The sequence below is a fragment of the Podarcis cretensis genome (genome assembly GCF_951804945.1).
Source record: "Podarcis cretensis genome assembly, chromosome: 13".
Taxonomy (NCBI): Eukaryota; Metazoa; Chordata; class Lepidosauria; order Squamata; family Lacertidae; genus Podarcis; species Podarcis cretensis.
The window spans coordinates 44,571,762-44,788,256 of record NC_137182.1 but is presented as its reverse complement, the minus strand read 5'-3'; the positions used below and the strand labels follow the sequence as shown (position 1 = coordinate 44,788,256).

The following is a 216,495-nucleotide window of genomic DNA, read 5'->3' as shown; positions in this document are numbered from 1 at the left end:
ATGTTGTAACTTTCAACCTTCAGGGAGCAGAGGTGCATATGCACATGAAGCTGAGCATGGTTACATCTGTTAGGATATTTCCGTTCCACCTTAAACAGGGAGCAGGCTATTGTTTGAATCACAGTCTGCGTATTTCCTGCTCACAGGAAGTTACTGTTTTGTATCTAGCTGTTGTTTTCTCTCTGTGCCTGAACACACAGACAGGCAGTCATGGTTTTTCTTTGTTCTGACCAACGCTGAATAAAGTTGTAAATATGCTCTCCTGAGTGCATCTTTCGTTGTGCGAACTCTGCTGATAGAGCGTGCACCAGTCCTTGGAATGTGGAAAGCTATTTCTGAGACTTGTGTCGCTAATTGACTGATACGAGAGATCGATGGATCGTCCGGAGACAGCGTGGGGGCATGATGGCCTTTGTCTCCCTGGCAGTATCCCAAAAACAGGTTTCGGGCCCAGATTCACGGCACTTACAGTAGAGTAAGACTGCAAAAGATTGCTGTGAGGTATGTGGGGAAAAGCGAAAGTAAGGCTTTTCTGTTGCCGCGGCAGAGTCCAAGAACTCCGGCAGGCTAATTAGCCTGGGAGCCGAGCCAGAGGCTTCAAGATTTATGAGTTGCCAAGATAAGGAGCCTTTGAAAGAAATAAGACTCACGGCTCAAGTGAAGAGCTGGAATGGAGTTTTTCCAAGCCTCTGAAGGCACTCAGTGCCCAAAGTTAAATCGGCACAATTATGAGACTTGGGCAAGTTGCTGTGAGAGCTTGCTGTGACACTTTGGAGTGTGGCATACTGTGTGTGAAGCCCCTCCAGTTCCTCTGACAGATAGATGGAAGGCCCAACATTCAAAGGCCATAGACGTAATAGTCTTGTCCGTCTCTCTGGAGGAAATAGCAACACTGGCTGGCAACACCACAGCACGTCAGATGTGGAATGCTTTGAAAGTAGCCCATCTGCCGGTCATCCCAGCCCAGAGTTTGACTGTGTTGGAGGTTCTGGCTGTTTCCCAGATTGAGAGTGATTGCAGGGATACCAAGGGCACCGGTTGCAAGCTGCAGGGGGAGCTGACTGTGATGTCATCCCAGGCAGCATTCCAGCCTCCAGGGGGAGCCAAGGAGTCAGCAGCTGAGAGCTCTGTTTCTCATGAGAGCCAAGGTCATCCTCACAGATACCAGAAGGCCAGAAGTAAACAGAGACAGATGCCTGCAGATGGCCCGAAGTAGAAGGGGGGGTGGAAAGCCCACGCCAGTGGCAAACAAGGTTTTGTTTGCTGGTACTGCTTCACCAAAAGCCAAAGGCAAGTTTGATGGCCAGGAGCAGGGGGGCAAGCAGCAGGAGCCCAAGCCAGTGGAAGACAAGGTTTTGCTTGCTGGAAAAGCTGCTCCAAAGGCCAAAGCCAGATTTGTTGTAGATTCGGGAGCCACATGGCATTTGGTGAAAGATAAACATCTTTTTATCTCCTTCACGCCTCAAGATGGTGAGATCCACCAGGCTGATGGAAAGACGTTGTGAATTGCAAGAGTTGGGAATGTGAGACTGGCAAGTCTGCACACAACCACCAGAGATGTACTTTATGTTCCAGATTCTGCAGACAATTTGCTCAGTGTCCCACAGCTGACTGGGCGTGGCTTTGAGATTTCCTTCAAGAAGAGCGTCTGTGTCATCAGGAAAGGCAAAGAGGACATTTTGCATGCAAAGTTTATAGATGGTTTGTTCTGTATAAGTTATGATGACAATGGTGTTGCTGTGTCTAATGTTGATTCTTGTGTTGCACAAACTAACAAAGTTCTTCATGCAGGATGCATTCATGAGGCACACAGAAGATTTGGTCACATGTCTTGACAGGCACTGGCCAAGATGCCTGGATTGGTTCAGGGTTTGAACATCAAGCCCTGTAAGTTTCACATGAAATGTGTATCTTGTGCAGAGAACAAGGTGAAGGTTGCTCCAAAAGGCAAGGAGTCTAGCAGGCAGGCTTCCAAACCCTACCAGCTAGTCCATGCAGACCTGGTTGGTCCACTTGTGCCCTCTGTGCGTGGATCAAGGTACTTCATGGTTTTAATTGATTCTTTTTCCAGGTACATTCATGTGTTTATGCTCCAGCAGAAATTGGAAGCATTTCCTAGGTTCAAGGCATTCTGTGCATGGTTGGAGAATGTTCACAGTAAACACATTGGCTGTTTGTTTACTAATCGAGAGGCTGAATTCACTTCTCGGCAGTTTGAAGCTTTCCTGACCGAGAAGGGAATCCAGCATAGCCTCTCAAGTCCTGGATCTCCATGGGAGATTTGTGAGCAAGCAAAGCAAACATTGCTTCAAGGCATGAAAACCTTGTTGCATGATGCCAATCTCCCTGAGAAGTTTTGGGGGGAGTCTTAGAACTCGTTTGTTTATACCTTTAACAGGAGAGTGTCATCACCTCTTGGTTGTACTCCCTATGAGAAGATGTTAGGTAAGAAACCTTACGTCAAGCACATGAGAATCTTTGATTCTGACATGTGGGTACACACCCCACAGAGCAACAAGCTTGGGAAGCGTGGGGCACATGGTTTGTTCATGGGGTACAAAAAAGGTTCATACAGGGTATGGATGACTGACTCTAAGTCCATTAAGTTCACAAAGAGTGCTGAGTACAATCCTAAGTGGGGGGGGGGGGAAATGTGGGAATTTTCCAGAGTTACCCAGAGGAAGATGAAGAAGATGTGAAAAAGGCAGCTGATGTTGAGGTAGAAGAGGAAGCTGAGGAAGCTGAGGATGATGATGATCAGAGTTCAGATTCCAGCTCAGTGGGCGGCGCTGCTGCTGGTGTCAACGACAGTGATGACTCAGCAGACTACAAGAGCGCAAAGGCCTCAGTCAGACCATCTGATGCGTCTGACAATGAACTGGAAGAACCACTGTTCACCATTGGTCACTTTTCTCCTAAGAAGGAGGAGATGAGTGAAGAAGACTTGCGTATAGTACGCAGATCTGAAAGGGCCACCAAAGGCAAACCTCCAAAGAGATTTGCTGATGAGTTTGCTAAAACGGCAGCTGCTGTTCTTAGTAGCTCAGAGAAGGTATGGGAACCTTCAAGCTTCAAAGAGGTTCAGGAGTTAACCTCTAAAGATGCTGAGCCTTGGCTTAATGCCATGAAGGCTGAAGTTGATTCCTTGAACAGGAACCAAACTTGGGAGCTGGTACCGGTAGTCCCAGGAATGAGACTGGTTGGCAGCAAATGGGTCTTCAAGGCCAAGACAGACCAGAATGGCAGGGTTGTCAGACACAAAGCCAGATTGGTTGCCAGAGGTTTTTCACAGGTACCAGGACAGGATTACCACGAGATCTACTCACCCACCGTCAAGTATGAGAGCATTCAGCTGATGCTCAAGATTGCTGCAGAGAAACTGCACGTTTCCCATCATGACATTAATACAGCTTTTTTGTACGGGGTTTTGGGGGAGGAGCTGTATATGCTTCCACCTGACGGGATGCAGATACAGAAGGGAATGGTCTGTAAACTTCAGAAATCCTTATATGGTCTCAAGCAGAGTGCCAGGTGTTGGAACACAAAACTCACTAAGACATTGCTTTCTCTAGGTTTTCACCAAGGCAAAGCTGATCCATGTGTGTTTGTCAAGGAGGAGGGGCAAAACAAACTGTATTGTTTATGTTTTGTTGATGATCTTCTGATGTTTTGGAAGAATCAGGCTTTGTACCAAAGCACCCTAGCTCAGCTGAAGGAGCACTTTGACATGAAGGATCTTGGTGAGGTATCCAACTATCTTTCACTGCAGGTGGAGAGGGACCAAGCAGGTAATTTTCTGGTACACCAAACACAGAAAATTGCTGATGTATTAACCAGGTTGAATTTGGTTGATGCAAACTCAGCAGACACACCGATGGTGACAGGTTACCAGGTAGATAGTACTGCTGAAGCGTTTTCTGACACTACGCTGTACAGATGCATTCTAGGCAAGCTGAATTTCATTGCTAGATGCTCAAGACCTGACATAGCTGTAAGCACTAACCTGCTTAGCAGACATGCCAACAATCCTACTGTTCAGGATTGGAAAGCTCTGAAGCGCATAGCCTGCTATTTGAAAGGGACTTTGCACTACAGGCTGAGGTTCACCAGTCAGAAGACTGGAGGTCTTGAAATCTTTGCAGATGCTAGTTTTGGAAGTGACACCACGGATGGTACAAGCACTTCTGGAGTATGCTACATGTACAACCACTATCTGTTTGACTGGCTGTGCAAGAAGCAGATGACAGTTAGCCTAAGTTCCTGTGAAGCAGAACTCAATGCTCTGTCATTTTCACTCATGGATTGTGACTGGTTGATGCAACTGTTTCAGGACATCAGAGTTTCTGTGAAATGTCCTATACAAGTGTATCAAGACAACAGATCCTGTTTGGCTTTGCTGAACTCAGAGAGTTGCAAGCAAAGAACCAAGTACTTGCAGATTAAGTTACATCGTGCAAGAGAGTGTATTCAGAAAGGACTCATTCAGGTGTCCTACATGCCAGGAAATGAAATTCCTGCTGATCTGTTGTCTAAGGTTGTTAACAGAGAACAACTTAAGGTTTATGTACAGAGGTTGCAATTGGGTTGAACCACAGGTACTACAGGTTACACGGAAAGGGGGAGGATGTTAGGATATTTCCGTTCCACCTTAAACAGGGAGCAGGCTGTTGTTTGAGTCACAGTCTGCATATTTCCTGCTCACAGGAAGTTACTGTTTTGTATCTAGCTGTTGTTTTCTCTCTGTGCCTGAACACACAGACAGGCAGTCATGTTTTTTCTTTGTTCTGACCAACGCTGAATAAAGTTGTAAATATGCTCTCCTGAGTGCATCTTTCATTGTGTGAACTCTGCTGATAGAGCGTGCACCAGTCCTTGGAATGTGGAAAGCTATTTCTGAGGCTTGTGTCACTAATTGACTGATACTGCGTTTCTACGGGAGATCGATGGATCGTCCGGAGACAGCGTGGGGGCATGATGGCCTTTGTCTCCCTGGCAGTATCCCAACAACATCCAGGTCTTAAAAGACTGAAATATAAACTGACCTCTCTGCCCTTTGCAGCAGGAAGCGATAAATCAGGAAGCTTCCGTAAACTATGGTTTACCATTTTCTCCTTAACTAGGATATCATGGTTTAACAGTTTCAGAATTAAGCCAAACTTCAACCCACGTTGAACACAGAGACTTAACAAGCAAAAGCTATCGAAAGCAAAAATCAGGAGGCCAAGCTTTGTTTAATATTCTGTATTAGTTTCCTCACCTATTTCAATCACATGAGAATGAAAATAGCCACACACAAAACACAAGGAAGCCCTTAATTTTATCATTTCACTGATTAAAATTGTCCCACATGGGTTAATCAACTAAAGCTTTCATTGAATGAAACTGATTTAGGTAGAGAAGGGGAATGTGGACCCTGTAGATGATGCTGAACTACAACTCCCATCGTTGCTGACCATTGGCCATGTCAACAGGGGCTGATGGGAGTTGTAGTCCAACAATAGTTGGAGGGCAGCTCGTTGGCTACCCCGGATTAAAGCTTTATTCAGGGTCCCAGCAACAAATTTTGGAGTCTAAGCATGGTTTAGCCGTTTGTTCAAGAAAACAATGCTATTTAATTTTTCATTTCACTGGGTACAGAGACATGAGATGTCAGCACAGCAAACAGAGATCATCTGAAGTACAGCCATCATTGCAGCACGATGTGGAGATGGTAGGGGGATTTTTCTGTCTTCTTTCCACGGAATGAAGCCCTCCTTTCCCTACGGCTCCCTTGCTTGTTCAAAAATCACATCTTCATTCTGGAGGTGGTTTCCTTGATCTGCTTCATTAAAACATAAGGAGGAGGAGGAGGAGGAGGAGGAGGAGGAGGAGGAGGAGGAGGAGAAGAAGAAGAAGAAGAAGAAGAAGAAGAAGAAGAAGAAGAAGAAGAAGAAGAAGAGTAGTAGTAGTAGTAGTAGTTTGGCTTTGATATCCTGCTTTATCACTACCCGAAGGAGTCTCAAAGCGGCTAACATTTTTCTTTCCCTTCCTCCCCCACTACAAACACTCTGTGAGGTGAGTGGGGCTGAGAGACTTCAGAGAAGTGTGATTAGCCCAAGGTCACCCAGTAGCTGCATGTGGAGGAGCAGAGACACGAACCTGGTTCACCAGATTATGAGTCCACCGCACTTAACCACTACACCTCACTGGCTCTCAAAAGCACAAGGTCATTTCGTAAGAACTTCAAACAGAGTGTTGGACTTGACCCAGCAGGACTCTTCATAAGGCAAGGGCGAACGGTTCTGGTCGCCTCAAATAAAAAAGGGTATTCTAGCGCTGGAAAGGTTTGCAGCTTTTCGATTTAGAGAAAAGGCAAGTAAGAGGAGACATGATGGAGGTGCATAAAATTCTGCATGTTGTAGAAAAAGAGGAAAGATTGTTTTCTCCCTTTCTCATTACACTGGAACCTGAGCTCCTTGGAGAATATAGAAATGTAATGAAATGAACAAAACAGAAATCACATTCTCCTAGCTAAATTATTAAGCATTAATAATAATAAGTTTATTACTTGTACCCTGCCCATCTGACTAGGTTGCCCCAGCCACTCTGGGTGGCTTCCAACGTATATAAAAACAAAATAAAACACACAGGGCTGCTGCCTTCAGATGTCTTCTAAAGGTTCTATAGTTACTCATCTCCTTGACATCTGATGGGATGGCGTTCCACAGGGTGGGTGCCACTACCAGAAAGGCCCTCTGCCTGATTCCCTGTTCAACCTGCTCTTTAAGAGAGGAAGCATGGTTTGGGGGTTACCTGAGAGATCTCGAGAGTAGATGGCCAGAAGGTGCTTATGGATACGTTCTCTACCACAAGTAGCGATGCCAGCTCTCACGAATTCTCTCCCACACAGTATCACAGGCGAGTCTTGCGCAATGGAAGAGACAACCATCACAAGGCATAGGGAGAGCAACCCGGCTGCAGTGACCTTCTTCATAGTTCAGATAGATAGTGGTGCTCAAATCAGAGTGTGGCAAGAAAGTGAACAACTAACCCACAATATGGAGTTGCACTTTCTCCCCACCTATTATATATACAGGACATCCACTCACTCCATTAGATATTCACCATGATCACCACACTTCGAAGATCACCATGTATTACATCAGCTTTCCCTTGTAATATCTTAAGTGCTGGGGGATTCCCCCCCCCCCGCTGGTTTTTCCACAATCATTAAAGTGTATTTGTTCAGCCCTTACGATGATGGAATCGCAACAGATTTGTAAATTTACAGGGTGCAAACCTAGGCGGTGGCATTAATGTATATTTGCTGCTGATGAATGGGTTTTTTATTGTGTGTGGTGTGTGTCTCACGTCGCAAATGACAACTCCTCCATTGTGCGTGAAGTGAGCGTGTTGGTGTTGTTGAAAGAAGCCACCCACCTCAGCCCAGTATACCTGAAGGAGCATCTCCACCCCCATCATTCTGCCCGGACGCTGAGGTCCAGCGCCAAGGGCCTTCTGGCGGTTCCCTCATTGTGAGAAGCAAAGCTACAGGGAACCAGGCAGAGGGCCTTCTCGGTAGTGGTGTCCGCCCTGTGGAACGCCCTCCCATCAGATGTCAAAGAGATAAACAACTATGGAACCTGACATTCAGAAGACATTTGAAGACCAACTAAGTTTGCTCTTGGTATAAGCTTTCGTGTGCATATCTGAAGAAGACGGGCCGTCCTCATGGCGTTCAACGCGTTTATCATGAGCGAGTGGATGCAAAGGGGGAAGCGTCAGTGTTACGAGTAATGAAAAGGGCTTGTGGGGGGAGTAATGCAGAAGGCTTTTCATAAAACCGCAATAGAAGATGCAAAAGCCCTTTCATGAGCCTGGTGGACATCTTAGTCATAACAGATTTGTGAACGGAGGAAAGGAAATGTGTGCTATAATGGGCCCGTAATTTTGTTAGTTGTTTGCACAGGTGGTGCAGAAGGGTGTTATGTGTTGTACAATGCCTCCATAAGAAACTGCCTTATACTGTGTCTGGCCAATCTAGGCCAGTATTGCTTGCCCAGGGAGACAGCGGCTGTTTAAGTTTTCAGCCAGAAGCTTCTCCCAGCCATGTCTGGAGTTGCTGGGACTTGAACCTGGGACTTCCTGCATGTAATGAGAATATTTTATTGCAAAGACAAGCAAGAAATATTGGGTGGGTGCCATTGGAAAGTTTTTGAGCAATGCCCGGCATTAAAGATGAAAATGTGATTCAGTTATAAAGTGTGGGACTATATTCTTCACTCCCTGTATTGTTGTTTTGATTAAAGATTTTTAAGTTACCAAAACACATACATGATACATCGTCTCTGTTTTCAGATCATGATATCCTTCCTACAGATCAATTATATTTGATGTGAGACATTAATGCTGTAGGGACAGCTATGAAGTATACCTTATTTATTTAAAAGTACATCCGGTTACGTCTTGTGTGTTTATTGAAAGGTATTACAAGGCCAAGCTGATGTACTAAATGTGTGGTGACCATGGTGCCTATCTAATGAAATGAGTGGATGTCCTGTATCTATTATGGTGGGGGAGAAAGTGCAGCTCTATATTTGTGGATTAGCTGCTCACTTTCCTGCAATGGGGTGAGCTCCCGTTCCTCGGTCCCAGCTCCTGCTAACCTAGCAGTTCAAAAGCACCTCAAAGTGCGGGAAGGTAAATGGTGTTTCCGTGCACTGCTCTGGTTTCGCCAGAAGTGGCTTAGTAATGCTGGCCACATGACACGGAAAAACTGTCTGCAGACAAACGTCGGCTCCCTCGGCCAGTAAAGCGAAATGAGCGCTGGAACCCCAGAGTCGTTCGTGACTGGACTTAACTGTCAGGGGTCCGTTACCTTTACCTTTTAAGTTCAGGATGCTGTTATTCCACATTTCCTGGTGCATTTCCCCCTTACGTACCTCACTCCCCAAACTCCAGCTTTTGTGTGGGAGGTTGTTCCTCAAGAGCGCCAAATCAACTTCTGTTCAGTGTTTTGCCACTTGCCCCTTGTCTAGAGAGCACGGGTTCGGGCAGTTTCCCACTTGTCCCTCACTTTCTAAGCCGGAGTTTGCCCTTTCCTCACAGCTTTCCCTGGGAAAACCCACTTTTTCAGTGATAAATCAGTGCAAAACATCCATCCAGAGAAAATCTAGTTGGCATTTTCTCTGGTTCAGTAGTAAAGATTGGATTTCCCTGGAGGAAAGTGGAGGGATAAGGAGAAATCTGGCCCTGCAAAATAGTGACAGTTTGTAGTTGCTCAGGCCCAGTGATCTGTCCATGGTCCTGAAAGTCTCCTGTCCAACTAGACTTCTCCATGCCCTGGAGCTATGTTAGTATCTCCTCTGTCTGTCTATCTGTCTGTTTCTTTCCCTCTTATGTCCTCTAGGATACTGAACTATCCGCCGCTTGATCATGGATCCCAGACTGCTGGCTGGTCCTACATCCTGAGTCATGTTGTAACTTTCAACCTTCAGGGAGCAGAGGTGCATATGCACATGAAGCTGAGCATGAGTTACATCCAGGTCTTAAAAGACTGAAATATAAATTGACCTCTCTGCCCTTTGCAGCAGGAAGCGATAAACCAGGAAGCCTTCCGTAAACTATGGTTTACCATTTTCTCCTTAACTAGGATATCATGGTTTAACAGTTTCAGAATTAAGCCAAACTTCAACCCACGTTGAACACAGAGACTTAACAAGCAAAAGCTATCGAAAGCAAAAATCAGGAGGCCAAGCTTTGTTTAATATTCTGTATTAGTTTCCTCACCTATTTCAATCACACAAGAATGAAAATAGCCACACACAAAACACAAGGAAGCCCTTAATTTTATCATTTCACTGATTAAAATTGTCCCACATTGGTTAATCAACTAAAGCTTTCATTGAATGAAACTGATTTAGGTAGAGAGGGGGAATGAGAGGAGGATGCTGAACTACAACTCCCATCGTTGCTGACCATTGGCCATGTCAACAGGGGCTGATGGGAGTTGTAGTCCAACGATAGTTGGAGGGCAGGTCATTGGTTACCCCTGGATTAAAGCTTTATTCAGGGTCCCAGCAATAAATTTTGGAGTCTACGCATGGTTTAGCAGTTTGTTCAAGAAAACAATGCTATTTAATTTTTCATTTCACTGGGTACAGAGACATGAGATGTCAGCACAGCAAACGAAGATCATCTAAAGTACAGCCATCAGTGCAGCACGTTATGGAGAGGGTAGAGGGATTTTTCTGTCTTCTTTCCACAGAATGAAGCCCTCTTTTCCCTACGGCTCCCCTGGCTTGGTCAAAAATCACATCTTCGTTCTGGAGGTGGTTTCCTTGATCTGCTTCATTAAAACACAAGGAAAAGCACAAGGTCATTTCGTAAGAACTTCAAACAGAGTGTTGGACTTGACCCAGCAGAACTCTTCTTAAGTCAAGGGCGAACGGTTCTGGTCGCCTCAACTCAAAGAGGGTATTCTAGCACTGGAAAGGGTTTAGAAAAGGGTGACCAAAAAGAGTTCCCTTATGAGGAAAGGTTACAACATTTGCAGCTTTTCGATTTAGAGAAAAGGCAAGTAAGAGGAGACATGATGGAGGTGCATAAAATTCTGCATGTTGTAGAAAAAGAGGATAGATTGTTTTCTCCTTTTCTCATAACACTGGAATTTGAGCTCCTTGGAGAATATAGAAATGTAATGAAATAAACAAAATAGAAATCACATTCTCCTAGCTAAATTATTAAGCATTAATAATAATAATAAGTTTATTACTTGTACCCTGCCCATCTGACTAGGTTGTCCCAGCCACTCTGGGTGGCTTCCAATGTATATAAAAACAAAATAAAACACACAGGGCTGCTGCCTTCAGATGTCTTCTAAAGGTTTTATAGTTACTCATCTCCTTGACATCTGATGGGATGGCGTTCCACAGGGAGGGTGCCACTACCAGAAAGGCCCTCTGCCTGATTCCCTGTTCAACCTGCTCTTTAAGAGAGGAAGCATGGTTTTGGGGTTACCTGAGAGATCTCGAGAGTAGATGGCCAGGAGGCGCTTCTGGATACGGACTCCACCACAGGCAGCGATGCCAGCTCTCACGAATTCTCTCCCACACAGTATCACAGGCGAGTCTTGCACTATGGAAGAGACAACCATCGCAAGGCATAGGGAGAGCAACCCGGCTGCAGTGACCTTCTTCATAGTTCAAATAGATAGCGGTGCTCAAATCAGAGTGTGGCAAGAAAGTGTGCATCTAACCCACAATATGGAGTTGCACTTTCTCCCCAGCTATTATATATACAGGACATCCACTCACTCCATTAGATATTCACCATGGTCACCACACTTTGAAGGTCACCATGTATTACATCAGCTTTCCCTTGTAATATCTTAAGTGCTGGGGGATTTTTCCCCCATGCTTGTTTTACCATGATCATTAAAGTGTATTTGTTCAGCCTTTACGATGATGGAATCTCAACAGATTTGTGAATTTACAGGGTGCAAACCTAGGCGGTGGCATTAATGTATATTTGCTGCCGATAAATGGGTTTTTTATTGTGTGTGGTGTGTGTCTCACATCGCAAATGACAACTCCTCCATTGTGCGTGTAGTGAGCGTGTTGGTGTTGTTGGAAGAATCCACCCACCTCAGCCCAGTATACCTGAAGGAGCGTCTCCACCCCCATCGTTCTGCCCGGACGCTGAGGTCCAGCGCCGAGGGCCTTCTGGCGGTTCCCTCATTGTGAGAAGCAAAGCTACAGGGAACCAGGCAGAGGGCCTTCTCGGTAGTGGCACCTGCCTTGTGGAACACCCTCCCATCAGATGTCAAAGAGATAAACAACTATGGAACCTGACATTCAGAAGACATTTGAAGACCAACTAAGTTTGCTCTTGGTATAAGCTTTCGTGTGGATATCCGAAGTATAAGCTTTCGTTGGTATCTGAAGAAGTGTGCATGCACATGAAAGCTTATACCAAGAACAAACTTAGTTGGTCTCTAAGGTGCTACTGGACATTTATTTTTATTTTTTATATATATTTCAAGTTGATGGATTATGCCAAAATGGCTACAATGACTAGAAGAATCAGAAACCAGGCAGACCAAAATTTTAATAAGGAATGGGGAAAATTTATAACTTATCTTGAAGATCATTGTAAACAGTTAAAATTGTTAGTAGGGTTGGAATATCACTTGTAGTTTAATGGTGAATTTCAGATACAATGGAGAGGTAAAAGGTTTGGATTATTATAAAAGATGCAGGAGGAAATGATTAACAATAGGACCCACAAAGGGGAAGAGGGAAGTCCACGAGATTCCTTGGAATCTTGTTTGTATGTTGGATATGTGACCGTAAAATGTTAATCTGATAAACCAAATAAATATCTATTTATTTTTTTTAAAAGGAAATGAAGCAGCATGTCTGGCCCAAAACATCTGCAGGCACAGACAGTACTCACCCTGCTACCATCATGAGCACAAATCATCAAGAATGCACAATAAAAATAATGTCTGGATGGGCCCTTAATTGTGCTACTATTAACACAGGGAGGCTTGTCCACAAGCCATACTTTCCTCCCTGCTGTTGATAGATCCAAAATCAAAAAGTGACGAGAGAATAGTTTGCTGCCTCATCTACGATCTTGCGGCTAATACTTGACCAGAGTAAATTTAAGGAACCGCAGAAAGATGGGGAGGGAAGTCAAGGTATTATATGTAAGGATTGTTTTATTCCGTTTGAAATGTTTATTTGTTATAAATGAAAATTATAAATAAAAACCTTTTTTTAAAAAAAGACAAGGAAACGGGAGCAATGTAGGAAATATGGAATGGCAGCCTAGGGGTGGGTAATCTGTGGCCCTCCAGATATTGTTTGGACTCCTGTTCCTGTCAACCCCAGCCAGCATAGCCAGTGATCAGGGATGATGGGATTTGTAGTCCAGTAATACCTGGAGGGTCAAAAGTTAACCACTCGTGGGACAGGCATTACACAGAAGGATGTTTCCTCTGCCTCTTCTTCCCCAATCCAGTGGGTCTAGAATTGAGGGTCCTTCCAGTCTCTTCTTCCCGTGAGCCAAGTAGGCAGTTCAGCCATTTGCTGACATGAAAAAGAGCCAGTTTTATTATTTGCTTATAGCAAAGGATGCCTCTGTTTATGACAAAGACATCTCACCGCCGGTTTTTTCGTTCCCTGAAACTTCCCCATCCAAGATGTCCTCATGGCGTTCAACGTGTTTATCATGAGCGAGTGGATGCAAAGGGGGAAGCGTCAGTGTTATGAGTAATGAAAAGGGCTTGTGGGGGGAGTAATGCAGAAGGCTTTTCATAAAACCGCAATAGAAGATGCAAAAGCCCTTTCATGAGCCTGGTGGACATCTTAGTCATAACAGATTTGGGAACGGAGGAAAGGAAATGTGTGCTATAATGGGCCCGTAATTTTGTTAGTTGTTTGCACAGGTGGTGCAGAAGGGAGGTTTTCTGGTGAAGAGGTGTTATGTGTTGTACAATGCTCCATAAGAAACTGCCTTATACTGTGTCTGGCCAATCTAGGCCAGTATTGCTTGCCCAGGGAGACAGCGGCTGTTGAAGGTTTCAGCCAGAAGCTTCTCCCAGCCGTGTCTGGAGTTGCTGGGACTTGAACCTGGGACTTCCTGCATGTAGTGAGAATATTTTATTGCAAAGACAAGCAAGAAATATTGGGTGGGTATTTGGGAAATAGTCATGCCATTGGAAAGTTTTTGAGCAATTCCCCGCATTAAAGATGAAAATGTGATTCAGTTGTAAAGGGTGGGACTATATTCTTCACTCCCTGTGTTGTTGTTTTGATTAAAGATTTTTAATTACCAAAACGCATACAGTACATGATACATCGTTTCTGTTTTCAGATCATGAAATCTTTCCTACAGATCAATTATATTTGATGTGAGACATTAATGTTGTAGGGATTGTAGGGAGTATATATAAACACACACAAAAACATTTTTATTTTTAATTCTCTATACAGAGCTGCCTGCAGATGTCTTCAAGAGGTTGCATAGTTGCTGATCTCCTTAGCTCAGGGGTCTCATAACTCCATACCCTCCAACATTTCTCCGATGATATCCTAAGGAAAAGCGGGACATTCTGGGATCAAATCAGAAACTGGGATGACTTCTATAAATCTGGGACTGTTCCTGGAAAATAAGGACATTTGGAGGGCCTGTATTGTTGGGGAGACGGGTGGAATGGATCACATGAAGAAAATACTGATTTCATTTAAATAAATAAAAAAGCTCCAATACCAATTAATACTAGCATGAACGATCAGAATGGAAAGCCTTCTGAGATAATTTGTAAGAGGTGTGGTATAATCAAGTTTGGTTTTCAGTTATTATGGGGAAAAATAACACAAGATTAAGTTGGGGACAGGTTAAGGAATATACACAAACACACAAACACACACACACACACACACACACACACACACACATATATATATATATATATATATACACAAAATAATAATAATCTGACATTAAAAATAAATAAAAAATATGTAAATAACACTCACATTGTGTTGCATCTAATGCTGTACCTATTCAGAGCAGACCCATGAAGTTAATGGGCATGACTGACTTAGGTACATTAACTTTAATGGGTTCATTCTGAGTAAAACTTTGTTTGTTGTAGCTCATGGTTCCCGCAGGATAGGCTAATACTTGGTATGTTTAATAGTCCTTAAACCAGTGCCATTTTTCTAGGAAGAGTTGAGAATGGCAATGGTGCCCACCTGAGAGGTGTCGGAATTGAGTTCCGGTGAGTTCTGGTTGAAAAAAAAAGCTGTCCCTTAAACTGTACAACTACAATGGCAGACCTACAATTTCAGACCTTTCAATTTCTGCCTTTTCACCACCTGTTGATTGTGCTGTACAGCCTTTCTTTTCATATCAGATTCTTTTAAAAAAAAAATCCCAAAAATAAGAACCCCCCCCATCTGTTTCATCCCTCTTTTTTCTTCTACAAAGCAAGAACCAGAGAGCAATAATGTAAATAATATTGTGTCAGCTGCCCGGTATAAATCCACTACTAATGCACAATTATTTTATCAATGACATGCTGCAGAATGCAGCCACACACAAAGAAAACCCCACTAGCCTGGAGGGGCTCTTAATACAGGCAAGATTTCATCCTTGCTTGAATTTTAAAACAAACAAAGAACCATCACATCATCTTCCTAGATTACAATTTTGGTCCAAGCAACAAAATAGAGGTGTATAGCCTCTCCCAACAACACCCAAATGCTCACTTGCTCTCTCACGCAGGAGGGATTGCATTTTGCAACGTGAGACACACACCACATACAATACAAAAATAAAAGTAAAATAGCAGCTATCTGCCCCTACCTGGGTTAGGGGGCGCAAATTACTTGCCTTGCCCCGGGTGCTGACAACCCACGCTACGCCACTGGACACACACCACATACAATGCAAAAATAAAAGTAAAATAATTGGCAACAAATATGGACTAACACCTCTGATGGCACCCTGTAAAGTCATAAATCTGCTGTGGTTCCATCGTCTTAAGGGCCAGATAAATACACTTCAATGGGTGTTTGAGGAAAATAAAAATGGGGAAAGGTATTCCAAAACAACAACAAACCTATGGTTACATGAAACATACTCAATAAACACACAAGACATAACCGGCTGTACTTTTAAATAAATAAGGTATACTTCATAGTATCAAATTGTAGATTTCAACGGAAGTGTCTGTTCATAGAGTCCAATAATTCACATGAAGGGTTGTTACAGTTCCACAGAATCCTTCCACAAAGACAAGGATTTCCAGAATATTAGCCTTGTTTTGCCATCCTAGGCTTCATCAGTAGTACAGGCTCATATGTAATATTACAGGATAGTGGATCTGATGAAGCCTAGGATGGTGAAACAAGGCTAATATTCCGGAAAACCTTGTCTTAGACTCTGTGAAAGGATTCTGTGGAACTGTAACAACTTTTCATGTGGATTATTGGACTCTATGAACACACAGGTGGAATAGACACTTATACATGTGTGGACCTTATGCATTAACTGACTAGAGAATGAACTGATCCACTGGGTCTTCTGCTTTTTTCATTGAACTTTATGAGACTTCCGTTGAAATCTACAATTTGATACTATGAAGTATACCTTATTTATTTAAAAGTACTTCCAGTTACGTCTTGTGTGTTTATTGAGAGGTATTACAAGGCAAAGCTGATGTAATAAATGTGTGGTGACCATGGTGCCTATCTAATGAAATGAGTAGATGTCCTGTATCTATTATAGTGGGGGAGAAAGTGCAGCTCTATATTTGTGGATTAGCTGCTCACTTTCCTGCAAACACTCTGATTACAGCACCACTCTTTCTGAACCACAAAGAAGGTTGCCACAGCCGGGTTCCTCTCTCTTATGCCTTGTGATGGCCGTGTCTTCCATCACACAAGAATCGCCTGTGAAGTTATGTAGGAGAGAGTTCATGAAGGCTGTCTTCAAATGTTGCCATAGAGTCCATATCCAGAGGCACCTTCTGAGCATTTACTCTCAAGATGTCTCCGGTAACCCAAAACAGTGCTTTCTCTCTTAAAGGGCAGGTTGACCAGAGCTTAATTTAGCTAGGAATATGTGGTTTCTATTTGATTTCATTGCATTTATGTCTCTCCTTTCCTCCAAGAAGCTCAAGGTGGGGTATATTCAGCCTCATTCGATGTCCCCAAGTTCTGATATTATTACACCATGCATAATACTATAAAGTAGGGATGCGGGTGGCACTGTGGTCTAAACCACTGAGCCTTGGGCTTGCTGATCAAAAGGTCGGTGGTTCAAATCCCCGCAACGGGGTGAGCTCCCATTGCTCGGTCCCAGCTCCTGCCAACCTAGCAGTTCGAATGCACCTCAAAGTGCAAGTAGATAAATAGGTACCGCTCCGGCGGGAAGGTAAATGGTGTTTCCGTGCACTGCTCTGGTTTCACCAGAAGTGGCTTAGTAATGCTGGCCACATGACACAGAAAAACTGTAAAGCGAGATGAGCGCTGGAACCCCAGAGTCATTTCTGACTGGACTTAACTGTCAGGGGTCCTTTACCTTAAAAAAATTTTAAAATGCTATAAACCCCTATCACATCTCCTTGTAGTTGCCTTTCCCCTAAATTAAACAGCCCCATAGGTTGTGAGCTTTCTCCATATGGCAGTTGTTCTACCCTACTGATCGTTTTGGTAACCTTTTCCTGCGCTTCTTGACGTGGGAAGACCAGGACTTAGACACCCCTGACTTAAGAGAAGTTCTGCTGCATCAAATCCAGAATCTTGCTCAAAGTTCTTATGAAATGACCTCGTGTATTTCCTATGCTATTATTTTGTTTTCTTTTTTTAATGAAGGAGGTGCAGGAAAGCAAGTGGAACAACATGCCCAAGCCAAGAGAGCTGTAAAGAGAATAAGACCAGACAGGGATTTCTACAAAAAAGTGCTGTCGAGCAGGCTGCACTACAGCTGAACTCCGTCTGTTGTGCGGATGAATAACATTTCACGTCTCTGTAGTCGGTGAAATAAATAAATAAATAAATAAATAAATAAAATTTTAAAAATAAAAATTTTTTCTTTTTCTTTTTTTAAAAAATGATATTTATTCAAAATTTCCAAAATGTATAACTACAATGAAAAACAAAGAAAAAATACAACAGAAAAAATATAAGAAAAAAGAAAAAAGAAAAATACACATCTCTTATTACATCTTTTCTTTTGCCTGTTTCTTGGACCTCCTCGCACCTCCCTTTTTGTATTCTAACTTAATTCGTTGTTTCAGCAAATTCTTCCCATATGTCTCAATTTTTATTTAAATAATTTATCTTAACAACCTATCTCATTAATTAATTCAACATATCCTTTCCATCTTTTACCATATTCTGTTATTCAATTTACCTTAATTTATTTAACCTTATCTTACCTTAAAAACCTTAAGAGTCAAAGTTTAAACCATATTTATACATAACTCCTTAAATCCTTTCTACTAAAGCCAATTAGTTCCTTTCCAGCATTTTCCCTGATATTTCATTAATATTACACTAATTCCATAAATGGAAAAAAAAAAGAAATTTTTCCCTAATTATTATCCAACATCCCTTCTTCCTGGTTTCCGGTTATGTCAGTCCTTTCTATACATTCCATCCAGTCCATCAATCTGGTGATCTTATATCCGAGGCCCTTAAGTCTCTTCTATGCCCCTTCTGCGAATTTTCTTGTTCTTGTTTGTAGTTGCACTCTTCCTTGTCTTTTGTTTGTTTCTTTCTTAATTTCTTCCCTTTCTCCTTGGGGAGTGGGTCTCCGAGGGATTCCAACCGGTAATAATCTCCATTTTCCTTCCTCGAGCCAGCCCATTCCCCACAGTCCCACTCTCTGTCATCATCATTGTATTCCAAAAAGTGGTTGTCCAAAAGGTAATTGTCAGCATGTTTCATGGTCCCACCAGAGTTAAGAGCTTCCTTAACTCCAAACACTTCCAGGTACACTCCAAGTTCAATCTTCCAATGCAGCAATTTTTGCTCCTGCAGGACTTTGGATCTCTCCATTTGTGTTGCTTGGGGTGCGATCACAACCTCTTCCATCTTCCTCTGCCCTTGCACTTGCCCAATCAAACCAATTTCCTGAGTTGGTCGCTGTATAATTTCTTTATCTTTGTTTCCTGTTAATTCATATTCACTGGCTACGGCAGTCATCAAGTCCAACTTCTCATTCATCAAATTCATCCTCTCTTGCAACTGCTCCAGCAAAGCATTTGTCTTGTCAAGGGCAGACACCAAAATTTCCTCCCAACACATTTCTATTCAAGGTCAAGTGGCTGGTCCCACGATCCCAATCTCGCAGCTGTAACGTCTCCAAATAAACTGCAGCAACAGTCTGACAAGCTCCCTCTAGGGGACACAATTTCTGTTTGTATCCATCTTTAAAACGTATCCAACAAAAGAAATTTACTTTCAATTTTCAAATACTTTGTTTCTTTAAAATGCAGAAAGCAGCATTGAAGTTAATTTGTTTCTCTCTCTCTCTCTCTCTCTCTCTCTCTCTCTCTCTCTTTTTTTTTTTTTTTTTTTTTGACTATCTATCAAAGTGCTCCACTTTCAATCAACAGTTTCTGTCCTGACACCCCGTTCCCAGGTTTGAGACGATGGAAACTTATATTCCTTTACTCTCTCTCCTGCAGGCTTAAACAGTCAAGTCCCCCCCCCCTTTTCTCCTGCTTTCCAAGGGGGGTTTATTGGTTGTAAATGCAGGAAGATTCAATCTTTAAAAACAACTTTCCAGGCTCTTAGATTGTAAGGTTTTTGCTTCAGTCTATTTACAAAAAGCGGAAGGCGGACTTCCTGTTTAAACCTTACCGCTTCAGTGCCTAATTCAAGAATTTCTTGATCCAATTTTCCGTTTCTACTCACGGGTACTTGTTTAGAGTCCGAATGTCAACAGGAAAAAGTCAGCGCTCACCGGCGATGGCTGTGCGGCTTTAAAAATACCAATGTTTTTCTAGAACAAACTGCTAAACCATGCATGGGCTCAAAATTTGTTGCCAGATTCCTAAATAAAGATTTAATCTGTTGGTAGCCAAAATGATGCTGTTCCAGCTCACCCCAGCCCTAGTCAGCATGGCCAATTGTCAGTGGTGATGGGAGTTGTAGTTTAGAAGCATCTGGAGGATCCACATTCTCCAATCAGTTTCAGTTCATGAAAGCATTAATTGATTGGCTGGTGTTAAGCTGGGCTGACCTGCTGTCAGAAAAGCCCTGCTGACGGTTATCAGAAGCTGTAATCCGACAACCAGGGAGACAGCATCCACGCACAGGATTCGGATAAGTGAGTCAGTTGCAGAAGCTGAGTTTCTGGCCCCTCTTCCAGGGTGGTGTAGTGGTTAAGAGCGGTAGACTTGTAATCTGGGGAACCGGGTTCGTGTCTCCGCTCCTCCACATGCAGCTGCTGGGTGACCTTAGGCTAGTCACACTTCTTTGAAGTCTCTCAGTCCCACTCACCTCACAGAGTGTTTGTTGTGGGGAAGGAAGGGAAAAGGAGAATGTTAGCCACTTTGAGACTCCTTCAGGTAGTGATAAAGCGGGATATAAAATCCAAACTCTTCTTCTTCTTCCCCCTATTTATGACTCCCTTTGTGCATTCTTCTGCTGTGACTCAGCTTTTCTTATTTGTTCCAGTCTTTTCTCAGCCCTACGTTCCTGCGCTGAGAGAGGACGGGAAGCAGCTGAATCAGGACCGTATTGCAGAGCAAGGAGACACGGCCCCATCTCCTTCTCTATCAGTGCCTGTTGTTACAAGCCTCTCCCCTTCAGCCCCACTCTCTGATGATGATTCCTCCCTGTCCCACCAGTCTGAACCTGGTTCAAAAACATCTTCCCCATGTGGTACCTCCTGGACCACTTTCTGCCACCACTCTTCCTCATCCAGCCAGTCTCTGACACCTGCCTACTTCAGGTGTAATAAAAAAAATAAGGTCTTCTATATATAATAAATGTTCATAAATGTACCAACCAAGCATGTACATAGTTATGTGGACCACATGTCTGAAGCAGCACAGGAAGACCGTCCTGAAACCATTTTGACTCCCAAAGTGACCAAATGTTTTTCTGCAAGGAGGCAGGGGGTGAGGAAACCAGCTGATGCCCAACGCTGAACTCTGCTGAACAGTGTTTCCTGATAACAACTACTGTTTCATTCAATTCTTCACCAGCCAATTAGTTCAACACTTGTAAGTAGAAAGACATGTAATTTCTTCATTAACCAATCTTTTTTCGAATAGATATAATGAATAATACTCTGGAACAGTGCTCATGTGATTATGTAGTCACTGTTGGCTGATGAAGAATTCAACAAAACAGTAGTTGCTATCCGGAAACACTGTTCAGAGTTGGGCATCAGAACTGGACATTTGCTGATTATACAAAGCTTCACAGCTTGCTTTCCGCCAGGTAAAATCTGGCACCGTGATTCATTTAAGGACTTTCAGAGACGTTCAGAGACTTCACTTTGTTAGTTTTGATGTTTTGTATTATTCCATAAAGTTTTTCACATTGTTATTGTTTCTGGCCATCGTGTTGCTTTTGATATTGCTGACTCATATTTTGCAACACAGGGGTTTGTTTGTTTGTTTGTTTGTTTACTCATCCGCTGATAGGCAGCACACCCAAAGCTTGCCTTCTGCAGAGATTGAGTTGCAGTGTGAGCCATTCCCCCTAGGAAACTTGCTCACACAGCTCAGGTTTCCATTGGACCGGTGCGCCAGAGGTTCCCAAATCCTGCTGCAAATATAAGTAGAAGGAAGTTGTGGTGGATATGGGATGGGAAGCCAAGGAAGGGATCCAAGGAAGAACATGACCTAGTGAAATCAAATTAGAAATCCCATAAACTCTCGGGTGTTAAAATACTAAATGCCATTGGAGGTCAACTAGTGGCAAATCTCAACTCACTGACATTGGGTGCCATCAGGATGTCAAATACAAGCAGCAAATATTTGGTGGGCATTTCAAAAATATTCAGACATTTGGATACTGCCTGGCGCTAAAGAAGAAAATTATGAGTGGAGCTTTGGGAACAAATTCAATTCCGCCCTAACCTGTTGGACTATATTCTTCAGTCTCTGTATTAAACTTGCTTGTATGAATAGAGTCCATGTGTCCCCTGCTATTTCTGCTATTGCTTCCAGCAGGTGGCACTGCCATGCTGAAATGATTCAGCTTTTTCCCATGGAGGGCTAAAATTCCTGGTGGGATTTACCGTATTTTTTCAGTGTATAAGACGCCCCCATGTATAAGACGGCCCCTATTTTTTTTAACCCCAAATTAAGACATTGTTTAGCTTTTGGGGGGTGGGGGAGGTCACTTCTGCCAATCGCTCACCCGCCTGCCTGCCACTGCCAATCGGTTGCCACAGCCACTGCTGACCGCACACCTCGCCGCAGCCGCCAATATCCTGGTGGCCTCGCTACAACCACCAATCGCCTGCCCAATCGCCGCTGCCAATCTCCTGCTTGCTGCTGCCATTAATCACATGGAAACCCCCCCCCCTGTATTCACTATCTGTGTATAAGATGACAGCCAATTTTTGCCTCTCTTTTTTTTTTAGCCAAAAACATAGTCTTATACACGGAAAAAATACGGTAATCATCTCTGGGTGTCCTTCAAAGGTTTCAGACAACACAAGGCTGTTGACTGGAAGTAGCTAACATCAGCTAAATGTGGGGTGTTCGGTTTTCTGGATTCTTACTGTGTCAGTTGGCTACCGTGGTCAGCCCAAGGATGGGCTGATTTAAACAAACTTTGGTTCACAGCCTCTGCTAATGAATGGCAAAAAACCCCCAAATACAGTGGTACCTCGGGTTACATACGCTTTAGGTTACATACGCTTCAGGTTACACACTCCGCTAACCCAGAAATAGTGCTTCAGGTTAAGAACTTTGCTTCAGGATAAGAACAGAAATTGGGCTCCAGTGGCGCAGCAGCAGCAGGAAAAATTAGCTAAAGTGGTGCTTCAGGTTAAGAACAGTTTCAGGTTAAGAACGGACCTCCGGAACAAATTAAGTACATAACCCGAGGTACCACTGTACTAAATTTTAGGTTTACATAATTGGTTAAAAATGAATAAAAGAAACAGGGGAAACTGACTCCAACAGGGCAATCCTTTGCACAGGAAGCCAATGTTGTCGGGGTAATATTGGGATATATCTAAAGTAGTATAAGGAACTGGGCTCCTGATTGCCAAGCAAGGCTCAGCTTGGCAGAGGGAAAACATGCCTTGAAATCGGTACTATTCTTTTTTAAAAATGGGAAGTGCTGGTAAAGACTTGAGATATAGTCACGTTTGGTTTTTAGTTTATCATCAAAAAAAGTAACACAAGTGGTAAAATTGAGTTGGGCAAGTGAAGTAAGATATTTTTCTGTTTTTGAAAGAGTCACATATATATGCTAGCCCGATTCAGAGCAGCCCCATGAAATAAATGGGCATGACTGACTTAGGTCCAATAATTTCTATGCGGTCACTCGGAGCAAAACTTAGCTGGAGACAACTCTTGATTCCTACAAGATATGCTAATATGTTCATTGTTCCTTGAATTGTACGGTACAACTGCAATTATTAATTATTTCTCTACTTATATTTACTTATTAAATCATTTCAACAGGTGGGGAAATATTTGTGTGTGTCTTGTACATCCAGTGCTGACACACGCTATTTATTTGTTTAAGAAATGCTATGAAACGCTTAATTTAAAAAAAAAATCTCCACATCACGGACGTGCAACAGAGACATGAATTATCCAATAGAATACATGTAAAATCAACATAATTTCCAAGCAATTACACATGACTGAACTGTGTGCCCATATAGACTTGTTGATATTGATATATCAAGTGGAGGCCACTTAAAATATATAATAAAGTACCTGCCCAAGGTTAAACGGCAGGACGTCCCAAAAGATGGGCTTCCACGCAAGATCAACTTCCCAAGGAGCAACATGACGTGGCACTTGCAAAAGGACATGTTCAGCTGACCAAAAAGCTTCAATGTGAACACGGTGATCCCTTAAGGAATCTGGGTCCAAGCTGCTAAGAGATTCGTGTACCAATGATAAACACTTGCAATTTGGCCCAGGATGTGTGTGTGTGTGTGTGTGTGTGTGTGTGTACACACACCAAACCCAAGGCCTATCTGACTTGGGCCCAACATTGGGGACCCAAAAACTGCCTGGCAGTGCTGGCGTTCACCAGAGGCGGCGGGGGATGACGGCCCCCTCAATATTGGTGGGGAGGCTCAGCCCCCTGCCTCAAAATATTGAGGGGCCTGAAACCCCTTGCATTCCCTATACCCAGCACCCCCGGGCCCATCTTGTCCGGCGTCCTGTTCTCACAATGGTCCTCAGGACCTGAGTGCAACAGTGCAGTCCACCTTTGAGATTTCAGCAACTGCTGTGCAGCAGAGGTAAAAAAAAACCTCGCTGTCTGCACCGGCTCTCAATTAGCTTCTGTGCCCAATTCAAAGTGCTGGTTTTGACCTACAAAGCCTTAAGACGGCTCAGGACTGCAGTGCCTCAAGAACCACCCATCTTCCAGACTCTGCGTTCATCGTCTGAGCCCTCCTTCGTCTGCCTCCTCCTCAAGCGGTCCGAATGCTGGCAACATGAGAACGGAGCCTTCTCTGTAATGGCTCCCCGTCTGTGGAATATTCTCCCCAGGGAAGCTCGCCTGGCGCCTTCATTATCTATTTTTAGGTGCCAGACGAAAGTCTTCCTCTTCATCCAGGCCTTGGGCTGATTAATATTCTACAGCCTTTTAAATGTGTCCGTGGGAAGCTAGGGGGGCATTGTTTTGCTGTTTCGTTTTACTTATTTACTTGTTTTTATCCTGTGATTTATCCTGTGAACCATCCTGGCATTTTACGATGAAGAGCGGCATATAAATCTAATAAATAAATAAAGTAGTTGCTGTGGCTACTAGCTACTAATAACTTTAGCCTCCCTAAATTTGGCTAATTCCCTTTTAAAGCTATCCAGGTTAGAACCATCACCAGTTTTTGGGGAGGGAGCGATTTCCATAGGTTTAATTATGGGCTGGTTGAAGAAGTACTTTCTTTTGTCCATCCCAGATATTCCAACATGCAGCTTCTCCAAGTTCTAGTATTATGAGGGAGAATGAAAAGATTCTGCTACTTTTCCTCACACTAGGCATAGCTTTTTATTGCCATGCATATAAGCCCCAGGTGCTGGAACCTTCTCCCATCCCCTTGATCCATTTCTGAACCCCTTTGTGAACCTTTTCCTGCTCTACAATATCCTTTTTTGAGGCAAGGCAATCAGAACCAGTTGCCCCCGACTTAAGAAGAGTTCTGCTGGACCAAATCCATCATCCTGTAACACAGTTCTTACGAAACCACCTCATGTTTTTCTTAGGTGACAACAAAGAACATGACGAGCATCTCCCCCCTGGAGCATATGTGGAAGATGAGACAAAGCAGAGCACTTCTAGACAGAAAAAGATTGAACAGGCCCTCTCCAAAATATGCTGTGTGGTCGGCTGTACTGCAGATGATCTCAAGCAGCTGTGCAAATAGCCTGTGCCCTATCACCCAATGGCGTGAAAAATAAGATTATTGTTATGATTTCTAGAACCAACCGCTACACCATACATGGGTTCTAAATTTGCTGCCGTGTTGCTGAATAAAATTTTAATCCAGGAGCAGCCAAAATGGTGCCCTCTGGGTATTGATGAACTCAAACTAACCAGCTGGCATGGCCAATGAGCAGCAATGTTTGGAATTGTAGTTCAGCATCTCAAGGGTCACCCATTTGCCTTATTCAATCAGTCTCAGTCAATGAAAGCTTTAGTTGTTTAATCATTGTGCGTCAACCTTAATCAGTAAAACGAAAAATGTACGGGCTTGCTTGTGTTTTTTGTGTGGCTATTCTGGTCCTTGTGTGATTGAAATAGGTGATGAAGATCATCTATTACGTATATATATTTTGGAGAATGGTGCGTCTGCCTGTCTGTTCTCTATGTTTGGGCACCTCTTGAGATATCATCATCATATTTATCACAAGAGTTTCCAAGATGGAGGTAGTGCTCTTCATCAATGTTTGGTCAGCGACCACCATTTTGAATCAAGATGGAGGACCAAAATGTAAGTTTGGTGTGACTTACCTGTTTTTTTTCTTTTGGCGTTGGTTCAGTCACATCTCAAGATATCTTCGCCAAATTTGGCAAGGGAGTTCCCAACATGGGGCAGCAGATTTCATTGCCATTTGAACACTGGACAGCATTTTGAATCAAGATGGCAGACAAACAGCGCTTTGATGTAACTTTGTCTATTTTTTTGTCACAGATTTGGCTGCCTCTTGAGACACCACTGCAAAATGTGGCACAAGGGTTCCTGAGGTGAGGGTGGGGTGGGAAGCTGTACATTGACGTCTGGGTGGAGGTGCCATTTTGAAATCTCCATTTCTGAAATCTTGGAGGGCTGTTTCCAGTAAATGTAAACAGTCCAGAGCTAGATGGACCAACTGTCTGACTCAACATTAGGCAGAAAGTGTGGCAGACTTTCCACCCAAGAACAAACAACAGTGCAAACAAATCCTCTTTCCACAATGCTATTCCAACTATCAGCAGCTTTTATTCTTACAAAAGAAAACAAATTTTATATTTGTGCATGTTCGCGCACACACCCTGAGTAAGTGGCTGTGCCTTTTGTCATTTGAACCCCCTCTTGCCAAAGGAAACAGGCACCTAAAAGCCTTTGAATGGCTTATTACAATGTGTACACACACATGCACAGATCTGGGGGAACCTTAACAACTTAACAAAAGCGTCTGCAACAATCCATATTTAAGGTGCCCACGAACTTCTTTTTCCTGTGTGCGTTGTCAGCAAAAACTAACAGAACCGAAACTTAATAAAGCAGCGGGGTGGGAGGAAACCAGCAGATTTTATCTACCAAGGAATTACCGTATTTTTCGCTCCATAAGACGCACGTGACCATAAGATGTGCCTAGTTTTTAAGAGGAGGAAAACAAGAAAAAAAATATTTTGAACGAAACAGTGGATGTATGATTTTTGTGGTGCATGCTGTGGCCACAGACATGTGATCTGATGGTGAATTTGGGGTAGTAAAGGTAAAGGTACCCCTGCCCGTATGGGCCAGTCTTGACAGACTCTGGGGTTGTGCGCCCATCTCACTTAAGAGGCCAGGGTAACCCAATGCAAAAATCCTGAGGATCCATGTGGATCCGTGCTTTGTAACCACATTTTTGCACCATTGTGGCCCCATGAAACAGTGGGTGCATGATTTTTTTGGGTGCAGGCTGTAGCCATGGACATGCTATGTGATCTGATGGTGAATTTGGGGTGATCCAATGTAAAAATACTGAGAATCCATGGGCTTTTATCTCCCCGCTCCCAGGCAGCCTCTGCTAGCATCCCTTATCTCTCTTCCGATCCCACCGATCAGCTGTTTCCTTTCAACACTCCCTTCCCTCTTGTTTGCCTTAGTGTAGTGTCTTTTCCTTAGCTGGAGCAGTTTTTTGCTCCTCTTTTTCTTCTAATTTCTCTCCTTATTGCTTTAGTCTTTCTGTTTCCCCCCTTTGCAAGTTTACTGTCTTTACCTCCCCCCTCCCAGGCAGCCTCCTTTATCTCTAGTGTCCCTTATCTCTCTCCCCGATCGGCAAACGATCAGAGGCTTTGTTTCAACAGCCACATCCCTCTTTCAAAAAAAAAGAAAAGAAAAAAGCATGATCTTTTTGCCCCTGGGCAATTTGGCTCCAGGCACCATGCATTCGCTCCATAAGACGCACAGACACTTGCCCTTACTTTTTAGGAAGAAAAAAGTGCATCTTATTGAGCGAAAAATACGGTACTACTACTAGACACACTTTTTCCTGGGTCAGGTTAAAATATTCTGGAGGGCAGAGGGAAGATCAGGGAATGCAAAGCGGTAGTTGCTCTCCAGAGTCTGTTTGGGTACCACGCGCTGTCCTTCAAGCAGCATGACACTCCGCTCAGGGCCAAAGATGGCTGATACAGCAAAGCTTGGCAGAGGCAAGAAGGCAGGCCGCTGGAGGGCCGACCCCATAGCCCGGGCGAAGTCCCCATTGGTGGTGGTAACGGCGGATGGTGCGACGCCATTCAGGATCCCCTGGACATCCTCCCGCTCCAGCGCATGGGCCAGGATGCCTACCAAATCGGCCACATGGATCCAGGGAAAAGGCTGGCAGCCAGAAGCGATGGGGCCTCCCAGGCCGAGGCGAAAGGGCCACAACATCTGGGCAACAGCCCCACCCTCTTTGCCCAGCACCACACCTGGAGGCAAAGAGACGGAGAAGAAATAAAAATTATTGCTCAGGGAGTACAAGCTTACTGGCAAAAGGCAAACACTTATATGGAAGCCATGCAGGTGAGTTGCACAGGGTTATAGCTTGTACAAGCTTATACAGAAGCATCTCCTGGGCTTGGCTTTACACAGGTCTGGAAGTTAAATCACACTCACAGTGAGCAAAGAGGAAAAGCGTGCTGGCCCTATCGGAGCCAGATGGCTGATTCAGCAAGAAGAACAGGATGCTTACCCTTCCCATCTGCCTCGAGTGTACAATCATTCGTGGCACATCCTTAATAGAATCTGGGAAAGGGGAATGGTGGTTTTGGTGGAGTTCGCATGTGGTCTCAAGCCTGTGGCTTCAGTGGGATCGCTGCAAATCGTGCCTTCAGACCACAGTTCTGACAGTTGAATTGGGGCACAGGAGCTTGTAAGCACCTGCTACTCTCACCCACATTGTATGGAGGAATATCAGCCTCAAGAGTCAGACACACAGACGCTGAGGCTATGAGAGCTTTGATCTCACTCTCAGCCTCTCATGTCTCTGAGCTTTCACGCCACATCCAAGCTGACCTCATGTCTCCAAAGATGCCCTTTTCTCCATTGTCGGCCCTTACTCCCCAACTTACCAGATCTCACTACCACCTGGCGTGTGGCGTCACCGGGGATTTTTGCTGCTGCCTCCCAACGGGTCACCAGGCGAGAAAAGAAATCAAAGTCTCCACCAGGACTCTCTTCTGTGTATTCAGTGGTGGGGCTGGGTCTGTAGTACCCTGAGGTTGGGACACACCTTTTACCAATAGTGTGACTTATCTTATGCCCGTATTTTACCTAACCAGCCAACCCTGAATAATTATATCACAAGAAACCTGTATTAAGGCTTCCTAAATTCCCCAACTGCTTTTAACTTTGGAAGTGACAACCCTGAAGGGCCCTTTTGTTTCCTTTTATTTCTTTCCCAGTTTCATGTCTTTCTCTTAGGCTTCTATTTCTCTGACACATGCTTCATTTAACCCTTCTAAAAATCACTTTAAATCCTTGGTAAACCCACTATGCCTTTAGCCAGCTCTGGATGTCCTGCCCTCGTGGGACCTCCCAGCTTCCCTGCGTATGTGTCCCCCCCACTGCCAACAGCACACCACCCCTCCTTGTCCCCAGGTCCTGTGAGGAGTTATTCTTCACCCCCTTACATACTTCTCAGTCAATCATTCTACTGTTGACACATTCACCTGAGCACACAAAATGTTTGTGGGCATTCCATAGCATCCCTAACATTAAAACAGGCTGCAGCCGGTATCCTTCCTCAGACTCCTAGGTGTTGACATACCATTTTCTTTTCATATTTGTAAAATTGCTTGTGGAGTCATAGGACACTGCATGTTCACAAGCTCCCAAGATTGAGGGGATGCACTCTGCCCCCACAGTTATTTCGCTACCAGCAACCACCAAGTGGATAGCGAAGCTACAGTTTTAGCTAGCATGGAGGTAAATACCTACGCCGGTGACAAGGATCCAGGCAGAAGGTGGGCGCTCAGCTCCTGCAATGGCTTTCGCCAAAGTATTTGTGGTCTCTATCCGACTGGCAACCACTTCCTGGCGGAAGGACTCATTCCACCTGCAGCATTGGAAGAAACTATCCTTGTATCACTGTACATAATGGCTTGTATAAGTCTCCGAGCAGCTTGCTAAGTTTTTGTTCCACATGTGGCCCACGGCCTGGACCACCCTGAGTGGGAGCAATCCCTTCCACCCTCCACCAATCAGGTAGAATTGACCACTAGACCTCTGACAACTGTCCCTTGGGCCTGTCCTATCAACTGCTTGTTCCTTCCCCTCGGCTCAGCTTTGATACTACAGCTAGGAATACAGGTATCAGGGTCAGCTGCAAAGTCGTATTAATCACCCTGAGTGATCTCGTCCAGGGACCTACCTACGGAGGGGGTTAAGGACATTTTCTCCAGCTAGGTTGACCACACCTTCACAAGGAGGGAGCCCCAATCGGGAAACTTCATCCTAGGACGAGGAGGAGGAATGTGCAGCATTAATCTCTCTAGCTACAAGCGCCTCCCCTGCCACTCAAATTTGCCCATCCCACTCCTGATTGCAACTCGGCATCCAGGGGTAGGAGTGAAACTGTCTTTTCTGTTTTGTTCTACTGGCCCCAGTACTTTACAGCTACCTAGCATATGTGTGGCCTCGGGAGAAACCCAAGGGCCTAACAGAGAACCTCAGAGGGCCATATTTGGGCTTCTGGCCTGAGGTACGATACGATACGATATCTTTATTGTCATTGTCCCTTGCAGAACAATGAAATTGAAACATTTCCCACCCTTAAGTTAAAAGAACAGTGAATGGCTAATTGTGGCTCCCCTCCTACCATCTCTCTGAGGCCAACTGTAATTTGTGCCTTTTTGGTCACGTCCACTGTGCCGGCATGTGGCCCCTGGAGGAGCTGGAAGGTGGTGGTGTGGCCCTCGGGGCTGAAAAGGGTTAGCCACCCCCAGGTTAAAAGCACAGCAGCAGAGCCAGGGAATTGTGGAAATTCTGCATATGCTTAAAATAAGCCCTCATCACATACCCAGGTAATCCGCCCTTTTCCGGGATGGCGGGAAATCAGGGTGATATCATGCCCTCGGCTCCTCAGCAACTGGGTTAAGGCTCTGCCGACAAATCCAGTCCCACCACCTAATTTCAATATGAAAAAAAATGTAATTGCAGATTTTATTTTTGTAAGTAATGGCTATATACAGAGAGATAATGGGACAGTTCACCAGGCAATGAGAGGGAAAGTGGTGAGTGACACAAAAAATTACCCCCTCCCAAATAATCAAGAGGCTTTACAGAAATTAATGGACTATGGAGAATTGGACAAAATGACAGGAAGGATTCGAAACCTGCGGGACCAGAGATTTACAGAAGATTGGAAGAAGTATATGAATTATTTGAAGAGCAACTGTAATCAAAAAATTATGCTAGTAGGACTACAAGAAGTTTTGTAAGGAGAAATATATGAAGTGTTACAAAGTAGAAAAAGATAGATATATTGGTTATGAGTTTGAAATGTAATAGGGAAGATAAGAAATGCATACTGAGAGAGTAGATTGGAAAATTTTCAAACAGGATTGATGGAAGCCAAAGATTTGAATAAGATGTAAAAGTATGTTTAATTACTGTTGAAAATGATATGTAAAAAAACCATATATATATATATATATATATATATATATAAAATAAAATAATCAAGAGGCTTTACCTTTCCCACTGAATTTAATAGGACCTGCTGTTGAGTAGATGTGCTTAGGAGTTAAAACAAACAAACAAACAAACAAATCCTGTAGCTGAGTCCTATGCATGTACAGAGTACCTCCCACCCTAAAAATTAACTTTTGATGATGATGATGATAATTTTGTTATTTATACCCCAACCATCTGGCTGGGTTTCCCTCTGCCTCTCTGGGTGACTTACAGCTTGTGAAATAGTGTGGGGATGCCTAGGGAATGTTCTACAGGACCTCACCCAACTTTATAAGTATGCATAAGATTACAGACAAATGCATTAGCTGTGTAAGTGATGCTTAATATCACTGAGAACCTGAGGCAAACCAATAGCCAGGTAGGCAATGGAGATATTTTACTGCAGAATCATAGAGATGGAAGGGACCCAAGGGTCATCTAGTCCAACATGTCTGCACATACCCCATGCAATTTGTCTGTTTCAGGCTGACCAGAACAAAAAAAACCCCTTCTTCTATAACCAAGCTTTGGACTTTAACTAATTGTGACCTTTTTGAAGTGGGTGAGATGCATTTCTTTTTCCTCTTGGTTTTAATGTATCTATTGTACGGGGGTGGTGTATGTGGGGGTGTTGTCTGCTTGTTTCCTTCATTGTAAATCTTTTTGGGTGACTAACACATTTAATACATAAATAATAAGAAGAAAGGAAATCGTGTTCCTTTCATTCCTTCAGAAGCTGGGTGGAGGGTGGAAGCAACCTCCTGAGATAATGGACATGAAACCCACAGATTCTGCTCGGGGGTCTGCTCGCCTGGAGGAAGGACACGCACTCCACTGGGTCCCGTTTGATGGTGATCATCCCCCTGGACTCTGCTTGCCTGAAACTCAAAGCTGGCTGCAAATCACAACCTCCAAACTGCAACCCAACTCCTGGTTTCCTTTGCAACAAAAGCTAGTCAAACCACTTTTGCATAATCATCATCATCATCATCATCATCATGTAACAGCAACAGTAACAAGGTCTTCTGGACCACCCCCACCCACGCTCCCCTCCCCGCCCAGGCCCCTTCCTAACTCACCCACTAAGACTCTCATAGCTGAAGAAGCTGGGCGGGGAAAAACGCTCAACAAGCCCACGGATCAATCGAGACCATAGAGATGGAGGGGAGGCAAGCGGCTAGACCAACGAGAAGCCCGGACTTCCGGCAAAGGCTCGCTTCCGAAAGATAACCAAATTCTGCCGCTCTGCTCTTCGGAACCTCTATGGTGGCATCCGCGGAACGCGAGGGAAGCGGGTTAATGTCGACCCGGAAGAGTGAAGAAGGGCTTGTGTGTCTAGCGACATAACTGGGTGGGGGGGCGAAGCGTATTATAAACACGCACGCACACGTATGCAAGGGAAATTATTTTTACTATTGGAGAATCGTTTTCTCTCCTAAAGGGCGAGGTGACTGGGGAGAGGGGTTGCCATGGTTTTCACTCTTGGTGACGTCACCGGAAACAGGAACAGGAAGCGGCCGGGGCCATAGAGGCAGCGGGGTGAGAGCGTTTCCGAAGAGGCAGCGAGGACGTCAAAGGTAGGCGATCCTATTCAGGGGCTGTTCCGAGGGCCCAGCAGGTTTTGTTGCAGGGAAGGAGGGGGTAGTATCTGGCTTCTTCGCCTGAAGCTGCAGTTCCCCTCTTAGTGACAACAGCAACGAGTCCAGATATTATATCTTTCCTTTATCTTTTTCTCCCCCTCAATATTATTATTATTATTATTATTATTATTATTATTATTATTATGGAGGGATGGGACAATGCGCATTATTACTTTGATTCTCTCTCACCTCAGTCCAGTTACAGATAGGTAGCCGTGTTGGTCTGCCATAGTCAAAACAAAAAATTCCTTCCAGTAGCACCTTAAAGACCAACTAAGTTAGTTCTAGGTATGAGCTTTCGTGTGCATGCACACTTCTTCAGATACACACTCAGTCCAAACCTCAAAGTGCTGCATGTAATGCAGATTATATGCTGAAAATGAGCTCTTCTTCGTGCTTGGAGCACCCTGCCTTTAGGCCTGACACCAGGCCTCAAAGCAGGCTTGACAGTGAGCAAAAGCCAGCAAGAATGTTATTTGGAATATGTACCAGCAGTGGCTTAGGAAAGCTTGATGGCAGAAAGTGTCCAGTGAAAGGAGAGCCAGGCTGGCCTAAGATGTTTTGCTGCAATCAGTAAAAAAATAATAATTCATCATCATCATAATAAATCTGTAAGCAGAGCCTGCATCTCACATCCCCAATAATCATTGCATATAATAGTACAGCAGATATCAACAACAATGGGCTGTCACGACACTAACAATAAGCTACTTCTGCCTAATGGTGCTGACAACCCTGAGAAAGGAATAGGATCAGACTTTCATAACTGTTAGGGAAGCTGAGAATGGGGCTGCTTCAAAGGTGTCATGGGAGGCCCCATGACAGCTCAGAGACTGTAGTTTGGGAGAGCAGACTGAATGTTTTATCAGGTCAGTAGGTGGGAGATTGGGGACATTTATCCGTTTAAAGGGCTATTTGGTAAGATTCCTATGTGGATTGTGAGGGGCAAGTTGGTTTGAGGATACAGAGAAATAGGTGAACGAGAAGCAGGGAAGTTTGAAGGTGGATTTGTTAGATGATCAGAAATACTATTACACAAGTGAAATGGATATTTTTATCTGGGTGTGCAAGGTGTGTGGGATTGGGACAGAGAAGAGTGGCTTAGGCTGCTGTTGACATTTCATCCTGCATTCTATATGATTCACTTCACATTGTTTTGGAGATAAGGAATTGAGGCTAAGACCTTGCAATTCATCCTAAACCACTCCAGGAATCTTCAGCGGACATGACATACAAGCACAGGGTCCTCTTGGGTTCCATTTCAGTGTTAGCCCTTAACTTGAGAAATGATTGGTTTATCAGAGCTGGAGATGGGAAGGAGGCAGGGTGCGTTGGAGAAGCTTGTGATTTCCTGGGACTCACTGGAAGTATGTGGAAGGGCCAAGCTGCTTAGGTCTTCAGCCTCTGGTTGAAGTTCTCTTTTAGTGTCTGTCTACACCTTCTTTTCTCCCTTAGGCAGCGATGAGCACCCCTGGGGGGCTAGTTACCAACCGTGGACGGCGTTTCAAATGGGCCATTGAGTTGAGTGGTCCAGGCAGTGGGAGCAGGTATGTACTGAACTGGAGGTCTCTATATTTAGTCTCCTGGTGTAAGCAGTTAGCTTGATTCCAGGGGTAGCTTTGTCTCTGGCAGGTATACGAATTTAGCTCAGATGTGACCCATCCCTTTCTCTTGCCAGAGGCCGGAGTGATCGGAGTGGTGGCCAGGGAGACACCCTCTATCCCATCGGCTACTCAGACAAGCAGGTGCCAGACACAAGTGTCCAGGAAACGGATCGCATCCTAGTAGAAAAGGTAGTGCAGTGCAAGAAATGGCGGCGGGGGGGGGGGGGGCTGTCCACTAGATCTCTTGGAATTCTGTGCTGAGCAGAACACTGGAACCAGATACCCTCTTCATGTGAGTTTTGAAGAAGGCAAGGCGAATTTGAATAAAGTTTGCTCTTTGATTCTACTTCCTTTTCTCTTCCACCTTTTCAGCGCTGCTGGGATATCGCTCTGGGCCCCCTGAAGCAAATCCCTATGAATTTATTTATCATGTACATGGCAGGCAACACAATCTCCATCTTCCCCACTATGATGGTCTGTATGATGGCCTGGAGGCCCATCCAAGCACTCATGTCCATCTCTGCCAGTAAGTGTGTTTTTATCCAAAGCTTTCTTCATTTCTTGCCTCATGGGAGTTGTCTGTGATCCCAGTTGAAAAGACTGTGCATTCTGGGAATTTGAGGAAAATGCAGAATAGTCCTATACACACCAAGAGAAGGGATGGTAGAACTGCTCCCAGTTTGGATTGCATCAGTGTACATGAGGAATTGAAGGATTCCTACAGTGAGGGAGGGTTCTTGCACGTGCATAATAATAATAATAATAATAATAATAATAATAATTTATTATTTTTACCCCGCCCATCTGGCTGAGCCTCCCCAGCCACTCTGGGCGGCTCCCAATCAGTGTTAAAAACAGTACAGCATTACATATTAAAAACTTCCCTGAACAGGGCTGCCTTAAGATGTAAGCTAGATGTAAGGAGCAAGGTATGGTGGTTTGGTGCAAGCAATGGTTATTCCCTTTTTTTATACAATCGCCAAATGGGCATCCAGGAACGGTTGTGTGAATGAGGTATGTGTGCTTGAATTTATCCGCTAGAGATGCACAGGGTTGCTGCAAGAATAAATGCGGTGGGAATTTATATACAGTATATGGCCCTGCGATCCTCTAGAGGATAACAAGTAATTAGGAGAAAGTAATACAAAAATGTACAAATGTACATTTGTAGTGGTGGTTTGGACATACCAGGTAAAAGGTGCAGATCTCAGGGGTTCTTGCAAATCTATTATTGAAGTTAAGCAATCATCTAGCGCCAATAGAAGTGGAGAATGCTATGCACTGTGTAGTCTGTTTTAAAATGCTATACATAGGCCTGGAGAATTCATGTACAGTGTTTCACCTGAAGTGTGGGTGCTCAGAAGTGGATTCTTCAGTATAAATACCTAATGCTTGATGAACCTTCTGCTCACTAACTTTCCTCAACAGTAGGAAATGCTTAACTGGGTTCATCCATTATTGTGCGACTGAACGGTTAAACCCTCTAGGGTAGAAATTCATGGCTAGGTATCTTTTCTGTCTCTGTGTGGATAGTTTTCTAACATGCTAACAGATGTTAACTCTGTTGTAGTTAGTACAGTGGTACCTCGGGTCACATGCGCTTCAGGTTACACACTCCGCTAACCCAGAAATACTGCTTCAGGTTAAGAACTTTGCTTCAGGGTGAGAACAGAAATCGGGCTCCGGCGGCGTGGCAGCAGCAGGAGGCCCCATTAGCTAAAGTGGTGCTTCAGGTTAAGAGGAGTTTCAGGTTAAGAACGGACCTCCGGAATGAATTAAGTACTTAACCCGAGGTACCACTGTACTTTGTTTGACTAAATATTCAGAAGTGAAAACAGGCCAGCAAGCTGGGCCTGTGCTGCATGTTTGTGGTCTGACTTATTTTCTGCTGTCCCCACAGCCTTCAAATTACTTGAGAGTTCAAGCCAGAAGTTCCTGCAGGGCCTGGTATACCTAATTGGCAACCTTTTAGGGTTGGCCTTGGCGGTTTACAAATGCCAATCAATGGGGCTGCTGCCAACTCACGCCTCTGATTGGCTAGCTTTTATTGAGCCACCCGAGGTGAGTATGGAGGATCTGACATTTTGAGGAATATGTGTTTATGAATGGAGGTGATCTTCTCCCTCCCCACTCAGATGACATGTTCTAACTGTCCATGGTGTACTCTAAAAGGCTGGGGGATGGGGATGTTTTGTACCAATGTCCATGGAACAGCACTTCAGTCCCTTCTGGATTCTTATTGCTACAAAATCTCAGTGCTTAAAACTAAAACAGTGATGGTAGGATGTTTAGCATAGTCTTTGTCCCAGTGCTTGGGGGCCTTCTTTTAAGGACCGTGAAGCTATGAAGATACTTGCTCAGGTTTATTGACAACACTTCCTTTTTTTATGGTCAGCGCATGGAATTCACGGGTGGGGGTCTAGTGTTATGACCCAACCCAGTTCCAGAAACCAACTGCTGCTTTAGATGTCTGGATTGCTACCGTGGAATACTCATCTGCCATTGCTCCTAATAAGACTGCTGGGTCCTAATTAAGTGGTGGTGCTATGTGGAATAGCAGATGAAGATGCAGACAGAATGTGAAAGACTGATGTTCTCTGCCGAGGGAGGAGCAGAAGGCTTATCCTGACATGCTCTTTTCACCTTCCCCGTTGTGGTGAAAGCAGAATAAAAGTGTTATGCACATGTGTTTTAACGTTTACACAGCTTTCTTGAAAATGGGTACAGGACGCTCTACACGCTGATAAATTCAGCATTCATTTTCATGTTACATAATGTGTACACGTATTGATCATACTTTGTGATGGCACACATTCAGGTCCTTAACTCTTTCCATTTAGAAAAAGAACAGGTGTCAGGTGAACTCTAGTGCTGGAGAGCCAAGGACAGTAGCTAATACAGAGCTAGATGAGCTGGTATAAGGAAGGCTACTTTCTCTGTTCCACATACTGTATTTACATGAATGTAGTGTGCACCTTTTTTGCCAAATTATGTCGTGGAAATTAGGGTGCGCATTAGATTTCATGGCATATTACATTCAAGTAAATGTGGTGTTCCTGGCTCTTAAGATTCCAAAATAGTCTGGAAAGGGGCATGAGGCACTTGGGGTAATGCTCAAGTGCCTTGAAAATGTTCACAATAAGGCACTATTGTTTCGCACACAGGGGGCCCCTTCAAATATTAGTCAGATGAAAAGGTAAAGTATGTAGAAAAACCATGCCTTTGAGCACCCCACCTCTGCCTGCCAATTCTGCATAGTTCCAGCTTCTGGAGAAAGCTATGCATGTAGAGGCCTGTGCAGAAAGGGTCCCTAACTTGACAGCAATATTGGGAGGGTCTCTGTGTTGCCAGAGGCATGGCCCTGCATCTCCTTTGTCTAGAACAGGCATCTCCCCACCTCCTATGACATGAGAACTCTGGACACAACACCTGTCTTCAGGATTAAGCTTTGACTTACTGCTCAACATCCAATCTGTTACCCGCTCCAAGCACCAGTCTAATACCTCAGCTGCCGCCTCATCCTGGTGGGAGAGAGAGCTGTATGCTACCTTGAGTCCCGTCAGAGAAAAAGATGGAGTATAAATAAATATATAACTATTTGTAAGTAAAAGAGAGCTAGGTTTCATCTGCATGTTGATGATACTTCATTCCAGCTCTCCTGATAATGACCAACATCATATAGATGTTAAACAGCATGCAGGTGAAGATGGAACCCTGTGAGACACCACATGACACCTCCCATGGTGCTAAACAGTACCCTCCCATAACTACCGTATTTTTCCGTGTATAAGACAATCCCTATTTTGGGGGACCCCAAATTAAGGAAATGGGAGATTGCCCAGAGTTGTTGAGCTATTTTTGGGGGGTGGGGGGATGCCGACAATTGCTCTGACCGCCACTGCCATTCGCATGCATCGCCTTTATTCTGGCAAATATCTTCAACCAGGGCAGCCAAGGAAGCTTCAGTGTCATAGCCAGACTGGAATGAACCCAAGTATAGGTATATATACCAGAAGCTAATCAGTTAACAGATTCACAAAAATAGCGGGTATAGACTGAATGAATGTGACATAATGAATCATCACAACTTCAAAAAAAGAATTATATATAAAAAGTTTATTCTTTACATAATTCAGGAAGCAAAAAATCACACCCCAAAACTTGATGCTGTATGTAAACAAGGTCATCCCCCCCAATAAATTAAAAGACCTCCCCCAAAATAAGAGGTGAGGTACTTAACATGAACTTCCCTTTTAAAATAAAAGTGGAGGAGAGGCTGGAGCTGAATCTGCTTTAAGGCTACCCCCAAGAGGAGTGGTCCCTGCATACTATACTTGAGCAAAGTGGTGGGAGGAGGAGGAGAATTAGACATCCGTCATTGAAATTGGGTTGGACAAAACAGCACAGCACCTTTTCCAGTGTTTGCTTCTGTAGGGGTAGGAAGGACATATTTCCCAACACTCACAAAAACAGCAAGTTGTGGGTCCTCAGTATAGACACAGATAGGGTCACAATAGCCTTCTCTGGCCCAAGCTTGAGGGAAGAGAAGGTCAGCCACCTGGGAGCAGGGAGGGCATGTTACAAAGGTCAGGAGATATTGCTGCTCTGCTTCTCTTTCTATGGTTTAGAAAGGAGAGGCTGCTGTCTCCTTTTTCTCTCAACCTGTAACAGCAACCAGACGCTATAGAGAAGGACCTGGCAAATTGGTCTAGCTTCCTTGCCCAGATAGGAGTGTGAGGACCATAGGGAAAAGAAAGCAGAACAGTTATGTATGTCCCTCCATCAATATGCCACCTGCAGCCTGGCTTAAGAGTAAACTCTTCCCCCCACACCCAGCCAACAATTAATTTGAGTTTTGGAATCCCTCAAGGGATTAGGGTATGAGATAAGTACTGTAAGAGTCAGTTCCATCTTCCTAAATGCTGTCCCTCCCCTTGATTTCAAGGGAAATAAAGCAGAAAGACTTTGGCACTGACCAGAAGAAAGTGGCACAATGGAGGCTGCATCTTCCTCCCTCTAGGTCCTCCAAGCAGCAATCATTTCTCCTCTTCTTGATTCAACAATGAAATGTAACAGTCTCTGCAGTAGGAGGACCCTGTTGCTCCATTTTTGTCATGCCCACCAGAGGGCAGAAGCAGTAGTTAACTCTTAAGGTGGAAGCAACCTACGTTTTTGCTCTGTTTAATCCCTCCAAAGTATTACTTGCCTCACTAGTCCTACGCTTTTTAAAGGGAAGATCCAGCCATCTCCCAGCCCAATCCAGTCTAATCTCCTTTCGTGACAAGCTTATGCAGTTTCCGGCATGTACCTTTACGGAAGGCATGGAGAAATGTCAACTCTAGTCTCCAAATAGGGGAAATCGCCCCATTTGAAGAACCCCAAACTGCCACAGGGAAAAGAAAGCATAGGAGGTGTGACACTGATAGCTGCTCTCCTTGGGAGATCAAGTTGCAGGTGGTGACAGGCAGGAAGCAGATGTCAACTTGACAGAACAGAGTCTATCAGGAGGAAGCCCTCCTAGCTCCTCTAGGAGTAGATAGTGATGACCTCGCTGCCACCACCCCGCACAAGCAGCACACGCTCCAGCCCCTCTGTTAGGACCTCCAGGAATTCCATATCTGCAGTTAGAAGGCAGTCAAGGAAATAGCACTTTCTTTCTCTCTCTCTCTTATACACACATACCCTAGTCCTGCTGCCACCTCCGATCCTTCTTGCATCCCAGCATAAGACAGGATCCTGCAGAAAAGGATACAGTTCTCATCACCATCAGGATTACGTGGTGGGCCTGGCATGTTGAGCAGTACCAGCTTGGCATCGTGGGACTTGTTGACTATGACCTCATTGAGCTTCACAGCTGTGTGCATACGTCTCACGTTGGACTGGTCCCTGGGTCGTAGGAAGGAAGAGACAAATTGTCACTAAGACCAGGCATGCCTATGGATGTACACTTGCAGGAAGCTTTGGTTCAGAGATCTGGCTTCTGGAAAACTGGAGAAAGCACTAAGACACATATGGATTGGAGGAGGGAATGGATACAATATGGCAGCTGCAGCAATCTAAGATGCCAACAGGGTCTGGACCACACTGGAGATGGGAAACAAACTGAATGACCTTATGCTGCCAAAATAGAAGCAGTGGAAATAATGTAACATTTGATGGTATGGTTATTGAAGCAGCTGGAGCTGTGAAGAAGTAGAAAGGACATTTGTCTCTTGACTCCAAACCCTAAAGAAAAGTGTCAAAGGTGGTCTTGCCACAGAGAAGCAGAAGTGTGACCCCAAAGCATGCTAGGATTGAACAAAAAAAAAAGAATAAGATTTGTTACTATCCAAGAGGATTCAGGAAGCCATAAAATGCAGGACAGAATTTCAGGAAAGAGTTAAGTGAACAGAAATGGGCTGAAGTGTCCTGGGACTTGGCAGATTCTTACGGCCGCATGTTGAGCAGATCCTGGAAGTTCTCCAAGGTCTTGGGTTTGTGCCCTCGGGATGCCATGTACTTGTCCTTGGTCCACGTCATGTGCACCTTTTCCTGGTAAGTCTCAGTCTCTTCGTCATCATCTGAGCCAATGCTGGTCAGCCGCAGCATCGAGTTTCTGTCCTTCACCAGCTGCGCCTGTGTGGGGAGCACCTAGGAAGATCAGTGAAGAAGCAACTAGGAAGTGCTTATCTTTAAGCCCTTCCCTTCCCACTTGTCCCAGCCCAGTTCACCTCTCGGTCCCGCTCCGTCTTTGAGAGACGCATTTGCCGCAGCATCTGGCAGCGCTGCTCCATCATCAGCGTGCGCTCATAGGTGTAGGCAGAAATATCGCTGTCATGCTGTTGGGGAGACAAGAAAGTGTAAACTCATACACAGAGTGGGGCCAAGATGATCTGTCCTCTGGCCAGCTCTGGCACACTCAGAGCGCACAGAAATGCCCAGATTTCTTCCTAGTGCAACAAAATGGCAGAACTGGATGCATGCATTAGTCTGTGTGCCTTTCTCTAGGAATCTGCACAGTTGTAGATATGCTCTGAGCAACAGAATATTGTGGCTTACAAAGCAAGAACTAGTAGTTTCTTTGAAAGGCAGAGAACAAGTAAAACAAAGATCTGAGTAGCTACGACCTGAGGCTATGGAGGGGAGGGGAGGGGTGAGATGACAGGAAGACAACTCACAATTTGCCTGAAGTTACAGGTGAAGACTGAAAAAAAACGGGGCATCAGGGTATGGTTTCTAGTAGGCAGGAAAAGCTTCTTATATCCAACATGTGTCCAAGCCTTTGCCTCATTTCTCTATTAGCCAATCTATCTTCCAAGTCCTGCCCTTGACTGTGTGACGCCTAACTTGCTGACCACAGGAGAAACAAAAACCAACTAATGCCCCTAACCCCTCCTGGCTTCCTCTGCCTGTTTTGTCTCTCACCATTTCCACCACTTCTACCTCTGCCTCAATGCGGAGGTGATAGAGAAAGGTTGCTAAATCCTTCTTCATCTGGATGCTGTTATCCTCCAGCTGGGCTACAGTGAAGATGCGGATTTTGCATTTACGCCACACCTTTAAAGTAGGAAAAGAGAGTTAGCAGCCCCATCTACAGGTTTACCTTCCCCTCTGATTCATCTCCCCCAATGATCCCCCCCCCCCCGCCAGCACCTTGTGTTGCTTGAGGAGGAAAGGGAGTAACATCAGCATCCCACCATCATGAACAATCCACCAGACGTCAATGCTCCCCTCGGGGAAAGGATCTGTATTGCTAGGGAAGAAGGACACGTTCTTTGCCACAAGCAAGGCGAGGTGAGCAGCTGTAGTCACTCGGACAGTGCCTGCAGGGTAGAAAGAGAGAGTAATGCAATATGGATCCCTTGACTGAGGAAGCCCTCCCTCTCACCTCCCTATGGGACAGGCCTTACCAATGAAAGTTTTCCAAGCACGGGCATCCTCACTCTGGCGCCAGGCGTTGGGCCAGCCCATGACAACTGTGTTGTGCTTCATGCCACCCAGGCCACAGGACTGAATGAGGTGGGAGATGCCCTCTCGCACTTTGGCAGCCACCACGATTTGGCAGAAGCCTTTCACCCGCTCTGCCTCCATCAGGTGCTTGATGGTCTGAAACAAGAAACATTAAGGCTGTTAGAGGACACTAGCATGGAGAGCTCTCTGTGCCCCAACCCGGTGAATGCTTTGCCACAGTGAAATCCTGTGTTGCTGAACTCCAACTCACTTAAGTTGGTTACCGTAAGTATTTAAAAGCTTGTCCTTCAGGGTCGAAGGCATTATGGAGATGGGATATTACTGAGGAAATGGTTTCTGAAATCAATATACTGGAGGTTTCTGCAGCAAGAACTAATACGGCAATAGAGTTTAATCCTAGGTATTTCCATGTAAAGCAGGGAGAGATCCCTGTCTAAAACTCTGGAGAGTCACTGCTAATCAGTGTGAATGATACCGAGCTAGAGGCAACAATGATCTGACTATTATAAGTCAGCTTCCTACATTTCTTGCATCTGCTGAATATGGGAAAGGAATAATCCCAATTCATTATGCCTTAATGACCACAACTGTCCTCTTCATTTAGGATCAGGAAGTAGGGCTTCTAAGTCTGATGGCCTGACTGCCAGATCAACCCCAGTGCCTACACCTCCTATTTGACCTATGAAATCCAGTGAGTAGCAGTGGGCTTCACCTGCTCGGCAGCCAGTGCATCACTGTAACACTCCAGGAAGTTGCCCACCATGACGGAGCCCACGATGGTGAGGCCCTTTCCAGCTTTCAGCTGAGAGGCAAAGGTGAGCAGGCGCGGATGCTTCACGTGCTGATCCTCGTCCAGCTTTAGCAGCACCAGCAGTTGTGGCCTAAGAAAGAAAATAAAGTCCAAAATGCACATACAAGGAGCAAAGTAGCAGGTGGGTTCAGGCTGCCACACAGAAGAGCGTATTTGTGTGCACGTTTGTCTACAGCACATGCACACAAATACACGTATGCATGCACAAGGTCTCTGCATGTGGCACACACAGCCCAAGGCAAAACGAAGAAGCATCAAGTCTCTTCCTACCTCCAGTTCTTGGTGTGGGGTGGCCCCTCCTCAAGACGCAGCAGGGCAAAGCGGGCTGCGCTGAGGGACAGGCCACGGATGCCATCGCCCCACTCCTTCTCGGCCCTGGGGGATGCAGAAAATGTTCAGCCAAATGAGCTCAAGGAGAGCCAAGTCACTCAGTGCCCCTCCTTTCCAGAAGCATTGGCAGAGGGGGAAATGCGGCCAAGGCAATCATGCAGGAGGCAGGAGGACAAGGCTGCATCACAAAAGAGGTCAGGTGTGGTGATTTCCACCCTCAGCATTCAAAGAAAGGGATCATGATTCCAAGCCTTCATGCCCTCTGACCTGCATTTCTCACAAAAAGAAAACAAAAATCCTGCAACTGAAGGTAAAAGGCCCCAAAACTTCTGGCTGCAATCGTCTATTTCCTGAGCCTGAGCCTCAGAAACCCACAACCGAACCTTCACCCTCACGATCTCAGCAAAAGTTCCAAAAAGGAAATGATTCCGCTCTCACCCAACTGGAGACTGAGTGAGTGAGTGTGGTTGCAAGGAATTCCCCCTGCTGTTCCCCGGCTGTGGAGTAAGAGGCTGGATAAAGAGGGCTAGAATGCTAGAGCTCTGGAAGGTTACAGGCACTCACCCATGGTACTCAATGTATTTGTAGATCATTCCAGCTATCACCATGGCAACAATTGCATAATACCAGGAGGAGATGAACATGAGTGCCACACAGATGCTCATGCCCATGAAGGAGAGTGCCCTACAAGAAGAGAAAGGGGGAAGGGAGGAAAGCATGCAGACTATTGTTTATTTCGTTTGCTGTTTAAAATGTGAGCCGAGAGTCTCAGGGTGCTGGATTCCATTCAAGAGAACCTTTTGTACTTGTCCGTAGACATACCAAATACACAGGCCAGGAGTCCAGCCCCAATTCCCTCATTTTATGCTAACCCCATTCCTTTTGTACAGCAGGACATAGAACTCGGGAGTCTGAATTTGCACCCCCCCCCCCCGTTTGTAGTACCTGCCAATGTCCTTCCTCCTCCCACTCACTAGGTAGTGTGGCCCTCTTACCAGTGATAGTACCGGAAGCGGGGTCTCCAGTTGGGGCTGCGTAGCAGAGTTTGTAATGCGCAGGCTAGGTTGACAAAGAGATAACACATCAGGAAGAACCTTGGGGAGAAAAGAAAGTAGAGTCAGCTGTGTACTATTCCTAGAGACTCCAACCCATGATATATATGGCACTTACATGGAAAGGATGGGTGCTACCATATCCAAAGAAGCAATGAGGATCCCCAGTTCTGCAATGCCTGCTGTCAGAAGCAAGGCCCACGTGGGTTCTCCATTGGCTTTGCCATGGCCAAATACCTAGAGTGAATAAGGAAACAGATTACTTGGGACAACCAAGGTTTTTTTCAGCAGCAAGTCAATAAGCGGTTGTCACTCTTACCCGCAGGAAGGGTATAATGTTGTCCTTGGCTATGGCTTGTAGCAGTCTGGGTGCACCGGTGAGGCTCTGCAGCCCAGCTCCACACGTGGAGAAGAACGAACCGATGACAATGACCCAAGGGGATGGCCAGGACAGGGTCCCGACCACCAGATTCCCTTTCACTGTATCACCAAACCTATCCAATAGAAGCAAAAGTGAGGCCATTAGGTATCTGTCTAAGGGCTAATAGTGAGAAGTACAAAGATCCAGTAGAAACAATGGTCCAGCACACAGAGAAATCAGAAGATGCAGGATTAGATCCAAACCAGGTTAGTTGCATTTGTTCCATTGGTTTCAAAAGGAATAGATGCAACTAACTTAACAGTACAATCCTATGAGTTTAGTCAGTACAATGTGACTTGCTCCCAGGAAAGCAGATACAGTGGTGCCTCGCAAGACGAAATTAATTCATTCCGCGAGTTTTTTCGTCTTGCGAATTTTTCGTCTTGTGAAGCACGGATTCCCATAGGATTAACGGTTTTAAGAAAAAGGAAACAAACTTGCAAGACGTTTTCGTCTTGCGAAGCAAGCCCATAGGGAAATTTGTCTTGCGAAGCAACTCAAAAAACGAAAAACTCTTTCGTCTTGCGAGTTTTTTGTCTTACAAGGCATTCGTCTTGCGAGGTACCACTGTATAGGATTCCAGCCTTAGTTTTCTCTCCAGCTTCCTTTCTGTGGGTTGGATCCAGGCTAACAGCATGTATCCAGCATGGCTGAGAAATGAGTGGGCCAGAAATATGTGCCAAAGGGTTGAGACTCTGCCCCTAAAAAGGGGCCCACATTTTTAGTCACAATGACGCATCTAGTCCAGCATCCTGTTCTCACATTGGCCAACCAGATGCCTGTGAGAAACCCACAAGTAGGATTCAAGCACAAGAGCACTCTCCCATCCTGTGGCTTTCATCAACTGGTATTCAAAGGCACTAATGCCTACAGCTGTGGAGGCAAAGCACAGTCATAATAGCTAGTATCCATTAACAGCTCTCTCCTCTATGAATTTGTCTAATTTGCTTTTAAAGCCATCCAGGTTGGTAGCCATAACTGCCTTTTAAGAACACAGCTTAAAATTTGAATCCAAAATAGAAATATCACGTCTGATTTATATCTGAGAACTGTGGCACTAGGGAAAGTTACTACTTACTTATCTCTGAGCACGACACCTTCCACACATGCCCCAAACAGCACTACGTTGCTAAGATCTGATGTGTCAAATGGTCAAGGAGCAGTAAGATGTTCTTGCAAGACAACAAAGGATGCAAAAGGGCAGCCATTCTTCCCACACAGGCACCAACTCCCTCCATTCCACCCTTATCCATCCCTTGTTTATTTGACCCTACATCTGCCAGGAAGGATACACACAAAGGAGGTGGTGAGAATAGCCAAGATGGTACCAATGGGGATAGATTTCTGGGCATCCTTCAGGTCTCCAGAACGATTTGATCCAGCCATGATTCCTGTGAAGACAAAAAAATAAATAAATAGATTTTCTGAGAGCAAGAAAACAAAATTATGTGACCAAAGGAGGTACTGCTAAGAAACTATACTGAACCTTTGAATAATTTTTGCATATGATCTATTACCCTGATGTAAAAGAAAAAAATAGTTGATCTTATGCTGGGCAATATGAAGAAAGATGATACTGCATCAAACTGGGCCATTAGAGAGGAACAGCAGCAACAAAACTGCATCCAGTCCAGTTCACAGCTGAGGCAATATTAACTCCTTACTCCTAGGCTGAGAGAGGGTGCTTTGCTGAGAACTGCAAGAGTCCATAGAAAGACCTGTGTTTTAAGTATAAGCATCCCAGATTGAAAGTTGGCTATCTACACTTCTGGAACGGTTTGCCTCTGGAGACCCCTCTGAACAATACATAGCAACAACGTAGCTCTTACCAGTGACTGAAGGGAAAAAGATGCCCACAAGAAGGGTAAAGGAAGTGGTGATGTCAGCCAGCACATACTGCTGATTCAGGCTTCCCCACACGTCAGCCGAATGCAATGATGGTTTCTCAATTATTTCACCTTTCACCAAGTAGCTGCTCCAAAGATTCTCTGCAATTATCAATACCATTATTATTACCACCAGAACCACCACAATTATTGCTGTCATCATCATCATCATCACCCCACCCTTCCTCCAGTGGTCTACAAACTTCTTGCTATCCTATGAGATAGGTTAGGCTAAGAGGTGGTGACCGTCCCAAGGACACCCAGTTGCTATTTATGGCCACTACACAACACAGACCCTCAGTTAGGGAGGGAAGGGAAATGGCTGTTTATCTAGACAGTGTGTAGGACACCTCTTGGATTGTCCCAACATGGGGAAAATCAAGTGTACTGTTGACAGGGAAGGAAAGGTATCTCTCACCAGTGATAATGCCACTGGCCAGCCCTGGGATACCCTGGATAACGGTGACATTGTTGTGCTGAAAATAATCATCACAGGAGGCATTGTGGTGCTTGGTAGCATTGCAGAAAAACTCCCAGAGGACAGTGTGCTGGGTGATGTTGTCACGCTCCACCGTCTTGGCACAGTCATTAATGTGGTGCCGGGAGAGAGAGCGGTTCCCCAGCATGCACACGCTGAATGGAGAGGAGACACAAAAAGATGAACAAACCCGTTAGGCTATAAAGAGGCCAAGGCATGCACAAACAAATCTGAGAGTCCCAACCCTTAAGTTGCCCAAGGGCATGGGAAACTGAAGTTATCTAACTATGGAGAGATGGTTGCAGTCTTGTAAAAAACTGTGACCAAAGATCCCTAACCCTTCCCCAGAACAGAAAACTCTATGCACGTTCAAAAAACTACATATTCCAACAACTTCTTGTAGGATCTGTGACATCCCAGACTGATTAAAAGAGAAGTCACAATGAATCATATCCAAGTATCACAATTGATCATATCCAAGTATGCTGATAACCTACGGGAAGTCAGGAGGTGCAAAAGAGGACTTGATGGCACCAGCGTAGATGGCCAGGATTGAGACAATGACACAGGCAAGGAAGAGAGAGGCAAACTTATTCACGTAGCGTACACCCACGAACACCACCAGAACCATAATCACTAGAAAGGCTGAGCCATACACCCGCATGTTGTTGAGCATGGCTGCTGGCTCCTTCAAGGGATCCTCACTATGGAAGATGGCTGCCTCAGGGGCAATGTACATCTGAGAGAGGGAAGAAAGAGACATGTCACTTTTAGAAAGGTCAGCAGATAAGAGGGGGAAAACATGGATTTTGCAAGATTAGCAGAAGTACTCACTCCGCTCAAGGCTGTCAGGCTGCTTGGAAGTGGCCACAGCTATGTGGAATAGCACCTGTTTCACAACTAGGGGGGCAGAACACTTACCAGGAAGATTTCAATGGCTCCCAAAATGTACATTGCAGCAGCAAAGGTGGTGCCCAGATAAAAGCAGAGTCCAACAGCTCCTCCAAACTCAGGCCCCAAAGCTCGTGAGATCATGAAGTATGAACCCCCAGCTGTGAAGAGGAAATAAAGCAGTGGGTAGGAGGTCAAGAGACTTTGCAGACAGGGAAAAGGGTTATCATTTGCACTTCCTACACATCCTAAACATCTGCTTGTAGAGGAACTTTTTATTTCTAGAATTTTGTCAGGACAGCACCCAAATGGAATTAAACAAACCAAAAGGTTATGATCAACTGAGTTAGCCGATGAGTACCACAAAACAAAGCAGTGATTTATGTGGATCTCAAATACTATAAGAAGGCATTGTGTTTTTATGACAAGATGAACGTCATCTGACATAGATAGCATTGGTATCTGGTGAACAAGTTTAAGGAAAGAATTCCACCATTTGGGCACCACCTCAGAAAAGGACCTTTCCCAAGTAGTTACTTGGTTAAGTTCTGATGGTGAGAGCACTCTGGGCTGCTTTTGAAGATGAATGTATTTGGTGGGCAGTGAAGTGTGGGAGAAGATGGCTCTTTAGATATTAAGTACTCACCAGGCACAACTCCATTGGTGGCAATGGCACTCATGGAGATGGCTGTTAGCAGAGTCTGAGGACGAGAAAAGACCACAGGAGGATTTAGAAGAAAAACACACAATCTTAAAGGGCTTTCATTCATTTGGTTGTGCAATTATACTCTTGTTAGATAGGACAATAGGCAATTTCCCATAAGATACAACTACAGCTAAAGAAAATCTGACAAGTTGTGGAAATAAAATCTATCACTGGCCTCATGACACAGCTGGATGCATGTGGGAAGAAGGGTAATCTTATGACTTTTACATTACGATCTCAGCTGTGGCCTGCTAAAGTCACAAAGTATGATTTAGCCCCCATCTCCATGCTGTGGCCCAGACTGCTCACTCCAATCTTCTTCTCTAAGACATTAAAACCCCTAAACCAGGACATGATTCAGACAGTAGGAGAGAGGAACTCACACAGCAACAGCAGATGAGGACAATGGCAAAGGCTTGCAACACGCCAGCTGTACCCACCACCCAGGTGAGCCGTAAGAAGAGAATCACCCCGAAGATGTTCTGCAGGCAAGGCAGATAGACTCCCATGAATGTGCCCATCTGTGGAGACTGGAAGGAAAAGGACAAGCTCTCAAAACCAAACCTACTCCACTTTGCTGCCCCTACCTTGCTCTTCATCCTTTGCATACGTGATTTAAATACCTGTGACTTCTCTGCTACTTGGCCTTCAGATATCTTTCTCTTTGACAACCTCACCCCTTTGTCTGAACTCCCAGACAAACCCAGCCACCAAGTGCAGAGCAGGTAACAGCACTAAACTGCACATATAGTAAGTCATATTAAAAATCAATTGCAAATAGGCAACACATAAAAACTAAAGCCCTGCTCATAGGACTAGGGAAAAATCCTGGGTACCTGGTTACTCAGATACCTCAGAGCTTGATTTTGTGGCTTAGGAATCTGAACATTTTGCATAACTCTGAGCAGGGCTTTTACCGTATTTTTCGCCCCATAGCACGCACCGGCCCATAGGACACACCTAGTTTTTTTGGGGGGAAATAAAGGGGAAAAAATTATTTCCCCCCAGGTACTCTGCGCTAATCCCGAAGCTTGGGGTGTGCGGAGTTCAGCGCGCCTCAAGCTTCTGGGTGCCGGCAAGGTCTCCGCTAGCCGTGGGAGAGCCGCGCGGCTGGGTCTCCCACGGCTAGCGGATAGCTTCCTGAAGCCTGGAGAGTGAGAGTGGTCAGTGCGCAACGACCCCCCTCGCTCTCCAGGCTTCAGCGAAAGCCTGCATTCGCCCCATAGGACGCACACACATTTCCCCTTCATTTTTGGAGGGGAAAAAGTGCGTCCTATAGGGCAAAAAATACGGTAATTGATCTGATGTACTTAGTTTTTAACTGGCTCCTACAAATTTCAAAAAAATGTCAAGAAATCAAAAATATTTTTGAGGTTTACCTCATGCTGCCTTAAGACCAGTGGCTAAAATCCATCTCAAACAAAAAGGTGTTTTAAACTTCAAGAAGCACAGTTTTTTGTTCTGGAAAGTCTCCAGGAAAGGGAAGCCCCATAGTTGTAGCGCAGCCATGGCGAAAGCATAAACTCCTTTCAGTTTTGGATATCAACTCATTCACTACCTTCAAATGCTTACCACCTCTAACTGCCTTAGTATCTCACTATCACCAAGCTCCTTACCTTGATAGCTTTTTTCTTGCCTGGAGGGACATTCTCAGCCTCCTCATGTTCACGGGCTCCCTGCATCAAGTTGGTGTAATTGGCCATGCGGTTGAGCAGGGAGGACACCTTGGGCCGGGTGTCCATCTCCTCCTGCAAAGTGGAAAGGATGGCAGTAGACATTAAAACTTAATATGAAAAATCTCCTAAGGCAAAAAACCACTAGTCATTAGCATGGTTATAGTAGTTTGGGAATGAAGACATAGGATAGCAGAATATGACAGAAATGGGTTGGGTACAAGCAGGCTGGTGTAACCTTAGCATTAAAAAAAAAAACCCACAACTTATACGCCAAGAAATTCTGAATTCTGCAATCTGTATAGTACATTTTGCTAAATTAGGCAAATTTGCAATCTTTGATCAATTTGTACCTCCTTCCTCTGCCACAGGGGTGGGACAACTTTCTCCCCACCCCCCGTGAGCCCACCTTGACAGGTAAGCAGGGCCACCCTTGTCGATCTTCTGTCATTGTGATGCTGTGGGGTTGTTAGCTATTTTTCTTATTTATGCAGAGTGATACAGAGGTTTTACCCTCAAAGCCCTAGGGATGAAGTAGATTCCACACACGATACTCTGAAGGTGACTCTTTACTGGCAGGATGGCTACTATTACAAGTTACTATACATATATACGGAGTTGGATGCATTGTATTTCACTCTCTTGAACCCATGAGAGGCTCTTCTTGCTTCTAAAACTCCTTTATGCAGTGCAGAAATTATAGCTGGTCTGTCCTTACCAACTCCTCCAGCAGTATGTTGTTGCGAGTCTCCACGCTCAGCAAAGCAACCAACCTTCAACTCCCACCCCTCCTATCACTACCAAAGACACATACAGGCTCACTTTTAAAGGGAGTTAACCAATTAACAAAGCAATGATTCAGCGTTTCTGTGACCTTAATTGGAGTCACAAGATTTTGCAGTTGTTACATTACATTACATTACAGTAGACCCTCGGGTTACTTCAGATTGCGAAAGTGGCAAACCCGGAGGTATTTTTCCAGGTTTTGCCACTCGCACATGTACAGAAGTGCCACCTCTGGATATGGATTTTTCAGGGTGTGCATGGACCCCTGGAATGAATTAAATTCGTAACCAGAGGGTCCACTGTATATTGGTTTTCTTTCCCCAGTACAATTTATTTTTTGTAAAACACATCTTCTAACAAATACAGTAAAAATACTAACAAGGCCATCCTACCCACCTGTCAAAATCAGCTGGTGGCTGGTGGGGAGGGGCATTTGTTTTGCCAATGCATTCAGTCCAGCAGGACTCAATACTCTGATTACCAGTTGATGAGCAAAGGGTTGTATCCTGCTCTCTGCAGGGGCCTGCTTTGCCAGCTCACTCCCCACAGGGGTGGGGTGAGAAGTCTGCATTGCCAGTGCATTCACTGCAGTAAAGCCAAGCAGCCTCCATCAGGATTGAACCTCATCACCCAGTAATGTCAGCTGATTGGCAAGTAGGTGCAGCTTGGGGAAAAAGGTCTGATGGGCCAAATTGGACCCTCTGTGGGTCAAGATTGGCCCATGGGCCAGAGCACGGGTGCACAACCTGCAGGCCTTCAGATGTTGTTGGACTACACCTCCCATCAGCCCTGATCACTGGCTAGCTGACTGGAGCTGATGGGAGTTGTAGTCCAGAAAAATCTGGTGGGCTGCAGGTTGTTCACCCCTGGGCCAGAGATTTCTCACCCCTGCCTATACATTTTCAAGTCCATCGCTGCAGCTATGAGAGTTAAAAAATAACCTTTAAAAAATAAAAAAGAGACGTAAGATTTCCAAGATGCAGTTTCCCATGTCACAGTTCCCAATCCTTTGCAACTTTTTCTGTGTTTTTGCGGAATTAAAAACAACAACCATGCATAGCCTTGGGAAACAGAGCAGAGCTATCATGAAAGGCTATAAGGTAGGATTTAAACCAGTGTTTGAAACTCCCATTGTTCTAGGTGCATTTTCCAATAGGGAATTTCATTAGCGCAGGCAGTTTCTGAGCTCTAGGCACAGCACTGTGCCTAAGATTTCAGATTAAAATTGCTGAGTGGAAGGAAAAGAGGACCTTTTTCTGCCTCCCCACTTCCAGCCACTCTCTGGAAACTGGAGAAGAGACCCTCTTAAGAATTATTAGGGGAGTGGGCAGGGGAAGGACTAGACCATGTGAAAAATGAACATAATATTTTAGCTGCAGTTTATTAATTTTCAGCTTTGTATTATTGTTATTGAAAAATTGTGCCTAGACATTCCATTGTTGCGCCCATAACCTAGGTTTAAGGTACCATTTATCTCCTAGTTTTCATATCTGTTTCTAACACCGATTAATACATATATGGACACCCATAGTGGAAGGAAGGAAGGCAAAAGGCAGGAAGAACTAACCCACCAACAATGATCTTACCTCAAAAAGTGCCAAATTCTTGTCAAAGAATTCATCGCCATCTTCGTAGTTGATATTGTTGAGATAGGCATTATGAGGATCCTTCTTGTGACCAGGATCTGCAACAAGAGAGAGATCAAATGGAAGGAAAGGAGTAGTTCAGCAAAGAGTTAGTGCTGTTCATACATTTAGATTATTGGAACTCTATCTGGGCAGTGGGAAAAGTAAGAGAAACACCCTAGATCAAGGCCTTTTTGGTGCCTACACCCAGCCACAGCCCTTGCACTGCCTTCAGAAAGCAGTAAGAAAGGTGCTGGGATTCGGGAAGGGATGAATGAAGGTTCAAGGACCCTGACAGGACTTTGTGTCCCCTTTCCAAAGCCCAGCGCCTCACTTAGCGGGTCTTGGGAAGGTAGCACGCACAAGGCAGTATGCGGCTTATGGGTTCCCTGTCAAAGTACTCTCGCAGTCCACTTGGTATGAAAAGTTGCTCCCCCCTCCTTACCCTAGATCTTTTCAGATCATGAGCTACTTGCCTGCTCAGCTGCTGACACTAATTTTTACCACAGGGCATTTACTATTGTCCCCATATGAGTGGGGACTGTGGTGAGCAGCAGGCAAGGAGTTTAGGGGAGAAATACGCTACACAGAGATAAGGAATCTGAGGCTAGAAAGATCATCTGGGTAATACTGCTGTCAAGCATTCACTTCTCCTTGCCTTATACCATTGCCAAGACAGAAGGGATAGGCAAGGGAGTCCCCTGCAGCTTTGGAGGTTCTTTCCCCCCTGTGGTGTTTGGAAGGACAGACAGACAGGCAAGCAGCCAAGTTTAGCAAACTTACATGCATGGTTGTGCTACAGCCTCATATGGAAGAAAAGTTCCCTCAAATGCAATAGTTTGAATTCACCAGTAAGGAAAAGGCTAACAAGCACCACGGCATTGGCAATTTGCATATTTAAATTGCATGTACTTGAAAGCTGTTTGCCTGTAATTTTCAAGAACAGGGTGTTTTCCAAATTAAAGAGGGGCATGTTGTACTCCTCCTATAAGGTTCTTATAAGGGCTTCAGGTGTGAAAAGCTGTACTCAGTCCTTGAATGAAGGTTAAAAATCACAGCAGTTTTAAATGCTAACAAAGTCTGTGTACACATCATGTATCTAAAGCACATTTAAAGCCACCCTCCACCCTGAATCCTGGGAACTATAGGTTACCACTCATAGAGCTACGAGTCTCAGCATCCTTAAAACCTATGGCTCCGATTATTTTTGTGTGTGTGGAAGGTGCTTTACATGTATGTTGTACACGTAGCCTAAGCTGAGCTGCCTCTTTATTTTTGAAATTTTACCATACTTTCCAAACTTTATGTGCAACCATGAAAGCTAAAAACTATACCAACTGTCTCAATGTTTGAGAATAAGGAATTCCAATCTCTACTTGTATCCTACTTTACTAGCTGCGTTCATTTCTCTCCTACCCCATCAGATCCATATATCCAGAAACAGAACCGCAGAGACCTGGTGCCCATTCTCTAAACCATCAGCATATGCTAGCCCCTGAACTCTAAATCTATCTGTGCCACATGAGAAAACATCCCTCTCTCCCCTCCAGCTCCATCTCACAGAATGCAGATATGTAAGTGAATATTCTAGGGCTGGGTGCTCTTCAAAAAATTAGTAAATCATAGAGACAGGCTTGTCCGCAAGCAAGGAACCACAACATTTATTACTGGGGCCTACCCAACAACCCTGAGGCATGGAATCTTGGCATCTGGCTGTGCTGGATTAACACCCCACCCTGTTTCCCTCAACTTTCAGAACAAAGCGGATAATAAAGCTCAGGAGATGTTTCATCCAGTTCTGGCTACAGGAGTGAGAAAGCACTCATACAAATCATGGCAACAGGCCAGCTGTGTATGGGAAAAGGCAAATGAAATTAATGGAAATTATTTCTGGGGTTTTCTTTTAAAAAAGATGCAGAATCCATTATTCAAATCAAGTGTGAGGCTTCTCTGAATTTTTATTATTAGATAGCATCCTCAGTGTATAGGAACAAGGAGTTCCTGAGTACTTCAGCAGCTTACCCCTGCTTACTATGTCTCCAGGGTACCTTAAATGCACTAACTATGACATACCAGAGATAACAATCCTGCTACTACTTATGCAATCGGCTATTCCAAGTCAAGAATCCTTGATCTTTACAAAGATCATTGGCTGTCTTTAAACCATCAAGGATCACTTCCTCAAATGTATAAAATACAGCAGAGAGTTCAAAGGTTGTTATTCTGGAACCATCAAGTAAAGCAGATCCCTGTTAGGACAACACTTCTTAGTGTTAGATGTGATACAGGTCTGAATTCAATGCCACCTCAATCTTCAAACAAGAGCACTGTAAACAGAGAGATGGCTACCATCCCTTGGTGAAAAGAATTTAGGCTGAAATTAAATGCTATAAAAATCTAGTTTGAACAAGAGCATTCCAGGAAGGTTTTTGCCTAAAGGAGTTTTTCAACAGCCTACAAAAATTACCAGCAAGTCTGTACTTGCTAGCAATTTATGGCTTTTAAACAATAACTTCTGTGAAGTGCCCTATTCATCTGGATAATACTTGCCACAGGCAACCAGTAGAGTGGCTATCTACAGGTCTGCCCTAGAGCACACACACAGGGACATTTGTGCATTCAACATAAGATGGTTACACCATATACCATTTTCTTTATTAGTCATTCTTTCTCACACATGCATTCACACAGAGAACTTATTTTTCACCTGTCCCCTAGCAATGGGGCACATACACCTTTGTCTAACAATGGGCAACACTGATAGACACAGGAGACATATATACTGCACACACATGAAAGTCCTGTAATACTGTACCTAAGAGCTGATACTGTTCCCCTGTGACGGAAGTTTGACTCACATCTGAAAAATCAAACAGAAAACGGGAAAGAAAATGAATAGCAAAATAAAGGGAGAATGAGGGAATAAAGTGATGGGCTAAAATTTCTCTCTCCCACTTCCCCAAGATTCAAAAATGGCTTTCTTCCCCCGCAATCACAATCAGCAACAAAAATGGTAAGGAGTAAAAAAATAATAGTATTAAGCTGTGATTTCAAAACAAGAATAGCTGCAATGGGGTGGGGGGAGGAAATGTAGAATATTCAGAAGCCTTTCAAGTAGCATAGAAATGATTTATCTCCTTTCCCTCCCACACACCATTGAAAACACTCTGTAACTCAAAGGGGAGAGGAGGGCTTTTTCCCCACCGGGCTTTGTTCAGGCTTTATGGTAATGGACAACTGGGGAAAGGGAGTAATTTTTTGTGTTGAGAAGGGAAGCCAGCAAAATCAACAGGACAGAATCATATCAATATGTCCCCCCACCCTCTACCACTATTAAGATATGTTGATTCAGTCTCTGTGAATGAGCTTTGTTTCATGTGCATAGTGGTTGTCACTTGTGGTCACTAGCTAGCATCCTCTCCCCTCCCCAGGACAGAGTGGTTTTCTATGGCTGGCCTGCTGGAGTGATAAGATTGTAGGGGTGGGGAGTAGTGTGGCCGGAATTCTGGGGTCCTTCAGTGTTGTGAAAATGGTGGTGGGAAAGATCAACAGCACTCTTATTACAGTTTAGACATGCAACATGGGTGTTGACTTCTCCCCAATATCTTCTCCACCTCTGAATTTTATTACTGTTGACTGGGCTATGGGGGAATCTCTACCCACCCTCTTTTTTATTCAGATAAACATCATTCTATGTATGTTTGTCCTTACCTGACACAGTAAATAATGCAGGAGACTAATTTCCTACTTCTGGTTTTACTTTCCAAAGTCTTCCCTTAAATTAAATAAACAAATAAAATAAAATAATAAATAAAATAAATTCCCTTTAGGGAATGCCACAATGTCTCCTTGCCTGACTCTGTGACAAATCGAGCCTTAAATTCTCTAGAGAGGTTTCTTGTAATAAAAATGCAAACACTCCAGACCCAGAAGGCAAAGATTTGGTAATATATAGGTGTAGCAGTGTCAAACCAATTTAACAATGAATTTATGAGAGGGGAAATCACAACAACCTGATTTGCTTGAATCATTTCATTTTCCTACCTTAAAAATGGATTGTGACAACCAAGGGAAGGACACTAGAGACATCACAGTGCATTTTAGGGTAGGCATAGGGTTTCCATCTCCAAAAAGTACGGTATATGGAAAATCGGGAAGGGGTTAAAATTGACCTGAATCCTAAAGGAAGATCCAGCAATTCAATGTAGGGGATAGTTGCAGTGCTTTTGCACCAATCCATTCACACATTCTGTGTACTTGCAAACAGCAGCACAAAACCATTCATAAAGTAATTTGAAGGGACTCCCAACCTGCTCTCCCAAGGAGGACACAGGCCCATTCACTTTTGTAATTTTTTATGTTTCAATAAGTTTTGTTAATACAAGTGTGCTGCTGCAGCTTATATTGTTTATTATTTTGATATTTTATATTGCTTGCTGTTTATGCATGTTTACACCTTATGCCTTGTGGGTGGGCCTGGTATTGGAAAAAAGGTGCAAAAATAATAACAAGACAAGGTATGGTAGAAGCAACTATTTATTTTTAAAAGAGGAGAAAGGGGTGGGGAGGCAGTTACATGTTTTCTTCAAAATGTAAAGACATGTACAAGGTCCACATGAATAGAGCTCCAAATGGTGCCTTTCTCTGGGGCAACAGCATGCAGTGAGGAACAGGGGGATGCAAGGCCATGGGTCTAGCTGGAGGCCAGCAAATTCAGTGAAGTGCATCACACCTATCAAGGCCTGCAAGGTGAACATGTGGGGGGGGGGTGCCAGAGTAGACAGCAAATCATTCAGAACAGACAGATGGAAGCAAAGTCTGTTTGATGAGGGATCAAACACAAATGATGTGTTTCTGTTCAACAACCTATCTTTGCTCTTGTCAGCCACCCCAGTCTTGGCAATTTCCCCAGTCTAGTTGGCACCATTCAACTTTCAGAAGCAGAAGCATCCTTTGTTTGTTGAGTCTGCACTCAGTGCCCTACACAGAAGGCATTGTTTCTGTTCATTGTCTGGATAAAGGGATTCAAACTGCCTGGGATAAATAGAGATTATATGGAGAATCCTGGGATTTGGACATTTCCGACCAGGAAGGATGTGTGTACATAGTCTAGGTCAGACTAGAAGTGCACTTCTGTTTTTTTCCATCTTGATAGCAGCACAATAATGAGCAAATCCTTTTAAGACTCTGGTACTTTGGAGGGTCAGAAAACTTCCTGTTCGACAGTGGAATTTGCTGCCAAGGAGTGTGGTGGAGTCTCCTTCTTTGGAGGTCTTTAAGCAGAGGCTTGACAACCATATGTCAGGAGTGCTCTGATGGTGTTTCCTGCTTGGCAGGGGGTTGGACTCGATGGCCCTTGTGGTCTCTTCCAACTCTATGATTCTATGATTCTATGAAAAAGGGTTTGAGTTTAGGATTGTCATGCTGAGGGCATGCGATTGCATTACTCAGCCTGGGAGGTCTAATGTTAAGAGGCTTGTTTCTGCCCTTCATATTCCATTCCAAGGTTAACCTTAGCCCCTAAAATAGCTATCCATAGTAGTTTTTAACTTCTAGGTTTCAAAAAGCCCTGCCCTTCAATTCTGACTCATTTTACCAAGAGGTGAAAGACACCATTAGAATGCTTTAAGGTGTGCCACAAAGAGGGAGTTTCTCAAAGCAAGCTTTTGTGTGGAATGACAACCTTAATCTGTGCAAATGACAAAAAATATGGATCCAAGGGCTGATAGTTATTCAGAACCACTACATCCAGAATAAAAAAGTGATTTGAAGAGTACACATTTTCTCCCTCTCTCTGTGTGTAGTGAAAGGTCTTTATGATTCTTATTTTATTTAGAGGGACAGAACAATGTTAATTGCCCAAGGTCAAAGAGGTGCTCTCTCTGCCAGCTCAACATCAGTTTGACATAGAACACGTTTTCAAAATCCCAGTGAAAAGGCAAAGGAAGTGGGCTCCCTCAAATACAGTAATTGTCAAGTTTGTGCATGTTCAAGATAGAGATGAGCTCTTGCGCAAATTCTGCCAAAAATCAATGGAAGCCCCAGTGAAGAGGCAACAGAAGAATATATCTTTCTTTCTGGACTTTTCCAAGGATGTGATTTAAGAGCGCTCTAAATTTGTTAACGCAAAAGCCCTTCCTAGGGCAAAGAATGTGAAATACTACATTCAGTTCCAGGCAAAGTTTTGTATTTCAGATTCAGGTCAAACTCACAAAGCTTTGAATTACTCCCTTAACTAACTATAAGAGGATACACTGTTGAAGATAATTGTTTTGCTAGTATGGGCATTCTGCCAGTAGATTGGGGTATAAACAGTCAGCAGTGAAAATCAGCAAGAGAACATTCTATATCAGGTATAGGCAAACTCGGCCCTCCAGATGTTTTGAGACTACAATTCCCATCATCCCTGACCACTGGTCCTGTTAGCTAAGGATAATGGGAGCTGTAGTCCCAAAACATCTGGAGTGCCAAATTTGCCTATGCCTGTTCTGTACCACCTGTTTATTGACTAGTGAAGCAGCAAAAGTCACCACCGCTTTTGAATAAAATATTAACAAGTCAGAGTCAAGCTGATAGGAAAGGAGGAGGAGAAAACTGAGCTCAGCCCACTCCAGAAGTCATTCTGTTTCTTTTTCCATTTGGATTATTTTTTCTGTTTTTATATTCAAAACTAGTTAAATTGGATAATCTGTTTTTTGTTTTCGTTATGTAACACTAATGTGTTAGGGGATTTTTCTGTCTCTCCTTATTTTTGTTCTGTTTTTTGTCTTCACTTTTTTATTCTTTCTTTTTTCTCTCTCCTTTCAACAACAATAATAATGAAATTGCTTGGTTATGGCTATTATTATGTATACAAAGCCAAATTATATAGAGAGATGTGTGTACGGTATTTGAGGTATACAAATAGCAGGCCAAGTAGGAGGCTAAGTAGGCAGTGAAAACAGCACACCTAGGATGACTCTCTTGTGTCCGTTTAGCAGCTGCTACAACCTACTATGAGCTCTTGGAATAAGCTGGCATATAAAGAAAAGTCTCTTCCCCAATGTGAAGGACTGCCCACCTACACTTCCCTCCCTCCTGTGGAAATGCAGGATCAGGTCCTTGGTCAGCAGAGACTGCTGGTGGAGAAAGGTTGGGAACTAAGCCAGATAGGAAACAGATGGGAAAGGTGCAGCTGTTGGCAGGATAGTTCAGAGTTACTACTAGCTGCAGAGGAAAGGTGGGGGCAGATAGGGCCTGAATGGAGTTTCAATTTGACCCGAAGCCCAGAAGGGAGAAGGGGGTGGGAAGGAATTCAAGGCGCTGGCAGGCTAGAGGGTGAAGCGTAAGGCATCAGACTATGCCCCGCTGATTCTTCAACAAGGAACTGCTAAAGGGCATTCACTGGGGGAACAGTGTGTGATGTAACACCCTGTCCCCAATAAAAAAAACAGTAAACTGAACACTCCCATGGTTGTAGCTATTTGTGTGCATGTAGCGAGTGACTGAGCACACAGACACCATGCCTTTTGATGAGTGAGGCAGCATCAGAAAGATGAATAGGGTGGGCACCAAGAGTTTATTTAACCTGGGTTGCCAGATCACAGTCAGCTCTCTCAGACAGAACCTAAATCAAATCATCTGAGCCATTGTGCAGCACAAGAACCTTACCCACTGTCAGTACCAAGAGCAAAAACACAAAAGCACATGCCATTTCTCAGCCTCTCAAACACAGCAGCTGGTTTTGCAGACAGCAAAATACACAGCCTTTAATTACCATAGTCATTGACAAAATTTGAATGATATTTTCATGAATAGGGCTGGTATCCAACTACGTAGCTGGCAGATCAGTAGCACTGGTACCACCTCTTGTTCACATGTCACTTTTCAATTGCAACTGTGTATAATTCAAGTAGGGACGCGGGTGGTGTTGTGGGTTAAACCACAGAGCCTAGGACTTGCTGATCAGAAGGTCAGTGGTTCGAATCCCTGTGACAGGGTAAGCTCCTGTTGCTCGGTCCCTGCTCCTGCTCACCTAGCAGTTCGAAAGCACGTCAAAGTGCAAGTAGATAAATAGGTCTGGCGGGAAGGTAAACGGCGTTTCCATGTGCTGCTCTGGTTCGCCAGAAGTGGCTTAGTCATGCTGGCCACATGACCCGGAAGCTGTATGCTGGCTTCCTCGGCCAATAAAGTGAGATGAGCGTCGCAACCCCAAAGTCGGTCACGACTGGACCTAATGGTCAGGGGTTACCTTTACCTTTATAATTCAAGTACAGTACATTTGATCACACAGAGGAAGGATGAACACACAAAGAGCATTAAAGTAGGTTGCTGCCTATTGTCAATACTGTAACTAAGAAATTCCTAACTGACAAATCTACTTGCCACTTTATTCCTTCCTAAGTAAGAAAAATGCCCTGGAGTCTATGTTCTTAATTTTCCATCTTCTGCAGCCTAGAGTCCTGCTTCATTCTGGGTTCAGATCCCTACTTTATTAGTATAAGAAAAATCAATGGGTGGCATTAAGCAAGCTGTTTGTCCAAGTTTGTAAAATAATTATTATTTATTGAATTTATATACTGCCCTATACCCGCAGGTCTCAGGATAAAATCGGAATATAAAACCACAAAGTACATAATCAAAATAAAAGCAACAACAACTCAATAACCCCCAATAAATGGGAATAATAGTGAGTTACCTTTTTGGGTGATAGGGAGCAGGAGGATGACACAGACCACTTTACAGACTAATGTTAACCATTTCTAGACCAACAGCAAAATTAGGTGATAAATAAATGCTTGTTGTATTACTAACACCATCACATCCACTTCATGTAAGATTCCTTTCATTCTTTTATTCATCCATTTTATATACCACCTTTTCTCCCAAGGATCGCAAAGTGGCGAACATGGTTCTTTCCTTCCCATTTTATCCTCACAAAAAAACATGTGAGGAAGGTTAGGCTGAGAGACAACCCAAGGTAAGCTTCATGGATGAGTGGAGATTCGAACCTTAGTCTCCCAGGTCATTGTCCAACACTCTAACCACACTCTAACAGAAGTAAAAACCACAGCCAAAACCAGTGAGACTTTTACAAAGTGGTTTTAATCCACATAAAGTGGTTTTAATCCACAGAACTAATAAGAGACAAAGCTGTGAGAAAACTTTAGTTTAACAAATCAAAGGACTTGCTGGTGCTGAGAGAAGGATAACACTTTGAAGATAAACTATTCAGCCCAATTCCCACCTGGCAAAAGCAAGGCCTTACTAATAATGGGATGGAGAAGATAATGGAAAAGAACAGATATACAACCTTTCTTAAGCTGGGACCAATAAGCCCTTTCTTTATTTCTCAAGACTCAAAGCAACAACAAAACATGAGGATCCTTATGTATCTAGAACAGCATCTTCTGCAGAGGGAGCTATCAGCAGGCTTGGCAGAACTCCAAGATTTGCAGAAGTAAATAAATAAAATGGGAATGGGGGGACACACCCAAAATGGCTTAACAATGACATGCTCTGTTGTCATAGAATGCTGGCTGACTCTTGGAGGGGCAGGGATGGAAAACTACCAGTCAATAGGGTAATAGAGCAGAGTATCTCGAAAGGTCGGCGGTTCGAATCCCTGCCGCGGGGTGCGCTCCCGCTGCTCGGTCCCAGCGCCTGCCAACCTAGCAGTTCGAAAGCACCTCCAGGTGCAAGTAGATAAATAGGGACCGCTTACCAGCGGGAAGGTAAACGGCGTTTCCGTGTGCGGCTCTGGCTCTGGCCAGAGCAGCGATGTCACGCTGGCCACGTGACCCGGAAGTGTCTCCGGACAGCGCTGGCCCCTGGCCTCTTAAGTGAGATGGGCGCACAACCCCAGAGTCTGTCAAGACTGGCCCGTACGGGCAGGGGTACCTTTACCTTTACCTTTATCTTGGCTGGAATCCTAAACAGATGCACTCTACAATTTAAATGTGTTGTTGCAATTCCTACTCATACAGTTAAATAGGAATCACAAGAAAATTGATACTGGAAAGCAGAAAGACAGTACAGCATAGGAAAGAATGTAAAGACAGCAAGGTGCCTGGCAAACCTACTCTAGGAGAAACCTACTCTAGGAGAAAATGTTACACAGGTATCACCTGTATGGAACGGATATTTGGCTACCAGCTACATGCAACATTTGTGAATGCTAGAAGGAATGCAAACCTAAAGAGATATAGAAGGGGATATCCTGAAACTTTGCTCAGAAGGTGAGATGCAGAGCAGCTTTAAAGGTTTTTTATGGTACTAGAAAATGTTGTTGCCTAATTCTACGTTACTCTAATGTCTAGATGATATTCCTAAGATTGCTTGGGAATCAGAACCTATAGTTTTCTATTGTTCTAGACAGCTTTCCTATCCGAGAACTGAAAATAGCACCTAGGCGTCCTGGCTCTTTGTTACTACTGCGTGGATCCCCATTTCCTTCCGAAAGTGGGACAGGGAGCTCAGACCTGGCGCCAAACCTCAATAGCCTCCTCTAACCATTTGATTATATTTCTGTTCCACATCAGTAATCAGCCCCCTGGCATTCAGTTATTGTTTGACTAAAGGTCAAACCAGAGAATTCTAACAAAGAGTCTACCATTGGATTATAGGTCAGGTGGGAGGAATGTGAATTAAAGCAACAGAGACACTGGGAATGCTACTGGCGATGAAGGGGAATCTGGCAATATCTAGAGCTGGAAACAAAATTAGAGGAGTCACAAAGGCTGCCTACTAGCAGACAAGAAAGGGAAAGTCTAGTAACACGGACTAAACATTACTTCTCCGTATCAAAGCTTCCCAAGTAAAAAGTTGGGGGGGGGGGGGAGAAGAGGGAGAAATCTCAAAGAAAGAGATCCAAGCTAACTTGCTTACCTGACCCGGCAGTCTCATTAGGTTTCCAGATCTGCCCTGTGCTGGCTCTTTTCTGCATGCCTTCCTGCACTTCCCCCTCATCATCATCTTCTACCTTTGTCACGGTGAACTGAGGCATGTTCAATGCAAAACTTTCTTCCCAGGCCAGAAACGGAAGAACTGAAAGGGTTGGTAGATCAGGTGACAGGCAACCCCTGAGGAATGGGAGGGATAGGGTGTGTGCTGGTTTGTGTGCGTGTTAGAAAGACACACCTCCACCAGTATGTGAGTGGATGCGTCCTGGTGTACGCATGCCAGAAAGCATATTTACCACATTGGTGCTAAGAGGATTATACCCTCCTCTACTGCTGCCTTCAGTTCAGTGAGATAGGAGACAGACAGCTCCAGAGCATTGATTTGCAGCTACCTTTAAGCTAGGGCAATGAAGTAGCAGCCACACAGAACATTTCCATTGTGGGCTGGGGAGGAGATACAACATGCCTGCAGGCGTGAGAGCTGGTTGGCAACTCTACAAACACAACACACAGGGTACTAGGTAAGGATGAAGCTGGGAGGAGCTGTAAAGGTCATGTAACAGAGGGCCAGGAACCAGCATGTACTTGAAGAATCCAACTATGAGTAATTATCAATTATAAAGCAAAGAATAGGAGTGACTTAGGTGTAGCCATACTAGTGGTGCCTGTGGGACAAGAAATGTACTCTACAAAACAAATTTAAGCACTTCAGCAAAGCAAGCCTACTCCCTACCAGAAGACTGTCTAATCTGGGCAAAATGCCTTCCCCCAAAGCCATAATGTGACTCACAGTGCATATGCCTGCATGACAATGGCAATTGAATGCAGAGGGGTCCCTAGTTGCTTTTAAATATTCCCAGAAGCATTGAGCAATTAGTACGGGGAGAAAATCCTCCCAGGTTATAGAAGAATTGTGGGCAGTAGAGAATCGGAGCTGGTGTTGTGATGTTCCTGGAACAGCATTTAGGTGGTTGAACCAAGAAAAAAATATCTGGGAGTTATAAATCCTGGGTAGAACCTCCAGTTCTTGGAAAAGAGTAGAAAAAGAAGAATAGAGGGGAGAGAAGAAGAGGAAGAAAGATAAGCGGTATTTCTTTAACTTGGGTCTCCAGCTGTTGTTATATAATTCCCATCATCCCTAGCTAGCAGGACTAGTGGTCAGGGATGATGGGAGTTGTAGTCCAACAATAGCTGGAGACCTAAGTTTGAAAAACAGGAAGATAATGGAATGGGTGGGTGAAAGGTTAAGATATTTTTGCCTCTTCCCAGGTACAGTGGTACCTCGGGTTAAGAACTTAATTCCTTCCGGAGGTCCGTTCTTAACCTGAAACTGTTTTTAACCTGAGGTACCACTTTAGTTAATGGGGCCTCCCACTGCTGCACCGCCGCCGCACAATTTCTGTTCCCATCCTGAAGCAAAGTTCTTAACCCGAGGTGCTATTTCTGGATTAGCGGAGTCTGTAACCTAAAGAATCTGTAACCTGAAGCGTCTGTAACCCGAGGTACCACTGTATTTCAAGATACAAGTTTTCAGCAATTTTTTTTTTAATTCTTCTTTTCTGACTCCACACAACCACCTAGCAGCCATATCTGTGGTTCACAACCTGCTCTGTATAACTGATGTACATTTTAAGTCTACTGGACAGAGACTGCAATACTTTTATATCTTTATATATAGCCTTTAGTACTCTAAATCAGGGGTAAGCAACTGAAGGCTCGTGGGATGGATCCGGCCCAATCGCCTTATCAATCTGGCCCACAGACGGTCTGGGAATCAGCATGTTTTTACATGAGTGGATTGTGTCCTTTTATTAAAAATGCACCTCTGGGTTATTTGTAGGGCATAGGAATTTGTTCATATTTTTTTTCAAAATATAGTCCGGCCCACCACATGGCCTGAGGGACAGTAGACCGGCCCAAGGCTGAAAAAGTTTGCTGACCCCTGCTCTAAATACTCATTTAGTAAAAGTAGCCACACTCTAGTGGGCTAAAATAATTCAGGCAGGCAGCCAATCTAGAAAAGTCCAGTTGTTCCAGTTCTACTTACAGAAATCTCGCCCAAGCTATTTATACCTTCAAGATGCTGAGATTAGGACCAATGCCATAATCAGCTTAAAAGACAGCTAAACTGGGAATGTGAGGCCAGTACTGCAAACACTCAACCCAGCAAAAGCACTACACTTGTCAGGATCAGTGAGACTGGAATCCTCTCCATCACTCATGGCTTTCCGAATGGATTTAGAGAGAAATATTTCAAATTGAAAGATGCCACCCAGTGTGTGGGGGTCGGAGTGGAGAGCAGAGCACTGTCTTTGCCAGATGTCATTGGTCAGAAGCGTGGCGTGGTCACCTCCTTTGAGGTGACAGGGGTGAACACAATGAAACAGGTTTATTTATTAATATTTCAAAAAAAACAAAAACCTCAGAAAGAAAGAAAGAAAGAAAGAAAGAAAGAAAGAAAGAAAGAAAGAAACTAACTCAAAGCAACTTTCTACAGCATATATATACACACCATGAAATCAAATTAATTAAATGAATTAAGACAACCATCAGAAAACACCAGCATAGTGGCAACCCAAAATTTCCAAAAGCAACAAAAAGCAACTCATAACTCCCAACCCTCAAAAAAATGAAACAAACAAACAAACAAACAAAAAGACCCAAAGTGAAGGCACAGAGAAAGTAGTTTTTTAGTTGAGGTCCTTTAAAAACACTCAGGTTTGAGCCAATGCCTAAAACCATAAAGTGTCAGGATTTGGCAAATCTCAACTGGGAGGGCACTCTTTCAGGTGGTTCGTAATTTAACGGAACCACCTTTACCACCGGGGCCTTGTAAAGACCCCAAGATCTCCTGCAACGATTTTGCAAAGTTTTTTGCAGATAAAATCACTCATATTCGGAAGGAGCTAGACACCACCACCACCGTGGGAGCAGTGCCGGGGCGGGAGAGTGCTAGAGCTCTGTCTGGTCAAGTTGCATGGAATCAATTTCAATCCGTTACCCCCGAGGATGTGGACAGGCTGCTTGGACGCGTGAAACCAACCACCTGTCTCCTGGATCCTTGCCCATCCTGGCTAATAAAAGCAAGCCGGGAAGGGCTGGGCAATGGGCTCTGCGGGGTGGTGAATGCTTCCCTCTGTGAGGGAACATTCCCAGATCCGCTGAAAGAGGCGGTCATTAAACCGCTTCTTAAAAAACCATCTTTAGACCCCGCCAGTATGGCCAACTATCACCCAGTCTCAAATCTTCCTTTCTTGGGCAAGGTGATTGAGCGCGTGGTTGCTGAACAACTCCAGGCACGCCTGGAGGATGTGGACCATTTGGATCCCTTCCAATCGGGATTCAGGCCTCATCATGGGACTGAAACTGCCTTGGTCGCGCTGGTTGATGATCTCCGGCGAGCTAGGGACAAAGGTGAGAGTTGTTTCCTAGTTCTGCTGGATCTCTCAGCGGCCTTTGATACAATCGACCATAACATCCTTCTGGACCGTCTAGAGGGGCTGGGAGCTGGGGGCACTGTTATACAGTGGTTTCGCTCCTTCCTCCTGGGCCGTGTTCAGAAAGTGGTGGTGGGGGATGAGTGTTCAGACCCCTGGGCCCTCACTTGTGGGGTGCCTCAGGGTTCCATCCTCTCCCCCATGCTTTTTAACATCTATATGAAGCCGCTGGGAGAGATCATCAGGGGGTTTGGACTGGGTGTCCATCAATATGCAGATGATACCCAGCTCTACCTCTCCTTCAAATCAGAACCAGTGATGGGGGTGAAGGTCCTGTGTGAGTGCCTGGAGGCGGTTGGAGGATGGATGGCGGCTAATGGATTGAGGTTGAATCCTGACAAGACAGAAGTACTGTTTTTGGGGGACAGGGGGCGGGCAGGTGTGGAGGACTCCCTGGTCCTGAATAGGGTAACTGTGCCCCTGAAGGACCAGGTGCGCAGCCTGGGAGTCATTTTGGACTCACAGCTGTCCATGGAGGCGCAGGTCAATTCTGTATCCAGGGCAGCTGTCTACCAACTCCACCTGGTACGCAGGCTGAGACCCTACCTGCCTGCGGACTGTCTTGCCAGAGTGGTGCATGCTCTGGTTATCTCCCGCTTGGACTACTGCAATGCGCTCTACGTGGGGCTACCTTTGAAGGTGACTCGGAAACTACAACTAATCCAGAATGCGGCAGCTAGACTGGTGACTGGGGGCGGCCGCCGAGACCACATAACACCGGTCTTGAAAGACCTACATTGGCTCCCAGTACGTTTCCGAGCACAATTCAAAGTGCTGGTGTTGACCTTTAAAGCCCTAAACGGCCTCGGCCCAGTATACCTGAAGGAGCGTCTCCACCCCCATCGTTCTGCCCGGACGCTGAGGTCCAGCGCCGAGGGCCTTCTGGCGGTTCCTTCATTGCGAGAAGCAAAGCTACAGGGAACCAGGCAGAGGGCCTTCTCGGTAGTGGCGCCCGCACTGTGGAATGCCCTTCCAGCAGATGTCAAAGCAATAAATAACTACCTGACATTCAGAAGACATCTTAAGGCAGCCCTGTTCAGGGAAGTTTTTAATCTGTGATATTTTAGTGTATTTTTGGTTTTTATGGAAGCCGCCCAGAGTGGCTGGGGAGACCCAGCCAGATGGGCGGGGTACAAATAATAAATTATTATTATTATTATTATTACTTTTTGTTGCCATCTGCCAGGCCTTGGGGAGTTGAGGAATACAGAGAAGGGCCTTGGATTATTAAAGGAGCATGCAGGGAGGAACACATGGAGGGTGGTGGTCCTAAAGGTTGAGTTAATGACTGCAACGATGAACTTCATAGTTCATTCCAGTAACCAGTATGTTAGAATGCAATTACTCAGGGCAAATCCCTTGCTACAAATTACTCTTAAAAACTAGCTTTTGCTTTAAGAAACATAGTCTGTACCTGAAAAGGGAAGCTCTGTTTCTGCCTCAAGAGGCAAAGGAGCCTCCATTATGGAATTCAAGCTCTAGTACAGAAGTGACAGTTGCTACAATGCTTTCTTGAACTTGAAATCCATAAGGAAGGCTCCTTCTTTGCCTCTTGAAGCTGAAACCCAGCTTCCTTTCTCAGGTACAGGCTACAGTTTCCTGCTAATTCTACTGATTGCTGTCTCCTCCTCTGAAAATCTTTGCCATCCTGTCATCCCCCTATCACTTGTAAACTCCTTCTGGAAGTGTTAAGCCAGGAGATAATCAGCTAAAATGTTAATGAAAACCCCTCCTTCCTTCTTCCCTCAACTAGCCAAGATGTTTCAATGGCTTGAGGCAAAATATATGCTACTTGGCAGCGAGTCCTGGAAGATATGATTCCTTTTCTTGCAGGACTTCTCCCACCTGGCTTGGGTGGTTGGGGCCGACTGACTGACTCCAGCTACAAAGCTGAGGCTGCAAAACAGTCTCTTGGGGTGGAGTATTGTTTAGGGTGTTTTGTTTTGGGGGTAATGCTACTGCTGTTATTGATATCATTTTTTGTATCTTTATCTTAGATCTTATGGTTTAGGTGGGAACTGTTTAATTTGGTTGTGTACTTTTTGATATTTTATTTATTGTTTATGCCTATTTTTGTTACATTAGTAATTATGTGGTTTGTTTTTTCATGTTGCAAGCCACCTTGTACATGGTTCTAATAACGGAAAGGCAGCATACAAATAAAACGATGCATGTATGTATGTATGTATTTTCAACTAGCCAGCCAGCCAGCTGGACAGCAGGCAGAAGATGTATTTTAGAAACCAATTCTCAAAAATTTAGAACAAGCTCTTCCTGGCTGGCAGTATTTTTAAAAAAACTTTGAATACCATCATATGCAACTATCAGGAAGACAGGATTTTACCCTGGCCTCCCATGTCCTAACCTGACAGTCTAAGAACACTATACCACACTGGCTCTCATGTGCTCACAGTCCATTTCATGTCTTTTCACTGGACTTCTCACCAGCGCCAAAGACTATTTCTTTACCCTTGCCTCAGCCGATTACTTTTTCTCTCTCCACTATTCCTATAAAGTCAAAAAGCTCACATTGCAAGCTGCTTTAACACCTTCAGAAGCCAACTCTTTGCCAGACCTTTTCCCTGTTCACTTGATATATGAACTTGATAAATATCACCAAATTGGATTCTTTCCTTCCCCCCTTCCTTCCTTCACTCACACACACATGCACACCTGTAGTTTTTTGTGTGTGTTTTTTGTAGGATGTCGTGCTCTTAAAGCAGCTTTTAGAATCATTACTCTTTATTGTTTTCTGCATATTCTAGTTTCAGAGAAAATTCTGGCTGGTTTGTATCCATTTTCCTAAACAATTTCCCTTCATTCCAGGTATGGTATGTATTTCTATGCAATGTTTTATTTTTGCTAAATCTTTAAAACTAGCCTATTGTTGGTAGGTTGCTTATGAAAGCATGTGCCAATACTTTTTAATAGGTATCCTAATTCTCTTTCTAGGGGATGCAGGTGGCGCTGTGGGTTAAAGCCTCAGCACCTAGGACTTGCCGATCGAAAGGTCGGCGGTTCGAATCCCTGCGGCGGGGTGCGCTCCCGCTGCTCGGTCCCAGCGCCTGCCAACCTAGCAGTTCGAAAGCACCTCCGGGTGCAAGTAGATAAATAGGGACCGCTTACCAGAGGGAAGGTAAACGGCGTTTCCGTGTGCGGCTCTGGCTCTGGCTCTGGCCAGAGCAGCGATGTCACGCTGGAAGTGTCTCCGGACAGCGCTGGCCCCTGGCCTCTTAAGTGAGATGGGCGCACAACCCCAGAGTCTGTCAAGACTGGCCCGTACGGGCAGGGGTACCTTTACCTTTTTACCTTAATTCTCTTTTTAATATAATAAATTATTTGAATTTTATCTTTGCTGTCCTTTACTGCATTAACCCTGGGGAGCCAAATTCCAGAGCACAGCCAGATTCAATGTCAAAAGGTCAGAAAACTAAGAGTTAAGGTTGCATGTGAGAACCATAGACTTGCATGTACACTGCACACTTCAAAACATCCTTGTCACATGCCAGATGGAATCTAGATTGCCTGCAAATAAGAATCCCCTCTGACGCTATGATGGTTACAATATCAGTGCCATGCATCTTTGACAGGTTTGAGTCCCACACATCCCCTCTTCTTATAAAAAGTAAGCACTTGTTGAAGATCAAAACAGAGATCAGAACTGGAGGAAAATTTCATCCTCAGAAAGCATAAAGGAGTCAGAAGTCCAGCTTGGAGATTAGAGCCCAAAATATATTTCCAAAAGAATGTTCTTTATTCAGAACTCATAAAGTTCCTGTGATCCTTTGGCAAGTTATTCTAACCAACAATTTGCAAATCACTACATATACCCTCTGATTATAATCTGGCTGTATCTTCTTCTGCTATTTCAGTGCTGGCTGTTCCAGTTATTCCTCCATTGATCTTTACTCCAGCTCTATAAGCATGTGGGTCCAAGCTAATGCCCCGAAGTGGAACGAAAGGAGACTGAGGTCAGCATGTCACATGCTGAGGAGAGCTATACTATACAGGTCTGAGTAAGTTCTGCCACGGTATGCAGTTCAATGACCCTCTTAACTCTCAGGACTCAAGGAAGCAAGGGCCAGATCCTGCTCTTTATTAATTACAAATTAAATACAGAGTCACCACCATGTTTTATGTCATTACCTCCAATTGCTCAAGAACCATGAGTTTAGCAAAAATTAAAACAGTGGGCTTCAAAAATAACAAAATGTTCTAATGTGCTGTTCTGTTTTAAAACTCCTAATTATGGTTCTTGTTTACTGTTTTGTAAACATTTGTCTTTATTGCTGCATCTGTTGAAACTGAAGTCCCCTGTGGCACAAATATATTTCCACTGTGCAGCAGGAATGCTGGTCTGCAAGTTTCTCTCCCGTTGCCTTCTGTATTTATATCTGTGTAATGATAAATAGTGTAAACCTTTGAGAAGAGACTCTGAAATGTTTGCTCACAATTAGTTATTTTACAACCACTTCTCACTTCTGGTTATTATGTTTAATGTGTCTCATTTAATGTTCTTGTAACATCAAAACTGTATCGGCAAATACTGAATGCAGTGTCATAAATTAATATCCTATATGTTGGTAATACAGCAGGCACCTATTTATGGTGCAGGTGTTCATTCATGTTGGCACTGATCCCTAGTATTGATCTAATGAACTTTGGATAGCTCTTTGTATGGTTTGTTGTTATTTTATTGACTTTATTTTGTAAACTGACTTGTTTTTACAATGAAAGGTAAATTATTTTAAATAAAATCCTTAAAATCTGGTCATGATGGTACTTTCCCACATCCTAAGAACATTAACATACCTGGCAATAACTACCGGTAAGTCTTGATGATAAAAAACTTCTTTAAAACATCCATCCCAGATATTTCTTCCCCATATCAAAAATATTTTCTTACAATCCTACACATGTTTGCATACCCAGAAGGAAGCCCCATTGAGTTCAGTGAGACTTACTCCCAGGTAAGTGTGTATAGGACAGTACCTTTAAAGACGTAGATGTGCCAGGTTGTTCCACAACCTAGCATTATCATCATTTTACTCCAATGACCTGGCACAGTTAATATAGCAGATGGAAATATTCACATGTGCCAGCTCTCCTTCCTTAACATTTTGCTGCAATTTACTTGTTTTTACTCTAGATTTGTTGTTTTATATGGGGAAAAATACTATATCCAGTATAATGGATTACCGTATTTTTCGCTCTATAGGACGCACTTTTCCCCCTCCGAAAATGAAGGGGAAATGTGTGTGCATCCTAAAAATGCAGGCTTTTGCTGAAGCCTGGAGAGTGCACCGACCCCGCTCGCTCTCCAGGCTTCAGGAAGCTATCCGCAAGCCTTCAGATAGCAGCCTGCAGCCCGGAGCCCAGGGAGCGCTGCGCAGCCGCCCTGGACTTCGGGCAAATATCCTCAAGCCTTGGGAGCCCGGCGGGATAGCAGCCTCCAAACCCGACCTGGTTTGAAGGCTGGCGGTGGGGGAAAACACCTCTTCTCCCCACCGCCAGCCCCACAAGCTCGGGGGACAGCGGGGAGGCGGAGCGCCACCTTCCCACTGTTCCCCGGCCTGGTCTTTGGGGCTGGCGGAGGGGGAAAGCAGCGCTCCCCCCCCCCGCCAGCCCCTAAGAGCAGGTCGAAAGGAACCCAAAGCCTCCAGAGGCTCCGGAGGCTTCAGGTGAATGCACCTTGAACACACAGAACGCACCTTGTTTTAGAGGGGGAGAACAAGAAAAAAAAATATTTTTTTCCTGTTCTCCCCCTCCTATGGTCCGGTGCGTCCTATGGTCTGGTGCGTCCAATAGAGCGAAAAATATGGTAAATAACATCTCTCCGTGCTACTTTTACTAACCTATTTAGAAAAAAAGAAATTTAAGAAAGATGTTCATTTTTTGCTGTAGAAATACTTGGTATTTTAAAAATTGGACCATCTTCAGTCCAATTCTACACATTCACTCAGTGGAAATTATTCTCAAGTATGTATATAGAGGGCTGTAGCCACAATCAGTTTTTTGCCGCAGTTTAGCAGAATATCAAATTATTTTCATCTTCTCTTGCATATCTTTCTTAATTACTATTTTCTTCATTTTCTTTTCTTCACCTGGGTATAGACTCAACAGCTCTGACACATCCCATCTCCTGACAACATTTAAAGTCCTGAAATGTAGCCATTAATTTTTCATTGATAATTGAGATACTGTATGTCATACACTCACCAGTGCATAGAGCTATTTTCTATTATTTTCATTTATTAGATATGACTATAGCAGAACTTTAAAACCGGCATCTTCACAAAGGTTAAATACCAGCGATGAAAAAGGGTATTATTCTCTTAAGTTGAAAAGTTATTGATGTTCATTTACCTCTATTCCTGTCAAATGTGCACTGTACAACAGACTTATCCAAACATGTTACCGTTATAAAAATAGTTTATCAATTTGCAACATTTTATCAATACCTACTTTCTCCTTTGTCACAATTCTCCTTCGTTTCCCTGCTATTGGCACTCATATACATAAATACTGTATGAATGCCTCCCAAGTTACTTATACACACACACAAAATTACTAAACTTGTCTAAATCTCTCTGAGTCTACAATTGTTAGGATTAATTTTATTATTAAACCACAACCAGAGTTTTCCATTCAGTTTTGACTGCTACAGTTGATGAAAAATGTTGGAAAGCTAGAAAGGCTAGATTAATATAAGGAAAGACTAGAGCAGTGATTCCCAACTAGGGGCCATATGGCCTTCTGGGGCCCCCCCAGGATATACTAAGGGGGCCCCAGGTGAAAAGTGCGTAAATGGGGGGCAAGAGGCTAGGAGGCCACAGAGGGAAGTGAGAAGTGAAGGGGGGTCACAAGTGGGTAAGGGGTTAGCCCAACAGGGCCTAGCACTCCTTTTTGCCATATGCATTTTCTTTGAGCAGTCCTGGTTTGTTTCTAGCGGGAGAGGGTGATCGCTGAGGCTCCCATTTTGATCAGTAGAGCCCAAGATCCAGAACCCCCAGGTCAGGCAAGTGTGGTGGTGGGGTAGCAATGGGTAGAGCTGGACAAGCCAGAGCTGCTTGTTGCTGCTGCTAGTGCTGGGCCCGTTGGGCAATCTACCCCAGCGCCTAGTGGATCAGTACCTTTGAATGTTGCTGAGGGGCACAGGGCCCATCGGCATCGTTGGCCTGGCTCTGCAAGGCGCAAGGGAAAATCCACCCCAGCAGCTAGCCGAACGGGGTCGTTTGGTGCTGCTATCTAGTAAATAATGCAGTTTCTAGTTAGAAGATAGCCACACTGGGTTCAGTGGGTCTTACTCCCAGGTATGGATATGTGGGGCTATAGTGTTTTATCTAGGCAGCCTAGGCTCCTCCAGATGACAAGATCTTTTTGCACCAGTGAGGACCACTTGCTTTTTCAAATTCTCCCATATATACAGAACTCCCTGTGTGCCTTTTGGACTGTATCTGTACATTTCCCCCTCTGTGTCAAATAACTGGGGTCAAATAAGTGGTTTACTTTTTATAACATATGGAAAATGGATCTTTGAGAGGTTCTGGACTCTCCTTCCTTGGAGGTTTCTAAGGAGAGGTTGGATGGCCATCTGTCATGGATGCTTTAGCTGACTTTCCTACATTGAAGGGGGTTGCACTAGAAAGATGACCCTTGGGGTCCCTTCCAGCTCCATGATTTTATGTTTTTCTGCTTCAACAATATTTCATTATGTTCCTAGAATTTTATGTAATTGTATTTTGTATAAATTATAAAATTATAAATAAAGCATGTTCTATTTACAAACAAAACATTTAAATAGCTACCTTTCTTCCAGTTGGACGTGGGGGGCAGGTTATGGGCATAGCCAGGATTTTTGTTGGGGGAGGCAGAATTTCAGATTTGTATTGATTTGTACTTATTGGGGGCACAGGAAAGAAACAAGGTCGGAAGAGGGCCATGGTCAGAAAAAGGTTGGGAAACACTGGACTAGAGCCTTTCTATAAGTTTTGGCCACAGAAGAGATTAAGCAGGATGAAACGCTAAAAAGAAGAGATGCCCATTACAATTTCCTGAGTGTCTACTGAAGTCAGTCTTGTCTTTTGTCATTTTGCCTATTTACAGGAACACTCACACATCAACATGTTAACAAAATGGACACATTCAAGAGTACCTGCTGTGTGCTGGGCAGTGAAATCAGTCTGTGACACAAACGGGGGGGGGGGGGAGGGGGGATTCACTCACTCTACTGAACCATGACACTTGCATGACTGCTTCTCCATATACATTTGCAACATTTCCATTTGATCCACATCAGCCAAGCCACTAAAACTGCTGTACCAATTCACAAGCTATCATGTTATTTGTTTCATTTGTAACAATTAGCTCAGAGTGTTGTTTATCAGAAGAACCCTGTAAATTAGGTTAGGCTAACAGTTACTTCCAAAGGATGTCAAGCAGTGAGATTCACAGCCACTACATTGTTCATGTATTGTTTTCCATCCCCAGCCCACGCTATCCTAGAACTGCAGGTACATTTGTGATTCTAGTTAAGATACTAGAATTTTAGGCGTAGGCGTAGGGTCATTCTTCTGCTTGTAGAAAGCATTTGGATTTATAGCTGGCCATTTATTAATGATGAAACAACACCACTACTGTTCAGAATATTTAAAAGCTCTTTGTCTTATCTATTTACAGTGGGGCCTCGCAAGACGAAATTAATCTGTTCCGCGATTCTCTTCGTCTAGCGGTTTTTTCGTCTTGCGAAGCAAGCCCATTGACGGCTTAGCGGATTAGCGCTATTAGCGGTCTAGCGGCTTTTAGCGATCAGCTGAGAGGCGGCTTATCAGCGGAACAGCTGATAAGCGGCTTAGCAGCTTAGGGAAGGGGGGGGAGCGAAAAGAACCCGCGGGAACTCGCAAGATTTTTTCGTCTTGCGAAGCAACCCCATAGAGAAATTCGTTTAGCGAAGCGCCTCCAAAACGGAAAACCCTTTCGTCTAGCGGGTTTTCCGTCTTGCGAGGCATTCGTCTTGCGGGGCACCACTGTAGTTCTCCAAGAGTCTTTACAGAAAGCATCAGACTACTACAAAGGGCCCTGTATTTACTTCTGATTGCAACAGGTGAGCTTTTTGTTCTTACTAACCCACGGGAATCCTAATGGCTCAACAAACTAGCTTCCTAAAGTAAATACACAGATGGCCACCAAATGTTTAAGTGTCCAGTTTCAGTTTTGCCCTTCCAACTTCCCACTCTGACTAAATCCAGGAGCACAAAGACCAAAGGCAAAGCCAGGACAGAACGTAATCTTGGTTCTTGGAGAAGTCCAGAGTAACTTATTTACTAATGACCTCCCTGAGTCTAAGTGCATCAGCTGCAGCACATCAGTTACATTAGAGCAGAGGCATCAAATGTAAAGCCCTTTAGGTCTCCAAATGCATTCCAACCAATTCAGTAATTTGGGGGACCAAAAAACCACAAATGGAGCTGGTACAAGGAAATCCAATTAATTGATTTCAGCTTGCTATTCTGAGGCAGGCAAAACAGAAAGACAAGATAGTAAGAAAAGGAGAAAGCTCAGGAATGGGGGGGGTGTCAAATGTAGCCCTCTAGGTCTCCTTATCTGACTCTGAGCACGTTCCTCAGGCCATGCCTCCTCCCCAAACCACACCCCTCACAAGTTGTGCTCTGAGCCTTCCTCAGGTGCTTTCGCCTAGCTGCAGTGAGTCCTTGAACTTGATAATGTATCTTGCTTGCCTGGATGGAGAGATGTGTGCATGTGTTTAGGTGTGGAAACTTCTGAATTTTGTGTGGCTGGAATGTGGCCTGCTATACAAAAGTCAACAATTGGTCTGCCTGCGTTTTATCCCTGTCTCCACCCACTACTACCTCTGGCCATATACACCATTGGTATGTGCCCACCCCAAAGGTTCTTCATGAAGGAATATGGCACTTGGAATAAAAAGGATTTCCTGCCCCTAAGGTAGTATATTTTGACAGTGGATACCCTTCAAAGCATTAAGCCTATACTACAGTTTTATTACAGTATTATGAAATTGAAAAAGATTCAGCTGTGAAGATGAAAATAAGGGTCTACCCAGTATATTGTATGAGAAAAGGCTAAAAGTCTGTCTGTTGGGGAGGGGAGAAGGTATGCTGAATCCTCAAAACAAATATTTAATAAGTTCTCAGGGAAGGGATTCATTTTTCATTCAAAACATGGTGGGAAAAGCCAAAAAGCCATAAAATATTCTAAGACAGATTGAAGTCTAACATTAAGAACAATTTCTTAACTATACCTGGATCCAAACACATGATACGCACATACCAAAAAGGTGAGGCGCTGTTCTTACTACTAGAGAGACAACCCTTAACTGAGCAGGTTCAAGTATAAAGAAAAGCAACCCTCGAAATTACACGTGTTTTCCCACCCAGGCAATCCTCCCAGGAGCATCATCACTTCTTTGCATCCTATAGTTAGGAATCTTCAGCTGAGTGTGAGCTTTGTCCCTGCATACTCATTTTCCAGTTTCAAGAACAAGGATTTTGTAGGTCCTTCTTCCTTAGGTATATAGGACATCCACATACAGTCTATTGGACTTGTTTCAATTCCAAAATTTTGTGAAAATCTAGATGACATCTAATGATAGACAATGTATGGGAAAGTGAAATTATGCTGCAACTTGCATACATTTACTCAACAGCACCATATTCATATTTCACAAAAGGCATCCATTCATCTAAGAAGTGTAAGATAGGTAAGAGAGAGAATAAAACAAACAAACTTCTCAGGACATATTCTCCAAGTTACTACAGGCTGATGGGTTAACCTTTCATGTGCTTTGAATACTTCTTTATCCACAGCTCACAGGGAGGTGGCATTCCCCTCACAAGAGGCAGCACCAAAGGGGCATGTGAACTCTCTGATCTAATGGTAGGGATTGGGGGCTAGAGCGCACATCTAAGAAACAACAGCCTTCTCCACTCTGGGGTTCTGCTGAGCATATGAAATGAAACAGGCGTAGGCAGCAGCAGCCAAAGAGCTTCTTGTTACAGGATCAAAGTGGGGGAGAAAACAAAAATGGGGGAGGAAAGCAGATTGTTATCTGGCATAAACAAAGAACAGAAGAAGTACGGACACCAGATGCTATTGTCTGGGAAATCTGTGTGGACATGATTAGGTCATAGACAAAATGGCATTTAACATGTGAGCTAGGCAAATAAGCAGAATTCCAGCTTTCAGATTTAATAAAGAAAGTTAGCACTTATCTGTTTGCACCTATCTGCCAAAGCGACATATTACTGGAAATGGCACTCTCCATTCTTTCCCAAGGTGTCCACCAGGATAAAATTAGTACTGCCTCTCTTAGAAGCACAACAGGGTCCTCGGAGTATTCCAATATGACTTCCCTGAACACAAGCCATCTTGTGCAGAGAAAATGGGGAGTATTTTGGACCGGAATACAAAAAATAGTGAGCAATGGTAGGCTAAGGTGTTTGCTCATGACAAAAAAAAATGCCCATAGAAATATCCAGGGCCATACCTAAGTGCAAATTAAGAACAAAAGTAAACAAAGCAACCTTTACATACAAATTTACAAACCTGCGTCTGGAAACCTGGGGGTCTTTGTGTCCTGAAAACCAAGCTTTGCAACGTCTGTGTGTACATGTGCACACCTTCCCTAATTGAGTACATATGCTTATATAAGTTATTATGTTAACCAAATTCTGCATATGTACCGGTAAATAAGTCCCAAGAGTATATGGGGGGGGGAGCTGACAAATGTAAATTAAGATGTACTGGGGCAGGGGTGTGGGGGAGAGAGTAATACTCAACCAAGACTAAAGAATTTGTTTTCCCACCTACATAGAATATGGCTTTCTTTTACACACATCCTTGACTTGAGGAGCCATCACCCTCATTGCCAACCTCTACAAATCACAAATATTTTCACAACAAGGACACAGCAGCAGAGAGCAGTTTCCCATTTGAAAACGACAGCCGGTATCTCTGAGGAGATAAACCAGCCTAGGCGGCAGGGACATGGAGTCCCTGAAGCACTGGCTGGCTGGCTATACAACTTATCTAGTCTGATACATGTGCATTTGGAGTTTGGGGGAGAGAAGGCTTTCTGGCTTCATTTACAACTTCAGAAGGGTTGGGTCTTCAATGATAGGGCATTTAACCAGAAGAGAAAAATGACAAAACAGCAGGCACTCTGTCCATTAGGGGGGAAATCCAAAGAGCAAAACATGTTTTTTTTGCAGGATGACCTACATTTACAGCGTGGGTCTGCATATAATGTCAACATGATCTGAAAGGAAGAGGGGGTAGGAGTATAAATGACTGCTGTAAACTGATGCCTAGAAAATCAAGTGTTTGGGTGGGGGAGGAAATAGTGACTGGCTGATGTAGTACCAGCAAGTGATTCCTTAAACCTGAAGGGTTAGACTTTCTGAGACATTGACAATATGCAGGGGAGAAAATATGCACATTAATGTTCAGCTAAGATAGAAGCAAAAGCTGGTCCACCAACTTTCACTTGTTAACATGCCTCAAAACTGTTTACAGCCCTAACCTAAATGCATTTACCTGTGGAAAAAAATCCCAAAGATATTGCAATTATTGCAGGGCTGCAATAAACTGGAAAAGGTCCCTCAGCGTTCTGACTGCAATAGAAGGTGAGGTACACATTTTCTAATAAATAAACAAAACCTTAAATGCTACCTTGTCCAATGCTTCAAATATAGGTCAGGACCACTTACAGCTCATGTCAATGCCCCTGCAACCTATGACACAATGTTTTAAGCCAATAAAATAAGAAGAAGAATGAGCAAAAGAGTATAAGAGCATCAGGTAACTGAAATGGGCAAGTAATGGGATTTAAATTCATTTAATTGTCCTTAAAACACACATGCAGAAGCTGTGAGCCACCAAGCTGAACACAGCCCACCAGTTATGCATTGAGGGGGGTTATTAATTTCCTGTTTCTACTGCTAGGATTTCAAAAAGTGGGGAAGGAGATACTGAGCATGTGGCAGGCCACAATACACGCCTAGTGAGCTGCATCCAGCTTGTTGGGTCACAAGCTGTGCAGGCCGAGCTTAGAGTCACAGTCTAAAACACCATCAGCTATGGAAGACCTACTAAAGCATGCACATGAACCTGCATACATGCACGTAGGTCCACAAACTAAGCTTCCAGACTTACAGTAATGCCCTAAAACCGAAGGAGAGGTGAAGAGAAAGCCCACATACTATTTTGATATTATGATGTAAGCCAACCCTTAGATTTGATGGGAATGAGTCCAATTGTTTCCTGAGGTTACTTTAGATCAATTGCTTTTTTGCAGGTAAGATGTAAAAAAGCAAACTAGAAAACAAAGAATGATGCATAGAGATGAGGTATGGTATAGTGGCAGAAAAGGAGCGAAATTGGCAGGCATATACAAAGAACAAATTACAGGTTGCAATAATTACAAGGGTTGCCCTGAAGTGCAAGTTTTTTCTTTCACAAGCATGGTGGAGCCATCAATCAGCCTAGGATAATGGTTCCCAATTACCTGAGGACCCCGTTTTTCAAAACTCAAGCCACGGGCACTCTACTTTTGACAATGTTGTTATCTCTATGGTAGCAATGGACCCCTGGTTGGGTTATGTGGAGCACTGGCCTAGGACCATCTGGAGAGGCTTTAACCCACAGTGGTGGGCAAAGGCTAAAAGTCATTTATCTTCCCACATCAGGGCCCCAATCTGCTTGCATCTCCAATGGCTATTTGTGAAAGAAAAATCCTGCATTTAAGGCAAACTACATGACTAATGCAATGTATGATTTAGTCCTAACTGCTAAGAAACAGAAACTAAAACCTGAAAGCAGTGATGCTCCCCTTGGGGGAATATCAGTTCTAATAACAGGCAAGGGTGTGACTAACCAAGTCTGGATGCTACTGTGGAACCAAAGTAAAAGTTCCAGGGTTGAGACACTAATTCCCATATTTCCCTTCCCCTCAGAGACACATGATGAGATTAGGAACTGAAGGGATTCCAAGCCACATGACAGACTAGAATCCTCCTGAGCCTAGAAGTCATCAGCTCAAGAAGAGCCAATCTCACACCTATCTACAATGATTCTGGTAAAATATACTGTAGTTCATGAAATCTTTTGTTGTTTTTTAGTCGTGTCCGACTCTTCGTAACCCCATGGACCAGAGCCCGGCAGGCACTCCTGTCTTCCACTGCCTCCTGCAGTTTGGTCAAACTCATGTTGGTAGCTTCGAGAACACTGTCCAACCATCTAGTCCTGTAACAGTAAATCTGTTGTCTTTAAGGGGCCATAATAACACCCTTCATTGTTTTATATCTCTGTCTGTCCACTTTGTTTTAAAGGCACAAGAGCACAATCAGTAAAACAAAAAAAAGGTGGCCACTGGCAAGGCAATAGCACCAAAGACGCCACCAGATATTAAATATTCTTTAGTATTGACTCCTGTGAGTTAATTTTATAACCATTGATCTTATTACCATGCGTCAGCAGAGTCACAGATTCCCTTGGTTTTTGCCTACAGAAGCCAGATGCAAGGTAGAGTGCAGGCTTTTTGCATATAAGACATGTACTGCATTCATTTCTGTAGAAAAGAAGGAAACAGCACAGAGGGTATTTGAATGGGAATTTGTTTTTGTCCTTTGAATAACAAGTACGTCTATGGAAGAAGTGTGACTATGGTGTGGAAGGATAGCTATGGGAAATAGTTCTCCCTAAGAAAGTAATCCTACACACAATAAGCTGGTGTAAAGTTAAGGCAGGATAAATTATGTGTTAATTAGTGTTTGATTACATCACCCTTGTGTCAGCTTGATTTATGCTGGGTAGCCAGGTCATGTAACTGAGCTGAACAGGTTTATGTTCCAGTCTAAGTGCCCCCTAACCCCCTAGTTCTACCCCAGAATGCCTCGCTTTTTTAAGGCTTATGCTGGCTTAAGATCCATTGGGCCTGGCTCAGCTGAGCTGGGCCCTGGCTGAGCTGGGATGGGAGATATACCGGTGTACCTTTGGCTGAGCCAAGGATGGGGAGCAATGTCAGCATAGCCCAGCTGTCCTGGGAACCTCCTGACTCAACTACAGATCCCCTGGATCCTAAATCTGCTCATTCCAGTAGATCTTGATATGATTGCTGCCTTAATCAAGAAAATAGGTGCAATAAACTAGGACATTTAGCTGGGTAGCTAAATATGGATAAACAGAGAGGAATCAAATTTACAGAAGCTTTCCTACCAAACTGCCCCGAGGTCATTCTTGCTAATCACAGCTGAGCAAGCAAATTGATATTTACATGTCTCACTCCACCTATGGTACATTTTACTGTATGTATATCATTTTCAAAAACTTTCCCATCCCAATTTACATCAACTGCAAACAACTTTATTATTTCACAATCTAGTGAAGCATTTCTTCATTCTCATCTTCAGTTTTTTGGGGGGTGGGGCCAGGATCATGCTACTGTCTCACAACCAACACAATCCAGAATAAGGTTGGTGTGTGTGTGTGTGTGTGTGTGTGGTGTGTGTAAATGAATAGAGTGTCCTATCAATGCCCTTTTATGTGCACGTATCTCAAAAACTTTAAAAAAAAAAGTGTCTCTGAAGTATCTATCACAAGATTAGTAAATCTTACAGATCAGAATCTAGCTGAATCTACAAAGACTGTTGATAGTTTAATGCTGCTATTCATAAACTCCACAGTAGAAGATGTGACTAAGTCAGTTGTGATAGAGCAAAGACCAGTCTGACCTCAGACATATTCTGTCGTTTTAAAATGCATGAGACAAGGAAATCAACAAGATTAGGGGAACTGAAATTCTCCAGAGTCATTTCCCATGAGTCTTGCTCAGCAATTCCTGGCACAAAAAAACAACAACAAAACTGAAGAACAGATAATCTGAAAAGCTGGACAAAGCAGAAGCACAGATACCCTCAGAAAGAAACTAAGGCCTGGGGGGAGGGAATTACTTTGCATGTTCCCCATTTTAGAAAATAGGAAGCCAAGAGCTGTTCCCAGCAAGAAGGATGAGGAAATTTTGGTAGTGAAGTATTCTGTCTGCAATACAGCCAAGCCCTTGACATAAAAGAAGGGGCCACATCAAGGTTATGTATTTTGGAGAGGTGAATCAAAAAAATCCACTTGTGTCTGAAAACACCATCTACTAGAAAACAGTTGATTCAAAACGCATGCATGAATTATCAGACCCACAGGAGATCCCCCTCCACCTTCAGTCCCACCTTGCATAACCCAAATCACAGAAGATAGCCTTTTGTATCTGCAGCACAGCCAAGATTTGAGCAGTCCTTTCTGGAACTTCTAAGCTGTAAACTCTATTTAAGCTTTGTGCACCTCCATCAAGTCCCCAAGGTGGTAATAGGTAGAATTCACCATTAACAAGGTTGCCTCTACCATTCAGATGTCCCCTCTCCCACCCAATATGCCAAAGACAACCTACCTTCAGCCGCATCTGTGCGGGGATTGGTAGTCTTGTCAGTGGCCGGCTCAGCTGCTTCAGTGGCCAGTGAACTGGTTGCTCTAGAGAAGTCACTGGCACCCTCGCTGCGGGTTGTTTCAGGGACACTTTCTCTGGAGCTGAAGCGGACGCGGGAGCTGGAGCGGGAGCTGAGGTCTGGGCTGGTATCTGACAGGCCTGGGATATCATCTATTTTAGTGGGAGTGACCATGAACCGGACAGAAGCCATCTTGACAGCAGGAATGGAAGGGGGGAAATAATTACTTCCTTGGTGACTTTAATCAAGAGTTGCCTGGAGTGCTAAGCAGGAAGAGAAAGAAGACCACCCAAAAGAGCAGACACCAACAGGGTTACTAAGTGCTCTCTCAAGAGAAAGATTCATGTCTCGCATTTATTCACAAACAGTCAGACACAACTTTGTATCTAGGTATCAGTGATTATCAGATGTATTTTCCACAAGCAGAGCAAGACTTAGTGAAGGTGCTACCTAAGATTTTGTCAAGACAACAATTTTCATGAGTGATTAGTCTTAAGATTCCCATTTATCAGGCAAGTAAGGCAGTTTCCTGTTCAGAGGGAGCCTATGGATCTAAAGGAACGGTGACTGTAATCTTTGTCTACCAAAGGGTCGCACTGCAAAACTCCTGGAATTAACGTGAGTTGTAACAGACTGTCGCACAGATCCCGGTTAAGTTTTGTTTATGAGGCAAATATCTTTTGGCACAGCAAAATGCATAGAGGTAATTTCTTCCCGCCTGGGAAAATCTCAGTGCAAAGATCTGCAAAGCACACAAAAAGGCTAGAGGGTTCCTTGTGAAAGTTCAATAATAATCCACTTGTTTTCCAGTGTGACATGCAAGGAAAGAGGGTTTTCTTCATTGCTAATATCCCTTAGAATTCCGGCTTGGAAACAATTATTAAAGAACCTTCATATCTCAGTCCAAGGAGAAGAAATGTCCCAGTGCAAGAACTTTGAAAACAAAAACAAACAGAAAGTGCTGTTATGATGTTGTCCCTTGTAAAAGTAATGCACAATTACTTCACAGGCTTCTGGTGGCTTTTCAAAGGTCCTGGTATGAGAAGATAACCCCTGGATGGGGCCTAGTACAAGGGTTTGCAGCTCCCCAACAGCGTGAAAAAGAACGTTATGTTTCTTAGGTGGTCCTGGAGAAACAGAGTGAATATAGATATAAGTCTAGTGTCTTACACAAAATTGAAACTGCAGGGATGAGTCATTTCCACACAGGGACCCCGTGGTGTGTATTGCGCCAAAGTTCCCACACTTGGGCACACACATGCTATCCCATAAGGGCTCAGGGGCAGGTTCAAGACAGCGAGAGCAAGGCTGCTCCCGGAGAGCCAAGTTTGGAAGCATGCATGTGCCACCCATTGTAACTCCAGAGGCAAGAGGAAATGTCAATTTGGCAGGGCGCTCAAGAGCGCAAAGGGGTGCGCATCTCCTGACGGGGGAAAGGGGGGGGATGCTCTGCGAACCAACCGAAGAGGCAAGCGCATCAGAGAAGGCACCCAAGGACTGCAAGCAAGAGGGTGGTGCAAGGCTGAGCAATGCCAAGGGCAGAGAGGCAAACGGTGCGAGTGGCAGCATGCAAAGACCTCTCCAGCTTGCGCCAGGTGTGCAGGGCAAGGGTAGGTGAGGCGAGGAAGCTCTCCCTCACCCTAGCAAGCAAGCCTGCCCCACATAAAAGATTAGCCCCCCCACCCACCCCGATAAAGCAGAAGAAGTGTGAGCCACTGTGAGAAGGTACAATAACTCTTGGAAAAGGTGGGGAAGGAAAGGAGGTGCAGAAGAGGTGTGCGCTCCACACCTGCCCCGGTCACTGTGCAGAAATTGGGGAGGGGGTGATGTTTAAACTGCGCGTGCGCAGCCCTGTCTCTTTCGCCACCGCCACCACTAGCCCCTGGGTCGATGGGAGCCCCCCGAGAAAGTAAGAAGCGGCAGTTAAGTGACCGTTAATTGTTTACCTCAGGCGCGCGCTCCGCTGCTGCTGCTGCTGCTGCTCTCGGAACGTTCAGAAGGGTCCCTCGCGTCGCGCGCGCGCGTGCTCGCGTGCGTGTGCTGCCGCCTCGGCCGCTGCTGTTATGATCGCCGCTGCGGTGGCGCCGGCGGCAGCTTGCAGGCAGCTCTAGCTCCTGCCCGCGCGCGCAGCTCCACTGCCGCTATCTCAGATGCCGGCTCGGAGGAGGAGGCGGGCAGCGGGCGGGCGGGGGCGGGGAGGTGGGGTTGGCGAAGCGTGTAACTCTCCTCGCTTGTCCTCATCCTCCCCCGTGCCCCTCCTCCTCGCCCGTGTGGTTGATTCCCCGCGCGTGCGCAGGAGCGAGCAGCGGCTGCTGTTGCTGGGCTTTCATCTTCTCCTCAGAAGAACCGGGGGCGGGAGGGAGGCGGGGAGAGAAATAATAAAAATTATGATAAAAAAATAAATAATTTTTTGTATGGCTGGCCCTGTGCAGTGTGGCTTCAGGGCAAGACTGCGCCTTTATGCACACACACACACACAAAAAAACCCCCCAACACTATATATATATATATATACACACACACACAGTGGTACCTAGGGTTACAGACGCTTCAGGTTACAGACTCCACTAACCCAGAAATAGTACATCGGGTTAAGAACTTTGCTTCAGGATGAGAACAGACATTGTGCAGCAGAGGTGCAGAGGCAGCAGGAGGCCCCATTAGTTAAAGTGCTTCAGGTTAAGAACAGTTTCAGGTTAAGAACGGACCTCCAGAACGAATTAAGTTCTTAACCTGAGGTACCACTGTATCTCCACATGTGAAATATAAGGCTTTTGGCACCTTTAGAGGCAAGTGGCGTATTTTATTTGTGCCATAAGCTTTCATGGACTGCTGCAGTTGTGTGAATTTGAGGAAATGGGCTGCACACCACAAAAGCTTTATGCTGTAAAATATTCTTTTTTGCTGTCTGTTGTTAAGATGCCACAAGGCACTTTCCAGTTTTCATTTAATTAATATTTATTGCACCTTCTTTTTCCTCTCCCAAGGATCTCCAGGCAGTGTACCTGGTTCTTCCCTCCCACCTCATGTAATCCCAAACAACCCTGTGAGGATAGATTGCTACTGCAAATACAATTGATGGTTGGCTTGTTTTTTGCTTAGTACAGCTACCCACGCTGGAAAATGTAAAATATGAGCGCCAGTACCCATAAAACTGATAATCTGCATTGTCCTATCGCCTTGTCAGAAGTTCAACCATATCCAGTTGTTGACCTGTATAGGATTTCCTTGCTATATTGAAAGTATAAGTGGGGAGAGGGAGGGCAGTATTTCATAGGAGGGATATGAGAAGCTGGCAGGGAAGAAAATTAAGCATGGCCACCAACCTGGATGGCTTTAAAAGTGGTTTAGCCATCAAGGTTAGCTAGCAATTAGGGATATGTTCTGCTTTCATTGCCAGAGGCAGTTTCCCGCTGACTACCCCTTGATGGGAAATGAAGGAGGGTATGGCGTGCTTATATGTGCTCCACCGACACACACGGGACCAGGAACCCCTCCATGAAATGGTATTAGATATCAAAGTAAAAAGTTCTTCTGAACACAGAATGACCACAACTTGTATAAAAAATGCATATGGAATAGACACAGAGCAGGGCTTTTAAGCCCTGAAACGTCTTAAATAACAAACTTGACTTTTTGAGTTATTTATTATGCTTATTTATACTACCTTTTCTCCAAGGAGCACAAAGCAGCACAGTTCTCCCCTCCATTTTATCCTCACAACTACTCTGTGAGCTGGGTTAAGCTGAGAGTGGTCCAAACTTACTTTGTGGGCATTAAGACTGGCTGGGGATTTGAGCCTGGGTCCTGCCCAATGGAGTCCTATGCTCCCCGAACCACTGCACCACATTGGCTCGGAGTATAACCCTAACTGGGTGTTAGGGGAAACATGGAGAGGGATTCTGCGTTTTGGACATGGTTACATGAGCCTAAGGAATATTCCTGACTACGGTGGTTCCCACCCTGCAGCAAAGTCAGTCATGTGCATTCTGCTTCTTGCACATCCCAAGCTTACGCTATGCATGCTTGAGGTCACAAAATTATTTCCATTTACACACCCTTGCCAGCAAAATGGCTGAATCAGCCTGAACAGCACAAGAGAACTGCGAGGCTGGGGGCTGATCTGGAAATTGTTAACTCGTTATGCACAGCCTCCATTCAGCCCTTCTGCTTTTTGAGAACAAACAACAGAAGGCTTTCCATTTACAGCTTTTTGATTGGTTTCCCCTACTTCTGCTGTGGTTTCAGTGGCAGGATGTGAGCGAGCAAGAGGCATGTAAAAGAGCTGCCCTTGGGCTCTGACCAGCTGTAAACATCTCGGCTTTGAGACGGGAAATGGAGTGAGGTAACACAATGGCAGAGCATAAAATTTATAATGAGGGAGAAATCTTAATATTCCCCCTCTGAATTCCTGCTTATATGTTTGCTAACCAGGAGCAGAAAATGCGTCTCAGCAGGAACATGTGGCTAACTGCCTCCCCAAAGCACAGGGCCTAAGCCTAGGTGGTTTTCTACCTGAGGCTTCATAGCAAATGGTGTTCCCAAGGTTAAAATGCACAATAAGACAAGTGAAGTTATTTTGGCACCTGACACAGAAAATCCCATAAGTACCCCTTCCCTTGCCGCAAAAAATGCAGTAATAATAAACAATTTTCTGCCCTTTCATGATACCCCAAATTGGCAGCTGCCAGGGCTTGCGCTACCAAAGTACCTTTGGTGTTCAACTATTTTGAAGCTTCTATAGGTCACTGAATGATGTCACATTACAAATTAAGGTACATTGGGATTAAGAAAAAGGCGCTACTCCGTTTTCTTAGGACAAAACCCTGACCATAAGGGCTAGCATGGCTTGAAGGACGGTGATGAGAAAGGGACACTGTGTATTTGTAGGTAAACCAAGAGTGGCTAATCTGTGCCCATATAGAGGATGGTAGACTGCAACTCCAGTCATTCCTGACTATTGGCTATGCTGGCTGGAGCTGAAGGAAAATGAGCCTAACAACATCTGGAGGACCACAGATTCCCCCAAGCTACATCCAAGACACATCACAAGCAACGAGGGAGAGGAGCTCATCAAAATTATACTCATAGAGTATTTTTTCCAGCATCCCACTCTCAGGCAAATTTACTTATTATTAAATTTACATCCCACCCTTCCTTCCAAAAGGAGTCCAGGGCAGCAAACATATCAGTGCAATGAAAACATCTAAAAATCATAGAGTTGGAAGGGATGCGAAGGGATGCAATGCAGGAAACCTGACCCAGGCTATATGGGTTGAACCACCAACCCATATAGTCTACAGACTGCCACCAAGCTTATGCTGACAATTAATAAAATATCATTCTGCAAGTGTTAGTTGATATTTTTTTTAATTGTATGGTTTTATGAAAAGGATTGTTGTAAACTAGCCTGATCTTTTAAATGAACAGTATATGTAAATATTTTTATAAATCAATCTACTTAAAAGGCTTCTTCAAAGAGGAACCTTAGAATCAGAGTTGGAGGGGATCACAAGGATCATCTAGTCCTACTCCCTACAATGCAGGAATCTTTCACACAGCACGGGTCTCGAAGCTACAATCCTGAGATTAGTAAGTCTCATGCTCTACCAATTGAGCTATTCCTCAGGTAGTCTTCAGTAATGCCAAATCGACAATAAGATGGTGCCAGATTAATATTTAACAGGAGGTAATTCCATGGAGTAGGTTCCTCCACTAAAGGCCCTATTCCTATATCATATTGAATGAACCCCTGGATGCTATCTGAAAAAAGCTGTCTCCTGCAGAGTGCAGCGATCAGTTGGGTATATAAGGTATAAGAATATTGTAAAGAGAAATAAGGGACCTTTTTCACATGTGGTGGTCCTGTAAGATTGCAAAAGCCTTATGGGAAACGATCCATAATGAATGGGGGTAATGTTGAAAATAATCTGTTAAAAAACAAGTAGCTTTTCTTCTTAGTATACAGAAAAAATCTATTTCTGTATGCAGACATGGTTGCCCAATGATATATGCCCAAAATTGGAAAGAGGAACTGGCTCCCGAATGAGCTGATTGGCAATTAAAATGGATGGAATATGCAAAGATGGCGAAACTTGCTGGAAGATTAAGAGATCTAGTGATACTTTTTGTAACAGAATGGGGGGGGGGGGTTTATTGAATATATGAAAACAAATTGTAAACAACGAAAAACATTAGCAGGATTAATATAAACATGAGCAGTAAAAAATTTAAAGGAATTATAAAGGATAAATTTGTAAAAAGGTTATTTAGATATGCAGTAAGAAAATGACAGAAAAATAAAAATCCGCATAAGGGGAGGAAGGGAAGTTGCAGAAAATTTTATTTGTGTAGATTTATATTCATTGTTGAGTGCTGTGAAATCAAAAATAAAATAGGGGTTTTTCCCCAAGCAATCAATGAGAGTAAATGCAAAAAAGGGAAAAATGATTAAGAATATTATTTTAGACACCCTGGTCTGAAGTTGTTTGGGCTTTGGATACCAGCACCATGAATTTAGCCTGGTTGCTAATAAGCATCCAATTCTTGCTTAATTTACATCATTAGACTTCAACTGGTGAATAAACACCCACTACTGTATCGTTGCCAAACTGAAGATTGGTTACAGCAGCAGCCATAGAAATAGGTGGTAAAAAAATAAGAAATGGGTCCCAAAATGCATGTTTGGATTAAAGGTGAGCTTGGGTCTGGAAAAGTTGAAGCCTGCTATCTTAGGAACTAACCCTGTCATCACAATCACTATAGGCAAGCGGTTCTGAGACCTCTTGATTAAAATGCCATCCGAGAGATCCTTGACCAGATGCTCTGACCCTAATTCCCCTTCTGCACATGTTCCTTTCCTAAGACTTTTCTGTTCAGCAAGAATTCCTATCCTCCGATTAGAAAGCGGTGTCCAATAGTACACAGGGAGCTAGGAGACTGGATCTCCTTGCTGGATTCCCCACTGTGACTGATAAATGAAACACAATAGCTTACAGCCAGCCTGTAACCCAATGTTGCCTAGCAGCTATGTAAGTGACCTGCCAGGTGATTCATAACCTATCTGCAATCCCAGGCAGACAGCAAACTGGGCTTAGTCCCTTGACAGACATAGGTTGTGGAGCGCTATTAGGCCCAGTTATGTTGCCAGCCATGCAAACCACTCAGTAAAGAGGCTGGTATTATCTATCTGTAGGAATTGGTGTCGTTATTCTTCTCTGTCAGGCAAATAAGCTGGTATTTGATCTTTCAAATTTGAGCCATCACTCTCCTCCACAGAACACCAATGCTAATTAGTATTGGTTACATACTGCCTCCCAGAGGGAAGTGGAGAGCAACAACTTGCTTAAAAGCACTACCAAAAGAAAATGAGACTAAGGAACAGAAGGCGTGAGAGAACACACACACAAAAACCCAGCCATCTTGTTCTGGGGTTGCGTGCTTCATTTCTTCTGACTTCATCTGTGGAGGCAAAAAAGTCTGTCATGCACACATCTAGTACATCCATCACCAACCTAACACCCTGAGGGCATTTTGGACTGTAACTCCCATCAGCCTCAGGTAGCACATTGGAGCTATAGGCCAAAAACATCTGAATGGTGCCAGGTTGGCAAATATTGCCCTAATACAGGCATGTCCAGTCTGTTTTGGGGGCCTAATCTGATTTAATCCGGCCCCTGAGGCAGTATATGTCCTGGGGGGAAATCCTTTAAAAAAGCCCAGCAACTCCAATCCTAGAAAGCTCGAAAACTGTGGGGTAGTAAAATTGTAAAAAAAACAACTTCAATCCTAAAAAAAGAGCTCAACAACTTTGGTCGGCCCAACCATGTTCACTTCATCAAATCTGGCCCTCTTTGAAAAAAGTTTGGGCACCCCTGCTCTAATATCCTACACTGAACATCTGTGATGGATTTGAATTGCTTGTGAGGCAGTATCAGTTTGCTCCTTCTCCAAGCAAACTCAGCTAGTGAGTGCTGCCAGGACTGTAATCAAAGCAATGTTAATGAGAAACAAGACAGAGCTATTGGCATGGTTCAGAGAACCCAGATGTTTGCAGAAGCACATTTTGTTTTAAACAAACTAAGGGGGTGGGGAATCTTCTCCAAAAGAGCCCAATGAGGAGCACTGGCTATAGAAAGGAGATTGGAAAAGTGGAAGAGGGAACAGAAAGAGGAGTGGAATGCCTTCCTAGGAGAGACCCTGAACATGAGCACTCCTCTTGGGACACTTGGAGCACTAGTTTCTCGACTTCTGAGATATACAATTGCTTCTTCCCTTTTCATATTAGAAGCCCCCCTCTGCTTTGTGATCCACAACACAAAATGACCACCCCCCAATATCAGATGCTTTGCTAGAACCAAATCATTCCAGGTTTCCTACTCAGACAACACTACCAGCATTCTTATGTTAAAGGAATAAAATGAAATATTTCATTTGATTTATTTCCAGAATCAAGGGGGCAAGCAGGTGCAACTGAAGGAATTCAAGCTCATTTGAAGATTGCAGGAGTTCCCTTGCACATCAGTAGTGGCTCTCTAGAAGTCTGAGTGATAAGGTGGAATGAAGAAATGCAGATCTGGTGCTTCTGTTTTCTGTGTCAACATCTTCGAGGCTGCTTTGGAGCTGGAAGCTTGTCTCATCTCCATGGGCTGCAGAGGTCCCTACCAGAATGGCTGGCAAGCAGTTTACACAACGAGCCGAGGCTGCTGGGTCATCAAGACTCCAAAGCGTTTCTTGATAGTGATCCTGTGTCGGGAATATTTGTCATCTGGAGAAAAGCGGGCAGGATGGGCTGAACACGTTGGCTGGCCACTGGGATCCGCCTTCTGCAAAGCAGGGAAGAGAAGGCACAGCAATTTATGAGCATACAAAGTCTTGGCTTTAAATATATATATATATATATGTGTGTGTGTGTGTGTGTGTGTGTGTGTGTGTGTGTATACAGTGGTACCTCGCAAGACGAAATTAATTCATCCCGCGATTTTTTTCGTCTTGCGAAGCACGGACTTTGGAAAAGCTTCAAAAATCACCAAAGTCTTCAAAAAACTCAAAAAAGGCTACCACACCACGTGCTATGAGCTGCTCCTCGAAGTGAATGCACGGTTTTAAGAAAAAGGAAACAAACTTGCAAGACAAAGGAAACAAACTTGCAAGACGTTTTCGTCTTGCGAAGCAAGCCCATAGGGAAATCCATCTTGCGAAGCAACTCAAAAAACGAAAAACTCTTTCGTTTTGCGAGTTTTTCATTTTACGAGGCATTCGTCTTGCAAGGTACCACTGTATGTATATGTCTGTGTGTGTATATATATATAAAAAGGTAAAGGTACCCCTGCCCGTACGGGCCAGTCTTGACAGACTCTGGGGTTGTGCGCCCATCTCACTTAAGAGGCCAGGGGCCAGCGCTGTCCAGAGACACTTCCGGGTCACGTGGCCAGCGTGACATCGCTGCTCTGGCGAGCCAGAGCCGCACACGGAAACGCCGTTTACCTTCCCGCTGGTAAGCGGTCCCTATTTATCTACTTGCACCCGGAGGTGCTTTCGAACTGCTAGGTTGGCAGGCGCTGGGACCGAGCAGCGGGAGCGCACCCCGCCGCAGGGATTCGAACCGCCGACCTTTCAATCGGCAAGCCCTAGGCGCTGAGGCTTTAACCCACAGCGCCACCTGCGTCCCTGTATATATATATATACCTGAAACTGTTATATATACCTGAAACTGTTCTTAACCTGAAGCACCACTTTAGCTAATGGGGCCTCCTGCTGCTGCCGCGCCGCTGGAGCCCGATTTCTGTTCTTATCCTGAAGCAAAGTTCTTAACCTGAAGCATTATTTCTGGGTTTGCGGAGTGTGTAACCTGAAGCGTATGTAACCCGAGGTACCACTGTACATATATATATATATATATACATACATACACCACACGCATACAAATATATATATATGTATATATATATGTATATATATATGTGTGTATATATATATATATATACACAAATATATATATATGTGTATATATATATATATATTTGTATCCGTGTGGTATATATATCTATATATATATATATGTACAGTGGTACCTCGGGTTACATACGCTTCAGGTTACACACTCCGCAAACCCAGAAATAATGCTTCAGGTTAAGAACTTTGCTTCAGGATAAGAACAGAAATCGGGCTTCAGCGGCGCGGCAGCAGCAGGAGGCCCCATTAGCTAAAGTGGTGCTTCAGGTTAAGAACAGTTTCAGGTTAAGAACGGACCTCCGGAACAAATTCAGTACTTAACCCGAGGTACCACTGTATACGTATGTGTGTACACACTGTCAGCTGAGATTAAGAACAACAACAATATCCCAACAATCTCGGCTTAAATGTGTATGTTAATATTGGCAGTCTACATGTGAGCAACTAGAATCCTAGCAAGACCAAACCAGCCCTAAAAGCTACACATTCCATCTTAAAATCACTTTTATTTTCTTCATGTCCAACCTTCCTTCCAAGGTACTGAAAAGGACATACATGCTTCTCCTCTTCCCAATCTGATCCTCGCAACACTCCTGGTGTGCCTTTCATGAAATCAAAACAAGGCACTCCCCACGTGCTTATATTCTAATAAACAAACAAGTTAATAAAAATACAATTTTTCATGATCGCGAGAACTCACACATGTCTCTTTTCTTAAGATTTCAACAGACCACTTAGACCCGTACAATCTTTTTCCTCCTACACCCCTCCCCAATCCATTCACGAGGACCAAAAACAAGTATTTAATTAACTTAAGGGGGGGGGGAGGGATACACAAACGAAAGCAATGCAATTACCACAATGTTAAATTATGACCAGGGTATCAAAGTAGCATGCAGATTTTGCACAGATAATTCCACATTTAAACCAATGACGATCTTTAAAAGAAACAATAGGGAAAGAAGATTAACTGCAGCCAGATATGGGTGACTAGGGCAACCCAGTCATATGGGTGGGGTATAAATAATCAAATTATTAGTGTATCTGTATTAGCTGGAGCATAACAAGAATTGATATGCATAGCATCTGGATTTGCGGGGCATCAGGAAGGAGAAAGGGACTAAGAATTTGGAGGGGCGGAGAGACAAACGCCATTAAAGTGAAATCCTTACCTTGAGAGTGTAGACCCTATTTCCTTGCTCATCGAGGTAGTACTGCAGAAACATTGCTGCGGGTTATGAAAGCGTTAGCAATATACTTGCAAACGGATTAAAAGAGCTTCCTCCTACCAATATACACGCGCTTCCATACAAGCCACGTGCACATTAGCCCCTCCCACTTCCTCTCCAGCAGGATGCTTTAATCTGCCAATGAACGAGCTCGTAGAGAAACCGGGCTTTCTGGGAGTTGTAGTCTTTCGGCTTCAGAATTCCGGAGTCTCATACTGTACAGTACTCCGCTCCAGGAGTCATTGTTGGTTCAATGCATTCTGGGAATTGTAGTCTATCTGCTCTAGCCACACACACTAGACTCAAATTTAGAATTAAATTGTACAGTTGGAAGGGACTCCCGGGGTCATCTAGTCCAACCCCCTTGCAATGCAGGAATCTCAACGGAAGCATCCATGGCAGATGGCCATCTAACCTCTGTTTAAAAACCTCCACATCCTCCCGAGGGAGACCGCTGCACTGTGAAACAGCTCATACTGTCATAAAGTTTTCTCCTAAGGTTTAGTTTGGGTTCCTTCCTTGCCATTTGAATCCATTGGTTCCAGTCCTACCCTCTAGAGCAGGAGAAAACAAGCTTGCTCCATCTTCCCTTTAGATATTTGAAGATAGCTATCCTTTCTCCACTCAGTCTCCTCTTTTCCAAGCTAAACATACCCAGAGTTCCCTATTGAAAGTCTGCATCTTTCTCTACTAAAAGCACCTCTACAAATAATGTGCTGACCTGTACCTCTGCAGAAGGGAGTGGGCAGGTGGGTACACGAGCTTGGGGGGTAGGGGTGGGGCAGGTACCCAGAGGGCCCTGCCAGAGGCCTGCCAGACTTAACACTGTCATGCCGAAAAAGCTCGGTGCTTCCCAGCTGACTGGGGACTCCTGCCCAGGGCCTCAGACAAGCTCTGCATGGACTTCTTCAGGCTCAGGGCCACATTACCTTGTGGGCAGCCTTCCAAGGGCCATATGCCATCACTGGTCAGGGCACAAGTCAAAAGTCTGCAGAAGAATAAATGTAAGCTTTGCATACTTAAAGTAGAATTATTTTTGTACCCTGTTCTATCCTCCCTCCAGGTATCGTCAGAGTTCAAGGACACATACCTGCCAGGTGAAATCACAAAGAGGGTGTTAAGCGAGGACAGGTGTGGCCTACTGAGACAAGGAGCGCCTTGGGAGCATTCATCCTGAACAGTTTGCAAGGAGGTTAGATCACGTTGCTTCAAGCAATTGCTGTTCCCAACCTTTCCTCTGCATTTCCCTGTCATGACAAACAAACATCTCAAAGGGCCCAAAGGCAAGCTGAGTAGCCTGATTCTAAGTGGTCAAAAGGGAGGGCACAGGATCCCAGCAGGAGAGAGCAAAGGAGGAGTTTCTGAAGTGCTGGGATCTCAGGGCCGTGGGTTCGATCCCCATGTTGGGTAAAAGATTCCTGCTTTGCAGGGGGTTGGACTAGATGACCCTCGTGGTCACTTTCAACTCTACATTTCTTTGATTCAAACCAGATGTTAAGCATGGGGTATAAGCAGGAGCCCATGGATGGCCAAACAAAGTTTTACGTGCAGAGGAGAGGACAAGAGATAGGCTTAGTTGTGGGAATGGCTGTATGTCATTGGGGTTCTAATAAGCCGCAGAGCCAAGCCATATAGAATAGTTAAACCAAAGAATTAAGAGGGGAGATAAAACAGGAGGCGATAATTTAAGAAGGCCTATCAAGCTCTCCTTTTTGGGATTTCGAGCATGGTGGCATCTGTTTGCTGGTGATACCTGCCTGGGCTTCTCTTTTACATTTTAGTCAGGTGTGGCTGTGCAATTCTTGCATCATTGCCTGGATGCAGTCAGGGTAAATAACCTGAAACTGAATCCCAGCAAACTGGAAGTTCTATGGGCAGGTAGTTCACATGTCTGGGAATGGGAAAGATCTTCCAGAACTGGATAAGGTTGCACTCCTTCAAAAGGAGAAGGTATAGTCTGGGAGTACTCTTCATCCATCTTTATTGCTGGAGGCACAAGAGGTCACAGTGTCTAGGAGGGCCTCCAGACCTAGACAAGGATAGCCTAGACAAGGATAGCCTTGTCATTGTGACTCATGTGTTGGTAATGTCAAGGCTGGACTGTGGTAACATGCTCTGTGTAAGGCTGCCCTGAAGGCTAATCCAGAAGTGCAGGATGCAGCAGCTAGGTTGAAGAATGGGGCATCCAATAACACCGACTTTACTCCAGTCTTCAAGCCTCACTGGCCAAAAATAATATGCTGCTGGGCAGGTTTAAGGTTTTAGCATCGACTTAATAAAATCCTCCCAAATGTTGGACCAGGCTGTTTGTCCATATTAGCCTACCCAATCACGAAGCTCATTAGGGGAGGACCTCCTGGTTGTGCCGCAAACTGCAGAGATTTTTACTGGGGCAACCAGGAAGACAGCCTTTTCAGTTGTCAAACCCTCTCTATGGGTCAATTCAAAGGGTTTGCTCTGGAAAGAACTTGGTTGGATACAATTCCTGGTTTGCAGAAGAAAAGCAGAAAACACACACACACACACACACACACTGCCCAGGTGAAACTTCTGTTAAATCATCACACCTGAGAGAGAATTCTTTTGGTCTCTTCCAACTCCCCAGTTCTCAGATTCTCAGTACCTTCTCAAAACTTTTATTTCCCAAAGTTCCACAGGGGAAGCCATGGCAGTTAAACAGTTTCAAACTGGTCAAGATTTGTTGCTTGTTGCCCTCAAGTGGCATAACCCTGTGCTTGCATCTGCTGCCCGATGTCAGAGCAGACACAAAACAAGTCAACAGGCACCTCACAAACAACTACTGTATTGCTATTTTAATTTGGGCAGGATTTGGGCAGGTAGCACCTCTTGCATCATTTCTGGGGACGTGGGTTGGGAGAGGTGTGTATCTTTGGTGTGGACCCATGCTGGTCTGATTCCCCCTGTTGCTTTTTCATTTTCAAATGTTTATAGACAGAGGTAGGATGAGCAATTGATAATCAAGAAAAATCATGCCCAATCTTTACAACAACAACAACAACATTTTTATTTATAATAATAGGGTGGGTTGGAGACATCATCAAGAGAAGTGTTTTGCAGCATGGAGATTGTCACCTGTTTTGTTATCTCTGCAGATCCTGCTGTTGTTAAAGACCCAGAAGCGGGAGCCAATAGAAAGGTTGACAGCCCACGTTGGAGGTAATGCTGAGATCGAGTGGAACACCTGCTCCTTGTGGAATCCATTAACAGCCCTTGCATATGCGGATACTCAGGAAACAGTATGAAGATGAAATCAGACGTAGCATGCAGAATAGAGATCAGACCTGCAGGTTAGAACTTTAACTTCCTCCCCCTTATTGGAACCCCCAAGGTGTCTAGGTTCTGGAATTGTTATCCTTCAACCTTCGCACCTAGAGTTGAGTCAACAATGATGGATCTTCTTGGAAACCAAATGGCATCATTGTGAACTTCCCAGAAGGACCTGTATCCGATTCATTTCCGTCAACGATCCCACAACAGGACTTCACGGAGCAAATAGAGACAGGGCCCCAGTTCCTTTGAACAGCTCTCTTTGCTCCATATTCCTTCTCCCATAGGGCCATGGCCTCTCAGGCCCACACCCCGGGCCCTGCCCCACCTTCCTGCCCACCCAGTGCCCCCTCACTGCTCCTGCCCGCCTTCCCTGGGACGGCTCTGCTCGTGACCTCAGCCGATGCCCCGGGGAGCAAGCTGATCATCAAGTTAAAAAGAGAAGGCCCCATGATGGGGGGTGCTGAAGAAATACCCCGGACCCAGACTTTCTTTCTGACAGGGATGCCACTGGGCTGGGCCACCCAGCGTCGGGATGGGCCAGCAGGCCCCGGCATCCGCACAGTGTTGCTGGCGAAAGCTGGCGAGGAGCCAGGTGGTAGGAAACAGAGAGTGCCCGAGGCCATGCCATCCGCCCGAGCGCCCCCTCCCAGTGATGCCTCCTTTGCCTGTACCTCCAAGGGGGTTTATGAGAATTATCGGCGCTGGCAACGCTACAAGGCCTTGGCCAGGCGCCATTTCCCTGCCACGCCTGATGCCGAAGCTCTCGCCTGTTTTTTCATGTGAGGGTCTTGGTGGCAAGGATCATTTGGTTTGGGAGACAAGGGTGACCTAGAATGGGGATAATAAGCAGATAACAAACTGTGAGGATTGGCAGGGGGATTGGTCAGCCTTGGGTTACTATTGATTGAGACAGCAAAAGGATTGGTACTGAGATGTGGGATCCCACTGTTTTCTAAAGGCACTGAATCCAATACACACAGAATAGTTGAAGTTAGAGGGAAGGCCTTTTGTCATGAGCAAAATGAGTTTGGTGGCAGAACTCTGCACACAAAATAAGGATTTGGGAGTTCTGAATGTTTCTCTTTATGAACCCTGAAGCCCTGGTTGAAATCTAAACACTAATCCTAACTTTGCCAACCCAGGACCTCATAGGAATTCCCATTTTATACCCTAGGGAAATTGTTGAAGTGCAGTATCAATTCACACAGCCATCATCTTAAGGGCTAGTTTTTCCTGTTTATCAGCAGAATTAAGAAGTAACCCCCTACCTGACCACACTGCACTTGAATATGCATGCACATTCCCCTGTGAAAAACACATTTCATTTTTAAAAAAATAATATTTATTACTTTTAAAGCTTACAAAAAAGAAAAGGAAGAAAGAAGACAAAAGAAAAAAAGAACAAAAAAGAGAAAAAAACAATACAATACATAAACAATACAAAACACAACCTTAACACATTAAACTAACACAATAAACTAAACCAAACAAAACAAAAACAATTTAAAAACATACATCATACCTTTTCCATATTCTATCTTTCATTCCCTTGTATCATTGACCTCCTCTCACCTCCCTCTTTGTATTCCACTTCCATTAATTGTTTCAGCAATTCCTTTCCATCTTTCTCTATTTTCTATCATATAAATGTCTTAATATATTTTTAATTTTATTTCCATTAAAATTAGTATACTTATTTAAGCTTAACTCCTTATAGCATTTCAGCTAAAGCCATAAAATTTCCTTCCAACATTTTTCTATCACTCATTCATTTTACAATATTTCTATATATAGACTTTAAATTTCCAATCTTCTTCCACCATCATCTCTCCCCAGTCTTGGACTCTGCCAGCCACTTCCATCAACTCCATACAGTCCATCAACCTGGAGATCTTATGTCCGAGGCTCTTAACTCTTTTCCACGTCCCTTCTGCCAGGCTTCTTCATATTCTTTGATGCTGAAGAGCAGATCTCGGGGAAACTCCAATCCAATTATACTTTTATTCCTTCTCGACAAGTCAGCCAAATTTCCATAATTAAAACTAGGATCCATAAAGTATTTCCGGGCATGTTTCAAAATTCCTCCAAATCCAAAGGCCCCCAGAACTCCAATCTCCTCCTGACCCAAGTCCATATTCCAAAAGTCAGTTAATCCCTGCATAGAGGGATCTTTCCAACTTTCCTTTTCTAATCCAGGCCAGGCTCCGATCTTCAAAATCTGACTTTTTCTAGTCTCAATCATAAAGGGCCTCAACTTGTAGTCCTCAATTTGCCTCTGTAAGGCTAAGACTCCCCCTTGTATTACTTTAGGTTCAACAACAGCAACTTTCTCCTCCTTTTCAGCAATTTGTCCTGTTGAAATAGATTCCTGTGCCAAATCCTGAATAATTTCTGTATTGGTGCTCACTTTTGGTTCCAAAATGTCAATTTTAGTAGTCATAGCATCCATCTTTTTATGAAGCTGTTCCAACAAGTGGCTTATCTTAGAAAATGCAGTTCATAAGGCTTCTCCTGTCGACATTCTTGAATATCCAAGGTCAATCTCTAGTTCTCACAGTTCTTATCAAGCAGCTGGAGATTTCCCAGCTCCACTCTTGTAACAGTTTCAAAAGCTCCCTCTAGAGGGGAACAGTCTCCACTTGTATCAATCTTTTCCAACACAGATCAAAAAGTAAAGATAGTTTCAATTTTCAGATACTTTCCCTCCCTTTTAAACGCAGAAGCGGACACTGGAATCAATATATTTCTCTTATTTAACTGACTGTCAACATCCGTTTTCTTCGCTGTCAATGAACTCTCCCGAAACGTCAATCACTGGGAGCCCGTTCCCAGGTTCAGAGCAGTGGTAATTTAATTTTAATCACTCTCTCCTGCAGGATACACAGTCCAAAATTTCCCCCCTCTTCTCCTGCTTCCAAGGGGGGTCTAACAATTTCAATCGATGGAAGTTTAATCCTTGTGAAAAACACATTTCAGTTAGAGTAGACATGCAATCCAGGACCTGCAACCTGAAGTGGTATAATTAAAACCAGGGGGTGGGGTGAGGTAGCTTTAGCACTTAATTCTGCTCATTTCATAAGCTGAAAAGTATTGACAAATTGCAATCAGAGGTTGCTACAACTGCTCAAAGTTCCCCCGTGGCAGAAAGGGTGCTTTCCAAAGTATTCAAACCCATGTACCAGAGTAACAACAACAACAACACTCCTTGGCACCTATTTGAAGGTCTCCTCCTCTTCTCCTTTTAACCACTAGGCTATACTGCCTATACTGTCAAGTGAGGTTAAGGAGCTAAATTTGGGTTAGAGAAGGCTCCATAAATGTCATGATGGTCAAAGTTGTGGGTGGTTGTGGTGGTGAACGGCTATGAACTACACCCAAATGTGAAAGCACATTTAAAGCACATGGCTTCTCCCAAAGGAACTAGGGAACTGTAGTTTGCTAAGGGTGTGGGGAATTGTAGTACTGTGAGGGTTAAGCTACAGTTACCAGGATTCTTTGGAGAAAGTCATTGTTGGGAAGCAAAAGATATGGTAAATAAAAAGAAGAATTCCCTGGATGCCTAGATCCAGGTTTGGAGAAATTTAAAACCACATAAGTGTGGAAATATAGGTTGCTTTAAAATATCCCCTTCTAAGTTGCTTCCAACATCCCCCTCTATCATAGAAAGAGACCACGTGTATGGTAAGTTTAAAAAAGTTTACTTATTCAAAGGTCAGATTCATGTGCTTTCCCATACAGCAGTAAGAAAACACAGGCTGTCAAATTTAGTTTCCAAAGTGGTGAATGATTCTAATTTATTTGCATAGAAACACAAAGATGGCTTGCTTGAGCCATGCAATCTGAACTAGATAACCCTTCCCCAAGGTGAGGGGGAGTGACCTAGCTAAGCTTGACAGCACATCTTACTCTATGGTCTTAACCTCTTCATGAAAAGGACTTAAGCATGCTGGTTATATGAGGACGGTTATGCCACAGCCATGTGTGTTAAATGTGCTTTAGATTTTTGGTGTGGGTGTGACCATTTTAGAAGCTTTGCTCTCACTGATGTGACATCATCATCCTGCCCCTGCAGCCCCGTCCTCCGCTCACTGGCACGCCTGCGTCCCGACATGACCCTGGAGGATGGGGTTCCCCGTGCCGTGCAAGAATGGGAGCACAGCAGTAACTTTGAGCGCATGATTTTCTACGAAATGGCAGAAAAGTAAGAGTTCCCCACCCACATATGGGCTTATGGGTGGCTAGCGGGTGAAGAGGGTCCCTTCATTTTGACTTCGCCCTCCCTCCTCTGCCCTTCCCTTTCTCAGGTTCATGGAGTTTGAAGCAGAAGAGGAACAACAGATCCAGAAGATGAAGCTCTTGGCCAGTTGCTCTCAGTTCCAGGCCCCAGCTCCCAAACCCAACAAGCCACCTCCATCCCCTGCCCCTGAGTCTGGGCAGCAGCAAGGTAGTGTCTTCCTCCCACAATCCTCTGCACTTTGAGCAAAACCCTTACCCATCTAGACCAACTGTTGGCCAACAGGGGTGGCTCCTAGGAACTAGTAGGGCAGAAGGCAGAGAATTCAATGGTAGGTGGAGGCAGAACCAAAGACGACAGAGCCAACCAATTCTAGTGTCTTCCTCCTCACTTCCTCCTCCCTGCTGAATTCTACAAGGGGCAACTCTGGGGCTAAGGAGAAGGAAGATGGCAGCTGGAGCCACCCGCTAGATTTATGGTAAGTCAGAAGGCAGGCAGGTGAGGGCTGGCTGAAGGCAGACAGAGGTTGATGGGGCAGTGCCCCGTTTTGACCTAACGAATCAGCATCCAAGGCCAATAGGAAGAGGACCTGATGGGGAACTAGTATGCAAATGGCTAATGAGCTCCTTTTCTTTCCTCCCAAAATTAATGATAATTAATTTAATTATTTATAGCCCGCCCATCTGGCTGGGTTTCCCCAGCCACTCTCTATTGCTTCCCTGGCTGGCATGTTTTCACCCCAGGCAGCCAGTACACCTTTGATCATAAAACCCCACATGGAATTGACTTCCTGGTTCACTTTACACACCGTCTCCATGTGCTAATTCTTCCCTATGCCCGGGAGACTGTGTGGTGCTTATTTTAAAATCGCAAGTCTGAGCCAATTTCTGCTACAAGAAAACCTGACTTTATGCAGATTTCAATACATTTTGTTTGCATATATATATATATATATACAGTATATATATATATACTGTATATATATATATATATGCAGATTTAAATACATTTAACTCTGTTTGCTGTGCAATTGATTCCGGTTCCCCTAGTTATGGGATGGAGCTATGCAGCAGCCCTGAGCCCACTTAAATTCTTGCTTATGCTCCTCTGCCCATGAGCCTTGCCTTCAGAGACACCGTCTGGCATTGCCAACATATTTTTGAGCACTTCCTCTTAGCAACAAGATACAGAGAGAAGGGGTCACCAACCATTTTAGGCCTGTAAGGATATGCTGGGAGTACAATCTCCTCTCCCCATTCCAGGCCTAGGCAGAGATCAGCTGCTGCAGGCCCTCTTGGCGGAGTGCTAGCTGTTCTCCCAGTTGCCAACCCAAAGGCAAAAAAGGGTGGGTGGGGAAAGCAGGGCCTGATAGCAGCCCATCTCCTCCCAAAAGTGGAGTAAACTTGGACCCATCAGGAAATGGCTTCACTCCTTTTGAACTATTGTGATAGGTCAGCAATGAGTTGCACGCGCCATTCGAGTTCACCTAGCCCAGTGTACTCATGTAGGATTGACTCCATGATCTCCTTGCTTCCCCCAAAGTCTACATCCCCAAGAAGTCAGCTTCCAAGAGCCGCCAGCCTCGGCGTCGCCAGCGGCGTCCGCCCAGCACTTCCACCCCAGGAGCGCCCAGGGAGATCCCTGCCGAGGCGGTGCACCAGTATGCTGAGATCATGGAAGGCCTGGACACGAGTTGGGAGGAGGAAGAGGACGAGAAGAAAGAACAAGGGGTGTGCAGCAACCCCCAAGAGCAGGGAGAGGGGGCCTTCCCAGATCCTGCCCTGCTGCAGTATATCGATCAGTTATGTGATGATGAAGAATTTGTTTGTAAGGTAAACAGTAGTGGTGTTTGCTTCGTGGGAACGGAGCAAATGTAAAACTTGCAGCCCTTCTCTCAGCCCCTCTCCAGGCTGTTGTTTTTTTTTTTTTTGCATGTATACTCTGCAACAAGTCACTAATACAATAATAGTGCATTAATGGCAGATTGATATAGGACCGCCCACACATCATTCTGATTTATTAGTTGTTCTGCAATCCTTCCCCAGTGTTACTACATTATTGCTGTCTAGAGGGGCACCACTTGCACTGTAGCGGAATGAAAGAAGGACAACAAACAAACCGGAATATTTGTAGAATGAAAAAGTTACAGGATTTCAGGAGGGCCATGCACTGATAAAGGAGTATGTCCACCCAGAAACCTTTGTAGGTACAAACAACATTGATAGCAGAATCATGTATAAGTGCCTTGATACCATCATGGGCACACATTATCATGAATGCACCATAAGAAAGGATGTCTGGAGGGGGCCATAATATCATCATCAGGGTAAACCGCCTTGAGTATTGTAAGATAGAAAGATGGTATACAAATTAAAAAATGATGATGATGATGATCCTGCTAGATGTTAAAAAGGTGGCAGCCAAACACACAACAAACACATGGTTAGCATCTAGCACCAACTTTGACTTTTGTGTCTTATAGCTATAACAGCACAAGCCCAGCTATAATGCACCACTGAGCGTTGCTAAGCAATTATCCAAAGCAGCTTTGTATTTTACTCCTCCCTTTATTACTAATCTTTATCATAAACAGATATTTGTAGTCCTCCTCCAGCCTGCTGCCCTCTAGAGATTCTTGGACTGCAGCTCCTGTCATCTCCAACCATTGGCCATGCTGCCGGAGGCTGATGAACGTTGGAGTCCTACACATCTGGAGGGCACCAGGTTGGGGAAGGCTAGTCTCAATCCACACCCGTGCCTTGGACAACAGCATTCCATATGCTGAGTTTGTCTTCCTTATCCATTCATCAAGCCACTTCCTTTCCCTGCTTCATGTCTCCACCACCTGAACCTCACCTTAGCTCCACTAACCCTTCCCCTCTTAGAATTCAGAATCCACTTTGGTCTTATCCATCCATGGCAGGTTGGAAACTCCTCTGCTGACAAAGCCTCACTTCCCCAAAGCCTGCATCTTACTTCTCTCTCTGCCGAGTGATGGCAAGAGCCCATGGGGTCCCGGGCACACATAGAGGGTCTGTGTCCCTTTGGGGAATAGAAGACACAGTGGAGGCTGTTGTGCCTAAAGAAATATGATTTATTCACCTATTTACACCTCCAGTCTGTGTGGAGGGAGTCCAGATCTTACTGCAGCAGCGCAGGAAACCTTCAGGAAACCTCTCTCCAAGATCGATTTCAGCTCCTTTCTCCCCTTCTTCTTCCCATAAAACCCTTTGCCCTCCCCCAGCGTTACCCTGGCAGCCTCCCCAATCCATCTGTTCACACCTGGGGGGGGGGGAGAGAAGTTAATGGACCTTTAGCTGTATCTCATCTCACAAGGTTGGTTTGCATAAGCCAGCCCAGGAAATCCCTGCAGTTTATGTTTTAATCCATTTCCCAATGAATCAAAATCCTAGCATTTATTCATTCCTAGGTTTTAGGGGGATCTCTCCCCTAACCCAGATCTTTAACAGTATTTTTAAACAAACGAGTTATTACATTATCTCTCGGGTGAGGATTGGGCATGCAGACTTTTGCTCCTTTTCAGCCAGGCTCAATACTACAAGCCATGACGCTTCCCCTTCCTCTCTCTGACAGGTTGAAGCTGTCATTCATCCACAGTTTATGGCTGACTTGCTGTCTCCAGAGAAAAGCCAGGATCCTCTAGATCTGATGGAGGAATTGGCAGAGGAGCTAAACTTAACACCAAATCAGGTACTGTAACACATGGAATTCGAATGGGGTGGGAATCGGGACACGTGGGGAGTTTCAAGGCTGCAGCTTGGGCCTGCTCATGTGGCCAGTTCAGACCACAGCAGCCGTGGTTATGTCAGCTTTGCCACTGTGTCTTCTAGCCACAGCAGCCTGTGGTTTGGAAGTCTTGTGCAGAGAGGTATGTGAAACATGTGGAAAAGACAACGAGGCCTCATTTTCTGTTTTCATTTGAAAGCCGCTGTTTGGTCATAACGGCCATGGTGCAGATTGGAGGACTATCTCCTCCCCTTCACCACTGTCGACTGTCCCAACCATTTTGTGTTGGTTACTACCCATACAACTGGAAACTGACCATAACACTGAATGGGGACATAGCATATTTCCCATCATGCATGGAATCCTATTTTTGCCACATCACTGCCCATAAAGTGACATTGGCAGACCAGAACTCATTCCCTCCAAAATAGGCACATCCTATCTCATGATGATGATGATGGTACTGTGCTCATTTGACTGGCCCAGCCACTTTGGGTGGCTTTCAACGTATTTAAAACATAATTAAACATTTAAAAACTTCCCTATAAAGGGAATATGTCTTCTAATGGCCTTCAATGAAAATAGGGACATCGTAAGGAAAAGTGGGACATTCTGGGGTCAAATCAGAAACCAGGATGGCTTCTGTAAATCCGGGACTGTCCCTGGAAAATAGGGACACTTGGAGGGTCTGAACCTGCACATGGCTGTGGAGGCACAGAATTATCCCACTACTGAGAGGCAGTACTTGCAAGACTTTCCCCATAGCTACTCTGAATTGTTCCTTTTACCTTTCTGTCTACAGCTGACAGAGAAGAGACTCCTGGCGCTGTCGGAAGAAGAAAGGGAGCCCTCTGTCTACCCTACATCCCATTCTGACTCCACCCCCTCGCAGTCTGAGGAAGAGGACGAGGTCAGTGGTAATGGAAAAGGAGAAGATGCATCGTGCCATGCCGTGAAGAGGCCTTTGACCAGCAAAGTCATTAGAAGCAACCAGCCAGAATTGCCTGTGCCAGCCACCAGTTCCCCACTGGCACATCATTCGCAGCAACAAGGCTTTCCGCCAAAAGCAGAGAGTTCTTCTCACAAATGTGGCATCCAGGACTCTCAGGAAGCAAACCTGCTACTCTCCCTGAAGAGCACAGATGAAGAGGAAACCCAGAACTCACAGGGACGAGGCCAGGTTCAAAGTCATGGAAGCTCTTCTCATAGCCAGTGGGCCACACTGGAAGCTACTCCTGGTCTAACAGGAAATGCCAGCATTACTGGAAACTTAACATCTGAAGGGGTCAACAAAGCCAAGCAAGGTATTGCAAGGCCCCATGCCTTGGAACATTCAAAACAAGATGGCGGCCAAGAAGGAAAGGTCAAGCAGCATGCTACAGGGCAAGGCAGCCTTGCTGTCAAAGGACAGTTCCATAATGGGATGGAGCTGGTTTGGAATAATCTAGAACCACCCCACAATAAATGTGGAAAACAAGACGGTATCCAACGAGGGGAGGTCAAATGTCTAAAGAAGGCTCATGCTGTCTGGAAAATACAGGAAGATGATCCAAAAGGCCTTGATCGTCAAGGCCTAAACAAAATGTTATTAGAAGATTGCATAGCAGCAGAAAGGACTCTTAGAATGACTTTGAATGGGCATGGGGGACAAAATGTTGACTCTGCAGAAAAGGCCAGAGATCAACTCCTAGTTCAAAGTAATAGGGGGCCGAAGGAAATCTCCAGTAGAAGAGAACTTGATTGTCAAGGTAATGAGATGACATCTCACCCAGACAACCAGATAAAACAGGTTGAATGTGAAAAGCTAAATGGCTGTCAAGGAGAAGTAGCCAAAGATCAACTCCAGTCCCAAGGCATTTATAGAGGGGCAAAACCTACCCCTAATGTAACTGTAACTCAGTTTGGAGGCTTCGAGCCATGTGGGAAAAGCTCAGCAACGCAAGGCAGTCTAGCATTGAGCCCCTCTGGACATGGGAATCATCTCAATGGCCAAGAAACACAAGTCAAATCTCAGAAGAAGCCAGAGGCTAACTGGAAGCAAATGACAACGGCATCAGTCAAAAGTGTACAGTTGCCTGCAGATAATATATCATTAGACAAACAACCAATTTCCACCAGACAAGATGGCCAACAGTCCATTGACACACCCGTGTTGGAAACAGATGAAGGAACTAAAAAGTCACATGTTGAACTCAGCCAGGGAAACAGACAGAAGTTGACTTTATCCAATTCTAGTCGGATAGGGTTGCTTGAAGAGCAGCCCACAGGCACAGATTCTGAGCATGTGCCATATTTCACCCTCTCAGTACTGGAGCCTCAATCTCCAAGTATCCAGAAGTGCCCTGAGATATTCCAGAAGTCTCAGTGGCCACTCACAGATCAGTGCAAAGTCACACCTTGGGTAGAAAACCTTCCAGATGGCAAGCAGAACCCAGAGCCCATGCCAAACCCTTCAAGCTACGTTGCCACAGTGGAAGCTGATGGAGGCAACTGCAGTCCAGCTGGAGCTCACACTCCTGTGGCTGCCAGTTCTGGGAAAGGGGGGGCAGCGTTTCCACTACAACAAGGTGGAGGAAGCAGTGGAGGCAGCCATGGAAATGATGAGCCCAGTGAGAGAGCTGAGTCTAGCGATCTGCTCCCTTCTAAAGCCCACAGGGGGCTCATCAGTTTAGAGAGTAACGCAAAGAACTCGAGTAAGGGGGAAGGGGGAGATTTGCTTGAGAGAGTCGCCATGGCAAAAGGCCTGCTTCCAGAACTCCCTGGAGGAAGCGTGGAAGACATCCTTAAATATGGCGCTAAAGAAGACGACGAAGAGGAGGATGAGGAGCTATCTAGCTTCTCCTCCTTGCTTGCCTCCAAGCTCAGCCTCTCCCCTCACAGTGCCCTTGCGCCTCTCACAAGGGAACAAGGGGACACCCTGTCCTCCTCACCCACGGATGCTGGGAAGCAAGGTGCTAAGACAAGGCATTCCACGAGGGCGCAGGTGCCCCAGAATTCCACCACCCCACCAAACAGGAGTCCAGAAGCCAGCACAGCCGCCCAGCACAGTCACAAGAGAAAGAACAATGGCTCAGGTACACGGAGGAGCAAGCGCCTTCGCAACCAGTAGCAGAGCTCCTTTCTTTCAATGGAGGCTGACTCTAGCAAACCCTGGTAAAGTCTCTTAAAGTCCCCATTTTGGCAGCTGACACCTGTGCTGAGATTTCAGAGCCCTGCCATTACTCAAAATAACATGGAAAAAGACTGCGCCGAAATACCTTGACCAAGTCACGATCTGCCTAGATACGCTTCCCGTGGGACTTGACAGAGACCCCCCTCCCTGCATTTGTTCAAATTTCTTAGCAAATTAAAAGAGATATTGAATCCAACTTGCTTGGCTGCAAGCCTGGCTCTGAAAGCTCCACCTTAGAGACTACTAGCCTGCCTAATATTGAACTCATGTTATCCTGTGCCGATCTGTTTTGGAATTGAAAAGGAAGGCAGTGCTTGTTTCTGCATACCTGTGGAAACGTATACATTTGATTTAAAAATAAAATTAAATAGGGTATGTGTGTGTAATAAAACAGAAGAGCAACCCCAGCCTGAGACAGGCCTGCACGCAGTGGTTTCCAAGCCTATAAAATTTTGAAATGGTCACTTTGGTTTAAAAACAACAGGGATAGGGATTTGCCTTCTTCAGCTGATAGCATCCTGGAGGCGAGCATTAAGGTTGAGAAGGGAGGAGACATGAGCTTTTAAAAATCCCCCTATTTGAACTACACAGGCAGGCTTCAGGAAGTAAAGGGAAGAAAACATGATACTTCTGCCCTTTCTCACCGTCCTGAACCTCCTGGCTATATGACAGGTTCAGGGCTGGCAGCCAGTCCCAAATCTAACCCCCTTTCCCGTCTCTGAATAATGCTACAATGCTCCAGTTTCAGGCTGGACAGAACCCTGGATAGAATCACTCTTGTTAAGAGGCTGGCGACACAGCACAACCTTTTGCTCTCGTCTTATAGCCAAGTTGAATCTAACCTCGGCACGTAACATGCATATCTCACTTGAGTTCAACGGAGGCTGGTGGCCACTGGGGCTGGTAGGGCAGAAGGCAAGGAGACCCACAGGAGCTGGAGCCAAACCCATTTTCAAGTCAGAGCCGACTAATTCTAGTCTTGTCCCCATCCTCCCTATTGATTTCTACAGAGGCAACACCGAGACTACAGCAGTAGCAGGCAGCAGGGTGGGATGTCACTGCTCACCACCGCTGCTTACTGGGAAGTAAAGGAGGGCAGAAGGTTGGGGAGGTTGGTACGGTGCAAACATGCCAGCAGGAGCCCAAGATTGGTTCTGCCAGAATGTTTGCACAGCGCTGTGGTTGCTAGTGCTGCCGTGCTGCCCTTCCTTCTCCTAGCATGCAGTAGTGATGCGACCAACCAGAGATCAGGTGAGCAGTGATGGTGTCCCATTATGCCAGCCGCTGGACAATGGTTGAGGCAGTGACTGGCAGTGCCACTCCTTGGATTGGTTGCAAGTAAGAAGGCAGGCAGATGGGGGATGGTTGAAAGCAGAGAGAGTGTATGCTGGGTCAGTGTTCCACTTGCCCAAATGGACCAACTTCCAACGTTTGAACTAAAAACCTTAAAACCTTGAACTAAAAACCTTGAAACTCAAGGTGTGGCCTCCATCATCTGCACCCACAGCCCAAACTCCTTCCCCCAGTCTTCCATAAGTTGTCTTAGCAAACAAACAAAATCAGGAACCACCTTTGTTTTAAAACTTAATACATATATCTTTTTTTATTATAGAGATATAGATATTTATTTTATATATAAAATAGCACTTTTTATATTTTACAAAACAGAAAATAAAACGAAAAGCAACAGTATCTCACCCTTCCGTCCTTCCCTTCCCATTGACAAACGAACAAAACAGAATATCAACAACGTAAGATAAAATGATATAATTAAAACATAACAAAAATAAAACTTTTAAAATAAACGGAGAGAAGCCCCAATCCCCAAAGAACTTGCGGCTGTGATTCCCCGGTTACGGTTGCCCTGAGATGGGGGTGTCTCCGCCCCCCTTTGCCTAACCACCGTGGCGGCAGAGAGCGAGCAAGCGAGCAGGAGGGGCGGGGTCTGCGTGGCCAAGGATGTGGCATGGCTGTGTGTGTTGTTTGTGTGTGTGTTTCGTTGTATACACATGGCTAAAGAGTTTTCAGGGGGTTTTCAGTCTGCCTTGCTCTTGGGAGGGGAGGCAGGAACGCCATTAGCATAGGTGGGTGGGAGGCCAGGCTTGGACAGAGTGCACGCCACAGGGGGGCGCAGGTACGTGCTGAAGAGGCGGGCATAGTCAGGGTGGCGAAGAGAGAAGTCTTGGAACTCATCTGGGTAAGAGAGAAAAAGGAAAGCAGGGTGAATATTTCACTTCATTGATTAGCTTTATGTACCACCCTTCATCTAAAGATCTCGGGGCAGTTCACAAGTTAAAACCATGAGATAAAAAGCACAAATAAGGAATATCAGTGTAAAAGTGGTGTATGGGTAGCCGTAGGAGAATCCCCTGGCATTAGAAGTTGTGTCAGTATGGACCAGGTGCTGCTACCCTTTTGGGACCCATGGGCCCATTTGCAAACCTGAGAAACTCTTGTGGGCTTGCCTGCCTGGGCAATCTGACAAACATTGCAGCTACTCTACTGGCTACAGCAGATAACAACAAATTTCAGCAGGGAGGGAGGAGATGATGCGTTGGGCGCCAGCGACAGATGCCATGTTGGACACCCCGGGGTTGACATTTCTTCCTGCAACTTTTATCAACCTCCTGACTTTTTGCCCCTTACCATAGCTGTTCCCAATCCTCTTCCATAATCATTCCCATAACCCTCAATCTCCCCATTTCCAGAGGGGCTTCCTCGTCATTTTCCCTAGGTGAGCTGACCAAAATCAACACATCACACTTCTCATTTCATTTCTATCCAATCAGCAACCTCTTTCCTTCTTGAATATATATTTAATGCACATGGCTTCCCTCAAAGACTCCTGGCAACTGTTGTTCACCCACTCAGAGAGTTGCAATTCCAAGCACCCTTAACAAACAAACCACAGTTCTCAGAATTCTTTAGGGGAAGCCATATGCTTTAAATATATGGTGTGGATGAGACCCTGGTCTGTACCCACTTCCTAGGAGTCTTCAAAACCCAACGCCCTTCTTCCTCAAAACTTGATGTTAACGTGCCCTTCATTTACTCGACATACAATGACACCCGTCACACCTCCCCTTTCCCTTCCATGCCCTGCTTTTATGAGGGAACTCACCAAGGGTCAGTCCATCTTGGCTGTGGTCCCCACAAAGTCGACTATAGAGTTCAGCCCCATCTGCACCTGGTGTGCCCAGCAGGAGGCGCAAAATGGCGCAGAATCCATCTTGGCAAAGCCGACTGTTCTCTGCCTCACCGTCTGTCTCCGTGAAGAGCTGGCATTGTAGAGAGGGGTGTACGTGTCAGGAACACAGATATGAACTCTGAATGCAACATTGCATATAATGCCCTCTTTCCCGCCACAGCAGAGGCTCCTCCCCTTTAAACCTTTGGTTCAGTCCACTTTGCCCTAATCCCTGCCCCTTTCATTCTATAGCCCACCCAGACCGACAGAGACACGCAGCCATGTCTTCCATCGCTTGGATTAAAGGTAAAGGTACCCCTAACCGTTAGGTCCAGTTGTGGACAACTCTGGGGTTGCGCCGCTCATCTTGCTCTATAGGCCGAGGGAGCCGGCGTTTGTCCACAGACAGCTTCTGGGTCATGTGACCAGCATGACTAAGCCACTTCTGGTGAAAGCAGAGCAGCACAGGGAAATGCCATTTACCTTCCTGCTGGAGTGGTACCCATTTATCTACTTGCACTTGACGTGCTTTTGAACTGCTAGGTTGGCAGAGCTGGCACCGAACAGGAGCTCAACCCATCGCGGGGATTTGAACCGCCGACCTTCTGATTGGCAAGCCCTAGGCTCTGTGGTTTAGACCACAGCAGCACGCAGCCATGTCTTCCATCACTCGGATTAACCCCTTTCTAAACTCACAATCCCACTTGTGCTTCATGCGGACAGAAGTCCTGTAGGGACCACCCTAGAACTCCCTTCCCTGGATGCTTCTCCCCAACCAAGATGCTGAGATGCATTTTCCCCCACTACTAGGAGAAAAATGGCTGGGGGAGTGGAATGCAGGGGGCAAGCCAGAAGGGCTAGGCATCACCCCATCACCCCATACCCTCTAGCCAGTGCCGTCCAACTCATTGTTTAGATGTTTAATAATAATAATAATAATAATAATAATAATAATAATAATAATAATAATATAAAAAAAAATATTTATATCCCGCCCTCCCCAGCCGAAGCCGGGCTCAGGGCGGCTAACAACAATAAAATAGTACAACATTCTAAAATCATTTCATTATAAAATTAATTCAACTCAAATTGATAGCAACCATTAGGCTAAAGTTCTGTGAAGATTGCCAAAGGAGGGAGTCAGGCTGCACCCTGACCAAAGGCCCGGTGGAAGAGCTCTGTCTTGCAGGCCCTGCGGAAAGATGTCAGGTCCCGCAGGGCCCTAGTCTCTTGTGACAGAGTGTTCCACCAGATTGGAGCCACAGCCAAAAAAGCCCTGGCTCTAGTTGAGGCCAGCCTAACCTCTCTGTGGCCTGGGACCTTCAGGATGTTTTTGTTTGAAGACCGTAAGTTCCTCTGTGGGACATACAAGGAGAGGCGGTCTCATAGGTACGAGGGTCCTAGGCCGTATAGGGCTTTAAAGGTTTAGCAGAGAATTGGGTTTCTCTATTTCCATCGAATCACTAGCTTGACTTTCTCTCCATTGAACTCAACCACAGTGGTCACCTTAAAAGCACGAAACGTCAGTTCTTGTGGGTTGTGCTCTCCTTCCAATGCCTCCAGGGCTAGGGCCACTTCCCGGGAGTCCATGTTGCCATCGGCATCCTGGGAAGAGATATAAGAAGGAGAGGACTAAATGCATTGCACACTGAATCAGATGTTCTCCTGGCTCAACTTTAACCTCAAAAGATAGCGACAAATTGGGCAGGGGGCTGGATTACCTTAAAATCACCTTTTTTGCAAAGCTGTTCAGCCATAGCTCACCCGTGTTTTATTGTTATTTCCCTCATTCTGTTTCCCATTAGATTTTGGCTATGTGCAGGCAAAACGAAGGGCAAGTTAGGCCTACATAGCTAAGACAATGGCGGCTTTCCCCATGCAGATCACAATGGCCGATCTTAGCTAATCAGGGAGCACATTAACAGTGATTTAGAATTTTTGCAGCCATTTTCACAAAGCATCTCCCCTTGTTTCAGGATATTCACTGAATACCACATCTTTCCATGTCCTTTCTATTTTGGAAAGCCAGTGTGGTGCGGTGATTAGAGCGTCGGACTAGGACTAGGACCTGGGGGACCAGGGTTCAAATCCCCACTTGGCCATGAAGCTGATGCTGGGCCAGTCATGGCCTCTCAGCCCAACCTACCTCACAGGGCTGTTGTGGGGATTAGATAAGGAGGGGGAGAACCACTTTGATCTCCATGGAGAAAAAGTGGGATATAAATGCAAAGAGTAAACGCATCATTATTATTTATTAAATTTCTATGTCGCCCTTCATCCAAAGATCACAGGCTGGTTTACAATATTAAAACAAAAAAATAAATACCATAGTAACAAACAAAAAACAATAACCCCAACACGTTTACAGTGGTACCTCGGGTTACAGACACTTCAGGTTACAGACGCTTCAGGTTACAGACTCCGCTAACCCAGAAATAGTACCTCAGGTTAAGAACTTTGCTTCAGGATAAGAACAGAAATCGTGTGGCGGTGGTGGGAGGCCCCAGTAGCTAAAGTGGTACCTCAGTTTAAGAACAGTTTCAGGTTAAGAACGGACCTCCAGAACAAATTAAGTTCTTAACCAGAGGTACCACTGTACTTGCTACATTTGCATACTGCTGTCCTGCCAAAACCCTCAAGGACATTTCGCGTTTAGAACACTGGCTTGCGATTGCACAAGCCGCTTCTGTGCTTTCCCTCCTGCTCCCACTTACCTGTTGGAAATAGGTGCAGAGCCCTTCAACATCCTCAGGGCAGGCCAGCCCCAGCCAATGAGCCAGCTCCTTCGGCCCTAGCTGCCCTGATGCACCTGCAGGCAAGGAATCCAACTGGCCCTTGACTCCACCTGTCAGGCACCTGCAGGAAGGAGGGAAACCAATAAGGAAAGCAAGGTTTTCACATTTACTGTGTCAAGTACAGTCATACCTCATGTTACATTTGCTTCAGGTTGAGCATTTTCAGGTTGCGTCCCGCGGCAACCCGGAAGTACCAGAAAGGGTTACTTCCGGGTTTTGCCACTCGTGCATGTGCAGACGCGCAAAATGACGTCACGCGCATGCGCAGAAGCAGCAAATCGCGACCCGCGCAGGCAAACCGGCCTCCGGAACAGATCCCGTTCGCAACCAGAGGTACTACTGTACCCTTCTTTTGGATTTCCCCACATGCTTCACTCTGCCATGGATGATGAGGGGGCATGTCTGCCCGTCGCGAGAGGAGACTGAAGGGAAACTTAGCTGCCATCAGAAAATGGCAACGTGGCATCCTGGGCACCACCGCTGCTTCGACCATCATGCTGTGCCTGGCCCTGATGTGGGACCCTCTCATGCACTCTTGAACTAGTGCCTTTCTCTTGCCAGTGACGCACGCCCCTTGCTGCGGCAGAACATCTGCTTTGCACATAGAAGGTTCTGGGTTCAAGTCCCAGCATCTGCAGACATGGCTGGGAGAGACTGGGGAGCTGCTGCCAGTCAGTGTAAACAACACTGATCTAGATGGACTGATATGAGGCATCTTCCTTTGCTTCCTGTGTGTTCCCAGCCCCTCCGTTCCTCTTTTTTTAGAGAACAGACTCATCTAGACCAGTCTTCTTTGGCTCAGAGTGGCTTCCCGGGATCTCAAGCCAAGATCTCTCCCAGCCCTTACTTCCTGATCCTTCTAACTGGGGATGCTTGGAGTTGAGCCTGCAACCTTCCTCCACACATATGTGGCTTCTCACCTGGCCTTCCGAAGCGCTTTGCCCAACTCCCAGATGCGTGGTTCCAGGGCCACTTTCAAGCGCCCCACGACGGTGACTGGAAGGTTGCCCACAAACTCGCAATCGGTAGCCGGGATTCCCAGGGCTCTGGCCAAAAAAAAGGGAGAAGGGGCAAGAGGCAAAGGAGAGGGGGAGAAAGATTTAAGCAGCAAATTGAGGCCTCGTCTGATAAGAGGAGGGGTTTCCCATCAGCTTGCGTCAAGGGCCAATGCTGCAGTCACACTTCCTGCCCACAAACATCCTGATCGTCTCCCCTAGACATTAACCACCAGGGACTTGAACCAGCTGCCTAAGGGTGATGGTTTTTTCCTGCTAGCAGAAAAGCCTCTCTCTTTCTCTTTATTTTACCTGCTACTTCTTCTTGTTCTGACTACAGCTACCACGTACCCCATTTCCCTCAGGTTTAAATGCTCACAGTCCCTGTGGCTGCTTCTGACACCTTTCAAGCAGCAGAAGTTTCCACGCTGTGAAAAGATGGAATGGAGGACTTTTGATCGTGTTCGTGCAACCTGTGGGGCTGAAGTGGGGGGGGGGGGGAGTGCCCTTGATTTGGGGCCTGGGTCTAGCTTTTTCGCTTCATCTCTTCCACACAGCCACTCTCTCCTCCTCACTTCTGGGCCTCTTTGGTCGTATCCGTGCCCTACACAGAAAGCACATCGCTTCCACTCAAAGATTCCTGGCAACTGTAATTCCAAAGATTTCTGGGAACTGCTAAGGGTGCTGTGAATTGTTGAAGGGTCACCTTCACTTCCCAGAATTCTTTGAGGAAAGCAAGGACTTTAAACAGAATTCCGCCCCATGCCCAGCCTACCAAAGTCCCTCACTCCCCCAAACTACGAAGACCTGCTCCCTCTCCATACTTACTTGGCCATCACTTTCTGGACATTGTTAGCGTACAGTGTGGGGTTCACAGCTTCCTCAGCGCTGGGCTGATAAACTGGGAGGAACTGAAAATGACAGGAAGAATTATGAGCGCAATCGGGGAGAGATGTCTTGCTGTGGGTCTGATACGTGATTAAGAGTTGTGATGGTCCATGAAACCTCCTGGGAAGGAAAAAATCCCTCAGCTTTCCCCCTACTTTCTTTTCCCACTCTGCTGGGACTTCCCACCCCTATTTTTTCAGTAGGAGAAACATTTCAGGGAGCCTTTACTTAGGAGTGAGCTCCACTGAAAAGTGGGCCTTGTCTCTGAGTAAACATCCTTACGATTGCTCTGAACGTTGCATGCCATCCCCGCTGCTAATAGTGCATTCTATGCAGTTAAAGTAGTAAAATGAGTTCACCTTTGGCAAATGAGTATTGCATATATTTCAATTCCCCTCCTCAAAAGTTCCACCCTGTTTTCCTTAGAAAAAACCAGCAGCAAAAGATTTCTCCCTCTCTACGGCTTCAAATTTTTCAGAAATTCCCATAATTGCGTATGATAAAAGAGTTCTAATGAGGCATCTAATCATAAGCTTGCATTTTTATTAAAGCTTATATGTTTAATCAGGGCTTGTATTTTAAGAATGAGCTTAAAATGTTCTGTTTCATGCCAGGCAGAAGACCAGCTGCCTAAAAACCTTGGCAAGATGTTTTTACTCCTAGACAAGGGGCCCCCCTGATTTATAGCAGAAAACAATTCTCAAAGTCGTAAAAAGGGAATTACAGGCTGACAGCCAAGGTTACACTGACCCTACAAATTAAGGGTTGATAAATAGTAAAATGAGCCATATCTTCTTCCTAAGGTTAAAAGGGTCAAGAGCAGTGAAAAAGCATCTAGCTGGCAGAAAGAGAACATTTTCTGGGAAGTCTTTTCTAAAGCTGTTTCTTTCTTAAACTAAGATCCTTTTAAGATTTCTTTTCCTTTTAAAAGGTTGTTTATGTATTAAATATATTAGCTTAAATATAATTATGCAAAGGATTTAAGAAATGCTAGATTCTTATTTCATATAGTTGTAAGAGTTGTAACTATCCTGAAATTAAGTCAGCCACCAGCCCCCCTTGCCAGACAGAAGACGCCAATCGAGCACTCCTGATATATGGTTGTCAGGCCTTTTGTTTAGAAACCTTCAAATGAAGGAGATCTCTCAATGTTGATGTGAACTCAATCCTTGACATATGCTTAAGATAAAAATTCAAGATTAATCATCTGTTTTGGAAGGCAATAGGGCAAGGAGGGCAAGAGGTGAGCTGGTAATTAAGATTCCTTGTTGAGACACATGTAAGATATATTACTACTTATTTGTCATTTATAGATAGAAGAATATATAGCTTTTTGATTTCCATAAAAGGGCAAGAGGAAATGGGTGTATCTTTTGTGATTGGTTCTAGCAAACAGCCAATAGGAATTTCAACCAGGCTGATTGGACAGAGGCAGCCACAGGAGGAGCAAGGGGGCTGGATTAAGGAAATATAAGTGCTGGCCAGAATGGCAAGAGGCCAGGCCAGAGCTTGGTAACCATATACCACTGTGCCTCATATTTATTTGTCTGACAAATAAATTATTATTTTAATTTCTCTATTGCTGCGTTGAATATTTCATTCCAGCTAAGCGTTAACCACAAGCAGGGTGCTACACTACCATGTTAGTGGTGGGGATGAGGGGTGTTGAAAAACTACTCCATTCAAAAAGTGGAGTGGGTAGCTAACTGAATCTGAATTTATGGATTCTGACTGTGAATCCTAAAGCGTTTGGGCAATCTGGGCCTTTTCATTAGGAAGCGTGGCACAGTAGGGGGCGCTGCAGTGCAAAAAGAAAAGGAAAGGAAAAAGAGACATCTCCTTACCTCGACTTCCACTGTTGTGCAGGGCTGAGATGCTGTTAACCAGATGACTTTTAACCTGAAAGGACAAAAATGGAAGGTAACGCTTGGCTACAAACCCAGCCCCCACTGGCCTGCAGAACAAGCACATCCCACCCCACACATCAGTGCACACAGTGTTCCAGTATTTTAATATTTTTCTGGACGCCGCCGAGAGTGGCTGGGGAAGCCCAGCCAGATGGGCGGGGTATAAATAATAAATTATTATTATATTATTATTCCAGATTTGATGCCCCCATGTCAATTACTCACACTCCAGGTCCTCTCCATGCCCATGTCGTCGAATCCTATAAAGAAAAGAAGCACTTTTAAAATAATATTTAGCGAGGTTTGTCATGGCATCAAACTCAGGTGCACAGCTGTACGCATGTGCGTTGGAACTGAAATACAGCCTCCTCAGCTGCCTCACCATCAGTACCTTTGGGAACATCAGCAATGGAACAATGCAAAGCCAAAACATGGGGTCTATATAGCTTAGCACCAACTGACAGTGGTTCTCCAAGGTTTCAGACAGGGAATATTTCCTAGCCCTACCTGGAGATGTCAGGGATGGAAGATGTTTAATGTTTGATCATATTGTTAATATTCTGTTGGGAGCCACCCAGAGTGGCTGGGGAAACCCAGCCAGATGGGCAGGGTATAAATAATGAATTATTATTATTATTATTGTTATTCAAGCCAATCAGATGTTCTGCCCGCCTTCCCTAACGTTCTTGTAGACTCACCAGAGAGTTTGGGTACCGAATGAGGACCGGCTGGATGGGGACACCAGATATGAAGGCACCTGAGGATGAAGAACACACACCCTCAAGACTTGCTCTTGTCTCCTTCGTTTCATTCTTTTCATGTCACTTTTAATTTGTGTACTGCCTTTCTGTATTGCTATACACAAGGCGGTTTTGCGAGCTGAAGAAACAGCAAAATAGATAGCAAAGGCCACACACCTAATAGCACTCTGATCCAATACCGGAAAAATATATATAATAAAAACATAACTTAAAAATAAGCAACTTAAAATAAAGCAATATTAAATAATCCATTGGAATATAATAGTAAACAGAAAAGTTAAATGTCTGCAAATTAAATTATTATTTACACTTAACACTTAAATGTCTGCAAATTATTATTTACACTTACCGAATTTACATTTAAGATTAAAGTCATACCTTGGATTTCAAATGCCTTGGCTCCCAAACAAATCGGCTCCCAAACAATTGAAACCCAGAAGTGAGTGTTCCAGTTTTCAAATGATTTTCGGAAGCTGAACATCCAGCACTGCTTCCGCGGCTTCTGATTTTCAGAAGCTGCGCTTTGGTTTCCAAACGTTTTGGAAGTCAAACTTCCAAGGTACGACTGTACAATAAAGAATTGCTAAACTGCCAAGAAAACTCCATGGACAAAAACCATGAGCTTGACCAACCTGCAGGAGGCAACGGAAGACAGGAGTGCTCTGGTCCATGGGGCCATAAAGAGTCGGACACGACTAAATGACTAAACAACAACAGCAACAAACTATAATTATAGTTTGTTAATTATTTTCATGAAATTATTTTCATGAAAATAACAGCAAGTCATCCTATGGGTGGCTGAAGGTAAACCAGGCTGTGCCCCCATTTTTGCTGGATTGTCTGCCCAGTGTGAATGAGAGGAGCATAGGTGTCAACATTTCCCCTTTTTTAAGGGAAATTCCCTTATTCCGAATAGGATTCCTTGCAAGAAAAGGGAAAAGTTGACAGCTATGGAGAGGAGTAGAGTTCCTACCTCAGCTAAAATGCCCTGCACCCACTTCTGTCCACGGGCTCATTTGCCCAACTCCCCACAGGCTCTTACCTGGTTTAAACTTCAGTAAGGCTTTCTTGTTGGAACAGGTTCCCTCTGGGAAAAAAAGTACCTGCAAAAAAGAGAAGGGGAAATAAAGTGGATTATCTTACTCAGGGACCCAAACCGGTAACTCAGGAATGCAAACTGCAGCTCCTGTAAAAACCTTACTTGCGGCCATTTCCCCTGGGAAGTTGCCCGTTTCTTCACTTCCTCCACTACCTTCTTGCGAGAAGCCGGATCGTGACGCGAGACCAGGATGGCCTGGTTAAACCTCAGCAGGGCTGGTGGGGGTGGAAGAGAAAGAGAAATGGGATTTGGAAGAGTGAGGTGGACTTACGGGCATCCCTGGGTCATCACCAGACACCTCAATCCCGGTAATGGGCCTAAGGAAGCTTTCCCTAATTTGCTGAAATCGCTGTGGCGATCTGAGTGCTTCATCTGAAGAGCCCAGCTGGATCAGACCAAAGCCCGTCTAGCAGAGCTTCCCAGCTTCCCCAGAAGTCTTGTTTTATTTTAATCAACTTATTTAAGATCTCTGGTCCACCCTTAGCCACTAGGTCCCAGGGGAGGTCATGGTGACGCAGTCATATATTTATTCTTTAAAAGCAAAACAATGTATTAAAACACACACAATAAAACAAACTTGTTCCAACCATTCAACAAAAGAAGCACATCCCACTACAGTGGTACCTTGGTTCCCGAATGGCTTGGCTCCCAAACAAATCAGCTCCCGAACGCCGCAAACCCAGAAGTGAGTGTTCCGGTTTGCAAACCTTTTTTGGGAAGCCAAACGTCCAATGCGGCTTCCGATTGAGTGCAGGAACCTGCTGCAGCCAATCGGAAGCCCCATCTTGATTTCTGAATGGTTCCGGGAGTTGAACGGACTCCTGGAACGGATTAAGTTCGACAACCAAGGTACCACTGTAAATACTTTACTGTCGAAATACAGTGGTACCTCTGGTTGCGAACAGGATCTGTTCCGGAGCCCTGTTCACAACACGAGCAGAATGCAACCCGCGTCTGCGCGTGTCGCAATTCGCCACCTCTGCGCATGCACATGACGTCATTTTGAGTGTGCATGTGCAAGCGGTGAAGCCCGGAAGTAACCCTTTCCGGTACTTCTGGGTTGCCGTGGGACGCAACCTGAAAAGATTTATCCTGAGGCGTAACAAGAGGTATGATTGTAATCTTCAAGTTACAAGACAGGAGATTCCGACTAAACATCAGGAAGAACTTTTCTGACAGCCGGAGCTGTTTAACAGTGGAACGGTCTCCCTTGGAAGTTGGTGGACTCTCCTTCATTGGAAGTTTTTAAACCAGAGGTTGGGTGGTCCCCCGTCCTGGATTCCTTAGCTGAGACTCCTGCATGGCAGGGGCTTGGACTAGATGACCCTGGGGTCCCTTCCAATTCTACGATTCTCTGATTCTAAAGGCTAAGGGTAAAGGGTGTCTACTGCATATGGCAGAAACTATGAAATGGGAATGCTAAATGTACCTCCGTGGGCAGGGACTTTCCACAGTCTGGGGCTGCCACAGAGGAACCTGCCATATCCAGGTCGCCATGCTTCTGGCAGTGGCAGAACTGCCAAGAGAGCTTTATTTATCAGAACATCAGGAGGGCCTCCTGGATTAGGCCAATGGTATTCATAAGCACTGCTGCCTCTGACTGTGGAGGCAGAACACAGCCACCATGGGAAGCAGCAATTGAATTGGTCTCCAATTTCTCCATGAATTGGTCCAATCCTCTTTTTCTAGCCTCCCAAGTTGGTGGCATGCAGTGTGGTCTCAACACCTGAGAGAATCTCATGGAGGTGGTCCCATTGAAAGCCCACGAGCGAGGGAAGGGGACATCCATTGCCCACTGTTGTTTCTCAGCCTCTTGTTTATTATTATACGGTGCTTTACTGACACAAACATTACAAGACATTCTTGATTTCCCAAGCACCTTTCCCTCCTAAGCCACCCGGTCTGCTGAAATTAAGGTCTTTGCCATCAAAGCTTCAACACGAACATGGAGTTATCCAACAGTAAAAACCACCCCCTTTCCAACCCTCCTCCCCAAACCTTGAAAAAGCTGAGATTTTGGGAGAATCAGATGAGTGAGTATACAAAACTGTCTTAAAGTGAGGGCCAAACAAATTGTCACAGGGGAGCCACATGCATTCATTCACGTATCTGCTGTGTTTACATTTAAAGGCCTTTCTCTCGACACTTCCCTGAACAGGAAATGGGAAGACCAAACCAACCTTCCTCACCTCACCTGAATATGCTTTGTAATTTGAAGCTCCCCACCCCCCCATCCCAGGAATGAGACTGGAAGTTAGTCGGACTGAGGAGAAATTTGCTTTAGTAGGAATGACACAGGGCAGGGCAGCACATAGGGTTTATTCCTGCTAACCCATACACATCATTTCATGAAAAAAGAGGCTCAGCCCATCCTGGGGAATAAAATGCCAGGAGATGAGAGAGCTGATATGGGTGTAGCATTTACAATGTTTACTTAGGTATGGGAAGACCTGGGCCCCACCTGCACTACGCTATCGTGCCACTTTAAACAGCCATTATTTTCCCCAAGGAATCCTGGGAAATGTAGTTTACCAAGTGTTAATAGACCCCACCCATTCCCTCACAAAGTGGTGCAACAGTCAATCGCTCTTCTTAGGGCACTCTAGAAATTGCAGCTCTGTGAGGAGAATCAGGGTCTCCTAACAACTTGCTGCAGGGGTGAAGAATAAAATATGGGGGGGGGGCACAAAGGTAAGCCACACCCCACATAATCAATCACATGATACGACACCCACCCACCATTTGAATGGCAACTTGGGGGTGGGAGGCCTCCTCAAATATTTTATTGGGGTGTGGGCAAAGGGACCTTGGTCCCTAGCAGTTTGCGCCTATGACTCTCAGCATCCTTAACAAACTACAGTTCCCAGAATTCTTTGCGGGAAAGTCGTGGCTATCGAAAGTGGCATGGTACAGCTTCAAATGTTTAGTTTAGATGGGGTCCTCGTTTCAGAGGCATCGCTCCGAGAGGGCTGCAGAGCAACCTCTTCCTGCCTTGCAAGGCTGCTCCTTCCCCTTCCCTCCCCACAGCCCTGGTCTGTTGTGCTGGAGTCACTCACCTCCAATGACGGGCACGTGGAGATTCTCGGTGCGAGAGACCACCTTAGGGAGGTCGCAGGGCAGCAGGATGATGGGGTCAAAGAAGGTCGAGTGAGGGGCGGCCACCAGGATGGGAGCCTCCAGCCGCGAAGCCCTTTGACCCCGGACCCGTATCCTCATGAAGCCCAGCAAGAAGAACATCAGGCGGCTCAGGAAGTAGACAGAACCGTGAGAAACTGTGCTGAAAAGGGGGGAGAAATGGGGAGGCAGGAAACAAAAGGAAGGGGCATTAGGAGAGCCGAGCACAGCAGGGTCCAAAGGCCCAGGCAACCCACGGAGCGGGGGCCCACTACTTACTTTCTCCAGCCGGAAAAGGGTTCCTGGAGGGTCTCCTCCGGCAATCCCACCACCTGGAGCAGCGCAAAGGGCCAGATGAGGAACAGGACCACGAAGGCCAGAGCGACACGGATCGGGGCCAGCACAGCTCCCAGCACATAGAACTGCAAAGAGGCAAAGTCAGAGGGAGGCACGTCATAAGAAGGCAGCCCAGGTCAAGTCCCTTGTGTCGGGCTGTTTTTAGGAGAATATAAGAAAATCGTAAGACCGGAGGGAGCACTAAGAGGTCCTAAAGACCAGCCTCAGGTCAGCCTCTCTCCCTGCATGAGGAACCTGCCTCAGGGATAGGCATCACTTTAAGTCGGGGCATAGATAGGGTGGGCGTGGGGGTGTAATATTAATATGCTCATTAAAATCTCCAGATCTAAAATTGTAAAATGGAATAATTGGCGGCGGGGGGGGGCTTTGCTCTGTTGCTTGTTGATTAATTACGTACATAAAAAGGATGATAATACACAACATTGTGAAATACACTTGAAAAAGTAAACGAAACAAAAAAAGGAATTAGAAACTGCAAAACCCTCTGGGATGCACAGGGTGCCAAAAGCAAACTGCGGAAGACACCCTCAAAAAGACTTCTGAATTTATGATTTTACTCAAGAATTTCAATGCCACATTTTGAAACGAGGCATTTCCCCCAAGAGGGCTCTCAGTTATTTTTATTATGATTTTATTTAGAATCATTTCCACACGGCTTAATATTTTAAAAATATGTTTAAATACAACATAAAACAAGACAATTGTATAGTAACAATGAGATACCAAAAAGGAACAAGGAAGGCAGCAGTATAACAACAGGAATTCAATAAAAACAGAGTCAAATCTTGTGGGTCCAGGGAAAGCCTGGGCAAAAAGATACAGAGGTACCTCTAGTTGTGGACTTAATCCATTTTGGGGTGCCATTTGCACCCTCAAAAGTCCACAACTAGAGTGCCTCTTCCGTGCATGTGCACGGCGCGATCGAGCGCTTTTGCGCATGCGTGACGCGCACAGATCACTGTTGCGCATGCACGTGTGGCGAACCTGGAAGTAAACACTTCTGGGTTTGCCGCATTCGTAAGCTGAAAGTCCGTAACAAGAGTGGAACGCAACTAGAGGTACCACTGTACATCTTTACAAGACGGCTGAAGTAGGGGAACTGGTGGATGATGTTTAGCCTGGAAAAAGCTGATCCATGAGCCCAGAATCAGTCGACATGCGGAGCCAAACCATGGCTTAGATCAGTGCAGTGGAGGGAGAAACAAAGTGCCTGCAATCTCCTCTCCAGGAACCTGCTAGCTCACACTAAACTATGGTTCGGCTTTGCATTGCAGTGGTACCTCAGGTTACATACGCTTCTGGTTACATACGCTCCAGGTTACACACTCCACTAACCCAGAAATAGTGCTTCAGGTTAAGAACTTTGCTTCAGGATTAGAACAGAAATTGGGCTCCGGCGGCGCAGCAGCAGCAGGAGGCCCCATTAGCTAAAGTGGTGCTTCGGGTTAAGAACAGTTTCAGGTTAAGAATGGACTTCCGGAACGAATTAAGTACTTAACCCGAGGTGCCACTGTACACACAACTTGGGCCTTACAATGGCAAGTGGCTGACCCAGCTAGCTGATACCAGAAGAGCTCACAGCCAAGGGGCAGGCAGGTTCAAACCAGTGCCAGTGTTGGTGGGCAGCTGCCGGGGCGCTTGGCTCCTAGCAGCCACCCAAGGGTGCTGCGTGCTGCCGCCAGCCCAGCTCCGGCATCTGACCTCTCATTAACAAAACCATCCTTGTTTCACTTTGCATCGAGTTAGACTAATCACGTGTACTCTGCAGGGACCACCAGCCCCGATTTGCACGGATTACAGCCCCGGCAAAACGGTGGCATCTGCCAGGGCACATGTTAGATTTATTCAGTGTCCTGATGGTGAGCCATACTGCCAGCCCAGCTTTTTTCATCTGTCCCTTTGAAACCCGGTAATGACTGGATTTCAATCCTTCCTCCTCTTTGGCCTGATTCCGTGCTTGCTGACAAAAGGACAATCCACAGAGCCTCATGAAAACTGTCTGTCTGAGCGAGCAATTCCACATTTTGCCAACAGAGAAGCTGAATTCTGAAATCCGGTCTTAGTTATTCAATTTAAGAAGAGTTTCCAGGATATTTCCTTAGCGTAAAAATGTATTCTGCATCTGCTTTCTCAACCTGCCCTCCCGCTACCAGTTTGTGAGATACGTGCTCAGCCAAAGTGTTTCTCTGAAGTCTTAAGGTCTGAAGACTTATTTCTGTTTAACAAAACAGCAACAAAACTTAAGGCAGAGATTCCCAAGATGTTGAATTTGCTATGCACAACAACAAATTCCACACTTCAGGGGCACAATCATGGAACTAATGATTAGTGTGTTGGTGTTGTGCGTGTGTGTTTGTGTGTGTGTGTGTGTGTGTGAGAGAGAGAGAGAGAGAGAGAGAGTGAGTGAGAGAGAGAGAGAGAGAGAGAGAGAGAGAGAGAGAGTCTGTAGAGTCCCTAGTGATTGTTGTAATGGTATAAAATAAGACTGCAAAACTGGATTTAGAATTTCTGCAAGAACTCCAGACTTCAGTGCAGGGTGGAATGTTTAGCTAATTAATTGGCTAGATGAAACCCCCATGAAAAGCCTTTCAATTAACTCTGATAAAAGCATTCTTGATTAAAAGGGCAACACATTTTTTTATATAATTGTTTCTAATAAAAGAACTTTAAAAATCTGTAGGTGGCAGGCTCCATCACTGAAAAGGCAACCCCCACCCCTGAAAACACCCTATTTCACATAGGATGGCATGCATCTTCTAAGATAGCTCCCACTGTGACAAATACGTACATCCTTTATTAACAAAGCGGGGGGAAACAAAATGCTTATTCCATTAATATTTTAGTGTAAACAAATTTAACTGATTTAGCATGCAGTCCTATATGTTACAGTCCTATATGTTTACTTTGAAGTATATTTGATTGTGCCTAATAGGTCTTAAATCCTGTGATCCTCTGCAAACTTACTAGGAAGTGAACTCCCACGTGGAGCTTACTTTTGAGGAGGAAACAGAGGCTCACTCTAGAATTTACTGGTAAGGCAACCATCCCATGCACATTTATTTGAACCCAATAGGACTTGGGACCCTCTAAACTGGTGCTTCTAAAGCAGATGTATTCTGCAACATGTCATTTGCACAACAGCATACCCCACAACTGTCCCGGGCAAACCAAAACGTACTGTTTTTTCCCACGACAGCACGGCGGCCAATTTAGGAGCTGTGCTCTCACACAATTTCGGGATGCAATCTCACCCCCCCCCAAAAAAAAAGTGATTTTCCAGGGCTGCAATCTTGTGCAGCATCCCAAACTGTGTGTTTTGGGGCACTGTGCCCAGAAAAAGTGCTTTTATCGGGGCCACGATCTCACACAAGAGTGCAGCCCCGGAAGACAGCATCCCGGTTTTTCTGTGTGCCGTGTTGGGCGATCTGCAATAGTAGTGAATTAGGGGTGGATTTATCCACACAGTGTTCCCTGTTATTTCTTGTTCTGCAATCCTTCCTCAACTGCACTGCACTACTGCTGCTTAGAGGATCACTCCTGCGGTGCTATTGCGCAACAAAAGCGCCACCAAAAAATAAACTGCAGCATTTGTGGTATGAAAAGTTACAGGAATTCAGCAGGGAGGTATGGGGACATGCGCTGACTAGAAACAAAGCGTCACGTCCTCCCTGAAACCTCTGCAGGACCAAATGCTATTGAAAACAGGGTCACTCTGATACTCTGATACTCTGATACTATCATGAGCACAAATAATCATGAATGCACAACGGAAAGAATGTCTGGAGGGAGCCCTTGCTTCTGGAATGCATTGCTGACAACCATAATAATAATAAATAAAATGTACATATAGTTTTAGCTCCATGCATTTACAGTGGTACCTTGGGTTAAGTACTTAATTCGTTCCGGATGTCCGTTCTTAACCTGAAACTGTTCTTAACCTCAAACACCACTTTAGCTAATTGGGCCTCCCGCTGCTGCTGCTGCACAATTTCTGTTCTCATCCTGAAGCAGAGTTCTTAACCTGAGGTACTATTTTTGGGTTAGCGGAGTCTGTAACCTGAAGTGTCTGTAACCTGAAGCGTCTGTAACCCAAGGTACCACTGTATACAGAGACACTCTTTGTTTTCATGGCAGTTGTCCCTTGTTCCCTGCAAACACATGGCTAGAAGGCAGAACGAGCAACCAGGAAAGTATTTTTCTGCATTGCACTTAAGATGGGTATGTCATTATCTTAGGCAATCTGTGCTTTCCGGAGATCCAAGACAAGACATATACTTACAAGGCAAAGCCAAAGTAGCATCCAGATTCCCTGCCCCTTGCCCCTGCCCCTTCCCCCCCCTCCCCGCAAGCTAAATTAGCTTTATTTTCTCCATACAAACCCCACTCAATACAGACACAGAGCATGAACCGAGTGACCAGGCATGCGAGACAGTTTTGGCGCAAATGCACCCAAGTCCCACAACAGCCAAATGGTATAAAGTTTGTGAAGAATGAAACAGAAAGGAAGAGGGCAAAAGGAAGAGGCAGGATGTTGCTTAAAAACAACAAGAACCTTTCCATTCAGGTCTGTCTCTCCCAATATATCTACTGACAAAGGCACCATTGCTAACTACACGAATGGTGTCGCGTCGAGCTTTGGCCCTGAGGCTGCAGTTCTCCGCACCACTAACCTGAGGGTAAGCACCCCCTGAACGCAGTGGGATCCAGCCCTCGCTCAGCACGTGCAGCAGAGCAGGATGATACAACGGACTGCACCACTGAAACTGCAGCTGACAGGTCACATTGTTTTGATGCTTCCCTGCGCTGCTCACAGACTCCTCTATAAGCAGAAAACCCGCACAAGACAGAGTGAGCGTTTTTCTCTCTTCAGCTTGCAGGGAATTGTTGCTGGGGAGGTTAGCACTGGGGGAGGGGGGATGTTTAAGTTCTCCACCTGAAAGCCAAAGTGGTACAGTTCACTCTATAACCTCGAGACTTTGCCACAGAACTTTCCAAACTTTTCGTGTTGGTGACACACTTTTTAGACACGCATCATTTCGCAATACAGTGGTACCTTGGGTTAAGTACTTGATTCGTTCCAGAGGTCCGTTCTTAACCTGAAACTGTTCTTATCCTGAAGCACCACTTTAGCTAATGGGGCCTCCTGCTGCCGCCGCGCTGCCGGAGCACGATTTCTGTTCTTATCCTGAAGCAACGTTCTTAACCTGAAGCACTATTTCTTGGTTAGCGGAGTCTGTAACCTGAAGCGTATGTAACCCAAGATACCACTGTACAGTGGTACCTCAGGTTACAGACGCTTCAGGTTACAGACTCTGCTAACCCAGAAATAGTGCCTCGGGTTAAGAACTTTGCTTCAGGATGAGAACAGAAATCGTGCAGCGGCGGCAGCGGGAGGCCCCATTAGCTAAAGTAGTGCTTCATGTTAAGAACTGTTTCAGGTTTAGAATGGCCCTCCAGAACGAATTAAGTTCTTAACCTGAGGTACAGCAATTCAGTTTTACTAGCAAACCGGAGGTTAAACTAACCCCTTTCTAACTCTGGGAGGAGCACAGGGAGCCTTCGCACCATACACTTGCACACTGCAGCCGACACACTAACATGTTGTGACACACAGTTTGGAAAGCTCTGCTTTACCACCTCATTCTGCCAGGAAGAAGGGTGGGAAAGCCCAAAATCAGCGAAGGCTGGTCCATTAGGGCAAATTGGGCACTGACACACTGCAGGACTAGTTTTCATTTAGTAATGCTGAAGTAACAGTATGTATGTTGCTCAGTGAACTGCCGTTTTGGGATTAATGGCGTGCACTATTAAGTATGACTCAAAAGTGAAAACATGAAAGGGGGCTCCAGTTTCAGCTTGGGAGTCAGAGGTGGGTTTAGGTCTGGAACAGTTGAACAAAGGCAGTATAGTGCAGTGGTTAGAGTGGCAGACTAGGACTTGGGAGACCCGGGTTCAAATCTCCACTTAGCCATGAAGCTCACTGGGTGACTTCCGTTCACCCTAACCTACCGCATAGGGTCGTTGTGGGAATTAAATGAGGAGGGGGAAGGACCATGTATGCCACTTGGAGCTCCTTGGAGAAAAAGGTGGGGTAGAAATGCAATAGAACCATAGAAGCACCGAGTTGGAAGGGACGCTGAAGGTCATCTACCTTTGCAATGCAGGAGACTTTTGCCCAACAGGGGGCTCAAACTCACGTTCCTGAGATTAAAATTCTAATGCTCTACTGACTGAGCTATTCCAGCAATAAATATATTAACTCATCTTGACCCTTGGTCATACTGGTTATGGAGTTGGGAGTACATAACCTTTTGAGTGGGGGGAGCAAGTTGGCAAGGAGTACTTTATTCAATTCTCTTTTAAAAAATCAACCAGCTGCAAAGATTACAGTAACCTCTTTATAAGGTAAACGTAAAGGACCCCGGATGGCTAAGTCCAGTCAAAGGCGACTATGGGTTTGAGGTGCTCATCTTGCTTTCAGGCCGAAGGAGCTGGCGTTTATCCACAGACAGCTTTTTGGGTCATGTGGCCAGCATGCTTCTGGCACAACGGGACACCGTGATGGAAACCAGAGCACACGGAAACGCCGTTTACCTTCCCGCCACAGCGGTACCTATTTATCTACTTGCACTGGCGTTCTTTTGAACTGCTAGGTTGACAGAATCTGAGACAGAGCAATGGGAGCTCACTCTGTCAAGGGGATTCGAACGGCCAACCTTCTGATTGGCAAGCCCAAGAGGCTCTGTGGTTTAGACCACAGAGCCACCCGTGTCCCTTTTAACCTCCTTATAACGGGACCTTGGGAAGGGTTTGGAACGGAACACAAAATAGCTTCCCTGTGGAGTCTATATTGTTTTAGAATTGCCTTTTCCTTGCCCTATGATGATAATCAGCGAGAGGGTGGGGAAACCCCAAAATTAAAATAAATAAATAAAGGAGCAGCCTTAAATTGTGAGCCTGCAAATTAAAATGAGCCATCCGTTAACTAGCATAGGCTGGCCAGCCCACTATTAAAAGAATCAGGCTAATATTGTGTGATCACACTGGCGGCTGTTCTCACAAACCAGCCACAGGAGGAAACAACCCTACCCCGTGTCCCAGTGGCCGTTGCTCTGGAATTCCTGGCTTGCAGAGAAGCTGGTCCCACTCTGGACTCCCCTCTCGGGCCTCTCTGGACATAAATACCCCCCAAAGAACTTGCGCTGCACTGACCGCTAGTAACCTTTCCCCTGGGAAGTGCCTGCGTTGTTTACGGGAAGGAGGGAAGGAGCCTGCGAGGGCTGAAGGATGGGAAGGGGAAATGAGGGGAAGCTTGGAGGGGGGCAACGGGAAGGCATGCAGGAGAAGCAGGCATGGTACCAGGCATGGAATGGTACCAGGGTTGCAGGACAGTGGGCAGATCTGCAGCAATAAATCTGGCAGGAGACAGGTGTGTTTGTGTGTAAGAGAAGGAGCTCGGTAAAATCTACAGCGTGTGTTCAATGGAAGAGCAATCTTTGGAAAGGAGCAGGTGGCAAATAAGCATTCAGCAAGGCAGAAGCAGCACGGGCGGAGGATAAATAAAGCCGTGCTTTTCCAAATGTCAGACAACACGCAGAAATCGTTATTTAATAAAAGGAGAGGAACGCTTAACAGCCCCCCTCCTAAGGGTTTTACTTTTAGAGTATGAAAAAGAAAGGAATTGCCGTTCTCAGTGGAGCCGTGCTTCTGTATGCGTCCTGAGTGAGGCCCCCTGAATGGGTAGAAATGAGCCCAGGGCAGTGACTCATACAGGGTTGCAGCAGCCAGACTCTTCCATGAATGGGCTTTTCTGAGACCACTGCTACATTGGGTTTGACCAAGTGACCTAGTCACACCCAGTGCAGATGCAGACAAAAAGAAAAGGAATAAATTGTTAAGAGATACAGTGGGCACATATCAGTGGTGGGTGTAGCCAAGGGCCAAAGGGGCAGGACGTAGCACAATGGATGTGACTCTTAACCTGTGTACCAGGGATGAGAAACGTGGCACCCTACAGACATGGTTGGACTACATCTCCTATCATCCCAGACCCTTGGTTATGCTGGCTAGAGGCTGATGGGAGTTGGGAGTCCAGCAACCTCGAGAGAAGGATTTCCCAAACTTGGGTCTTGCTAGACTACAACTCCTATCATCTCTAAGTATAGCAGGGCCAGTAGTCAGGGATGATGGGAATTGTAGTCCAAAAAAACAGCTTGAGACTCAAGTTGGGGAAATACTGATCTAAAGGCTCACAGGTTCTCTGTCTTCGCTTTGTACAACGGCTGACATTCCAGGCAAACAAATGTCTTTTCTCTCTCTTCTAAACAAACCCATCCCTATCCTCCCATCCAGAAAAGCAAGAAGAGTTACTTAAAGTTCAAGGACACATTTCAGTCAAGCCAAAGCACTTGGGGGGGGGGATGTGGAGGAGGACGGGGGGGGGGGGCATGGTCTGGGAGCATCCTGAGGGCCTGATAAATAGCATTCAGTCTCTGAGCCCGAGAACCCCCACCCTAAATGCTTGCTATGGAACCCCTGAACACTGCAAAGGATTCTAAAGCAGTGGTCTCCAAACTTGCCCCCTCACACCCCATCTAAAAATTGTGGAGTGTCTGCACAGACCACTGAACTATTTCTCCTTCTTTTTTTTGCCTGTTGTAGCAAATCATAACATTCTGTGCTAGATGCTGTATGATTTTCAATTGTGTTTTTTATTGCCATTTATATATTGTATTTTATTGATTTCAACAGAATTTGGATTTCAGTGCAACAAAATAAAAAAAAAAGAAGCAGTCAAAAATCAGTATGTATATTAAATGCAATGGGTGTGCTCTCTCCCCTGCCTTCAGCCACGAATCCACAGACACTCCTCAGATCACCTGAAGGAAGCTTGCGGAACACGGTTTGGAAGCACCTGTTCCAATGTGCTCCACTCTTTCATAGTCCCATATATGGACAGAAAAGCATCAGGAATGACCTTGCTTTGAGCTGGATTTCTAAACCGGAGGTCTCCAAACCGCCTGAAAACGTTGACATGCGCAGCTTCTCCCCGGTGGTGAATAAGGTCTCGTTTCATGCCTTCCGGCACTGCACAGATCCCAAAGAAGGATTTTTTTAAAAAAGGCAGCAGTAAACTGAGAATGTGGGTAGGGACAATGACTCAGGGATCTCGTTTCTGTTTGGATTGCAGAGAGGTCAAGAAGGGGAGAGAGAATAGGATGTGAGTCAAGCAGGTTTAAGCTACTACATTCCTTTGTTTTGAAGTGGTTTTCTTCCCCCTCCACCCCACATGTGCAAGGCAGGAATGGGAAACAAGAAGAGAACTGGGCATTTTCTCTTTCCTTCATAATGCTAGAATGAGCATTCAGCATTGCCTTCCATGGCAGGCCTGCTGAACTTCCAGCAACTACTGAAAACTTTTTGAGAAATCCCATTCATTCATTCATTCATTCGACTTATTAGTTGCTAGTAACCCGAAGGCAACTAAGGAAAAAGACATACAGTACTGTACATAATATCTTAGGAAGGAAAGTATGTGTGTGTGTGGGGGGGGGAATAATATAACACATTAATGTTTCATATAACGTAACATCAATTTAGGATGTGGGTGGCGCTGTGGGTTAAACCACTGTGCCGCTTGGGCTTGCCGATCAAAAGGTCGGCGGTTCGAATCCCTGCGACAGGGTGAGTTCCCGTTGTTCGGTCCCAGCTCCTGCCAACTTAGCAGTTTGAAAGCACACAGTGCAAGTAGATAAATAGTTACTGCTCCGGTGGGAAGGTAAACGGCGTTTCCATGCACTGCTTTGGTTTCGCCAGAAGCGGCTTAGTCACGCTGGCCACATGACCCAGAAAAACTGTCTGCGGACAAATGCCGGCTACCTCAGCCTTTAAAGCGAGATGAGCGCCACAACCCCATTCGCCACTGGACTTAATTGTCAGGGGTCCCTTTTCCTTTTAACATCAATTAAAAATGAAAACTCCATACTCAAATAATAAACAAAGCAATAATCACAACCATCAATTAAGAAATAAACAAAAGCAAACAGAACTTCAACACACAACCCCCCAGTCCAGTGGGCATGCTAAACCAAATTCTGATTTTATAGATTTGACAGGTTTTTATTTGCATTGTATGGCACTCCCTGTGTGCTGCTAAGAGATGGCTGTATTTAAGCCGTATATAAATTGTCTAAATAAACCAACCAATCAGGAACCATCCAATGAAACTCACTAGCAGGAGCTTTGAGACATATTTCCTAACACATCACAGAGTTCATAGATGGAACTCACTGCCACAAGATGAGAGAAGCAAGCAATGGCAAAACCTCCCTCAAACCTTAGCAAGAGTCCAGGCAGCTAGATCGTAAACAGGTAGGAGCAGTTGCATTTCAGTCCATGGGCCAAGGGCAGATGCGTAGTCAAAGCCACGCATGGGCCAAGATCGAAGGCGATGTTCTCATACCAGAGACTATGAGTCCCTTTGGACTGTTACTATTTTGTGGGAGGGATTCAAACACAAACCGAAAATTTAGGTCAGTGTAATGAAAGTGGCCCTGTCGCCTGAGTGCAACAAATTCACTTTTTGAGAAAATGAACCAGACTCTGTGATGTTTGGAAAGCGACCGCGAAATGCATGGAAAAGTGTGGGGTCCATGAATAACGAAAGGGAAGAATGCCCCACAAGCAAATGAGGACAACCCAGAACCAGTGTTCACTGTTGTATATCCGCCCTGCAAACTAATCAGTAAAGGCGGAATATAATCTAACCTTCAAATCAACTTTGTGTGAGCAAACCAGGAGGAATGCTCACCTGGACAAGCTGTAAACATGCATTCACAGCCCAATCCTATGAATGTCTGCTGAGATGCAAGACCGATGGGACTTATTCCAGGTAAGTGAAAATAAGAATCATAACCTAAACCCCAGTTCCCCATTTTGGACATAAGAGGAAGCTGTAGTTTAAGCCATGGAGGATCAGAATGCTGCCACAGAGGAGGTGCTCAACAATGGCTTAGCAAGCTATGAAATGCATGTCCAAATCAGGCCACTGGGCCAAGGGGTGCGATAAAGAGTCATGGGGAAAAATGGCTTGGGTCCTAAGAGACATTAAGTGAAATAAGTTTCCCCTCCCTTCTAGCCCATGATGGGGCTGGGCCCTCCTGAACAATGAAGGAGGGGTATGGAATGGGGATTGCTGCTCGGGGAGAAATTGTTCCAAAATCAGGCTTGGGTGGTAAAATAAGTTAAGGAAGTTCAAGAAAGGAAAATTTCCTGCCTCCTGATCTGATCCTGATCCCCACCCCACCCAATTCATTTTTTTAAAATATTTTTTAAATTAGTTTGACATAAAAGTTGTGCACAACAAACATAACTATTTCAAAATTTTAAAAAGGGTTCTTTTGAACCTTCAGACCTCTTCCCTTCCCTTCATGGGTTCCATTTCTAAATTTAATTTCTGCATCTTTTACTTTAATCTACCGTAGATTCCGGTGTATTAGGCGACTGGGCGTATAAGACGACCCCCAACTTTTGCTGTTCAATTTTAGAGTTTTAGAGTTATAGAGTTTGAGCGCCGCCAGGGACAGAACCCGCACCCCTCCGCTGCCTCTGCCGTCGCAGCAGCAGCAGCCCGAGGTGAGGCGTTTGGCGGGCGGGCGAGCGAGCGAGCGAGCGAGCGCCGCGCCCGGAAGGACTTTCCACGTCCCCTTCTGTGGGGAGGGAGGAGGAGCGACGGCAGAAGGGGCGCCTCTGCTCACCGGCTCCCTCTCCTCCTTCCCAACGTGTATACCTGGCGTATAAGACGACCCCCGACTTTTGGGGTGATTTTCCAGGGATAAAAAGTCGTCTTGTACACCAGAACATACGGTATCTATTATATGCTCATAGAATCAAAAATTCGTGTTACTTTACAAGTGTCATGTGTTCCTGCCAATGATTTCAGCTGTTTACAGTGGCCTCTCAAACAAATTAAAAAGTTAGTCCAGTCTTTTAAGAATACTTGGTCTTCCTGGTTTCTGATCTTTTCCCCCGCCCCACTCAATTCAGGAGCTCCCCAGACACTCAAGAATGGCTTTTCAGGGCTGCAGGAATAATAGACTTAGAATTGCAGAGTTGGAAGGGATCCCAAGGATCAGCTGGTCGTCTAGTCCTGCAGTGCAGGGATCTCAGCTAAAGCATCTGTAATGGTTCTAAGGGTTGCTCGTGCGTAAACCGGCGCCACACTTGGCTGGGTTGCCTGAGTGAACCTTTTCTGTCCGGACAGCCACTTGCCCGTGGCTGTCTCAGTCGCTGGCAGAATCCGTCAGTGGGCGTTTCTTGAACTTCTTCCAGCAAAGAAGCTCTTTGACGCCTAGTCTCCGCCTACTCTCCCTGCGTGGAAGCCTTCTGCGCAAGGAGGGTGTGGGCAGCGGAGGACCCGTGCTCTCCCCGCTGGTCCCCGGCGAGGAGTCATGGGACCGCCTCGCCAATTCCCCCATCTGCCCCCCTTCTCCACTGGTGCTACGCTGATTCCCTTCCCCAGAAGATGGGCTGCCTCTCCCCATCCCGGGACGCTCTCTGGAATCCCTCTGGAGCCCGCTCTCTCCCTCTGGCCCTGATGGCAGTTCCCTGACAGCATCCATGGCAAATGGCCATACAACCCCTGCTTAAAAGCCTTCAAGGAAGGGGAGTCCACAACCTCCCGAGGGAGACAGTTCCACTGTCGAACAGCTCTTACTGTCAGAAAGAAGATGTACAGTAAAAGAAATAGTCCTCCCTGCACTTCCTTAACTAACCATCCACACCATTTAAGGCGCATTTATAGCACATCAACAGTCACAGCTTCTCTCAAGCAATCCTGGGAACTATAGTATACACCCACAAAGCCCGGTGCCCCTAACAAACTACGGTTCCCAGAGTTCATTTGTGGGAAGCCATGTGCTTTAAATACACAGTGTGGGTGTGAGCACACTCTCCAGGCTTGAGATCAAGCACTCTAAATATGGCAGGAACTGATCACATAGGGCTTTGTTATCATGGGCTCCATACTGGGGACTCACAAATCATTGCACCTTCCGGCACTGGGAGATATTTCCTGCCCGGGCAGAACTTGCATGCTCCCATTTTTTTACACAATGTCATTCAACCTGAATCCTGCAATTTGCTCAGTTCTCAAATTGTGAATATTTACTCTCTGTAAGCAAACAAGGACGTTTCCTTTATGTCTTCTGAACGCATAAAACAAGCAGCTCTCCCCTTGATTCGGGGCCCTTTGTCTCGAAACAGACAAAAGCTACAGGGAGTTGTGTTTTTAATGCTTTAGCTACTCTGGATTTCGGTTTGCATAGCAGGAGTGTGACTCAATATGGGAGAAATGAAAGAGGAAGTCTGCTCTCTGTTAGTGCACCTTCTCCTTGCAATTTCACCTGCATATTTAACTGTCAACGGGCTTTAGGGATTAGATTAACCAATCAATATGCATCTTTTAAAAAATAAAAATAAGAATATATATGGATTACCATTGGAAAACTTGATTTAAGCCGGCTTCTCCCTCATTTAGTGATTTGAATCATAATCTAAATCGCCGATTTAATTCAGTCCCCGCCCTGCTACCCTTCAGTGCCTAACAGCATCCACAGGAAGGCCTGACAGACTGAGGATTTAGAACGAAACAGGACCTTCCAGGTCACACAATAAATGGCTCCCAGGCAGATCGGCATCCCAGCAGCTGTTCATTTTGGAAATTAAATCAAAACTCCCAGGATGAAGCATGCGAGAAGTGAAGGCCAGAAGGAGAGACTGGCTGGATCAGGCCGATGATCCAGTGCAGCGCCCTCTTCCAACAGTGGGGTGGATCCACATCTCATCATATTTCTCAATTTTCTCAATTCAGGTGCAAGGTGTCTGTCCCAATTCTGCTGCCCATTAACTTTATTGGGTGACTCTTAGTTCTAGTATTTTGAAAGAGTAAGGGAAAAATCATAGGACCATGCGACCTGCATGAATCTGCTGTCTGCTGCTAGCTGCTGATGGGCAGTGCCCAGGCTTCTCCTGCTCTCACTTCCTTAAGGATCTTTAATCCAGACTTGGACCAGATTGCTCTTCATGCTGAAGCCACTTGCAAAGAGAGCAGCCTCCCCCGAACCTGTTGCCCTCCAGGTATTGATCGACTGCAGCTCCTACCATCCCTGCTCACTGGCCACGTTAGCTGGGGCTGATGGGAGCTGGGAACCTCACAACATCCGGAAGGTGCTAGCTGGGGAAGGCTGAGCTAGAGGAAGGCCCTCTGAAAACCAGGCCACTCTATCTCTCTTAGAAAATCTTAACATTGCCACTTCCTTTCACCTGAGTCATTTTTTCCTAATGCAAAAGCCCCAATGCTTTACCCTTTCTGTATGGAATGATGTGCTCGCTCTCTGTCTCTCTCTCTTTCTGTCCATCTCTTTCTCCCCCCCTCCAGCTTTGATAATTTCTGTCCCCCTGTTCCAGCAGTGTTCCAAATGTGGCTGGCCTGTATAAACGCATTACAATACCGCCTGTTTTATTTTCAGATCTTTCTCTAATAATCCCATAGCAGGGAATTTGCCCTTTTCGCTGTTGCGTTCATTGCCTGATCTCCATGACCTCAAGATCACTTTCCTAGAGAGTTGCTCAGACCCCACCAATGCGCAATTATGAAGTTGGGACAGTGGTTTCCCGCCCCATATGCACTAATGGGGGTCTGATCTGGTTGAGATTAGCCATGAAAGACAGTGTTCATTCCTTATGCACCTGCCATTTCAGTTATACAGTGGTACCTCAGGTTACATACGCTTCAGGTTACATACGCTTCAGGTTACAGACTCCGCTAACCCAGAAATAGTGATTGAGGTTAAGAACTTTGCTTCAGGATGAGAACAGAAATCGTGCTCCGGCGGCACAGCTAAAGTGGTGCTTCAGGTTAAGAACAGTTTCAGGTTAAGAACAGACCTCCGGAACGAATTAAGTACTTAACCTGAGGTACCACTGTATTTTCATTGCGGGGGGAGGAGAGAGAATTTTGGACTCTATATTCCATCAAATTCCACCTCAAAAATTCCACTTTTTCCATGAAGCTTTTCTCACAACCTCCTAATACTCATACCCAATTGTTATTTAAGCCAAATAACTGGGAACTGAAATAATGGCACATTGTCCCTCCATTTCCTGTCCCTTCTGCTGTTTTCTGTCTGCCGCACCTCAGACCAGTCTTTCCCAACTTGCCCCCACTCAAAATGTTTGGGACTACAATTCCCATCAGACTCTGAACAGCATGTCTAATGGTCAAGGTTGGTGGGTGTTGCAGTCCAAAAACAGTAGTTTTCAGCATTTTTCACAATGAGAGCCAGTGTGATATAGTGGTTAAGAGCGGTAGACTCGTAATCTGGGGAACCGGGTTTGCATCTCCGCTCCTCCACATGCAGCTGCTGTGTGACCTTGGGCTAGTCACACTTCTTTGAAGTCTCTCTGCCCCACTCACCTCACAGAGGAAGGGAAAGGAGAATGTTAGCCGCTTTGAGACTCCTTCGGGTAGTGATAAAGCGGGATATCAAATCCAAACACTCACTCTCTCTCTCTCTCTCACTTTCAAGCCAAAGATCCTGAATTAACCCAAAACATGCATTTGGGAACCAAATTCTCCTTTTTTGATGCTCACGTTAGATCAGGCCTTGAGTTGACCCCAGTAGTGGGTCCCAACCAGTGTTAGAAATTCAAATATATAATCTAGGTGCCAAATGGCTCCTTAAACCAGGATTACGGTCGCCAACATGGATTGCCTAGTTGCCATTTTTGTGCCAGATGGCTCAAAGGTTGTATTTTTCAATACGACTTTTTGGTTCCTGAAATTCATTCTGATGGTGCAGATAAAATATAACGGATAGACTTCTACAGGATGCGTTGCTAGTGTGCGGAAACAGCCAAGACCCAAGGATCCCCAGGCATGCACCTCCAGATGGTGGAGACGTCAGAAAACATCCTGGCACCTGGACCATCCCTCACTTGGTCTCAAGTGGCTGATAGCCAAGATGCAAAATGCACCTATCGAATTTCGAACGCTGGTCCCAACACGACAGCTGAAGACCAATGGTCCAAAACATCTGGCTAGAGATGGCTGTTCTGCATTGCTGGCCTTAGGGCAGGGATCTGCCTTCCTACCTCTTTGCAAACTTTGTAAACACATAGAAGATAGGTGCATTAGAACGACGCAGGAAACATGATTACACTGAGTCAAGGCATTGGTCCATCAAACTCCACTCAGCCTACACTGACTGGCAGTGGCTCTTCGGTTTCAGACTAGGAGTCCCCTTCCCCACCCCCATCTAACCTGAAGATGCCAAAGGTTGACCCTGTTGCCTTCTGCATGTAACCATATTCTCTGCCACTGGGCTACCAGCTCTTCCTACAGCAGGGGTAGGCAAACTAAGGCCTGGGGGGCTGGATCCGGCCCAATCGCCTTCTCAATCCAGCTTGCGGATGGTCCAGGAATCAGTGTGTTTTTACATGAGTAGAATATGCCCTTTTATTTCAAATGCACCTTTGGGTTATTTGTGGGGCCTTCTTGCTGTTTTTACATAAGTAGAATGTGTGCTTTTATTTAAAATGCATCTCTCGGTTATTTGTGGGGCATAGGAATTCGTTCTCTCCCCCCCCCTTCAAAATATAGTCCGGCCCCCCACTAGGTCTGAGGGACAGTGGACTGGCCCCCTGCTGAAAAAGTTTGCTGACCCCTGTCCTACAGCAAGGCTCTCTTTTCCTTCTGTACCCCCAGCCCTTAAACTGGGTGGGGGAACCTCATTTCAACGTGAAGGACCAATGCCACTGGGCGGGCAGGCAGGGACAGAAGCAAAAGTGAGTGGGGACGACAAGTGTAAATATTACTGCCCTTCCTTAGGTAGATTTCTACAAACATACGGCGCTGTGGGTTAAAGCCTCAGCGCCTAGGGCTTGCCGATCGAAAGGTCGGCGGTTCGAATCCCTGCGGCGGGGTGCGCTCCCGCTGCTCGGTCCCAGCGCCTGCCAACCTAGCAGTTCGAAAGCACCTCCGGGTGCAAGTAGATAAATAGGGACCGCTTACCAGCGGGAAGGTAAACGGCATTTCCGTGTGCGGCTCTGGCTCTGGCCAGAGCAGCGATGTCACGCTGGCCACGTGACCCGGAAGTGTCTCCGGACAGCGCTGGCCCCCGGCCTCTTAAGTGAGATGGGCGCACAACCCCAGAGTCTGTCAAGACTGGCCCGTACGGGCAGGGGTACCCTTACCTTTACCTTTACCCTTCTCGAAGCTACCAGCATGAGTTTGACCAAACTGCGGGAGGCAGTGGAAGACAGGAGTGCCTGGCGTGCTCTGGTCCATGGGGTCACAAAGAGTCGGACACGACTAAACGACTAAATAACAACAAACCCTTCTCTTATCTCCCATCCAGACAACCAAGTGGCCTTAACAGAGATCAAGGACTTGTTCTGCCCTGACATAGACCCTCAGGGTGTGAAGCTGGGGCCACAGATCTCTCAAGGGCCACATCCGACTCACAGGGGCCTCATGTTCCTCTCCCCTGCCTTAAGCTGGGATAGCTCCGTCAGTAGAGCATGAGGCTTTTAACCTCAGGGCCATGGGTTTGATCCCCATGCCGGGAGAAGATTCCTGCATTGCAGGGGGTTGTACTAAATATCTCTTGGGGGGCCCTTCCAACTACAGTTCTAAGCTACAGTGAAATAAATGGAAGTGTGTCTGTTTGTTTATGTATGTTTGATGGTTTATATATAGATATGTGTGTGTGTGTTTATACATATAATTTGGGAATCGTGTCTCTGCACTCTCAGCGCTATGGGAACTGGAAAATTCAGTTTAAATCTGTCCAGCTGACAAGCACAAATGGGAATATTTAGCACCAGGCGGCAGGCGGGTAGTGGAGGGAGGAGAGAAGGAGGAGGAGGACTCAGCAATAGAATAATAAAAGAGTTATTGCAGGGCAGGATGGCAGGGGGAGCTTGCATACTGGGGAGTGGGCATACGACCCACCACCGTGGGGAGGGGAGAAGGGGCAGGGGGGTTTCATGCCAAGGCTAAGAAGAATAAAGGCCAGCAAAGCTGGATGTGAGGAAGAGGGGCACCTGCCCTCGCCCTCCAAACAGTCCCTGTTGTTGCCAAGGAGAGGCTTAACAATTGCGAGAGATAATACAGAGTCACGGAAGCAGAACTAGGAAGACAGCAAACGGCAAGGGCTGCTTGTGGTGGGGGTGGAAGAAGAGATCAGTTGCTGCTGCCTTCGCTCTGTGGTATTGCTTTTTTTGGGCCACACTGCCGGTGTAATCCAACCACCGGGCTTCTTTCTCTCTGTCTCTCCCCCCCCCCCCCCGCTATGGGGGTGCACCAAGATCCAAGCCCGGTGCAGCAACCCCTGGAAAGACAGACACACAGCACTCCTGCTTCAATAGGCCTCTCAGTCATTCTCCACTGCCTCCCTTTTCTCCTCCGCACCCCCCTTCAACAATGCCGCATGGCTAAAGCAAAAAAGGGGGAAGCAGCAGATAGTCATCACTTTGACTTTAATTCTCCTTTCTCCAAAAGCCAAGAGGGAACCCCCCCCCCCCAAAAAAAAGTGACCCTCATAAGGAGGCATCATGCACTTGCTCTATATAGAAATCCTCTATTCTACCACTTTTTGTCCTCAGTGGTTTGGGGCCAGGTCTTTTCTGCATGTGTAAAACTTGCCCTGCTTGTTTGGGGAGAGGGGGCAGACCCTACAGCAACCTTGTCGCTCGCTAAGGACTGCATAATCACCCACAATGCATTGCAGCGGCCCCCACAAAGCCCTTGCCCTTTCCTGACCCTATAAAGCACTCCCGAATCTGCTGCTGCCTCTCTGAAACAAACGGCGCCTGTCCAACAGCTTAGAGGCTCTGCAGAGATCCTGCTGGAGAGGAATCCCTAGGATCTTCTGGACCCCCTTGGCGCTTCTTCTGGACCTATTCTTGGCCCTCTTATACGGGACCCCCCTTCCATGCTGTCTCGCCCTGCTAAAACTCCAGTCCCTCGAGGAATCCCATCCATCATCATGACAGGCCTACAGTAGCCCCCTTTAAAAACACACACACAAACACTCCGGCAATCTATGGGTCCCAGTGTCACACAGAGCTCAAAGTAAACTCCTGCTGGAACCCCCAAAACTGCAAAAATCTGGGAGGCAAACCTTGCACACACACGCCGACACATCCACCCACCCAGAAATGCCTTGTCCTCTGCACAAAAACCCTTTTATACAACTGGTCATCACCTTTAAAGCCCTATAGTACCCCCCCTCATCATCCCCCCCCCCCCGCTCCACTAAGGGCATCCCAACTCCAGAAGACCTATATAAGGCAACCCGTAGCTTGGCAAAACTCTCTTTCATTTCTAAAGGCACACCATAGCAACAGAATCACCCCCCCCCCAAAAAAAAAGATAAGTCAAGCTCCATAAAATCAAATGCTACCTGGGGATGGGGGAGGGAAGACTCCCTGCGAGACCCATCAAGAAATCGCACCAGCCCCCATATGCGCTGCAGTTCCTACAGGACAGCCCACGGAGGCACGAACAGATCGCCCGCAGTTTTAAAACAACAACCCTGCCAAGACCACTAAAACTCCACCAAAACGCCCCCTCCAGGGGTCTCCTCGGATGGCCCACGGGCCTCCCCTCCAAGCGCCCTTCACTTCCAGGAGACCCACAGCCGAGCAAGGCCACTTCAGAGAAAGCCCCACATCTTCGACCCACGGAGCGCTGCCCCCACCCGTAGGGGAAAACCCAAACACCCCACACAGCAACTCCGTCCCCCAATAGGGGACTGTTCTTCCCTAGACGACGCCACCCCGGCACCCCACATTTCCAGAGAGAACCGACCGAGCGCCGCGGCTCCCTATATTTCCACCCCTCGACGTCCAGCTACATCTCCCCGCTGTTCCCTTCCCCCGGGCGCGCCCTTGCGCTCCGCCCGCCCCGTCGGAAAAACGCGCGTTGGGTGCGGGGAGCCTCCCTCGCTCGTCGCCGCCGCCGCCGCAGCTCACCTTGACTTTCTGCAGGCGGGTCAACTGCAGCTCGTGGACGAAGGGGTTGGGGGCGGCGGCGGCGGCGGCGGCAGCCTCTTCCTCCTCCGGGGCTGCCCGGCTCGAGGCCCCCTCCTCCATGGCCGTACCCCCCTTCCAGGCTGCCCTTCTTCCAGCCTGGGAGCTGTCCCCGCGGCCGGAGCCCGGGGCCCTGGGCAGGGAGGAAAGGATGGGGGGAAAGGATGGAGGGATGGATGGATGGGACAGGCGGGCGGCTGGACGGACGCCCTGGCACCGGACCACGGCAGGAGGGAGCCAGGATGCGAGGCGAGCGGGGAGGCGGGGCCACGGCGCGGTCGTCACGGCGACACCGCCGCTGGGGGACGGACTTTCGCTTTGGAGGGGCCGGATGGAGAAGGGAGGGAAGGAGGGAGAGAGAGGGCCCAGGCTCCAGCATCTCTCCATCTCTCCATCATCAGTCCCTCCCTTCCTCCCTCTTTCTTTCTCTCTCTCGCACCTGCATCTTCCCACTAGGAAGAAAAGATGGGTTTTAAGCAAGGGAGAAGCACCCGTCGATTGGCTCCTTCTCAGAGACGTCTGAGCAGTGCAGTGGTGCTCACTTGTATAACATATTGGGGGGCGGCAAGGTAAGCCCCACCCCGCATAATCGACCACAAGACGCAGCACACGCACACTGTTTGAATGGCAGTGCCCATCAACTTTGGGGCGGCCCCCTCAAATGTTTTATTGGGGAGGAGGGAGGCGAAGGGACCTCGTCCCCTAAGAGTTGGGCTCCTACCGAGCAGTGTGTCCCTGTAATCCCCACCCCCGCAACGATAAACCTCAGATTCCGCCCCCTCCCAGAAGACTAAAGTTGTAGCATTTGCAAAACCTCAAAAACTGAGGCAGAATGCACACGCGCTATTATGTATCTAGATCAAACTGATTTTATGTAACAAACCAATACAGATCCCCAGCCCCCCAATTGACCCATTCATTTCCCCATGGAATAATATGTACAGCCAGTGCCGGGTTTACATATAAGCTAAACAAGCTATAGCTTAGGGCCCCACTCTCTTTGGGGCCCCCAAAAAATTTAAAGGAAAAAAAACTTTGATAAAATACATATCTTGTTATGTGCAAATGGCTTTCGATACCTATTCGGTCCATAAATTGCCATACAGCATATATTCAACACACAAAAACCAGTGACAATTTGTGGTTGACAAAGGACAGCTGGGCATATAAAGGGCCCCATTACCTTCATAGCTTAGGGCCTCATCAAACCTAAATCCAGCCCTGTGTACAGCCACTATTTTTCCTCAGTTTGTGTGTATGTGAGAAAGTAGCCTGCTTTCCCCCACTTTAATGTCTTGCATTGCCTCCCCCCCCCACGGAAAAAAATCATGCAGACCCCCCTGCACCTCCTCTCTCTGCCCCCCCCCCCGCTCTTTTCGTTGCACGGCTATTTCCCTTCTACTTTCTTCTTTCTGCTTTGGGGGTTATAATCCTTTGTATATATTTAGGAGTAATCACTTTTCGGAAGGCTGCTCAGTGCCCATTGCGAGTTCTGTGTCACCGAAGCTCATTACTATGCGTCTTACAGGTAATGTGGCCGGTTTTTTAATTGCAGCTATCTGCTGATCCTCGCCACAGCCTTGCAAGGTAGCTTGTTGCTGGCACCAGGAAGGGCGGGGAAACGAGGTTAAAGTTGTTATGCACAGAGCAGCATCAACATGTATAATAGGGTTCTTCAGTTTATAAAAGATGCAAACAGCCTGCAGGCTGCAATTACCGTACATAAGGGCATAGGAGTGGACTGCTGGATTGGGTCAATGGCTCTTCTAGCTGGCGTTGTTGGGAACTGGAATCTGGCAATGACTGTAGGGCTATAGGTTCCCCCGCCCCTGCGTTATATCATTATTATTTGCAAAGAATGAGAGAGCAGGTCCCTGCCCGCAAGGGGCTTACAATCTAGGCAGTGACACAAGGGAGATAGCAAAATAACAGGAGGGCAATGGGGGAGAATGGGGGTGCTTCTGAACTGAGTGTGTGTGTGTGTTAATATTACAAACACACCATTTAAATATTGCAATTGTTTGCTGGCATCAGGTGTTTCCCATTTTAAATTTCCTTTTAAAAAAATTTACTGGATCCTGCCCCCCCGAAAGGGTAGTGTGGGAGGGGGGTTGTAGTTTTGTTCCTATGTTGTCATATGGACTCTGGAGGGGGGGGGAAGCACCTTGTGGGTGAGTGCAACACCCACCCCACACTAAGCACCTGTGAGGAAGCAAACTCTGTGACTGACTGGCGGTTGTCCAAAAGCTTTACAAGTGCTGAACAATAGTTCCTCCACCTTCCCCAAAATTTCACTGATAGCCCCAATTATAAACCCTATTTTACAGGTGAGGTATCTCAGGCTGAGGCAGTTTGATGAGATTCAATGTTGGCTGTTAACAACAACAACAACAACAACAACAACAACTTTCTATTTATACCCCGCCCATCTGGCTGGGTTTCCCCAGCCACTCTGGGCGGCTTCCAACAAAATATTAAAATACTATAGTCTGTTAAACATTAAAAGCTTCCCAAACAGGGCTGCCTTCAGATGTCTTCTAAAAGTCTGGTAGTTGTTGTTTTCTTTGACATGCAATTCCACAGGGAGGGCGCCACTACCGAGAAGGCCTTCTGCCTGGTTCCCTGTAACTTGGCTTCTCGCAGCGAGGGAATTGCCAGAAGGCCCTTGGCACTGGACCTCAGTGTCCAGGCAGAGTGATGGGGGAGGAGATGCTCCTTCAGGTATACTGGACCGATACTGTTTTAAATTACATAAAGTAGATTTTTTTGTGTCTTGAATAAATCTGGGTTTTATTCTGAGCAGCTGTTTTAGGACTTGGTCTTGAGTGTAATGAAGGTGCTTGCTTGCCTTTCCTGCCAAAATAGCCTACAGTAGCAAACAAGCAAACAATAATACAATTAAAAGATCTGGAAACAATCCCACTATTTATGGAAGCAGACTGTATTCTATGCAGATTTTAGATAACATTAAAATATTCTGGAACCAGTCAATACTGGAGCCAGTCATCCTGCACTTTTAAATAGTGCCAGCAAGTGGCACCTTGCATTACAAGCTGCACCTGTTGGACTTGAGTCCTTTACACAGCTAAGAAAGTTGAAGAAACCCTGATCTCTTTTGCCTTGAGGTGCTGTATGGGCAGCAGGAAGGGAAATGTTGTTCAGCACATGCTCATGCAAATCATCACTCATGTGCCTTGGCTGAATGTCCCAGCATTCAAACAGGTTTCTTGGAAAAGACCTAATGATCTTTGCTCCTGAATTACATCCTGCTTTTCGTTCACACCCTTCGTCCACCCTAAAAGTCTGGTGGTTTGTTCCTCATTCCACCTGCTTCTCTCCTTCCTGCATGTCTGATGATCTGAACCTTTAATAGTTGTGCAGAAGAGGGAAGATTCAACAGGTGTAGCTTGCCACACAAATTAAACCTGAATTTCCTTCTTCTACATAGGCCATCCCCTTTGTCACTGTTAAGAAAGAGAGAAAGAGATAAAAGTGTAATATGAGAACTTCAGTAAGTTAAAAGTGATGTTGTGTAATTTTTCTGTTACTATTTGTTGTTGTTGTTTAGTTGTTTAGTCGTGTCCGACTCTTCATGACCCCATGGACCAGAGCATGCCAGGCACTCCTGTCTTCCACTGTCTCCCGCAGTTTGGTCAAACTCCTGCTGGTAGCTTCGAGAACACTGTCCAACCATCTCGCCCTCTGTCGTCCCCTTCTCCTTGTGCTCTCCATCTTTCCCAACATCAGGGTCTTTTCCAGGGAGCCTTCTCTTCTCATGAGGTAGCCAAAGTATTGGAGCCTCAGCTTCACAATGTCCATATTGTTAGAATTGGTTAATTGTAATGAATTGATGTTGCAATTACTGTGGTTTTTTCCTTTGTTACTGTCGAATTCTAAATAAAGTATTATTATTTTTTTTAAAAAAGACAAAGGTGCAGTGTGTGCTTGTGTGTGCACGCATGCTCAGGAGAACTTCTCTCACCTCCTTCCTTTCCCAGCTGCTGTACAACAACGCTGTAATGTAGGCAATTGAGTCTTCTCTCCACTAGTTGCTGCTACTACCAACTTCTTCTTTTTCACCCACAGCTAAGGTTGCCATATTTGAAAAATTGAAAATCCTGTAACAAAAGATTTTGCAACCCCACCCCCCAAATTGAAGTTTTTTAAAAAATATATATTTATTTATTTTTACAGAAAAAGAAGAAACATCAAAAAAATACAAAACAGCAAAAACAATCACCGGTATACATCAAAAAAAGGAAAAAAATTAAAAATAAAAACTCCAATTTTTAAATTCATGTTTACAAAACTTTCTTTCTTAACTTCCTCACGCCTCCCTTTTTTGTGTTCCTCTTTGTCCAATCAGATACAGCAAATCCTTACCCTCTTTCAAAACTCATTTCTAATTATTGTAATCACTTCTATTATGTCTCCGATCTTTCCTCCTTATGTTTAAACACCTTTAACATATTGTTTACTTTTGACATAATATAACCTTATTCTTTCGCCCTTTTTCTATTACGTTTTTGCATACTTTTTTAACACTGTATCACTAATGCCATATTATTTTTATACCAAAATTGAAGTTTTAAACCAAATTGCCAAAAATAAATACTTCTGATATGGGCTGCCATACACCCAGGGTTTCCTGGACATTTTTTCCCTGCTTTTCTAAAATTCTGCCCAAGTGCCATTTTCGAAAGACGAATCCCAGCCATATCCAGGAAATTATGGACATATGGCAGCCCTACCCCACAGCCCCAGAAGCACGGGGGGCGAAATGGAGATGTATGGTTAATTAATGGCAAAATCCTAAGATGCTGGACCTGTGATCCTCATGCCTACAGCCAATCCCTTGCCGTCTACACAGAGCGTAATGCCAGGATCTCCCCGAAAAGGGGGCAAATTCTTGGCTTTACCATCCCTGGTGGCCCAGGGAAAGTGAAGGAGCCGAAGCTGGTTTTCAATACCAATACAGTCGTACTTTGGTTCTCGAATGCCTTGCGACTCAAACGTTTTGGCTCCCGAACGCTGCAAACTTGAAGTGGGTGTTCTGGTTTGTGAACGTTTTTTGGAAGCCGAACGACCGACGCGGCTTCCGGTTGAGTTCAGTCGGAAGCCGTGCCTTGATTTTCTAACGTTTTCGGAAGTCAAACCGACTTCTGGAACGGATTCCTTCCGAGAACCACGGTACGACTGTACTCAACCAGGGGACAACCTGCCTAGCAGCTTAAATGAAATGTGGCTAAATCCTTGTGAGAACAAGATGCTGGACTAGATGGGGCTTGGGCCTGATCCAGCAGGCCTCAGATGCAGACTCTGCTGCATATGTAGATCACATCTTCCATATGACGATCTGAGAAATATATTGTCCCAGGCACCAGGCCATAAGGCACCATAATAATGCATTGTTCCTGCAGATCTGAGAGCATAGTACAATCAATAAAACAGTAAAAAGGGGCCGCTGAGGGAATGGTCTGAGGGGATGCGATGCTGCTGATGCGTTAACACTTAGAGGATCCACAGGCTGGTAAGTACCAGAGGCTGATGGGAAACCACTTTGAGGTTCCTGGAGGAAGCGCTAATAAATAAGTCTTTAAAAAGCAAAGCAAAACAGCCAGGAACAAGGACCAAAGGAAAATGCAAAGCAATTCAGTCTAAGCCAGAGGTTTTCAACCTTTTTGAGTCCATGGCTCCGTTGACCAACTACATTCTTTCTGTGGCTCCCCTGTGGGGAAGCATGCATTGAGTCTCAGGAGCCCAGTTATGTCACCCCTTGCCTGCAGAACCGGCAGCCCCTCACCCCTTTCCCAACATTTATTTGATGAAAATAGGGACGTCCCATTCCATGATGATAATTTTGCTATTTATACCCCACACATCTTATTGGGTTGCCCCAGCCACTCTGGGCAGCTTCCAACATATCTAAAAAAACAGTAAACATAAAACATAAAATCCCCTTCCCTATACAATGGTACCTTGGGTTACAGACACTTCAGGTTACAGACTCCACTAACCCAGAAATAGTACCTCGGGTTAAGAACTTTGCTTCAGGATGAGAACAGAAATCGCGCAGCAGCAGCAGCGGGAGGCCCCATTAGCTAAAGTGGTACCTCAGGTTAAGAACAGTTTCAGGTTAAGAACGGACCTCCAGAATGAATTAAGTTCTTAACCCGAGGTACCACTGTACAGGATTGCCTTCAGATGGCTTGGGGGTTGGATAACTCCATACCCTCCAACATTTCTCCAATGAAAATAGGGACATCCTAAGGAAAAGTGGGACATTCTGGGATCAAATCAGAAACCTGGACCTCTAAATCAGGGATGTAAAAATCAAGAAAAATGTACTATTTTAAAACGTGCAAAAATTAAAATACAAAAGAAAGGATTAAAATTGCCCCAGCTTTCTAAGCATCTGTGTAGGCTTGTCTAAACAGGAATGCTTTTAGCAGGTGCTGAAATGACTTAGGCAGAGGATTAGAGGGGAAGTTCATCAAGCCTGCAGGTGCCACCAAACTGGGGTGGAATAATAGTAGTAGTAGTCATGATAATGATGATGATGATGATGATAGGAAAATGACTGTAGGTCAGTGACAGAGCCCATGTTTTGCCAAGTTCTATACCTGGACTGTTTCCAGGTAGGGTTGAGAAATACTTCCTGCCTGAAACCCTGGAGATCAGTCATTATGTATCCAGGATACTCATAGTCAGAACAGGCCCATTAAAATAAATGGACATGAGTAACTCAGGCTCATTAATTGTCATGTAAATGCCCCTGTTAGATATGCTCCTGGGTTCCCGTGACAGAAATAGGATTTGAGATGACCCAGACAGCACTAGGAGCTGGGACAAAAGTAAAAAACACACACACACACCACACACACCCTGAATTTCGGCAAAGATAAATATGAATTTCTGCATTTAGTCTGGAAGAACTGGAGGCACAGAGTACAGGACTGGTGAAATCTGACTTGGCAGCCTTGCACGTGAACAGGACCTGAGGAGTTTTAGCCGGCCACAAGCTCAAGCAACGTGACTCAGCTGTGCGATGCGTTTGCAAAAAAAAAAAAAAAAAAAAAGAGGCCAGTGCAGTTCTAGGATGCATCAGCGGAAGTATCGGGCCCACAAGAAGTAATGGGGCTGACCAATCCTGCTTTGGTCAGACCTCTCACTGCGTCTAGATGTGGGCACCGTCATTTAAGAAGGATGTTAGCAAACTGGAACGTGTTCAGAAATGGCAAAGGAACTTAAGTGTTAAATTGTGAGTTGGGTATGTTCAGTCAGATGAAGAGATGAATTAGTGCAGCGTTGTTCAACTCTGGGTCCCCAGATGTTGTTGGACTACAAATCCCATCACCCAAGGCAGCTTTGCCCAATGGTCAGGGAGAATGGGAGTTGTTGTAGTCCAACAACATATATGACTAGAGGTTGGGGAAACACTGATTTAGAAACAATTTGATAACCGCCTTCAAATAGTTGAAGGGCTGACAGACAGATGATGGAGGAAAAGTGTTTTCTGTGGCTCTGCAGAAGCATAATAATAATAATAATAATAATAATAATAATATTTATATGCCATCCATCTGACAGGGTTTTCCCAGCCACTCTGGGCAGCAGGAGGTGTTACCAACTTGAATAAAATATTGTGGGGGCCCAAGGTAAGCCCCACCCCACATAAATGATCACATGACATTTGTGCACACACACCTGGCCCCCTCAACTATTTTATTGTGGGGGTCGAAGCCCCCACAGCCCCTAGGAGTTGACTCCTATGCTGGGCAGCTTCCAACAATTATGAAACCACATTAAAAACTTCCCAATACAGGGCTGCCTTCAGGTGTCTTCTAAAAGTCAGATAGTTGTTTATTTCCTTGACATCTGATGGGAGGGCGTTCCACAGGGCGGGCGCCACTACCGAGAAGGCCCTCTGCCTGGTTCCCTGTAACCTCACAATGAGGGAACCACCAGAAGGCCCCTGGAGCTGGATCTCAGTCTCTGGGCTGGACAATGGGGGTGGAGTTCAAATTTCAATAAAGGAGGTTTCAATTAAACCTAAGAAAGAGCTTCCAGACTATCCCTAGAGGAAGCAGCCATACTCCGAGTCAGACCAGCTCGGTATTGTCAACACCACCCACACCAAACTTTGAAGGCACATTGAGTGCACTTTTAAAGCACATAGACCCCACCACCACCTAAATACTCCTGGGAATTGTAGTATGTTAAAGGTTCCGGGAACTGTAGCTTCAACAGTAGTTCCTAGGACTCTTTTTGTGGGGGGAGTGATGTGTTTTCAATGTATAGTACGGATGCTGTTCAACAATGAAACAATAGCTACAGATCATGGATGCTGGAGCAGCAGATGTCCTGCGGGGCAGGCTGGACTAGAGGACCTTTGAGGTTGCTTCCCATGCTATGATCCTGTGAAAGCATCTCTTCTTCTTCTTTCTTTGGCAATCACTCGTAGCCGAGTAAGATTGTGTTTCATAAACACGGTTTTAACAATGAGTCCGTAAGTGACTGTGGAGGGCCAATTCTGGACCCACACATCCTTCCACAGTGGGGACATCGGTTTCCCGGTGGGAGTTGATCACAGTGTGGATTTGCCAAGCATGCCTTCCTCTTAGCACATTTCTCAAGTTCGCCTGTCTTCCCAAGTGATGTGTTTCGGAGACACCGTTGAGGGAAGCTTTCAAGGAGCTGGAGATGGCGTTTATAAGTGGTCCATGTTTCAGAAGCATACAGTAAGGTTGGTAGTACAATAGCCTTGTAAACAAGCATTTTGGTTTCCCTGTGAATGTCCCTGTCCTCAAACACTCTGCACTTCAATTGGGAGAAAGCCGCACTCGCAGAGTTCAGGCGATGCTGGATTTCGGCATCACTGTCGGCCCTTGTGGAAATATAACTGCCCAGGTAGGAGAAGTGATCGATATTTTCTAACGTTACAACATTGAGTTGGATTTGTGGTGCTGCAGAGGGGTTATTTTGTACTTGTTGGTGCAGCACTTTGGGTTTTTGAATGTTGAGCGATAGGTCAAGCTACTAGTGAGATATGGTGACTTTGCAAAGCTTTTAACTGCGTATGCCACAAGCGCCCATGATACCTCGCCGGAATGGTCTTCCACAGCCTTCGTCATCTTGCTGGCTGCCAAATGTTGAGGCTGGATTCCCCCCAGAAACATAATAGAAACTGTGCTGTGTGGTGCTTTGGAGAGGTAAATGGCAGAGAAGCCAGGAATCCCAGCCTGCCTCATTCCTCACTGAAGCCACATTCCTTGCCTAGTCACAGGGTTCAGTATCATAAATAAAAGCTCCTTCCTTCAACTCAGCTTCCACAATACTCTGTCCCCGGAGGCTCAAGGGACATAAGCGTGTCCTATTTTTTTTTTTTAAAGCAATGTACGGCACGTGCAACACACCATCCCAAAGACATAAACTGCCGGTAATTGAAAAACTAGTGTCCAACTAATAGCCTCGATCTGTCAGATGTCTTCCCTCAAACAGGAAAAGCAGCTTTCTAAACAAATGCTGTACAGAGAAACTCAAAACATAAGGGGAAAATTCTGGAAACGTTGAGCGCTTAGCATCAAAGCAAGGGCTCTCTGTGCATGCTCAGAGGGTCTGTTTGTTATTGGGGTTCTTGACAGGTTCCAAGCCTAAGTTTTGGGCTTGGAAACAATCACCAAGGGAGGAGGAATGGCAGGGCAGGAAAATGACTCCTCAGTTGGACTTTGGCTCCTACTGACCAGCCCTACCGGTTTTTCCTGCTGGGCGATATCCAGGACTAAGGTGGAAGTCGTCCTTATCTTCAACCCTTCACGTCACTTGGTTTATCCCAGTAAGATTCGCTGTCGTGGAAACATATATTGCCAGTGGGTAAACTGAGGTAATTGGCTTTAATTGCACAACCTGAATCGCTCTTGAAAATGGCGACAGTCTGGAAGCACCTTTGGACTCTGGCTGACATCTCCCCCACAGCTATAGTCCTAGGCTGCTTACTCGCCCCCCAACCAAACCTACCTCTCAGGGTTGTTGTGAAGACAGAATGCGAATGGAGGAAACCCTAATCTCTTTGGAGGAAGGTTTGGATAAAATAAAGTAAGCAAATAGATAAGGATGGGGGTGGGCACAGGTGCCTGGGTTCCCTCATACTAAACAAAACCAAAAACCACCCTTATCCATCGTGCCACACTTGGATGGATAAGGATTCTTTAGTTGTGATTCCTGCATTGCAACGGGTTGGGCTAGATGACCTTTGGGGAACCCCTTCAACTCTATGATTTCATGACTTGTGGATTAACAAACTACAGTTCCCAGGATTCTTAGCTGGGGGGGGATGTGCTTTAACTGCATAGTGTGCTTTGCAGCCTCTCTCTCTGGAAGGCATCTGAGAGTATAACCAGTCACAAGAGAAGATGTCAGCAGTGTCATATTTATTCCTGGCTCTGGGCCTCAGAAGAATCCCGGGCCTGGCTGGGAGAAATCCAGTCTCCTGGTTTTCCTCTCCACCTGTCCTTCTTTGACCCCCACCAGATCTATCTTTGGCTTTGCTGGGTTCTCTGATAAACAGAGTGCTGGGGCTGGGGACTGCTTGCAGCCCGGGGCCGAGGTGAGCACGATCACCCCAGAGGCTTGGGTTACAGCCGAGTGAATCACCTTGGGTGCCCTCGGGCAGAGGCTGAAGCCAGGGAAACCTGGAATAATACCCATTCTGTGCATTTGGCACGAATCTATCTACATCTTTCAAGGCCCAGGCAGTTCTGACAGCCACCCAGAAATGTTTTGGGAGCTTTGAGTGGTGGAAGTTGCCCCATAAAGGTGAGTGGCAGACTGCTCCACTAACCTCAGCCACCAGCCCCTGTTGGCCCGCCTTCTTCCTTACAACCAATCAGGAGGTGGCTCTGCCCGCCATTGGTATGGGCTGCATCTAAATACTTTGGTCTCCCTACCAGTCCTAACAGGCACCACCAACCACAAGTGGCTTCGAGGAAGGAGTGTGGACTTCCAATTATTATTAACCATTATAACAAAGTTGTCCCTCCATGCTCAGAAGCAGTGTACCGCAGAATGTTAGTTGCTGAGGACACATGAGTTTTCTGAAGACCCCTGCCTGGGTACTATTGGAAATAGCATGGCAGACTTGAGGGGCCTCTGGACTGAGCCAGCAAACTGAGTCTTGTTTCACAAATTTACGGTTTCACCAGGAATGAAATTGCTAAGGGTTGGAGTAGATGACCATTTGGGTCCTTTCCAACGCTACAATTCTATGATTTTACACAGTGGTTTTTTTCTGTGGGGTACGCAGGGGTACACATACCCCTAAACATTTTGTGAATCTTTGTACTTTTGTCCATTTACAGTATTTATTTTCCCCCAATTTGAACTATAAAATGGTGATTTTCTTGAGTCAAAATGAGAGTACCATATATATATATATATATATATATATATATGAAAAAAGCACTGATTTTAAATATATGTATGTGGGTGAGGCAGATGATGCATTTCAATGCAGCAATATTGCAGATATTTCTAATATCATGCTTCAGAAGGTCTTGCACTCACATCTGTCCCCATATACTTCTGCTGTTTAGGAGTTCTAGAATCATAGCATCATAGAACTGTAGAGTTGGAAGGGACCCCGAGGGTCATCTAGTCCAACCCCCTGCCATGCAGGAATCTCAACTGAAGCATCTGTAACAGACGGACATCCAACCTCTGCTTAAAAACCTCCAAGGAAGGAGAGTCCACAACCTCCCGAGGGAGTCCATTCCACTGTCGAACGGCTCTTACTGTCAGAAAGTTCTTCCTGGTGTTTAGTCAGAATCACCTTTCTTGGAACTTGAAGCCACTGGCTCAGGTCCTATCCACCGGAGGAGGAGGAAAAAAGCTTGCTCCATCTTCCACATGACAGCCCTGCAGATATTTGTCATTGGCATGCAACTCTTGAAAATCTTTTTTTTTTTTATAATAATTTTTATTAATTTTCCAAGCAAATAATAAAAACAGTATAAAACAGTATGACTTCAAGCTCATCAGTTCATACCCTTTTTTCTTTGACTCCCCCATACCTCCCCATCCCTGCATCCTTGTTTAATAATTCTTTAGCAACCCTTGGGTCCATTGTCTTAATTCCCTTTCATAAAAATTTCTTAAGTTTTTTTGTTTACTGCTGCAATTCTTTACTTCTTACCCCCTGACATCTTAACATTCCTCAATTTTGCAATTATTTTTAAGATATATTTTGAATTTCTTCCAGTCCTCTTCCACTGTCTCTTTCCCCTGGTCCCGGATTCTGCCCGTCATCTCGGCCAGTCCCATAAAGTCAATCACCTTTGTTTGCCATTCTTCCAGAGTAGGTAGTTCTTGCGTCTTCCAATACTTTGCCAGTAGAATTCTTGCTGCTGTAGTGGCATACATAAAGAAAATCCCATCCTTCCTTAGCACCACTTGGCCCACCATGCCCAAGAGGAAAGCCTCTGGTTTCTTAGGAAAAGTCCACTTAAGGACCTTCTTAATTTCATTATAGATCATTTCCCAGAAAGCTTTCACCTTTGGGCAGGTCCACCAAAGGTGGTAGAAAGTGCCTTCAGTCTCATTACATTTCCAACACTTATTATTAGGCAAATGATAAATTTTTGCAAGCTTGACTGGGGTCATGTACCACCGGTAGATCATTTTCATAATATTTTCTTTTAAGGCATTACATGCAGTAAATTTAATACCGGTGGTCCATAACTGTTCCCAGTCAGCAAACATAATATCATGACCGATATCTTGTGCCCATTTAATCATAGCTGATTTCACCGTTTCATCCTGTGTATTCCATTTTAACAGCAAGTTATACATTTTTGATAAGTTCTTAGTATTGGGTTCCAACAATTCTGTTTCTAGTTTTGACTTCTCTTTCTGAAATCCTATTTTCCTGTCCTGTTTAAACGTCTCATTTATCTGATGGTAATGCAACCAATCTCGAACCTTAGGCTTTAGTTTCTCATAACTCTGAAGTTTCACCCTTTCGCCATCATATTCTAAAATCTCATGATATTTTGGCCATTTAGAATCCATATTAAGCTTTTTTACTTCCCTAGCTTCCATTGGTGACACCCACCTAGGAGTTTTACTTTCCATCAAATCTTTGTATCTAATCCAAACGTTATACAATGCTTTCCTTACAATATGGTTTTTAAAGCTTTTATACACCTTTACCTTGTCGTACCATAAGTATGCATGCCAACCAAAACTATTGTCGTACCCTTCCAGATCCAAAATGTCGGTGTTCTCAAGAAGTAGCCAGTGTTTCAACCAGCAGAAAGCTGCTGATTCATAATAAAGTCTTAAGTCCGGCAGGGCAAACCCCCCTCTATCCTTTGCATCAGTTAAAATCTTAAATTTAATTCTGGGCTTTTTGCCCTGCCAGACAAATTTTGATATGTCTTTCTGCCACTTCTTGAAACAGTCCATCTTGTCCACAATCTGCAACATCTGGAATAAAAACAGCATTCTAGGCAATACATTCATCTTAATAGTAGCAATTCGGCCTAACAAGGAAAGTTTCAACCTTGACCATATTTCCAGATCCTTTTTAACATCTGACCAACATTTTTCATAATTATCCTTAAATAAGTTCACATTCTTGGATGTTAAGTTTACCCCCAGGTATTTTACCCTTTTTGTTATTTCCAAGCCTGTTTCATTCTGAAAACTCTCTCTTTCTTCCATTGTTAAATTTTTTTCCAACACCTTCGTTTTTTGTTTATTCAATTTAAAACCTGCTACTCGACCAAATATTTCAATTAGTTCTAATACTCTTTTAGTACTAGTGTCTGGCTGTTGCAAGGTCAATACTAGGTCATCTGCAAATGCTCTTAATTTGTAATGTCTGACTCCGACCTGAACTCCTTTAACCAACTGGTCCTTCCTAATCATGTTTAACGAAACCTCCAGGACTGATATAAAAAGCAAAGGGGATATTGGGCATCCCTGCCGTGTACCTTTTTCTATAGGTATTTCTTCTGTTACCACATTGTTTACAATTAACTTGGCCTTTTGTTGGGAATATATTGCCCCTATACCGTTTTCAAAACCTTGACCTACCCCCATCCCTTGGAGATTCTTTTTCATAAAAGTCCAACAGATATTGTCAAAGGCTTTCTCCGCATCCACAAAAATCAGAACTGCTTTCCTGTTAATGTCAACATCTAACAACTCCAAAATGTCTATAATGTTCCTCACGTTGTCTGACATATGTCTACCTGGGAGAAAGCCTGTTTGGTCCTTATGAATCTCTTCTATCAACACTCTTTTCAATCTTTTTGCCAAAATGTCTGCAAAAATTTTGTAATCCACATTGAGTAAAGATATAGGGCGGTAGTTTTTGACCTGATTCTTCTCGGTCTCTGTTTTCGGTATAAGTGAGATGAAAGCCTCTTTCCACGATTCAGGTGCCTTTTTCCCCTTCAAAATTTCATTGCAAACTTCCTTCAATGGTTGTATCAGCCATTCTTTCAGCATTTTGTAGTATTTGGCCGTCAGGCCATCTGGTCCTGGTGATTTTCCCAATTTCATATTTTGGATGGCACCCTCTATTTCTTGTTCTGTTATTTCCTCGTTTAAGATCCTTTTACTTTGTTCTGGAATTTTTGGTAAACCGTATTTTCTGATAAATTCTTCTATTTCTTGTTCATTAATTGGCCCTTGTGCATACAATTTCTTGAAAAAACTTTGAAAACAATTGTTTATCTCATTAGGTTTGTGGATAGTTTTTCCATCCACTTCTAGACTTGTTACAGTGTTCATTCTCTGCCTTTTTTTCAGTTGCCATGACAGAAGTTTCCCACATTTATCCGCTGATTCAAAAGTTCTTTGTCTCATTTGCTTTATCTTCCATTCTATTTGTTGGTTCATGAGCTCCATGTACTGCATCTGGTAAAACTTTATTTCTCTCAAAATCTCATGGGACTTTGGTTTGGACCTCTTGAAAATCTTAGGTGGTTTGCGAAAAGGATTTTTTTTCCTCCCAGGAGAGGTGAACTCTCGCTGGGAACACCAGGATGCAATACAGGGGCTCATAATGCCAGTCAGTTTTAGAGAGGTGTTGTATAGAGTCCCCTGCTCTATACTCTCTATACGTATGATTGTACAGCCATCTATCCCAGCAACAAAATCATCAAGTTTGCTGATGACACTACGGTGGTGGGGCTCATTTCAGGAGGGGATGAGTCCGCCTATCGGGACGAGGTGGAGCGGCTTTGTGTTTGGTGTGGAGAGAACAATCTGGCTCTTAATACGGCTAAGACCAAGGAATTGGTGGTGGATTACAGGAAAAAAAAGGCGGACATTCAGCCCTTGTATATCAAAGGGGAACGGGTGGAGAGGGTGGCGGAATTCAGGTTTTTGGGAGTGACTATCGATCAGGGCATGACTTGGAGCGCAAATACCACTGCTCTGGTGAAGAAGGCCCAGCAGAGAATTTATTTCCTCAGACTTTTAAAGAAGAACAATCTGAGTGAGAGACTGCTGGTGTCCTTCTACCGAGGCTCCATAGAGAGCATTCTCACATACTGTATTTGTGCCTGGTTCTCCAGTTGTACAGCTAGGAAGAGGAAGGTGCTCCAGAAGGTCATAACCACAGCCCAAAGGATTATTGGTCATCCTCTCCCATCTTTGGAAGAACTGTACGGTTCCCGTTGTCTTAGGAAAGCAAACAACATCCTGCAGGATGCATCTCACCCGGGATACAGTCTGTTTGCACTACTGCCTTCTGGCAGGAGATATAGAAACATCAAGTCAAGGACAAATAGACTGAAAAATAGTTTCTATCCAAGAGCTGTGGCCTTTTTAAATGCTGTAACTCGATAGTGTGACCTGGGAGTTTGATGGGTGTGGGTGTGGGTGTGGCTGGAATGTGGTTTGTTTGGTTGTTGTTGTTGTTTTGCTTTTGTTGTTTTTAAGGGATGGCATCCAATTTCGTTGCACTTGTGCAATGTTGCACTTGTGTAATGACAATAAAGAATCTATCTATCTATCTAATGATGGCTTAGAATGAAGTGCAGCACATCTCAAGCGCATCAAAGCTTCTGTTGTCTCTTCCAACAGCCTATTTTCACAAAAGGCCTTAAAATTGCATTACAGTGATACCCTGGGTTAAGAACTTAATTTGTTCTGGAGGTCCATTCTTAACCTGAAACTGTTCTTAACCTGAGGCACCACTTTAGCTAATGGGGCCTCCCGCTGTTGCCACCGCATGATTTCTGTTCTTATCCTGAAGCAAAGTTCTTAACCTGAGATACTATTTCTGGGTTAGCAGAGTCTGTAACCTGAAGCGTCTGTAACCCGAGGTACCACGTATATATGCTGGGAAATGGTTTGCCCATTTTGTCTCAAGATATTGTCACTAAACTTGGCACAAGAGTCCCTCAGGTTCCACCATTTTGAAACAGGATGTCAGACTGAAACAAAACTCTGCCATGACTCTGCCTGTTTTCTGGCCTAGGTCCAGCTGCCTCTTGAGATCCTGTCACCAACTTTGGCATGACAGTCCTTTGGTTGGAGTTCTCCACCGGCATTTGGACACTGGGTGTTATTTTGATTCAAGATGGCAGGGGGGAAATACATAATTTTGGCGTGACTTCGCCCCCTTTTTTGGCACTAATTTAGCCACCTCTCGAGATATCATTGCCATCGGTTCCCAACATTGGGGTGGGGGGTCTTCATTGATGTTTGGAAGACAGGCGACATTTTGAATCAAGATGGCAGACCAAAATGTGACTCTGGTGTGATGTTGCCCAGTTTTTGGTGACGCACAAATTACACTATCCATTAAAAAAAATATCCATGATAATATTTTTTATTTCTAAAAATACTTGGGCAGTCCCAGGCACTCCTCACTAACTTAAAAAAAGGTAAAGGTACCCCTGCCCGTACGGGCCAGTCTTGACAGACTCTGGGGTTGTGCGCCCATCTCACTCAAGAGGCCAGGGGCCAGCGCTGTCCGGAGACACTTCCGGGTCACGTGGCCAGCGTGACATCGCTGCTCTGGCGAGCCAGAGCCGCACACATAAACGCCGTTTACCTTCCCGCTGGTAAGCGGTCCCTATTTATCTACTTGCACCCGGAGGTGCTTTCGAACTGCTAGGTTGGCAGGCGCTGGGACCGAGCAGCGGGAGTGCACCCCGCCGCAGGGATTCGAACCGCCGACCTTTCGATCGGCAAGTCCTAGGCGCTGAGGCTTTAACCCACAGCGCCACCTGCGTCCCCCTCACTAACTTACATATAGATAAATCACAATGTTAGTGTCTGAATAAAATAAACATGCATGTAAATGGATAAATGGGGAGGGGTAGCTCATAAGCCTAGCCAAGGGCAGGCAGTTGCCCCCCATGAAGTAGAACAATAGAAATACAGTGGTACCTCGGGTTACATACGCTTCAGGTTACATACGCTTCAGGTTACAGACTCCGCTAACCCTTAGCTTCAGGTTAAGAACTTTGCTTCAGGATGAGAACAGAAATCATGCTCTAGTGGTGCGGTGGCAGCAGGAGGCCCCATTAGCTAAAGTGGTGCTTCAGGTTAAGAACAGTTTCAGGTTAAGTACGGACCTCCAGAACGAATTAAGTACTTAACCCGAGGTACCACTGTATTTAACTAACTGACTAATCACTTCCGTTATGCCCCCTAACAAAAGTCCGGGCCCTCTTCAACAAAACTCCCGGCTACTCCCATGGTGGAGCTGTGTGTGTGTGTGTGTGTGTTTGTGAACCAGGAAAGTTTTCTGAACATTCAGCATGCAATGTTAATGTCTCAAAGTCTGGGTTTTGCTGCCCTCTGGTGTCCATAATATGCCATTGCTGCTTACATCTCTCCCCCCTCTTCCTTAGCTCTTGTTGCTGTTGTTACCATAATGGTTGCTAATGTATCTTTTTATACCAAATGTAAATTGATCCCTGCACCTTTGAAATATTGCAGGGATCAAGATCAATTTGTGTCGAGACTGTTTTGAATCCTTTCTGTTGGCTTCCGTTTTGCTTCAAAGCAGAAATTTGGCAATGTCAAATTTGATAAATTCCTGTTTCACAACCTACAAGCAACAGCACCATCTCTCCATTTCTTTCCCTTTTCTTTTCCCGCTAAGGTTTCTGCTCAGAAATCTACAGAACATGAGTCCCAGTAGAGCAAGTGGACTTGAAAGAAAGTTTCTGTCTGTCTTTGTTTAATAGTCCTCAGGACTGGATTGTTAAAAAAATATTATTTATTGATTTTTCACAAAAAACTTTACAGATTTCAACATGGACCATAAATAGCTTTATCCATTGACTTCCTGTACCCCCTTCCATGGTTTCCATATTTACCTTAAATGCTGTATATTTCACATATAATACCCAATACATCCATGTTAACCTATTGAACTTTATAATTAACTCTGTTAATATTCCAAGTCCTGCTCGTGTTTTCATCTCACTATAGGAAAAAGTCTCAATTAAAAGTCTCTAGTCCTCAAGGAACTTTTCAACATTTTGGTCTCTAATCTTTGCTGTTAATCCTGCCAGTGCTGCATACTCCATCGTTTTCAAAAGCCAATCTTCCTTTGTTGGAACCTCTCCTTCCTTCCAACATTTTGAACCAGAGGTGAGGAACCTGAGGCATGAGTATTGAATATGGCCCTCCAGCCCTCTCCATCTGGCCCTCAGAACTCTCTCCAGGCCAAACACCTCGCTGCTCCCCCCAACTTTGCACCCTGAATGTTTCTCCCTAGCTGTTATATGTCCTTGGACTCCCAAAAATGCTTTTTGCCTGCTTGGAAGGAAGATTGGGACAGCTGTTTGCTCCATTAAGGGCAGGTGAATTTATCAATTTCAGTTTCTCATTTTTCCATCTTAAGTTCATTTCTTCTCATTTCCACATCAGTTTGCCATGGTGTTTTTTTTAAAAAAAACATCTCCTCATGAAAATGTACCAAGCATCTAGGTGCAAATTTTTTAATGCATTTTTCTCAACATACATACACTTTCTTCATGATCTAATGCATTTTGATACGCTATTTTCACTCACACAGGCATTTTTAAGCACACCCTAATGTATGGGTAGGCAAACTAAGGCCCAGGGCTCAGATCTGGCCCAATCGCCTTCTAAATCTGGCCCGCAGACGGTCTGGGAATCAGTGTGTTTTTACATGAATAGAATGTGTCCTTTTATTTAAAATGCATCTCTGGGTTATTTGTGGGGCATAGGAATCCCTTCATTCCTCCCCCTTCAAAATATAGTCCGTCCCCCCACAAGTTCTGAGGGACAGTGGACTGGCCCCCTGCTGAAAAAAGTTTGCTGACCTCTGCCCAAATATATACATTTCTGAACTCATCAGAAGTGTACTGCAAAATTGGGAGAAGTGGGTGGCTTTCTTTTTCTTTCAATGGTTTCGTTTTGCATATCGCTTTGGTAACTGTGGATTAGATAGGCCTGCTTTTAAATGGTAACTGAACCTCAGGCCTCTTCTATTCCTAGTCCCCCTTGTCAGCTGCTCTCTAGCTGGTAATTTGCCCCTGACTGCAGGGCTCTGGGCTTTATACCTGAGTTCCAGCCCCTACCTGCAGCATGATGCTTGTTATTCCTCCAAAAAGATGCTGGCAGCAACAAAGGGGGAATGCTAGGGACTGGCAGTTATGTCCTGCCCTCTTTCCCAAACTCAGAGGTGCTATGGGAGCGCCTGCTGTCTGCTATCTCCCCACTCCATTTCCTGGGATGTGTTTTGCATCATGTCATTGATGCAATAATATTGCACATGTCATAGAAGGCTGTCCTTCCACAATAATTCTGCTTTATTAGTTGTTCTGCGATGCTTCTGCAGTGTAACCACTGGAGGGCACTGTTGTACTACAGCACAATGAAACTGGGACAAGAACACTCCCTCTCAATATTATATTTGATTCATAAAATCCACAGATTGCTTGATTGTACATAAAACCCCTCAAAGTGGTTTAGAAAGAGAATAAAACAATAGAAATATCAGTAAAAACAACCCTTTAAAGCTTTCAAAAGACAAAATCAGCAGTAAACGAAAAATGGATTAAAACATATTACATGTCTGGGTAGGCTTGTCGAAGCAACAGCGTTTTTAACAAGGGCTGAACAGTGAAGGCACCTGCTTGATGTCAACAGGGAGTTCCACAGTGTAGGTGGTGCCACGCTGAAAGATTGATTTCTTATGAATGCAGAACGGGTATTAAGGGGTACCAGTAAAAGTGCCAGTTCTGCAGATTAGTGTGTGTGTGTGTGTGGGGAGATCTTCATGAAAATTCACCAGCATTTTGGTGCTAATTTCTGTATACCTGTATACCTGAAGGAGCGTCTCCACCCCCATCGTTCAGCCGGGACACTGAGATCCAGCGCTGAGGGCCTTCTGGCGGTTCCCTCATTGCGAGAAGTGAGGATACAGGGAACCAGGCAGAGGGCCTTCTCGGTAGTGGCGCCCGCCCTGTGGAACGCCCTCCCCTCAGATGTCAAGGAAATAAACAACTATTTTACTTTTAAAAGGCAACTGAAGGCAGCCCTGTTTAGGGAAGTTTTTAATGTCTGACGCTGTATTATTTTTAATATTCGGTTGGAAGCCACCCAGAGTGGCTGGAGAAACCCAGCCAGATGGGCAGGGTATAAATAATAATAAATAATAATAATTATAAACACACTTCCGTAAGTAGTTTTGACTAAAGAACACATTTTTGCAAGCAAAGTTTCCTAACATAAGGAATTTTTGTGTGTCGTTTTCACTAGTGTATTCATTAGCAGGCATTCTTTACCCTAGTGTATGCATTTTTGCAAACCCTAGTCTGTCGGAGAACTGCTTTGCGAAAGTTCAGAGAAGTGTGAATTTTGAAGGATGGCTGTGTTTCAGTTACCCTATTGCTTCTGAAGGTGTAAATCTGGTAGATTCACTTTTTATTTATTTATATTTTTTCATAAAGTTTTATTTGGTTTTACAAGTTCATTCACACAAATAAAATTCTCGCAAATTTTAAAATTAGAACAAGAGTCTTCCAAATCTTAGGACTTCTCTCCTTCTCTCTGTGGGCTCCTTAAATACCTTTGCCAACTGCATATGATAAACTCATCCAAATTACAGTCCTCCATTATATCCAAAGTCTTTGTGACATTGCAAGAGTTATTTAAAGCCTGTCAAAGAGTTCAAGTGTTTACAGTGTTCTTTTAGATACAGTCTATATTCGTCCCATTCTCTATTGAAGTTTTGATCCTCCCAGTTTCTGATTTTCCTGGCCAGTCTTGCCATAGTCTAGTATTTTCCTCTGCCAGTCCACTTTCGTAGGTATCTTATCAGTTTTCCAACTCTGAGCAAGCAGCATCCTTGCAGCTGTGCATAAACAGTCTTTTCAATTCCTTCGGTATCTCTGCACCTACAATTCCTAACAAAAAGTCTTCTGGTTTTTTAACAAAAGTTATTCTAAACATTTTAAAAAATTTATTATATATCATTTCTCAGAATTTATCGTTTTACAATTCCACCACATATGATAGAAGGTGCCCCGGAAGATTCACTTTTAAATGTGAACTGAATTGAGTTCCTTCCCTATCCCTACTTCTGACAAAACATGCACATGACTGGCCCTGACAATGCAGAGAAAAGCAGAGAGTTAATACAGGTGACGGATCATGCCCTGCTGCTGCAGTGTCACTTCCCACCCCAGACCTTGGTTTTGGTGACCATCTTCCATATGGCAACCTTGATTTCATTGTTCCTCAGGGTGTAGATCATGGGGTTCATTAATGGAAAGACCACAGTGTGGAAGATGGCGACCAACTTGTCGAGAGCGAAGGCCTGGAAGGGGCGGCAGTACATGTAGATTGCGGGAGCAAACATGATGAAGACGATGATGATGTGGGTGATGCACGTGGAGGCTGTCTTGCCCTTCCCTTTGGTGGAGCTGGACCTCACCTTGGACAGAAGGGCCCCGTAGGAGATGAGGAGGAGAATGAAACATATCAAAGTGGCCAAGCCGCTGTTGAAGAACATGACAAACTCCAGGTTGTATGTGTCGGTGCAGGCCAGCTTGATGATCTGGTTGATGTCGCAGAAGAAGTTGTCCAACTTGTTTGGGCCGCAGAAGGGGAGCTGGATGATGGGAATGAACTGGATCAGGGAATGCATTAAGCCAAGGAGCCACACGGTTGCAACCAGTCCCCAGCAGACAGCTTTGCTCACCACGTTGCCATAACGCAGAGGGTGGCAGATGGCCACGTACCGGTCAAAGGCCATGCCAATGAGGAGGAGGAATTCGGCCGCTCCCAGCCAGTGGAGGAAGAAGATCTGGGACATGCAGCCCCAATATGAGATGGCCTTCCGCTGCGAGTACAGGTCAGACAACATCTTGGGCGGGGTGACTGAGCAGTAGCAGAGGTCTAGGAAGGCCAGGTTGCCCAGGAAGAAGAACATGGGGGAGCTGAGGCGGGGGTTGCTCAAGATGGTCACGATGATGAGGATGTTCACAGGCAAGATGAGGGTGTCAAAGAAGAGGAAGAGGACAAAGAGAAAGAGCTGGACCTCCCTTCTCTGAGAGAGACCCAGCAGCACAAACTCCTTCACCATCGTGGTGCGGTTGCCCCGCTCCATCCTCTTGGGGTTGCCTCCTGCAACAAACACTCACACACATCTTCACACTGGAAGGACTGCAAGCTGTACACGAATCGGAAATCACCAACATGAAACAGCTTCAAAAACCTGGATCCGCTAGAAAGGACAAGGTGCAGACTTGAGGGATTTACTTTGAATTTAACTAAAAAGGGTGGAAAGCTTCAGGCTTGGGGACTGAATGTGACCTCAAGGCCTCGCTATCTGGCCCTTGGAATTCTCTGCTGGTTGACTGGTCTTGAAACAGTAGACCAGGCTCTCCCAACCTGGTGGTCTCAAGATGTTCTTGGACAACAGCTCCCGTTTTCCCTCACAATGGACCATACTGACTGGGGATGATGGGAGTTAGAGTCCAGTGACACACTGAGCAGTTATGGCTGGTCCATCAGGCTGAATGGGGCATTGACCTACCAACCTTAGTCTGCTTTCAGCCAGCCCTCACCTGCTTTCTTTCTTACCTACAACCAACTAAGTAGATGGACTTAGCTGTCAGCTTCTTCCTCTTCAGTTTCAGGACCCGTCATTTAAAGCAGTATTATACCACTTAAGTATATATTTAAAGCAACATCAAACCACTTTAAACAGCCGTGACTCCCCCCCTCCAACATCCTGAGAACTGTGGTTTGTTAAAGGAGCTGAGCGTTTATCCCCTTTCCCTTCACACAGCTACAGTACAATTCTCAGAGTGGTTTAACAATCAGTCCCTCTTCCCAGGCACCTTCACACAGCTACAGTACAATTCTCAGAGTGGTTTAACAATCAGTCCCTCTTCCCAGGCACCTAGAACTTCTCCTCCTTTCAGCTAAGAACAAGCGCATTGCCTGCCAGGTTTGTTTGACCACAAAAAAACAGGGGAGAATGAGTCATAGATTTGTTAATGGAATCTATTGTAAGATTGGAGGGCTTGACAGGAGAGGTTCAATGGGTTCGATGGACTGCTTAAAGTTGGTCAAACATAGAATCATAGAACTGTAGAGTTGGAAGAGACACCAAGGGCATAGCTGTCAACGTTTCCCTTTTTTAAAGGGAAATTCCCTTATTCTGAATAGGATTCCTCGCAAGAAAAGGGAAAAGTTGATAGCTATGACCAAGGGTCATCCTGGCAATGTAGGAATCTTGCCCACAGTTGCCACTGAAGCATGTTGGTCAGGCATATCCATTTGTGATGTAAACTGCAGGAAATGTATTAATGTGGGAACTAAATCATTAAGCAATTGTATCTTGATGCAGGATGATTGGGGGGGGGGAGTGTTCTGAAAAGAACAAGCAGAGAAGGGAGAAGACCCTGCGCCCAGCTCAAGATGGGGGTGGATATGTGTTTGCGAATGAAATGAACAGAACAGAGTGCATTTGTATGAGAGAGAAAGGCACAGAGAGCTGAGCTTGGGTTCTGAAAGCATCTCAGGGGCTTGGCTGTCGCTCTAGAGATCTGATGTGGGAGCCATGTGAAAAGTACCATATTTTTTGCTCTATAAGACTCACTTTTTCCCTCCTAAAAAGTAAGGGGAAATGTGTGTGCATCTTATGGAGCCAATGCAGGCTGCGCAGCTATCCCAGAAGCCAGAACAGCAAGAGGGATCACTGCTTTCGCTGCACAGCAATCCCTCTTGTTGTTCTGGCTTCTGAGATTCAGAATATTTTTTTCTTGTTTTCCTCCTCTAAAAACTAGGTGCGTCTTATGGTCTGGTGTGTCTTATAGAGTGAAAAATATGGGCAACTTGTACGTCTGTAAATATTTACCAAATGCCCACAAACCTGCAGTAACCTCCTTCCAAAGAGAAGCAAACCCAGGTTAAGTGCAGCACCCTGAGAACATTTCGCCATCCAGAGATACGCTTTCCACGCAGAAAGTCTCAGAATTCAATCCCCAGCATATTTAAGGAATGTAAAGTAGTAAGTGGTGTGAAGGACCCCTTGTTGGAAGCCAAAAGTCACTGCCTACCAGAACAGACATTACTTGGCCAGATGGATAAATGGTCTCACTATAAGACAGCTTCATTTATTCCTATTCAAATGAGCTCCAAACACTGAGCTACAGCATGCGCAGTAGACCATTGCAGGAGCAACGTGCTGACAACCTCCATTTGCAAGAGTTGCAATTGAAATAATAGAACCATAGAATTGGAAGAGACCCCAAGGATCATCTAATCCAAACCCCTGCAATGCAGGAATATGTAGCTGTCTCACACAGGGATTGAACTAGCAACCTTGGCATTATCAGCAGTTTGCTCAAACCAACTGAGCTGTCTGGGCATATAGTGCACTCTTCCTATGTCTGATGTACTTCCTAGCAAAGAGGGGAGATTGTTTTGCCCTCTGTTCATTGTGTGATGGATGAACATAAGATGAGTCCTGCTGGATCAGGCAAGTGGTACAACTAGCCCAGCACCCTGTTCTCACAGTGCTCAAGCAGATGTCTAAGGGAAGCACAGCAACACCCCCCCTTCTGTGGTTTCCATCATCCATCGACTGGTATTCAGTCTTCAACAGTGGAAGTAGAACACAGCCATCAGGGTTAGGAGTCACTGATAGCCTTATCCTCCCATAGATAGATGGATGGATGGATGAATGAATGAATGAATGAATGAATAAATAAAAAAATAGCTTATGACCTTCTCATGGGCATCTGGGAAAAGAAAAGAAGCCAGGGCTTTTGCATCTTTAACAGTTGTCTAGGAGAGGGAATTTCAGCAGGTATAGCAGGAATGAGAAGCTGAAATTCTCATTACCGACAAAAGAATGGCAAATGAAATTAATGGACTATGCAGAATTAGATAAATTAACAGGAAGGATTTGAAACCTGCGGGACCAGAGATTCTTAGGACTGGAGTAAATATCTGAGCTATTTGAAAAACAATTGTAATAAGCAGATTACGCTGGTAGGACTGCAAGAAGTTCTGTAAGGAGGATTATATGAAATATTGCAAGGAAGACTATGAAGAGAGTTATTAGTTAATGGCAATTAAAAGTAATAGAGAAATTAAGAAATGCAGAATAAGTGATAAAGAATGGAAAATCTTCAGAGGTTGTTGACGGAAGTCTAAAATATTGTATAAGATAAGAAGTTATGTTAAAGGACTGTTGGAAATGATACGTTAAATATATATATAAAGAGAAGCTGAAATATTCTGTTCTATGACCTATTAGAGCAGGAAGAGCCCCATCCTGAATTTTCACCGGGTTTCCTGAACCAGACCTAGACCTGCTTTCCACGAGGCTGCTGTGTCATAGTCTTGGCCCTTTCAAAATAGTTTAAAGCTCAAACAATCTTAGGTTCAAATAAGACACAGGTAGACACTGGAGGCATGGTTGGTTAGCAGAATAGGATGTGAAGAGAGAGAGAGAGAGAGAGAGAGAGAGAATCAATGAAGAAAAGGCAGAAGAGGAGCATCAGGAATGACTTACCATGCAGGATCTTGGTGCGACAAGAGATGACCTTAGGTGGCCACAGGTCTTCACACCTCCCAATACTAAAACAGCTCCTGCCCCATGAGAATCCCTTGAATGGGAGAACGGATCTGCTCCATGTTTAGACCTGGAAGGAAGCCCAACTTGGAGTTCGGGGAGCTTGTTAAAAAGAAAAAGAAAAAAGAAAAAGAAAAAAGTGGCTGGGTTTGCAAGTGATGGCAGCATCCCCCAGGATGGGAAGGTGGGAGATGAATCAAGAATGAATCCAGATTGGAATGAGACTTCACTTCTGTAGCAGTGTACAATGTTGTAGGATTGGATGGTCAGTCTGGGTGACATTTGTGGTTCCCTTTCAGTCTTACGATCATGTAGCTGTGAGGTTTAGAAGCTAGTGAAAGGACACATTGAATTAGGGCATGTTACAGCATTAATGATCATGCCAATCTGCCTGGTTGCTAAGCAATAGCTTTACCCATCTCACTCTTGTACAAAAGTTTAATTCATATTTATTCCTTTGCCCACTTTTGCTTCTGGCTCTGCCCACCACTAGTGTGTGGCCCCCAGAAGGTTGCACAGAAGCTAATGTGGCCCTCAGCCTGAGAATGATTGTCCACCTAGCCTTATGCTTTGGCAAACCCACTTCTTCAAACTCCATCACTATTTACTTTCTTTCATTTCATACCCCAAAATCTGTGTTTGCCCATCAGCTTCCACATGGCTTGTTTGATCTCCATGTTCCTCAGTGTGTAGATCATGGGATTCATTAGGGGGAAGACTACAGTGTGGAAAATGGCCACCACCTTGTCGAAGGGATAGTCCTGGAAGGGACAGCAGTAGAGGTAGATGATGAACATGATGAAGATGAAGATGATGTGGTGATGCAGATGGAGGCAGCTTTGCTCTTCTCTTGGTCAGATCCTATCCTCACCTTAACCAGAAGGGCTCCATAGGAGATGAGGAGAAGGATAAAAGTTAGCCAGACCACTGTTGAAGAACATGATGAACTCCAGGATGTGGGAACCTGTGCAGGCCAACCTGACAATCTGGTTAATGTCACAGAAGAAGTTGTCTAGCTCATTGGGGCCACAAAGGGGGAGTGGCATGAAAAGGATAATTTGGATGACGGAGTGCACAAATACTAGACACCATGATGCTAGGGCCGAAATGCAGTAGACTGCTCTGGCGACTAGACTGGTGTAGTGCAGCAGGTGAAAACAGGCCACATAGCAGCCAATGGCCATGGCAATGATAAGGAAGAACTCGGACCCACCAAGAAAATGGAGGAAGAAGATCTGGGCCATGAAATCCTTGTAGGAGATCGTCTTGTGGTAGGAGAAGAAATCAGCAAACATCCTGTCTAAAACTCTGGAGAGCCATAGCCAGTGTGGAAAATATTGAACTAGATCAGGCACCCCCAAACTCGGCCCTCCAGATGTTTTGAAACTATAACTCCCATCATCCCTAGCTAATAGGACCAGTGGTCAGGGATGATGGGAATTGTAGTCCCAAAACATCTGGAGGGCTGAGTTTGGGGATGCCTGAACTAGATGTTCCAATGACTCAGTAGAACATAGTTTCCTATGTACTCATGTAAAGAAAGAAAAGCTTAAGATATGATGTCTGTTACATTAACTATGACTTGAAAGACCTGCCACAAAATGCCGCAGCACAGACTTCTGTTATTTAGGGGGCATCAAATCATCAAAAAATGAAATGGGAGCAAATTATGGGGACCTTTGTCCCGTGGTGAATGATGATGATTGAGAAAATAATATTTTTACAACCCCCCCCCCCATCATGAAGCAAGCCTCATTGCCACAACCCAGTGTAGGAAGTATCACAGAAACTTGAGGCATCCCAAGAGTGGTTACCCAATCTCTAGGAGGCTCTGTTCATATGCTATCACCCCCTTTCTGAAAGCGTTAGAGAGCAAATAATGCCTATTCTGCCCATGAGACTAAAAAGAAAGCCCTACCAGATCTGACCAAAGCTCCACCTGGTGCAGTATCCTCTTCTCACAGTCAATAAGCAGGACCTGAGTACCACTACTCGCTCCCTTCCTATTGGCTTCAGCAGCTGCCTCTGACAGTGGAGGGAGTGCATAGCCTTTGTGGCTTTGGGCCATTCCTGGTTGCATCCATGAATGTGTCTAATCCTCTTCTAAATCCATTCCAGCTGGCAACCATCACTATATCTTGTAAGAGCCAAGTTCATAGTTTAACTGTGAGCTGTGTAAAGAGGAGCTCTCTTTTGCCTGTCCTGGATCTTCCAACATTTCTCCTCATTGGATAGCCCTGCATTCTTCTGTTGTGAGAAAGGGAGACAATATTATTCCTATTTGCTTTCTCCACACTGTACATAATCTTCTACACCCCTGTCACCCCATCCCTTGCCCTTCAACTTATCTTATGAACTGAAAAGTCCCCAATGTTTTAACCACATGTGAGTTGCTCCAATCCTTGGATCATATTGGTTGCCCTTTCCTGAACCTCCAAATCCTGAACCTCTAGGTTGAAACCAGCCACTCTTACGTTGCAAGGGGGACTTCAGATGCTCAACAAGAAGGACAATAAATAAAGAGGGGAAACATTGAATGACAAAAATAAAATAAAAATAACTCATTGTTTCCTGCTTTGTTGAGAAAAGGAAGACCTGCGGCCTGTCAGATGCTGTGTTTTCCACGTGCCGCGACCCTAAAATCCCATCTAGCCTAATAAGGAGAATTGATGATGATGGGACCTGTTCAGAGCTTACTCTGGAATCAAACCCAGTCCAGCGACCAGGGAACTTGTTAAAAAGTTAGTAGCTGAAGTTTGCATGTGATGGAGCTGTATCCTGGGGGGAAGATGGGGGAAAATAGGAGAGTAAATGAAAGATGTGCTTCATTTAGTTTTGTCCATCCCAGTGGTATGTTGCTTGGCTTACCTGCTCAAGAAAAAGTTTATGTGACATGCATTCATGCCCTTGAAAATTGTACATGATTTAAATTACTATGTTACAAACCAGAAAGGGAAGTCGGGGGAAGTCGTTGGGGTGGGGGTAGGGAATTTATTCTGTGATTATATTATAAGATGTAAATTTGTTAAAGATGAAAAATCCAATAAAAACTATTTATTTAAAAAAAGGGGGAAAAGAAAATTGTACATGTAATAATAATAATAATAATAATAATAATAATAATAATAATAATGTATTACTTATAATCCGCTCACCTGGCTGGGCCTCCCCAGCCACTCTGGGCAGCTTCCAACAGGATATTAAAAACACAATAAAACATCAAACATTAAACACAATAAAACATCAAACATTAAACATTAAACAGGGCTGCCTTCAGATGTCTTCTAAAAGTCAGATAGTTATTTATTTCATTGACATCTGGTGGGAGTGTGTTCCGCAGGATGGGTGCCACTACTGAGAAGGCCCTCTGCCTGGTTCCCTGTTTGACCCCTTGTTTTTACTGCAGTAGCCAGCAAACCAGGGCACGTGTGTGTTTGTGGAGAACCTCATGCCTGGGGACCAAATGCAACTCCATCTGGCCCTTGAAACCCTCCTCAGGCCACACCTCCTTTTCCCAGGCCACACCCCTCACCCTCCCTAACCAGTAGATTTTGCTTGGCTGGAATGCGGCCATGAACTCTGCTAATGCCTCATGCTCGTCTGGTTGGGTGATGGAGAATGGTGTATGTAGAAACGGGTCTACTGTACAAATGTGAAATTTCCATTCACTTCTCTGCCCGCTTTTGCCACAGGTCCACCACTGGCCCTTGGAAGATTTGCTAGATGCAGATGTGGTTCCAGGGCCAAAATAAGTTCCCCCATCCCTGCACCTGACCCACTGACTTCTTTGTAGCTATGGTACTTTTGGGTACCTTTCTTTTAGATGGGTACTGTCAGGGAACTGCCATCGGCTCAGAGGCGAGAAATAGAAGGGCAGTTGTGTCACAGGGAGCCTCTGAAAATCTTGCGAAGCAGTCTCTCTTCCGGGGAGGAAGAAAGTCCCACCTCTAGTGGGGAAGAGGTACAAGGACCAGAGGATGCTTGTGGGAGCCTTAACACAGCTCCTGGGCAAGGCGGACAGGAGGGAAACATGCCCTTGCCATCGCCCATCCTGCGCAGTAGCCTAAGGCGCAAAGAGGGAAGTAGAAGGTTGGGGGTAATGAAACTCTTATGTTGGGGGAGGTCCAAGAAAAGACCACTCCCGGATTCTGTTAGCGCTTGAGCCAGACCTGAGCTTTGAGGCTCTTCACTAAATAGTTTGCGCCAAAATAAAAACCTGTAAAACACAGGTTTTGAGTCCTGCCTGGTTACTCTCGAGCAACCGCAACAGCCACCTGACAGGTACTAAGTGCACTGCAAGCAGCAATTGACATTCCGGCTGATTTTCTTGCAATGTCTCCCTGGACTCAGTTACATTAATAAAGATACAGCAATTTGAATGCGCTATAAACATACAACACCAGATGGCGCCAGAGAACAGGAAATTTTAAAACACAGTTTTTCATAGAGATTTCTTTCTTTTTTTATAATGATCTAATCTCTGACTTATTTATAGCGCTTTTTCCCCTGTGTCTAGATCCATCCCCTGTTAATTATTCATTTGCGGCACACTTTTTCAGTGCCAGAAGAATACTGACAGCCTAGAGCTAACGCAACACTTTCTTGACTGCAATTCATGCCAAATGTGATTGTGAAAATCTCCTGCACTTCTGGAACCCAGGGCAGCTGATGTTCTATCTTGTTTCCCCAACTGCAGGCTCTTTGCTGTAGTTCACATCACCTTTGTGTTTTTTTGGCATATTGTGGCCTGGATGATTGGATGTGTTGAGTACTGTAAATTTATTCATTTTAAAGGTATATAGCTTCATCCTTCATTGGTGCCAATACTATGGCAAGATGCAACATAAAACCTCATTGATAAAACAGTAAACTGAGGGTTGTCACTCCTTTTAGGACCCATGGGCACATCTGGAGTTCTGGTCAACTGGTATAATTTACATTACTTTCACAGTTATATGTTGCACTGCTGCATGGTCTGCCAGCCACTTGGAACTGTGCGTAGCCAGAAGTCCCTGTGCACTAAATATTTATTACATGAAGTAATCAATGTCTGTATTCTGATTTCTTTTTAAAAGCTCATTCTGCTTTGAAGGCTTTGGAGTGGGCAACAACACTTAAAACTGAGCTGAACAAGACAGAAAAAAAATTAAAGCATTATTTTTAATGTCAAAATACTGTAATATGAACCTCAAATTTTAATTTACACCATGCTAGCTCAAATGCTAGCTATGAAGGACCAACCTGACCAAGAAAGGCTTTGGGTGTTTCAGAAACAAAATGATCTTGCTCGAACATTTGGTGAGTTTCCAGTGGAAGAGAGTTTCCTGGTTTTGGAGAGGTCACTGGAACACCATTGTGTGGACATGGGGTAGTAGCCAACATTAAACATACTCAGAGTAAACCTATTGAATATAAATGGCATATCTAACTTTGGGTCCATTAATTCCAATGGGTACACTCTGATAATGAAGTCATAGGAAGCTACCCCATAGTTGTGTGTTTGAATGAGAGTGAAGATCCTAGATGACCTGTTTATTGAGTATTTGTCCTGATTGGCTATCACAACGTTTATGTGGAAGTCAGACCATGTCTGACCTTTATGAAGCTTCTCCTTTGATTTGTTTGTGGGGAGGTTATGAAGGCAGTGAGCATCCATCCTGAATTCATTCTGATGTTTGTGCCTTTCCATTTATCATTCATTTATCACACTTTTCAGTGCGTTTCCCTAAATGCAAAAACCTGTTGTCCCCCTCCCCCCAGTGTAGGATTTGTTGCATTAAAGGTAAAGGTACACCTGCCCGTACGGGCCAGACGTGTCCGACTCTAGGGTTGTGCGCCCATCTCACTTAAGAGGCCGGGGGCCAGTGCTGTCTGGAGACACTTCCGGGTCATGTGGCCAGCGTGATGAAGCTGCTCTGGTGAGCCAGCACCAGCGCAGCACACGGAAATGCCGTTTACCTTCCTGCTATAAAGCGGTACCTATTTATCTACTTGCACTTAGGGGTGCTTTCGAACTGCTAGATGGGCAGGAGCTGGGACCGAAAGACGGGAGCTCACCCTGCCCCGGGGATTCGAACCGCCGACCATACGATCGGCAAGTCCTAGGCACTGAGGTTTTACCCACAGCGCCACCCGCGTACCCCTTTGTTGCATTAGACCCCACCATTAAACCAATCCACTTTAATGGAGAAAATCCAAATTCCTGACTTGAATTCCCTCCCACAAAACACTGACAGTCTGAAGGTGACCTCAGCCCCTGATTTCTCAGTTCAAGAGCCTCCAGTACAAGAACAAATGATAGCAAAGACACTCAACTGATGCTCTGTCAGTGACATCAGGTCTCAGCAGCTATGTTCTCACCCCACCCCCTCAATATCAGTTGCTGGATTTGGGGGCTGAAGAAGAGCAGATGGAAGGTGCTACTCTCTTGACCAAACAGAGGTAAAAGCCTAATCTTTCAGCCTTCCAGATGCTGTCATACTAACATCCCATCAGCCATGACAATTGGACATGCTGTTGAGGTTAATGGGAAGTGGATTCCAACAACATCTGGAGTGTCACATGTTTCTGACACCTGTCCTAGAATTTATATGAGTCCTGGTCAAACCAGAGGGCCATTTCTGCTTAACAGTCTCCTTATGGCATGCTTGATCTCCTTGTTCCTCAGTGTGTAGATGATGGGGTTCATCAAGGGGAAGACCACAGTGTGGAAAACAGCCACCACCTTGTCAAAAGAAAACTCCTGGAAAGGGTGACCGTAGATGTAGATGGCGGGACCAAACATGACAATGACAATGATGATGTGGGTGATGCATGTGGAAGTAGCTTTGTTCTTCCCCTTGACAGAACCCGTTCTCACCTTGAACAGCAGGGTCACATAGGAGATGAGGAGGAGAATGAAACAAAAGAGGGTGGAGACACCACTGTTGACAAACATGAAGAACTCCAGGGCATAGGTGTCTGCGCAAGCCAACTTGACGACCTGAGTGATGTCACAGAAGAAGTTGTCCAGTTCATTGGGGCCACAGAAAGGGAGTGGGACAATGAGGAGAACTTGGATGATGGAGTGGACAAAACCTAGGCACCAGGATCCCACCACCATGGCACTGCAGACTGGCCTGCTTACTATGGTGGCATAATGCAATGGGTGGCAAATGGCCACATAGCGGTCAATGGCCATGGCAATGAGAAGGAAGACCTCTGACCCTCCCAGCAAGTGGAGGAAGAAGATCTGGGCCATGCAAGCCTTGTAGGAGATGGCCTTGTGGCTGGAGAAGAAATCAGCCAGCATCTTGGGAGGGGTGACGGAGCAGTAGCAGATATCCAGAAATGCCAGGTTGGCCAAGAAGAAGTACATGGGGGACCCCAATCGGGTGTCTCTGCGGATGGTCATGATGATGAGGATGTTTCCTGGCAGGATCAGACAGTAGAAGAGAAGGAAGAGGAAGAACAGGAAGAGCTGGGCCCCTCGTGCCTGGGAGAGACCCAGCAGAACGAACTCTTTCACCATGGAATCATTCCCTTGCAGCATCCTTCGAGAAGCCTATAACATTAGGGCATAGAGACAGCGGGCAGATAAAATACTTTCCTCCTTCTATCCTGACACTAGAACTTGTGGCACTCCAAGTTACCAAGCAATGGGGGTGAGGAGGCAATTTGCTGTGGAGAAGGGATGGGCGGGAGCTATGCCCCTCATAACTTGTTGCTTACATTCCTACATCCCTTCTTCACAACAATTTCCTGCCAAAGCAGGGTTCCGGAGTCATATCTGCAGCATTGTGGGGAAAGATTGGGCATGGCAGAACGGTAGGGTGGGCATGGGGCAATCAGGTTAATAATAATAATAATAATTTATTATTTGTACCCTGCCCATCTGGCTGGGTTTCCCCAGCCACTCTGGGCGGCTTCCAACAAGGATGAAAAATACACTAAAATGTCACATATTAAAAACTTCCCTGAACAGGGCTGCCTTCAGATGTCTTCTGAATGTCAGGTAGTTGTTTATTGCTTTGACATCTAATGGGAGGGCATTCCACAGGGTGGGCGCCACTACGGAGAAGGCCCTCTGCCTGGTTCCCTGTAACTTGACCTCTCGCAGTGAGGGAACCGCCAGAAGGCCCTCGGAGCTGGACCTCAGTGTCCGGGCAGAACGATGGGGGAGGAGACGCTCCTTCAGGTATACTGGACCGAGGCCATTTAGGGCTTTAAAGGTCAGCACCAACACTTTGAATTGTGCTTGGAAACGTACTGGGAGCCAATGTAGGTCTTTCAAGACCGGTGTTATATGGTCTCGGTGGCCGCTCCCAGTCACCAGTCTAGCTGCCGCATTCTGGATTAGTTGTAGTTTCCGGGTCACCTTCAAAGGTAGCCCCACGTAGAGCGCATTGCAGTAGTCCAAGCGGGAGATAACCAGAGCATGTACCACTCTGGCGAGACAGTCTACAGGCAGATAGGGTCTCAGCCTACGTACCAGATGGAGCTGGTAAACAGCTGCCCTGGATACAGATTTGACATGTGCCTCCATGGACAGCTGTGAGTCCAAAATGACTCCCAGGCTGCGCACCTGGTCCTTCAGGGGCACAGTTACCCCATTCAGGACCAGGGAATCCTCCACACCTGCCCGCCTCCTGTCCCCCAAAAACAGTACTTCTGTCTTGTCAGGATTCAACCTCAATCTGTTAGCCGCCATCCATCCTCCAACCGCTTCCAGACACTCACACAGGACCTTCACCGCCTTCACTGGTTCTGATTTAAAAGAGAGGTAGAGCTGGGTATCATCTGCATACTGATGAACACCCAGCCCAAACCTCCTGATGATCTCTCCCAGTGGCTGCATGTAAATGTTGAAAAGCATGGGGGAGAGGACAGAACCCTGAGGCACCCCACAAGTGAGAGCCCAGGGGTCTGAACACTCATCCCCCACCACCACTTTCTGAACACGGCCCAGGAGGAAGGAGCGGAACCACTGTATAACAGTGCCCCCAGCTCCCAGCCCCTCAAGACGGTCCAGAAGGATGTTATGGTCGATGGTATTAAACGCCGCTGAGAGATCCAGCAGAACTAGGAAACAGCTCTCACCTTTGTCCCTAGCCCGCCGAAGATCATCAACCAGTGCGACCAAGGCAGTTTCAGTCCCATGATGAGGCCTGAATCCCGACTGGAAGGGATCCAAATGGTCCGCTTCTTCCAGGCGTGCCTGGAGTTGTTCAGCAACCACTCGCTCAATCACCTTGCCCAAGAATGGAAGGTTTGAGACTGGGCGATAATTGGCCATCGTGGCCGCATCTAAAGATGGTTTTTTAAGAAGCGGTTTAATAACCGCCTCTTTCAGCGGGTCTGGGAAGGCTCCCTCACGGAGGGAAGCATTCACCACCCCACGAAGCCCATCGCCCAGTCCTTCCTGGCTAGCTTTTATAAGCCAGGATGGGCAAGGATCCAGGAGACAGGTGGTTGGCTTCACTCGTCCAAGCAGCCTGTCCACATCCTCGGAGGTAACAGATTGGAATTGATCCCACACAACTTGACCAGACAGGACTCTAGCACTCTCCCGCCCCGGCCCTGCTCCCACGGTGGAGTCTACTTCTTCCCGAATCTGAGCGATTTTATCTGCAAAAAAATTTGCAAAATCATTGCAGGAGAACATATGGCCCGTACTGGGCCCCGATGTTACAGGTGGTTCCGCTAAATTGTGAACCACCTGAAAGAGTCTCCTGCTGCTGTTTTCTGCAGATGCAATAGAGGCGGTGAAGAAAGTCTTCTTCACCGTCGCTATCGCCACTTGGTAGGCTCGACGTTGAGCTCTAACCTGTGTCCGGTCAGATTCGGAATGAGTTATCCGCCACCGGCGCTCTAGCCGTCTCAACGATTGTTTCATTGCCCTCAGATCCGTGGAAAACCACAGGGCTCTCCGGGCTCCATGCAATCGGAGAGGGCGCTTCGGAGCCAAACAGTCAATAGCCCTGGTTAACTCCACATTCCAGCGGGCCACCAGGGAATCGGCTGAAAGGCCATCAACATGGGATAAAGCATCCCCTACCACTCTCTGGAAACCATTTGGATCCATTAAGTGGCGGGGGCGGACCATCCGAATCGGTCCCACCTCCCTGCAGAGGGGATGGGTCGCAGAGAAGTCCAGTTGCACCAGGAAGTGATCTGACCAAGGCACTTCTTTCGTTTTGCTTTTAGTTAGTGTCAGATCACCAACATCCATAGAGGTAAACACCAGGTCCAAGGCATGTCCGCGGCTATGGGTTGGGCCAGACTTATTCAGGGACAGCCCCATGGAGGCCATGCTTTCCACGAAGTCCCGAGCGGCCCCTTGTAAGGTCGTGTCGGCATGGATGTTAAAATCCCCTAGGACAACCAAGCTAGGTGTCTCCAGGAGAACATCCGCCACGACCTGAAGCAGCTCGGGCAGGGAATCCTTGGTGCAGCGGGGAGGTCGGTACACCAAAAGGAATCCTGTACTGCCCCTATTGCCCAACTTCCAGAACATGCACTCGGAAAATTGGGTCTTCCCAATAGGACGCCTGGTGCAAACTAATGACTTCGTAAAAATCACTGCAACCCCCCCCTCCCCGCCCACATGACCTGGGTTGCTGTGCGTAAGAGAAACCTGGTGGACAAGCAGCGGCAAGGACAGGCCCATCTGCTTCATCCAACCAAGTCTCTGTTACACATGCCAGGTCAAGTCCTCCATCCATGATCAAGTCATGGATGGCAGTGGTCTTATGAATCATTGACCTGGCATTGCACAGCAACACTTTCAGGTCATGTGGGTATCCCTTGCTGATTCTAGTATCCATCCGGTCAGGACCAGACCCGGAGGCAGGGATAGTCCTCAGACAACGACTAAACCTGCCTCCTCTGTAATGACATGGTCTGGTCTTAGCGTAACTCCTCCTCCTACCCGTGATCACTGAGATTGGTTGTCCCAGTGCATTCCCCCCTGTGAAACATGTCCCAGCCATTTTGTTGGCTGGGACCAACTCCCCAGCAGCCCTGACCCCTCCCCTTAAGAACAAAATAACACTTTTAAAAAAGAACAACAAAACAACAAAAACAACAACAACAACAACAACAACACAAATAAAACAATACAAACAAAAAACAATAAAAATTACAAAAACATAAAATCAAACAAATTCCCAGGCCCAATAAACATCCACCCCACCCCCACCCCCCACATACAAAAAATTCAAAATAAAATTTTTAAAACATTTTAAAAGCACTCTGCACCCCTCCAGCAGTAACAGCAACTGTCCTAGTGAGGCCCGTCAGGCCCTGCCCTGGGCCAGGTGGTAAGTGGCAGGAAGGAGCAGGGCCCCATACACTCACACAGGAGAGTCCTCCTGGGCAGCGGAGTGCAGCAGTCCTTATGAGGCTTCAGGCCCCACCCCAGGCCAGATGGTGAGTGGCAGGAAGGAGCAGGGCCCTCAGACACTCACATACAGGAGAGTCCTCCTGGGCAGCAGAGCGCAGCAGTCCCTGTGAGGCTTCAGGCCCCGCCCCAGGCCAGATGGTGAGTGGCAAGAAGGAGCAGGGCCCTCAGACACTCACACGCAGGAGAGTCCTCCTGGGCAGCAGAGTGCAGCAGTCCCTGTGAGGCTTCAGGCCCCGCCCCAGGCCAGATGGTGAGTGGCAAGAAGGAGCAGGGCCCTCAGACACTCACACGCAGGAGAGTCCTCCTGGGCAGCAGAGCGCAGCAGTCCTTATGAGGCTTCAGGCCCCGCCCCAGGCCAGATGGTGAGTGGCAAGAAGGAGCAGGGCCCTCAGACACTCACATACAGGAGAGTCCTCCTGGGCAGCAGAGCGCAGCAGTCCCTGTGAGGCTTCAGGCCCCGCCCCAGGCCAGATGGTGAGTGGCAAGAAGGAGCAGGGCCCTCAGACACTCACACGCAGGAGAGTCCTCCTGGGCAGCAGAGCGCAGCAGTCCTTATGAGGCTTCAGGCCCCGCCCCAGGCCAGATGGTGAGTGGCAAGAAGGAGCAGGGCCCTCAGACACTCACACGCAGGAGAGTCCTCCTGGGCAGCAGAGCGCAGCAGTCCTTATGAGGCTTCAGGCCCCGCCCCAGGCCAGATGGTGAGTGGCAAGAAGGAGCAGGGCCCTCAGACACTCACATACAGGAGAGTCCTCCTGGGCAGCAGAGCGCAGCAGTCCCTGTGAGGCTTCAGGCCCCACCCCAGGCCAGATGGTGAGTGGCAAGAAGGAGCAGGGCCCTCAGACACTCACACGCAGGAGAGTCCTCCTGGGCAGCAGAGCACAGCAGTCCTTATGAGGCTTCAGGCCCCGCCCCAGGCCAGATGGTGAGTGGCAGGAAGGAGCAGGGCCCTCAGACACTCACACGCAGGAGAGTTGCAGCTTTTCTCTGCAAAACACCTCTCATGCTAAGAGGATGTGCTCAGGGAACAATTGGTTCTATTAATTATGAAATGACAGCCTGAGCATCCCTCTGTATGCACCACGTTCTGTGCTAAACACGTCATTCACAAAGCCAGTGCTGATCTCATGACATGTAAGAACATAAGAAGAGCTCTGCTACATCAGGCCAATGGAACATCTCTTCCAACAGCATCTTGTTTGCACAGGGGCCAGCCACATGCAGCAACTCTCCCTCCTTGTGATGCCCATCAACTTGTAGTTGGAGGCATCTGGCCATCTTGGCTTGTAGCCACTACTAGCCTTATCCTCCATGAATTATGCTATTTGTCATCTAAAGCTGTCCAAGTTGGGAACCACCGCTTTATCTTGTGGGAGCAAATGTTAGGCTATGAGCCATGTAAAGAAGCAGTTTGCTTTGTCCATCCAACATCTCCCAATGTTTCACTTCCTTGCATGGTCCTGGGTTCTAAAACTGGGAGAATTGGGAAGGGAACAAAGGAAAAGCTTTTCATAATGACCGCTCCCCACTTAAAACGGGGGGCGCCCTTTGCGTGGACGCGTGCAGCCCTGGATCTGGAGTGGCCCCATCAGCATAGGCTTTGCCTTCCCTCAGGTGGGATACCTGGATGTCCCCGCCTACCTCAGTCAGTTGTCCAATCCCACCTGGGGGAAGCATTGCCAGGGAAACCAGGCCAGGTAGGGGGAGGGATTACCTGCCCACACAATAGAGGGTGGATCTTAATTGGTAATCCTCACTTGGCTCCAGAGCTTCTCCCACCCTACCCACCCTCAGTTAATGTCTTCTTTTGCAGGTTAACTTTTCTTCGTAGGTTTTGCAGGTTAACCTGTCTCCACAGGTATGCGGGCGCTGCTACGATAAGGTCGCTGTTAAAGGGCCGGAAAGGAATTTCCCTGCATTGGCAGGTTTCGCCTTTCCCGTAGCAAAACGTCACAACTTTGGCGGTATCAGGCCTTGGGCGGAATCCTTTAGTCCATCTTCCTCTTTGCGGCGGCGATACCAGGGTTCCCCGTTAAAGGGGTTTTTGAAGGGAGGCTTTGGCCGTACGCCGAAAGGTCGTCATTGCTCTCCCCTGCGGCGGCGTAACGGGGGCGGCTATCTCTGCTTGAACATATGTTCTCCAGAGCCGGCCAATCCCCCCCCCCACACACTGGATAACCCTGATGCTCCCTAGGTCCCCGGCTGGGGACTAGGGAGGGAGAACGCCCAATGCCTGAGCCAAGGTCTACCCACATTTGAAATTTAATAAAGTTGTGGCCAATTTAATCCCATAGCATGTTGTCTAGAGTCGTTATTCCACATGACGGGGGGGACCACTCAGGATCTGGGGACTCCGCCTGTCCACGCAAAGAACAGATTTAAAACAGGCATGTTTCTCGGTTCAAGACACTGAAGAAATTTGATCCATTTTGTGTTTAAATGTGAACCTCCCTAATCTGCATTCTCCAAAACAACATAAGATCTGAAATATAACCGCCTTGTGAAATTTGCACTTTTCCAAATTTTGCAGTGCTGCTCGCCAGCCAAGCGATGTGTACAAAAATGCACATGCTAGGTTAAACTGTGTAGAAAATGCATCTTTTAGGGCTTATCCATTCCTCTACCTTTTCCCAGGCAGAGTCCATGCTTTAAAAACTCTGTGTCCAAGCACTCTTTTCTTTTGCTCTGGAGATTTCCCTGTGAAAATCCCTTCTTTAACGCTGAATTGGAGCAAATGGCAATCTACAGAAAATCCGAATTGCATTTGTTGCACTTCAGCTTTAAAGAGTGGGTTTTCATGGGGAAAGTTCTGTGGTGAAAAAAGGAGTGCCCAGATGTGGAGCTTTAACGCGTGGACTTGGAAAGTGGGGGGCAAAAGGTAAGGGTGAGTAAGCCCTTAGTGAAAACTATGTACAGCTGTGGTTCCCAGTTAGGGGTCCAGGGACCCCTGGGGGTCTGTGGCCTCACCCCTTGTCTCCCCTCAGCTAAATACAGTGGTACCTCAGGTGTCAAACATAATCCGTTCCGGAAGACCGTTTGACTTCTGAAACATTCAACAAGCGAGGGCGGTCGACAATTCCCATTGAGAAAATTGAGGAAAATGCTCTGGAAGCTGTTCGGCTTCCGAGGAGCATTCAAAAACAGAAACATTTACTTCCTGGTTGTCAGCGTTTGAAAGCTGAATCGTCCGGCTTCTGAAGCATTTGGCAACCGAGGTACCACTGTATTTGGCATTTTTGCATAGTAATATCCCAAATTTTATGGTCTGTTGTAGCACTGTGCGATTTTTCAATATATTGGCCGAAACTGGTTTTGAAATCACACTGCAATAATGATTTTGATCCAGCAATATGCAGCAATATTTTGCTCCTCCCTCGAGGGAGACCAGGGCAGCTGATTGCGAGGTGCTGCCTTCCCCTCATGCTGACCGAGAAGAAGGCAGTGATTGCCCTCATTTCAAGGCACCATGGCACTCCCTTCCCCTGGCACAGAGGTGGAGCAGCTTTTCTCAGTCAGCAGGAAAGCAGCAGCAGCCACAGTGGGCATGCATCTTTGCTGGCTGCCCCACTGATGACAGCTTGAAACACCCCCCCCATCCCCACCCTCTCCCACTCAAACCATGTTATGGAGTTGACTCTGCTTCCTCTTCTCCCTCCCTCCCTCCAGTCTCTGCGGCTGCTCCTTCCCTCACCCCCACACCTGATCTCCAATTTCAGACATTGTGATATATAGGAATATTGCGATATATAGGAATATTGCTGCTGATATATCATGATGTTGGAAACCAGATATCACTCAGCTCTAGTCTGCTTTTTGGTATACCTAAAATCCTTTGCTTATTTGGGGCTATGCCACATTTTGTTCAAAAAATTGCTTTGCAGAGGTAACTACCATGGCTTGGCTTTTGAAAAACAGGGGGTCCTCAGTAATTAACTAATTGGGAACCACTGATGTACAGAAATGCACTCTAATAGGGGAAATTGCTTTGCCAATATCTGTATATTAGGCAATGTTGCATACCAACAGGTGCATATTAGGAGAAATGCACATTAAAATGCTGAAGAATTTCCTGAAGCCAATGAATAAATCACAGACCAGTGCAGAAATGTGGAGAGCACAGCTCTAGTTTAGAAAAGCGAGAAATGGAAAGAAACGGAAACAGACAGAGTCATCCATCCATATTCCGGTAGTCTTTGGCAGGCATCATTAAAAGAACAACAACAGTCGCAAAATATGAAGAGGGAATGTGCGAAGGCAGCCTTCCTGACTTACCATTCTGTGCCTTGATGGGAAAAGAGAGACCTCAGTCAGTGACAGCTCTCCATACTTGAGAAACCCCTATATGGGAGAAGAGACCATCTCAATGGCCAGCCCTGGAGGGAAGCCCAGATCAGAACTCAGGGACCTTGTTAAAAGAAAGAAACAAACTAGTTTGTGGCTGCCTTTGCAAGAGATGGCAGCACCCCCTTGGGAAGGAAGATAGGAAAATGACTCAAGATTACAATTAGGTTTTTCTCTTCCCATGGTATGAAGCTTGGCTCACCTCCTTGAGTCAGCTCTTATGGGAATAGTCATACAAGGCTGTCGAAGCTGCTCAAACGAGGTGCTATTTGAACCTTAGTTTTGACTACCCCTGCGTCCTGAATTAAGTGAGTCTATGGAAATAGCCATAAATCTCAAAGTTAGTACCATTTAGGCCTCCCTTGCCCATCTTTTTTATTGTGTGTTCATAGTGATTTGTGCCCATGATGCAATTGGGTCGATCTTACATGACTCTGCTTTTCAATGCTATCAGTGCTTGCAAATGTTTTGGGGCTAACATACCACTTTGCTTCCATTCAGTGCATATCCTGAAACTTCCATGCTGAAATCCTGTAACTTCTTGTACCACAAATGTTCTGCACATGAATAAATAGCTTAGAATGACAGAACTGTAGAAGGAATCCTGAGGATCATCTAGTCGAACCCCCTGTAATGCAGGAATATGCAGCCGGCCTGTACAGGGATTAAACCTGCAATCTTGGCATTCACAGTATCAGACTCTAACCAACTCAGCTTTTTCCTCAGCTTTAAATTATAGTGCCCCCCAGGCTGTCTTAAGCATAAGCGGCGCTGGGGTGCAAAGATCCGCCTGGTGCCCTCCCCGGTTGCCCAGTCCCAGGCGTGCAGCAGGGCAGAGCCAGTCATCCACCTCAGCATCTTGCTGGCTTGGCCACCCCCGAACTGGCAGCACAGAGCCTCCCGCAACAGAAGAGCCCACCACGGCACTCCGACCAACAGGTGGGCTCTTCCCTGGACTCAACACTCGGGCCCCGCACTCTCAGCCTGGCGCCACTAAGAGCCCGGCACCTGGGTGCCCTGCACCCCTAGCACCTATGGGTAAGACAGCCCTGTCCCCCCTCCCTTGCTGCACGATAGCCCTTCTGAACAGCAATAATGTGGTAGCACGGGAGAAGCATCACAGCGCAGTTAGTGAAGCAGAATAAGTCAACCATTGCATTGTTATAGTGTCAAGAATATGATGCAGAATGCACCTGCAATAAAATACCAGTCTGGAAGGTCCCCTAGCATTTGTGATAGCAATTGGGTTGAATCAGTCAATCAGCTGATAGTCACACTAGGATTTTCATCTGACTTTTGTTAAGGAGGATTAAAGAGAAAGCTTTGGGCTCAGTGAAGCAGCATTTGTTTATTTTATTTGCTTAGCAAGAATTGTACACCACTTCATTGAAAATTTAAAAAACCCACAAAAGTAGCTCACATACAATGATATAAAATATTCCTTAAAAACAGCAATAAAATTGGATTTTAAAAAGCAGTAGGCCTGGTAAAATTATCAAAACATATATGGTGTTGTAATTAATAACTGCAACAGTTTGGAGATGATCTGTCTGAGAGACTGTTCAAATCAGCACAAATCATTGCAAATTGATTTGAGGCAGCCTGATCTTCTTTCCAGTGATTTGTAATTTGCTTGAACTGGATCCAGACAGGGTACAAATCAGCCCAAATTGGTCAAATCAGGATTTGGCTGAATCTGGTGCACTGCCCTAGTGGTGTGTATGTGTGTGTGTGTGTATGTGCGTGCATGCATGTGGTGGAATTGTGTGGGCAAATGAAATACAGATTGTGTACTTGAAACAAAGACAGTTACAAACTTAAATGTATGTGAAATCATGAAGAGTGACCATCCACAAAGTAGTATTTATACCAACTTCCAAATCCTGGCATTGGTAGCTAATTAATACCTATAGTGGGAGATTTCGATACATCTATAACTACACCCATTATCTCGATTCAGGCCATGGAACTAATGGACACCTGCCCCACCCAATGCATATCATATAAACAAGGCAACATAACTGTTCATGCATCTGATAGACTCTAGTCTGCAAAGGTTTACGCTATCATGATTAGAGAATAGAGAACCAAGAAAAGAGAGAATATAGAGAACATAGAGACTATAACCACTTTGAGAATGAACAAACTAAAATACAGAAAACAGGGATAGACATATACTAATTATCAAATTTAGGTGCTGAGCTATGTTGGCTTAATACTTTTCCGTATCAGTCCCTGCTGCTTTTCCTTGAATTTCCAGGGAAAAGGGCTCAGGAAAACACTCTCCCTTTCCCTAATACTTTGGTGGCTGGCTACCTTCCAAAAAGGCTTTGTTGGAAATGTGCGCTCGAGATCCCAGATCCCCCTGCCTTGCTTTCCCCTCATTAACTGTATGTGATTGAAGCTCATTTCTCCCTCCTTCAGCACCGTGGTCAGCACACACAAAACCAGAAAGGGGAAAACAAATAAATACTACCACCCCCTTAGAAGAAACCACAGTTTCCAGCACCGACAAACGTTTGCCTGCTTGCCAGCAACTGTCATGGTGCCAAGCGCAGAATGAAGTGACCATACACAGTGCGTTTTATCTTCTGCAGAGGGAACCCAAAACCCTTCCCCAAACCTCTGGCCGACACACATAGATCATACTGAAAAAGTGGGAGACATTTCATCAATTCCCTCCCCACCTGCACCCCAACCCCCATCTTTGGTTGCCACTAGAAGTTTGGTAAGGATTAACCCTGTTCATCTCAGTTATGTGGGACTGATAAAACCTAAAGCATAAGGATTGCGCAGGACTATTTTGTAAAGAAAAGAGGATGAAGAATAAGTGTGACTCTTTCCTCTGCAAAGCGGTCTGCGCTGTAGGGATGGGGAGAAATTCAATTTGCATTGGATTTTAATGCAAAGCTAGCCTAATCCATGTTTTCCAAAATAATATGCAAACCAAAACACAGCTCAGTTCTGAAATTCATACTTTTTGAAGACTATTCTTCAAAATAGCTGCCCCTATGCTTAAGGATTTATAAGGCAAAAGCCACACAGTAATGAGGAGTCTGGTGTGAATGTTCCCTTATTAAGCCAGTGTGCTGTACTGGTTAGAGTCTCAGACCAGGACCTGACCTCCTAGGGTTCAAATCCCCAATCAGCCATTAAGCACACAGCCTCTCAGCCTAACCTACCTCACAGGGTCGTTGTGAGGATAACACAAGGAAGGGGAGAGCCACATATGCAACACTGAGCTCCTTGGAGGAGAGGTGAGATTCAAATTCAATTTAAAAATAAATAAAATGAATTTCCATTCCTTGTCTGCGTCATGATGCTCAGCATTTGCAACGTGGTAAAGAAAATGAGGCTGGGTAGGTTCAGAAAGGAGAGGAAGACTTCTCATTGGATCGGCTCGTAAAAATGGCCCTTGACCACCACCACCACCAGCAGTCATGGTGCTATTTCAAGTCTTTGATGTCCACAATTCAAGTATCTCCAATTTAAGGATAGGACTTTGTAAGCAGTTGCCGCTGGTGCTCACTGGAACTGGTAGGATAGAAGGCAGGGAGGCCAAGCTTGCGTTGACTCAGAGCCAATGATTGGCTGAGGCAGAACCAACTGCTGTATTTCTAGTTTTGTCCTCGTCCTCATCCCTTCTGTCATCTACAATGGTAACACTGAGACTAAGGAGGATGAATCTTCTAGGAAGGGTCAGTCCCCGTAGGCTGGTTGCAAGTGAGCAAGTGGGGGCTGGCTGACAGCAGACTGAGGTTGGCCTCCACTGTTGATAAGTCATCTTCCTGAGAACCCCTCATGGCTATGCTGGGGTGTTGGTGGCCATGCTGAATCCCAAATGAGTTTGTGATGCTTAAGTCAGTTGCTTGAGTTGGGGAACAGAACCATTGCTCTGTGCACCTGGCAAGAGCATAGGCCAGGATCCCAGAATCCTCCTGGAATTTATACTGATCCTGGCCAATCCACAGGCCAACGTTTGCCCAACAACCTCCACATGGCATGCTTGATTTCCTTGTTCCTCAGTGTGTAGATCATGGGGTTCAGCAAGGGAAAGACCGTGCTGTGGAAAATAGCAACCAGCTTGTCCAGAGGGGAGTCCTGGAATGGGCGGCAGTACATGAAGATGGCAGGGCCAAACATGACAACCACGATGATGATGTGGGTGATGTAGGTGGATGCAGCTTTGCTCTTCCCTTCGGTGGAGCCCATCCTCACCTTGAAGAGCAGGACCACGTAGGAGATGATGAGGAGGGTGAAACTGATGAGAGCTGAAAGGCCACTGTTGATGAACATAAAGAACTCCAAATCATAGGTGTTGGTGCAAGCCAATTTGACAATCTGGGTGATGTCGCAGAAGAAATTGTCCAGCTTGTTGGGGCCACAGAAGGGGAGTGGGATTATGAGAGCCACCTGGATGATGGAGTGAACAAACCCTAAGCACCAGAATACCACTACCATGGCCCCACAGATTGGAATGCTCACCAGGCTGGCATAATGCAAAGGGTGGCAAATGGCCACATAGCGGTCAATGGCCATACCAAGGAGGAGGAAGACCTCGGTTCCCCCCAGCCAGTGGAGAAAGAAGAGCTGGGCCATGCAGCCCCTGTAGGAGATTGTGTTGCTGTTGTAGAAGAAGTCAGAGAGCATCTTGGGTGGGGTGACGGAACAGTAGCAGATATCCAGGAATGCCAGGTTGGCCAAGAAGAAATACATGGGGGAGCTCAGTCGTGGGTCACTCTGGATAGTCACAATGATAAGGATATTTCCGGGAAGGATCAGAGAGTAGAATAGAAGGAAGAGGAAGAAGAGGAAGAGCTGAGCCTCTCGTGCCTGTGAGAGTCCCAGCAGCACAAACTCTGTCACCATGGACTGGTTCCCATGTTCCATATTGCGGCTTCCATCTGCTGCAACCAAGAGTTGGGATGGGGGGATACAAGGAGTAAATATGAGCAAAATCAGAGTGAATCTTGCCATTTTTAAAAGGCACTCATTATCCACTTTCTTGGTTTTTAAAAAACAAAAAACAGGGGAAAGGTCAGTGGCACTCCAGTACATTTCCAAGCACAATTCAAAGTCCTTGTGGTGACCTTTAAAGCCCTAAATTGTCTTGGCCCTGTATACCTGAAGGAGCGTCTCCAGCTCCATTGTTCAGCCCGGACAAATGACACTTCCAAAATGTCAGTATTTTGACAAACACAAAACAGAACTTTAAGTTTGCACAACTAAAGTTGACTTAAGGGCTCTGTTGTCCTAGCACAACAAATCCAGTTTAAAAAAAGAATTGGACTGTTTGCAGTTTGGAAAGTGGTGTGGAATTGCATTCAAAAGTACGGGGTGAACAAATGATTAACATGAAGATGCATGAAAGCCCCACAAGAAAATTAAGACAAATGAAGTTAGATTGCTTGTGGTTATATAACTGCCCCACAACAAATCAGAAAAAATGCTCAATCTAACTTCTGCATAAGCTTTGTGCAAGCAAATCAAGATGAATGAGGAATCTGGAGGAGCCCAAATACTCAAGAGATTGGAGCAAACACATACAGTTGGGAACAGATTTGACAGCAAACACATACAGTTGGGAACAGGTTTGGTGTTCTGGAATAATGGGTGTTGTTCACAGACAAAGGGATTTCTGAGATTAAAAATATTACCAAAACCAAGAACTAGCTCAGACACTTACCTGGTTCCCATTGATAAAGGGAGAATGGGAGGCATTAGGAAAAGTAGAAGGGAACTGGAGAACGAAGGTTTCTTGAAAGCAACGTAGCATCCACATTCTTCGGTGGGATAGGGAAGGTATCCCCCCCCCCCCCGTTCTCAGGTCTGTATCACTGCTCACATCTTTATCTTCTCTGAGCCCAGGAGGTATGTTGCTCACTGAAGGAAGAACAGGACTTGTTCTCATGATGGCCCTGGAGGTGAGCCCAGCTCCATACCTTGGGGACCTTGTTAAAAACTAGAAATCAGCTTGAGAAATTGCATCTGTGCCTCCTGTGCCCTTCTGTGCCCTTCTTTTATCCCAAGGGAGGGAAAAACTGAGCAGGGAAACAAATGAGGCCAACGGCAGCACTGGATTTTGGGCAGTAGTCCCCCTGCACAGGGTGCTGAGGCAAGAGGGTGCATTACAACAACAACAACTTCTGTTTTTGTCAGCCTTTTGAGTAGATCCACAAAAAAGCAACTCTACTGAAAGGAATTATTGTGAAAATAGGAAATATTTAGAGGGGGTGCCAAATTTTATCATTGCTCAGGGCACCATTGTCAGGAGCGCATGTAGGAGCCAGGCCCTGTGACCAGTAGGACTTTGCAGGACTGGGGCCTTCCTAAGTTTGTTCTGAAGAGGCAAAGCATGGCAACCTAGGTGAGGCCAGTTGGTAACTCACAGCACCTGGTGGCAAGAGCTGGGAAGGGATATAAGGTCAGCATTTCCCTTCGGCTCTTTGCCAGAGCAACATGTTCCCTGCCTTGTTGTGTTTTGTTCCTTGACTCCTTGCTTCTTGATCCTCGGACCCCTGACTTTGTAACTCCTTGCTTCTTGATCCCTGGACCCCTGACTTTGTGACTCCTTGCTTCCTGATCCTCGGACCCTTGGCTTCCTGGCTTCTGGAATCCCGTTCCTGCTCCCACCCTGCCATCTTGCCCCCGGTCCTGATGTCCCCAGCTGGGACTTTGATTGCCCGTGAACCGGACTGTGACAACCATCCTGTCAAAGTCCACTCTGCTTCCAAATTTACCAGCGTGACTTTGCTCTAGATTAGGAAACTCTTAGCTTAGGCTATGTGTGAGCTGACTTCTGTATGGTCTGCTGTTCTTTCATTTGCTTAGGAGCTGACAATAACAGGCGGTTGGCATTCTGTGGCTGATGGCAGGGTGGGAATAGGAATGGGAGTCCTCATCGGGTTATACCCCCCCCCCTTTAAAGAAGAAAAGGAGTAAGTACCCGCTGAATGAGCCCAAAGCTTCCTGCTCTCACAGTGGCCAACCATATGCCTGTGATTATTGCACAGGACCTGGGTGCAATAGCCTTCTTCCAACTTGCTATTTCTATTAACTGGTCAGAGGCATACTTCCTCCATCTGTGGAGGTAGAACATACTTACAGTGGTGCCCCGAAGATGAACGCCTCGCAAGACGGAAAACCCGCTAGACGAAAGGGTTTTCCATTTTGGAGGCACTTCGCAAAACGAATTTCCCTATGGGCTTGCTTCGGAAGACGAAAATGTCTTACGAGTTCCTGCGGGGTTTTTTCCCTTTCCCCCCCTTTTCCTAAGCCCTAAGCCGCTTATCAGCTGATCCGCTGATAAGCCGCTTATCAGCTGATCCGCTAAAAGCCGTTAAACCGCTAATAGCGCTAATCCGCTAACCTGTCAATGGGCTTGCTTCGCAAGACGAAAAAACCGCTATACGAAGAGCCTCACGGAATGGATTAATTTCGTCTTGCGAGGCACCACTGTATTAGGGTTAGTAGCCACTGATAGCCTTAACCTCCATGAAGTTGTCTAATCCTCTTTTAAAGCCATCTGGGTTGATAATCATCTTGTGGGAGTGAATTTGACTGGCTATCCACAAAAAAAATCACCATAGTGATTTTATTCAAAGCATCATGCTCACAAGCTTAGCACAAATGTCACAATAATGATCCATCTTACAAGGAAGTTGCAGAAACAACTGAGATAACATTTGTGAGCTTCCTGCAAAGGAAGCTCCAAAAATAAATGAGACTAAAGGGCCACTAGGAGGCACTGATGCTTCGTAAATGGCCAGATTGGAATACAACGAAGCCGGTCAGAAGGCTTTGAATATACTGCTGTTTTTTCAAGATTTCACTTCCATTTAGGTAGGCTAGTGCAGGGGTCAGCAACCTTTTTCAGCCATGGGCCAGTCCACTGTCCTTCAGACCATGTGATGGGCCAGACTATATATTTTTTGGGGGGGTGGGGGTGGGGGAATGAACGAATTTCTATGCCCCACAAATAACCCAGATATGCATTTTAAATAAAAGGACACATTCTACTCATGTAAAAACATGCTGATTCCCAGACCGTCTGTGGCCCAGACTGAGAAGGCGATTGGGCTGCATCTGACCCATGGGCCTCAGGTTGCCTACCCCTGGGCTAGTGGCTGTGAAGGAAAGAAGGTTTTGACTGGCTGTTAAGTGCTGTGCCCAGCATTAAACACAGATGTGTGGAAGGTGACCCAAGGCTGGCACAGGGAACCTGTAACTCTCCAGATTCTGTTGGACTTCAATTCTCATCAGCCCCAGGCAGCATGACCAATTATCAGAGATGATGGGAGTTGTGGTCTAGCAATATTTGGAGGGTCACAGGTTCCTTGCTCTTGCCTGTAGGGGAGCAATTCTTAAAGGGCATTTCCTCGCAAATAGTGAGTGTAGAATATTATGACAAAGGAGAAAACGAGAGAGGGTATATTATGGAAGGGTGCTGATATTTGTTACATTAAAAATGCTTTAAAAATAAATAAAACCTAATGGACCAATTAAAACCTTCTGGCCCTTTGTTTTGTTACACCCCTCCTATTTTTTTTTGTAAACTATAAAATAAAAAATATTTCATAACAAGAGAGATTGTACTGCCACACATTCCTTATTTCATTTTAAGAATCTATGATAAAACGTTCCATGTCTTCACAAACAATAGGCTCTCCGTGTCCAGGTAGAATTTTCTTTTAAAAATCTACTCCTAAAGACACAAAAGAAAATACTGGTGAATTTTCCCTTGGGAATGCTGTCAAAGTGCATGTTCACCCATTAAAAGAGAGTTTGTGTACAGCTAGGGCTGTCTGCTGTGTTGTGACAGCATATTATATCTTCTAGGAGTAAAACAACAGTACTTGCAATAAGTAACCCAAACCACTGAAATGCCTAAGGAATAAACCAATGGTTTATATAAAATATCAAACCACTTTTGGTGTTTGGGCAGAAAGATGGTGTATAAATGCAATGCAATGTAACGTAACGCAGTCAAGGAATAATATATTTATTAAAACTGCCTATTTCAAAACAGCTGATGTGCTTGGCAGACTGAAAGACTGAGATTGCCTAAATATAAAAAGCTGACTCTTTTTTGTCCTGAAGGCCATATTCATCCTTTGCCAACTGACCAGGGGCTATGGTCACTTCAACTCTCTCCCTCTCCACAGCCATGCAGTTTCCCTGCCGATGGTCAAACTGATCAGCAAGGAGAGGGTGATTTGCATCACCATTAGGGCGCAGGGCCGTTCAGAGAGGTTGATGGAAGTAAATGCTAATTTTATAAGTCCATGTGTATTTTTCACTTGTGGTAGTGTGCTGTGTAAAGAAGTGCTTCCTTTTCAGCTCCACTGGATGAGCCCGGGTTCTGGAATTAGGAGAGAAGGAGGAAAACTTATCCCTGTCCACTTTACCCACACCTTGTGTGCAAGGGGAACTGTAAATAAAATAAAAGTTTGCTGCTTTTTTGTGTCAGCCATCACAGGGGGCCTCTGCAAGCTGCCTAATGGCCGGCCTGGCCTTGAGTGGAAACCCTCCCAGAAAGCCTTGACAAAAGACTTCCCAAGGCAGCCTTCATCTCTTTGTTCTTCAAAGCATAGATAGCTGGGTTCAGCAAGGGGGTGATGGAAGTGTAGAAGACAGAGAGTACCTTATCAATCATGAACCGGGTGTACGGACGCAAGTAAATAAACATAATAGGTCCAAAGTACATGGTGACCACGATGAGGTGAGAGGTGCATGTGGAGGCAGCCTTGGTGGTCCCTTCAGAGGGACCCCGGGAGCAGACTGTGTAGAGAATGAATCCATACGAGAGAAGCAAGCCAATGAAACACACCAGTGATAAAATGCCACTGTTGGTGACCATCATGACCTCCAGGGGGTAGGTGTCAGTGCAGGCCAACTTGATGACCAAGGGGAGGTCACAATAGAAGCTGTCCACCTGATTGGGTCCACAAAAAGGCACATTAATGATGAAAGCCAATTGCACAGTAGCATGGAGGAGTCCACCAGCCCAGGAGGCAAGGAGAAGTGCCATGCAATGGCGTCGGTTCATGAGTGAGGCATAGCGGAGAGGATGGGAGATGGCCACATACCGGTCATAGGCCATAACAATCAGCAGGAGCATCTCAATGCCTCCAAAGAAGTGGAGACAGAAGATTTGTGTCATGCAGCCATGGAAGGAGATGACATGGTGCTGGGCAAGGTAATCAAAGAGAGATCTTGGAGTGGCAAAGGAGCACAGGCAGAGGTCCAGGAAAGCCAAATGAGCCAGCAGAAAGAACATGGGTGAGTCTGAAAGACGGTGATCCCTGAAAATCGCGAAGATGATGAGAGTGTTGCTGAAGAGAGTACCAATGTAGAGGAAGAGGAAGAAGACAAATAAGATGAGTTGGAATTCCCTGGTTTCAGAGAGGCCCAGTAGGACAAACTCGGTTGTCAGGGTCTGGTTTGACCACAGCATTCCCTCCTTATGTATCACTGTGGAAATTGGGCAGAAAGGAGAGAGTAATGAGATACTTGCTCCACAGTTTTAGGTGAAATCAGCAAAGGGTGTGTCTTGTGTGTCATTCTTCTCAGCTGGGTGCTGAGACTCCAGTCTGAGTGGTCCATACATTAATAAATAACAACAACAACAACAACAACAACAACAACAACAATTTTTATTTATATCCCGCCCTCCCTAGCCGAAGCCGGGTTCAGAGCGGCTAACATCAAATGTATAACACATTAACATGTGTACATGTGTAAATGTATAACACATTATTGCAGGACTTATAGTGATTCAGACTGTTCCCCGATCTAACTTACTATTGTTTGTATGAGGAACCAGGGATGGAGAATATGTGGCTTTTCAGGTGTTGCGGAACTCCAACTTCCTTTCTCTTTGACCACTGACAAGGCTGGCTGTGGATGAGTCCTACCAACATCTGAAGGGTCATAGGTTTCCTGTCTTTGATTTATTTATATGTTACTGCCTTACATTGAGTCATAGTTGGAGCAATGAATAAATTATACATGCCACAAAAAAGAAAGTCTGACTATCCAAGGTGCAGTTTGCTCAGGTCCATCAGTTGTGTGTCAAAGAAACCATCAGGCTTAGGTACTGGACAAGTGAGAAATTGCTTAGAAATGGACACCATATTGAGAAACTTGCAATCATACTCCCTCATGTTTTGAATAAAAGAAGGGAATTGAATAAAAGAAGGCACTCTGGACCACATTTTGTAACATTATTAGAGTAAAAAAAGAAGTATGTCAAATCAATGCTTGAGAAATAGAGAAAGAATGTTGCAGAGAATAGATGAACAAATAAAACTAGTGCAGGTTCCAAAAGGAGGTGAATTGCAAAGGTTAAACATAAACAACCAAACTGAAATAGAGACATAGTAATAGGAGTCATGGGAATGAAGTAACTTCCCTCCCAACAGATTTTTTTTATTTCTTTACTTTCTCCCATGCCCACTGACTTTCCTTTTATTCCTTTTCATTTTTTTTCCTTTTGAGGTCTTTTCTTTATTCCCCCCTCTTTATATTTAAATTTATATACTACCGTTCATTCAAAGATCTCAGGGCGGTTGAACTGTACAGACTTCACCTCATCTTTTGAATGCCAATAACAGAATGAATTGAATTCCTGTCCCTGTAAATGCCAAAGGGTGAAATTCCCATAATAAAATGTGTGGGAATGCAAGTTCGTTGAGAAAGGAGAAAGTCAATTTTATATTTCTTCAGAAAAGCAGTGTAGGGTTTTTTTTGTCTTTTAGAAAGATCAGAAGCTGCCATATATTGGGTCAGATAGTGTCCATTTAGCTTAGTACTTGTCTACATTGACAGGAAGCGGCTTTTCAGGGATTCAGACAAGAGACTCTGTCTGTGATGAACTCTACTTGGAAATTCTGGGGATCAAACTTGGGACCTTCTGAATGCAGATCAGATGGTTCATCACCGAGCTAGGCCCCTTCTCCATCTTATCAATTCCTCTAAAATATACTGTCCTTCCTAAAGTTTTGTCTGCACACCAACTATACATTTTCCTAAGAAACAGACCATTTCCCAAAAGGCAATATAACCCTATGGGGTGCCTGGAACACAGAAAGGCCATTGGAACTCTTCAGAGCTCCTGAAGGAGGAGATTGAATAAGATTCTAGGGGGATGTTAGCCTCTGGAGGAGACCATGAAGAAGAAAGCAGGAGCTGTGCCCTCACAATGCAGCTTTTATTCAGCACCACCTCCACCACTACTGGGTCAGGTGAAAGAAAGTGGATCTCAGCACTGTGAGAAGCAGATATGACAGACGTTGAATGCACCCCTTTGTCTACCTTCATTACTAAACTGCATCGACTCCTATTGTGCTGTTTAAAGACTGGCCTTAAAATTGTACGCCCAACTGAGGTTTAACTTTTGCTTCCTCCTCCCTTTTCACATCTATCCTTGACCTTGGTTCCACCCCCCCCTTTCTAATAAGGTATATTTCAATAAATGTGGGATGGTGAGTTTGAACCCAGACCTTTTCCCTCCTCACAGTTGTTTGAACCCTGCTCCCCTTGTTCCCTGCACATAAAAGGTTGTTGGAAATGAAAGTAGAGTTGCCACAGTTATCTATTCTTGGTGACACTCTGACGGATCTAATTTTGTAGACGTTAATAGAAGAGAAGAGAAGAAAATGTTGCTCTGTGGAGTGTCTCAGTGTCTTAGCTACCCAGCTACCCATCTCTCCCCTCCATTCTCCCCCTCCCAGTTTTCCATCTCCCCACTGCCACCACACAATCCCAGAAAAGGATGTTAGAACTCTTGTGACCACTGGGCATGTTCAGACCTCACTGGGCTGTTTTGAGTTAGATTTTGTTTCCCCTCTTTAAGAAGACCAGGGAACCCTCTTGGATCAGGCCAATGACTCATCTAATCCAGTGTACTGCTCTCACAGTGCCCAAACAAACTCTTTTGGGAAACCCACAAAGGAGACCTGCACAGAAAAGCACTCTCCCCCCCTCCTGCATTTTCCTGCAGCTGAAAGAGTACTCAGCTAGTTGGTCATAAGTTGCATTCACATGTCAGTTTATTCCATTTCTCTGACATTTCTCTAACTGTTCATTTCCACATTATATTTGAGCTTTCACACAACACAAAAGCTACTTCCAGAACTATAGTTGAACATAGCAAAACCTTGGTGCTAATTTCTGTGCTGTTTGCTGGCAGAAAAAAATCCTTTGCAAATAATACAGAAGCAAGGGCTAAACATCTGCTATACCCTTCTATAGTTCTGGATGTGGTTTTTACATTGTATATGTAATGTGAAAATTAGCAGTCAGGGAAACACTGGGGAAATGGAATGAACCGCTATGTGTATAACAGCCAGTGTCTGACCTGGAAAGGTAGTTCTGAGTTCTCATGTCCTTGTATTCTCCCTTAGAAAGGAACACCACTTCCCTAACCTCAGTATTCCAACAGTATGCTGGGACGAATCCATTCCAGATCAGGCTGTGGTAAGCTGAGTGTTCTGTCTTCTGACAGCAGTCAAACAAATGCCTATGAGAAACCCAGGAACAGAACTTGAAAGCAGCAACAGCTATCTTCCACTGTGGTTCTCCAGCATTGAGACGCATGCCACCTTCGATACTGGAGGTATTATGTATAGTCTCCAGTGCTCTGGATGGAGAATTGCATCCCAACAATGATGATCAGTCTCTATGCTGCCCCTATGCCCATGAACAATCTAGCCACCAATAGGCATGTGGAGCTCTGGAGATAGAGAGGGTGAGAGAGCAGATCAGCAGATAGAAACTGCTGGACAGCTCCTTGGAGGAGTCTGCAATATGTCATTTTCTGCTGAGTTTCGCACCTGCATTTTGGAAAAATCTAATACACCCTCAACTATTTTTTCACCCACCTGCAAATCCCAGCAGATATTTCTTGAGGTTTTCAGCAGCAATTTCTTCTACTCAGGATCAGCATCAGTTTGGAGCTGATTCATCCGGTTCCATCTGTTGCCTGTGAGTGCTATGCACGTGAGACATCTCTGGTGATGATCTATCTGCTCCAAAGGCTGAACAGCAAGTCAAGAGTAAATTGTGTGTGTGTGTGTGTGTGTGTGTATGTGCGCACGATTAATTGCTCATTCTTTTTGAAAGGGGACTGCATTCGTTGGTGCCTTATCTGCACTTTCTGCTCTTGGGGAGGTAGAGAAAAAAGTAATTATTTGTCACTAAGGAACATGCTACACAGCAGTCCACAGGGGTGCACTGTGTGTTCGTTTGACTTCTGGTTTGGTTTCCTGGGTAGATGGCAAGGGATCAAAAAAGGTGGTAAGAAGCAAGGGTTTGATTCCCCCACAAATTTTCCAAATGTGTGATCTCACCACCTCCAGCAATTGACTAATATCCAACTGTACCTATCAGGAAAGAAGGAAGGAAGGACATGTTATTAAGTGGATGACAAGATTAGCAAGATAATTTGTGGCCATCCTATTTCCCAAGTGCTCAGGCAGTCCACCACTAATATTACATGTGCCTTTAGGAACATATGTGCATATATGATTCACCCATGAACCCCAAAACACACACGTGTGAGAGGTGGATATGTTGTGGGAGTCAAACACATGATGCCTTGAATGTGTGCCTAAACAATTCCAAACCAAGAAATTCACAACACAGAGAATTTCAAAAGCAAACTTTTATTACACTGTGGTCTTGGAAAAAAGAGATCTCAGTTGTTACAATCTAATCAGTGCAGTACAGTCACAGGTTTCTTTTAATCCTAGTATCCTAATACATGCACACTCAAAAATCAAAAGAATAAGAGTCATTTAAAAGGACAAAACAAAACGAATGTGCATAACCCTTAGTTATAGGAACCCCAAGAAATTAGAATAGAATCCAGTGACCTGTATTGGACTTACAGAGGTATAAGTAAGGAGAAGTCAAATTTGGACTTCCCCATCCATCCTTCTAAGAGTGGAGAAAAGTCCACAAGGTTGAAACCTCCCTTCAGTATGGGCTTCAAGTCTGTTTCAGTGTGTACTGAAACAATTAATTTCTTGCTAGTAGCATCTTGGTTTGTTCCTATATCTGACCATATATTTACTTGGACTCTAAATTAAGACTAATTCAATATTAACCCCACTGCACCATATGTTGATTTGGGTCTGTATACTGGCTGGCTTTCTTCTGGATCTTCCCAGGTGGGGGAATGAGGGCGGAATTGAGCACAGCCCTAGAATTTGTGCAATTTCTTGCCTTAGGTACCAAAATAAAGTCACTGGTATCCATAGCTCCGTACAGACTGGGACCTGGATACCTGATTGATAATCTTATTCCTTCTGTACCAACTGGTCATTGCAGGTCATTGTGGCCCTTGAGATAGAAAATTCTACTTAAATATGAAGAGTCTCTTGTCTGTGCAGACATTTTTATTTAGACAAAGCTATACAGATGTATAGAAAGTTTGTATGAGTTGTAATTTGTTTTAGTCTATTCCATGGGTAGGCAAACTAAGGCCCGGGGGCTGGATCCAGCCCAATCTCTGTCTCCGCGGATGGTCAGGGAATCAGCATGTTTTTACATGGATAGAATGTGTCCTTTTATTTAAAATGCATCTCTGGGTTATTTGTAGGGCCTGCCTGGTGTTTTTACATGAGTAGAATGTATGCTTTTATTTAAAATGCATCTCTGGGTTATTTGTGGGGCATAGGAATTTGTTCATTTTCCCCCCTTCCAAAATATAGTCCAGTCCCCCACAAGGTCTGAGGGACAGTGGGCTGGCCCCCTGCTGAAAACGTTTGCTGACCCCTGGACTCTGTTGTGGTTTAAATCTTCTGTTTGTTTTAAATTATGGTTGTAAAAGTTTTATTGAAGATTTATCATTTTTTGTAAAATGGATTTAGACAATCACTTTCCTGGAACTGGTCTATGACCACCCAATCAAAAACCTTGCCCTGGAAGGGGAGATTAGCAACTGGCCAGTAGATTTTCTGAATCCAATGAGGGTTTCTTGAAGAGTGGTATTACTACTGCCTCTCCAAGTAGGCAGGGACCATCCCCTCTCACAAGGAGGCATTCATTATCTCCCTGGGTCAGCCAGCTATTCCCTCCTTGCTAGTTTTTATCATCCATGTAGAGCAAGGATCCAGAATACAAGTGGTCGTCCTGACTGATCCAAGCATCTTGTCCACTTCCACAGCATTACTAACTAAAACTCATCCAACACAACAGGGCTATACAGTGCTCTGGACACTACATGAGATTCATTTGCTATAACAGCAGAGTGAAGATCCCAGTGGATACAAAATAAATCACTGCATATCACACTTATATTCTAAAAAGCTATCTGTGGCAGAGCATTCAGCTGAGAACAAGAAAGTTTAATTCTGTTACATACTGCTTACCTTCTGGAAGGTGCTTGCATAGGAACATCCTGAAACCAGCTGGAATGAATGCCGAGTGTTCTGATTCACCATGGCATTCTGCACAGGGAACACACCCCTGCAGCTTACCCACCTATAACCTTAACCCTGACAACTCCTGATGACTTATGGTGGTCCAACCCAATACAGGGCAATCTGAGACTATCTCATCCAGATACAGCCTAAACCCAGATTGGCCCAGTTTGGTTCAGCCTTCAGCCAAATCCAGGGCAGAGCCCTAACAGAGATGTCTACTGTTCCCTTACGCATCACCAGCCATCTAGTCCAACATCCTGTTTTTACAGTGGCCAGCCATGTCTAGGAGAAACCTACAAACACAACACGAGCTGAACATCATTCTCCTAATCATGTTCCCCAAGTAATTGGTATTCTAGGGCATATGGCCTCTGATACTGGTAGTAGCATAGCCATCAGGAGTAGTAGCCATTGATATACTTACCCTCCGTTAACTTGTCTAAACAAGACCTCCAAGTTGATGGTCCTCACTTGTGCTAGCAAATTGTGTTGTTCAGGTGTATGTTGTCTAAAAAAAGAATGTCCTTTTCAGCTCCACTGGATGAAAAGAAGGAGAAGAACTTCTTATCCACTTTCTGAACACTGTACAAAATGCTAGAGATGCAGTAAATTTAATAACTAACAATTTACTGCTCTTTTGTGATACAGAGAGGAGCACCTCATGCTACCTAATGTCAGGGCTGGCTCTGAGAGGAAACCTGCCTAGAAAACCTTGAGAGCAGACGTCCAATGGCAGCCTTCATCTTCTTGTTCTTCAAAGCATAGATAGCTGGGTTCAGCAAGGGGGTAATGGAGGTATAGAAGACAGAGAGCATTTTATCAATCATGAACTGGCTGGATGGACGTAAGTAAATGAACACAATGGGCCCAAAGTACATAGTGACCACAATGAGGTGAGATGTACATGTGGAGGTAGCCTTGGTGGTTCTTTCAGAAGAGGACCGGGATCAGATTGTGTAGAAAATGAATCCCTATGAGAGAAGCAGGCCAATAAAACACACCAGTGACAAAATGCCACTGTTGGTGACCATCATTACCTCCAGGGGGTAGGTGTCAGTGCAGGCCAACTTGATGACCAAGGGGAGGTCACAGAAGAAGCTGTCCACCTGATTGGGTCCACAAAAAGTCACATTAATGATGAAACCCAGTTGCACAGTAGCATGGAGGAACCCACCAGCCCATGAGGCAAGGATAAATGCCATGCAATGGTGTCGGTTCATGAGTGAGGCATAACAGAGAGGATGGGAGATAGCCACATACTGGTCATAGGCCATGACTATCAGCAAAAGCATCTCACCGCCTCCAAAGAAATGGATGAAGAAGATTTGTGCCATGCAGCCATTGAAGGAGATTGCTTGGTGTTGAGCAATGTAATCAAAGAGAGATTTTGGGATGGCAAAGGAGGGCAGGCAGAGGTCCAGGAAAGCCAGCTGACCCAGCAGAAAGAACATGGGTGAATCTGAAAGGTGGCGATCCCTGAAAATAGCTGAGGAAATAAGAATGTTGCTGAAGAGTGTAGCCACATAAAGGACAAGGAAGAGGACAAATATGAAAAGTTGGGCTTCCTATGTTTCATAGAGGCCCAGCAGAACAAACTCAGTCACCATTGTCTGGTTTCCCCACATCATTCCCTTCTTGCATATCACTGTGTAGACTGGGAAGGGAGAAAGGAGACAATAATGAGATACTTCCATCACAGCCTTATGTTAACTCAGGAAAGGGTGTATCTGTGTTAATTGCTGTTATTCTTGGCTGGGGTCTGAGTGCTCATACACATTTCCATTTCCCCTGCCATTTTACCTGGGGAAACCAGTAGTTTAGCACTGAACCGCAATAAACAGCGATAGGGTTTTCTGTGGATTGCTATTTGTTGCAATTTGGCACTAAAGAGCGGGTTTTCTGGAGGATAGCAGCAGGGCAAAGGCAAAACCACTTAGACACATGCCTAAAAAGCATGGGAGAAGCAGAAAACCACTTGGAAGTGGTCTACACCCCCTTTGGGGGGCACTGTCAGAAGACACATTGCTCAGATAAATGGTCAGAGGATGCACTCTCATGGCAGCTTATTCCATCGCCAATAGAACAATTTTAGTGCTAATTTCCATCTTATTTGCTGCCAGAAAAAAATCAGTTGCAAACTATGGAATTGAGGACTGAACCCACGCTATATTCGTCTGTCATTTGAAAAGTGTATTTTCCATCATGTGAAAGCTCCAATGTAATGTGAAATTTAATAATGACAAGGAAAACACAAGGAAGATAGAATAAATCGCTACGTGTATATAAGCCACAGCCTGATCTGGAATGATACCTGATTTCCCAGTTTCTTACAATCTCCCTTAGCAAAGGACACCACTTCCCTAACCTCAGTATCCCAACAGCATGCTGGGACTGAACCATTCTAGAGCAGGCTTTGACCATCTAGCACAATATTCTGTCTGCTGGCAGTGGTCCTCTCCCACTGCTTTGTCTCGGTATTCAGAGGCATTCCATCTATGGTACTGGAGGTTTTGAATCAACAATTACATACTAATAATGCTGACCAGTCCCCATGCTCTCCCTGTATCCATCTGTAATCCAGCCACCAAAAGGCACGTGACTCACTGGCGTAAGAGACGGAAAAAGAGAACACCAGCGGACGGAAACTGCTGAGGAGCTCTTGGAGGAGCTGTAGTATGCCATTCTTCCCAGAGTTTCACACTTGCATTTTTGAAAAATCTTTTTTTAAAAAAGTTTTTATTGTTAAAATAATTCAGCATTAATACACACATATGGCGAATATACAAGCATACAAACATACATTTCATACAATCCTTAAAAATATTCAAATATACCTACATTCAGTCCCACAGATAATTCCCTTTCCCATCACCATCCACCACCCCTCACCCCACCTTTGTGTTAGACTTCCAATCTACTCAATTGCAATTTCTTTCCACTTCTATTACTTTCTTTCACACACCTTTAACCTAATTTCATGCTTCTTTTTCTATTACACATTGTTATCCATCTTATTTAGTTGCAAAACCGTATTGGAAAACACTGGGCAACAATTTTTTACTTTTTGAATGTTGTCTAGATTTCTACAACTGATTTAGGGTATTTTTGCACTGCTGAATCAGGAAATGGCATCCGTTTCTCTCCATCAGGTCAGGTTTACTGTAAACTGAATGGTGGGCATTGATAAAGGTAAGTACACGTAAATTGCATGTTGCTTCACCATTTTTCAAACTTCAGGGCTTGAACTTCCGTTTCTTGGAACTCCTGGAATGCTCAGTGGCAGGGAGGTCTCTCTTCAGAGTCCAACAGTAGTCAGCCATCATGACTGCGTCCCAGCGACCCTGATACCTGGTCTCCATCTCTTTCATGTCCTGATGGAATCTCTCCCCCTGCTTGTCACTCATTGAACCCAGGTTCTCAGGAAACCGGTCCATTTGTGAAAATAGGTAGTGCATCTTGACGCTCATGTTGCAGCCCAGGTTTCTGAAAGCAGTCAGCATGTTGTTGACAAGTCTTGCGTAGTTTCGGGCCTTATTGTTGCCAAGAAAGTTCTTCACTACCAGAACAAATGCTTTCCATGCTTCCAGTTCCACTTTGTTCACTGAGTTTCCGAACTCTGGATCTCTGATGAGCTGACGGATCTGAGGACCGTCAAAGATGCCAGCTTTCAACTTCTCCATGGTCAAGCCTGGCACAAGTAAGTGAAGCAGTCACCATCCTTGTCCAGAGCCTTGGTGAACTGCTTGATTAAGCAGAGCTTGATGTGCAGCGGTGGGAAGAGTATCCTGTCTCTGTCCACCAGAGGGTCGTTGATGATGTTCCTTTCTTTGCAAGGCACCAATTCCTCCCGCACAGGCCAGTCCTTCTTCGTGTAATGCTGAGCACGGTCACTACTATCCCACATGCACAGAAAACATGGGTACTTGGTGAAGCCAGACTGTTGTCCCAACAAAAAGTTCACCATCTTCAGGTCAACACAAATAAACCACTAATGCTGATCATAACCAATTTTCTCCAGCACATACTTCACCACTTCATAGTTCTCCTTCAGTGTAGTCGAGTGAGCCAGGGGTATAGAGGCAAACTGGTTTCCATTGTGCAGCAGAACACATTTCAGTGATTGCTTGCTGCTGTCAATGAACAGTCTCCAATCTTTGGGTTCATACTGTGGCACTCCAAGCTTGAGCAGAAGCTGTGCAATATCTGCGCAGTACACCAAGTCCTTCTCTTCCGAGAAAAAACGGAGGTACTCTTGATGCCTGTTGCAGAAGAAGCTGATGCAAGCACTGTCAGAGAGGAGGTTTTTTCCCTTTAATCTGGATGCCAACAGTTCAGCAGAGTCCTTTGACAAGCTGAGGTCGCGAACTAGATCATTCAACTCCTTTTGGGAAAATGGAGGTGGAGCATCATCTTCAAGAACCACTTCTTCTTCTTCATGTCCTTCAACACTGGAGGCATCTTTGTCACTAGTGTCAGGAAGTTCTCTGAAGATAGGCACTGGAATTTCATCACAATGAGCTACAGGACGATGTGCTGATTGAAGATCAGGATACTTGAGGCTGCTCCGGTTCTTTCTGTTGATCCCAGCCGCACCAATTTATGGAAGATTTCGAGGTTTTATGACTTGAAACTGATCCCTTTTCGACATAATCACCCAGAACTATCGGACCTGAATACTTCTTGTCATTAAAATAATCATTTCCAATCAAAACAATTATTCGACATGGCATTTTACCCCCACCAACTTCTTCTAAAATGCTCCACAGAAGCGTACATGTGAAGAAAAACGTAAAAAAACAACATGTCGCCATAGCTCAAAAACTTGACCTGATTGAGCAAAACCAGTGTGATTTTTGGATTCAGCGCATCAGATTCGTCCTAAATCAACTGAAGAAACGCAGACAACAAATTTGTTGTTGACCAGTGAAATCAGATCTCCTATTAGAATAAACAAGTTCCATTTTAAATACTGAAATACTAAATAAGCATTTTTGAAAAATCTAATACACTCTCAACTGTTTCTTCACCCACCTGCCAATCCCAGCAGATATCCACTGAGGTTTTCTGCAGCAACTTCTGTTCAGTTCAGTATCAGCATGGAGCTGCTTGATCCAGTTCCTTCTTCTGCCTGTGAGTGGTATGGGGATGAGATCCCTGTGTGGATGAGATCTCTGCTTAAAAGGCAGGGTGAACAAGCAAATCAGGTGTAAATAGTGTGTGTTTGTGTGTTTGTGTTTGTGTTGGTAATTGTAATTAATTGCTCATTTTCTTCTGATGGGGGTTGCATTTACTGCTGCCTTATCTGCTTTTCTGCAGCTAATTAGAAAAGTAATACTTTTCAGGAAAGTGTTACACAGCTGATCTCAAGGGTACATTATGTGCTAAGTTTGAGTTCTAATTTGGTTTCCTGGGTACATTGCAAGGGATCAAAAAAGATGGGGAGAAACTGGGGGGGGGGTAATTTTCTCCCCTTTTTCTGAATGTGTGAGTCCACCACCTCCATCAATCAAATGATATCCAACTATACCAATCAGAAGGAAGGAAGAGTGTACAAGATATGAAGCGGATAATAAGATTAACAAGAACATTTTGGGTTATTCCATTTACCAGGTGTCCATTTAGGAACATAAGTGCACACATGGCTTATCTGTGAACCCCAAATCAATATAATACTGCTGATTCTTTGACAAAGGTGTTGCAAAGACAACTGAGATAATGTACATGAGCAGTATGTGGAGGAATAAATTTTAGTAAATTTACTTGCTAAAATAAATGGAACTGAATGGCCACTAGGAAGAAGAAGAAGAAGAAGAAGAAGAAGAAGAAGAAGAAGAAGAAGAAGAAGAAAAGGAGGAGGAGTTTGGATTTGATATCCCGCTTTATCACTACCCGAAGGAGTCTCAAAGCGGCTAACATTCTCCTTTCCCTTCCTCCTCACAACTCTGTGAGGTGATTGGGGCTGAGAGACTTCAAAGAAGTGTGACCAGCCCAAGGTCACCCAGCAGGTAGGCTGGCACTGAAGTTTTCTGAACAGTGTCGTGGGAATATACCATGTGGGAATATACCATGTGAATATGTCGCTTCGATGTCTTCCAGATTTCAGTTCCATTTAGAAAGGCAAGCAGTTGTGAAGGCTTTGTTTTCAGAACCTGTGGCTCTCCACATGTTTTTGTGCTTCAATTCCCATCAGCTGGCTTAACCAATAGTCAGGCATGATGGGAGCGGTGGTCCAGCAACATTTAGAGGTCCACAGTTCCCTGCTCTTGTTGTCTGAAGGTGAGCAAATCTTTCCTCCTGAGTAACGGGTGGAGAATATTATGACAAGATGAGAGAGGTACATTGTGGAAGAGGGGGATGAAAGCTGCTTCATTAACAGTCAGTGCTTTGAAAATAAAGAAAAACCATGTGGATACATAAAAAGTGTTCTTGAACTTTCTTTTTCACACACCCCTCCTCCTTCCTCCACCCCCACTCTCTCTAGAGGGGCTTCAAATTAAGCACTGACCAAACACATAATGTAAGCAAACAATAACTATAAATTAACAGTTTGTGTTGGCAACATGGAAGAAAGCTAAAGTGGATCTCCTTGGACAGGAGTCAATTCACATGTCAATAGGATCCAACTCCTAGGGGCCAAGGACCCTGTGCCCCTTTCAAAAGTAAAAGATTTGAGGGGGCGCCCCTCCCCCCAGTTGATGGACATTTAATTTGTATTGATTAGATTCAAATTGTGTGTGCACGCCGTGTCTTGTGATCAATTATGTAGGGTGGGGCTTACCTGCCTCCCAATATTTTATTCAAGCTGGCACCCTTGCACATGTCTATTAAATACGCCGTATATTTTGAAAAGCCATAGGCACTAGCTGGCCTGCTTTTTCTTTATTAAGGAAGGTTATAAAGCTCCACTAGTTTTCAGCAAAAGAGTCTGTTTTCTTCTACTCTGTGCCAGGTGTAGTGGCTGAGTTAGCTTTTTCATCAAGGCTACATCCCATACTTTCTTGTCCCAGTAATCCAGAGTAAGCCATTTTGAGTCTTTCCAAGGTTGGACTATTAATTAACATTCTAACTGCCATAAGAAGAAAACACAAATACATCTTGGTTTGTTACTATAGCTGACCATATAGTGTGTGTGTGTGTGAGTGTGTGTGTGTAAACTAATTCAATATTAGCACAAACCCCTCCCCTCAATTTGATCAGAGTCTGGATCCTTGATGTGTTTTCCCTGGGTTGACACAGGTTGGGGTAATGAAAATGCACAGTCCTTGAATTTGTGCAGTTTTCCGCTTCAGCTACCCAAATGGTTTGACCTGCTGTTGGTGCCCAAAGCTCCGTACAGCCTGGGACATAGATGCCCGAAAAATTGTCTCATCCCTTCTGTACCCAGCCAGTCATTGCAATTACGGGGAACAGTGCCCCTTGTGATAGAAAATTCCACTACTGTTTTTGAATAAAGGGAACATGTCATTATAGCTTAACACACACATATTCTAAAAAAAAAAAAAAATCTGCAGCAGAGCAATCCGTGTTTTATTTATTAAAAATATTTTTTATTTCATTGTTAAAAAAAGGAGATGCTGCTTTGCCTTTTCCCACCCGCAACTGAGTAGGAGGGTGAAACGGTCCTTTGAAATATTCCCACCCTCCACCCCACAACTCTAGATGACTCTTGGGGGCCCAGCCCAGCATGGGCCCATCCAGAGCTGTCTGAATTCAACTTGGCCCAATGCCATTTTGGCCCAGTTTCATTGAGCCTTCAGCTAAATCCAGGACAAATACAGCCAGAATTGTACAGTTGGAAGAGACCTCAATAGCTCTCAATTTCCCTTCCCTATCAGTCATGTGAACAGCCATGCTGTATGAGCTCAACAGCACTCTTGTTCCCCAAGCCACTGCGGGTTTACTGCTTCTGATACTAGCCATCATAAGCTTTATTCTCCATGAATTTGTTTAATCTGCTAAAGATGTTGAAGATGGTGCCATCCCTTGTGGTAGGAAATTTCATTGATCAACTGTGTCCATCTCTAAATAAATAGTTCCTTCTCAGCTCCACTGGATGAGCCTGGGTTTTAGGACTAGGAAAGGAGAAAATCTCCCTATCCACTTTCTCTGTACCTTGTATAAACATAAGAGGAACAATAAATCAAATAACCAATGATTTGTTGCCTTTTGTGACCTGCTGCTGGATGTGGCTGACTCAGGCTGCCTAATGGTGGGGACGGCCCTGAGCGGAAACCTGCCCAGAAAGCTTGGCCAACAGACTTCCAATGGCCGCTTTCATCTCCTTGTTCTTCAAAGCATAGATAGCTGGGTTCAGCAAGGGGGTGACACAGGTGTAGAAGACACAGAGAACTTTATCAATCATGAACCGGGCAGATGGACGCAGGTAAATGAACAAACAGGGCCCAAAGTACATGGTGACCACAATAAGGTGAGAGGTGCATGTGGAGGCAGCCTTGGTGGTCCCTTCAGAGGGACCCCGGGAGCGGACTGTGTAGAGGATGAATCCGTATGAGATGAGCAGGCCAACAAAAGACACCAGTGATAAAATGCCACTGTTGGTGACCATCATGACCTCCAAGGGGTAGGTGTCAATGCAAGCCAACTTGATGACCAAGGGGAGGTCACAGAAGAAACTGTCCACCTGATTGGGCCCACAGAAAGGCACATTAATGATGAAACACAGTTGCACAGTGCCATGGAGGAGCCCACCAGCCCAGGAGGCAAGCACAAGCCCAATGCAATGATGCCGGCTCATAAGTGAAACATAATGAAGAGGATGACAGATGGCTACGTAGCGGTCATAGGCCATGGCCACCAATAGGAGCATCTCGCTGCCTGTAAAGACATGGACAAAGAAGATTTGTGCCATGCAGCCATCAAAGGAGATGACATGGCATTTGGCAACATAATCAAAGAGGGATCTTGGGATGGCAAAGGAGGACAGGCAGAGGTCCTGGAAAGCCAGCTGACCTAGCAGAAAGAACATGGGTGAATCTGAAAGGCGCTGATCCCTGAAAATTGCTGAGAATATGAGGATGTTGCTGAAGAGTGTACCAATGTAGAGGAGGAGGAAGACAACAAATAAGATGAGCTGGACTTCCCATGTTTCAGAGAGGCCCAACAGGGCAAACTCGGTCACCACTGTCTGGTTTGCCGACATCATTCCCTTCGTGCATATCTCTGTAAAAATAGGAAAGGGAGAAAGGCAAGGGTAATGAGATGATTCCATCAAAGCTTTAGGTAAAATCAGCAAATGATGCATCTGTTTGTCAGCTGCTATTATTCTTGGCTGGGTCCTGAGGCTACTGTCATAGTGATTCGTACAGTGTCCACAAAAACATCATAGGGTGACATATGCTGCATCGTACTATTGCTCCATCCAAATCAGTATCATCTGTGGCCATTCAGATGCTGTCAGACTCCATCTCCTGTCATCCCTGAGCATGCTGGCTGGGGATGATGCGAGTCAAGAGTCCAAACAAATATTTGAAGGGTCATAGGCTCCCAATCTTATAGAAAGCAGGACCAGCCCAAGGTAACGTGCTGCCTGAGGTGAACCAGAAAATGACACACCATGGGAATACTGGGAACAATAGTTTGTTAAGAGTGCTGGGTTAGAGCATGGATGAGGAATATCAGGTTCAGAGACCATATACAGCCCTCCAGGCCTCTCTGTTGAGACTTGTGCTCTCTTGTTCTGATTTAGATTCAGAGCTATTAGCATACAAAGGGGGATGAGAAGGCACTCTGGACCAGGTCTTGTTACACCAATGAAACAAAAAAGGGGGAAAAATCAATATTTGAGAGGTAGAAAAATTACGTTGCAGAAAGTAAATGAACAAATGAAACTAGTGCAGGTTCATTATCTAAGTTAATAATGAAATTACTGGGAGAGGGGAATACAAAAGGGTTTAATTCGCCTAATAAAAGGTGTAGGTAAGAAAGATTGTTGAGAAAGAAAAAGCTGATCTTATTTTTCTTCAGAAATTAATATTCTTTTGGTGTCCTTTTCTAAGATAGGAATTTGCTTTTTATTGAGGCAGCCCATTAGTCCATTTACTTCAACATTGTTTACACCGACTGGCAGTGGTTTTCCAGAGTTTACAACCAGGAGAGAATTCACAACCTTACTTTGAGTTGCTGAGGATTAAACCTGGAACCTTCTGCATGAAGAGCAATTGCTCTGCCAATGTGCTATGACCCTTCCCCATCTTATCAACACCCTAAAATGGTCTTCCTTTTCACATCTCTCTTAAATACATCCCAGGCCTTGGTTCCATTCTCCCCTTCCAATACATTGTCCACCCACCTCTTCCAAGAAATGCGGGGTGGGCAGGAGCCCTGATTTTTCTCCTCAAAATTGTTTGCATCCAGTTCCCATTGTTCCCTGCATATAATGGGTTGCTGTTAGTGAAAGTAGAGTTTCTTAGTAGCACTCAGTTAGGTCTAATCATAGAGTGGTGCTCTGTGGAGTGTCCCAGCTAGCCATCTCCTCTTCCTGGATACTCCCTCTCTGTTCCCCATCTCCTAGCTTCCCATCTCTTCACTGCCACCCTGAAGAAGCATTAACAGGCTGCTGGCACTCTGAGCAGGTTCAGTCCTCACTGGGCTGTTTTGAGGTAGGATTCTCCCCCTGTAAGAACGTAATAAAATATTGCTGGATCAGGCCAATAGCCCATCTAGTCCAGCATCCTGTTCTCACAGTAGCCAACCAGATGCCTGTGGCAAACATGGAAAGCGAGTTCCAAGCACAAGAGCAATTTCACTTCCTAAGGTTTTCAGCAACGGGTGTTCAGAAGCATCACTGCCTGTGACTGTGGAGGCAGAACATAGCCATTGTGGCTGGTAGTGATTGGTGACCTTGCCTTCTATTAATATGCCTAATCCTCTTTTAAAGTTATGGTGGCTATCACTGCCTCCTGAAGTGCTTGATTTCATTTGCCCTGAATCTTCCAACATTCAGCTTCCTTGCTGTTTGCTAAAAGATTTTTTTTTTACTTTCTTACTTTTAATTTTTATTAAGGGTTATAGAGAAAAAATCAAAACTTAATATTCTCCTCCTTTAAAAAAAACAGCAAACCAATACTTTTATCTAGATAAAATAAAAACACAAAAAGGGTGGGGGTGTAGAAGGAAATAGAGAAAGAGAAAGAAAGAGTAGAAAAGAGAAAAGAGCTTAAAAGAGAAAGACAGAAAAATAAGATTTAGAAAATAACTAATTTCTGATTCTTCATCTGTCTGCTATATAAAATCAATCCCATCAGATGTCAAAGAGATAAACAATTACCTGACATTCAGAAGACATCTTAAGGCAGTCCTGTTCAGGAAAGTTTTTAATATGTAACGCTGTACTGTTTTTAACACTTGATTGGGAGCCGCCCAGAGTGGCTGGGGAAACTCAGCCAGATGGGCAGGGTATAAATAATAAATTATTATTATTATTAATATTCACTTTGTCCAATCCATTATAACACCCACCAAAGCCACTTTCTAGAAACAAACATTTTGGGGGGACTTATTGAGGTTCCACTGAGGATGCTGGCTCTTCCCTCTTGTTTCTCAGCCCTGTTTTGGTTGCAGCCCATGAAAGACAGTCAGCAAGTAGAACCAGCAAGTAGAAGTAAGTAGAAGTAGCCCATTTGGTGCCAATATCGGTATTACTGTAGATGGCACTTTAGATGTAACACCCATGATTTTCTATTGTGCAAAGTGAAAGGAACCAGCTGGACATCTCATGGGTAGCCTGTGAAATTTGTTGCCCCAGCACATTGTGATACTCAGTAAGAATAAATTACAGAAATAAATGTGTGAACACACAAAGATATCTCAATGCCTCCTGTGCATGATAGTGTGTTCAGAAGCAGAGGAAATAACTGACAGAATTATGAACAGTCAGATGACACTATCATGCCCTATTTTGAGATTCCCTTCCAAAGAACATCTGGCACCATCTGAAGACAGAGTGCTCAGCTAGATGGCCCAGGCTGCATCCACACATTGTTTATGTAACTGTTAATTTCCACACTATATTTGATCTTTCACACAACAACTTCCAGAACTATAGTGGAATATAACGTAGCTTTAGTGCTAATTTCCATGTTATTTGCTGCCAGAAAAATCATTTGCAAATATTATGGAAATGGGGCTAAACTTACACTGTTTTCCTCCTTAGTTCTTAAAAGAGCCAATGTAATTTGAAAATGGATGGTCAGGAAATAGTGGGGAAATGGAATGAACTGTGATGTGTATATGAGCCACAGTCTGATCTGGAGGGGTAGTTCTGATTGCTCAGCTTCTTATATTCTCCCTTAGAAAGGAACACCACTTCCCTAACCTCCGTATTCTAACAACATGCTGGGATGGATTCATTCCAGATCAGGCTGCGGTAATCTAGCTGAGTGTTCTGTCTTCTGACAGATGCCCATGAGAAACCCACAAAAAGAATTTGGGAGCAGCAGCCATCTTCCACTTTTGTTCTCCAGCATAGAGAGGCATGCCAGCTCTGATCCTGGAGGAACTATACATAGTCTCTAGTTGCTTTGGATGGAGAATTACAATGATGACCAGTCTCTATGCTACCCCTATGTCCAGAAGCAAACTAGCCACCAGAAGGCATGTGGAGCGCTGGAGATAGAGAAGGGGAGAGAGCAGATCAGCAGATAGAAACTGCTGGACAGCTCCTTGGAGAAGTCTGCAAAATTTCATTATACCAGAGCCTTGACCTGCCCTTTGGAAAAATCTAATACACCCTGAAGTATTTTTTCACTCACCTGCAAACCCCAGCAGATATTTCTTAAGGTTTTCTGCAGCAACCTCTGTTCAGCTCAGCGTCAGTTTGGAGCTGTTTGGTTGAGTTCCATCTGCTGGCTGTGTGTTGCGAGGATGAGATCTACCTAAAAAGCAGGATGATCAGTAAATCAAGAGTAAATAGAGAGAGAGAGTGGAAGTTTTTAATTGCTCATTTCCCCTCCAATGGGAATTGCATTTGCTGGTGCCTTATCTGGTCCCGGGGAGCTAGTTTAAAAAGTAAAACTTTGTGAAGCAAGTGTTACAGAGCTGTCCTCAAGGGTACATTCTGTGTTAGTTTGACTTCTAATTTGGTTTCCTGGGTAAATGACACAGGATCAAGAAAGATGGGGAAAACTGGAGTGTGATTTTACTACTTAATCAATGGCGATATCTAATTTTCAACATCACAATATATCACCAGCTAAATATCATGATATCTTGATACATATCTGTGGTGATAGAGGGTGTGCCATGCTTTGGTGCAGCAGCAGAGGGCCTTGCTTCACCTCCCCATGGCAGCAGGGGGCCCCACTGTACCTCCCCATGGCAGCAGAGGTGCGCTGTGCTTCCCTGCAGCAGCCAAGAGCCTTGACGATGCTCCCGGCAGTGGTGGAAGGTCTTAAAATGTAATGAAGCAGTAGATTTAATAAAAATATTAAATAATAATATATTTTCAACTAATTTAAGAGTAGTTTAAGTGATTTACTAGTCAAGCTGCATCTTAGACCACTCAGAGGTCTAAGTAGAATCTGTGCATGCATAAGCCCCACTGAGTTCAACTAAACTTACTTTCCTGGGAGTAA

At 45.2% G+C, this 216,495-nt stretch overlaps 9 protein-coding genes and 1 long non-coding RNA gene across 19 annotated transcripts; 3 read left to right on the top strand and 7 right to left on the bottom strand.

The window, feature by feature from the left end:
* Positions 1-26,742: 26,742 nt before the first annotated feature.
* On the bottom strand, positions 26,743-32,247 carry SDR39U1 (short chain dehydrogenase/reductase family 39U member 1). The gene is made up of 6 exons (XM_079951670.1): positions 32,151-32,247; positions 30,416-30,522; positions 29,768-29,850; positions 29,331-29,452; positions 28,467-28,610; positions 26,743-27,824 (listed from the first exon to the last, which is right to left on the bottom strand). The coding sequence occupies exons 1-6, from the start codon at positions 32,164-32,166 to the stop codon at positions 27,409-27,411; spliced, it is 888 nt and encodes a 295-aa protein (XP_079807796.1). The 5' UTR covers positions 32,167-32,247; the 3' UTR covers positions 26,743-27,408.
* Positions 32,248-32,602: 355 nt separating this feature from the next.
* EMC4 (ER membrane protein complex subunit 4) lies at positions 32,603-37,004 on the top strand. Its single transcript, XM_079951682.1, has 6 exons — positions 32,603-32,648; positions 34,167-34,258; positions 34,390-34,504; positions 34,688-34,841; positions 36,216-36,376; positions 36,711-37,004. Exons 2-6 carry the CDS (start codon positions 34,173-34,175, stop codon positions 36,744-36,746), a joined length of 552 nt encoding a protein of 183 aa, XP_079807808.1. The 5' UTR covers positions 32,603-32,648; positions 34,167-34,172; the 3' UTR covers positions 36,747-37,004.
* A 1,412-nt stretch (positions 37,005-38,416) lies between these two features.
* SLC12A6 (solute carrier family 12 member 6) lies at positions 38,417-85,729 on the bottom strand. 5 transcript variants are annotated; one of them, XM_079951530.1, is made up of 25 exons: positions 83,776-85,729; positions 55,740-55,784; positions 52,886-52,983; positions 50,457-50,588; positions 49,224-49,370; positions 48,781-48,835; positions 48,165-48,295; positions 47,741-47,982; positions 47,184-47,398; positions 46,709-46,867; positions 46,172-46,270; positions 45,958-46,015; positions 44,778-44,952; positions 44,577-44,695; positions 44,402-44,500; positions 43,971-44,090; positions 43,347-43,451; positions 42,978-43,146; positions 42,205-42,400; positions 41,948-42,117; positions 41,720-41,851; positions 41,026-41,133; positions 40,746-40,945; positions 40,068-40,201; positions 38,417-39,933 (listed from the first exon to the last, which is right to left on the bottom strand). In XM_079951530.1, the coding sequence occupies exons 1-25, from the start codon at positions 84,020-84,022 to the stop codon at positions 39,842-39,844; spliced, it is 3,447 nt and encodes a 1,148-aa protein (XP_079807656.1). In that variant the 5' UTR covers positions 84,023-85,729; the 3' UTR covers positions 38,417-39,841. The 5 variants fall into 5 exon arrangements, with proteins under 5 accessions (XP_079807656.1, XP_079807657.1, XP_079807660.1 ...); XM_079951531.1 differs by having other exon boundaries at positions 40,746-40,930; positions 83,776-85,728; XM_079951534.1 differs by lacking the exon at positions 83,776-85,729 and adding an exon at positions 63,791-63,967.
* Positions 74,175-75,094, top strand: LOC307202086. The gene is made up of 2 exons (XR_013832816.1): positions 74,175-74,740; positions 74,914-75,094. It is a non-coding gene; the product is annotated as an uncharacterized lncRNA (long non-coding RNA).
* A 6,526-nt stretch (positions 85,730-92,255) lies between the features above and the next one.
* NOP10 (NOP10 ribonucleoprotein) lies at positions 92,256-95,119 on the bottom strand. The gene is made up of 2 exons (XM_079951688.1): positions 94,957-95,119; positions 92,256-92,655 (listed from the first exon to the last, which is right to left on the bottom strand). The coding sequence occupies exons 1-2, from the start codon at positions 95,008-95,010 to the stop codon at positions 92,515-92,517; spliced, it is 195 nt and encodes a 64-aa protein (XP_079807814.1). The 5' UTR covers positions 95,011-95,119; the 3' UTR covers positions 92,256-92,514.
* Positions 95,120-96,186: 1,067 nt separating this feature from the next.
* Positions 96,187-109,653, top strand: LOC307201958 (uncharacterized protein). 5 transcript variants are annotated; one of them, XM_079951526.1, is made up of 7 exons: positions 96,187-96,205; positions 98,127-98,321; positions 102,377-102,505; positions 102,609-102,748; positions 104,081-104,370; positions 106,133-106,249; positions 107,088-109,653. In XM_079951526.1, the coding sequence occupies exons 2-7, from the start codon at positions 98,251-98,253 to the stop codon at positions 109,392-109,394; spliced, it is 3,054 nt and encodes a 1,017-aa protein (XP_079807652.1). In that variant the 5' UTR covers positions 96,187-96,205; positions 98,127-98,250; the 3' UTR covers positions 109,395-109,653. The 5 variants fall into 5 exon arrangements, with proteins under 5 accessions (XP_079807652.1, XP_079807654.1, XP_079807653.1 ...); XM_079951528.1 differs by lacking the exon at positions 96,187-96,205 and adding an exon at positions 97,296-97,450; XM_079951527.1 differs by lacking the exon at positions 96,187-96,205 and adding an exon at positions 97,831-97,893.
* A 1,375-nt stretch (positions 109,654-111,028) lies between these two features.
* On the bottom strand, positions 111,029-144,917 carry LPCAT4 (lysophosphatidylcholine acyltransferase 4). 2 transcript variants are annotated; one of them, XM_079951580.1, is made up of 14 exons: positions 144,598-144,917; positions 124,483-124,625; positions 124,146-124,366; positions 121,192-121,304; positions 121,033-121,093; positions 119,928-119,986; positions 119,455-119,489; positions 119,167-119,221; positions 117,263-117,345; positions 116,360-116,485; positions 115,359-115,500; positions 114,151-114,249; positions 112,579-112,735; positions 111,029-111,650 (listed from the first exon to the last, which is right to left on the bottom strand). In XM_079951580.1, exons 1-14 carry the CDS (start codon positions 144,715-144,717, stop codon positions 111,493-111,495), a joined length of 1,572 nt encoding a protein of 523 aa, XP_079807706.1. In that variant the 5' UTR covers positions 144,718-144,917; the 3' UTR covers positions 111,029-111,492. The 2 variants fall into 2 exon arrangements, with proteins under 2 accessions (XP_079807706.1, XP_079807707.1); XM_079951581.1 differs by having other exon boundaries at positions 124,146-124,361; positions 144,598-144,747.
* Positions 144,918-165,928: 21,011 nt separating this feature from the next.
* Positions 165,929-178,317, bottom strand: LOC307201996 (olfactory receptor 4N2-like). The gene is made up of 3 exons (XM_079951599.1): positions 177,612-178,317; positions 170,693-170,854; positions 165,929-166,771 (listed from the first exon to the last, which is right to left on the bottom strand). The coding sequence occupies exons 1-3, from the start codon at positions 178,281-178,283 to the stop codon at positions 166,331-166,333; spliced, it is 1,275 nt and encodes a 424-aa protein (XP_079807725.1). The 5' UTR covers positions 178,284-178,317; the 3' UTR covers positions 165,929-166,330.
* Positions 178,318-190,418: 12,101 nt separating this feature from the next.
* Positions 190,419-196,194, bottom strand: LOC307200482 (olfactory receptor 4N5-like; the record flags this gene model as incomplete). The annotated part of the gene is made up of 2 exons (XM_079949020.1): positions 196,117-196,194; positions 190,419-191,380 (listed from the first exon to the last, which is right to left on the bottom strand). The coding sequence occupies exon 2, from the start codon at positions 191,361-191,363 to the stop codon at positions 190,419-190,421; it is 945 nt and encodes a 314-aa protein (XP_079805146.1). The 5' UTR covers positions 191,364-191,380; positions 196,117-196,194.
* LOC307202017 (olfactory receptor 4K3-like) lies at positions 195,944-197,078 on the bottom strand. The gene has a single exon (XM_079951637.1). It carries the CDS (start codon positions 196,927-196,929, stop codon positions 195,970-195,972), a length of 960 nt encoding a protein of 319 aa, XP_079807763.1. The 5' UTR covers positions 196,930-197,078; the 3' UTR covers positions 195,944-195,969.
* Positions 197,079-216,495: the final 19,417 nt, after the last annotated feature.

Bases quoted from the DNA above. Each gene is read 5' to 3' on its own strand.
- SDR39U1 (XM_079951670.1), bottom strand. The intron at 29,851-30,415 runs GTATGTGATGAG...TCCTCGTCCTAG, and splicing joins GAAAAGGGCGGATTACCTGG to GATGAAGTTTCCCGATTGGG. The intron at 29,453-29,767 runs GTAGGTCCCTGG...CCAATGCTGCAG, and splicing joins GTCCTTAACCCCCTCCGTAG to GTGGAATGAGTCCTTCCGCC.
- EMC4 (XM_079951682.1), top strand. From the start codon at position 34,173: ATGAGCACCCCTGGGGGGCTAGTTACCAACCGTGGACGGCGTTTCAAA. The intron at 34,259-34,389 runs GTATGTACTGAA...TTCTCTTGCCAG, and splicing joins GGTCCAGGCAGTGGGAGCAG to AGGCCGGAGTGATCGGAGTG. The intron at 36,377-36,710 runs GTGAGTATGGAG...TTTTATGGTCAG, and splicing joins CTTTTATTGAGCCACCCGAG to CGCATGGAATTCACGGGTGG.
- SLC12A6 (XM_079951530.1), bottom strand. From the start codon at position 84,022: ATGGCTTCTGTCCGGTTCATGGTCACTCCCACTAAAATAGATGATATC. The intron at 47,399-47,740 runs GTAGGTTATCAG...CTCTCCATTCAG, and splicing joins TTTGCACCTCCTGACTTCCC to CGTGTGCATGCTGGGGAACC. The intron at 46,271-46,708 runs GTAAGAGCTACG...TTGTCTTCACAG, and splicing joins CTTTTTCCCTTCAGTCACTG to GAATCATGGCTGGATCAAAT.
- NOP10 (XM_079951688.1), bottom strand. From the start codon at position 95,010: ATGTTTCTGCAGTACTACCTCGATGAGCAAGGAAATAGGGTCTACACT. The intron at 92,656-94,956 runs GTAAGGATTTCA...CCTGCTTTGCAG, and splicing joins ATAGGGTCTACACTCTCAAG to AAGGCGGATCCCAGTGGCCA.
- LOC307201958 (XM_079951525.1), top strand. From the start codon at position 98,593: ATGGCCTCTCAGGCCCACACCCCGGGCCCTGCCCCACCTTCCTGCCCA. The intron at 99,084-102,376 runs GTGAGGGTCTTG...CTGCCCCTGCAG, and splicing joins GCTCTCGCCTGTTTTTTCAT to CCCCGTCCTCCGCTCACTGG. The intron at 102,749-104,080 runs GTAGTGTCTTCC...CTTCCCCCAAAG, and splicing joins TGAGTCTGGGCAGCAGCAAG to TCTACATCCCCAAGAAGTCA.
- LPCAT4 (XM_079951580.1), bottom strand. From the start codon at position 144,717: ATGGAGGAGGGGGCCTCGAGCCGGGCAGCCCCGGAGGAGGAAGAGGCT. The intron at 115,501-116,359 runs GTGAGAAGCCAC...TCCTTCCTGCAG, and splicing joins AAAGCGCTTCGGAAGGCCAG to GTGCCTGACAGGTGGAGTCA. The intron at 114,250-115,358 runs GTAAGTGGGAGC...ATCTCTTCCCAG, and splicing joins TCTGCACCTATTTCCAACAG to GATGCCGATGGCAACATGGA.
- LOC307201996 (XM_079951599.1), bottom strand. From the start codon at position 178,283: ATGCTGCAAGGGAATGATTCCATGGTGAAAGAGTTCGTTCTGCTGGGT. The intron at 170,855-177,611 runs GTGAGAACGGGT...CTTTTTAACAAG, and splicing joins ATGTGACCCTGCTGTTCAAG to CTCCCCGAACTCCAAGTTGG. The intron at 166,772-170,692 runs GTAAGTCATTCC...CCCATCATCCAG, and splicing joins TCGCACCAAGATCCTGCATG to CTCCCCTTCTGCGGCCCAAA.
- LOC307202017 (XM_079951637.1), bottom strand. From the start codon at position 196,929: ATGCTGTGGTCAAACCAGACCCTGACAACCGAGTTTGTCCTACTGGGC.